General features: G+C 45.2%; 2 protein-coding genes and 1 pseudogene across 4 annotated transcripts; all 3 read right to left on the bottom strand.

Moving 5' to 3' along the window:
- Nucleotides 1-17298: 17298 nt before the first annotated feature.
- Nucleotides 17299-58405, bottom strand: SLC6A1 (solute carrier family 6 member 1). 2 transcript variants are annotated; one of them, XM_016121390.2, is made up of 16 exons: nt 58308-58405; nt 36595-36657; nt 35084-35413; nt 34545-34676; nt 33897-33997; nt 32973-33082; nt 31145-31277; nt 28046-28180; nt 27713-27816; nt 27283-27407; nt 25876-25988; nt 25335-25466; nt 23843-23945; nt 22734-22834; nt 21634-21801; nt 17299-19681 (listed from the first exon to the last, which is right to left on the bottom strand). In XM_016121390.2, the coding sequence occupies exons 3-16, from the start codon at nt 35319-35321 to the stop codon at nt 19577-19579; spliced, it is 1800 nt and encodes a 599-aa protein (XP_015976876.1). In that variant the 5' UTR covers nt 35322-35413; nt 36595-36657; nt 58308-58405; the 3' UTR covers nt 17299-19576. The 2 variants fall into 2 exon arrangements, with proteins under 2 accessions (XP_015976876.1, XP_015976877.1); XM_016121391.2 differs by lacking the exon at nt 58308-58405 and adding an exon at nt 52717-53001.
- A 43882-nt stretch (nt 58406-102287) lies between these two features.
- Nucleotides 102288-228556, bottom strand: SLC6A11 (solute carrier family 6 member 11). Of its 2 annotated transcripts, XM_016121381.2 has the most exons (15): nt 228251-228556; nt 225154-225288; nt 224888-225028; nt 221579-221669; nt 201563-201695; nt 171311-171445; nt 137913-138016; nt 131054-131178; nt 116546-116658; nt 113394-113531; nt 110451-110553; nt 109598-109698; nt 108630-108800; nt 104534-104732; nt 102288-102706 (listed from the first exon to the last, which is right to left on the bottom strand). In XM_016121381.2, exons 1-14 carry the CDS (start codon nt 228495-228497, stop codon nt 104580-104582), a joined length of 1890 nt encoding a protein of 629 aa, XP_015976867.1. In that variant the 5' UTR covers nt 228498-228556; the 3' UTR covers nt 102288-102706; nt 104534-104579. The 2 variants fall into 2 exon arrangements, with proteins under 2 accessions (XP_015976867.1, XP_015976866.1); XM_016121380.2 differs by having other exon boundaries at nt 102495-104732.
- A 7518-nt stretch (nt 228557-236074) lies between these two features.
- Nucleotides 236075-236238, bottom strand: LOC118602293 (annotated as a pseudogene).
- Nucleotides 236239-243803: the final 7565 nt, after the last annotated feature.

Raw genomic sequence — 243803 nt, 5'->3', positions numbered from 1 at the left:
AGCCTCATGCTATGGAGAGGGCTTTGGCTGCGGCCTGCCAAAGGCAAACCGATAGAGATGCTAGGGGAAGAGGGAGCCTGTTTAAGAGACTCCAGGGGCAGAAGGAAGTGATTAAGAAGAAAGTTCCTAGGAATGGGACTAGGGGCCTCTGTCCTTCAGGTTTGAATCCTGTGCAAACAGCAAGGCCCCAACAGGAAGGGGGGAGGGGAAGAGAAGAGGAAAGGGTAGCATGTTGCATGGGAAAGGCAAGGAGTTAGTGCTGGACCACACGTGGGTTCAAGCCTCGCTAAACCACTTTTTCGCTGTGTCATTGGGTGAGTCTCCTCACCTCTCTGAGCCTCTACTTCAACATCTATAAAATGGGTCTTCCGATAGATCCTTGGCAGGGTCGTGGGACAATAGTTTTTGTTGCCCACAAGAAATCTGTTTTAAGAAGCCAGACACAAAAGGTCACAAGTTATATGGTTCAATTTATATGAAATGTCCAGAAAAGGCATAACTATAGAGATGGAGAGTAGGTTAGTGGCTGCCAGTGGCTGGGGCAGGGGAGGATGAAGAGAATCCCCTGAGGATGGAGTTTTATTTTGTGGTAATGAAATTTTTGGAACTAGATAGAGGTGGTAGTTGCACAATGTTGTGAATGTACTGAACACCACCGAATTGTTAATTTTTATGGTTAATTTTATGTTATATGAATTTCATCTGAATTTTACAAAAAAATCTGATTTAAGAATATTTTACCATTGTTATGACCATTTAAAGGTAAGGGCTAGGTCAGGCACAGCGGCCTTGCAATCCAAGACTGGAGCTTTTCTCCCACTAATGCTAGAGGAAGGAACTTCCATCTGTCTGTCCATGTGTCTCCTAGCTTCCCAATTCTTCATCTATCCATCCATTCACCCACTCATCCACTATTTATCTATTAATCTATTTATCCTCCCATTTTTCATCCACTAATATATCATTCCCTCTCTCCACTTGCCTACTTGTCTAGTCATCCATCCATCCACTTACCCACCCACCTACCTACCCATCCACTTATTTACCCACTGATCTACCCATCTACCCACCTATCCATTTAACTGTCCATCCATCCATCCATCCATCCATCCATCCATCCATCCATCCATCCATCTATCCATCCATCCATCCACTCATTCATTCATCCATTTATCTATCCATCCATTTATCTATCCATCCATTCATCCATCTATTCTATTCATCTACCCACCCACCCATCCATTTATTCACCCACTCATCCACCCATCTATTCACTTATTTATTCATTCATTCAGCTAGCCAGCCAGCCAGAAGACCATTTAGCACCTTCTCTGTCCTAGGCACCATAATGTCAATAACAATCAACTCCAACTTAGTCCCTATCCTCAAAGAGTTACCTAAGTCCAATGGAAGAGACACACTTTCAAGTAATTACAACAAAGAATGGTAAATGAACCAAGAGGGAAGCTTAGGAGGCTGTGAAAATCCTCAGCAGGGGCGGTTAACTCAGCTTGGAGTTAGGGGAGTGTTGGCAAGGATTCTTCAAAAAAAAAAAGGCAATGTATAAAGTACAGCAGTTTTTGTGGGAGCACGGGATGGGCAGGAAGGGCACTTCTTGCAGGGAGAACTGCATGGTCCAATGCGGAGGTGAGAGAACATGGCGCCAAGAAATGTTTAGCACCGTCAGACCTTAAGTGGTTGAAGTGGAGGAGGGCAGTAGCTGGAAAGAAGAAAGAGGGATGATAGCCCCAAACCAGATGGATAGGGCCTTCAGGGTCATGACAGAAAAATTTGGATGTCATGTGGAAGGCGACAGGAGCCATGGAGGGCTTTAGTCAACAGTGACAAGATCAGATAAGGCCTGCATTTTAGACAGATCCTTCTGCTGCAGGGTGGAGGTTGGGTGTGAGGGATCAGGAACAGAGATGAGCAGAGGGAAGTCATCATGCTGGTCCAGGCTGCAGACAATGGGATCTTGGGCTGCTGGCATGTCTGTGGAAGTGACAGGACTGAGATGTCCCCACATGGTCAGTGTTCTCACTCGCCTCCTCCTGTCCCCAGCTGCCCTCAGCAAGGCCCCCATTCAGGCTCCTTTAAGCCTAGCTCATTGTGTTCCTGCTGGGGTCTGATGCCGTGAGGCCTCCAGTTCATCATTTCCCATTACATGGTGGTTGTGGGTTTCAGGTGTCTACTTCTGGCTGCTCTGTGGACTCTGGGCTGCCATGAGGTGCAGGAAGCAAAGGAGGGAGGAAGAGCCCTTTCTGGGGACAGGGGTCCAGGATCCACAGGGGATCCTTCTCCTGGCACCCCGCCTCTTCACCCCCATCTCACAAACCCTCACAGGGACTGGTCTTACTCTGTTGAAGCTCTAGGAAGGGACAGGGATCTCATTTCACAGGGAAGGCAACAGGCACAGAGGCCAAATGACTTGCCCCAAGGCATGCACTTAGAAAACAGCCACATTGAGGCTTGAATGCAAGTGTGCCTGACCCCTTGGTCCCCTGCCTCTTCAACTCTGATAACCACTCCCTTAATATTCATCATCATTAGAAAAATAGCTACGAAGTATTATCCATGCTTACATTTCCACATCTACATATCCACACTGAGAAACAATAAAACGATGGCCAAGTACGTAGGCTATGGAGCCATAGCACATGGGTCTGAATCCTGCTCCTCTCCTTACCAGGTGAATTGTGTCACCTGGGGCAAGTCGCTTTGCCTTTCTGTGCCTCTGTGCTTGCATCTATCAAGAGGAAAATGAAAGCAACTACCTCATGGATATTGGGATGGATCAGTAAGTTAACCTGTATAAATGTAAAGTGTTTTAGTAACAGCTAATATTGACTGAGTGTGGGCCAATGCGCCAGGCACTGTTCTTACGCTTGATACATATTTACTAATTTAATTCTCTCAACAGCCCTGTGAGACGGGCCTCACTATTATCCCTATCTTACAATTGAGGAAACTGAGGCCCAGAAAGGCAATTTAAGTTGCCCTATGTCACGCAGCTAGGGAGCAGCAGAGGTAGAATTCAAACCCGCACAGGCTGAGCTCCAGAGTCCATGCTTTTATTGATGTGCCCCAGGGACAGAGTTATTCTCAGAAAGTGATGGCTACAATGATTGCTAGCACCACCATGCCACCATCATCACCTGCCATCATCTGAACCCACTCTGGGGCCAGGCCTCTGGGAAGTCGATCAAGAGAAGTGACAGCAGTAAGCAGGGTACTTCCTCCCTTTCATTCTGTCTGAACAGAAGAACCTGAGAAGCCAGGCTGGCTTCTTGAGCGAATGAGAGAAGGAGTAAGGAAGCCTGGAGTCTCAGAGCTCTGCCTGGGACAGCCCAGATCCCCTGTTCCCAGCTAGGTTTACAAGCACACTCTCCCCACCGTTCCTACACTCCTAATAGAACTAGTAATAACACCATCTCTGTGGATGAGCCCTCTCAAGCAGCCCTGGGTTCTAATTATAGGGGCCATCGGAAATCAGCAGCCTTCCTCAAGCAATTAGAAAGCCTCAGGCCTACCTTGAAAACGCAGGGGCAGGCGAGTGGCTCCCTCCTCACTCCCATCCTGCTTCCTCTGACATCGCTTCCTCTGACATCGCCCCTGCCTGCCCTGACCTACCTGCCCTTCTATCTCAAGGACACCTCCCTGGCCAACTTTCCATTTCATCAGAGAGGGTTTTAAGGCTGCCCTGATCCTCACTTTAATTAAAAGGAAACGTCCTCCTGGAGTTGTTGGGCTGGTTTTTCTTTTCCTCCTTGGAACATTTGCTCAGCCTCTGAGCCGGAACCTGGTGCCTAGTTAATTGAAAGTTCTAAATAAGCAAGGACATGGCCCTCTTGGGAGAGAACAAGGAGAGACACAAGCCTGCTTTTCCTCCAGGAGCGAGCAGCCGTGCCCTCGGCTGGCGGGCAGAAGGCGGGCAGGGGTCTGGAGGAATAGCACCCCCACCCATCAGAGCAGGCCCCCTCCAGCCACTGTGAACCCCATGGAAGCCCCAGACACCAAACACATCTGAACTCGAAATAACTCATGTGCAAATCTTTCTACTATGGAAAAATGACAATATAGAGCAAAATGAAGGGCCTAGAATGCTCCTATCTTCCCTCCAGCTGGAGATAATCACTGCTAACACCTGGGTGTGTACAGCCTTCCAGAAGCTTCTGGACACTTTACATAAAAAAAAAAAATGATTTTATTGCCTTTCCCCCTTGATTATATAAGTGATAGATGTTCATTGTAAACAGCTTGGAAAATAGTTTCGAAAGGATAGAAAACATTTTTTCTGTCTACCCATAATGTTATACCGAGAGACTTTGTTTGGAGAAGTAGAGTGTAAAAGGTGTGGGCTCTGGAGCTGAATAGTCCCGGCCTTGGTGAGGAACTTAATTTCTGTGCCTCAGTTGTCCCATATGAATGGGAATCACACAGGAGTGGCCACCTCAGGGGTTATGTGAAAGAATGAGATCATTGGGTATCCTGTCTAGTCCTGTTCCATAAATTTAGCCAGTACTGCTGCACCCAGTGTTAAAATCTTGGGGAAATTTCCTCTCAGGTTATAATAACACAACACAACACAATACAATACTGCACAATACAATACGATACGACACAATACAATCTAATACTATACAATACAATATGAATATTGTGTATTTATAATTCGAATCCCATTTATTTTTACTCATCATTGAATTTTGGACATTTTAGAAAAATGGCATTTATAACATCACTTTTAATGGCAAGGGTCATGATTTATGGGCTGGGAGTGTCATTTATCCCTCAACCCTATTGTTAAACTTCTAGGAGACTTTCCTTTGTTGCTGTTGTTATGTATAATAGTGCAATGAAAATTTCCAAGTACAAAATTTGGCCAGCATTTCTTAGTATTTCCTAAGAAAGAGATTCCTAGAAGTGGCATTGCTGAGTCAAAAAATATTCTTACTATATTTTATTACCAGATTATGTTCAGAAAGCTTTTTAAAAAATCAGTTTGGGCATCTATCCTACCTTTGCGAATGTGTTTGATTCCCTGCATCCTTGCTGATGATACTGCCACATATGATTTTTAAAAGTCTTGCAGATTGAATGGACAAGGAAGATCTCTCTCGTTGCTTTAGTTTCTAGGGGAAGAGATTAGCATTTGGGTATTTGATAGTTGTTAAAAGAGCAGATTTCTCATCTCTTTGAGCTTCTGGTTCCTTACCTATAAATTGGGGCTAATAATACCTATTTCATGGAGTTGTTGTAAAGATTAAATGAGTTAATACATATAAAACTTTCAGAGCCCTTCTTTATGCCAAATAAACCTCAGCAAGTATTATGATCTTTGTTGCCAGATTACACAGGGCCTGTCTTCTGAAGAAAAAGGGCTGTATGATTTCACGTAGGTCTCACGTCTTCTCTAGAGCTCGGTTTCTTAATCTGTTAAGTGGGGTTGAGAAGGCCTGTCTTGCCTGCTTTCAAAGTTTGTTGGGAGAACTGAAAGAGAGCCAGGCAGGTGTGAGAGTCTACTTCCTCTCTTCCCGTTTGATGGGTCTCAGTTTCCAAAGAGTGGCACCGAAGTCTTCCTAGTGGGTAGCTCCCAAAGCCAAGACTTGAAAGAAAAGTTGGAATTAGCTAGCTGGATGTTGCCCAAGGCTACCTGATACCCAAGGAAGATCAAGGTTTAGTACTGAGGAGGAAGGAAAAAATGGCTTTTGGTTCACCAGCCAACTGTGTCTTTCGTACCATTTCCAGCGATTACCCCAACAGACAGGAAAGTGGGCTCTGTGGAACTCAAGTGTCCCCCACGGAAGGGAGGGCTGCCTCGCCTCGTTTGCTCCTAGTCATGTTCCCCTTGGGTCTCGGCAAGTTCTGGGGGCTCAGGAAGCAGGGAATACATCTGACTCTTCTATTAGGGGACAAGGAAAGCAGGAAGCCTGGCCCACCCCTTGCCTTCCCCATCCCCCATGAGCTGGAGCTGAGACCCCACCAGAGACCTCCCATCCTCAGGGTTCTGACCTCGGGGAGCTAGTGCCAACTCAGGAAGGGTAGGGCTAAGTTAAGAGGCCTGCTGCCCCCACCCCAGTTTAGAGCAGTGCTTGGCATAGCTCAATAAATTTATATTTACCCATTAAATCAATTTTTTTTTAAAGATTTGATCCCAAGCTTTGGGCAAGTTACTGATCCTCCCCAGGCCTCATATTGCTCATCTACATAAATAGGAAAGTAAAGAAGAAAAATTGATAGAACAATCTCTGTGCCATCCTTTCAGAGCTTCCTGCTCCTAGATCAGTAAGCTTTATCTGTCGCTTTCTCCCATCTTTCTCCTTTCTCTGAAAAGGACTAGAGAGAAAGAAAGCTCCTGGAGCCCTGGGCTTCCGAGTGCCACCCCCAACCAGCAGCACCAGCAGCTTCTGGGAACTTGTAGATAGGCATATGACCAGGACCCATTCCAGACCTCCTGAATCAGGCGATGACAATGCTCCAGTCTGAGAACCACTGATGTTCCCAAGGGCAGGTAATGCTGCTGGTCCAGGGACTTTGAGAACCACTCGACCCTGGCTCAATTTTAGAATCACCAGGGGCTTTAAAAACGATGAAGCTTCAGCCTCCCCACTAAAGATTCTGAGTTAATGGATCTGAGGTTAGGCATGACAGGCTGTTTTAAAAGCTCCCCAACTAGCCCCAACACGTAGCCAGGGTTGAGAACCATTGCTATAAACATTTGGGGGGAAGGTTCTGTTACTTATTTACTTATATTTATGTATTTATCCATTTATCCATTTAATTGTTTATTTATGTTTATACTTATTTGTTTATATTGCTGGTTTGTTTCTGCCAGGTACACTGTTTAATTCGTCTTCCGATATTCTCACTGGTTCACGCATCCACCCATTTCAATCGGCACATGGTTATTGATCCTTTATAGTGTGACGGACGCACGTTTGGTGCTGGGGAATCAACAGTGAGCAGAACAGTCCCTGTCCTCATGGGACTGACAGTCTAGCTGGGGACTGAAAGTGGGAAGAGACAATAATACAGTGTGCATTTGTGCGCAGCTAGGTAGGTCCGGAAAACTCCCGAGCATGGGAAGGGGCCTGGCTCAGGGAAGGTTTCTAGAGGCAGAGGATGCTCCAGAGGGCTCTTGAAGGATGAGCAGGAGTTTATAAAGCAGAGCAGAGGTGGGAACAGGGTGCACTTGACGGAGGGCAGGCATGAGCAAAGCCGGAGATAAGAATAGTCCCGTTCGTGTGCAGAGGACAAGGGGCAGTTGGTTGTGGCTGAAGGTGGGAAACCAGGTCAGACAGGGCCTTGCAGGGCACAATGAAGAATTTGAATCTGATTCTCAGTGCAGCAGAAGGCTTTTGAGAGTTTTCAGCAGGCCTGACTTAAGCTTTAAAAAGAGCTCTCTGCTTGTGCGTGAGTAATAGGTTAGAAGGTCAAGAGTTAAAGCCAATAACCAGAGAGAGGCCACTGCAGCCCCCAGCTGGGGAGGGGAAAGGAGAGGCCTGAGTTGAGCTATATCTGGAGGGGTAAAATCCTAGATGAGGGCCCCATATCAAGGGCCGGTGAGGGTCTGGGGTGAGAGAACTGACTGGAGTGGTCTGGAAGCCATGTTCTGGCTGAGGCTGAGAAGATGCAATTTTGAATGTCCCAGTTGGCTCTCAAGCCCCAGATGGGGCCAGCTGCAGGCCTCACGTGACCACTGTTAGTCTCATTGGATGTTGGCTCCTTTGCTTTAAATAAAGCCTAATGAGGCCATTGTTTTGTTGCAAAGCTTTTGCTTAAAAATACTTTAAGTGCAAGGGCCAATTTTTAAAATTAATGTTCAACGGGCCAGGACTCGGCAACATGCCCTTAGAGAAATGTGATTCTTGGGGTGGGGATTAGGCAGAGGTGAGGAAAAGGGAGCAAATACTTATCTTCAAATAGCCAAGGTCCCAAGTCCCTTTTCCCACTGAACCAGCTCAGGAAACACCTGCTACCGGGAGAATCATAGAATTGGCCCCTCCCAAGTTTGTAGCCACCTCTCATTTTCCTTTAATTTCTGTCAGGGTGGGGGCCCTCTGTTTTCACACCTCCAGTGATGGGGAGCTTACTCCCAACAAAGGCAGCTTGTTCTATTGTTGGATAGTCCTGACCATGAGACATGCTTTGTTGGGTTGAACTGGAATTTGCCTCCTGGAGCCCTCCTCCTGCCCCTACCTCATACACCTTTGGCCCCTCTAGGATCATAGCACAATCTGTACCTTCTGTCTTATTCATTCATTTATTCATGCATTCGTTCCAAAAACATCTTTTAAAGCATGTCACTTATTTCTCTCTAAGCATCATTTTTCTCTTGTACTATGAGAGTAATCAGACCTACCTTATAGGGTTTTGCGGGTACCAATGAGATAGAAGTTAGGTAGGGCTTATCTAGTGTTTTTGCAAAATGTTGGATATAGAAATAGGAAACCAAAAACATATCTCTTTTGAATAATTGCATATGGCAAACATCGTGCCAGGACTGGGGACACAAAGACAAATAAGAAACGGTCCACACCCCGCTTCAGCCCCAAGAGGATCATAGGCCAATGGGGGAGACAAGTGAGCACACAGAGGAATGCTGTGGAAGGGAGGTCTGAGAGCACAGGGGGCACCCAGCACAGCCTGGGTGTTGCTGATTCTGAAAGGCTTCAAGGAGGTGACTTCTCAGCTGAGACCTGAAGGCGGAGTTCTCCAAAAGAAGAGGGGCAGTTACAGTGAAGGGGGTGTGCAAGGGAAGAGTGGTCCTGCTCTAAACCAAAGCTTGCGTATCCCTCTCCCCTCCTCCCTTAATCCTGCAGGAACCCCCATACCCACCATCCTGTACGGCTCTCATCAAAGGAAGGGGACACCCAGGTTCTTCCTAGATTGTGTGTTTAAATCATTTCAGACTCGGAAGTTGCAGAATGAGTATAAAGAGTTTCTGTATACCCTTCACTTGGATTTCTCAATTTCTCAAGTGCTATTTCTCCACATTTACCTGTTTCATTCTTTCTCTCTCTTTCCACACACATGTACACACATACAATACATACAGATACTAGATATGTGTATATTATTACTTTCTCAATCACATAAGATTAAACTGTAGACATGAAGTCCCTTTACCCCTGAATACTTCAGAATGCATTTCCTAAAAGTAAGGACGTTCTCTTATATAACCACAGTGCATTCATCAAAAGCAGGAAGTGAATATAGATACAATATTATTATCTAATCTACATATCTTATTCAAATTTCACCTATTGTCCCACCAATGCCCTTTACGACAAACGAACAACAACAAAAAAGTTCTCATCCAGAATCTGATTCAGGACCACCCATTGCATCCAGTTGTCATGTCTCCTTAATCTGAAAAATTCTTCCATCTTTGTCTTTATGACCTTGAGATTTTTCAAGAGCATATGGCAGTTGTTTTGTAAAATGTTCCTCAATTTGGGATTCTGGATTGCTTTAAGCAGTGTTTCTTGATGTGATCTGGAGCCAACTTTCTCCATGAGAAAGGGCTGAGCTGCTTTGTAGAAGGCAATTCCCGGGCCCCAGCCGACTTTGTGCATTGCTCTTGATCCTGCATCTTCTTGGATTCTCATGTGCACTCTGGCTTAAAGCTTTCTTCTGAAGATGCAGTTGAGGTTCTTCTGTGCTCTGGGCTCCTGGGCAGGGGCCACCTGGCGTGGTCCTTGTAAACTTGTTTTGCATCTCTACCCTGGAGACACCCCCCTGTTTCACTGAGTCGGTGTAGGTCCTTACATCCAGAGGGGCTGGCAGAAGAGGTGGGGCCACACCCTGAGGTTCCAGCAGAAAAGGGGCAGAAGCCCCCACCAACCACACCATGGGATTTTCCTGATCTCCCTCTGACCTGAACTCTGCCTGGTGTTAGACCCTTGCCTGGTGCCCTGTGTGCGTCCCTGCCCGTGGAGGCCCAGCTGTATGGCTTTGAGGAGGGGGCGTTTCGCTTTCCCTCTCTGAGCCTCGGGATTCTTATCTATTAATGGAATTAACCCTTGGGCAGGTGGTGGTGGGGGAGTAAAGTGCTGAGCAGGTAGAAGGCATTCAGGAAATGTGGTCTCCTCCCTTTGTCCTTGCATTCCTATAATTCGGAGTGGGAGGGCAGCTGGCTGGCAGCCTCCAGCTGCAGGGCCTTTGGGACCCATCATAGTATTTGAACAAGTCGGTACTCTCCCTGGCAGCCCCAGTCAGGAACTGAGCATGGTACCGGGGCCTGGACATTTCTGTGGTGTGGGACTCTTCTGATGATAATCATTGCCCCGGGGCTGTCCACTGGTTTGGTTGACGCTGTCTCAGCACTGCCTGTGGCCTGAGGCTCTTCCTACCCAAATCTCCGTCCTTCCCCCTCTCCGCACAGGTGCAGCATGTCACAGTAGCCTGAGTGTCTCCTTGCCTGCTCTTGCCCTTTCTCCCCTGTGTCATTTAAAGGCATTTACCCCAGGAAATCTCTCACACTTTTAATTCTGTCTTGGCATCTGCTTCTTTTCAAACCTGAACTGCCCCAAACACCAACAAGTTTTCTTGAAAACATCAGGTGAAATCTCTAGTGAACACATTGCTGGAGCCCCTGGTTTCCCCTTGGATGCTATTATGATGTTATTAGAGTTTTCCATTGTGGTTGGGCTCTTTACCATGTCTTCATGTGCATTTTTTAGTACAAGAAGATTTTCCTCCCAAAGTAAGATATGCACAATCTTAATTGTATGTGCATTGTAATGAGACGATCTTGTCAGTAAATTGTCCTTCTCCATATTGGCAAAGCCCGTGTGGCTTTGTGCTTTTTAAAAAATACAGTTTATTATGTATTTTCTGCTATAAAAAGCAATACCCATGTCTGTGCACAGACAGGAGGCGCTGGATATCAGAGTGAAGGCACATGGGGAGCCAGGGTGCACAAAAATGGAAATGGGAAAGGGACCCGAGAGAGTGAGGCGGAGCACCAACCCGAGGATCATCTACACACCTCCCACTGCTTGGGAGGTGGTTGGTGCAGGGCTGCAATAAATGCTCATCATCATCACCTTCTTACCAGCACCAATGCCAGCGCCGCTGCTCAGCTTCTCTAAGCAGCCCTGCAGCAGCTTGGTGAGCCTGACGTGTGACCCAGGGAGTTTCCGAGAGGATCATAAAGGGGTGATTTGAGAGGACAGAGAGGGGAGTCATCTGCTGGTGCCACGGTGGCGTCTCAAAGCCAGGCATCAGAGCGACCCAAACTGAGGACCAGGCCTTGTTATAAGCACTTCCCACTCATTAATTCGATAAGTTGAGAAACTTTGTGAAGAAGGTGCAGCAACAAGCGGCGATTACTCCTACATTCCCACCCAGGTACGGGGCCGGACCAACACAGGGCTGGAAAAGGAGGTGACCTTTAATGCAATACTCATCTAAAATTATAAAAAGATGAAGCAGGAGAGCCAGGAACTAACAAACAGGAAGGACACTTCTTTAGGAGAAGATATCTACAGCCATGTCTGCACCAACACTGACACCTACACATCTACACCTATACCTGAACCTACACCTACACCAGCATGTACATCTATATCTACACCTCCAACCGACACGTCTACCTCTGCACCTATATCTACATCTTCTGATTTAACTGCCTATAATTAGTGTGTATTTTCAACATAAGATAATGTGCTAATAACCTCAATATATTAAAAAAAAAACAGGTATAAAAACAAAATATCCATGAGCTGTAAATACACAATATAAATATCAAAGGCCAGAAACTCATGGAAAAAAGACCAACGTCAGTAAAATTCAAAGAAATATAAGTTCAATATCAAGATGTCTTTGGCTGTGAAATTGGAAATTATTTTGAAAATAACAAGGCCTGGTTTTGGAAAGGGTGTTGAGGCATTATCAGCATCGATACTTCTGGGGAGGGGGAATGAAAATGGGCATAATTTTCCTGGAAGATAATTTAGCACTTGGTATGAGTGGCCCTGAAAATGCACAGCCTTAAAAAATCGATTTAGTAGTTGCACTGCTGTGAGTTTATCTGAAAAAAAGAGAGATACGCACACAATTTGAGCTTCAAGACTGTGAGCTACTTTCATGATCTTTTCTACTAACTTGATCTAAGGTTGTGGTCAGCCCACCTGAGAGTTTCCTTCTCAAAGCAATCTGTATGGCTTTCTTTTTAGTGAGGAGAAATGCAAAGTCTGCAGCCAAATATTTTGTGAGCTGTTGGAGATACAGACCCCACCTGAGGCCCTGGACCTGTGAGGGTCCCTGGAGAGACCAAGAGGGTGTCCAGAATCTCTTTTTTCCATATGACACAGAACCCAGAGGAAATCAGGTAATTACCGATCATCAGGGTGAGCTGGGTTCCCAAAATGCCATTTTGCTTTGTTTTTGTCTGGAAAATCTCAGGCACCATTGCTGTAATAACACTCGCTACTTTTTGTGTGCTCATCTTGGGCCTGGCACTGTGTTTTGTGCTTTTCTTGTTTTAACGCACTTCACTTTAAGCACAATTTTCAAGGAAACTGAGGCACAAAGTAGCTGTTCAGAGATGCATGGAGAGTGAGCTGCAAGAGCCAGAACTCATATCCAGGGCTGTCTGACCCAGAAACCAGAGACCTTAGTGGCTGTTACACTGTCATTTTCTGTCCATTCATATTCATTCATTCATTCATTCATTCATTCATTTATGTATTTATTGAGCTCTTACTGTGTGTCAAGCACTGTTGTGGGCATTTAAGCTACAGCAGTGAACTAAGAAAAGTTCCTATCCTCCTGGAGCTTCCTTTATAATGGAAGGAGGCAGATGATAAATTAATAAACATATAAGCACTGAAATAAGAAAAATAAAGTAGAGTTAGGGGACAGAGAGAGACAGAAGAGGGTGTTATTTTAGGTAGGGTGGTCAGGGAAGGCCTCTGGGAGAAGATGACACTTGAGCAGAGACCTGCATGAGGAGAAAGGACCAGGCTTGAGACTATCCAGAAGAGCTGACCAGAGGTAGGAAGTGTCCCTGGCACTCCTAATACAGAACTGCAAGTGCTTTTCTGTCTATGCCTCTGTGTTCCAAGGCCCTGGGTCTTATTCTGCCCCCTCTGTCCCTCTCACTGACTCTTCCTCATCCTTCATTTTTGGGCAGGCTGGGACTGTCCATAGTGAGACCCACGTTCCATGGCTGTCATTCTTCAGTTCTCAGTTTATGTGACTCTTCCCTAGCAAGTTAGCCCCATCCTCCCAGGCTGAAGCAAGTGCCTCCTTGGTGACCCTGCAGCCCCCTGGGCAATGTCCCAAGCTTAGGGGATAGTGAATCTAAAAGTCCTGTAGCAGGAACAAGGTTGGAGGGCTGAAGTGACAGAGAGATGGCCAAGTGCTGAGAATGAGGGAATGAATGGAATGCATTTAGGCCAGAAAGTTGGACAGTGGTCAGATCATGGAGAACACAACAGGTTAGAGTAGGGAGATGGAACTTTTTCTAAATTTGGTAGGAGAAGCTACTGGAGGATTTTAAGCAAAGAAATGACATGACTATATTTATATTTTGAGAGATCACTCTGCCTATTGTTGTAGAGTGGATTATAGGGGGCAAGATGAGGAGAGAGACCAGTCAAGGAGTCCGCACAGTGATCCAGTTGAGGGATGATGGTGGTCTAGACTGAGTGGCGACAGTGGTCCTGACTTCCACCTCTGCATCTACCCATTAATAGCTCCAACCTGGACTGTCTAAACCTACCTCAGACACACTCAATTCCTCTCCATTTGCCTTTCTAGTTGGTTCACGTTGCAAAGAACTTGCAGGAAAAACTAGAGTAAATGGTGTAAATATTGGGAGACCTATGTCAAAGGACTTTCGAAGGGTTATTTGAAGAGACAGTGGCTTCCAGGTGGCCTCTGTGTTTGCCTTCACAGCATCTATTTCTCATCTTTCCTTTGGGGACCCACATCTCCCCGAATATGCAAATTCATGTGATTGGGTATAAGTGACCCATCCCCCAGCTCAGCAGTAGCCAGGTGACCCATGCCTGCCTGACCAGTCATCATATTCCATCCCTTTGGCCACACTAATTGGTTAGGAGATGAGCATGTGATCTAGGCTGGTCCGATGAAATCCAGTCCCAGGACTGACATCAGCTTTGGGGACAAGAATCTCACTTTATGTCCATCGAAGGATGAATGGATAAAGAAATTGTAAGATTTTATATATATATGTACACACACACACACACACATATGTATATATTATTCAGCCATAAAAAGTGAAGAAATCTTGTTTGTGACAACATGATGGACCTTGAGGGCATTATGCTAAGGGAAATAAACCAAAGAAGGACAAATACTATATGATCTCACTTATATGTGGAATCTAAAAAAAAAAAAAAAGACAAAAAACAAAAACAGACTCATAGAGAAAGAAATCAGATTTGTGGTTGCCCAAGGTAGGGGATGGGAGGAGGGGGACTTCAAGGAAGGTGATCAGAAGGCACAAACTTCCACTTATAAGACAGTTAAGTACCAGGGATACAATGTATAACGTGATGACTACAGTTAACACTGCTGTATGATACATATAAAAGTTGTTTAAGAGGGTAGTTCTCATTAGAAGAATTTTTTTCTTGTTTTGCTTTTTTATTGTATCTATATAAGGTGATGAATGTTAACTAAACTTATTACAGTAATGTAAGTCAAACCATTATGCTGGACACCTTAAGCTTATACAGTGATGTAGATCAATTATATCTCAGTAAACTGAAAAAATATAAATCAAAATGAAACAAAGAAAAATAAATCTCACTTTCTTGCCAATCTGGCAGAATGCAAATCTGAAGCTGTTGAAAGCCTTTTTGTCCTCCTTTATTAAAGTAGAAACAATTTGAGGGTGAAGCCAAGGAAGAGAAAAAGCAGAGTTGAGAGGTGGAGAGGGAATGATTCCTGATGCTGTCTTTTGAGCATCTGGATCCGGCTATGCTTAAAGCCGTTACTCTGATTTTTTTATGAGTCAACAAACCCTCTTTTATGTTTAAGACAATTTGAGTTATAGTTTCTATGTTTCCTAAGGAGGTGGCAAGCCTCTGTATTTGAGAAAAAGCTGGGTGGCTTTTCCTTAGATTCTTGCTTTGCAAAGTATGAGTGAGGGCCCCGCGGCAATACCTGAGAGCTTATTAGAAATGCAGAATCTCAAGATCCCCCCACCCTAGACCTATTGAATCAGAATCTGCATTCTGACATGATCCTTCAGGTGACCTGTATGCACACTGCAGTTGGAGAAACAGTTCAAACTTCAAATACGACCTTTAAGATTCTTCCCAACTCCGAACCCTCTGACCTGTTTCCCTCTTTCCTCTGAACAGCTGAAGACAAAAGCTAGAGAGGAGCCTGGAAAGTCACCTTGGTGTAGGGGCAGAGAGAGTGTGCCAAGGAAATCATCCTGGCCATATGCGGCAGGTGACTTTCACATTTCATACTTCCTTTTCTTCTGTGTGTGCTTTAAGTGCTTATGGTTTAGGAAAGAAGGGCCAGGAAGGGCTGCAGCTAGCCAGCCGTGAATCAGAGGGAAGGAGAAGTAGGCAGAGAATGAAATGATGAGAAACTCTGGGGCCCCTCCCCTAGGAAATGGCTCCCTTAATTGAACCCTTTGTCTGCTCTCCTGAGGGAAAAAGTCTTTTTTTTTTTTTTTTAAATGACCATAACAAAATTCTGGCTGTTTCTCAAGAGAGCCCACAGTGGTAGACAGAGAGCGCTTCTTCTACTCTTAATTAAGAGATGAGAGAAGTATTAGTGGGTGGGGAGGAGAGGGTCAGATGCAGGGGCAGGGGTCTGGCTTATCCCTGCTCTCCCCTGCTCTGTGCCCTGCTGACCAGTGGCCTCAGGTCACAGCCACCAGACATCCAGAGGTAGAAGCTATGCAGAAGCAACAGCCTGCCCTAGACTTCCCTCAGGGCCAGCCACTTAATTTTCAGGTTCCAATTCAAAAGGCAAATGCAGGGCCCCTTGTGCAGAAAGCAGAAAAGAAGTGCTGTTAAAAATACTAAATGTAAGACCTTTCCTTCTTTTCCATGTTCTCGACTAGTCATGGCTTTTTTAATTTGCTATTTAATGTCATCCTAAGTAAAGAAAAACTTGAAATCTAAATCTTTAGCATAAATTTTACTGTTCATCTTTGTAGTATGCAAATGCAAGATCATTAAATTCATATGTGAATTACACAATATGTATTTCGAAGCTGTACATGCATATGCATTTCGTTCTTACAAGAACAGTAGAAACCTGCTCAAAACTGAGTTGTTTCTATTTCACTTCTTGATACGCACACATTCTGCCAACACTTAGTATATTCAGTTTACTGAAGAATACGGAAAAGAAAGTATGGGTTACCATATCTTTCCCTTTCCTTCTATGACCCATCATTTTCATTGTAAGTGGTTGGCTAATACAGGAAAGTAATTTGAGAAAGAAAGAATATGATGGGGTTCCTTGGGTGTGGGTGTTTCTTAGGACACCGCTGACTTCTTTCTGTTTTGGAAGCAAGTTCTAGTTTAAATAGAGAGTGTGGCTCTCAGGGTTACTCAGTTGTAGACATAACATACTTACCTTATGCTGGCTTTTAATCTCACTCAACTCTCACGCATTCTGGGTCCACTGGAACTCTTTGCTCATGGGGCATCAAGAATGTAATAAGCAAAAGAGGCAGCAAGGAACTGTGGGGGACACACATGTTAAAAATACCTCTTCTGCTCAGGCTGGTTAGTGATTCAGCTCTGATCCCCCAACTCTCATATCCTTACTTCCTAACTTCTACCACAGTTGTATAAGGTCTTATTTCTGTACTAAATCCCTTATTCCCTAATACTCATTGCGATTCTACTTTCCAGACTGAATTTTGACTGATAGAGTTAAAGTGTCACCATGTCAACAGCTGGTGAATCCAGGTGTCCATTGAGCCATTTTTACAACTTCTTTATAGAACTCAAATTTTTCTAAATTAGATTTTAAAAAATAAAATTTAAAAATTTAAAAAATATTCTGAGGAATGAATCAATGAGTGAATGTCCTTGTTAACTAAATGTGCTCCTATTATCCTAGTTTTAGACCTTTATTTAGTTGACCACATTAAAGTTTTTTAGAACAGTGAAAATACCTCCCTTATATAGCTCGCAGTAAGTTTCTATCCACACATTTCAAGGCTTTTGGAAGTCCAGCTCTGTCTCGCTAGATTTTGAGCCCATATCTCTTTCTCTGTTGGGGAAAAATAGTATTGTGTGTATGTGTTGTTGTTCTGATGAAAGAGGGCACCCACCCCAAAGAATTGAAAGTCTGCTGTGTATATCATAGATCCTTTATTATTTTTCTCTAAATTCTTAGAAATGTACATAACGTCCGTGCTCTAGTTATGACACCATTTATAGACATTTAAAATGCATCTTCATTTATAAATATTTTACATTTGGTCCATAGAACAGATAATTTTACTAAATAATACCGTATTTTTTTTTAAACAGGCTCTGTATATAGTTTGAATATGTTTATATTACATATATTTTTTATATAGAGAGATAGATTTACTTGGTATTCTGAGAATAAATCCTTATTGCAAAAAAAAAAAGCATATATGATAATACAATATCTTTTCCCCTCAGGGTAAATACTAAAAAAAGTTACACATATTCACAGTTCTCACTGTAATTATACGACACATAATATTGTGCTATATAAGTAGGTTTGGATGGAAATCAGTTAGGGGATTTCTTGCCAAACACCTCACTTAGATTTGCTTACAAACATTAAATACACTGCATTTGTCTTAGAAAGACTTGGTCTTCATTTCACATTGAAGAACAAAGAGGAAGTGAGAAGTCTTCCTGACCTTCCCATGGATGGGGAGTGGGACTATGAGACCCACTGAGGGGTTCCTTTCAGTCTAACCCTACACTTTAACAATACAAATTCATTTTGATCGAGGATTCACCAGTTGGCATTTGGGATGCCTTAGCGATGAGACTATTTTACAGATGACCTCAGGAAAAGGTTTTAGATTTCCTACACAATATCAAACGAGACCCTATATACCACGTGTGAGGATAAGTGTACCTGTGTGTGTATTTATATGTGTTTTCTCTACAATAATGTGCTTAATATTCTGAGGGTAATATCTTATTGCAAGAACTGGTATGCTGGTCACTGGTCACTTTCAGATGAGAATGACAAGAGATTAAAAAACCCACAGTCACAGTTATTTACCATAGTCATTAAGGATTAGTTAGTTGTAAAACACAGTTTGTGAGCTAACTAGCTAAGGAGCTACAGGGCACAACATACAATTTGCTACATGGGAACCCATCTTCCTGGTAAATGAGAAATGCTGAGTTACAGGGGCTTGCAAGGAACGGTCTTCATCTGATTTGTCACCACCACCACGGAGCCCATGCTGGACAGGAACAAAAACTACTTTCCAGGGAAGCAGTTTTAATCTATGAAGCATTTTTTGGGGGGCTGGGGGGTGGGGGGGATACTAGACTAACACTAGCTCCTCAGTTAGTGGGTTGGGTTGATTTTAGTGGCAGTGAGGGGATTCCCGCTGAGGAATTTCAGAGAAGGTGAGAAGGCAGTGACTTTGAACGGGGTGGCAGTGAGGGAGATAGTTTAAGAAATGTAACGAGATCCATTTTGACTCAGGGATAGGACTTCACCTTGATTTCCTCTGCAACTGTTCTGTGCTCTGCAAAACTGGGCAGCCTAAGAGGAACTGGGGCTCTGATTAGGAAACTGCCCCCAGCTGGACCTCAGGCACCCTGGAATGGCGATAGAAACATCCGTTGTGCTTGTGGCAGTTTTCCGAGGAGCAGAGCAGGGACAAACTGGAAGATTACTTTTGGACCAGGTGTAATCAGAACGGCCTGATGAGGAAGGGGCGGGAAGGCTTAGCCACAGAGATGCTAACTCAGCCTGTGGCAGGGAAAAAGGACACTAGGCAGATTGCTTGAGAAGCAGTTCTGGGAATGCTGACTGAGGTCCTTGGGGCTTGTTTTAAAGTCAAAGCTGCCTCCGGAAGGAGAACAACAAAAAATGAAAGAGCTCTGCTGGCTTCCTGCTGCTTAAGAGTGAGCTCTCCCTGGAAATCCCTGTTATACAAAATGCCCTTTTCATGTGTACAGAGCATCGTTCCAACAGAAACGAACTCCTGCAAAGTCCAAGATAACAGTCATGGGTTTTGGCAGTAAGAGAACAGTCAGGAAAGACGACTAAAAGCCAGGAGGGTGCAGCCTCATTGCGTCACACTTTCTGGCTGGATAAAAATGATCTACCGTGGCAGTAACAAATGCTGAATGCTTTATGCTTATGGGGCCCGAATTAAAAAGGTCACCAGCCTGTGGGTGCCGAAGCCATCAGGTACCTTTGCCCACAGTAGGGCTCACTAGGGGTGAGATGGTCCCCCATCTCCCCTTTCTGCATGGTGATGATGTCTGGACTCGCCACTCGAGGTAGGTTGAGATAGACGATATCTTCAGACATCAAGTGGTGTTCATGTTCAGCCAGGTTAGGATGGGGTGAGAATGTGGGGTCGGTGAGCCGTCCCGCACTCCTAGATGTAGGCCTCTTTGCTAGCTGAGCCACTGGCCTGGGGCTGCTCTGGACCGTTCTCTGGGCGAACGATGTCTTCGCTGGGCTGGATCATGACCTGGATGCGCTGTGGGCACCAGGGAGAATTCGGGCTGGGATGGAAGGAGACTGGCCACTCTCTTCCACCACCCTCTTTTCAAGTCTATCCTGTGTGCTCTGCCTTCAAACAGTGCCCAGACTCTGGCCACGCCCCTACATCCTCCACACCTTCCAATGCTCCCACCTCATCTCCCTTGGGTTATAACAATATCTATCTACTGGCCCTCCACTTCCATTAACCATCTTCCCCTTTGTTCTATTCTCAACACAGGAGCTGGAGTGGTTTTGCTAGAAATCACGTCCCTCTACTCTTCAGGACCCAACAAAGGCTCCCATTTCACCAAATCCTATAAGGCCCTATACGATCTGGCCCCTGTCACCTCAAACCTCAATGTCCTCCCCTCATCTGTACGCCAGCCACACTGGCCTCCTCCTCACTTCTCACATACCCCAAACATACACCTGCCTGAGGGCCTTTGCACTTGCTGTGCCCTCTGTCCGGTGCATCCTTCCTTTCAGATAGCTGTGCAGCTTGATCTCTACCTCCTTAGGTCTTGGCTCACCTAGCATTCCCTAAACCCCTTCCTACTTTATGTTTCTCCATAGTAGTCCTCCCCATCTACTGTGTTTTTATTATTTGTTGATCTTCCTCTACTGGGGGAAGATCCCTCCAAGAGGGTGGGATTTTTGTCTGCTTTGTGCCATGCCGTGTCCCCAGCAGTGACAATGGTGTCTGGTATATGGTAGGTGTTCAACCTATATTTTCTGAATGGACGAATCTCCCACTACCTTCTCCATGTGTATCTCCTGCAATTCTGCCTCATCATGTAATACACTGTCTTCAGACATGCTTGCCCTTTCCCGCCACTGATCCTTTGCACAGGCTGTGCTCTCTTCCACAAATGCAGACGTGCCTGCCTTTTGGGACTTGGCAGAGGAACTTGGTAAATGAAAACATAGAACCTGGAGTTGGAAGAAAGGGCTGCAAGTTCCAGCTCTGCTAATAACTTACTGCACAGGAAGGGTAAGAGGTTTCCCCGCTCGGCCTCAGTTACTCCATCTGTGATAGGAGGAGGCTGCCCAGCAACTTCAGGGCTGCACACAACCCACCGCCCATCTTCCCTATGCTGCAGACCTGAGAGCCCCTCCTTCTGGCTCACAGGCACATCTTGGTGGAAAATAAGGTTGAGAGCCACTGATCCAGGTCCTCCCAGCTCATTCTCCACTCCTCAGTGAAATCTTCTTAGTCGACACCTACTCCATCAAAGTCTCTAGCACCTAGGTGCCTCCAGCACTGCTTTGTTTCACTCAAGAATTTGATATAATTTAACGAAGAGCTGGCATGGATCTAGTATGTGTTAGTGGGCTCCTGCCGGGGCAGTGTGCCTTACGTATTTTATCTTTCCTTGAGGGTAAGACTGTGTTTTCTCTTGATCAATCTCACAAATGAGGTCTAGAGTAAGCCCTCAATACATGTGATTCCACCATTATCAGCTCCAAATCCTTGATGGCTCCCCATTGCCTTCAAATAAAGTCCAAAAATCTTGTTCTGATTTTCAAAGCCCTTCATGATCTGGCCTGACCTTCTTCTATTCCCAACCTCATCTCATGTCACCCCTCTGCACCTCTCCCCACTCTACCTTCCAGCACATGGATCAGGCTATACCTGTGAGTCTTTGCACATGCTTCCCATCCTCTTCTAGAAACATTCTTTCTGCTTCTACTTTTAACTCTGGTTCATCCTTAGGCCTCTCCTTAGCTATCCCTTCTTTCAGCGAGCCTTCCCTAATCCTCCTCAACCCAAGTAGGACTAACCGATATCCATGGTTTGCCCTGATTGTGGCACCTCTAATGCTCTATTTCTTTGGCTATGGACTTTCTGTCTCCCCAGCTAGACTGTGAGCTCCACAAGGGTAGAGGCTGTTCCCCGCACAGTGGGGGAAGAGAACCAGTGATGCAAAGTGTGGAGAAAGGAATTACCTGTTTCAGGGAGCCCTTTAAGGTGAGGAACATGTAGGCCATGTATCCGGGAATGAGAACCATGGAAGACAGAGCCATGAGCCAGCCCACGCCCTGGCCCCACTTGGGGAAAACATAGCTTCCCATGGTGAGAGGAGTCATCTGCACAGCACTGAAAATGAACACGCCCTGGGGAGAATGGGAAGGGGGCAGTGAGTCACCCAGATTGGACGAACAAGCCCCCTCCCTATACCTGCAGCCACTAAGTCCACTGCCCTCCACCCCTACCCTGAGGCTGACCTTCACAAGGGCCCAGCATCTTGGGAATTCTATACCCAAGGCCGCTATTAGTACATAAGGTGCCTTTTCATAATAGAAGGCACCTCCTCTGGAAGGACCAATAGCAAAAGGAGCCTTCTCTGTGCAAACCATTAGAAAAGGGTAGCCCTTTTCAATATGAAGAAGCTACCCTCTCTGGAAGGACCAATAGAAAAAGGCACCCTTTCTGGGAAGAACAAAAGAAGAAAGCATCCTTTCTGGGAAGACCCATAGAAAAAGACATCTCTTCCTCCAAGTTAACCAGCTTAGCAATCAGAAAAACGGCTGGATGTCAGCACCCAGTTTGCCATTGGCTGGGTGCCCTTGCGTGGGACACAAAATATGCAGTGGCCCACCCCAAGACCTGGGGCAGCCAAGGACCTGAGGCAGCCCCCTCACAGGTCTGCTCATGCCTCAGCTTCCCCTTGTGGGAGGGAATGGGAGATACTGAGAATGAGAAGCCTCCTGGTATAAATAGTTTAGGCTTCAGAATCAGGCCAACCTGGTTTAAATGCAGCACCAACATGCTGGGTGATGCTAGCTGGGTGAGCCCTGGGTCCCTCAGCAGTACAGTGGGGCAATAATGTCTAATTTGCTGAGGTTTATGAGGATGATGTAAAGTATCTGGTATCATGCAGGGCACAGAACTGATGCCCAGCAAATGGGAGGGAGAAGTATTAGGAAACGAGGGCCTGGGGCCTCTTCCATCTGCCTTTGCCTCCAGAAGTTTCTCTCTGAACCTGAGTTGCCCCAGGGCCTAGTCAGTCCTCATCCTAACAGGTCTGGTCAAGCCTTGTCCTTACCGCCACAATGATTGGAGTGAAGAAGGACCAGCAGAGCTTCCACCAGATGCAGGGCCTGGAGCCAACCATCTCTTGGATGTTGTCATAGAATCGGTTGACACCTATGACATTGGAGTGAAAGGAGGGACAGATGAGCTGTGGGCACTACAGGCTAAATGCGATCTGTCACTTTCTCACATAAGCAAGTCACCTAACCTCTCTGAGGTGCAGTTTCCTCATCTGTAACATGGGCTGAAGCCCTGAGGGTGTCATCTTTATCTAAGTATTCGATAACTAAATATCCACAGAAAGTGGGTTGTGTGGGAAAGCAAGTCACCTAAATGTGAAAATATCTACCAATAATCGGATAAACATAAAAAGGTGTCCCCACCACTCTTTTTGTCCCTCCTGGTCAAAATGTATCCCAGCCATTCCTTCAAAGTCTTGCTAAGGGGTGATTTTCCCTGTTGATCTGATGCTATCAGCAACTTGTGATAGATTGCAAAGAACTGCAAATCTTGCAAAAACCCACAGATATCATGAAGTTTAAGAGTGATGTTGGGCACTGCTCCAATTAGCACTAGACCAGTTAAGAGTTTAAAAAGGAAAATGATGAGGAGGGTGAGGTGGCAAAGGAGATACAACAATTATCAAGGACTAAGACAGACCCTGGAAAACATTTCTTTCAAACACATCATCTGGTTGTGATAATCAAAGTGCAGGGAAGGACGTCCTTTGACTATTAAGCAGTTGGGTCTAGAAACTTAGGCCACTAACTAAACAAATAAAATCATTATTTCCTTTATTTGTTTTAGGGGCAGACTTTTAATTAATTATAGCTTAGCTTTAAAAAATATTTAACTTTAGAACTTTTTTATACTTTTGGTTTCCCTTTTCGAGATAAAGTTTCAAACAAACCATTTTTCCCCCAAATTTATCTCATTTTAAATGAATTTATTTAACTGTTCTTATGGCACCTTCTAAACATGGGACTTCCTGTGCTCCATCATCAACTAAATAAATTAATGTATGGAAAGGGCCTGGTGTTCCAGTTGTATTGGTCGAATGATGACTGAAGAAAGACATGAGTGAATGAATGAGTTAATGAGGGAGGAGGGGCTGATGCTCACCGTAAAACCAGGAAATGGAGACACATTCGAAGAACACGAGGAACAGAAGGCTCATGCCACTGGCAGAATAGTAATCGAACAGCTTGAAGACATAAATGCCACCCTGCGAGAGGAAAAGCGGCAAGAGTGAGGCCACTTCTGCCAGAGACCAGGGCCCCGAATTCAGTCAGCCTGGGCTTTGCAGTCCAACGAGGATGGGGTTAGGCTACACTGCAGCAAGGGGACTTATGGGTAGATTCGAGGAAGCACTGAAGGCCTTGTGACCCTGAGAGGATATGGGTGCCAGCTCTCTGGTGACTGGGAAGAAAGTGCCAGAAGAAGGGGGTGGAGAGAAATGCCCCGTTCCTGCTAAGGCTGGATGGCAGAAAAAGGAGCTGGTCTCCAGAGCCATCTGTCCACAATGTTAAATCAGTCATGTCCCTCCACGGCTCAAAACCTTCCATGGCTCACATAAGACAATAACATAACACAAAACGAAGTAGAAAGATAGAAAATAAAATAGTAAAATAAAATCCTAATGCCTTGTCCTTCAAAGTCCTGTGTGATCTGGTTTTGCATCCCCCTTTTACTCCTCACTTCCTCTGCCCCGCCACACTGGCCTTCCTGCTGTTCCTCAAGCTCACCAAGACTATTCTCACCGCAGGGCCTTTGCACCTGCTGTGTGCTCTTCCCCTCGCTAGATCTACCCCTGGCTTGCTCTCCCCCGCCATTCGAGTCTCAGCTCAACTATCACTTCCGCAGAGGAACTGCCCCCGACTACTCTGTCTGAGGTAGCATCCTTCCTATCCCTGCTGGTCTGCCCCACTTTTCTTCATGGCACTTACTGATTTAATTTCTATGTCATGTTAACGTGTCATGTTAACTACTGAATCTCCAGTGTCATGCCAGACCCACAGCAGGTGTTCAGCAACTATGAATAAACAATAATTTTGAGTCTGAACTGTATTTGGATCTAGGGTGGTTTTGTGGATCATACATCAGATCCACAGGGCTAAGCTCATGGCTTTAGGGTCACTTATATTTATTGTACAATTCATCAGTTATGTGTCTATCTTCTGACTAGACTTGAATGCAAAAAGCATTGTTCATTAATATCGACAGAAAAAGTGGGAATGAGAGAAAGGGCCAGTGTCAACTTCAAAGGCTCAACTCTACCTTGACTCTCCAGTTAATTTTTGTAAGTCTTTCAAAACTTGGCCTCTGTATTCTCTCCTCTAGGAAGCAGTCCCTGGTGCCCCAGGCCTCGTTAGGGGCTGTGTTCTCTGGCTCTGTCTTATCATTTCTAGCCTAGCGTCTGTGTCTCCCACCAGCCCAGGGCCCCTTGCGGGGGGAGAATCTGTCTGACTCCTTGCCATGTGTGCCAGGGTTGGCACAAAGATGGTGCTCACTGAACAGATGGAACGTGGATAAGACAAAGCTGGGACAAAGAAGACCTGGGAGTAGCCCTGAGGCAGTCAGCACCAGAGGCGTGCCAGGTGCTGACTGTGCTCACCTGGGTGATGTTAGAGAGGCCAATAAGGTAGGAGACCACACAGACGGCAGCAATGAAGAGCTCCCTGCGATTGCGGAGAAGTCTGGGGTACTCATCCACCAGGGCCGTGATGAAGCCCTCCACGGTGCAGAACTTCAGAAAGGAATGGAGATCAGTTCTTGCAGCAGACCCCAGTCCCAACCCACCTGAAGCCAGACCCTCTGGGGGAAAGCCAGAAAGCCTGGCAGTATCAGGACAGCAGAGCCAGGAGAACCCCAGGATCCAGGCGAATCCCAGGATCCAGGTGAACCCCAGGATCCAGGCCTGATCTACCTTGGCCTCCTTTTGTGACCTCAGGAGATTCCCTTCCCTCTGGACATCAGTTTTCCCATCTGGAAAATGGGGAAGGTGGCTGAAGTTTTACCTAGTGGAACATTTTAGGGTTCTGAAACTCTTGGCCATCTTTTCAGGGCCTAAGGCAGTGACCTCCTCTCCCTGCTGGCTCCTGGATAGGTGAGGTTGGGTGGGGGGCACCTCAAGGTGCCAGGGAGGATGTCCTTACCTGGCTGTCAATGCCCAGCATCAGCAGCATCGAGAAGAAGAGGACGGCCCAGAGGGGCGAGATGGGCAGCTGGGTCACTGCCTCCGGGTATGCCAGGAATGCCAGCCCAGGGCCTGTGTGGGGAAGGGCAGAAAAGAGAAAGAAAGAAGAGGTACCGAGCAGCTATGGCATACCTAGCACATACTCACTTCTAAAGCTTTATTCCCTTTTATCTTTAGAGTAAGCTTTCGGGCAAGTGTTGTCAGTCCCTCTCTCTATAGGAGGAAACAGTATGCGTGTGGAGAGAGAGGTCATAAGGTTGGGTCCAAAAGCGAGGGACTAGTGAGATGACACGAGGGGCTGCAGTGGTGGGGACAGCGCAGGGACAGAGGTGGCCAGATGACGAGACACTTAGAAGGTAGAATGGGCAGATCCTAGTATTGGTTGGTTTGTAAGTGAAAGTGAGGGAAGAATCCAGGATGATGTTGGGGCTCTGGCCTGGGCACTCGACAGTGAAACTTTTGCTGCAATGGAGAGCACAAGGGAGGAGACGTCTTGAAGGACATGTTGTGTTTGAGTGTCTGGGTGGAGGGTCATTCAAGAGATCAGGGAAAATCCCACAAGGGGAAGGAAAGTCACTGTAACCTCTCTGGGGTCTGGCTCTGGAAAGGGGAGTGGTGGCTGGGAGTTCCAGAAAAATGATGAGGGGCTGCCCATGTAGGGGAGATTAGGCCCTCAGTGGTGAACACTCCTTTCTGCAAGACCAGCCCAGTTCTCCCGGACGGGGGAGGGACAAGTCGCATTGCCTCCCTGAGCCCAGGCCTCTGCCGTGCACAGAGCAGTCCTTCATGTATGCTGCTTTCTGGTTGAGCGGGGAAGGGCAGGGTTACCTGGGTTTTTCCTTGGATCCCATGGCATGGATGATTGTGTGGTGTGTAAAGTGGGCACAGCCCACTTGGTGAGAACATTTTTAGAGCTTGGACAAATGCATTGATTTGAGCGCATTGTGTTATGATGGTGAACATGTCTGAGTTGGACCAAAATTTATATCCTAGGGGGCAAGAGTGGGTCCTATTCCTCCAGATGTCCAGGGTTGTGCTGGAAGGGCCAGTATGGCCAGGCTGTGCAGTCAGCCACGTCTTGGCTCAACTCCAAAGTTCTACCACCTTTCTAGCTCCCTGAATTTGGGCAGGCGGTGACCTCAGTGGGTCTCAGTTTTCTCACCTGTGAAATGGGGATAAGAGCATTGACCCCATAGTGTTAGGAAGATTCAGGGATACGGTCCACATAAATGCTCGGTGGCATATAGTAACCTCAGTGCCAGTGAGCCAAGGTGGTGGTGATACGATGACCAATGACGACAGAAAGGCTAGTGCAATTAGCCCCGCCCTCTCCAGGAGACCCCGCCCTCCTCCATGTGGTGCTGACCTGAGGCTGCCACATCAGCAATGGACCTTTTGGTGACATGGGCCATGAAGCCCACGATGGAGAAGATGACAAATCCTGCGAACATGCTGGTGCACGAATTGATGCAGCAGACAATGATGGAGTCCCTACAAGAGGGAAGGGCGCAGTCAGAGAGGGTGGGGCTGGCAGGAAGGTGAGCTAGTGGGCAGAATTTAGCAAATGGTGAGGTGGAGAAGGGTGCTTGGGAGTGGAGCTGCAGGACAGGTGGGTTCACCCCCAGCCCCACGGAAGGGGCAGAATAGGCAGTGATGGATAGAAGACCCTGGCTGAGAGGGGATGTAATTGACAGTGGCAAAGGCCAAGGGGCGTGGCCATGGAGAGGCGTGACTGCGGAGGGGAGTAAGCGCTGTGGGGCGTGGCCAGAAAACCAGAGGCTCCTGTGCTCTCGCACCTATAGACGTTGTTGTGGAAAGAGTTGTAGCTCCCAAGAGCAATCAGGGATCCCAGACCCAGTCCATAGGAGAAGAAGATCTGGGTAGCAGCATCCAGCCACACCTATAGGAAGAATGATCAAAAAATACTCAAAATTATGATCATAGCCACAGCGCTCTAGGGCCTTTTACATGTGCTAAAAAGCTCTACTTGGCAACAATCTCAGTTTACACAGGAGGGTCAGAGAGGTGCAGTGACTCATCCTAAAGCTGGTAAACGGTGGCTCAGGACTCAAGTCTGCTCTTAACCCAGCCAGTGCCCTCCAGGACTGGAGGCCAGGAGGGCCGCTCACCTCGGAGTCTGACAGCTTGCGGAAGTTGGGTGTGATGTAGAAGAGGATGCCTTCCTTGGCACCAGGCAGCGTCACTCCTCGGAAGAACAGGATAATCAGCATGATGTAGGGATAGGTGGCAGAGAAGTAGACCACCTGGGAGGAAAGTGAGGACGTGGTCACGCCACCTTCATCACACTCAGGCTTCCCCTTTCCTCATTTCACCTACATCTGCACCTGTTGTGGCTCTGGGCTTGGTTCCAGGTCATCTTCCTCCAGGAAGCCTTTCTGGATTCCTAACCTGCTCTGCTTGGCCACTTCTCTGCAGCTCCTCCTTGAAATCTAAACCAACTAGCTCAGCCTTTGGTTTCTCTCTTCCCCTACCCCTCCTACTTTTTTGATTTCTGTTTAAATTATTCAAGTACAACATGTGATAAAGGAAAAAATTTAAGATCACATGAACACACACACACACACACAAAGTTCCTTTCAAAGGCCTATAGAATGTATTACATAAGGGACAAGTCTTCTCTTGTTTACTTCTGTTTTCTCAGTGCCCAGAACAGGCCAGGGTATATAGTGGACACTCAATAAATGCCTGACAAATACATAAATGCATGGATGTTAACAATTTTCTTTTGCAAAATGAAGCTCGAATTATGAACTTGCCTTTTCATTTAACATGTTTAAACTTAAGAAACAGTACATACAACTTTGTTTCTTGTTTTGTTTATTAAAGATTTTTTTATTGTCTCATAACAATGTGATTTTTAATTATACAAAATAGTCCCTCAGGAGGTTTCACCATCTTTTTCAAGTTTTCCTACCATTATCCATTGAGGTTTCTTCTAATTTTAGGTGAATCTCAATAACACCACATTGACCACCCCTGTATATAAAACTTTGTCTACAAAAGTAGACAAATTATACTATAAAATTACTATAATTTATACAAAAAAAAATGTACTAATCTTGGGGAAATTTTCTAGTAGAATTACTGAGGAAAAACGAATAAGGTTCTCAAAGGCTTTTAACCCGTATTGCCTAATTATCTTCCAGAAATTGAACTTTGTCCAGCATTATGGAGAGCACCTTTCCTGCAAAGATGCCAACACTGAGTATAATCATTTTTAAAATTTTTTTTTTTTGCCAAATTGATAATCAAAAGACTGAGATCATTGTCTCAGATTGCATTTCTTTGCTCACTGGTGTGAAAGAGCAATTTTCAAGTTCAATGACCTTTGCATCTCAGAGTCATGCTCAGCATAAATTGTTCTCTAGCTTAGTTTCATCCCCCTGATTTTTGACTCTCAGATTCTGCAGAGTTAGAAAAGGCAATCATGATTCCATAGGAAAATCACTGTACTTAGAATTAGGAAAAGGAGATTCAAAACCCTCTGTGTCACCTACAAGCAGTGTGGCATTGGATCAATTTCTTATTCTCCTTGAGCTCACATTTTTTTGTATGGAAAATTGGTATAATCAACATTGCTACTCAGAAAGGTTGTTGCATGAGGACATACACCATACTTAATATATGTTGCCTAGGTCTTATACTTCAACGTGTCTTCCATGCTCAGCATGGAGCTAGGTATGCAGTAGGTGCTCGGTAAATGCTTACTGATGGATTAGCTTGACTTACTCAAAAGAGGCAATAAGAGGGGCCCTACTCTATGCCCCCAAGAAGTAGTTAGTTTCCTAATGTAGCAGGAACTCTAGATACCACCTGAAAATTCTAATTGATGTCATGCATCGAGTACCTACTATGTGCTAGGCATATGCTATACACTCTGCTCAGTCTTTGTGACAACTCTGTAAGGTACTATTATTGTGACCACTTAAGTGAAATAACTGGCTCAAGAGCACATAGCTAGCAATCGGGGGATAGTTTCAAACTCAGCTCTGTCTCTTCTGATGCCCTTAGGCCCTACATTCTTCTGCTTCCTAAAGTTGAGCAGGAGATACCTATGCTCTCCTCTTGCCTAGCCTAGGGATGAGGCAGAGCTGTTTCAACATCAGCCTTGCATCTGAGAACCCATTGAGTCCAAAGTTCCCACCAGACTGAAATAGGGCAGCTTTTCATCAGCTGTGCCCATGCCCAGGTGTGGAATCCATCAAGGTTCTGTTTTGCTAGTTCAGCTTCTCAGGTAGTCTGGACCTCCCTGTCTCCAGCCTCATTCATTTCAAATTCTTTCTCCTCCTTAATTGCTCTAAGACCACAGACAACAAACTTGCCCTGAATCCTTCTGGTCAATGCCAGTGAAAGACTTGGTTATCTTCTGTCCTGGGACTCATGGGGTGGGGCTTAAAGAGGGGTACTTCTTTGCCCAGGAGATGGGGATGAAGCAGTCTCTCTCCCCCTAGTTTGATCAGCAAGCTTCCTGAATATCCCCAGGCTGGATACCCCATCTTGGTCTGGCTCTGCTCTTGCCAATAATAAAAATAAAAATAATAACTCCCTTTGCTAGCTGCTGAGTGCTTTATAAAATCACCCTCTCATTTAATTTGAATGACAAACCAACAGATAAACATAGGCATATTAGTCCCATTTTAGAAGGAACTGAGTTTCAGAGAGGTGAAGTGACTTGATGGAGGTCACACAGTCAAGTCAATGGCTGGGTTGGGATCTGAACTCTGGCCTGTTTGAATACAAGGTCTGGGTATTCAACCACTAATCAATTTATCTCTTGCACCTCAAAGCCTGGGATATGTAGTATTCGCCTCTAGTGATTCTCCCTTCTCCCTTGCCTCCCACACCTAGAACAAGGTTTGGAATAGAGTCAATGCTCAGGGAGTTTGTTCAATGGTCCACAAACAACATTTGCCTTCTGGTTTTTGGTAGCTCTGCCAGGCCCTGGGGAATCTCAAGAGACTTACTGTGAACCAGGCACTGTGTTAAGGGCCTGACTTGCATTGTTTCCTTTATTCCTCACACCTTCCCAGAAGGTAAGTAATGTTATTCCCATTTTACAGGAAAGAACACTGAGGCACAGAGAGATGAAGGGATCTGTTTAAATTAAGGTTAGATAGGGTTCATCTGAGGTACAGATTCCTTTGCCCAGGGCAGAAACCCCTTGGTAGACCCATCCCTCTCCAGTTCTTATTGTTCACATGTCTTACCTTTCCAGTCCAGCCAACACCCTTCCAGATACAGAAATACACAAGGATCCAAGCGATGGCCAGGGTGATGGCCAGAGGCCAGCGGATCTGACCCGGCTTATCCAGCCCGTCTGTCATCTGATGCATGTTGTGCCTGGTGGAAGAGTGGGGTGAGGAGGGCATGGACATGGGCAATGTCATTCACTGTGTTCGTGCTGACATATGTGATCACTGATACCTAAGAGCTGGGTGGGGACTGTGGGACCCATCATACAAACTGGTAGAAAGTGCTGACTTGCCAGTGTCTTAGTTTCAGTTACCACTGTTGCTCACCAGATGGCTACAGCAGCCTCTTAGCAGGACTCCGGCCTTCACTTTTGCTCTGTCCCCACTCCAGCCACAGGGATCCTTAAATTGCAAATCTGGTCTTGTCACTTCTCTGCTTAAAATTCTGCATTGAATAACTCCCTATTGTTCTAGAATGAAGCCCAAACTCTCCAGGTGGACCTTGCAAAGCCTTCATGAGCTGGCCCTTGCTTTTTTCTCCCATCTTGGTTCACACCATGGCCTCCTCATACTCTCATAAGACTGAATTACTGGTCATCCCTTCACTCTAGTCTTACTTGCTCTTGCCTCCCTCCCAAGTTTTTATACATGTTCTTCCTTCTGCCAACACCTGTCTTCCCAACATTGTTTTCATCCTTAGATGCCACTCCTAACCTAGGCTGGCCCAGGCACATTCTGTGAGTCCCTCCTTTTAGCCCTGGTCACCTGGTATTGCCACTGCCTGTTTGCTTATTCTTGTCTCTAATTAGACTGGCATATAGTAGGTGCTCAAGAAATGTTTATTGAACAAACAGTTGAATGAAAAACCTGGACACATGCACGACAATTGTATGTGGGAGATGCCCAAAAGCAGAACCAGCTGGAGCAGAAACTGATTGTTATTTGTAAGGAGACAGTCTAGCCAAGGATGGTTCAACACAAAGAGATTGAGATCACGTGCTCTGACACTTCCCGAGAATGGCTCCTCCTGGCAGCCTATCCAAGGTGCAGTGAAACTGTCCAGGTTGCTCCAGACCCTTTCAAGATGTCTGGCACAGATGCTTCCTTCATGTCAAAGAGATTAGGGTCCCAGGACCTCATTTTGGAAAATTAATGCTCCCAGTGCACATTTTCTATGATGTGCTTCCTGGAAAATATAATCAGCATGGCCTTCACTGTGGACAGTGTGTGTGTGTGTGTGTGTGTGTGTGTGTGTGTGTGTGTGTGTGTGTGTCTGTGTGTGTGTGTGTCTGTGTGTGTGTGTGCGCGCGCGCGCGCTTGCGTATTATTCCAAGTGACTCTGGGTTACTAAGGAAACCGGACTGGTTTTCAGGATGACTCTTGACTTCATTGGCCTCTCCTTGTGATTCTTCTCGGCCTGTGATGGTTATTCCCCTCCACTAGCTACTGGCCAACCTTCTCCACCCTGCTCCATGCTCTGGAGGTGATTGCTATGGCTGCATCACCGCTTCCTTGCCCTTGGGCTTCTGCTGCGTTTGACCAACAGCAGGTGCTTGGAGGGCAGGCCAAAAGGAGGAGTCCGGGAGGTATTCTCTCTGCTGGCTACGGCTTCATCTGTAGCTGTGTTTCTCTACCTAAGGTCATAACGCATGTCTAGTGGCCCCACCTGTGGTTCAGCTCTCTCTGGGGGAGGTAGGGGCTTCACCCTCTCTGTGGCTCCCTTAGCCCCACCCACATCTCCACAAACAGTCCTTCCCCTAACTCTCCATCAGCCTTTTGAAGGTGCCTCGGTGCCTGCTGGCCCTGGCTGATATGCCCCCGACCCTGGATGGCCCCCACTCACTCCCAGAACTCCACCACGGCACTGGTCATGTTGGTAGTGTTCACAATGCTGTAGTTGGAGAAGCAGCGGTCTGTGTTCCAGGGGTTGTCACACTGTTTCCATGGAAGTGTCTGTAAAGACAGCGGCACGGACAAACCCTGTTGAGCTCCTAGGGGCTGGAACAGTGGTCCCAGCACATCCCATTCACCCTCACAGTAACCTGAACCGTTATCTCAATTCCCCTTCCTGATAGCTCTGGGGTGCAGGTCATACTGTGAACCTCATTTTAGAGATCAGAGAGGGGCAGCAACTTGCTCGAGATCACACAGCTCCTCAGAGTCACTGCTGAGATCTGAACCTCTACTTTCTCACTCTGGAAACCAGCTTTCCAAGCTGCACCATTAAGTTTCATGTGTCCATCCCGGGGCCACTTTCCAGCCACTCGACCTTGGGCAAGAGACCTCATCCATTTTACCCTGTGCACACTGATGTTTACAGTGCTTGTTCTTTGCCAGGCACAGATCTAAGCACTTTACATACATTTACTCCTTAATCCTCACAACTCTAGGAGGCAGGTTTCCCTTTTACCCTTATTTTATAAATGAGGGCACGAAGGCTCAGAGAGGTTAAGTCTTGTTCTGAAAATTGCACCGCCGGTATATGGTAGGGTCAGGGTTTGAACCTAGGTCCATATGAAATGGGCTGACAATGCCCACCTTAGAACGGTGTCATGAGGATTAGATACTAGTATAGGTGAAGCGACTGGCTCAGTGCCTGGTCTGGAGCTGGGGCTCAGGTCATGGTGCTACAATTGTGAAGAGACAAGGGCTGCTGAAGACCATGCCCATAACCCGAGGAATGGCCCTGTCAGCAGAATGGTGGTCCCAGTGGATGGAGAGTGGGCTCTGGGTCTGGTTCTTTCTGAAGGGGCGAGGGTCCACTCACCGTGGTGAAGGAATTATACAGGTAGTAGATGGCCCAGGAGATGATGACAATGTAGTAGATGTTCAGCCAGAAGGACAACACAGCAGCAGCAAGGCCCACACCTGGGAATGGACATGCCATCATGACATGCATTTAATAACCAGTGCGTGTTGCACAACATCTACAATCTCACTCGACCTTAGAGAGAGGCAGGAACTTGGCTATGGTCACATGCATCTGGCAAGTGAGGGAGCCGGGCCTTGAGTCTGAGCATCACAACCCCCCTACCCTCCGTACAGGCTGGCCACAGGTGGGGCTGGGGCTGGGCTTGTTAGGCAAGCATGATTCTCCATGTGTCCACCTGAGTGTCTGTTGGCACAGAGCAAGGCGGCAAAGAAAGTCACACTGAAACCTTGCCAGGGAAATGAGCTCCCAGAACAGGGCAGCTGGTGTGTGTGTGTGAGAGCCTCTGGACTGGATTCTCCTCTCCACTTTCAGTATCCTAGGTTCTGGCCAGCATCACCATCTGTCACCTGGCCCCTTATAAGGGCTCCACACTGCTCAGATGTGGTGGAGCAGTTCCCTCTTTCCAGAGGGTTGGGGGTGTTGGGAAAGCCCTGGCTTCACCATCATCCTGTGATGACCCATGGCCTCACTCTGAAGACTTACCCTTGAACATAGGGGCCAGCTTCCAGACCCCCAGACCCCCAATGGACGTGTACTGGCCTAGAGAGCACTCCAGCAGGAAGAGCGGGACCCCCGCAAAGATGAGCGTCAGGAAGTAGGGGATCAGGAAGGCCCCTGCAGGGTTGAGAAGAGAGATGCTCGTGGGTGGCCCCATAGCTTTGGAGAAACCCTGGTCAGAGAGAGCATCAGGAGGGGCGCTCTTGGGCCCCAGCCATGATTTCCTTACATTTTGCCTCAAAAGCAGCGCCCACATCCAAAGCCAGGTCCAAGAATATCTTCTGCTCAAAACATATCCCCTCCACTTTCCAAATAAAGAGGCAAACTTTTTGGTATCATTGACAAGATTACAATCTCCCTCTGGGAATCCTCTGCTAAAAGGACAAGAAACAGGAAGTGGGCCTAACACTTCTTTTGCAGTCTTTAGGGGACCCATTCCTCTAAGGTTGCCCCAGAAAATGTCTAAGCAGGACCCTTTTAGTGGGGTCCAGGCCCAGCTGGGAGGTGGTCAGGCCAGCACCTACCGCCGCCATTTTTTCCACAGAGATAGGGGAATCTCCAGACGTTGCCCAGGCCGATGGCGTAGCCCACGCAGGACATGAGGAAGTCAAAGCGGCCCTTCCATGTGTCCCTGTCTGGAAGGTCCGCTGCCTTCTTCTGCACCTTGACCACCAGGGTTTTGGGTTTGTCATTGGCCACAGGGACCTCGCTGACCTCCGTGGAGATCTGCCCATCGGCCACCTTGCTGCCATTGGTCGCCATGTCTCGGAGTTTGGACACAGAGGTCCTGGCAGATGGACGTGCGATGTCAGCCCCAGTCCACGTGGATAGCAGTTTTGCGGCTCAAGGTCACCCTAGAACAGAGGTTTGGGGCAACAGGCAATAAGGGGGGGGGGCAATATTCTGGAGTTTCCCAAAATAATAAAAAGAAATAACCCATAAAAAAACTAGGGGCCCTAGAAAGCCCTCCCATAAGCCCTCTTCCTCCCACCAGCTCTTCTACGAAGAGAGGTGCCTTCTGTTTCCAAAGACATGTGAGGATGTGGTCTGTGTTTCCTGGACTAGCGTCAGTTCTGGCCATCTCTGTCATGTGCCCTCTGTTGTGTATCTTCCTCAGAGGAGAAACACGAGGTGACTAAATTTTCAGACAGAAATATGAAGTGCTCCTCGTTTTTGCCTCCCTGGATGTGACAGGAGATTTTCATTCCCTGACGCCACAAAAGCTATGGCAGGGCAAGCTATGGTGGATCTGAACATGGGCTGAATATGGAGGTGTCCTGGCTGCAGGTGGTGGATGAAGGTGGTGTATGAGCACAGACTCTGACCACGATCAAAGTCCTCTTCACCACTTTCAAATTGTGTGACTTTGAGTAAACTTCTTAATCTCTCTGGGTCTCACTCTTCCTATTCTTTACATTGAAGACAACAGTATATCCCTCATCAGGTGGTTGTCCTTCACTTATTCAGTGTGGCACTCTCTGCCTGGCAAATGGGGAGGACTTGTTGCTATTTCATCAGCAGTTCCCAAGCCTGGCTACGTTTCCAAGTCATTTAGGAAGCTCGATAAAGACACATTCCCGGGCCCACCCCAGATGTGCCAAATTAGAATCTCTAGAGGAGCCTGAAATCTATACTTTTAACAAATTCTTGAAGGAGATTCTCATGCCAGAAGCTCAGCCCCAGTCCTCAGGTGAGGAAGGACCACTGGCTTAGATGACCTCTCTGACCTTCTGTCACCCCAGATGTTTTACCTACACTGCATCCTTCTCACCTCTAGTTCCAGAGGTAGCGAGATGTGATACTGGACTCAGTCCAGTTCTGGGTTCAAATCTCTAGTCCTCCTTTTACCAGCCGAAAGACCCAAAGTACTACTCTTCATTGCTCTAGCCTCAGTTTCCCCATCTATATAATGGGGGTAACGCTATCTGGCTTGTAGAATTGTGGCAAAAATGAACTTTAATGGTGAGTGCTTTTCACCTGACCAGTTTAGAAAGAGAACTGCATAAATGGTTATGATTTTGGTTGTTGATGTTACCTGATGATTTTCTGTGGTGGCTCAGCTGCAGAGCAATCCCCTCTGCAACCCGTGGGTGACAACCTGCAAAGCAGAGGAAAGAAGGGATGGTGAACTGGCAGACAGCATCAATGGGCAGCCCTGGGCAGAGAGCAGCAGGTGTGCAGGAAGCCTGCCAGTATCGAGGCTGTATATAAGTCCCTTAGAGCCACCCGGCCAGGGTGCAGGGTGGCCTCAGCAAGTCCATGCAGTGTGCCTGGCCTATGGGATGCTGGAGACATGCAGGAGTGGGGTCCACTGCCCTCAAGACAACTGTGGGGGTGGGCATGAGGGTACCGTGAGGAAGACGTTCCATAATTTTATCAGCAGGAAAAGATAAATCACAGAGGGGCTGCAGTTTCTCAGGGCCCCACTGGGAGCCAAGGATTGCAGCCGATATTTTTCTGTATCCTCCAGCCAACCTTGCAGAAATACGGTGAAAGACCATGTAAGAACATGGGAGAAATCTCCTTGTTTGGTAGAATGAGAAAAGCAGGTTCAATACAATTTATTTAGTATGATCCTACTTTTGCCTTCCCCTCTCGAAATCTGTTAATTGAAAAAAATAAAAATAAAAACTAAACTAAAACACCAAAGGATATACCTTAACCTGTTCCCAGTAATTAGTTTATAAGTGATTTTTGTTTTCCTTTTATTGTGCTTTTCTGTATTTCAAGAATTATTTTTAAGTTTCTATAAAAATTTATAAATAAAATATATTTCTAAATTTCTATATGATTTTTTAAATTAATAAAAGAACAGAATAAACTTATGGAACCCTCAGAGCTAACAGGAACGTGTGAAGCACTGGTCTGCGAACTCTCAGATGTAGGAGCTGAGCCAAAGCAACGTGTGGCCCCTGTCGCAAATGGCTCCCTCCCCTCAGCTCTGCCCCACTGCGGGGACCCAGGTCTGCTGCGCACTCACCTTCCAGCCCCTTGCATGCAGTCCCCGTTACCAAACACCATTGTTTCTTCCTAGAGTTCACGGAGAACCAGACCGCCTTCGGACAATCCAAACTTTACTGCCAACCCTGGTTCTTGTTCTCAAGGATGACCCACAGGCTTGTCTCGGACGCCTATCTAGATCCTGGCCTGGGCATGGCACCGTCAGAAGTGACTCTAGACTCAGGAAGAGTGATCGCCTCTAATCACCAGGAATGGCAGGAGGCAGCCAACTCTGTAGTCTATCATGGAGGCTTGGGATATGCAGGGGAGAGAGCCACCTCAGGAAAGTGGAAGAGGCTAAGGTAGACCCTCATGGGTGGGTGGCGGGGGGGGGGGGGGGTTGTTAGTCATTAACTGTGAAAACAATGATGCCTTTAACTGTTCCCAGGATCTACCTGTCTGAGCTCTGGCTGCCATGTTTACTTAAAGTGACCCAATCACCTGGGACCAGGGCTGGTCACCTGACCCTGGCTAGCCAAGCAAAGCTCCTTCCCTGGGAATCTGGCATTGCTACCACTGAGGCAGCTATCTTCTGACTGCTTTCTACTCAGAGTAGCAGAGAAAGCTGATCTGTTGAGGAGGAAGGAAAGAAGAGATCAAAAGATGGAGAGAGAGTTTTGAAAGCATTCTACTTTGTGGTTCCAGGCTTTCTTAAGACTGGCTACATTCCTGCTGTCAGAATTTACAGTGCAATCCCACAGTCACAAAATAAATTCCCCGTTTTTGCTTACACCGGCTAGGGGATTCCCACTGCAATCTTGAATCTCTGTGTACACGCTCCCACCACTTGACCAAGTTCTCAGGAATGCCTGTGAGAACAGCTTCTGGCCTCCACTCTGTGTGTACTTGTTGATTATCATGGAGACTCAAAGCAAACTCCAAAATCTACTAGGTTTTTTAAAGTGGTGCTGTGCACTGGGCCTCGGGATCACCCAACACCATTCGGGGAGAGAGAAAGAGCAAGAGCGAGAGCAGGAGCCAGGCGCAGCTCTGGTTCACGCCCTGAAAGCAGGCACAATGACAGCAGGGGTTTTACAGGGTGAAACTTAGTGCGTATGTCCTTTGAAGTAACCATTCAACGTCAACACAAAGGCAGGTAGGAAGGTCGGAAGTTTGGGGGAAGGGAAGAGGAGTTCTTGGTCACCAGGAGGTTTATTTGGGAGGTTTATTCCGTCGACTTTTCCATGAGTATGTTGAGCACCTCCTCGTGCCAAGCCTGGCTGGATCAGAGATGGTGGCTGCTCTGAAGAACTCACCATGAGGAAGACATACGTGTGAGCTCCAGAACATGGGAAAATGTATCCAGAAGAGCCACCTATGTGGAGTTTTCCTTTGAGAACACGTGCAATATATGAAGATAAATGACATAAAAACCATGAATTAATATAATTAACATGATTGATGCTTCTTCAAGGATTCAGATTGAGAAGACACTCTGACTTGCAGGGCAGCAAGACTACCCCAGTGCTAAATCAGATCTCAGCTCCCTCTGACACTAATGCTGAGCGAGTTATTTCCCCTCTTTGATCCTTACCTATAAAATGGGAGTATAATATTAACACTTCTCTCAAAAGGTTGTGGCAAAGATTAAATGAGATCGTGCATGTTCACTGTGTAAAAGAATGCCTGGCTCACTGAGGGCTTAGGGATCTCTGCCATTGTCATCATTGTGATTGTTACCATCTATGTATGCATCGTGGTTCTTAATCTGGTATTCACAACTTCCCAGAGGCTATAACAGTGATGATGACGATGACGATGATAACAGCTAACGTTTAGTGAAAGTTCACTATTCAGGCCCTTCAGCATCTTTCAGCATTTTCAAAACTCCATGGATATCGTCCTTTAAGTTGCCATGGGAAACACTAGCTGACAAAAATGTCAAGTCCTTTGCTTTGGCTCTTTTTATGCCAGTTCAGAGTGGGTTGGCTAATCAGACCACTTTGGGCTAGCCAAAAGTGGTACGTTTATGTGCTTGGTTAATAATAATAAAAAAGAATCATTCTCTAAAAAAGTCTGGTAAGAAAAAAATTCCCAAAAATCTAGATGATGGGAGGGAAAGGATAAAGGGACCCCTGTTAGTGACAAACCTTGGGGTCCAGGGCTTACATAGAGGGGTTCCAGAAGGTGCCTCGCTCATGCACTCTAGGGGCATAGCTGCGTAAGAATTTTAATTCCTGACACATGCTCCCCTCTCTCATGAAAAACAGCACATGGAAAGCACGGACATATGTAAGTTCATGGCAAGGGAACCTGGCTATCTTTCCAGAAAATTAATGATCTCTGAAGCAGAACTAACCTTTTACCACTGTTCCCTCCCCATTTCTGAAACAGGCTCCTGTGCTTCGCAGAGCAGGGGTGGCTCCATGTCGGGTTGTTCTGTGGGTCTGCTGCGGTAAGACCACAGTCTCCCTGCTCTGAGTGCCAGTCTGCAGCTCATCTTCACCTGCTGGCGGAGTGGGTGGAAGGAAAGCCTCTCACCATTCCATGATCTGGGGCATTTTTCCAAGGCTTTCTTCCAGAGTCTTCCAGTTTTTCCTCATCAGGTGACAACATTCTGCAGACTGAGCACCTGGCTCCACAGTCCTGCAGGTCCTTAATATGCCACAATTAACTGAATTCCGCCAAAGCAATGTTTAAAAGAGCAAGGTTAATGTGACACCACAAGCGACAAGTCTTCTGTATTCACTCGCCTACTCATTCACTCCTTTATTCATTCAATATGTATTTACTGAGAACATGCTCTGTGCTGAAATGGCAATGGAATAACTGTTTCAGGCACTTTGTATTCTGGACTATGCCAGAGTTTGAACCAGCGAACTAACATGGGCCAGCAGAAAAGATTCAATATTGTAAACACTTATTGAGATCCTAATGCGTACATTGGAGCTGGGCTGGACACTCAGGTTGCAAGGATTAATAAGACAAGGTCTCTGACCTTGACAAGGTCACAGCCTAGAAGGAGAAATAGCTCTGCTTTATAGCTAGTCATAATACCCTGTGATAAGAGCTGCAAGGGTGTATGAATAAGACACTGTAGGCCTAGAAGAAATGAGTTAATTCAAACAAAGAGGATATCCCAGATGAGGGGACATAGGAACTGAGTTTTGAAGGTTGACTAGGTGGTTGTCAGGCTCAAAAAGAGGGAAGGGCATCCCAATGGAGGGAAATGGGATGAACTAAAGTAGGGAGGTTTGAAGCTAGGAAGGTCAGTTTGTGAAGGGCCTTGAAAGCCAGGCCAACGAACTCAGGAAACAACTGTAAGTATGGAACAGGGGTGAGAATGTGGTCGGATTAGTACTGTAGAAGATGACTCATTCTGGGAGCTCTGGGAAGGAGTTAAAAAGGCGATAAAAATGTTTCCATAATATCCCATCCTTCCTCAATGTGCTCTCTGTGACCAGGTCCTAAGGCCATCGATAAAACAGGCCAAAGCAAGCAGAAAGAATACGTCTGCCAATCCTTGAATGAGGAGATGCATTATAAGAAAAAGAACACGTGGAGTTTGGAAGCTCTAGATCAGAGTGGCAAAATGGGTCAAAATTGGCCCTTGGGCTTATTCTATTTGGCCTGAACAAAAATTTTTTTTTCAGTTTGAATTAGGAGCTAAAAATCTGACTCGCTGGGATACAGTACTTCAAACAGAAGAAAGAGCAAGTGCAAAGGCCCAAAGGCAGGGATAAGCTTGGCTTGTTTGAGAGAGAGCATGGAGGCCCAGGCTACAGTCCAATGCAACAGGAAACAGAGCTAGCCAGAGTCAGGCAGGGGCCAGATCACACAAGATCTCAGAGACCATCGCAAGGAGTTTGGACTTTATTCTAAAAAGGATAGGAAAAACTGGAGGGTTTAAGCTGTGGGAGTAATCTGACTAATACTTGTGAGTCTCACTCTGGCTGCACAGAAGAGGCTGCCAAGGGGCAAGGGTGGAAACAAGGTGGTTCATTAAGAGACAGAGAGATAATGGTGACTTGAGAGGTGGCAGCCTAGGGCAGAGGTGGTGAAGAGCGGCACTGGGGAACTGTTTTGGAGGTGGGGCCTGTAGGCCTTGCTGGCACATTGTCTGTGAGTGGCCCAGCCCTGGGCCAGATGGCAGGCTGGGGGGAGGGGAGTATGTGGCAGCCACTTGGACAATCCCCCTCTGTCCCATTACATCAGAGGGACAGGCACTGTGTGGGGTGGAGACTTCGGCAGAGGCCAAAAGGCCAAGGCCAGAGTCTCAGGGCTGTCATTGTCCAGAGCCAGGACTGGGCCCAGAACTCCCTTGAAGTGACTGGGGTGCCATGAAGACATGAGGAGGCAGGAGGGGGGCAGTGGGCCTGAGAGTAGAGCCCCCGTTCCCTCCTATGACGCTGCGCTCACTCCTTGCTTTGTTTTGCTCCTGGTCTGTAATTACATAAATTACAGAGGTTTGCTTCAGACTGCAATCACTCTACTCGCTTTTATTGCTTTCTGAAACTGTGGTTCAGGAAAAAAATTAATATTGGGTTTGGCTTCATTCCAAGAGGAAACATAATGCAGTTTATTCTGTACTTAAGGGAAAAACGTTAGGCTCAATCAATTGAACGAGGTTTTACTGAGCATCTGTTGTGCCAGACCCATGCCAGCTCCTATCAGCCAGCATTTACTGAATACCAATTGTGTGCCAGGCATTTTACAGGTGCTATAACATCCAGTCCTCATTCCATTTCTGTACGCTGAAGGCCATGTCACCCATCTGACAGATAAGTAAACTGAGGCTTGCCAGCCTGGGGCTATTATAAAGGAGCCTCAAATGGCTTAGTGATTCAAGGCCTTGCTACTCAAAGTGTGGTTCTCTCAGGGGCAGAATTGGCATCACACGGGAGCCTGCTAGAAATGCAGAATTTTAGGCCCTCCTCCAGACCATGGAATCAGAAGCTGCATTTGAACAAGGTCCCAGTGATGCCGGGGCGCACGGCAGCTACAGAGCTGCAGAGTATGGATGACCCTGATTACTTCACAGAGCTTGATTCAAATCCCTGTGTGGCCGGGGGCCAGAGTTTTAGCTTGCTGGAGTCTATTTTATCATCTGTAAATACAGATCCCTCTACTTTACACGATTGTTGTGAAACTCTGAAGTGAGATAATGCACGGAAAGAGGCCAGTGAAAGCAGAGGGCCTGGCACACAGGAAGTGCTCAATAAATAGCAGCTTAGAGTGCCATTCAAAGAGATGAATGGCCGCAGAAGTGCTTTGTAATTGAAAAACGTTGTATAAATGCGAGGACCAATTAATGGCTGATGATCAGATGCAGAAGGTTAGAGGGAAGCTGGAACTGTGCAGGTGGATGACAGGTGCTGTGGGAAGCCCTTGTCATGCATTGCCTGATGGAGAAGGGGCAGCTGGACAGGGTCTTAAAGACCTCAGGAATTTAGCCTTAGAGGCCTAAGCCCAGTCAGGGACTGAGGAGTCAATCTTTGCCAGGGTGCAAGCTATAGGTAAAACAGACAGCTGCAGATCTAGATGGCAGGCCCTCATTCCTGGACTCTCAGCCAGTGGGGCTTGGGGCCAGGAGCTCTGCAGCCTCCTTCCTGGTACAGACTTGCTCTATGCCACATCATTACACTTGGTCTACACCAGCAGTCTATAGATGAAGAAAAAGGCCTGGAAAAGGCTGGTGGCTGGCCCAAGATCACACAGCATGCAAATGGTATCCTTACAAATCCCCCACCACCGCAACTCTTGGCCCATTGTACCCACTTACTCAAGAGATGAAGGAAAGCAGCTCCACATCTTGGTGTAAAGCCCTCAGCTGCCTCAACATACCTGAGACGTAATTTACAGACCCAAGTGCATTTCTCAGGAGCATTTATTGAATGCCGATTCTTCACAATATTCCAGTGTGACTTTCAAGTAAGTTACTTATTTTTTTCAGGTATTTGTTTCTTCATCAGGAAATGAGGCCAATAGTAATCACCTCATTGTTCGAGGGCTGGATTTGAATTTTGTAGCACTGTGCCGAGCCCAGCAAGTGCTAAATATATTGAAGCTAAAGTTATTATTAGTTCCATTTTGCACAGGATAGTACTGAGCTCAGAGAGGTCAAATGAGTTACCCAAGGTCACACAGGATTTAACACAGGTCCTCTGAATCAGGCTGGTGGTATCTGACTACCCAGCAGGTACCTCCCAGACACTGGCTCATGTGAAATTCTCTAAAGCCTTTAGATGTGGCCTTATGACCTATCTGAGCCTGACTGCTGGGTTACAAAGGGGGAGAGATGTGACTGCATAGACATGAGTTCTCCTGGCCTCACAGCCCCATGACACATGAAGAAATGGAGGCTCCTGCTCTTCCCCTCTGCTTGTAGCCTCTGAGAGCCTGGAAATCAGTTTTTTGAGATGCCTCCGAAAACAGAACATAGGAGAAAGCTAAAGGACACCCCACCTCAACCACCAGAGTGAGAAAAAAAATCAACTTTATAAATCCTGGAGCTTACTACAGTCATCCGGAAGTAAAATGAACTCCAGGAGTCATAATTCTCTTTTTTCTGTGGTTGCATACAGAAAAACACAAAATAATCCCAAACTTTTCATTAAAAAAAGAAGGAAAGAAAAAGGAGAGCTCAGAATGAGTGAAGAAAGTGAGCCAGGCACTTACTAACATGCCAAGGCCTGTTATAAATGCTTTATGTATATTAACCTTCTATTATTGACCCCCCCATTTTACTTATGGTAAACTGAGGCACATAAAGGTTAAAATGACTTGTCAAAGGTCTTTCAGCTAGGAACTAGGAGGGCGAAGACATGAACCCAGGCAGCTGGGCTCCGGTGCCCACACTCTTAACCATTCTGCTCTAAGATCTCTAGTGGAGCGCCTCTGGAAATCCCAAGCTTCACCTTTGGGGTAAGAGTAGCTCATTTCCAGCAGGCAATTACCTCTAGGACAAATCCCCACGAGGATAAGGCCTGCTGCTCTTTTTGAGAAGCGCAAGAGAGGCTGCTGGCACTAGACCCTCTGAGCGCTGGCTCAAGGAAAGGCCCATGGTTGTACCGGGCAAACCCTGCAGGTGTTCCGGGAACCAATGAGAGGTCACATGGGATCCAGGCTGGGCAGTTCTCACCAGGCTGCTGGGGCTGTGGGCCCTAATTAGAGTCTCCCAGGAGGTAGCCAGGCCCGAGGGGTGGCAAGCCCTCAGGGAGTCCCCAGCTCTGTTCCAACTGCAAACATTGCCTATGGTTGCAGCAGCCAGGAGGTACAGCCATGAGGGCCCCATCTGCAAGGAGAAGGCCTTTCTAGGCGCTTATAGGAGAAGAAGAGGCACAGTTAGCTTGAGATTTTGGAGTCCACAGACTCTGGTTTAATACTTGATCCACACTGTACTAGCTGTGTGATCTTGAGCCAGTCATTTCCCATCTCCGTATGTTGGTTTCCGTCCGCGTGCAAAGAGAGTAGTCAGACTCTGACTTGTAGTGTGTCTTTTGACTTCCATGCTCCTTCTCATCTCATCTGACTTGTCTTGCTCACACAGTGGTTCGCAAACATCTGTTCTGGCCCTTAATTGCCTGCAACGCCCAACTGAGCACCTCGTTTTGTCACAGCAGTTTTCAATCCAATCCAACCCCCATCAACCATGAACCTCCAGGGAGCCAGGTCCCATGCTGGGTGCAGGGGGATAAGATGCAGTTGGAATCTGAGTTCTGCTGCCATTGAGCTCTCAGGACATCTGGGAGATGGGCCACGGAACCAATATCCACATGGTAAGTTCTTCCATAGACCAGAGAAGGAGTGATGGCACCCTACCAAGGGGCCCTGGGTTCAGGCAAGCAACAGGGAGAGGATGGCATTTGGGCTGGAGGAAAGGGGATAGAAGTAGGGACATTCTTTTTGTAATCACAGCTAGTGAAGCAGGACTATAATCCTTGTTCTTAATCACAAGCCGACCTGCTTCTGGTTCTTTCCAGGCACAAAGAATAGGATGGAAATGCATAATGTACTTTGAGACAACAAGGTGCCCGGCTTGGTTGGCTAGAATCTGGGGTGACTTAGGGAGAGTGGCTGTGAGATGGCCAGTAGCAGTAAAGGGCTTTGGATGCAGGAAAAGGGGGTGCATTGCATCCTATAATAGAACAATGATGACACAGAACGATTATTAAGTGATAATTACGTTTAGTGAATTCATGTCTGATCGTATTTAACTGCCACGACACCCTGCTGCACAGATGTAGAAACTGAGGCTCAAGAAGAAAAGCAATTTGCCCAGGATCCCAGGTCCAGGAGACTGCAGCTTGATTCCAAAGCCCATTTTTCTAACCACCCCTCCCCACTATGGGCGCTGGGGGAGGCTGGGGACATTGGAACCTTTTAGGTGGGGAGATCTCATGGGATGATGATTTTGCAAGAGCCTGGCAGCTGCGTGGGGGTGTAGGAGGGGGACAGGAAGACAGTACCTGAACTGGGACTGTGGTGGGGGCAATGGAGAAGACCCAGTCACTACACAGCTTGGCTTCTTTCCTGATTAATAACTAATTTTTCTATCCTATCTCCCTAGCTACTTTGTCACCTCTGTACTAATAGGACCTGGGCCTTAAACTGCTTCTACTTCTCCTTCAGCATCTCAAACAGTGCTACACGAACACGTGGTCTTTTCAATTCTACCCTCTGTGACAGGTGATGTTGTTATTACCAGTCTTCAAGAAATGTCTGTTTCGGAGAAAGTGCCACTCACTGGTCTCCAAAGCAGGGATGTGCCAGTGTTTAAGGAGGAGCTCTCAGGAAAGAGAGAGAAGAGAAGAGAAGAGAAGAGAAGAGAAGAGAAGAGAAGAGAAGAGAAGAGAAGAGAAGAGAAGAGAAGAGAAGAGAAGAGAAGAGAAGAGAAGAGAAGAGAAAAAAGGCCAGAGTTGGGGCATCTGGTGATTTCTGTGGTGTGAATGCTCCCACCACAGCTAGTTCTGGGCACTACCACAAGGTCACAGGATTGGGAAGAGAGGCACGCACTCTGAGAGTGGGGTCTTGATTGCCTCCTATAAGGAAAGCTCCAGAGATCACCTCCTTGGCTGGTACCAGGGCAGATTCTGCACTCCAGTGGGTGTAGCTGGAGGGAGGGGTTTAAAGCACAGCCCATACATGGATGCTTAGGAGTGGGAAGGGATGGGGAGAGAGGAGCACTGGAAGGGTGGGAGAGAGGATGGCAGGAAGAAGAAAGAGAAAAGAAGAGTGAAGGAAAATGGAGGGAGAAGAGAGAAGACAGGAAGAGAGGAGTAGCAGAGTAACAGGGAAAGGAAGCCCAGGAGGAACACAGAGACTCTGTGATCTCACGGAAACTTTGCATAACCCCAAGGAGGAAAGGCGTGAGCCTATAGTTTAACAATAAGAAACCTGTGGTTGGAGGAGGGCAAGGTTGCTAGTGATTGAGGAGCCGAGCTTGGAACCCAGGTCGCAAGGCCTCCCCACTGACTTCCTTCAGTTGATTCTAAAGGGATTTGCTGTGGGTCAGCCTATCAGTTTGGGCCTTCCACGGAGAGCTCAGAGAGCTCGAGACACCTTTTGAGAATGTTCCATGAACTGGGCACAGCAGGAACCCACAGTGGAGTAGGTCAAGGTTCTCAGCCTCTGCACACTCACAGTCCTGTTCCAGGTTGCTTCTTTCTTCCTGCCTTCCTTTGGCTAGTATGGGGAATTCTCAAGGATTTCTGCTCCATGGGACACCTCTGAAAAGATCCCTGACTCAAATGACTGGAAAGGATTCAGTCAGATCAGGAAATAAAAGTGACGTGATGGCCACCTGGCATTCTTTGGCATTGCTCTCTGCCTTTTAAGACATACTTGTAAGAAAACAGGGGAGTTAAATGTTCTCTCCTGTTCAAGATGTAATTGAAAGGCTCAGAGAAACATTAGGATAAAGGCCTTTTAAGCTCTCAGATTTGAGAAAAAGAAAAAAAATAATACTGCAGGGACTGGCTGAACTAAATGACAGTCTGTACTAAATCACATGCAGACGCACAGCCCAAATGGAGCTGGCTCTGTGCCAAAGAATGGCCCTTCAGTGATGGTGGCCCTGGGCACCTCCATGGTCTTCTATCAAGTGGTCATACTTGGGACTCCATTTCCTCCTCTTGACAACTCTGCAGGCTTTATCAGCCCCATTCTAGAGGTGAATATGCTAAGCCCCAATGATATACTATCTTGACCAAGATCACACAAAGTCATAAGAAGAACCACCACAGATCTCAAACGAGTGGCTCAAAGGCCAAATGGGTCTCACATATGTGCTTGGCTGAATGGCATCAGCTTAGAATTTTACCATTTAAATTTGCATGCTTTGGGGAGAGGGTATGAGTATGCATTTTCCAGTTTACTGCAAGTCCCACCATGACTAGCATCTTGTCCCTGAACCTCTGTACTCATTTATGTGACCTGCATGGCCCTCGATGGCCTTTGAATTTGAGATCCTAATACACATGGTACAATCTAGTCACTCCAGAGAGCTCGTTCCCTAAGTGGTAGAAGAAGGACCAGGTTAGTGTTGCCCCTTCCCTAGGGGATATGCAAAATTCTTGGGGATGGTGACATTTATAAAAGCACATTCGGTATTATAATTTTATATTTGGGAAACAAATTCTATTGTTCTCTTAATACAAGCTCAATTAGATTAAGAAAATGTTGAGAGAACTGCTTCAAGATAGTTTGCAAGAATGAGAAGGGCATGTATTTTCAGAATCGATTAAGAGTCAGATTCCAGGGTTTCAAATATTTCCCACAAGAGTAGGCTGATTTTCTTTTTAAAAGACCCGAATGAATGCTCACTTTAGTCAAGGCATCTATTCTTGATTCATTTACTTAGCTTTCAAAAGGAATCTTTATAGTGTGAATCTCCCCTTATTTGTAAAGTAAATATCCCACATAGTGAGAATAATCTACCAATTTGGGGAAATGGAATTTTTGTGAACAAATTTTCTTAAGTTCCATGAACAATAAACAAACTCAAGGGGTATTCGGAGATTTATTTGTCAGGAGCCATGATAGGGGCAAGCAGAATAAGGCAGTGTAAAGCCCTTTACACTGCCCAGCTCGAGGGCAAGAAAACCTGGTTCTGAGTCTCAGATCAGGTGCTGTGTTACCGAAGGTAAGTCACCTAACCTCTCTGTCTAAGACAAAGGTGATAATATCTACTTTTAGAGCTACTGTGAAGATTAAATGGGAGAATATGTAAAGTGATGAATACAGCACCTGGCAGATATTATGTCACCTGATTAGATCAAGTATTATTCTTTTTTTCCTTTTTCTTCTCTTTTAATAGCTGTTCGGGGAAAAGCCCTTGGCAGAATGCTATAGTTATCTTAACCTATGAGCAATCAATACAAGGGAACGGTGGGAGCCACTAGGAGATGTTGACCAAATAAAATTCTCAGAGCAAATTGTTCATTAAACATGATTCCCAAAGTGGACATGTGTACCTATCCTGTAATTAGCATGTTCATTCAAATCCTGGTTAAATGTCAACTGTCTTCATTTGTCCCTGATGCCTCTCTTGCCTGCACAGAATGGAGGTGTCAGAAACTAAGGTCTTGGGTTCATTGCTTCAGGCCCTGTCATCCAGCCCCAGGATCAGCAGTGAAGAAGCGACCCTCCCTCTCTGAGAATCCAGAAGCAGGTTGCTATCTCTGGGAGTTGACTGGCTTAGACAGGTTTGCGGGAAACGAACAAAATGGTTGCTTGCCTTTAAGGAATCAGAACCCCAGCTCTCACCATTGTTTTTGAAACAGCTAAATGCCTGAGTCCAGCACCCTCTTTCTGCTTTCAAAATGGAATGGGGTTGTCTGCCAGCTCCCATCACATCTCTGCCAGCATGCAAATGATGGACTTTGGGGTTTCTCAGGGTGTTAACCCCATGCTCTCCAATCACTGATTAGGAAGTAAATACATTGCACCAGCTGTGCAAGAGACAGAAATGAGGAGTATGAGTGAGAACATTTATTTTTCAAAAGGGTTTGTAGGCTTGAGGTCATTTGGATAGCTGGCATGAAGAAAACACAACTTCCCCTAGTGTGGGCTGAACATAGGTTTTTAGGGACAGTACATTTGCAGGAAAATCAATCATGCTTTCCAAATGGAAAATATTTGTGCATATTTTTGTTGATGGCGACTGTTCATTTGTTCAACTGATATTCACCAGCCTGGAATGAAGAGCCTGTTATTGTTCTTGTACTTGCTTTAGTCATTCCATTCTTCCGATCCCATAAATTAGAAGCAATACATGGTTGGGAGCAATCTGACCCCTCTCCCTGGTTAACAATAATAGTGATTTTTGACTGAGCTATGCCCAGGAGGGGGCTTGATGCTCAACTACCTTACTTGGTCTTACAACAATCTCATGAGGTAAGTCTGTTATTATCTCCATTTTGCAGATGGGGACACTAAGGCTCAGAGAGGTGAAGTAATCAGCCCAGGGTCACACGGCTAGGAAGCGAGAGGGCGGGCCTTGATTTTGGCACCAAAGCTGATGTTTGGAGCTAACTGACCATACTGTTCCCCTACTCCTCCTGTGCTGGAATTGTCGCTCCTGGCCCATTAGATCTCCATAAACACACCACTCAACAGCCTGTGGAGAGGTCCAGGGGCTCTGAGCGCAGGGCTCAAAGCTGGCTCCCTTCTGCATCCGTATCCCACCGACCACCCTCCCTTCACAGTGCCCATTTCCAGGCCCTCTCCACAACAGTTTGGAGTTTAAATCCCACCCCACCTCTGGCCCAGTTGTGAACATGAGGGGAAGAGTCACTTTACCTCTTTTCACCTCACTACGTGCCTCCATGAAGTGAAGGTGAGTCTCTCTTTCTGCTGAGGTCATGGGAAGAACAGAACAAAGCACATTTGCTCGCACCTGCCCCAGCCCCACCAGCCCAGAGCCTCCTTTTTGGGGAAGCTCAAACCCTAGATACAGTCCCCTCTGCTCTCTCGCTTGTTCGCTCCAGCAGCTCCCGAATCAGCATTCAACACACATCACTCTGCCTTGTACAACGCCATTATCTCCTGAGGACACAGGCTCTGTTGCCACGGCAACCAGAGCCCTTCCACCAACTCTACTTAATAATTTCTCAACAGCAGGCGGAGCAGAGCTGGGCTGGCTTGGGGTTAGAAGCTCCAGGTCCTAGCACCTACGGGCCTGGGACTCTTCTGCAGGCCTTGGTTTATCCATCTATAACACAGAGGTGTCTGAAATGGTGGGTTTTGTGGCTCTCCCTGGGTAGAAAAATCTGAGAAAAAGCTTTGGAGGTCCAGAAAGTAGAAAGCAGGAAACCAGAGCTACTGGGGAGGAGCTAGAGGTTTGCATGACATTTTAAAATCCACAAGAAGAACCAGAAGCTACCTTTGGTGAACGTGCACTCTCCTTCTGCTGAAATGCCTCCAAATTATCACTTTTCAAACACTCATGCAATCTCTGTGACATGCCAGATTCAGGGCTGGGGTTGGTTAGGAGACATAGTTTTTTTGCCTGCAGCCATCAGAACCCTCACTCTGCCCAGTTTGCAGATGTGCAAACTGAGGATCAGAGAGGGCAAAGGGGTTGTCCGTGGTCACTCAGCAATTTCAGAAAGGAAGTCCAGCCATGCAGAAAGGCCATTCTGGTGGTGCCTAGAGAAAAGGGACAGTCCCCTGTCCTGTCCCTCTGCCCCACTCAGCACACGGCTGATCAATTCTGGCCCCTACCTGTGTGGCCTCCAGCTCTCACTTAAGGAGCCACACAATCAAAAGCAAGAGGTAAGTACCTACTAGAGGTTCCTCACTACATGGGCGCCAGAGATTCCAGAAGACACAGCATTCCTGCTCTTAAGAAATGTATGGCTTTGACTTTGAGCAGCTCTTCAAAGCAGGAACAACACCTCGTTTATCTCCATGATCCATGGTAGGGCCTGGTACACAGTAGGTGCTCAAAGTTTTATTAGGTCCAGTTCTTTACCCACATCTGTCCCTGAAGGTAACTTGTCTAGATCTCCCCAGAGGCTTCTAAGAAAATCTCCAGAGTAGCCACTGGTGTCCCCAGATCCAAGGAACCGCTGCAGACTCTGTGCTGGGGACGGGACAGATGCGAACAAGGCTTTGTGACTCTTGTCTGGCTCCAAGGTTGGGAAGGGGGCGCTTCTTCCTTGGCCCAGGCTGATGGCAATACCATTGTAGCCCAGCAGGGCTATTTAACTCCTCTGGGCTTGGCGTTCTCATTTAATACCCGTGGCATAATTAACAGTGCTGCATCTGCTCTGTCATTAGTAGCATTCACTGCCATTTGAGAAAGGGCTCTTATCTTCCCCAGTCATTAGTTTTGGGGAGGCTATTACGGGGGAAATAGAGGAGGAAGTGTGGCATGCAGCCTCCCTTCCCCCCTGCCTGGGCATGGGGAGCAGCCATCCAGTCCAGCCCCCTTAACTTTACCGACTGAGTATGCAAAGCTCAGAGAGGGGAGGGACCCTGCCCAAGGCCCCGGAAGGCTCAAGTCCAGCAGGACTGGAGGCTGCTCTCCCGCTTCTTTCTCAGGTCTCCAGGCCCTGTACTTTGGGTCCCGCAGACCCAAGTCGGAGTTCCAGCTCTGCCGCATGCCAGCAAGGTAATCTTGGACAACCACATGAACTCCCTGGGCTGCAGTTTCCTCGGACACTGGAACACTGCTCGTAAAGTGCTCAGCTCAGTGCCTGCGTCACCGTCCGAGCTCAGGACTGGGGCTTATACATATTGAGTATTTGGGATCACCACACCGAACCAACTAAACGTGCACGTGTAATACATGTATGCATTTACATTCCGTATTCACAGAATTCTCTCCAGTAAGACTACCTTTTTCCCATCTCCAAAACCACTTTTGTTTTTTAATCATAGGTGAATCCTTGACCTCGAGCTCTGGAAACATCTCACATGGAAGCAGAGGGGCTCAGGTGGCAGCAAGGCTGGACTGCAGGTTGGAGCACAGACAGCACATGGGGAGCCAGTGGCCTTTGTTCAAAATCTACGTAACTCAGATCAAGCGGCTTCACCTCCCTCAGCCTCGGGGTCCTCCTGCCAATGGGGACAGTGGCACCAATCCTCCAGCATTGTTCTCACTGGCCTGGGGCAGCCCAGGACTGGCACCCCGAAGACTCTCCATATGTGGTGGTCAGGGCCAGGCTGGCCATGCAACCAGGGGACATATCAAGTCCTTAGGTGTCCTTACCTCCCCTAGCACTCCAGAAGTAAGCTCCCAGAACTCTTGATATTCCACATTCTTCAGCAGGAACAGCAGTTCAAGGCCTGAGGGAAAGTAGGGTAATGGCCAGGGCAAGTGGTTTCCATTTCATATCCTCTCTCTTCTTGACCTCCAGTCAAACCCCCGTGACTTTATGGACTGAGCATGCAAAGCCCAGAGAGAGGAAGGACCCTGCCCCAGCAGGCTTGAGGCCGGCAGAACTGGGCATGGCTTAGGACCACACAGCCGGCTCAGTGGGTACCAAACGTCCCGAGGCTCATGTCCGAACACTTTCCCACCTTTGTGCTGGTTACCAAAGCCCTTAGATGCTTCTAGACAATCTCACAGGGCCCCTGGTGTTCACTTTTACCCAAATCCATCTAGATAAGCATACTGTGTGCCTTGCATGAGTGTCTGAGAACAATTGTCCCTTCCTTTCCCATGTCCCGCCACCCCTGGGAGCTCCCAGGCTAAGTGAGCACACTTCGAACCCCAAATGAAGGACACATTAGCCTTGGGCCAGAACTCAGGTAAGGCTAGAACAAGATGTCACAGCCCTTTTCTCCCAAACATCATGGCTGTACCTCCCCACGCGATCCTGCAATATTCACCCCTGCGTGCTCTGTGTTCTGCCTCCTACAGTCCCGGGCTCATCTGGGCTCCTTCTCAAGAAGCTACCTGGTAAATTAGGACTGGTAAATTCAGCTGGGAAACTAGAGGTCAGGGACGAGAGTGCTCAGGGCTTCCCCTATCCAAAAGATGGAAATAATGGTAATAAAAATATTATTTTCACCTGGAGCTCCCAGCGCTATTGCACACTTCAAAGGAGAAAGCACTTTGTGAAATTCTACATAAGTGTTAGGTATATGTGTACTCTGTGTGTGCAAAGAAGCCCCATTTGAATCAAGGTCACTCTGATTTGGGCTTTATGAGAAAATTAAGAGAAAAAAGTCTCTTTTGTTTGAGAGATTTTTCTCCAGGGTCTCAAGGATTATGTTTTCTTCACCTGGAATACTTTATTCAAGATCAAAAAAAAGAACAGCTACAAGAGCATTTTTCTTTTGCAAACTGTAAAGTGCTGTTCTGATGCCTGGGAGTACTGTTATTAGTACTAATTCCAGCAAATAATAATACTAATACTAAATGTCATTGCTCACCTCCTTGTGGCTGCTGCCCTCACCCTGCACAGAACCTCCTTACCAAGCAATAAAGCCACGAGAGCAACCTGCCGTGAATGCCTTTCAGGGCATCTTTGACCTTCAGTGTCCCTCTGGCCAGGGCTCAGTGATCTCAAGAGCTGGCATGTAACACTGATCTTGCAGACACTATGCAGCTGACAGGTGGGCAAGGCTGCAGGTCACTGACTGAGGCAGCATCCTGCAGCCTGGCCTGTGTGCCAGAATCCCATCCGGCCGTGGAAGCTGGGGGCCCCTCTCGCCAAGAGCCAAGCCAAGAGGGCCCCTGGTCGCCTAACGTGGCCCGTTCCACCTAGCCGCACACCCTTTGCTTTCAGAGTGCCGCAGCCAATCACTCTGCAAGACCTGGCCTCCTTGTAATTTCCAATTTGCGAGAAATGTAAAAATAGAAGGCCATTCGCTGCAGGCAGCTCGCATCAAATTGGATGCCACTTTTGTGTCTTGTCAGATCATGATAAACGGAGGTGATGGCTACGTCGAATACTCTCAGTGGCTTCCAGAGCAGCGAGAAGGTGGTGACAAATTGGGGCACACCTAAGAAAGAGGGAAAGGTGGCTGGGTACCCAATGTCAACACTGACTTTAAGTGATTTTAAAGTCTAAGTCACAACTATGTTGTAACAGGCTGGGCACCTAAGGGTGAATTCCAGTTTTGCAACTTAGCAGCTGAGGGACATTGGACACAAATTCATCTCTCTGGGCCTCGGCTTCCCCAGTTACCAAACAGAAGCTGTCAAACTACTGGCCTCTCAGAGCTGTGGCAAAGCTCAACTGATGAAAAACAAATGAGAAGTGCTTTCTAACTATGTAGATCCTTAAACAGGAGTCTGGTCCTTGCTAAGTGACAATGCCAGGGGCTATTTCATGGCAGGGATATCAACATGTTGTTGATATGGGGGCTCCAGGGCCATTTACCAGCTCAGCAATCCTGCAGCAAGTGCCTTAACCTCTCTCGTCTGTTTCCTCATCTGTTCAGGGACAATTCTACTACTCCTCACGGGGTTTTGTTAAAATTAAATGCAATAATATAAGTAGAGCACACAGCACATTCCCTGGAAGATCATCAACTTGCAATTACTGTTAGTTATTATTGTTATAGATGATATGATCATTGGAACAATATTTTTTTTTCTGTTTATGACTGAATCCGAGCCTGTGCTGAAACATCACAGCTTGCATTCACACCTACCATCTATGCCAGGCAACCCTTATCTCCACTGTTAGCTGCTTCCCACTCACTCTTAATCCCCTTCCCCTTTTTACTGAGGGCTTCAGCTGAGCTCCGAGGGAACATGCTGGTTCACAAAGCTGAGGCTCATTTCCTGGAAAGACCAGTTTTGGGGTCCACATCTGGCTTCCTAGCCTTTTCCCCTCTCAAGTACCACTCTCGTTCCCTCTACCTCCCAGGGACCTTCAGAGCGTCAGGCGAAGGTGACAAAAATGACCGCGCTGGACTCGTTTAAGGAGCTGGAGCTGAGAAATGCCATGGGGCAGTGGACAAACATCTGATGATATCACTGAGAGGGGGCCCTGCTGCTCTTTGCAATTGGAGTCAATTCAAGGTTGTTTACACTGTACCAGGGGCTGTGTTCTGCCCACCATTCCCCAGGCACAGAGAAGCTCAGGCTTGCACAGTTGAACTGAGGGGCAGTTCTGATGTGGGCAAAGACAGGCCTGAAGCTGGGCACACCTTGGGCCACGTGACAGTGAGGGGCTCAGGCATCCCACCTGCTCCCAAGGACAAAGGGATATACTTTAGGATACAGGAGGTGGTGGGTAAGGCTTAATCAATAGAGGCTGACACTCTACCTGTGATGCTTACGTAAGCAAGGGGGTGGTAAGGGGGAAGAAGTGTCCGAATTCCAAGTGGCTTGGGACGTCCTACCTCAGCTGATGAGCTCACAGCCAAGACTAGCAACTATGTCTTTGCAATGGCGAGAAGCTGCCTGGCATTTGCACTTTAGATAATGTTGCTCTTGGCATATGCTGAGAAGGTAGAGAAGCAGCCTGGCAGCAGGCTCAGGGGCCTCACTGTCCATCAAGTCCAACTATCACCTTACTACCTCACTTTATGGAGGTGAAAACCAAGGCCTAGAGACTAAGCAAGTGTTTGCGGGGAAATCAGAAGAGCAGGGTTCAAATCCTTGCCCCACCTCCGCCTAGCTGTGTGACCTTGGGCAAGTCACCTCTTCTCCATAAGTTGCAGTTTCTTCACCTCTGCAATGGGAGATTAGAATTGTACCCACTGCACAAAGTTACTGTAGGAATTATAAACTGGGCACATTGGAACCTTTTAGTACTTCATTCCTTCCTTCCAATGGGAATGAGAACTGACCCAAGGTCACCTGGCCAGAACATGGCAGCAACCCAGCTCAAAGCCAACTAACTCATCCAGGACTCATTCCTGGCTGCGGTCTCAGAGGTCACCTTTTATAAACTTACTGGCTCAATGACACAAGTACATATTGTACGTAGGTCCGTGCTAGTGCTGCCATCACCTTTCATCCAGGCAGTCTTTATTCTAAGACACTTATTGAGTGCCTGCTGTGTGCTGGGCCATGCGTCAACAACTTCGCAGTGTTTGGAGCTCCTGCTTGCCAGGCACGGGAAACCAGGGGAGCGACAGAACTGCTGTGCTTCTTTCAGCTTTGATGAACTTGCTTTTTCCTTGTCGTTACTCTCTAAGTTACCTACTCCTTGGCCTCTAGACACCATTCCCAGTCCCATCCGCGTTCCTGGGGAACCCACTTCTCACCAAGCCTCCAGCCCTGGCAAAAGGGTCGCACATCAGGAGAGATGGTACCCATTTTCTCTCCCAAGCGGCTGCCTCTCTCCTGTGTGCTTCTCAGGGATCGCCCCACTCTCCAGATGCTCTGCCTGACAAGCCCAACTGTATGTCCCACTGAACACACTGTTTGTCCTTCAAGGACTGGCCACTGAGCCAGTGCTTGGCTGGAGAGAGAGTGCTTTCTTTGTTTGCTGCCTGCCTCACAATTTATTTCTGAGGCTCAGGGGAGGCTCAGCCATTTTGCCCTGGCTGCTTTGGGAAAAGGTCCCTCCCACTCCTTGCTCCAAAGAGAAAGAGGGTGCAAGAAGCCTGTAGTTCCCACTGACCTCCTTTGTTCTGGAATTTGAGAGCTGGTATAGCCTTTCCAGATTCCCTTATGAATACATTTTTCTCAAAGTTCTCAAAGAGAGATGCTAGGCAATACATAGCACCCAACATCCCCTCTCTCACCAAGCACCCACCTTGTGTGTCACAGAAAAATGAAGGTCGACCCCAAAGTCCACTTGCATAGACTGAAAGGCGGAACATGTGACTTTTGGAAGTGTCACCAAAGCTCAGGAGCCATTTTATTCAGCACCCTCCACCCCCTGCTAGTTCTTAATGGGAATGAGGCTGAGCTTCCCCACATCAGGAAGAAACCGGGTGTTATCATTTGGCTTTATAAAATCCAATTTTCTCCTTGGGATTCAAGTCTGTTCTGGGAGATTAGCTCAGAACTTCAGTGGGGGCTGCCTGGTCTGAGTTCCTTGTCCAAAGACCAAGCCAAACTAGAACAGGGCATCTGTGGGTGCCACCCATGGGGGTACAAAGGGACCACACATGGAGACACGATGGTCATTGCTCCAGGTAACCAAGGCAGGCAGGCTGCGTAGCCTCTTTCCCCCATACCCAGGGAATAAATGCCAGGACATAGGCAAGAAGGTGAGACAGTCCGCGGCAGCAAGGGGACACAGTCCTCTCATAACCTCTGGAGGAGCCTCCTCACCCCACATCCCTCTGAAAAAGAGGTGGGGAGAGCGGCGCGAGCTCGTGTGCGTTCAGTCCGAACTGTGGTGTTTTTTTAGCCAACATTTCTTGAGAGCTGGAGCTAGTCCGAGAAAGGAAGGACGTGTCCCATCCCCAAGTCGCCCGCCCCTCCTTACTTCTTGAAGAAGAAATAGGGACATGGTATACCTCCGTGCAACTGGCCCCGGGACGGGAAAGTGGCGCACGGCCCCCAAACATTCACTCCTGGTCCCCCCACTATCCCCTGGGTGATGTACCCGGTGCTTCGACGACTCCAGCAGAGTCCAGCGCCAGCTGGGGATTCTAAGGGGCTCCAAGACAAGGGAAGGGCATCTCATTCGCGCGACCCTCGCGCGAGCACCCCTGGCCCCGCGCGACCCACGGGAATGGCTAGGGCGCGCGTCGACGGTAGGAGCGGCGCCCTGGTTCCTTCATGTGACCCGCTGCCAGGCGAGGCGCGGAGGTTAGAATCTCGGGGTGTCCGCCCCCCATCGCGCCCGGCCGGAGGCGTCAGCTCGGCGTGGCGTCCGTCCTGCCCGGGCCGTCCCGGGCTCTGCGCCCCGCGCCCCGACGCCCGCTGTCCGTTCCTACCTGCGGCCCGGGCTGCGCTGCCCTCGGCGAACGCTGCGCGGGCAGCTCGGCCACTCCGGTGCGCTCCCGGCGCGGGGCCGCTCCCGGCTCGCGCCGCGCTGCGCTCCCGGCTCCTCCGCTCCTCGGCTTCGCGCAGCTCGTCCGCAACCTCGCCACTCGCTGGGTCTTTCGAGGGCGGGCGGAGGGACGCGGGGAAGCGAGGGGCGGGGGAGCTTGGGCAGGAGGGGCGGGGAGCGCGGGCGGCGGGTGCGGGCGGGGCGGCTGCGCAGGAGCCCGCCCACCCGGGGAGGGGCCTGCCGGAGCCGCCGGGCCCCTACCCAGGTCCCCCGCCCCTGCGCCCCGCTTCCTTCAGTCTGGCTGCCTGCCTCCTTCCCAGGTGCCTTCTCACAGCGTCCGCGCCAGCAGGCTCCCCACTTTCCCTCAATCCCTCTCCTCTCCTTTTCTTCCCCTTCTTCCCCCTTTCTTCCCACGTACCCCTTCCAATTCTCCCCTCTCCATTTCCCTTTTTATTCCTCTGTCTGTCTTCTCCCCACTCCCTCTCTAAACCGCCCTCTTCTGCCTGGCCTGCTCCCTTCTCCCCCTCCTCTTCTCACTTTCTCCTTCTCCTCCAGAGTGTTGACCTCTACCCTGTCTTGGCTTGGGGATAGTCAGCCTGTCTTGGTCTGAGTCTCCCAATCCTTTTCGACATGGATTTCCCTCTTGGTTTTTCTCTTTCCACCTTGCAGGTCTGCTTCTGTTGTTTTATCCTTTTTGTTTCTCTTTCTCTGTCTACCTCTTCTCTCTCTGCAGGTCACAGGCCCCTTCAGTGTGGTCGCAGGGTGTGGGCTCCTGTCCCCTCTCCGCTCTCCTCCCCAGGGCAGCCTCTCCTGCCAGTTATAGGGGGAACACATCGTCTGGCTTGAAGTTAACAGGCTCTTGGTACTAGGCTGAGTGTGTGCATGGGGCAGGTTGGGGGGCACTCCCTGTCCGCTGCCAGGGGTTGGTCACAGAGACACAAGTGACTGTGTGTGGATGGACAGATGGTTGGATGGATGACTGAAAAGGGAAACACAGCTGGGAAAAACACCCGAGATTTTGTCTGTAGAACCCCAACACACCCTCCTCCTTCAGGTTCTCTAGGTTTGAGAGATTGTCCCAGAGAAGCCTCTCTCCCAACCAATCCCAACCCCATGCTTGAAGACTCCCTCCCTTCCCCTTGCCAAGTCCTGACCACGTCTTCCTCTCACACATACTCCTGGTATTGGGGACATGACTGCCCTTCCCTCTAGGTTCTCCAAGGACTCACAGAAAGAATTCCTCTCTCTAGGCCAGACCTACTCTTTGCCTCCTTTCTCTGTCCCCAGGGCTTGCATTTGTTAATTGACTTCCTGTTCCCTACCTTGCTCCCTACTTTGGTCATCTATCCTGGGGTCCCAAAACACACTGTGCTCCCCAAGGTCACCCTGTCTTCTCTTGTCTCTTCCCCCACACTCTCACCCACAAGCATGAAATCTTAATATCTTTCTTGATCCATCGATTCTTCACCCATCACTGGCCACCGGGTCCCATGTGCTTATGACATCCAGCATTATTTCACATAAATATTTATTGAGCTTTTCTACTTGCCAGGCATTGTCCTAGGCTCCAGGGACACAATGGTGGACAAGACAGGCCACAGACCTCAAGGCGGTCCTGATCCAACAGGGAGACAGTCTTTTGTTAAATAATCGCTGTGAGAAGCCCAGAGTGACACACATTTCAGGGGATGCCAGTCCAACTCGGGCTGTTTGGGGAAGGTTTCCTCAAGGAAGTACCATTTGGGTCAAGGGCCAAAGGATGGATAGAAGCCATCTGAATGAAAATGTGGGTACAGCTTTGAGCTAGGATATGAGGGTAGCAAACGTGGAATCTATTTTTGCTTGCCTGACATTGATTTCAAATTCATGTAATTGCACCTCAGTTTTGATTTGGGGAACTTCTCCTCCTTCACTTACATTTATATGGTTGGGTGGGGTTCCTGCCTTCCAGAGGTGGACATGTGACCCATGCACAGCCAGAACATATCACCCCGACTGCAAAGGCGGAACATGTGACATATGCTGGGTAAATGAGAACTCGACCTGGAATTGTTGCTCAAACTACTGTCAAAAAGAAGCTTGACAGTAGCTCTGCCATGGTTCCTAAGCCTAGAGCTGCTGGCACGTTTTTCACACCTTAAGCAGACCCTACCTGAGAATGAAGCCAACACAGAGGAATGCAGAAGTGAGAGATGGAGAGTAGACTGAGGACTGATAAATATTGTTTGAGTTCCTGGATCCACCATACCCGAAGGCAGTTTAGTTATTTAAATCTCATTAAGTTTCTTTTTGTCACTTAATGCAAGTCTAGGTTCAGTTTATGTTACTTAAAACCAAGATAGTCCTGACGAATCTGGTACTGGATTAACAAATATGAATCATTATTTATATAAAGGAATAATAAGAACCATTTCCATTCTCCTTTCTTCCTTCGGGTCTCCTGAATAGCCTCACTCACATTTTGTCTCCCTCTTTCTATTTTTTTTCCCCTATATTCCTGATCAGAAGTTAATTCCCTTCTATTTTAATTGCTCTAAATGTGTTTTGCCTACATATAAAAGCAAACTCTGGCTGTCAGGTCAATTTCATAGGCTGACCATCTGATGCTGTAATTATCTTTACAACATTCTCTGCTCTCTGCCCACCCCTGCCTCCCTCCCCGCCCTCACTCCCCAATATCTTTCCAGAATTTGGCTGCACATCTCCAGTGATGGGGACCTCATTATTCCACTAGGCAGATAGTTTCAAACGACAAACTCTTATTTCAGTGAAGTTCTGAAAACCATCTCCCCTGAAGTGGGGCTTTATATAAAGGATACTATACTATGAAGTTGAGGTGGCTGCATGCAGGGCCTCAGTGTCCTTCACAAATGCCTAGGTGAAAGTCTTCCAGAGAACTCACATGTATCCCACATGGGCTAGAGTGATGGATTCTGTTAAGTAGGGTTCCCAAAATGTGGGCTGACAACCACTGTTGGTAGCTAGGATAATTTTCAGTGGAGTGTAACAACTTGGCATGAAAAAGCTCTTTTATACTCATCTTGCCTGTAACATTCTTGTGATTTCTGTCCATGGACAAGCCTCAGGTTAGTGCTAACTTGTCTTTAACACCTCTTCAAAGCACTGACTAATCTCATTTTAACTAGAGAGGTAAGCCCAGGACTCCAACCTTGGTAGACAACAATATCTAGTTAGAATCGAATGCATTGCTCATTTGTCCTTGTGTTTATTTTAATGGAGACCTATTTCTGGCAAGTAATACTAATCTTCTAGTTATAGCATGATGTACAGTTTCCTTTTGAGATACATTATTTAATCTAAAAAAGGAAAATATTTAAGTAAATAAAAATAGGCACAGTGCACAATTTTTGCAAAACTCCTGTGGCTGGTTTGCAAATGACTAAAGTTCGAGTAGCCTAATTTAGAGAAGCATTTCACCCATGTATTCATTCATGTAACAAATGTTTGTTGAGCACCTCTGAGTACAAGGCACAGAGAGGTGTAGACAAAGTGACAACACAGTTAATAAAAGATTCCATTAGAGAGGGCCAGGCCTGAGCATGAAAGGCTTAACCTCCAAATTAAAGAATTAGACTTGATCTTGGGGGGCACTGGAGAGCCATTGAATGTGCTGGACACAAGAGGGTAAACGGTTTAAGAGAGCTGAGACTGGCCAGGTATGCAAGGTGGATTGAGGGGGAGAAATCGGAAGCCAGGAAACTAGCAGGGCTGTTGAGGGAGACCAGCAGGTGCAACATGAAGAGGGCTGGCACCAAACAGAGTTCCAGCACACAGCATGCGCTTAATAAATGGTTGTGATAATTGCTGTTAATATTATTGTATAGTCCTCTCCCGTCCTCGGCTTGAGATAATTCATTGAGTCATAGATTTACAAGGTGTCAGACTGGAAATGGTCCTTAGATATTACCTAGTAGAATCCTTTTATTTTAGAAATGGGTATACAGAGGCCCAGAGAGAAGCAGTATCTTGCCCGAGGGCAGAGCCAGGAAGATGATGACTACTAGCTGTATTTTGGAGTACTTGCTGCATGCTAATCACTGACACATAGAGAAACAGAGACCTAGAGAGCCACTGGCCTAAAATGACATAGAAAGGAAGCAGACCTAGGGTTCAATTCAGGTCTAGCCAACGTTAAAGCCAATGTTCTAGCCATTAAACTAATCTTGCCCCTGGGGCTTTCCTGTCACCCCAGACAGCTGCCCATCAGGTCACAGGTGATGCTGAGGGATCAGGATGCCTAACCTTCTTCTGTGACTTCAAACAAGTTCCTTTCCCTCTCTGAGTCCTAGTTCTCTCCCTGTAAGTTAAAGAGACTGCACTTCCCTGCTGCCATCCCAAGTCATCAGGCTGCTGGGTGAGGGCTCAGGGGAGGCCATGCCCAAGTCTTCTCTCTACCCCCTTACCTAGTCCTCCTACCTGCACCCCCATCAGTTCCTTGGAGCTGACTCGGCCTCCATGGATGACAGAATTCTATCTTCCAACTTCTCCAAAATTGTGGCAAGACTGAGAAGTCTCCTTTCGACCTAAGAAAACATCCTCCATAGGGAAACATGGCTTCATGTTTGCTTTTTGAAGGAAGGTTATTGCCTTAACTACCCTGCCTCCATACCAGAAATTCCCCCATTAGCAAAAGAGCCACTGAATTAATGTGTATAATCACCTGAAAAAACACAGTAAACCTTGCAAGAAATAATAGGACGTGAGATTGTTTTGTTAATCTTGTCCACGAGTCATGCCGGGGTAGGTCCCCAGCAGCGGCCTTGTTGCTGAATGTTCAAATATTTGTGCATATCATACTATGCTGAGTTCAATACTTAATCACTTCACCAGACTGTCGCTTCCAAAGAGGCAACCCCTCGAAAAGATGGGCAGGAAGCAGCTGTGGAGACTGAGCCTGTCCCCAAGGAGACAGCCCAATAAACATTTCTCCAAGGCATGCAGCATTGTGGGTAACATGTTGGCTTTGAAGCTAGACAGACTTTAGGCAAATGACTTCACTTTCCTGGGCCTCAGTTTTCTCATCTATAAGATAGAAATAATAATACCTACCTACCAAGGCTACTAGGAGAAAGCCAGATAATGCTCTGGCGTGTGGTAAATGCTCGATATACTTTTCTTATTCTGCTTCCCTCTTCGGTTGACGAGATTTTAATTGAAGGTTGAAGGCAGTCTCAGATATTACTGCCTCCAAGAATCTTGCCTGATTTTTACTCAATTGCATATTCCTTCTTCCCTTAAATTCCCACACAGATCTTGTTTCTGCCTCCCTTTAGGTACTTACTGCTTTCTCCCTTAAGTCAGGGCAGGGACTAGTGTCTCTTGAAGCCCTGCGCACAGTAGGCACTTGATACTTTTTGATCTTTACACCCCTTCTTAGTGTGGAGAGCCTGAGACTCTTGGATTCCTTTCACACATATTGTCTGCATCCAGCCACATGAGGCTACTTACAGTGCCCCTCAAAAGCTTCCCACCTCTGGGATTTTACGTATCCTGTTTTCTCTGCCAGGAACACCGCTTCCCTTATCCTCTTCTCTTGGTGGATTCGTCTTTATTCTGCAGGTTTCAGCTTGGATGCTGGCTTGGCCAAGTGTCCTGGCTGTATTCATTCTGCATATTTCCCTTATCATAGAAATGCACACACTGGGGTGTTTAACTCTTGGTTTCATCCTCCGTCTCTCCCACTTGATTCTTAGCTGTGTGAGGTCAGGAATGGGTAAGTAGCCCAGTGCCTGGCACACAGGAAACATTCACTAAATGTCTGTTTAATAGAGCAATGCACAAGGGAAAACAATGTGCTCATGCTTCACTTAAGTGTCAGGTTCTGAGGACCTACACATCTGCTGTCAGACACAGAGAAGGGCTCAGAGTTCTGAAAACCCTTATTTTTTTCTCCTGGGCACTGCTAGGCTCCTGGGAGTGAAAGCCCTGCCCAGCTAGTGAGCATCACAGTGGCTTCCCAGGTTGGATCTGTATGTTGCCTGTCACCTGTGGACAACCAATCCAGGTTGGTTCTTGTGGAGGCGGGGCACTGAATACCAAAGCTTCTCTGGAAGCCCAGGAAATATGAGGGGAGTGAGGTGACTTGGCTGGAGAGAAACTAGAGGCCTGAAGAAAGGCACAAAGAAGCAGTTGGTTCTGTGGAAGAAATATAAGTGTCAGGGTGGGAAGACTGATTCACAATCCAGCAAATCATCAGATGCTACATGACCTTGGCAAATCATGCCTTAAAATTTGAAGTAACTACTTAAGTATTTATTAAGTTTCTGCTTATTGCCTGAACCCTTCAATGAAACATTGCAATACCTTTCCAATGCCCCCAAAGATGGGTGGTATTATAACCATTTTTGCATTTTAAGCTAAGACTCATATCATACAACTTGTTCAAGGTCACACAGCTAGTGAGACCGGGTTCAGATCCTGGCTGTGCCACTTAATCTCTGGCAGGCATGGGGGAAGGAATCTGTTTGAAAAAGTCAGTCAGTTATCTCTCTAAACCTCTGTTTCATGGTCTGTGAAAGGATAATGAGATAAAAGCCTCCAGTGGTGTCCTGAATCAGAATGAGATAGGCTAGAAGGGTGTGCACCCTTGGATATGGCTCAGTAAAAGCCAGCTTCTATTGAATAACATACAAATAGCTAACGTGATCAAGAGCATACTGTGCCACAGACTGTTCTAATTGTTTTACTGACTAATCCTTTGACAAGCCTGGGAGGGAGATATTGTTAATATCCCTACAGGTTAGGAAAAGAGGCACAAAGAGGTTAAGTAACTTGCCTAAGAGCACACCTAGAAGTGCTAGAGCTGGGATTTGAAGCCAGGAAGTTTAATTGGGCTTCTAACCATTTTATTAATATATATAAACTGTCATACCTCTGTAAGGATTTTTTTTTTGCCTCAATAGAGCATTGATATGTGGTACAAATGTGAGTGTGAGCTCTAGTTAATTAAGAAAGGGCTGAAAAGTACATCATCCCTTACCAACTGCTTGACTTCAGGCAAGTTGCTCAAGCTCTCTGCTGTGTCTCTGCTTCTTAGGCTGGTTGTTTGGGTTCAGTAAGGTGGATACCAGATGCTTTGTGCTCAGCCAAGGTGGTGGCATATGCAATGTAGCCCTAGCAAAGAGTTTTTGATGGCTTTAAAAATGATGGCACATTGTGTGCAACTTTTGAGATAAGCATCTATGAGGAATGGGTTGTTTCTAAGGAGGACGTAGAGGAACAGTTCTCCAGCTGCCAGGCCCTTGGGTGCCTCTCTAACCCCACCCTTCCCCACAACTGGGTAATAAAAGCCACCATCAAATCTCACTAACCTCACTTCCCTGCCTGTCCATGAGGTTGTAGTGATTCATGGCAGCCAACACACTTTATCTTTTCGCCCAGCCAGTGGCCTGCACACGATTTTTCAAATTGTGGTATAACATGTATACATTAAAGTGCTTAGAGAGCACTGATCCTGTGTGTGCAACTCAATGAATTTTACATGTGCACACATCTGTGTAACTGCCACCCAGAGCAAGGTACAGAGTATTTTTAGCTCCCTACAGATTCCCAGTCAATACATCACCTCAATAGATGACCACTATTCTAACTTCTAGCATCATACATTAGTTTTGCCTATTCTTGAACTTTATGTAAATAGAGTCATTCTGTTGTATGTCTGGCTTCTTTCCCTTGGCATCGTGTCTTGAGATTCATCTATACTGATCTTGGAGTTGTGTCCCAGTTCATTATAGGACTTTGTAGCTGGGTGACATTAGTGGGCCACAGTTGCTTCCTCTGTTGTATAGACACAGGCATGAATACGTAGGAAAGGTGTTGAAAGGCTGAAGTAGTTCATGGACTCAAAGCCTGGCTCAAAGTAGATGCTCCATCAGGGCTTGTGGCATCCATATATCTCTATCTTAAGAAATTCAGAAACAGCAAATGTGCGCTCCACTTTCATTATCTGCCATCGGATGGCAGCTGATCACAATATCATTATTTACAAAAAAAAAAAAAATGGATTCAGCATTTTTATTCCAAACGGAAGCTATTGACATTCCTAGAATAGTCTCTAGAGAGGGAAAACCCACTGCAAAACGCTTCTTCAGAAACAATTTGCAATCAGTGGGCCAGGCTTGGGGCCAGGGATGTGGTCCTTGCTGATTCTCACTGATAAGGGGAGTAAAGAGCTCTGTGAGAGACCAGGTCTAGGGGCCGGCAGGAGCCAGGAGAGGACCTGACATTTTAATGGGGGAGAACACTGCAGAGCCTTGGGATTTCAGCTTGTCTGCCCCAGGCTGATGTGGGCTGGAGATATCTTGGCAGGTGGAGAAAGAAGAGGCCACAAGAGTTTTCTGTGAAGTCTACTTCCCTCTGCCCTTCTCCCCTTCTCCCCTTCTTAACTTTCTCTCCAACCCTCTCTCTTACTTTCCCTTTCTCCCTTCCTCTCTCTCCTTTCTTCTCTTATTTTGTTCCTCTTCATTTTCTTTCTCAAAAATATTATTAATTATACATTGATCACTCTACTTAATCCTTGTTTACTCCTCCTCCTTTTCCAGATATAATATGAACAGTTCATTGCATGTCTTTCCAAACTTTTATTTCCATCTGCATACATCTATATATACCTAGAAAACATATTGCAGTGTTTTTGTTTGTATGTGTTTATATTATTTAAAAAGCATTGTACTTTTTTAATAATACTTTTTATAAAGTGAAGTTTTAGGTTTACAGCAAAATTAAGAGGAAGGTACAGAGATTTTCTCTGATCTCCTGTCCCCACACATGCGTAACCTCCCCATATATCAATGCCCCCAGCAGAGTGGTGCATTCATTACAATTAATGAATCTACATTGGCATTATTACCCAAAGTCATTTACATTATAGTTCACTCTTGGGGTTGTACATTCTGTGGGTTTAGACAAATGACATGTAGCTATCAATATAGTATTACACAGAATAGTTGTACTGCCCTAGAAATCCTCTGTGCTTCACCTATTGATCCCTCCTTCTCACTGAGTCCCGGACAACCACTGATCCTTTTACTGTCTCCACAGTTTGCCTTTTCCAGAATGTCATATAATCAGTATTGTACAGTATGTAGCCTTTTCAAATTGGCTTCTTTCACTAAGTAATAGTCATTTACGATTTCTCTATGTCTTTTCATGGCTTGATGGTTCATTTCTTTCCAGTGTTGAATAATATTCTGTTGTCCGAAAGTACCACAGTTTATTTATCTATTTGCTTACTAAGGATATCTGGGATCATGCCTTGGGATTCTATCTAAGAAGTGATCACCATACCCAAAGTAATATATATTTTCTGCTGTATTATCTTCCAGGAGTTTTATCATTTTGAGTTTCACATTTAAGCCTATGATCCATTTTGTGTTAATTTTTGTGAAGGGTGTACGGTCTTTGTCTAGTTCTCTCTCTCTCTCTTTTTTTTTTTTTTTTTGGGCACATGGATATCCAGTTGTTCCAGCACCAGTTGTTGAAAAACAGTCTTGGCTCCATTGCATTGCTTTTCCTTATTTGTCAAAGATTAGTTAACGGTATTTGTGTGGGACTATTTCTGAGCTCTCTGTTCTGTTCCATCAATCTATTTGTCTATTCTCCTTCAATACCACACTGTCTTAATTACTGTAGCTTTATAATATGTCTCAAAGGAAGATAGTGTTAGTCCTCTGACTTTGTCCTTCTCTTTTAATATCATGTTGGCTATTCTGGATCTTTTATCTCTCCATATAAACCTCAGAATTAGTTTGTCAATATTCACACAAAAAAAAAATTGTTGGAAATTTTATTAGGATTGCATTGAATTGATAGACCAAGTAAAGAGGAATTGACTTCTGGACAAGATTGAGTCTTCCTATCCATGAACATAGAAGTCTCACCATTTATTTAGTTTTCCTTTGATTTTATTCATCAGAACTTTGTAGTTTTCTTCATATAGATCTTGTACATATTTTGTTAATTTTTTACATAAGTATTTCCTTTTTTGAGGGGTGCTAAAATAAATGATATTGTATTTTTAATTTCAAATTCCACTTGTTCATTGTTGATATATAGAAAAGCAATTGACTTTTGTATATATTGTATATGTATAATCACTTATATGTAAATGGTTATGCCATCTGTGAACAAACATAGTTTTATTTCTTTCTTCCCAATCTGTACGCCTTTTATCTCCTTTTCTTACTGCATTAGCTAGTACTTGCAGCATGATGTTGAAAAGGAGCAGTGAGAGGAGACATCCTTATCTTTTTCCTGATGCCACTGCTTTTTTCATTCAGCAATGTCTTGGCAATATTTGCACTTTGGCATTTAATAGTTCTACTTCGCTCCTTTGAACTGCTACAAAATATTCCAAAGCGAGGCTTTGTGGTGCTATCTGCACCCCCCCCCTATTTTGCTTATTCAGGTATTTCTGATTCGTCACCAATACAAATGTGCAGTCTACACTCTTGCATACATTTTTTCTCTCTCTTTCTCCCTAGTCTCTGCCAGTTTTTATTGTGCCATTTATAAAGCAAGATCCTTTAAAGCTATCTCTCTTTTGATGCAATCCTAACTGTTCACGGAGACTCAGAAGGGCCATGTGTTTGTCTCCCAGGGTTTTGCACGACTGTCCCTCAGAAAGGCAGTTGTGTTTGCAGCCCGGTTAGCCTAGACATAGGCTGCCTCCTTATCTGGACAGATTTGGAGCCTACTTTCCTCGTGGCAGATTCCTTCGGCCTCAAATTCAATGGGAAAAGGCCAACCTTTCGAAAAAACATCCTAGTTTCTCCTCTTAAAGAAAAGAATAAATGCCTCTTATTCTTTTGTGATGAGCCAACTGGTCAGCACAGTTTTAGGGCAGGTGATCCAAATCCAGTTCCCAGGGGGCTATGATGCAAAAGTTCCTTTCTTCAGCTGTGAAGAGATCAGGGCTTTGGGGTAAGGGTGGGGATACAGCCCTGTTTGCATAACATGCTCTCTCATCCATGAAGGTGACGTGTGAGCCCTTGCGAACAGAGAGAGAGAAAGGATGCAGGTTGAGAGGAAGGTGGAAGAGGCTTTTTACAGCAGACTCTATGGTATCTGCTTTTCAATTTAAAAAACACTAGGAGTGAGGGGTTGGCACAGGAGACAGGGGAGGGCCAGCATGAGCTTGGCTTTTACCCACAGTTGTAATTCTGACAGATTTAGGCCTGTCTGAGGAGCTGTGCACCCCTTATTTGAATGTGTTTGGAAAGGATAAGGCAAGAAAAGAGAGGAGAAGGATTAGGAGAGACTGGGATGCTAAGAATCCTGACTTCTAACAAGAATGTTTGTGCCAGGGACCCTTTCTGCATGATGGTATAATGTATGAGCCCTTCTCAGAACAATGTTTTAAAAAGCATAGACTAAAATACACAACTAATACAATTATCAACATATTGAGCAAAACAAAATTGTGACAAATATTAACAAATGTGTATTTCTCTATTAATGCATTAAGCAATAAGATCTAACATTGGATCTAGTCACTATTGTAATTTCAAAGTCATGATGAATGTGAACACATTTAAAAGATTTCTGCAACTGTAAAGTGATATGAAAACTCATGATCTATGTTGGCTGCACATAGGCATATGTACGACCAACACGACTGTGGTTTGTTATTTTTATTCATAATGGAAAAGAATGAATGAAAATAAAAATGTGATTTTCCCCCCCGTGCGAGTTAACAGACCCTTTGAGTATTTTTTGCACCGTGGTCAACAGGCCAAATGGAAGGGGCTACTGTGGAAGGTGGAGAGGTCTCTTCCATGGGGGTCCCCATGAGGCTCTGGGCCCATGCAGCTCTGCCCAAGTCTAGGAGGCAGGTGTAGTAAAGAGAGAGAGGGTACTTTCTTGACTCCATTTGTGCCTGGCTGGCAGCACCTGTCCAGCAGTTTGAGAAACACTTGGGGATAGCACCCTGAGCCCAGGGACAGCCAGGGACAGACAACAGCCAATGCGACTGCTGGAGTAGATGCCACGAGCGACCGCTGCTGACAAACTGGTTGGTGAGCACTGGGGAGATGTTGGTTTATGGCCTATGTGAGGGGGGAGGTAGAGCCAACGAAATGTGAATTATGGCTGTTACCAAAGCCCCAGCTGAATTCGCAAGCTGGGGAGGCCTGGGACAACTCAAGATGTAATAATTGTATCTGTATAATATTTTACAGTTAAAAAATGACTCATGTTTCCCAAGACATATCTTTATTATCTTTAATTTCCAGATGAGGAGGCTAAGAACCCAGAAGGATAAGAATTCGTTCAAGGACTTACTGCTGAACAGGTGAACAGTGATGCCAACTCAAGTCTTGGACTTTTAGTCCAGCATAAAGGAGTAGAAAAAATGAGGCTGAAAAGGAGAACTAAGTCGATACCTTGGGGGGCCTTGTGCATCAGACTGGGACTTGAAGATCTTCTCCTGATGGCAACTGGGAGCGAAGGAAGGTTCTTGAGCAAGGGAGTAACTTGGAAGCTATGGGAAGATAAATCTAGTAATGGTGTTGTGGATTCCATGGGGGTTCAGAGGCACTCAGAAGGTGGCTGCAATTATCCAGAGAGGAACACCGACACCATAATTAGAAACCCTGAGTATATGCCTCATGCAAAGAACCCCTGATTGTCTACTGAGAGGGCCACATGGACATCTCACAATGTCCACCCGCTGTTCTAATTCATATAAAGGCTCACTCTAGGCAAGTGCAGCCCTGTCCATTGTTCCAAATTGCCTCTGGAAACCACCCTTCCACCTCTCTCAGGTCATGTGGTTTAGGTGGGGCTGGACTCAACCTCTAGCTCTAGAAAAGGGCACATGATCCAAGCCAGGGAAATTGGGGTAATTTCATTGCCCCATCACAGTGTTTGATTTAAAGATGTGCACAAGATTAAAGCTGGTCCAATCAGAATGAATCCTGAGGCTTTTGCTGCTGAGTGTCTATTTAAAATCAAAGCTAAAATAGAGGCAAATGCAGTCAAGGCATGGTAGAGTGAAACTCAGTCACAATGAATCCCAGTGATATTCTCCAAATCCCTGGATCCAGCCATACCTGAAGTCTCCCTGGGACTTTTCTCTTATGTGACTCAATAAACTCTTCTCTGTTTAGCTTGAGCCAATTTGCATTTGGATCCTGTTGCTTGCAATCTAAAGTATTCTGACTGATACATCAGAAAGGTAACCTAGACTAGGGGTAAAAAATCTATAGCCCATGGCCAAGTTCACCTTACCACTTTTTTTTTTAAATAAATAAAACTTAATTGGAACACAGCCACCCCCACTTGCTTCCATATTGTCTAGGGCTGTTTTTGCATTATAAGGTGGAGTCGAAGAGTTGCGACAGAGAATCTATGGCTCACAAAGCCTAAAACATTTACTATATGGACTTTTATAAAAAAAATGTTCATCAATCTCTGACCTAAATCAATTTCTCTCTTATAAAGGTGAAAACTGGGGCCCAAAGAAAGGCCTGCCTAAAAGTGGGGCAGAGCCAGGACTCAGACCTAGGTCTCTTGACTCCCAACTTAGAGTCTTTTGTTCTGTCTTTCCTGGTCCCTCAGCCACTGCTCTGAAATGTCCATGGGTCCTTCTGGGGGATGTTTGATTTATTTGACCATTGAATCCCTCTCCTAGGCCCAGACAAAATTCTTTCTGCAGCCTCTCTGTGAGGCTCCTGGGAGTCACAGGGAGTTGGAGAAATTGAATTCCATAAATAGCGGAGCCTCACATGCCAGTCAGTTCAGCCTGCCTCATCTAGGGACCTGCTAACTGGAGCTGGAGTTGGAGCAGGAGAGTGTCCACATATGCTCTCCTGGCCATGGGACTGGAGACCAGAAGGCCCAGTTGTAAAATGCTTTTTATATACTCCGAGTAAGACAAGGCAGGAGTTTGGAAACTCCTCCATTTTAAGGGGGCTAAGAGGTGATTTGAGTCATCAGGGCTGGGAGAGCTCAGAGGCACAAGAAATACGCAGTCGGAGAAGGCTCCCTGGAGAAGGTAGTCTGGAGCATTCAAAGACATAATGAAAAAATGTTCAGGAAACCCTTTGCTACCTCTCTGAACTCTCCCCTACCCCAGCTCCCTAGGCTCCACCCACACAGACACGATCAAAACATACCAAACCCACACCCACCTAAGGACCTATGAGCTAGCTGTTTCCTCAGCCAGGAATCCTCTAGTCTCCCAACTTTGTGTGGCTGGTTTATTCTCATCCTCGGCACACTTGTCACCACCTCTGAGAAGCTTTCCCTGAGCAACTTTCTTAAAGCTGAAGCCCAACCCTAGTCACTCTCCAACTCATCCTCCTTTTTTGTTTTCTTAGATCCCTGGCCTCTAGAATAATCCCTGGTCTAAGATGGAGGGAAATCAATAATATGTGTAAATGAGTGACTGGAGATGCAGCAGCTAACAGAATACAGCACTTGTCCCTGGGGAACTTAGAGGTCAGAGAGGGAGACACAAATCCCATGTGTAATAAGTGGCACCATGTAAAGCAGGGGAAAGGGCTATGGCAGCACAGAGGTGGGACCCCTGACAAGGACTTGAAAGGTAGAGAAGACTTTCCTGAGGAGGTCAGGGCGGTCAGGAGTTAGCCCGGAAAGTGTGAAGGAGAAGAGAAGGGTTGCTGGTATAGGGAGCAGTGTATGCAACGGTCAGAGGTGAGGGAGCGTGAGTGAGGAACCCAAAGCAGGAGAGGAGGGGGAGTGTGGGACGAGGAGGCTGGGTGGGTGGCAAGGGCCTGCCGCTGTGTGTTAGGGAGGCTGAACTTCATCCCGAGGGTGGTGGGGTACCAGGAGGTGGAGCAGGGGCATGGCAAAGTCAACCATGGGCTTGACAGGCTCATCTCAAGGGTGTGTTAGATTCAGAAGACAGGGCTAAGAGGAGGGGTCTGTCCAAGGAGAAGCTCTTTCTCTGGTAAGGGGTGAGGCAATTGTCAGAGAAGAAGATGGGGTGATCTGTATTCTGCTCCACCTCAGCATCCACATTCAGGCTGCTGTCCCGCTACAGCCCTAGTCCTGAGCTCTCTAAGCTGTTAGTGCAGATGGCGTCCTGTGAGAGGTGACCTGGAATAGCCCTGCACTTATTTTGAAAGGCTGAACAGGGAGAGCTTAGCATAAGATCTGGTTTTTCTACAGGTGGGCTGTGTAAGCTTGGACAATTCTTTGTGCCTCAGTTTCCTTATCTGTCAAATGGAGAGAACAGTAACACAAGTCTCTCAGATATTATGAGGATTAAATGAGACAGCATATGTTAAGAACTTCACACAGAGCCTGCTTTAGGACCAAGACCTATAGGAGTGATGACTCAGCAGTTATTAGGGGCTGATTCGTTCTGGCTTCTGAAGGTCCTTATAGGAGAGGAGGGGGCAAGATGGGAACGAGGAAAGGTTGCTGGAGGTTTAGGGCAGTCCAAAATATTTTGGAGGCTCCCAAATCTCTTTTGTCCTTGGGAACAGTCCAGGGTTGGGTCTGTCCCCAACTGGGCTCCCATCCTCCAGGGAAGTTCCAAGAGGCACTGGGAGGGGGACTCCTGACTCTGGAGTTGATAGCTGAGGACAGAATTCCTGCCTTCTAGTCCTGCCACCATGCCTTTGCAGCCACTGTGCACAAGCCAGGTGAAGAGAGCCACTGTGTATAAGGTGACAGATGGCCAGAAATGAGGGGTGAATAAAACTGCTAAATCATCAGCTGGGAAATTGAGCATCTTATCTCCCATCTGCGAGAGCCTCTTCCCTCTGGAAAGGAATGTATGTTTGGGTGTGAGTGTGGGAGGCATTTTGTGCAGGTACAGATGGACTCAGATAGTGTTGTGCTAGAGTGTGCACACACACATGCACATACATGCACACCCACTTGCTAACATTCCTCTGACTCATGTTCTTTCCATCACATGCACACTCGCATTTGTCCTTTCACCCACAGGCTCTTGTACACACTTCTTACATACTTTTTAACATCCAGAAACACCGACCTACACCTGTCCACGTCCAGAGCACAAGGTAGCCCAAGGTAGATTTGTGCACCTTTGCTTTCTCACACAAGACCCACCGAGATGCAAAAACTCATTGAATAGGCTTCTCACACACCTGAATCACAGTTGGAGTAGCCGTCTCCTTGTTCACAGGTATTTCCTGGCCTTCGGGGGTGGATCTGGGTGGGTCCACTTCCCATCCTGTTGAAGACAGGCCCGCTCATGTGACCAGCTCAGGCCCATGAAATAGGAGTGGAATCGCTGTGTGTCACTTCCGGGTGGAAGCTTTAAGAACCAACTCAAGGTTCCTCTTTCAGGGCAACCAGCAGAGTTCCAGGTAGGGGCTGCCCATTTACTCTGGGTCCTGAGGCGCAGCTGACAGGGAGTGGAACCATAGATGGCCTGTGAACTAACTGGCAGACGCTGAGAAATAAATCTGCTGCTCTGAACTACTGAGACCTGGGGACCATTTGTTACTGCAGCATAGTGCAGCTTTAGCTGATTGAAACAACACCTACATGCACACAATGGGTTCACACACTTCACATATACACATACACAGATTCCCACTGGTCTCACACTCTTACTGTGAAATAATAAAAAATGTGTGTGTGTGTGTGTGTGTGTGTGTGTGTGTGTGTGTTTGTCTCTGTCCCTGGTTCCTGTCACAGAGTTCTTAAGTCCCTCAGAATTTCTTGGTTGATAGAGCTGTCTTTTGTTCTAATGAGGTGACCAGGTGGGCTCCTGGATAGCTCCAGGATGGGGGTTGGTCACCAGAAAGACCAAGACTTGATTAGAAACTTGAAATTTTCAGCCTCACCTCCCATCTTCTGGGAGGGAGAAGAAGGATTGGAAATTGAGTTAATGATCAATCATGTCTACATGACGAAGCCTACGTAATAACCAAAAGTATAGGGTTCAGAGAGCTTCTGGGTTGGTGAACACATCTGCAGGTTGGGAAGGTGGCATACTCCAACCCCATGAGGATGGAAGCTCCTGTGCTGGGGACCCTTCTGGGCCTCGATGTATGTACCTCTTCATCTGGCTGTTCATTTGTATCTTTTATTACATTCTTGATCATGTAATAAACTGGTAAACCTAAGTACATATTTCCCTGAGTTCTGTTTCATTCTAACAAATCATTAAACCCAAGGAGGGGGAGTGTGGGAACCCGGATTTATAGCTAGCTGGTCAGAATACAGGTGACGACCTGAGACCTTAACCTCTGGGATCTGATGCCTACTCCAGGTAGACAGTATCAGAAATGAGTTGAATCGTTGGACACCCAACTAGTGTCATAGAATTGCCTGATATTTTCCACATATCTGGTGTCATAAGTGTGAGTGTGGTAGCAATGTGAGCAAAGGAGAAACACACAAGAAGGAGTGTTTTTCCTTATACACACACTCTCACTACCACTTAGCTTATGAACACACATACACACTCACACTTGACATGAACACATACACACTCTCCCAGGTATACACACACACACTCCTCTGGACTCATACACTTTCCAAGCACATTCCAGGCTAGTCTGATATGCAGTGCATCTAACCTCTGATTAGACACAGGGAGGGGGCAGGGACAGGATGAGGTGGGAATAGATGTACGGTTCTATGGAGTTGTATTTGAGTTATCTCATTAAAAGGGGCTTTTATGTTGTCAAAGGATGCAGGACTCAACTGAAGTTGAGTGGTCAAAGAGTATTTCCTGAGGAGTCAAGTGTTGGGAAATTTGGCTTTGAGCCTCATATGGCTATGTGACCATCTCTGCTCCATCCTTCTCTGGGGACAGGAATTATTTTGAATCAAGAAGTTATGCTTGTAGAGTCCAAGTAACAATGCACAAACCAACAGCAACCTTCCCGTTGTAAATGCCTGCTGTGTGCCCAACACTGAGCCAGTTTCTTCAAGAGTGTCCACTCATGGAATCCCCACAGCAGCCATAAGAGCTCCAAGCTGGGTGTAGGTGTGGATAATGCAGGATAACCTTCCCCTCATCGACATATCTAACTGGAGTCCATGGCAGGAGGGGCATGGTCTTGGGATGGAGACCTGGATTCAAATCCTAACTCCTTTGCTTCGTGGCTGTGGAAAAAATAAATATAACCATTGCTCAAATTATCACTGGGTTGTTGTGAAGATGCACTGTGAAGATGCTCAGGGCTTCTTTACTTGAAGACCCACTTCTGATGCTCCTTTCTCCAGGAAGCCTTCCTTGATCTCTTCCTCTTCTATATTCACAGAGAAGTTTGTATCTAATTAAAATGCCTGTTCACATTCTGGTATGAATTTGTTCTACATTTTATTAAGCACCTTCTTTGTACCAGGCCCTTAACTGACATGTGGAGTTGGATAAGACAAGATAGCAGCCCTCTCAGAAATGGCTCCTCTGTTTACCTATAGTCAGACTGAAGGCCATGGCCTTGCTCTATTCTTTCCAACTGCCTGGTTTGGTGACTGCATGTAGGTGTGAATTAGGGGCTGGAAGACAGAAGAGCTGCATAGAAAGGGTTCAGGCCTTAGTCACGTCCAAAGTTTTTCTTGCTAAGTGACCTTGGGAAAGCCCCTGTACCTCCCCGATCCTTAGTTTCCCCACCTGCAAAATGACAGGTATTGGGCTCGATCATCTTAAGTGCCACTGGGCTATGGCACTTGAGAGTTGCTGAACATGAGTCTGTCTTAACACCGGGGGACTTCTTGTGGCCCAGAGCCTAGCTTCCATGCTCATCTCCAGGCCCTGAGTGTGCTCTGCCAAAGGAAAGGTTAATACTGGAGATCTCAGGATACTGCCCTTTATTCAGAGTGGCTTGAATTAGTATCTGTGAGCTGATGAATCTGGGTATTAATGAGCTATGGAGTCAGAGCCAGTTTTCCAGTGTACTGTGTTGTTGACGAATTAATCATTTTTGACAGCTTTGAATGCCAACATTATGCTCACCTCAAGCAAGTCTGAGGTGGCCAGTCAAAACCCAGGTGGACTGAGCTTCTCTCAGCATCATGTCGGCAGTTCAGCCAAGATTCCTGGCCTCCGAAACCTGAGTCCAGCTTCTCTCTCTCCTTTCCATGCATCACTTCACCCTGTTTCCTAATCCACTCCCATAACATGCCAAATCATTCATCCTGCCCAACTAGAATGGTGGCCTCTTCCCCTACTTCTGTTCTCCAGCTGAATGAAAACAACACTTTCTCATCTCTTGGGTAACAATGTGCAGAAAATCATACACTCTAAGGATCCCATTTCCTTCCTAGGAAGAGAGATGTTTTATTTGAATGAATACTTGTATACTTTTGGGGGGGATCAGGGTGAGATCCCCAGTGATAATGTTGGATTAATTACTGCTCGAGAAATGCAAATCAAGGACAGAGCAGAATTGCTCCAGCAGTCAAGGGAATTTGTAGATTGTGGGAAGAAGAGAAAGGAAAAGGGGTAGGGCACAGTCTGGCTACTCATGGCCTCCTGGCAATTCCCAAGTCACACCATGACTTTTCACACCCCTGAGCATTTGCTCAAGCTGTTCCCTCCACCTGGAATGCCCAGGCCTCTTCTGTATTTCTACTCAACTCTAAAAAGATCGCCTCAGAGGCATTTATAATCTTGCTCTGGATCTATCTGTGTATAGTCTGCCTCCCTGGCCATCTGGCTGAGAGATCCTTGATGGCAGAGACCTTATTAGACATCGTAGCCCCAGGGTCAGGCACAGAGCCTGTCATAGAGAAGTGCTCAGGGAATTGTGGAGAATGAGCAGAATTAGTTAAATCCTATTGAAGATTGAAGGAGCTTCTTTGGAAGTAGTTGAGAACTTCTATATTGGGTTTTGTTGTGTGTGCCCTCTAGATTCATAGCCCCATGAGGGCAGAGCTGATGTGCTTTCAACATCCACAGCATGGTCCAGAGGATGAATGGTGGCTGAGTGGAGAAACTAGGGCACTTGGAGCTGCATACGACCTGGTGGTTAGACTGGAGGTGTGCTCTGGGGGCTAAGGACAGGAACAGTCCTAGCTCCTTCTCCTGGCACCCCTCCCCCTCTCAATCTCCATTACTCACCCAAGCCTGGAGCCCAGGCTCCAGGGATTTCAGGAACCTGACCCTGCCGAAGAACCAGACACAGAATGTGCCCCACACCAGACTGCTGTATGCAGGCAGGGTCAGCATTAGAACACAGAACCCCAGCTCTAGCACTTCCCCGCTCTGTATCTTTGGGCAGGTGACTGAACTTCTCTGAGTCTCATTTTCCACATCTGCAAAATGGGGATACTGACAAGGTCTACTTCATAGGGCTATCTTTTCTGTTTCTCTTTTCTCTCCCTTCCTTCATTTTCCTCCCCTTTGAGCTTTACCTCTTCTTCCCTTCTCTTCCTAAACTTCCTCAGTTTACAATTAGAGAGGGAGAGAGAGAGAGAGAGAGAGAGAGAGAGAGAGAGAGAGAGAAGTGAAAGAGCGCACAATGCTTGATTCACAGGAGTTAATGTTCTATTAGGAAATTAGGCATCTTTTGGCCACATGTTTATGCCCCTGAGGTATGCTTGTGGGCCTTTTCCCTTCACAGCAGGGGTGCCTGCATTGGAGTGTTATTATTTCAGCAACTGTGCTATTTCTCCTGTTGAGAAGGAGTGTTGCAGCCTCAGCCTGCTGCCTGGGGCTGGCAGCCCAGGGGCTGAAGGAGGATGAAAAGGGCTGGCCCGGGGCCTCATGAAAGCACACTTTGAGGGAAAACAGTTGTCACAAAGCCCCTGATGATCTTCTCTGCATGGGGCTCACTTTCATGTATGTGATCACACAAGCTCCCTGAGGTTATGCTGGCAAAGGGAACACAAGGCCAGTGGGGACAGCTGGAAACACAGCAAAGACCATCAGCTTCCCGCCAGGCCCAGCTGCTTGTCTGCTGGTCCTGAATTCCAGACTCTGTGTGCAGTATGGGTTTCCACCGCTTCTTATCCTCTCTTGCCTCCTGTCTCTCCATGAAGTAAGTGGTTAAGACTAATCTGTGAAAAGGTACAAGGACACTCACTCACTCACTCACTCACTCACTCACTCACTCACTCATTCACGCATTCACTCACACATTACTTTGTTCTCTTCTCAACTTGGTAGCCAGAAGGATTCTATCAATTGTAAACCAGAAACTATCTCTCTCAGAGTAGAACTCGAAGTCCCTGCGAAGACCTGTAAGGCTCTGCAGGATCAGGCCCTGTATCCCCATCCCCTGGAAAGCCCACCCCCTCATCTCAGCCACACTGGCCTCCTGGTTGTTCGTGGTCTGCACTCTATAGCAGACTTTGCCTCAGGGGTTTGTATTTACTGTTTGCTCTTCTTGGAACTTGGTTTTCTCACGCAGATCCCTCCTGCTCACACTTCCTGCAAATATTGGCTCAAATGTTGTCATCTCAGGGAACTTTTCTTTGATCATCCTATTTCATTTTGTATTCCTAACCCCCTGCCCTCCTTCACTTTTCTCCATAGCATTCATTGCCGTTTAAAACCCTGTTTTTTACTTATCTGTTTATTGTCTGTCTTCTCCAACAATTTAAGCTACATTGGGGCAGGAATTTTCATTTATTTTGTTTACCTACTAGCTGTGAGACCTTGGGAAAGTTATGTAATTTCTATGCTTTTGTTTCCTCATCTGTAAAATGCAGATGACCATTTCTACAACCTCACAGGGGCATGCAAAGCATGCGATAAAGGATATGTAAGGGTCGAAACTCTGCACAGATGGTGGTGGTACAAAACCATGAATATAGTCGTAAACAAGACACACATCATAGGAGGCTCTGTCCTGTTGTTGATGACTGGTTGTGTATTTCAGGTGAAGGCAGTATAGGTAGTTCCCACCGCAAGGCCTTGCACCTCTCTGTCCAAGTGCTTTTTCTTGTCCATGTGGAGTAGGCTGGATGTGCTCCTGGAAGCAACCCTTGGCCAGTGAGAGGACGAAGTTGGAGGATGGATACCCAGCTCTCTGCTCCCTGAGGGATGGCTAAAGTGTGCTCTATGCTCCATTGCCCATAGCAGCAACCTACTCAATAATGAGCCCTTTATCTCCTTCCTTCCCCTCTCTGTCTTCCCCACGCCCTACCAGTGTCTCCTAGGGTCACCTACTGAATAAACTGCTTGCATCCAAAACCTTGTCCCAAGGTCTGTTTCTGGTGGATGCCAACCTGATACAGGGGGATTCTTGGGGAGGGGTCTCTGTAGGAAACATCTGCCATCTTCTGTTTACCAACCCAGCTAAGCCTCTTCATCCCAGGAGTTGTCTCTGTGATTTTCTTAAAAGTGCTCATGGAGTTTTCCTTTAAAATTCCACCCATCCCCACTATGGGTCCCCTGGTGCTGTATGGGAGAGAAACTAATCAAAGAATGGAGGATTTCTTTATTCCATTTAGAATAGTCACTAATCAAAGAATGGAGGATTTCTTTATTCCATTTAGAATAGTCACTAATCAAAGAATGGAGGATTTCTTTATTCCATTTAGAATAGTCACAGGGTGTGTATTTAGCTGAATAAAAAAAGTCACTGAGAAGAAAATGTCTTGTGGGGGGATTCTTCCAAAGCAGCCTCAGGTCACACATAGAGGGGAGACTTTGTCTAAAATTGATTGGGTCTAAAATAGAGGAAGAGCTTAGCTGGCTCTCACACTAGCTTGTGGACTCAAGCGTTTATTCATTCATTCATTCACTCAACACACATTTGTCAGGATCTGAGGCTGCAGTGGAGAACAAGACAGATAAGGCTCTGAAACAACAAGTACACCGCAGGGCTGCAGTAGCTAGCTCCAAGGTTTAGGGGTCTATGTAGTTGGGAGTCTAGTGGATTTCGGCCCCAGAGAAGGGAGCAGAACTCACTTTTTGGGGGTCCCTAGGATTGCTCTGGGCACTGGTGGCAATCAGTTTGTGCCCTTGGCTGGTGGCACTGGTGCTATCTTGGCCACACCATGGTCTTTTTACACTTCCTGGGAAGGGGTGATAGAGTTGTGAGGTGATTTGCTGATGCAAATAGAGGGAGAAACTGAATTCTGGCTTCTGTCTTTTCGTTTAGAGTCCTCACGTGCCAGAGGAGGGTTAAGGCTGCAGAGACCCAAGTCTTGGATAGTAGTGAGGTCTCCACAGACCAGCTGGCTGGCTGGGTCTCCTTAGAGGGAGCAGGCAGAGAGCAAGAGAGAGCAAGAAAGAGCGAGAGAAATCCCTAAAATGAGAAACAGAGAGCAGCCTAGAGCTCATGGGCTGGAAACAAGCCCTTGGGAGCAATTTACACTCAAGCTTCACTCCCAAAGCCAAAAACTTCTAGAGACAGCTCTTTCTGGTTGTCCACACTCCACCAGACAAACTATTTTCAGCAGAGTAGTGTGTGCGTGTGTGTATGTGTGTGTGTATGTGCACATGTGTGCATGAGTGTTAGGTTGTGGCTAGGTAGGATAATGGCTAAGAGCTTTTGGCCTTTGGAGCTGGATGACAAATAGTAGTAACAATGAACTTTTACTCAGTACTTACTATGCACCATGTTGTGCTGTTTAGTGTGGGATTTTTCTTAGCCTCCCCAACAATTCCATGTGAGAGTGTATCAGGCAGGGTCCCGATGGGAAAGAGAAGGTGCATACATATGGGGAAATTCAGGAGTTTCACAAAAGGTTCAAGAAAACTAACAAAGGATGATGAAGCACCATTGATGATGTCAGGAACTAGGAACCTAAGTGAACCAGGGGAAGGAGGCGTTACTGGAATGGGTGAGGGTGGCCACAGCTCCAGAGGAGGGGTGCCTGACAGGAGCAGTGGCTTTGGGAGATGAGCAGGGCTAATAACCTGTAGTGACTTAGCAGGGAGGGAATCAAGGGAAAAAATCCCATTGGGAGGAGAAGATCATGCCCTTGGGCCTGAGAATCTGCCTCCTGCCCTTTCATCTCCTGCGGGCCCTTCTATTGGCTGAACCCAACTGTTCATTAGAGGACAAGGAAGCCTAAGGGTGTAGCTTTATAGGTCAGACTTCTGGGCTACAGGGCAAGTTGAAGGCTGGAGAGTAGATCTGGATCCAGAACAGAACATGTCCAGTGGAGGGAGTTGCTATGATTATCACTCCCACACAGGAGTGATTTTCAGGGTTCAGTGCAAAATGCAAATGCTGATTCCCCTTATTTAAAAATTAAGAATTTCTAGAAAGTGACAAAAGAAAATTAAACCACATCGCATGCCCATGAAGCTGACCTTGTTCCTTTATTAGAGGCGAGGAAACTGAGACACGGAGAACTAAGGCACTTTACCTAAGATGGTTATACCTGGGCTTCGAGTCCTGAATCTGCTCCTTTCTAGTTGTGGAGCCTCAAACAAACCACGTTACTGACATACAGATGGGTCTTAAGACATCTAACTACTAAAGAGGCATTGCTAACAAAGAGGGAATGCAACCAGGTGAGCAGGCTTGTGCAAGGAACATGGCTTTGGGGCTGCCCGAGGTTCCGATGCTGCCGAGGTTCTGATTCTGCACTAGGCTCTCTGGGTCTCATACATATCTTGAATGCTGAGATTGGAAACGACTTCTGAAATATCCCATTCCCGCCCCCGGTCTGTCTCTGGGATCCTCTAAGTTTTAGAGCACTGAGACCTGTAGTATTATTGTCTAGAGTTTTGGAAATGATGTGCTGAGCTGGAAAGAGCACAGGTATGGAAGTCAGGAAGTGGAGATTTAACTAAGGTATTGTTGGTATTATCTCATTTCATCCTTGCAACCATCCATCAGAATGACTACCTTAGCCACATCACATGCTTCACCAAATACTTACTATATGCCAAGCACTATCACTGCACAGTTACTCTATTGTGTAAGTGTTGTTGTTATCCTAATTACAACCAGGAATCTTAAGGCAAGAGAGAGGAAGTCACCACTGAAGTAGGTTCTGTTAGGGTATCACCCATCATACTTGCCTAGTGCCCAGGGAAAACAGAAAACTCTGGAGTTAAAACCAATGGTGGGTGAGGATTGGATGGTAAAATACCCTAGCATCCTCATCTGTAGGTTGGGATGACTCTGAGGTATGTTCTACACTGTCTCTCAGAGTCCCCCTGAGGGATTAAGTCTAGTTGCCCATAATGGACCTGGCTTGATAACACATCCTTATTGGCTTCCTTTGCTTCCCCCCATCTCATTTTCTGTCACAGCCAGACTTTAAGATGGCCTCATGATCCCCACCTCTGGAATTCACACCCTGTATCCCCTCTCGCACTGTATCAGGATTGGTCATTGTGACCAATAAAATATGACAAAGTGAGGGTATGTCACTTCTGAGATTAGGTTATAAAAGACACTGTGGCTTCTGTGATCTCTCCCCCCCCCACACACACACACTCCCACTCACTCTGAAGCAAGGCTGCTTTCATGTCATGGGAAGCACTATGGAGGGACCCATATTGTTAGGAAATGAAGTCCCCAGCCAACAGCTGGTGGGGGATCAAGGGCTGCCAACAACTATGGGAGTGAGTTCTGGAGTGAATCCTTCAGCCTCAGTCAATTCTTCAAATGACTGGCTGACGAGTTCACTGAAACCTCGTGGAAGACCTTGAGCCAGAACCACCAGCTAAACCACTTTCAGATTCTGACCCTCAGAAACTATTAGATAATAGATGTTTGTTGTTTTGTGCTGCTAAATTTTGGGGAATTCGTTATGGCAATGGATAATTTTGGATGATACACTTTCTCACTACACTATTGATGTTTCCTGGGTTTATCTTCTAAATGAATGATTTAAACTTATATCTTTATTTTGGGTACAGCTTCTTGGAGGACTCAAACTCAGAACCTCATGCAAGGGTACCTACCTGGTAAGAGGAGGAGCCAGGATTCCAGCCCAGAGCACATGAAGTGATACTCTAGAGCCTGGGGCTGTATGTGTCAGTATTTCTTGGCTTCATCCTGAAAGTGCCTTGGTTATGGGTCTTGGTTCCCTTGGTGGCCTCAGACCCAGTTCAATGCCTTCCACATACTAGGTGCCCAATGTGTGTTGCTTCCCTTCTGCTCCCCTCCTGCTCCATATTATGGATGTTTGACTTTATCAAGCATAACTCTCCTATTCTAGATTCAGATTTAAGAACAGGAACTCTGGATTTAGGCTGTCTGCATTCAAATCCTGGCTCTGGAACTCACTAGCAGGGTAACTGGGCAAGTTATTCAACCATTGTGTGTCTCAGTTCCTTCTTCTATAAAATGGGGGTGATAATGGAGTTATCATAGAGTTTTGGGGAGGGTTAAATGAATGTATATATAACCCTGGTCAATGCCCAGCATCTCGGAAGTGCTATATAAGGCGTTATATCACTAGGATCATTTCACGCCTATTCCCATTCTTTCTGTACAAACTCATCTGAAGAGCACACACCTTGGGCAGCCATTGCCCGCCATGTATAACTTAGAACATGTCCTCATCTTACCCTGAAACACACAGAGATTAAACTTCTTTGGGCATGGGAAGAGGTTGAGGGCTTGGGGGATGGGGACCACACTCTGTGAACAGCTGCTGCTGCTGCTTCTGCTGCTTCTTCTTCTTCTTCTTCTTCTTCTTCTTCTTCTTCTTCTTCTTCTTCTTCTTCTTCCTCCTCCTCCTCCTCCTCCTCCTCCTCTTCCTCCTCCTCCTCCTCCTCCTCCTCCTTCTCCTTTTTATTGCCAAAAATGAATTCTGGCTGCCTTCACAGCAGGTGCTCAGTAATACACATCAAAGGATGAATTGAAAAAATGCCAGGATGAGCACTCCTGCCTTAAAAACAGGGGTGCATTTTACATAAAATAATGTCTCCTGGGGATACTCACATAACAAAGTCCCTGAATACACACACGTTTCATGCTTATTTATTTTCTTCCTTCAGAGCTGGTGACTCCAAATCCTGACTTCTGTTGATATCTCTACCAGAGACCCTGAAGGCATCACAATTCATATTCATTTCCCATGTTGGGTTAGGAATATTGGCCCATTTATGCCCTGATTATGCTAATTAACTAGTTTTTTAAAGGAGACAATTATTACCTTCAGCTTGACAGTTTCTAACTCCATTAGCAGTCACAGCTGCCAGAATCATGGTTCTGATTAGTTACCTTAAATTGCTCAGAAGAAGACAGTTTTCATCAGGATGCACCCCCAGCCTCTTCTGCAGTGTTGGGGTCATTGGGCTTAGTGACTTCCACAGTGAACTGGAGTCTAGGGAGACAAGGCTGCAGCCAGCAAGGTCGTCAGCTCTGAGAGTGGTTTAGGTAAAGGCAATTGCAGTTGGAACAGGAAGCCGCTGGAGTGGGAGATCCAGACAGCTGTGGCTGCTGCTCTCGGTATCAGAGGAGCCTGTTGAAGAGAAAGCCCCCTTTCTCACATTCATGTCGCTTTCCATGGTCCTGAAACCACTATACACCTTTGGCTCCTGGTTCTGAAAACCCATGGACAACTATTCCCACAGCTCATACCTTAAAAAAAAAAAAAAAAAAATCTTTATATCCCAATAAACGTTTTTTGTCATTTTATACTGTCACTGAACAGTTAGACCCATGACTTATTAATAATTCAATAATTCACGGGAGTGATTTCATATACCTTTTACAGTTCCATAACGCTTCTGACAATTAACACACTTTTTGTCTCTGAGAGGCTGAGAAAGGGGCTCACATGACTTCGCCTTCCCCAAGGTTCTGTCCTGAGCCAGTGAGTGCACTTAGGGGAGGGCGAGGGTGACTCCAGGAATGCTGCTTTACACCTTAGGTTGCCAAGGGCGAGAGACAGGAATGAGGGAGAAGGGAATAGAGTCTAGGTCCATGGCGTCTGCCACCATCTGTATCATCCTAGATGTAATCATAACCCTCATTTACAACCACTTCTGCTATGCCGGGTACCAGGTTAAGAGCACTTTGCATACATTCCCCACCTCACCCCTGACATCCACTAGAATCCTGAGAAGTAAGAATCATTAACCGCATTTTACAGTTCAGGATACTGACACTCAGAGACATCAGGGCTCTTTGCTAAAGTTTGTGAGTAGTGGATGCAGGATTTGAACTTCAGAATTTATATACATCACCCCTCCTCAGCCACACTCCAGTATCCCATCTGTAAAGTGGGCTTATAATTACTGCCTCCATGGTTGTTGTGGGCATAAGAGAGGAACAGTGGGGGGTGAGGTCACCCAGAGAACAAACAGACTTTCCTCTGATACCTTTGCCATTCACTGCCACAGGTCACCATCACAAAGTTACAACCCATTCATGGAGAAGATGAAGAAACTAAGACCCGGAGGGGGCATTGCCGTCCCTGCACAAGGTCACACCATGTGTAGGTGGCAGGATCAGGGTAGGACCCAGGCTTCTAAGCCAGGTTCAGGTTTCCCTGAACTCCAATGATTTTCTCAGCATAGTTATGTGAAAGCAGATGCAGAGTGTAGGATTTGGTGAGCAGGGATAGTTCTTCCTCAGCAGCATGTGGCCAACAGCTGGCTCAGATCACATGACCTTAGCTGGGGAGGGCTTTTGGGTAAAGCTTGTCCCTAGCACTGGGTTGCAAGAAAAAATAGGGCTGCCCTGGCCCTCACAGCCTGTGGAGACTCTTTTAAACCCTGCAGGCCTCTCCTGGGACTGCTCTCTGCAATCTCCATGCCTGCTCTAGGCTCTTTGCTCTGCCTCTGGCTGCCCTCCCAGGCTTGGGTCTCAGCAGAGCTTCATCTCACATCCTGGAAGTGTGGGCCCAAGAGCTGCCAAGAAATAGCAACCTAAATCAAGTGGCTTCCATGGCTTGATTTCCAGCAGCTGTGACAGGAGAGTTGCTAGGTCAATGATAGCTGGGAAAATGGCCAAGCACAAGTGTCTACTGATTGCTTCTGAATGCACTGTTTCCTTGAAGGCCAAGGTCTGCTCCTCTCTGCCCACCTGGGCAGGGTTCAATGCTCATTGGGGGTGGCAGATACCATTAAGGAAGCCGCATTGCATAGTAGGGAATCAGGCTTCCCTCCGTGGATGGTGACTTGAGGCTAGTCGCCCTCCCTCAGACCCCTCTGGAGAGCAAAGGACTAAGCCAGGTTTCCCCACATGGCATCACAGAAGATGGACAGGAGATAACCTGCCCTTGTCCATGTACTCGTCAGCAAGCTCTGCTTCTGGAGCCCAGGGCCCAGTGGTTTTCTTCCCTGCTAGACCCCAGTGCTGCACGTGGGAAGTGCTCAGAAAGCACGTAGTGAATAGCTTCACCCACAATTCCTAATTGTCATTCATAATAGCTATCACTGGCCGAGAGTTCACTCTGCATGAGGCTCCGTTACAAACATTGCTGCATGTAATCCTCACAGGCTTGGGAGGTGAGCATCTCCATTTTACAGCTGAAGAAACAGAGGCTGAGCAAAGTTAAGCCACTTGTCCCAAATCACATGACTCCTAGAAATAGAGCCAGGTTTTCAGTCCAGGTCTGGCCCATCCCCAAGCCTGGCCTCTTAGACTCTGTTACATTAAAATTGTAGCTACTGTTTATGGATCATTCCTCTCAGCAAGCCCCAAGTAAGGATTTTTATAGATACCATCTCATTTAACCATTGCAACAGTCCATTTTATAGATAAGAGAACAGAGGCTCAGAAGAAAGGAAGCCAATTTCACAAGAACTCAGGGCCCAGAAGTAGGGAGTTGGGTTTAGAACTCACATCGGGATGCCCTAAAGCCTGTTTTATTTTGACCACGATACTACCCACCAAGACTCCTGCAATCCCCTCTCTAAATAAAGTTGAGACATGTGGGTGAAAAACCTTCTCAGAACACCTAGTGTGAACCATAAGGCCCTCTCTGCAGCCCCCATGGTCTGTGCTTGCATTGTTCAAACCTCCCTCTCCCTACGCTGGCAAGAGGTAAAAAATGGGGTCAAAGTTGCCAGCAGGAGAGGAGCGAATGCAAGATGACAGTCCTGTGGCCGGCGGGCCTGTGGGCAGGAGGGACTGGAAATGGGTTAGTGTCCAGGGCAGTGCTGACCTACTTTGGGGCTGTTTCTTCTCTCTAAGCCTTCCTCAGTTCCCTTCTCCCCTGCCCAGTGGGACTGGATGAGTAGGTTTTCCTCCCTCAACAGGGGAGCCAGGGACCCTGGGATGATCCTTCCAGCTTTGCTTCTGCTGGGAAAAGCACGTGCCTGGTGCCTTCAGTGCCGAGGAGACCTGCCTGAGAGATTTCAGCATGCCTGTCTGAGCAGGAACAAGGGGGATGGCTCAGCGGGCCTGGAAATCATTAGGGGGAGCTCTTATAGCTGGCAGTTTCTATCTAAACATTCACAAAAGGACATACCTCAAAGACAGCTGTGAAAACTCTGCCATTGGTTAAGCACCTACTCCATGCCAGGAACTTGACATTTCTCATAAAAAATTCTTGCAATGGATGGAGGAACCAGAGTTATATTTACTTTCCCCCTTTTAGGTGGGACAAGGGAGATCCAGAGAAATTCAGCAACCTGCTAAGGGTCATACTGTAAGTCTACTAGGATTTAAGGCCGGAGCTTTTTGCTTCCAGAGCCCACAGCTTTCTCCTCTGTGCTGTGCTGAGGCTTGTCAGGTCCCTAATCCAGAGCCATGGTTCCCAGTCATGAAGAAACTCATTAAAAATCCAGAATTTCCTGGGAGATTCTGAATTGGCAAGCCAGGAATGGGTCCTGGGAACCTGGATTTTTAAGAAATTTCTGGTGGGATGGGGAGCCCCATTTTAAGGAGGGACCTGATCTGAATGTGGAAGGTAAGTTTTAGTTGGAGGTCTTAGTAACCAGGGACAGGTGTCCATCTGTCCTCATCTGAGTCAAATCCCCCAGATTGGGAGATCAGAGAGCAAAACAGAGAAATTCCCTGGACTGTGAAGGACTTTGCGCCCTGAGAGCCAGGGCTCTGGAAAGCTCTCCAGGTTCCATCCCAGCAGGCAGGCCTTAGATCAGAGTATCTGCCTGGGGCCCACATACCAGGAGTCGGGCTGCAGGTCAGATGAAAGCAGAAAGGAGGGAATGTGGGATGTTTCTGCAGCTGCTGCCCTGAACCTCTGTATGAGGCCCCATCTAGCCACTGGACTCAGTCCCAGGGCTGCCATGTAGTCATGGGCTCCCCATGCCAGCATGATTAGGTACCTGAGTCTGGCACATGGTAGGCCTGCAACAAGCATAGCAGTAGCCTCCTTTTTGTCCAAGGCAGAAATTGTCTCATTCTTGATTCCTTTCTCCTCCACAGCTGCCCCCAGACCCATCAGCAATTCCTGCATATCTGCCTAACCTCTATCCTGCCGTCTCTAACCTCTGTCCTCACTCACCGCTCTCTAGAAGCTTGGCCTTCTCTCTGTCCTTCAGCCACAGCTGGGTTTGCATTGGCTGTTTCCTTCCACCTGGGATGCTGTTCCCTCCACTCTGCCTGGCTGGTAACTTCTCCCCCTGAGCGTCCCCTTCAGAGCAGCCTTTCTTGACCACCCCGTCAGGAGGAACCCATTCCAGCCTTAAGATTCACTGTCTCAGGTCCTTGACCCATTCTGAGCACACACCAGTATCATCAGTTTATTTATTTAATGATGAATTTATTAGTTTATACGCTCCATGCGGCAAGAAACATGCAGCCTGGATGGTAGTTAGTTGGCTCATAGTAGATGCTCAATACAATTTTATTAGTAAGGTAACGAATGATTAATGAATGATCTAAAATCCATGCTTCAACAGGATGTCTTCACTGCTCCTGGCTCACTGCCATTCTGCACTTTTGAAAGTGAAAGACAAAAGAGACTGACATAATCACAGTGAAAAGGTGACTTTAACAAAATGTAAATGAAATCTATGAAAGGTGGTTCTGGTAAGAGCACCCAAGCCCATCAAAACAGACACTGAAAGGCTGAGACAAAGTCCTTCGTCCAAATTAGGAGCAATGAGAACCAGTGCAGCCAGAGAGGCTGGGCGGAGAGGACCCCTTGGTCAAGGTCAGGGAGCCCCTCCCTCCCCAGGGAGGCCATAAACCCCTTTCTGCAGGTGGGACAAATCCTCCAAGCCCTTGGCTGGAGCAAAGTTTACCTCCGGGGGCCCGATACCTGGTTTTTGTGACTGTTCACCTCCTCTCAGCCACCTGGCATCCACAGGGCCCTGCACTGCTGGCCTCAGCCTACTCCCCAAGGCCCTGACGGTTGCTGCCAACATTGGAACCTGCTGTGTTCCTTGGCTCAGTCAGGAATGGTCATATTTGAAATCAGAAGACTTGAGAAGACAACAGAAACATTTTAGGGGAAGAAAAAAACAAACAGCTCTGCAGGAAAATCAGCGTGTATGCACACGCGTGGGATGTGTGTGTGTGTGTGTGTGTGTGTGGTATTTGCTTAGTGTATGTGTGATATGTGTGTGGTACATGGAGGAGCAGCCCTTGCTAGGTCCTCCCCCAGTATCCATGATAAGGCAGAGCTGGGGGTGTGTGGTCTGAGTCTGGAGAATGAGAGAGAGAGGAGAAATTAGGGGCAGAGAGGAGGTTGGTGACGCCAAACCTTACTCAGCCAGCCAGACACTCAGGTGGACCCTAGAAGTTGTCAGGCAACCATTCCCTCTCCTCAGCCTGATACCTGTCCATACCTCTTCATTCCTTCTCCAGCCACCCCAAGGACATGATGAGTTGGTTTTCTGACACCTCTCTCCTCCCTTGACACTGAAACCCATTTGTTGGGCAAACTTCTGCCCCCAGGAATGGAACAGCTGGCAAAGTCAAAATGAGGAAGGTGTGTCCTGAGGGTGGGGGATGCCTGGGTTTCAGCCTGGCTACTGCCAAGCCCTGGAAGAGACAAACAAGAAGGGAAGAGAGTAATCAAAAATTCCTTGAGTGTCACCTCTGTTTATGGCATCCCAGGGAGTGCTTGCACCCACCCACTCTTGCATTTAATTTTCACAGGAAAAGCTTGCTATTATCAAACTCATTCTACACATGTAGAGACTGAGGTTCAGAGAGTTCAAGGGGCTTACACACAGTCACACAGCACACAGCACAGAGCTAAGACATGAGGTTATTTGACTCCCAGGTCCCATGTGCATTTTGTTCTGACACATTTCTCTGGGCCTCAGTTTCCCCATCTATAAAATGAGAAGGTTGGAGCAGATAAGAGATAATAAATAGGTGTATCTTGCATGCTAGCTTTGATCCATTGTTAGAACTGCCTGACCACTTTGTTGAGAATTCTGAGGCTAAGGCTGGTAGGCTCAGTGGGAAGAAATATGGTCATGGATTAGAAATGTCTGCTCTGGCTCAAGAGTTGAGGGTTATAGTGTGTGTGCTCTTTATAAGCCAACTTTCTAAAGGCTTTGCCAGCTCCAACATTTTGGTTCTAGGATATGTTAACTCTCATCTCTAGCAGCCTAGGGCAAGTTCATGCACATCTCTGAGGCTCAGATTCTCATTCGGCTTGGCCTGGAAACAGCTTCCAGCAGCTTTTTTGTGAAGGACAAAGCCAGCTGCTCAGCCTCCCTTTTACTCAACCTTTCCCTGCACCCTCAGCCATCAGCAGCTGTTGTCTAGCAACAAGGGATGGGAAGATGGAAGTGTCTGCAGAATCCAGGAATCAGAACAAACATCCTACTTAAGCCCCACCTCTGAAGCATGGACCCTGGAGACCCTGAGCCAGCCCCATCAAGGTCCCCAGAGTTGAAACCCAGTACCAGGTAATAGAGAGAGATAGGTCTTGAGGGGTCATGTGGCTGAATTCAAGCCCTGGCCTTGCTAGATGTTCTATAGACTTGAGGCGCATGGCTTCAGCTTCCTGAGATCCATTTCTTTGTGTATAACTCTGGGCTAAGTCATCTCAAGCTGATGGAGGCATTGGGAAAGTTATGAAGACAATGGGTCTGACAGAGCCTTGGGAATCTTGACTGTGGAGATCCTCCTCCCTCTGAGGCCTTATCTAGACACTTGAAGACTGGCTCAGATGTTCATGCTCGGATGTTCATGCCCAAACCCAGATGTCAAGCCTGGGATCAAGGTTAGTCCCTAGCCACCTGTTAAAGTTACTGAGCACCCACTGTATATAGGGCCTGGTACTAAGTGCTTTGCATACATGAGCTCATGAAATCCTCACAACAACCTTGGGAGGCAGGAACTACCTTTGTCCCCATTTCACAGATGGGAAACTATGGTCCAGAGAGATCGGGTGACTAACCTAGGGTTGCAAATCCAGGAAGTAGCAGAGTCAGGATTTGAACCCAGGCCTCGTGACTCCAGAGCCCGTGCTCTTGAATCTAAACCTGACAAGGCCTCTTTAGGTTCCCCTTTGTTTTATGTCCTCCTCCCGCCACAGCTTGGCCCTTTCCCCGAGTTCACTCTACTCTATACAAGGACATCAGGAAAGGACTTATGGAGGCTGTGTCTCCCTCCTCTCCTTCTTCCTTAGGATGGTGACATTGGAACACGGCCCCTACCAGTGGCACAGGGGGGTTTGAAATCTGTGGATAACAGCACAGGGTTGCACATCAAGTTTCCTGCCTTGTCTACAGGGGGGTCATTTCCACAGACCATTCGTAGAAATGTCCTGGCCTGGCCTGGCCCTTGCAGCCCTCCCTGAGACCTTGGGCTGGGTGAACAGAGGTCAGATGGGAGCGGGAAAGGGGTCGGTGCTGCAGAGAGGGAGATAAACAGGACCAGAGTCAGATAGAGAGGGGGCTGAAAAAATATGGGAAGGGGGTGAGGAGACAGTGGGAGTGTACAGAGGAGGGACAGAGCCCATGGGAGTGAGGGTGGGAAAGAAGAAAGAAGAGAGAAAGATGGTGAGAGGAAAGGGGCAGGGAATGAAGATGTTGAAGGGAAAAAAAGAGGAAAGGGTAGAGGAAAAGATGGAGAATGCTGGAGAGAAAGGGGTGTCCGTAGAGGAGATGAGAGAGCTGATCTGCATACTCCTTAGAAATCTCTCAGGGTTGCAACTGCTCGCCAACCAGGAGTTTGGGCAAATTTTTCCACTTCCCAGTGCTGCCCAGGACCCATAGGCCAAATGGAAAATCTAATGAGAATTCCAGTCTCTTTGCCAGAGCTCTGGAGCCCCTGCTGCTGCCAGCAAGCCTTCGCTTAGGCTGCCTGGGATTCTGGGGACCAGGGCCAAGTCTCTCTCCTGCTCCTTCACTCCCCAACCCCCAGAAGGGGAGGGATCCCTTGTCCTGGAGGCCTCAGGCTCTCCTAGATACAGAGAAAGATTTAGGGCTCAGACCCCAGCAGACATCACTTCCTTGACCTCCTTCCCAGTGAATATGCAGAATCTTCTTGCATTCCTCCCTGCATGGAGAGCTTGCTACTCTTAGGGAAACCAAATCTCTCCCATGATAGTTCCAAGAAGTGAGGGTTGAGCTCAGTGTAACGAGCAGGAGGTAACTGGAAGAAGGGAGAGAAGGTGTCCAAGAATGCAGGACGGCAACGCAAACATCCTCTGGTGGACAGGCACATAGTGAGTTGAAATCTGACATCTGAAAGATGATCAGAGGACTACAAAGAGGGGAACTGGTGATATATAATGAGGCTGGAGAGTAGGCAGGGGCCAGTCCCTGCCAGGTCATGCTGGCCACAGTGCAAAGTTTAGTTTTTTTCCCTGGAGCAATAGGGAGTTACTGATGATTTAAGCTGGGGACGGGGCAGGGGGTGGGGGGGAGGTACCAGTGTTCACATTTGCATTTCAAGACCCCTCAATCTGCTGTGTAAAAAATGAATCAGCGAAGGAAACTATCAACAAAACTAAAAGATAAACTACTGAATGGGAGAGGATATTCACAAATGATACATCTGATGAGTTTAATATCCAAAAAATATAAAGAATTCACACAACTTAACACACACACACACACACACACACACACACACACACACAATCCAATTAAAAGTAGGCAGAGGATTTGAATAGACATTTCTTCCAAGAGGACACACAGATGGCCAAGAGACATGAAAAGATGCGTAACGTCACTAATCAACAGGAAAATGAAAATTAAAACCACAATAAAATATCATCTCACACCTGCCAGAATGACTATCATCAATAAGTCAGTAAGTAACAAACGCTGACGAGGACGTGGAGGAAAGGGTACCTCGTGCACTGTTGGGAGGAGTGAAAACTGGTGCAGCCACTGTGGAAACCAGTGTGGAGGTGCCTCGAAACATTAAAAATGGAGCTGCCATACGATCCAGCAATTCCATTTCTGGGTACTTATCTGAAGAAAACACAAACACTAATTTGAAAAGATATATGCACCCTTATGCTCATAGCAGCTTTACTAGTAATAGCCAAGATATGGAAGCAACCTAGATGTCCATGGATAGATGAATGGATAAAGAAGATGTGGTAAATATATACGATGGAATATTACTCAGCTATGAAAAAAGAATGAAATTCTGCCATTTGAGACAACATGGATGGATCTAGAGGATATTATGCTAAGTGAAATAAGTCAGAGAGAGAAAGACAAATACTGTACAATCTTACTTATATGTGGAATCAAAGAAATCAAAATAAACAAAAAAGAACAGAAACAGACCCACAGATATAGAAAACAAACTGATGGTTTCGAAGGGGATGGTTGGGGTGCAGGACTAAAATAAAATAAAATTAAATTAAATTAAAAAGTAAAATAAAAATAAAATAAAATGCATATGTTGAAACCCTAAAGCCCTACCTCCCCTGATATTAGGAGGAGGCAGGAAAAAAAAAAAGAGAGATAAGTTCAAACTCACACAAATAAAAAATTAGTTCCTGACACAAGTTGATTCAACACACTCATCTCCAGAAACAAGAAAGAAAGAAAATGAACCAAAGGGGCCGGAATGGCAGCAGGGAATGCAGCGGGGAGACTGCCGCCGCGTCCAGGCGTCAGATTATAGGGGCTTGGACTGGGGGTGGGAATAGTGGGGGTGCAGAGAACTGGACAGATTGAAGGGCCACGTGGGAGTAGAAGAGACATGCCTTGAGGATGGATGGGGCTGGGGGGCGGCAGGGAGTCCGTGTGAGACACTCTGGGGGCAGAATGAACTGAAGTCAGATAAAAACACTGACCCTCACCTAAAGAGTATCTTAAAATAGTGATTCCTGGGCCCATCCCAGGCCTATTGATTTCAGTTCTGTAAGGATGGGCTACAGATCTTTATTTTTAAAAAGTACTTCCAGGTTATTCTAAGCATCAGCCCATCTGCTATGGGCACCTTGAGCCAAACCCCTATTTTCCAAGGACCAGCCCTGGGAGGGGAAAAACCTTTCCCAGGATTACACAGCATAGTACAAAAAACGAGCTTTAGACCGCTGATATACTATTCCCATTCATGACTTCCCTTCAACCTGGTAAAGGAGCCCGAGTGGGCTATGGAATGGTGAGAAGCACAGGCTTTGCCCTTGAAGTGACCTTGGCTCAAATCCTGACTTTGCCATTCCCTAATTTGGGTGATGCTGGGCAAGTCACATCACCTCCATTAACCTCAGCATCCTTACCTACCACAGGCACAAAATATGTGCTTCGGAAGATGGCTGTAATGTTTGCACGTGATAATGTACCCCAAATAACTGGAAAACTCTGATTATATAAAGTTCAATCCCATTCCATCAAGGTCAGCCTCAAGCACAGGCAGAGGCAGGAGCTATCTCTATGAGTCTGTCTCTCTGTGTGCACATGTTTATGTGTGTGCATATGTGTGCACATGCACACATGTGGTGGGCTGTTTTGAAGAGTCGCTTCCCCTGGCCAAAACCATGCCCTTCACCCTCACGACCTTCCACAATGTCTAATGCCCACCAATAAAGCCACATTTCCTTAGGCACTATTTGGTTGGGTGCCTTCTTGAGCACAGCATAGTTTCTCAGTGGAGGAAATAAAAGCTCGAGAGAGAGGAAGGGACCTGCCCAGATCCCACCAGTGGTAGAGGCAGAGTGAGGACCCCAGCCCCAGTGTGCTGTACACTCACATGTCTGGTGGCCCCTGGGTGGCAGTGGGGGCTGTGGTTGGAGTGGGAGCCTGAGGAGGGGGCTGGGTGGATGCGCTCGCCATAATCAAGGCGCAATCAGCACTAATCAGCGTGTTCTTGAAATAGACCCAACTGGATGGGGGAAGCGAGCAGCCGCCTGGGTTTGTATAGCGGCAATCAGAGGGAGGCAATTTTAGATCCGTGGGAACAACAGCTCTTTGTCCTCATCCAGGGACTCTGCGAGTTCTGCGGAGCCCACTGCGGAGATAAAAACACGCCATCGAGACTGCAGCTGCCCCAGCCCCGGGAGGGGGGCGCGTTCAGGCAGGGTCCAGCTGCCTCCAGGATCAAGTCTAAATTCTTTAGCACCTTGGATGGGCACCTAATATGTGCTGGGTGCATGACAGCTGCTTCTTTTGTGACGGGTGGGCTCCATTTTGCAGGAGTGGGTGTAGAGGTTTGGAGAGATGGGGGGCTTTGTCACTGGGCTGGTAAGTGGCTGAGCTAAGATGGGGAGCTAGTCTGTCTGACTTCAAAGCTTGTGCCTATTCCTTTTAGCAGGGGGGGGGGGGAGGGGGCACTCAGGCCCCAGGAGACATTATTTTAGATTAAGCGAACACCTTAATGGAACTCCCAGGTCTTGAGAAAAACTCAAGGCCTAAGGACTGTTGGTCCCAATTTGCAGATAAGGCAAATTAAGTCTCAGAGAGGTAAAGGGACTTGCTCAAGGTCACCCAGATGGTATAAATGGTAGAGCCAGCCTTTGAACCCACATCTGTGAAATGCCAGAGCCCCCACTTGAAATTACTAAACTCTGAGCTTCTTCAAAGTTCCAGCCCCTGCCACCACTTCAGGGGAGACTTCCCCGCCAACTCTGGGGCTGCTCTCCTCTTACACTCTGAATGATGCTCACTTATCAAGGAACTGGCCCTGGCAAGTGGGTATAGCGGGGTGGCAGACTTTGTGGGGGGTTTTGGTGACTTAGCATCATTCCCTTTTCCATTGGCATCAGTGCCCCCAATTTCCTTTTGGAGTGGAAGCTCTCGGGCAGAAGGAAAGCCCCTGAGGGTGGTCAGGGAGTGAGGTGGGAAGTTCTCTGGCTCAGGTCCACCCAGCCAGGAGCACTAACAGGTGCGAAATGCCTTATCACAAGAGGAGAATGCATTGGAGGAGGGGGTAGGGGATGGCAGTAATTAGCACAAACTCAGTCCTCAACAAAAGGTGCCTTGCCTGTTTGCTTCCCTTCTCAACTTCTCAAGAAGCTGCTGACAAGCTCCCTGCAACAAGGTTGAAAATGCCAGAACGCCCATAAATGTAGTGGAGAATTATATGGCCTAGATGATGGGTCCTGCTCCATTTGCTTCTCCTTCACCCTGAGCTCGGCTTGTGGGGCAGCCAGATCCCCCAGTGGAGGCTGGATCCAGGGAACCGAAAGAACATTTTCAGCAGCAGCATCTCCCCCCTCTCTTGCCTGTCATTCTCTCCAACTATATGAGAGTCATTTTTCATTCCCTGCGGGCCTTCATTTGTAACCAATATCTTAGCGGTGAGAGGTTTTTAAAAATAGCTTTATTGATTTTAGTTTTTGGAATATAAAAGCAATAGATGTTCTTTGTTAAAGAAAAATTAGATGGTATAGAAAAAGGGAAAAAATAGAAATCAGTCCAAATCTTACCACTCAGAGATAATCATCATCTATGTTTCAGCGTTTGGTCTTCTCATCTTTGTTCTAGATTTTTGAGTCCACGTGGGTTTGGGGCAGGATTCCAGGGCAGATGGAGGAAGGGAGGGACTGGGAAGAGGCAGGGCAGGTACCAAGGAAGGGTCTGGCTGACAGGGCCTGTGTGCATGGTCAAAACAAAACCCACAGCCTGTCCCATATGCCTGGTCAGTCCCTGAGGGGCTGCCCTGTGCTTCTCATAACTTATCACGATTTGCATATTTAATTAAGCACACCACCTGGAAATTTAATAAGAGTATTTTCGATAATCATTTTTCCTATTTGGTCCTCTATAAAACAAATGCCATATAGACACTATCTCATTTAATCCTCAAAATAACCAAAAGAGAGAGTTCCTGTGATTAGCCCTATTTTACAGATGAGGAAACTGAGGCCCAGCGAGCGAAAGTGACTTTGTCCAAAGCATACAGAGAGTTCATAACTGGGATTCAGATCTCCTGACACTGGGGCCCTTCTGCCTCTCGTACTGAGAAGAGTGACATGTAACGAGAACCAATTTCTATGTGCCATCCAATTTTGGCACACGGCAGTCTCATTTACTCCTCTCAGCGTTCCTACCATTTTCTTGTTCTATTGCACAGATGAAGAAACTGAAATCAGAGAGCTTAAGTCACTTGCTTAAGGCCACACAGCCAGTCAGTGGGGGAGTTGAGAACTGAACGTAGGTGTGTCTAGCTTTTAGGGTAGTGCTGCAAACAGGAGCAAGAGATGGGGCTGGGTGAGAAAATTGAATTGTGTGTTTTTGTCAAGGACAGCCTCTTTGCCCCTTATCTAGGTCCCCAGAGCAGGGCCCCTGGATCCTCTAGTCTCAACTTCCCACCCCAGCTCCAGTTCTGATCTCACTGGCCAGAGCGTGGACCTCAGGGAGGGGGCTTGGGTTTTGCAACAGCGCCACCTGGTGGCTAATTTGCTGCCAGCAGAGCCTGTCTGACTCTGGGTAGGAGGACAGCGATGAGGGGAGGGAGGCGCTAGGCTCATTCTTCCCTGCTAGACAACAGAACCAACTTGCCCGTTTAGAAAAAAAAAAAAAACAATGCCTCTGGGTTTGATAGACTTGGCTTTGAGTTCCAGCTCAGTCTGTGTGATGTTGGGTAAGTTCCTGCATCTATCTCTCCACGTCCGTTTCCACATCTGTAAATTGAGAGTAAATCAGTTACAGGTTTGGAAGCTGATAGAAAATACTTGACCCTATCTTAGGTACATGATAAGTTCTCAATAAATGATACTTTAGATGATCAATAAATGATACTTGCCTCTGCTCTGTTTCCTCTGACCTGCTCACCATCTGACCAGGGGCTCCAAAAGATCAGGCCTAGACCCTCAGTTGGGCTTCTCCTAAGTCACCCTTCTCTGGTAGGGCCCAAGCTCCTGCTCAGACCAGGCTACAAGAACCTCCTCACTCCAGAAATTGTTGGCTTTGAAAAGATGCTCAAAAGGTAGGCAGAGAAAATTCCTGGGAGATTAAGAAAACCGAGGTGTTGGCTAGAATTGGTTTGACACACGTACATGGGAGATCTCTGGAGGAGCCAAGCCTGATGTGTTCTCAATAGGTCAAGGTCATGAAGTCTTTTGCCCAGAGCCCAACTTAACTACCATCTGATGATTTGCAGTTCTGGCTGGGCACTCCCCCTCTTTACTCACATTCACTTCAGCTCTCTTATTGATACCCCTGCCTCTGAAGCATTTCTGAGCTCCTCTCCTCCCTTCCTTCACTTTCCTCAAGGCTGTGTCTGTACTTCAGAGCTATACTTCCCATAAAGTAATGACAAGCACCCCCTAGAACTCTGGATGGCTCAAATGCCCCTGATAGTGACCAAGGACCCTGATGCTTTTTATGCCTCTTGATGGCCCTCAGTAACTCTGAAGTATTCCCAATGATTCTCCATTTTTACTGACGGTCCCTGGAACTCCTGTATCCTCCCTCGAATGAGCTCAACTCCTCATACCTCCTAAGGGTTCCATCACACCCTGAGGCTCCACATAATTCTACTGGATCTCTAGGACTTCCCCACCTCTCAGGTATCCAGGGGTCCCAATGGTCCCTTCCACCCTCAATGGCTCTCACTGGCCCCAAACATCCCCTTGTCTATCTCAGTGAACCGAGTGGCATTATATGATTTCTAGGGAACTATGGAGGCTTCCAGAGGTCTCTAGTGTCATCAAAGATTTCTCAGATCTTCCCTACATGGCCTCTACCACCATCTGTTTCTCCATGGCCTTGAGTGATCCATCGATGCTAATGGCCATGGTGGCACTTGGTGGTTCCTAAGAATGGTCTATGAAAAGTGCATGGGCCTCGGAGCCGGACTACCTCTAGGGCGGATACCGCAGCTCAACCGCTATCCAGCTTCAGGACTCAGGGAGGCTGACTAAACTTTAGTTCCTTCATAGGAAAAATGAGAATAACATCTTTTAGATTTGTTGTAAGGCTCTTATGAGGTAATGTAGGCATGACACCCGGAGCACAGTAGGTACTCAATAAAGTTATTACTGCTACCCTTGGCACTCCCTGAGCACTTAGGCCCTGGCACATTCTGCCTTGTACTTTCTTGTGGGGGTGATTCTGATACTTCAACTAGCCTGGAAACTCTGAGAGCAGTGTATGTATATCCCTCACAAAGTAGACCTTATTCCAAAGTGAGGGGTTAACAAAATGATCAGGCCAAGGGCTCTTCTGATTTTTAACAACCTAAGATGGTGTAAGGGGCTAAGTATGGGACAGGGGTGTAGAAGACTTCTAGCGGAATCCTGAGCCAGCTGTGTTCCCTCTCTGGGGCTCATTTTCTTCACCATTCTACCAATGGCTAAGTTGGGGCCCAAAGAAGTGGGCAGACTTGCCCAGTGCCACACTGCAGAGCTCACACTGAAAAAGACTGAGGAGAGGAAGACAGAACAGCGTCTCCCAATATACCTACCCCTGTCTAGCGGAGTGCAGACACCTATTCTCTTTACTGACGGGAATATAAGGAAAGGAGCTCTTCCACTTGTCAAAATATCCCCAGCAGGGGGTTGCTAGCATACGATGTGGCTTTCAGGGTCTGCTGGATAAATTAAGGCCTCATGTTATCAACTCTGTACGCTCAAGAGTTTGCAAATTAGATTTACTGGGAATGAGGAAGACCCATATATCCATGGTCCACCCTCTTCATGTCTTGCTGCGGACTGCTGCTTAATATAATAAACTTTCAGACACAAGGAGGGAATGGTGGCAGGGGACAGGAGACTGTACCAGGATGTACCCAGGGAACCTCTGGGGATCACATAGATTTTCTGAATTCTGTAACTCTGTGGTATGCTATCCCTGTGAGCAGATGTTACCATCTCAGAGAAGGTGAGAGGCCAAGGTAGGTTCAGGTGGACCTTGAGATCAGGGTTTTTAAGTAAAAGAGTTGACCAGACACTGTGTGTAGATGATCTTACTGTACCAAGGGCTGGCAGGACAAGACACACTCTGTGATCTCAACTCACTGTTGGAAATATCAGACACAAATGTAAAGATTTTGTTTAAGTCTGAGAATATCAAACTTTTAGAGCTTAGGAACTATCCATTTGGGATGACAACAACCAGTGCAAACAGTGTTTTACCACTCACCATCAGAGCTTACGGGATCTTTAATCACCCTGAGTTTGTAACAGGAGGTACTATCCTTATTTTACAGAAAACGGGCTGACAAGGGCAGATCCTGGAGCCAAACCAGGGCTGCATGCTCCAAATCCTCATCTCTTTCCACCCCACCTTGCCTGCTTCACACATGCAGCTCTGCCTACTAGGACAGGTGCATGAGCTTTGTGGCAGCTACTGTCGCCATTGTGAGGTGACTACTGCCTTCTTTGGGGCCTTGTAGCAGGAGACACATAGGCATAGTGATTAAGGGACTGGGCTTTGAGGTCAGACAGACCTGACTTCTCTTTCCAGTCCTGCTGTTTACTAGCTGTGTGATACTGGGCACATGGCTTGACTTCTCTGTGCCTCAATTTCCCCTATATGTAAAGTGGGGGTAAGTAGTAAATAAAGGGGAGGGGAAGTGCCTACTTCATGAGGTTGTCATGAGAATTAAAGAGATAACTTGTACAGTGCCTAGCACACAGCAGACATGCAATGCATGGCAAATACATGAAAGAGTGTGGGCTTCTGAAACACCCCTGAGTTTCTTCTGATTTGTAATCCTGAGTTGAGACTGCAATCTCCAAATATGGAACAAAGATGCTTTTGCTGGAATAATACGGAGGTAATAAAAAAAAAACAGGAAGAAAACCCCAATGAAGACCACTCTGTTGGGAACAGCCACATATAGTTCATTCATTCCTTTAATTTTTAAAAATGAGTAAGCAGACAATCATGTGCCCTTTGAATACCCAATAAAAACATTCATTATGCAAAACAGTACAACCTTTTTCATTTTAATAATACTGTAAATATCTCAGAAAGGATGTATTGTTTCTAATGAATATCAAAAAAAGTCACCACAATGATGTTTCCCCATCCCCACATTTCCCTTCCCACCCCCCAAAGTTACCCAAATACTAGTAGGAAATTACAAAAAACAAAGGCCCTCCCTCCGCCCGGCCCCATTAGTAGTGTTAAGTGAGTGAAATGTTAAGTGCCACATGTATGTACAACGCAGTGTGTCCCAGAAGACTGCGGGGCTGTGCGTCTGTGAGAGCTGGTGGGGAGAACCAGCAGCAGCAGCAGCAGTGGGGAGACGCCTTCCCCGGGACCTGTTGGAAGAAGAGCAGATGAGGATGGGAACGAGCTGGGGCTCAAACGAGCCTCAGTGTTCCTGGGTCTACTTCCTGGGTCCACCAGATCAAACAGCTGAGGGAGAGGCCGGGGAGGCCCGGGCTGTGGGTGCCGAAGGGCTCAGAACCAGGCATCCCGACCCGCCTGGGGGCACTGGACATCCCTCTCAGCAAACTCGCGTTCCAGACGGGGACTGCCTAGAGCAGAGAAGCTGGGAGTTTGGGAACTTTTGAGTGAATCAAACACACAGATTCATTATAGGACACTAAAGCCTAATTTGGAGAAAGCTTGTATTTCCACTAAATAAAATTGGGAACATGAAGGAAAAGGATAAAGAATGAACCTTTCCTGTCCCCCAATAACTCAGAATCTGAGGCAGAGGTTTGATGTCAAATCTAATTGAAGAAGAAAGAGATCAGCCAGAGAGGTGAGGTCTGGAGTGCCAGCCCACCCTAGCTAGACCCCAGGCCTGCACCACGGAGGACCAGGGAGCCCAGGTTTCCCTTTCAGTAAGTGCTGAGGGTTCTCAGCCCTCTGGTGGGAGACACGGATAGGATGGTACCCCAAAAAGGGTAGGGAAGACGTCTCCGCAAAGGTTCGAAGGTTCTGCTGGTGTCAGGAAGAATAGGAGAGGATTGAGAGGTATCAGGATGGTGGGGGAGAGGGAGGAGGGCCTGGAGCAACCATAGGGAGAAGATGTGGCAGGAAGATAAAGAAGGGATTGGGGTACAAAACTAGGCTCCGGGTCCACCTGTAGCTCCTTCCCCTGGGAGGCTGATCCCAGCTGGGACAGTGGCAGGACAAACAGCAACAAGCAGAATAGAGGCTGCTTCCTAAGTCCACAAACCAGAGCTCAGGCAACTCCAGCCAGCCCCGCCGAGGATGGAGAGGCAGAGCCGAGGGCGGGAGCCGACAGAGCAGGAGTCTGTCGTGGGGACCTGGCTGGTCTCCAGAGAACGCACTGCTCAGGGAAGAAATCAAACTAGAGTTTTGAGGAAAACACACATTACCACCGCATTGTTTCCATGATAAACTTGACTGAAAAGAAGCAGGCAGAGGGTGGAGACAGGGATAACTGACTAAGAATCTTCAGAAGAACCCAAGATGACTAGCAGGTCTGCAAGCCGGCGAGGCACACAACAAGAGCCCTCAAAAGATGTGGCCAGGCCAGGAAGAACCTCGAAGTTACTTGGTCCAGTTGTTCCCATTTGGGAGATGGGGAAACTGACAGCCAGGGAATGGGAGTGTCCGAGGTCACTTAGTGGGATCCGGGCGGACAGGTGCCTGCAACTCAGCAGTCCTGAGTCTGGTGGGACTTTTTCTGTTCTGACATAGTCTACAAACCCACAGCTAAGAGGTTGAGAATGGGAAAGGGAGCATTTGGGGGGGGGGGAGCCCGACCCCCACTCCAAGTACGTGGAAGAGGGGCGGCTGCAATGCTCAGGGACAAACACAGGACATGGACTAGTTGATTAAAAAGGCTGAGAGAGGAGGGCAGGCATCGCTCCTGCTCTACCTGCCCACAGCCCGAGTATAAAAGTTTGACCATATGATACATTTCTTCCTAATCCCTGGAAAAGAGTGGTTAAAACAGTCTAGCATAAAAAGACTCTGCTAGTGCACATACAGTATTATCTCTTCACAATGTTACTTACATGATAATTGGGGGTGAGGAGGGGAATGTGACTTTAAACCAGAGTGTACACGACCACCTTAGAATTAACTTGTTAATAAGTCCTGTGCAAAACGAGCAAGCCTCTATCATTAGGTGAAGTACTGTGTTTCAGGTATTCATTTATACACACGGGGGAGGAGAAGGGAGCTGACGCATCCAACGTGGCAGGTGGACACTCAGAAGTGCGTCTCCTTCTCTGTGATGGCTGCAATGGTCCCATCGCCCTTGAGTTTGGCGTCACAGTCATTAACCATCACCGTCCGTGGGCCTGCCCCAAGCTTGCCCCGCATTTTCAGGTCAGCGCTGGGGATCGTCAACTTCCGGAATTTCTAGGCGGATGGAAAGGAGAAGAGCTGTCTGAGAGCGGCTGCTGGGGTCCCGGGGCCTGCCTCGGCCTCTCCCAGCCTCACAGTGGGCACAGCGGGGCCATGGCGTCATCAGACCAAGGTCTGGGCCTCAGCTCTGCCATTCAGAACTCTGTCCCGGGTGACGACTTGAGCTCTGGGTCTCAGTTTCTGCCTCTGGAAAGCGGGGAAAACAGATGCCCATTCCTGGTATTTGGTGAGGAGTTAGGACGTTTGGAAGTGCTCGCCTGTACCTGGCCTGCTGCAGGTGACCAGGATAAGAGAGCTATAGTCAGGGCTGACTGCCCTACTCCTTCCCTCTGGTAGAGACAGAGCAGCTGGGTCTGAATCGCTTTGTGGCCACTCACTAGCTGTGTTGGGCAACTCACCTAACCTCTGTGAGCTCTATTCTCATCTGTGAAATGGGATAATAGTACCCGCAGAAAGAGCTATTGTGAGGGTGAGCTAAGGCACCTCTAGGGCTGTTCACATGATTGCTGGATAAATGGAAGATTTCCCACAAAAGGGATTTCACTATGCTGCCACCACCCAGGGGGACATGTGTGTGCCTCGTGCTCCTTGGGCTACAACTCAAAGGTGCAAGCACTATCACTCATGCCAACGCTCACAGCCACAGCTTCATGCCACCTTGCAAAGGAGCAGGCACTGGGCTGGGCATAACGGGATGGCTGCTGTCCCCACTGTACTGCTGAGGGAGCAGAGGCCATGAGTACACTCCTGACGCCCCTGCTGCCCTAGCCCTGCCTTGGGGTTTCGCATCTCAGCTTCCTGTGTGTGCCACAGGTTCCCTCGGGAGAAGACACTGGGCCAAGATTGGGAAGGTCCTTTTGGGCAAAAACCTTTTCCCTAGGAAGGCTGGGAAGACTTTTGTGTGGATGATTTTTCATGATCAAGGTTCTGTCTTCTCTTTCAGATCTTGCCAGGCTTACGAGGCCAAACCTACAGTGCCCAGGTGGGATTAACAGGCAGTCTCGCCCATGCCGAACACTTGACACATGACAGGGGTTAAGAGCATGAGCTCGGGAGCCAGGTGCCTCAGTTTGAACCCAGGGCTACCATTTAACTGGAGCAGGAAACTTAACCTCTTTGTGCCTCAGTTTCCTCATGTGTCAAAGAGGGATAACAATGGTACCTGCCTTCCAGGATTATCATGAAGCTCAGATTAGTTGGCCTAGCCCCAGATTAGCAAAGGATATCTATCCTCGCAGCAATTCTCTAAGGTAAGTACCATTAACCCCATTTCTCCATCCAGATCTTCCTGTCAGTTGGGAGAACCTTCTGGGAATGGAAGGAGGTGGACTAATAGACACAAGTTCTCTCAGTAAGGAAGGCCTGAAAGCCAGGTCTGACTACCTCCAAAGATTTTGCTGTCTTTAACAAGCCCTGATCTCTGTGCAGGCGGGTGTGTGAGTTTAGGAAGATGGAGAGAGCTCAGCAAAGTAGCCTCCCCTTTCCCTCTCCCTCTCCCCGCACGGCAGGCCTGAGAGATGCTCTGGAGGACTTGCCAGGAGGGTATCTCTGAATACCGAAAGGCTACTGGAAGTTTGGGCAGGGGTCTGCAGTGGCCAAAGCCTTAGGGTTACAGGACTACTCTCCTCTGAACCTGTTTGGTTCCAAATCAGAATTAACCAACTGCCTTTGACCTACATTCCCTGCAGAAGGCAAGGAGCCTGACTTACTGGGGGCATAAACAGGCTTGCTCCTTCTACCTGAACACACACTTTTTCTGGAGCCCAGGCCTCTTAGTAGGCAGGCAGGCTAAGTGAAGCCGACTTTGAGTGGGCAATTACATTTGGATGTCTGCACACATACACCCACCCGTCTCCCTCTGACCTTGTTCTGGGAGACCAAGGTCGTCAACCCCTGAGATCCTTTGGGTGTGGCACTGGGGCAAAGACAGGGCCCCACAATGGAGTATGGCAGCGACATGAGGCAGTAAAGCTCAGGGGATGAGAGCGCAGACTCCAGTGTCTCTGCTCCACCGCTTAGAGGCTGTGTGCCCTTGGGCAAGCTGTTTCACTTCTCTGTGCTTCGGCTTCCTCATCTGTGGAATGAGGACAATAAGGGCCTCTGCCTCACAGGATTGCTATGAAGATTAAATGGCTCAGTGTTTGTAAATGGCTTAGAATAGTGTCTGGCACACTGCAGTTTGCTAAATGAGTGAGAAACGGACTCAAACCATCTAATCCTGGACAGGTGGGAAAGGAGACTAAATAGAGAATGCTCTGGAATAAGACGGCTTGAATTATAATTCAGTCTGCCACCAAGAGACCACATACGGTACCATTCCACTGAGGGAAAGTGTCCAGAAAAGGCAAATCCGTGAAACAGAAAGGAGATTCATGTTGTCTTGGGGTGGAAACAGAGTTTACTGTGAATGGGCACGAGGGATCTTACTAGGGTGATGAAAATGTTCTAAAACTGATTTATGGTGATAATTGCACTACGCTGAACTGTATACCCAAATGAGAGAATTTATCACATATAAAACATACTTCAACAAAATTGTTTTTAAAAATTTGGTTTCTACTATGGAAAACAGTATAGAGTTTCCTCAAAAAATTAAAAATAGAACAACCATATGATCCAGCACTTCTACTTCTCAGTATTTATCTGAATAAGAGAAAAACACTAACTGTAAAATATCTGTACCCCCATGTTCATCACAGCATTATTTATAATAGCTAAGATATGGAAGTAATCTAAGTAACTTAAGTGTCCATCGATGGATAAAGAAAATGTCACACACACACACACACACACACACACACACACACGGGAATATTACACAGCCACTAAACAGGAAATCTTGCCATTTGTGACAACATGGATGAACCTTGAGGACATTATACTAAATGAGGTAAATCAGACAGAGAAAGACAAATACCATAGGATTTCACTTACATGTGGAATCTAAACAAAACGATACAAGCTCATACATATAGAGGATAGACTGGGGGAGGGGTTGGCAAAATGGTGAAGGGGTTCAAAAGACATTAAGTCACGGGGATGTAATGTACAGCATGGAGACTATGGTTAAATAATACTGCATAGCATATTTAAAAGTTGTCAAGAGAATACATCTTAAAAGTTATCATCGCGAGAAAGAAGATTTGTAACTATGTATGATGACAGATGTTAACCAGACTTATTGCAGTGATTGTTTCACAATAGATACGAACATTGAATCATTATGTTGTGTACCTGAAACTAATATAACGTATCTCAACAAAAAATCTGGTTTGCTAATTTTTGGCTGTGTGATGATAATTTTTGGTTGTATGACAATTTCTCTGAGCATTGATTTCTCTACCTGTTAAATGTAGAAAATGATGCCAGCACCCTGAGAACTAAAGGAGATACAGCATATACAGAGCCCAGCAGGATGATGACAAAGGATAGGTCAGATTCTCTCCCTGTGCCCTGGGAATGGGGTCCTTAATGCATTAACAGAACAGTAAGGGCTAACACTCGGTCATTTTCTCTTCCAGGTCTTGGTCTAAGTGCTTTCCCTATAGGAACTAAGTGAGTCCTCACAAAAACATCTGTAAGTTAGACACTGCTGTTTGTCCCCATTTTACCAATGAGGAAACTGTGGCTGAGCCCAGGGAAACGGGGTCAACCCTGAGCCCTCACAGAGATGCCTCTATATAGTGCTCACAATGAACATCTGCCAGGGAAGAGAGATGTGGGGGCCAGTTCTCACCACACCACTGCCTAGATGAGAAGCTGAGACCCAGAGAGGAAGGCGCTCATGAACTCAAGCCTGATGGTAGGCCCACCTGAGGCAGAGCCAAGCCCCACCCTGCCCTTGGGCCCTTTGAGGCCATCCTTGCTGGCCCCTCCTCCCCGCTGTCTCACCTCCAGCAGCTTCCCCTCTGTCTTCCACACCTTGATGAAGATCCAGAGGGGGATGCAGAGCATAGAGGACAGGGCCATGAGCCAGCCAATGCCATAGCCCCAGGCTGGGTAAGTGTAGATGTTGTTGTACTTGAGAGGCTTGTACTTGACCAGGAAGAAGATGAAAATGCCCTGTAGAGAGATGGGGAGAGGTCCCTGGGGCCTGCATGCAGGAGGCCAGCAGGGAAAAGGGTTGACCCCATGTGACAGCCTCAGAGAAGACTCTGCCTGGATCTGCAGTGAGTCTGAGGTGCATCCCACTGGAGTCAGACACACAGGGAATGGACCCCGCCCCCAGTTCCCAGGACCTCTCTACACCCCAGGAGCCTTGGCCTCTGCTTCTGCCCAGTCAGAAAGTTTTATTTTTCCCTGGCTATTTCTTGGGGCTGGTTTCAAAGTTACCTTTCAGAACTATGATGGTTAATGAAGATACTCTGAGATACTTGCCTTGCCAAGAACTGGGTGAATAGCGGTGGGCTGTTTTTTTTTTATTAAACACCTACTCACGAATGCCTCTCTGCAGTCTGGTCACAGAGAGGGCACAGCATGAGCCCTAACTTTACCCTCAGTTCTGCTGCTTTTGCAGTTAACAACAAAGCCAAATGTTGTCTCTCATGTGGTCCTCGCCCCCACGGGGGTGGGTCCCAGCTACCCAGTTTGCAGGTATAGAATCTGAGGCTCCAAGAAGGGTAGTGACTTGCTTATGGTCATACAGCGAGCTGGTAGCAGAGCCGGGATCTCAGGGGGGCCCCTCCCTGGCCAAGCCTAGAGACTGTCCCCACAACTCCAACTTAGGAAGGAATCAGGTGCTTTGGACTTTCTGAGCGCACAGAAGGTCAGGTCACTCAGGCAGAAGCCAGCTCCTCATTTCCAGCTCTGCCAGGCCTCGGGCTCTGCAGTAGAAAAGTGGGTGGGGGGTGGGCCCTTACCGCACAGATCCCGGGGGTCACAACCTTCCAGCACCATTTAATGAGCGACAATGGTCGGTAGCCAATCATGTCTTCGATGTTATCATAGAAGCGGTTGCTTCCTGTCCAGAATAAAACAGACAGGCACACATACCCCAGAGAATTTTGTACAAGACTCAGAGGGAAGGCTATGAGCACTTGCTTTCCCTGGCTGGACGCAGACAAATTGTGGCAAGGACCTTATTCACTACTGCTTAAAACTACCATGAGTTATACCTGCGTAAGGTTTGAGGGTAAACTGTAGGAAGAGGGATTCTTGTTGATCTTGGGAAGACCCTTCCAGACCTTGGACAGTGAGGCCCAGGGAGTAGTGGAGTTTGTGGGAGGAAGGTGGAAAGTGGTCCGTTGAAATGCAGGGCAAGGGGCTGGCTGACTTGCATGGAGGCGAGGGCTCTAAAGGCCAGAGCCTGGCTGGGTTGCTAATGAACAGAGTAGCCTGCAGGGGTGTCTATTTCTGAGCCAAGTTCACAGTGGGAATATCCAACATCATCGAACTCAGCAACCCTCATGGAACTTGAGTCATTGGAGAAAGAGGAGGACCAGAAGGCAGGTGTTGTCTGAGGGCCAGGTACTCTGCTGGCTGCTTTCCCTACATCCTTGGAGACATGGTGACGATGACCGCATTTTACAGATGGAAAAACTGAGTTTCAGGGGCAGAAGGACTGGCCCAAGGAGTCTCTGAGAGGAAGGAGGACGAGGTTGACACCGATGGAGAAAGGCCACAGAGAACCTGAGCCCATCCTTGCCTGGGGCACCCACATTCTGGGCACTGATACCGGCCACTGCAGTGTGGACGGGTGTGGCTTCTACTCACCGTACACCCAGCCGATGCAGATGCACTCAAAGATGGCCACGAAGAGAAGGCACATCCCACTGGCGGCATAGGAGTCGAAGAGCTGGAAGATGTACATGCCGCCCTGTGGGGCGGGAGGAGGACAGACACATGGACAGAGGGATGGACAGAGACATGAGGAAGCAGGGTTAGCCAGCTGGCTTTGGAAAGGGCCCTCTGCGCTGCCCCGTGCCTACCATCAGCCAGGAGTCACTTCCACCAGGGCAGACTGCTTGTCCCTAATGTCCTCTGTACCTGGGCATTCCTAAGAAACTATCCCCTGGGGGGTGCTGGGATTGTAAAGGTCAGTCTTGTTTTTGCTTCCACATGCCAGAAATGACACAGAAAACCAGAGACAGAGGTTGGGCAGCCTCAGCACCTGGATGACTCCAACAGCCTCCCCACTGGCCTCCTTCCCTCCACCTCACCCTGACCCTCTGCACACTGGCTTTCACAGGGACCTTTCTAATGTGCAAATTCAACCACATAACTCTGCAGTTCAATGTTACCCACTGTCTTCCGTCGGCCTGCCTGTCAGGGCCACCCTCTCCACTTGGCCTCATCTCCCCTTCCCACCAGCCACACTCAACATGCTCCCTCCTGGATGGACGTAGGACGGTCTCACCCCTTTGTGTCTATACATGCTCTTCTTGTTCACTTGTAAGTTCCTCCAAAGTGCAGTTCAAATGCCACCTCCTCCAGCCCTCCCCGACAGCCTCATTCGTTCTTTGGGCCTCCACGGCATATTTTATGAACGCACAGTTTTAATAAAGTGTTTCCTTCTTAGTTGCTCAGTTAGTGCTGAATTACTGCTGGGAAGGCCCATACGCCAGCCCTCTTTGTGTCCCCAGCCCTTGCTGCAGGGCCTGGCTTGCAGTAGGTCCCTGTTAAGTGCAAACTGAATGTTGTGGCGTGAAAGACCATGGGGGAGGGACTCTAACTGGCTTGTGCACAGCTGTGTCCTCATTTTGGCCCAGGGCTTGGCATATAGTAGGTGCGTAGTCAATCTTTATGGGATGCAGGAATGACAGCTCTATAATATACAGATCTGTGAGATTTACTTCAGTGAGAGGCCCAGAAGGTTTGCACTTAGCTGTCCAATTACAAGGCAGGCACTATTGTTATCCCCAACATTCATATGCAGAAACCGAGGCATGGAGCAGTGAGAACATTGTCAAAAGTCATCTAACTAACCAGTGTCCGGGCTGAGAACTAAACCAGGTGGCCCTGGCTGCAGAGCCCATGCCCTTAACCACCCACTACACTGCCTTGGTGGAAAATGAGAAATTTGTGGCCTATTTTTTCCCTAGAGCTGAGCTTTAAATGTCTATAAATGAGGGAGAAAATCCTGCCAGCAATTACTGTGAAGGCCGAGGACGACATGGCCCATTTGGCAATTTGAATGTGTGATTGCTCACAGATATTCCTTCATGGAGCCAGAAGGTTGGCATGTAAAGCCCAAGCATTTGCTGGTTCACAGTCTCAGCAGCCAAGTGTTGGCTCCTTGCTGGGCCCAGAGGCTGAGAGGCACCCTTGGTCAGACCCGAGGCTTCAGGTGGAGGTTGGCATGAAGGCTCTCTGGCTGGTAGCACCCAGGGCTGGTAGTCCGCTAGGGGCTTCCACCTGCCTGCTCCAAGCCCGTGCTGCCCATGCCCATGCTTGTTCTTGTAGCTCTGTCCCTGTCAGCCTCTTTAACACTTCAGGTTAACCCCGCAATTTGTGTGTGACAAAAGACTCTACTTTGCATAATTAATCAGCACTTAATGAGGCCCTGCTCACTACGGCCCTGGTTTCCCTGCCTGGGGAGAGGCGGGGTGGAAACAGGAAGTGCCGCACCATTCATTTGCTCAAACACTGATTATCGCTCTCATTAATGTGACAATGACTAGGAGCAGTAATAACACCAGCCACCATATACCAAATGCCCACTGTGCGCCAGGGCTCAAGGGCACAGAGCCAAGCAAGTTCTTTCCGTGGACCTCAGGGTCCGGTGAAGGAGAAAGGTGAATAGATGGGTCATTGTAACAGTGGAAAGGAGGTTGGGCTGAGCTTGATTGGAACAAAGTGCTGTGGGGAAGAAAAGCAGAGGAGGCTTCTGGGAGGCGGCGGCATTTGGCTGAGAAGTAGAGAATGAGGAGGTTCAATGGGCCAACCACAGCAGCTGCTTTGACTGATTCTGAGTTCTCATTTCTTTCCATGTTTCCTATAAACCTCTTCTTGTCTCTAGGCAACAGCTATTTTTTTTTCTGCTTTTCAAATTAATTTTTTGAGTGTAGGGAGAAAGATACCTAATGTTGCCTTCCCAAAGTACTTGAGAAAGTATTAGAACGGCTGCAAGAGGGAAGAGAAACATGATTTTATGCAGATCATGATGAACCCTTCCTCACCCACAGGTCCAACGGGGATATGAAGATGGGTACACAGGGGGGCTGAAGCTAGAACACAGTGCCTGAAAGTGCCAAATATCATCACATGTGTCTATTCATAGTAGATGCTCCGGAAAAGCCCGTCCTGAACTTGAAGCCAATAAAAGTGCCTAGCTGATGTACCCACAGGTGGCACTGTCCCCTTCAGCCAAAAGTTACTGTTAGGGGTGGTCCAGGCCTCCAGAATACCAGATAAACCCAGCATTTCCTCTGTGAGCCTCATTGCCCTCTGATAATGCCAGCAGTGACCTTTAGCTGAGCATTTATACTTGCAAGACATTGTGCTAGGTGCTTAATGAGAATTTTCACGAGATTCTCATTCTTTCCCATTAGGAAGATGAAAAAACTGAGTCACAGAGAAGGTACTAGACCTGGCCAAGCTCTCATAGCTAGTCTACTTCAGAGGTGGGATATGGCATCAGACCTTCCTAACCCAATGCCCAGGCACTTCGCCCTGTGCTGTGCAGTCCATGTTGCTTTCTCTGTCCACACCACTCACCTCTGTTAACATCACGAGGCCCAGAAAATAGGAGACGATCGACAGGGCCAGGATGAGCAGCTCCCGCCGATAGCCCCTCCGAAAGACCTTGGGGTACATGTCCACCACAGCAGTCACGAGGCTTTCCACGCACACAAACTGGACATGGTAGATATGATGATGTGAAGCCCAAGAAAAAGGCAACCTTAGTGGCTCTGGCTCTGGCAAGCACAGCAGGCCTAAACCCTCACTCAGCTCCCTTCCCACTGGGCTTATCTTCATTCTCTCAGTCACTCACACTGACAGAGGGCCCAAGAATAACAATCCCAGCACTTACAGAGCTCCAGCGTGCCCACGTAACAGATGAGAACACTGAGGCTCAGAGAGGCAAAGTGACCTGCCCAAGTTCACTCAGCAAAGAAGTGGCAGAGTCTGGACCTGAACCGGGATCTCTTGACTCTAAAACTGATTCTTCTTCTCTACCATGCTGCCTGTCACAAGCTGGGCTCTGTTCTGGGGTTCATGACTTAAATGAGATGTAGCCCCTGCCTCGGAGGCAAGACAGCAGTCCTGAGCACTGAGGGGAACAAGATCTGGTCAGCCTCTATGGGCAGGACTTGATTTGTTCCTTCCCCAGGACTATGATGGCCCCGTGCCCTTAGCTCCTGGTGCCTTTTGCTCTGCCAGGTGGAGGCAAGCAGAAGTGCGCAGCTCCCACCCCTGTGTTGCCACTGTGTGAGTCTCTGGGCCTGGGCACACTGTGCAGGCTCCGATGGCAGAGTTTGAGCCACTAACCATCTGGATCCTGCTATGCTGAGACAGGGCCAGGTACGCAGGATGTTCCATTCCTACTCACCTGGCCCAGCTATTCCAGCATACGAATCACCCCTCCCTGGGCTCTCCCGGCACTGTGGCCAGATTTCCTGCATGTACCTTTTCCTGACCTTCCTCCTTGCGCTCAGTTTGGGCAGAAAAGTCCTTCCCTCTCCTTTAGGCCTAGGCCACAACCCTTACCTAACTGTGGGGCCCATGCTTGCTTATATCTATCTCTCTACACTCATTTCCAGTGGCACAGAGGAGATCCGGAGAAAATGCGTGATTAATAACAATAATAATGGCAAACATATGGTGCTCGTTGTGTGCCAGGCTCTGTTTAAAGCAGTGAACAGATATTAATTTATTTAATTTCTATGTGGTGAATACTATTATTATCCTTGTTTTGTACCTGAAGACATAGAAGCATAGGGGTATAAGCAATTTGCCAAGATCACAGAGGTGTTAGGCGATAGAGCCTGGATTTGATCCAGGCAATCTTGTTCCAAAGGCTGGGCTTTACCCAATGAGCTGCACTGCCAGGAGGGAAGAGTAAAGGATTCTTTTCAGGGTTACCATGTGAGGCACTCTCTATCCCTGGAGCTATTTCTTGGCCCCAAATCCTTTCTGATTCATTCTACCACATCAGGAAAGGTGTTTCCACTCTTATTGTGTAAAGGCACTATAGCACAGAGAAGGAAAGTGACTAGCCCAGAGTCACACAGCTGGCAAGAGTCGTGGGCCTGGGACTCCAACCCAGCCCTGTCTGGCTCCGAAGCCCAGGCTTCTCACCTCCAGGCTGCCTTGCCTCTACAGCGAGGCTGGCTGTGCTCATCCAGGACAGAACCTAACGAAACATCAGAGCATGTGGACTAAGACGCACACAGACCTGGGTGTAGTTCCCTGCAAGTTACTCGGCATCTCTGAGCCTCAGTTTCTTCATCTGCAAAAAGAGGATAACAAAAGGAGCCCCCAGCCTGCATGGTTATTGTGACAAAAAGCTGAGGACAGAGCCCAGGCCCAAAGCTAACAAAGCATGCGTGGGAGTGAACAGAGTAGCCATCCGCCCTCCATGCCAGACCTTTAACCCCCTTTGCAAACAAAGTATTTCCACCCAAGTGCTGGATGGCTCAGCCAAGAGCTGAGACCCCGCCCCCCCACCTTCTTCTGCCCAGGCAGGCATGTCACTGTCACAAACTGAGACCTCTCCTGAGGCCTCCACTGCAACAACGAAAGGGAAGATTATCAGCCACAATAGAAGAGAAGATGAGTGACAATGGAAAGGAAGATTATGAATGACAATGGAAGGGAAGATTATCAGCAGCAACACCCGGTGCTTCAGCAGCTCAGCTTAGCAGTTTCTGAGAAACCATCCAGGGGAAGAGATTGGACCTGGCTGGATTGACACACACGCTGGCCACTGGCCTTGGGTGCTAAGTGACTTGCACAACATCATGGGTGTGGGGCAGCACTCTGCCAATAGACCCCAGTCTGATAGCAGGGCCATGGGCTTTGGCTGGAGGACATTCTCTGGGGCAAACAGGGGAACCAGCTGCAATGGAGTAGCAGGGCAAAGGGCAGGTTTCTGGGAGTGAAGAGCGACTAGAGGCCAATGGATTCTGGCTGAAAAACCAGGGAGAGGATTGGGAGGGCAGGCTGGGGTGTTTTACAGTGTGAGAGGATGTAAGTGCATGCATTCATGTGGAGATAAAGGGTAAATTGCTAGTTCTAACTATACACCCTTCACTGAGGAAGGCAGGCTGCCAAGTACAAGAGAGCCCTATAGGCAACTGAGAACAGAGGCAGGCAGGCGGGATGTTGGGGGAACAGGAGCAGGTGGTGGTTCTTGGGACCCATGTGGCTGCCTGGGGCATGTCATGGTTGTCTCAAAAGGAAAACAGAAGAAGAAAGAAAAAGTTGCTTTCTTATGTCTTTGTGTCCTCAATGATTTGGCTGGGACAAGGACACATGCTGGTGGGGCCCTCAGATACCACTAACCATGGCCCACTGCCTGAGAATTTCTCCTGTTTTGTCAGGTGGGATGGTTAGGTAGAAGTGGTTCGGCAGAATGAAAGTATGGAGCAATGTTTTAAAAACTTGAACTGGGAGTTGAGAATTCAAGGTAAGGAAAACTGTTTGGGAAGACTTGGAGAGACCAGAGCAGCTACGTTTGGGGGTGATTGAGGAGATTACCAAGGGGACAGGCAGGTGTGCTGGCAGGAGAGCAGGGTGGGGACAGTGGGCAGGGCCCTGATGACCAGGGCTAGGAGGTGGCAGTTAGGCCCTAGAACCACTCCAAAGAGCAGTATCTGGCCTCACTGCCCTCCCAGCCTGGGCTTCCCCTTCCTTTAGCCCCTTACCTGGCTGTCCAGGCCCAGGAAGATGAGCATCATGAAGAACAAGGTGGCCCACAGTGGGGACAGAGGCATCATGGTGACAGCCTTGGGGTAGGCAATAAAGGCCAGGCCTGGGCCTGGAGAGGAAGGAGAGAGAAAGGTGTTGGGTGGAGTTCAGACCTTCATTCAATTGTTATTTTAATACATTGTATATTGAGTGCTTACTCTGTGCCAGGAGCTTTAATTCTCATTCAAATCACTTAAATCTCCCAGCAACCCTATGTATGCTGTTGGTACTATTATGATGGCCATTTTGCAGATGAGAAAGCAGAGGCATAGACTGGTAAGCTGGGGTCTGGAAGGGTCAGGATTCAAACCCAGGTTGGTGCAACAAACAGACCTTCCACTGTACAGACCTGTCTCTAGAGTTCTCACTGGGTGGGGATGAGGGTGGGGTGGGGAGGGTCTTATTAAAATGCATGTTCTCAGGCCCAAATGAGAGATTCTGCTTCAGCCAGTCTGTGGTAAGGCAGGGATCAGGCACCCCATGATTCCAGTGCAGGTAGTCAGAAGTCTGGGCTTGGACAAATGCTGTTCCACCCAGGCTGCCTCTTCTTTGGGGTTCCTCCCCTCATTTCCCAGGTCCACACTCACTTCTTTTGGCTGCTCCAAATAGAAGGCTTGGTGAGCATGTCCTCAGCTTGAGCTTTATTAATGTCAGGGGAGAGATACCTAATGTTCCAGCCCTGTAGCACAGTAGTCAAGGGCACAGGCTCTGCAGCCAGATGGCCTGGGTTCAAATCCTTGTTCTTTACAGTGAGCTATATCTCAGCTGAAAAAATGGGGATAACAAAGTCTTACCTAATAAGGTGAACTTGAGAGGTCAGTGAGGTAAAGCAAAATATGGAAAGTACTTAAAAATGTATATGTTAAAAAACATTAGCTATGATTATTTTCTTACCTTAAAAGCAGTTTTTTTATAAAAGTATAATTTACCTACATACGATAAGCACTCATTTAAAGGGTAAAGTTCGATGAGTTTTAAAAGAGTATGCACCCAGATAACACACTACAATCACAATATAGCACACTCCCATTGCCCCGGGCCCCTCTGCCATCTTTCCACCCTCATTCTCTATCTTTGCCCTGGGCAAACATTAATCTGTTTTCTTTTTTCTTTCTTTCTTTTTTTTTTTTTTTCATTTTAGAGTAACTTTGCCCATCTTGATTAGGAGTAGAATTGCTGAGTTATATGGCAATCATATGTTTAACTTCCTAAAACATGCCAAACCCATTTTCAAATTGCTATGCCGTTTTACATTTTACCAGCAATGTTTGAGCTCCAGAGGCTCCACAACCTTGCTAACAATTGATATTGTCATTCTTTTAAATTTAGTCTTTATAGTGGGTATGAGGTGTTATATATCATTATAGTTTTAATCTTCATTTCCCTGATAATTAATGATGTAAAGTATTTTCACATGTCTTTATTGCCCATTCATATACCATCTTTTGTGAAGGGCTTGTGGAAACTGCCCATTTTTTTATTGAAATATCTCCTTTTTATTTAGTCGTGAGAATTTTTTATATTTGAGATATAAATCCTCTATCAGAGAAGGGTTAACAACTATTTTCTCCTGCTCTGTGGCTTGTGTTTTCATTTTCTTAATTGTATCTTGTGAAGAGTAGAAAATGAAAATTTTCCAATTGTTTGTTGCCGGCATATAAAATAAACAATAGCTTTTTGTTTATTGTCTTTATCCTGTGACCTAAGTTCACTAATTAATTTTTTCTGTAGGTTCCTTGTGATGCTCTGTTTGGTCAATCATGTTTATGAATAAACACAGTTTTTATTCTTCCTTTCTAATTGTAATGCTTTTTATTTATTTTTCTTGCCTTACTGCACTCTGGAGATCCTAGAGAGGAAAGACTACATGGAATAGAAGAGGAACAGCATACATGCTTGTTTTGTTTCTGATTTTAGGGGAAAACACTCAATATTTAATAGCCAGGAAATTAACATTAGTACAATACTATTAAGATATAGACCTTAATTATATTCTTCTAATTTTTCTCCTTAGTCATTTTTTTTCTGTTCTGGTACCCAAGGTAGAATTCCACATTGCATGTCTTGGTTGTATCTCTTTAGTATCCTCCAATCTGTGACAGTTCCTCAATCTTATTTTTCATAACCTTGACGTTTTTGATGAGCACTGGTCATTATTTTACAGAATGTTTCTCGATGTGGAATCATTGATGTTTCCTCATGATTAAACAGAGGTTATGCAATTTGGGGGGACAAGAAAACCATAGACGTGTATCCCTCTCCATGTATCCTCATATTGGGAGGTATATGATGTCAGTAAACCTTAGTGCTGGTGATGTTTACCTTGATCGCCTGGTTAAGTTGGTGCCTATCAGTTTTCTCCACTATATATTTACTGTTTTTTCCCTTTGTAATTGATAAATATCTTGAGGAGGGTATTTTGAAATTATGAAAATATCCTGTTTCAAGTCAAACTTTTACCCATTGATTTTTAGCATCCATGGGTAAATCTTGCCTGCAACAATTCTGTGGTGTTTCCCTAATAGGTCTATATTTTCTTCATTTCTTCTAGATTTATTAATTAGAATTCTTCTGTAAGAAAGAGCTATCCCTTCACACCCATTTATTTATTTACTTACTAAGTTTGTATTTATTTCAGTATGGACTCATGGTTTTATTCTGTGCACCATAATCCAATATTACCATTTATTTTGCTATTCTAATTGTTCCAGGTTTGGCCATTGGGAACTTCTTCAGGTTGATTCTTGTGTTCTTTTGACATGCCTCCATCTTTTTTTTTGAATATGTCATTTTTTGGTACCCCAAATATTCTAGCTTCATCTTGTCCTGCCCCAGCATTCGACTGCTTATCCAAGGAGCTCTGGTTCTTTTTATTGGAGAATGGTACTCGGAAACCAAGATCTGGCCACTAAATGTGTTCATTGCTACTGGAGTATCATTGCTCATAGACCCTCTCAGCACACAAAGTAGGAAATATGTGTATGCATATTTACCCACACATACATTTCTATATCTATCTGTGTATATATATTAAAACTGCGAGCCTATACTGATACCTCCAATTTTAATATAGTTCATTTTAGCTTCTCTACTTTCCTTATTTGTAACTTCTTTCTCAGTGAAAAATCTGTCTCTATCTATATTGACTGGTTTGTTCAATCCTAACATACACAAACAATACTTACAGAATCGCTAACCCATACCTCTGTACTAATAACAAGAATACAGTAGTTATTGCTGTTCTTAGCCTTATAATATCCAGCCAAAATACTGTTTCCCTGAAATTTACTTTAGTTCTCTTCTCCCCCATTCCCTTAGGTGTGGTTACATTATTCATTTATAATATAGTCAAATTCATCTGTTACTGTTGTACTCCCTTTGGGTTACACCCACAAAAAATAACTACTTATTTTGGGTGGTATGTGAAACATTACCCTGGTTCTAAGAGTCAGACCTAAATACAAATAAAATAAAATAATAAAATACAGGTACATTCAGTGCTGTTGCTTCCTTCTCATACTTACTACCTCATTCCTAATTCCTCCCTTCTTTCTACCCCTTTTCCACTCACTCCCTGTAAATAGCCATTCTTTTTAGTGTCTAGTTTATCCTTTCTATATTTCTTTTGTACAAATGAACAGATATATTTTCTTATATCTTCCTTTTTTTTTTACATGATGGGTAGGATACTATAGATACTTGCTTTTTAAATGTTTATACATATATACAGTTGTAATTTAAATAAATAATATCCACAAAAATTAGTAAAAAATTATTTATAATAGCCAAGATATGAAAATAATGTCAGTGTTCATCGACATGAATGAACAAAGAGGATGTGCTATATATGTGCAATGCAATATTATTTAGCCATAAGAAAGAAAGAAATCCTGTCATATGTAACAATATGGATGGAGGAAAATTATGCTAGGTGCAATAAGCCAGACAGAGAAAGACACACCACATAGTACTGTCACTTATAGGTGGAATCTAAAGAAAAAATCAAACTCATAAAAACAGATAGTAGAAAAGTGTTTGCCAGGGGCTGGGGTGGGGGGTGGGGAGGATAGAGAATGGTTGGTAAAAGGGTATAAACTTTCAGCTATAAGATGAGCAAGGTCTGAAGATCTAATGTATAACATGGTAACTATAGTTGATAAAACTCTATCATATAATTAAAATGTGTTAAGAGAGTAACTTAAATGTTCTCACTCTTCCCCATCCCAATATGTGAAGTTTTGTACACTTTAAATATCTTACAATTTTATTTGTCAGTTATACCTCAATAAAGCTGAAAAATAATATAATACTCCTAAATTTCTAATTTGTTGATTTTAAAAAAATCATGAATGGGTGTTAAATTTTGTCAAAGGCTTTTTCAACATCTATAGAGATAATTTTCTGACTTTTTCTGTTAGATCTATTAATATGCTATACGATATTAGTGGATTTCCTAGCATTAACCAACCTTGCATTATTCCTAGAAAAAATTTTACTTGGTCATGCTACCTTACTCAATGTGATTTTGGATTCTGTTTGCTAATATTTTATTTAGTATTTTTATATCAATATGCATGAGTGATACTGGTCTGTAGTTTTCTTTCTTCAAATTGTCTTTATTTGGTTTAGATATTAATATTATACATGTTTCATGTGAAGAGTTAGGGAGTTTTTCTTCTTCAATGCTCTGAAATAATTTATAGAGCACTGGTACTATCTGGACCTTGAAAGTTTGGTAGAATTCATTCCTTTGTGAAACCATCTGGGCCTGGTGTTTTTTGTGGAGTAGTTCTCAATACATTTGTCTCTTTCTTTTATGGAAATTGGCCTGTTTAAACTTTCCAAATCAAATGGGGTCAATTTTAACAGCCTGTATTTCTCTAGGAAAATGCTAATTTCACCTAGGCTTTAAATTTCTATGCATAGAGACTTGCAAAGTAGCCTCGTGATTTGTGAAAACTTCTGCTTCAGTGATGATTGCACATTTGGCAGTTCCTGTTCTGGTATTTGCATGTTCTTCCATTTTTTTCTTGATTATCTGGTGATTTGTCTATTTTAATTCTTAAAAACTCAGGATTTTATTAATTAGATCTATTGTTTCTCTATTTTCTGTCATTAATTTCTGCTTTTATCTTTATTACTTCTTTCCTTGTGCTTTTTTTGGGGGTCACTCTGTTATCCTTGTGTATTTTTGAATGGTGGATTTAATCTCATTTTTAAATTTTTAAAATTGATAATAAAAATGTTTTTAGTATGATTTTTCTCTGATTGTTAGTTTATTTCTATCTGTGAGTCTTTGCATCTCCTACAGTTTTTGCTTTATACAGATTATTGCTGTGTTATATGTACATATATTTTCATGTGTGCTATATCGTCATTATGAATTGTGGCTTTTAACATTAAAAAATACCCTTTGTCATGCTTAATACTTTTGGGCTTGAAGTCTGATATCAGCATTGCTATTGTTGTGTATCCACTGGTTTTTAGTCTTTGTGAATCACTATTTCAGGTGTCTCTTGTATATAGCATATATGCAGGTTTTATAAGCCAAACTGAAAACCTATTTAATAGATGAGTTATACCCACTTACACTTATTAATATGATTGGTCTTAACTCTGACAAACTATTTTATAGTTATGTGTATTTTTTATATTTGTTATGTTTCTCTGCATATTCTTTATTTTATTTGTAAATGATTTTTGGTGCTTAGGTAGGTTTATGTTTTTGTTCTGGGGGTTAGCTTTATTCTTACACCTTTTGAAAATGCCCTAAGCCCTTATTTTCTTATTTAAGCCTCTACTGTCAGGCTTTCCAGTCCCATCCCCCGACCCCCGCTCCCACAGTATCCTTTACCACCACCTACTGCTCCTATAATGAGCTTTTTCTATTTTCCTCTTGCCTTCTCTTTCCACTTCTCAGTTGAATGATTTCTACTTTATAACAGTATTTATACATCATTTATACAGTATTATAACAGCATTTCTCCATTAGTCTTTATTCCTCTTCCCAACCTTTGTTTTAGTCTTAATGTACACATATTTTTTAGGTGCTCTCAGTTCTTTATCTGAAGTCATTCCCAGTTATAGTGGGTTGGATGAAGCTCACCCCCAAGTAGAGTCCATCCAAGAACTAATGAGTACAGAAGTCTCTAAGTTCTTTTTTTTTTATGGTTAGACACTTATATAATTTATGAAATGATCCTCCCCATTACTTAGCACCCATATGGCACTACACACAACCATTATAATAATATTAACTATATTCCCTATGCTATACTTTAAATCCTTATATTTTGTAACTACTAATTTGTCCTTCCTCATCCAAGATGTCTCTAAGCTCTAGTATGCTGAAAATGGTTTCTCTAAAGCCTTCGTTTGAAGAAAGGGCTGGATATTAAATCTTTGATTCACACTTCTTTTTGTGAATATTTTTTTTAAAAAATGCTGCTCTATCGTTACCTTGCTTTGTATGTTGGTTTTGAAAATTATGGTGGCGAATTAATTTTTTTGCCTCTATAAGATATTTAATCTTTTTTGCCTGGAAGCCTTCAAGATTTTATCTTTATTTTTGAAAACTCATGTCTTTACTAGGATGTAAATGGAAGGAGCTGATCATTTCGGGTTAATTTTCCCTAGTACTCAAGGAATTCTTTTAATGTATACATTCAGCTCCATTTCTATTTCTGAAAAGTTTTCTTGGATTATAAATATTTCTCTCCCATTGTTTTTTATTCTGCAGGGATTCTGATAACATGAATATTATTTCTCCTTTGCAGTCTTCCATTTCTTTGGGGGGGGGGGCTTAATTTTTACTTCTTTATGTCGCTTTCATTCTCTTGGTTGTTTTCCTGCCTTTCATCAATGCACCTTCTTGACACTTGTCTCCTTTGGATACCTTGTCATTTATTCTTAATTTCTAAGATAATTTTTTTTTCATTTTTTTTTCTCATTTCTTTCCTGAGTTCGATCAACTCTCTTTTCATTTCTTTCTCTTCTCCTCTCCTCTTTTGTTAGTTTCTGAATATCTGGTTAAGGCATTTTTTCACATCCTCAGGTGCTTGTTCTGGTATGTTTAATTCTCTTTGGAGTGCTGATTTAGAGTTTTCTTCTACTTCATGGCTTTTTTCAGAGGGGGAGCATGGTTATTCACTGACATATGGGAAATTTTTATTCCTGATTTTCTGCAGTAGCTCTGTATGGAATTGACTCTTCTCTTGTTTTTCATGGGTATTTTATAACATCCCCAGCTTAATAGTGCTCTCTTCTGTCAGCATAGCAAAGTCCATGTACTTTAACAGCATTTTGTTTTGATGGTTGGGAGAAGATGTGCTCCCTTTCTCACACCTAGATTTTATGGTTCTCCTTTATTTTGCAGGAATTTACATTTTATCTTCTTTTCTTGGTTTTACCTTCACTGTCTAATTGTCAAAGGGCGTTTCTCTATCCTTTTTGACTTTTTTTTCTCTCCTAGAGGCTTTGTTCCTTAAAATTATGCCTATCCTTTTAAATGATCCCTTCTCCTTTAAATCATATATACTTTGAATCCCTTCTCTGTAGTTCTTGCTAAGGGATTTGTCTGGATCCTTTCTAGTATTTTCAGATAGAGTGAATTTAATCCTCCTAGAAATTGTTCCAAATCACTTTTAGGTCCCTTCATCAGCCCTCTGTCTTCTGTTCTCCTACCCTCCCACAGTTTTTCTCAGTTAGTCTTTGTTCACCACCAAGCCTTGCAGAGTGAGTGGTAGAGGGAGAGACTGTGCACTAGGATTGGTGATTTTTCTTTTTGTTATAGTTACCTGCAGCTTTAACATTTTCTGTCTTCAAGTTATCAGGGGGCATAATTTTGTATAGAGTATGTTTTTCTCTTCTTGTTTTTTTCTTGTTGTTTGGGGAAAATAATTTGGGCTATAAATAGCTATATAGCTGTCATTCATTGTCCTCAGATACTCAGAATTCTTGCCTCCTCTAAGATTGATTCATTCTTGAATGTTTGATAGACTCTCCAGTGAAACCATCAGAGCCTGAGTTTTCTTGATAAGAAGGTTTTTGATAACGAATTCAATTTCTTTAAAGTATATAGAGCTATTTAGTTTTTCTATTTCATCTTGAGTCAGTTTAAACAAATTATATTTTTAAAAGAATTTGTCCATTTAATCTACATTTTCAAATATATTAGCTTGAAGTTGTTTATAATATTCTCATTCTCATTTTTAATATTTGTAAGATCAGTAGCCATCTCTTCTCTTTCATTCCTAATATTATTAATTTGTGTTTTCTCTTTTTTCTTGATTAGTCTTCCTAGGTGGTTACAATTTTGTTATATTTTCTAGTGTTAAATTTTGGCTTTAAAAGTTTTCTCTATTATTTGTATGCCCTACTTTTATTATTTCTTTGCTTCTATTACTTTGGATTTAGCCTGTATTTTTTTTTCAGCTTCTTCAAAGATAAACTTAAATCTTTTACTTTAAATCTCTTTATAAAGGTATTTAAAGTTCTAAGTTTCCCTGTAAGCATTTTAATTGCATCCCACAAATTTTGACATGTTGTGTTTTTCATTACTGTTCAGTTTGAAACATTTTCTTCTTTGACACGTGGGATATTTAGAAGTGTGTTGCTTAATTTACATATACTTGGGATTTTTTTTAGATATCTTTCTGTTATGGATTTCCAGTTTTATTCATTGGTTGTCAGAGAATATACCTTGTAAGAATTAAATCTTTTGAAATTTATTGAGATTTATTTAATGGTTCGGTTGAAGTTCTATCTTGTGAATGTTTCATATGCATTTAAAAAGGATTGTATTCTGCAGTTGTTTTAAAATGTCAATTAAATCAGTTCAACTTGGTTGATAGTGTCCTGATCTATCTTTATTGACATTTTGTATACAGGCATACCTTGTTTTACTGTGCTTTGATTTATTACACTTCACAGGTGTTGCCTTTTTTTAACCAACTGAAAGCACGACCCTCCACCAGCAAAAAGATTATGACTTGCTTTATCGTGATACTCACTTGATTGCAATACTTGCTTTGTTACAGTGGTCTGCAACTGAACCTGCAGTATTTCTGAGATATGCCTGTCCTTGCTTTATTGCGGTCGTCTGGAACTGACCCTGCCATATTGCTAAGGTATGCCTGTAGATGTCCTATCACGAGTGAAAGAGGGGTGTTAAAACTCCAACAAAGATTGTGGGTTTGTCTGTTTTCTCTTTTAGTCTGTTAGCTTTTGCTTCATATATTTTAAATCTCTGTCATTAGATACAAATGCTTTAAGGATTGTATCTCTTACAAATGAATTGCCCTTTTTGTAAACATTATGAAGTGTCCCTTTTTATCTCTGGTAACACTCTTTGACTTTAAATCTATTCTATTTAATACTAATATAGCCATGTCAATTTCCTTATACTTGTTGTCTGCATGGTATATCTATATTTTTAAATGTGAAATGTGTCTCTTTTAGACACCTTAGAGTTGAGTCTTGCTTTTTTACTCAGTCTGGTTATCTCTGCTTTTTAATTGAGGTATTTGATCCATTTGCATTTACTGTAATTATTGATATGGTTGGGTATAAGTCTACCATTTCCTATTTGTTTTCTTTTTGTCCCTTCTGGGTTTTTTGGGCTTTGTCTGTTTCTTTACTCTCTTGTGCTTATTTATTTATATATTTTTTTGCCTTCTTTTGGGCTAACTAGTATTTTTAAATATTCATTTGTATTTCATCTATAAGCTTTGTAGCTCTACAAGACTGAACTATAAGTTGTCTAAAATCTCAGCTCCAAGAGATGACACCGTGACTGGGAAGGGTATCAGAGAAACAGACCAAGAGACATGAGAGGAAGGGTAGCAAATCTTGGGTGCTGGACTCCTAGCAGGAGAAAATCTGAACCCTGCAAGAAGCATATACTGCCTTCCTGGCTGCCTCCAGGTGTGCTGTAACATGCCACTGAGTGTTCTGCCATCTAGTTAGGTATGTTCCAAAAATCATTCCTCAGAAAGTGAGCTCTGGTCCTTCTGAGCAAGGTGAGGTGGCTACATATCACTTGCAACTTGCAATTTCTCCAAATGGCAAGGGCTCCTAAGGAGGATCTTGGTCTGATCCACACCCCCCAAAGGGCAGGTTTACTTGCTGGGTGCCAAGAGCAACACAAGAAGTCGAGGCAGAAGAGGCTAGAGCCAGGTCGTACTACCCATGGGCTAGGTGACCTTGGGTGAACCAGTTTGCATTCTGAGCTACAGAACTGTCATGTGTAGTGGGCATGATAAGGCCCAGAACTGTTGTCTATGTGAAAGGTGCCCAGATAAAGCATCTTGCAGAGATGCTACGAGGATTTTGTGAGGTAGCATATGAAAAATGACCACCTTAGGGGCTAATAAGTGGGACAGAGTAAATCAATTATGGTATATCCATCCAGTGAAATACCACACAGCCATTGAAACTCATGATGACATCTCTGTTTCTAAGGCAGAAAGCTCCTCATGCATTATTGTGAATGGAAAAATGTAGCCTACAGAATATCAAGAATAATTTGTTCCCATTTCCATCTATACACATGTGGCTATATATGCATGGAAAATTCTGTCAGAGAACCCCAAAGTGTTGTCAGATTTGAACTGGAGACTTTTTCTTTTGTCAATATTTCCACATTTTTTCTATAATAAAAATGCTTTCAATTTGAAATTTTAAAAAGTCAAGAAAATGTATTTTCACTTGGCTCTTTTCATTTCTATCTATGGCTCCTCTGTCAGCTTCATCCATAAAATGGAAATAGAGTTGACTCTTGAACAAAGCAAGGGTTAGGGGCACAGACACCCCCATGTGGTCAAAAATCTGTGTAACTCTTGAATCCCTCGAAACTTAGCTACGATCATCCCTATGTATCTGGAGTGGGGACTGGTCTCAGGACCCCTTGCAGATACCAAAATCTGTGGATGCTAAAGTTCCTTATATAAAATGGCATAGAAAAACAGACACGATTGGCATTCCACATCTGTGGATTCCCAATCGTGAATCAAAAATACTGTTTTCACTAACATTGTTAAAATGTTCATGCTACCCAAAGCAATCTACAGACTCAATGCAATCTCTATCAAAATATCAATGGTATTTTTCACAAAACTCGTAACAAGTAATCCTAAAATTTATATGGAACCACAAAAGACCCAAATAGCCAAAGCAATCTTGAGAGAAAACAAAGTTGGAAGTATCAAGCTACCTGATATACTACAAGGCTATAGCAATCAAAATAGCATGGTACTGGCATAAAAGCAGACTTGTAAATCAATAGAACAAAATAGAGAACCCATAAATAAACCCATGCCTATACAGTCAATTAATATAAGACAAAGGAGGTAAGAATACACAATGGGGTAAAGACAGTCTCTTCAATAAAATGGTGTTGGGAAAACTGGACAAACACATGCAAAAGAATGACAGTGGATCCCTCTCTTACATCATATACTAGAATAAACTCGAAATGGATTAAAGGCTTAAATGTAAGATCGAGAACCATAAAACTCCTAGGAGAAAACACGGACAGTAAACTCTCTGACATCAGTCTTAGTAATATTTTTTGGGGATCTGTCTCCTCATGCAAGGAAAACCAAAGAAAATATAAATGAATGGGACTACATCAAACTAAAGAGTTTTTGCACAGAGAAGGAAACCGTCAACAAAATGAAAGGACAACCTACTGAATGGGAGAAGATATTCACCAGTGATATATCTGATAAGGGGTTAATATCCAAAATATTAAGGAATTCATACAACTTAACACCAAAAAACAAAAAATCCAATTAAAAAATGGGCAGAGGACCTGAATATACATTTCTCCAAAGAGGATACACAGATGGCCAATGGACATAGGAATATATGCTCAATATCACTAGTCATCAGGAAAATGCAAATTAAAACCACAATGAGATATCACCTCACACCTGTCAGACGGCTATCAATAACTCAACAAACAGTGAGTGTTGGTGGGACTGTGGAGAAAAGGGCACCCTCGTGCACTGTTGGCAAGACTGTAAATTGGTGCAGCCACTATGAGAAACAATAAGGAGGTTCCTCGAAAATTAAAAATAGAACTACCATATAACCCAGCAATTCTACTTCTGGGTATTTAACCTTAGAAATCCAAATCACTAATTTGAAAAGATATATGCATCCCTATGTTCATTCCAGCATTATTTACAATAGCCAAGATATGGAAACAATCTAAGTGTCCATTGATAGATGACTAGATAAAGAAGATGTGGTACATATATACAATAAAAAGTTACTCAGCCATAAAAAAGAATGAAATCTTACCATTTATGACAACGTGGATAGACCTAGAGGGTATTATGCTAAGTGAAATAAGCAGAAACAAACTCATAGATACAGAGGACAAATTGATAGTTACCAGACAGAAGAAAGGTTGTGCGATAGGTGAAAAGAGTGAAGGGATTAAGATGTACAAATTGCCAGTTATAAAAATCACAGGTATGTAAAGTACAGCATAGGGAATACAGTCTATAATATTGTAATAACTATGTATGGTGTCAGGTGGATAGACTTATTGGGGTGGTCACTTTGTAAATTATATAAATGTCTAATCACTATGTTGTACACTTTAAACTAATATAATATTGCGTGTCAACTGTAATTAAAAAATACTGTTTTTGATCTGTGGTTGGCTGAATCTGTGGATGCAAAACCTGGAGATACAGAGAGCTGACTGTATGTTTATTGAAAAAAATCAGTTTATAAGTGAACCTGCACAGTTCAAATCCGTGATGTTCAACTGTATTGATACAGGGTCAACTGTAAGGATAAAAAGAATAATGATAGTGCTGTAGCTATCCTATCTAACTCAACACCTGAGGTGGGAATTAGGATGTTCATTTTATAGAGGAGGAAGTGGATTATCAGAGATGGCAAAGCTCATGTAGAGAAGGTAATGTTCCCTCCCCATGGGGCTATCCCATGGTTCAATGTGAGGACAGAGCATGGATGTTTTATGAAGTGCCAGGTGCCCTGCCCATAGAAGGCAGAGGATGTCACAGTCAGAGCATGGGCTCTGGAGCCAGATGGTCATGTTTAAATCTCAACTCTATCCCTTTGAGCCTGGGTAACCTTGGATAAGCGACCTCACCTCTCTGAGCCTCAGCTTCTTCATCTGTAAAATGGGGATAGCAGAATAGCCACCTCAGAGGGCTGAGCCAAGGGCTATGTGAGACAACTCTTGCCCGGAGTAAGACTGACAACTTTGATTATATTAATATCCTCTGGCCTAGCTCAGACCCCTGATTTCAGCAGAGATTGTTTCTATCTCTGACATACAATGTCCAGAGGAAGGTGGACCCTAGTGGTAATGGAGCAAAGCTCAGCAATCAGCTTCCTGCTCTGATATACAAACCTACCACCCTGCCCAGCTTGGTGGGCACGCAAGACAAAAACAGCCACACCCCAGACCAGGGTTCTCAAAGAGGCAGTGCAGCCTGAAGGGGGATTGGGGTTGTCACAAAAAAATGAGGGCATGACTGGCATTGAGTAGATAGAGACCAGAGAGGTTAAGCCCCCATGCTGCTCTGGACAAATGTCCTACCAGATATTCTTGTAGGTGAAACACCTATTTAGATTGATCTGAGATTAGAATCCAACTCTGTCATGAAAACACAAACTAATTTTGTACTTTTTAATGTACATTTAATTTTCCATAACTCAAACACCACGTAGATCAAAGGAAGAGTTATTCACCATTCTGCATAATCACTTCATCAAGAATTACCCTGCCTACAGTGTGTTTGACACAAACACTTGTCAAAATGTACTTAAGAATGTCACACTCATGGTGATTCTGCATCTAGAAAAGGGATAGAGAGACAAAGAGGCTCTTTGAGCAGTGGGAAGAGCATGTGCAAAGGCTCTGGGCTGGGAGGGAGTGAGCTATGCCTCAGAAGTGAAAGCAGACTGGGCATGGGGGAATGGGGCAGGCGGTGAGGCTGCAGGAGCTGGGCAATACAGGGTCTTGAGGCCATGCTGAGAGTTCAGCAGTATGAGAAGCCAAGGAAGGTTTTCCATCAGAGGACATGTTCAGATTTGCATTTTTGAAAAAATCACTCTGCAGGGTAGCACATGGAATGGAGGAGTAAATAGCGGAGGCAGGGAGGTTAGTGAAAGTTCCTGCAGGCATCCGGGTGAGTGGTTATGGTGGCCTGGGCTGTTGGGAAGACAGTGCAGCTGGGGAAAAACTGATGAAGTGGAGTGGCACTGAGGAGGCAGAATCTAGACAACTTGGGGATGCCTTGGATTCAGCAGTGAGGAGATGTCAAGGTTTCCTGCCCAGGTAATTCCCAGGATGCCAATTTGAGGATGGATGGTGGGGCCCCCTCCTGTGACCTGACCCAGGGGAAGAATGGACTGAAGAGGAAGCTAATATTTTCATTGTAACCATCACCCAAAGTGTCCCCACCTTTGGCACTTACCTGACTCTGCTACCTCAGCAATGGGTACCCCCTGTTCGTATGCCATGAAGCCCAGGACAGAGAAGATGGCAAAGCCGGCCACAAAGCTGGTGCCACTGTTCAGACAGCAGAGCATAATACAGTCCCTGTAGGGAAGCAGCGAGAGGGGCTCAGGTCTGAGTGGGCAGAACAGGCACATTGCTGGAACATTCTGTCTGAGCACATGGCAGTCCTGTGGGGGCAGGTGGGGCAGTAAGGGCAAGGATAGCACCATTTTCCTGATGAAGTCTTGTGGTTCAGAAAGGTTAGGTGGCTGGCACATGGTCATACAGCTTCTGCTGAACTTCTAGAAAATAGGGTAGGTCACAGAGCAGAGGCACGGAGAGGGAGTGGGAAGGGAGAGAGGCTTGCGAGTGGGAAACTGCATGAGTGAGAAAACACCTGGAGACAAACCAGTGCTCCTCCAAATCCCTGGCAGGAGAAAAATCCCAGGGAAAGTGAGAGAAGATTGATTTCCCAGGAGCTCAAACAAGAAAAGCAAGAGACCCCTGAGAAATGGCTGCTTCTCAGCCAGAGAAGCACTGATGGGCTTCACAATGGAAGCTCTCCTCAGCCTTGGGAGGAGACCCCCATCCTGGCCAAGCTCTTTACGGGAGCAGCACCCCACTGACCTCACTGCTCAGTCCCTGCTCTGCTGCTGCAAGCGAGCAGCCTTTCCACGTCAGGCCCCTCATGAAGAGGTTTATCAGAGCAGTGACTGCCTCCTGCCCCTGGGAGGGGCTCACCAGTGAAGAAACGCAGGCAAAACGTCATGACCAAGGAGAAATCAGATTACAAATGGCTTTGGCAAGATAAAGAAGATGGACCCCTCAAATCCCGACCCCTCCAACTTCAGGCTCTGCATCCTCTTGAGACCAAGTCAGGGAATGAGCCTCTCAGGACCTCAGCCACTGCAGATTGTGCACTTGGGAGTTAGTCTTAGAACACATGTGATGCTCCACTTTAAAGGGAGCAGCTCCCAAGTGGCCTGTACAACCCCCTGCCCAGGGAGGCATGACTAGCCTGGAGAGTCCCTGCGGCAGTGGTCACCTGCCTCTGCTCACCCCCAGTGATCAGGAGCTTATCACCATGGTGCTTTGCCCTTGCCCAACAGCTCCTGCTTCTTATAGAGTAAGAACTTCCTCATGTTGTGCTTGACCAAAATCTGCTTTCTCTGATAAGTTTTAGTTCTAACCTCCCAAATAACCTGGAGCTCCTTTAGGCTTGGGAGAGCTGAAGATAGTGGACCAATATCTCCGTGAGTTTTTGTTCTCTCAGTTAAATATGCCAATTCCCTCACCAGTTCCTCTTCCTGATTGTGATCTGTAATATACTCCAGCTTGTCCAGCACCTTTTCAAATGTCACCTCCAGGAATGAGCACTAGACTCAAGAACAGAGTAGGACACTCTGAGGTCCTCTTCTCCTGACACCATACTTTTTGTAATGCAACAAAAAGGTACACTAATGTTGGGGACTAAACACCATGTTGTCCCACAATGACTCTAGGAATCAAGGGCAGAATGGAGAGAGCATTGGACTGCGGCTCAGGAGCCTTGGGTTCCAATTCGCCCTGCAATATCTTTTCTCTGGGCCTGATCTCACCAGCTGTAAACCAAGATGCTTGAGTGGATTAAATCTATTTAATCTTGGGCCCTGTGATAGATAAAGTCATTTTCCAGCAAGTAGTCATTCTCTCTACTTTCTTCCGTGGAGTGTAATATAACTCCTGGCTCCACTGACTTCAGGCTTAGTCATGTGACTTGCTTTGGCCAACGAATATTAGCAGATGTGTTACAAACAGATACTTAAGATGCTTGTGGGATAAGATTTGTTCATTATCCCTTCTGTGTTTTCCCATGAGAATGTCCCTGAGGAAATGCTGTCCTTACAGCTTAGACTCCAAAATGTACACACACAGACCAGACTTGAGCCTGGTCTGGACCCTGGGGCCAAACAAACCCAATCCACAGACTGAAGGAGAACTTCCCCAGGTGACCTGCTTGTTGTGGTAAGCCACTGTGTTCTGGGCTTCTTTGTTACACAACATTATTGTGGCAGTAAGTGACAGCTACAGTTACCTTTAAAGAACTCTTCTGGCACAATAGATGAAGGATGGGCTGGTAGCCCTAAGGACATTATCTGCAAGCCTGATGTACCATCTCTCAAAAGGAAATTCAGCTCACCCCAGGAAAAGGCAGAGTCATTCCTAAGGTTGAGATAAATCTACTCCTCATACCTGTTTCTTGACTGACTTATCCAACAGTGGAAAACAAGGTAGTACTGAAGAGGAAAGTACTTTCTCCATATCTTCTATATTCTGGAATTCTCCTGTATAATTTGGATCTGCAATTTGTCTAGTCCTGTGCTAGGATTTCTCAAACACTGTCACAGAATCTCAAGGCTCAGAGAGGAATGTCACACATTCAAGGTTTCAGTCATTTGTTGGTGACGGTGAAATGTGCATCTATTTATCTCAGACATGAAATCCCTTGCTTTTTCTCTGAGTTACACAAAAAAAGATGCTCCCAAGAATCAAGATATCCAAATCCTGATTAGTGGACAATTATCTCTGGGCATCCATATGGTTGCTGGAAAACAAATGCCCCTTATCTCAAAGTCCCCATCTTCCCCTAGAGGCCTCTGGAGAGGTTTCCTCACCCTACAGAGAGGCTCTGAGCACACCTGAGTTCCCTTCCAGCCCTGTGTCCTGCACTCCAGCCCTGAGACCACCTGTACGTTCAGGGGATGGAGTTTAGCCATCTGAGTTCTGAAGTGAGCATTTTCTCTGCCTAGTTTGCTCTGTCCTCATACCTCTAACTCCTTCCCCACAGGGTACCTTTTAGGTGAAAAGATTATGTAACAACCACTTTGAAGTTGGCAGTAGCGAAGCCAGCTTTGAAGACCTCTAGAAGCTATTATGCTGTCAGAAGAGAGGGTACTAATTTACTCCCTCTGAGTTGGGAAGACTTGCTCTGGGAACAATTTAGAAAAGGAAATAAAATGAGCCTTTGGATTTGGCAATGTCACCTAGGGGATCAGGTTACCTCTGCTGATGGGAGGAGGAGAAACCTGCCTGTTGAATGGGAAAGCAGAAGGGATCTTCAGCAGCCAGCATATTCAACCCACTGCTTGGAGGGGAAAAAAGTTGCCACCGTGCCGAGACACGGCTGGATGACAGAGCAGTCTTGGCCAAAACCTTGCTAACTGCTATAGTTGGGAAAAAACAAGTCATCCCTGTTAGTGAGGACTAGGGGTGTAGGAACCAGCAAGGCCTATGTTCAAAGCCTTGTTCCATCAGTGACAACGTGAACACGAGCAAGTGACTTACCTTTGGGCCTCAGTTTCCTCATCTGTATAAATGCTATGGGCCTTCCATATTTCCTTACATGTCAGGTAGCACTATACTAGGCTCGAGAGATGGTGGTAAATAAGAAGACCCAGACCCCATCCTCATGAGGTGACAGCCTAGCTGGAGGTGACAGACAGTGACCAAGCGATTTCTGCAGTGCCCAGCACAGAGGGCCTGTGGGGAACGCTGGTTTCTGATACGCGGACAGCAACCCTCTCCAGGATCCCAAGGGGGTCATGTTCAACCTAGACTTGCGTTCTGCTGTGCTGCTCTCCCTGTCCCAGCGCCTTTCTCTTCCTGTCATGGTTAGCATTTTGTGTTATGGCTGACAAAGTGCTTTACCTCTCATCCCCAGACCCACCTCCCTGTGAATGGCATGAATGTAGAACAGAACTTATGGACAACCTGGTCTGACCCCTACCTCTCTAGTATGCCTCTGTCCAGCCATACCTAATTATCTCTGCCCAAACGTCCCCTGGAACAACAGAACTTGCTGCCTAATGGTATATTGGATTCCACATTAGTTTTCATTATGTTGGACCTTTAATTTTCATTTCCTCAGTGCCTCAGTTTCCCCAAATTACAAACTATAGACTGGGGTTATGTCATTGTGTCTGTACCTCCAAAGTTACTGATTCCAGTGTCTTGCACTTAGTAGATGCACAACGCACATGGCTTACAAACAGGCCAACAAGGTGACCGCCAAACCAGCTTTCAGAGAGGATGTGGCCGAGCACCGGGATAGGGATTTGAAGACCTTGGCCTGAGTCCAGACTCTACCACATCTAGCTGGAGGGCCACGAGCCTCAATTTCCCTATCTTGATGACAAAGATAATGTGGGAGGGACTTTATCAAAGACAAAATTTCTTTGGATTGATGATCTCATTTGAGCCACATGACAACCAAGTTCTTATCCTACAGTGGAGTGTGACCTGGCCTTCTCACTATACCCTCACCTACAACAGATAGGGTTCATTTTTTAGACCATGGCTAATTTGCTAGTTGAGGAAAAGAATCTCATTATTTTAAGAGTGTGTTGCTGATTTTTCTGTTGGTGTTTCGGTGTTTTTCATGTTGATCTAGTTATATTCTTTACATATTATGGACATAAACTCTTTAAGTATCAAATTACATGTTGTTAGCATGCCCTTTAATTTTATAGATGATTTTTTTTTTTGTAATTTTTTAAATTTGGGAGGCGATATAATACAGAAAAGTATGTAAATCGTATTAGTATTAACTTGACATTTTAAATTATAAAAGCAGTATGTACGCAGAGTAAGAGCAAAACACTGAAATTGTATAGGAAGGTATGGGTGAGAAGCCCGTCTCCGGATCTTTGACTTCCCAGTCCCACTCTCCACTGCCGACCACTTTTAGTTTTCCGTGTTTCTTTCCAGGAATTTTAGAAGTTCTAAATATTTATATGGTCCAATCTCTTTCTTCCTTTGTGATTTCTATAATTATTTGGATGTTTTCTACCTACTTTCCCATTCTGAAATCTATTTTTATGATATTGCAATTTATAATAAGGAATACACAGTCAAGCACCAATTAACAATGGACTTCCATTCCGGAAATACACCCTCAGGCAATTTCATCATTGTGTGAACACCATAGAGTTCACTTTCACAAACTTAGATGGAATGGCCTACTGCACACTAGGCTTTATGGTCTACCACTGTCATATATTTGGTCTGTTGGTAACCAAAACATCATTATGTGGTGCATGACTATACATTTGGTCTTTGTCCACTGTTCCTGGCAAAGAGCTCCTAGCACATTTAGAATTTCCTGTGGTGAGAGCAATAAAGGTATCACTTGTTATGTTAACAAGGTTACTTTTGGAAAGCACCTAAGGATGGGGGGCTGGTTTCCAGTGGAGCCAACCATGATTAGAAGGCTGGAACTTTCAGTCCTACCCTGGACTTCTAGAGAAGGGATAGGGGTTAGACACTGAGTTCTCCCACCAATGGCCGATGATTTAGTCAATCATGCCTATGTAATGAAGCCTCCAAAACTAAAAAGGAAGGGAGTCTGAGAGCTTCTGGGTTGGTGAATACCTGGAGATTCGGGGGGGTGGGGGTGGTATACTCAGAGAGGGCATGGAAGCTCCATGCCCTCTTCCCATACTTTGTCCTATGTATCTCTTCTATCTGGCTGTTCCTGAGTTATATCCTTTTACGATAAAACACTAACCTAGTAAGTACAATGTTTCTCTGAGTTCTGTTAGCCATTCTAGCAAATTAATTGAAACCTTGGGAGGGGTCACTGGAACCTCCAATCTATAACCAGTTGGTCAGTCAGAAGTACAGGTGACACTCTAGACTTGCAATTGGTGTTTGAAGTGGGGAAGGGCAGTCTTGTAGGACTCAGCCCTTACCCTGTGGAATCTGATGTTATCTTTAAGTAGAAAGTGTCAGAATTAAGTTGAATTGATGGACACTCAACTGTTGTTTAAGAATTACTTGGTGTGGGGGTAAATCTCACACACTGGAATTTCATTCTTAGTTTTAGAATGATTTCCTTTCTAAAAATATTTAATTATTTAATCAATTTGACACTTATGGTGCATGTCTGAGACAAGGTATGGGTATCTATCATGATTATTTCTCTCAGATAATTATCCTGTCTCAGAATCATTTGCTGAAAAGCTCTTCTTTTCTCAACTAATCTGTGATCAGAGATGGCTTCATTGTCATTGTTCTATGAGTTCATACATGAATAAGGAGCTCTTGGATGCTAGGAAGAGATGCGCTGTGCAGCCATCCCCAAATATTCACTTACTGTGACCAGGCACTGAGTTCAGGGGTGCAGAGACCTCAGTAAACAGACCATTGGACTAAGTTAGAGACTAGGATGCAAATATCTATTCCACCATGCACTGCCGCAAGACCTTGGGCAAGTCCCTAGTCCTCTGTGGATCTCAACTTTGTGGCAGAACTCAGGCTGCAGTCCTGGAAGTCAGGTGGCCAGGGTTAGACAGCCTTGGGATCACCTTCCCACATGGGCCCCCTCCCAGTGCTGGGTGTAGCCAGCTGTAGGAGGCCTGAGAGAGTGGCCTGGCAGGCTGAGGGGCAAGTAGGGCACCAGTCACTCCAAGGGGGACAGGAGAGAACCCTACGGTCAAATGAGAAGGGGCAGGAAGACTCTGGGTATTGGAAGACATGTGTTCAACTCCCAGCTTTGTCACATACTAGCTGTGTGACTTTGGACAAGTCATTTATCTACTCTGGAATTAAGGTTTGGACCTGAGTCTGTTTCCAGAGTGGATTTGCTTGCAGCCTGGAATGCAACCTGATCATATTTGTTATGTTTCTTGCTCCTCCAGTGGCCCATTCTTTGACCTTGGGGCAGTGAGAGGCCAAGAAACAGCCCGTCTGTCTCTTCCTGGCCCTGCAAAGTGGGAAGAAAACTGTGAACTAGCCTGGCAGCATGGAAGGCTCTCGGGGTTTGGTAGAGAGTTAGCAGGGCCTAGGGAAATGCTCACCTGTAGCAGTTGTTGTTATAATTGTTATAACTTCCCAGAGCAGTCAGGCAACCCAGGCAGATGGCATAGGAGAAAAAGATCTGTGTTCCAGCATCTACCCAGACCTGCAGGAAGGCACGAAGAAGTTGGCACAGAAAAAAGAGGTCAGATGTGCGTTGGCCCCGTTCTCTGACATCCCTCACCCACATCCTCCCTCCAAAAAGACTCAACAAAGGGATAATCAAACTTCCTGAACATTCTCAGGAACATGTTTTTAGGCGTTCTATTCTTGAGGACCACTTGATTAAATATAAATACCCTTAATTAATTCCAGATTTTTTTCGGTGGTTATGGATAACACAGTTCACTGAATAGGAAGAATTTGGATGTTTAGGACCATGCTCCAGCTCTGTTAAAGTTACTTAACTTCTCTGAGGCTTCGGCTCCTCAAATGCGAAGTGGGGAAAGAACCCTCTCAGGAGTGCTGAGAGGATTCATGTAATAAGAAATGTAGCATGCTTATTGGCATGTTTAAACTGAAATGGGTGATACTCTTTGCGATTAAGACTACGATAAGAAAACTCGTAGGGTTCCACCCAGGGGGAAGCATCGCATAGCTGACCTGAGGTGGCATGGAAGGGACAGAAGGAGAGGGGGAGGCCCACCAAATCTTTACCATCAAAATAGGTGCACTTGAGGCTTCTTAGGCGGTACATACAGAAACTACTTTCTTAATTTCTAAGTTGCCTTTGACAAAAACTACTGCAGACAGCATGACATGCACAACAGGAATTACAGTGGCTTCACTAACATTTCCTATGGGCTATCTTTGAGCTCTTACAAGTTACCAAGGAAAATCTACAACTAAAATCTAAATGTAGCTGATGACTGATGCTTGAGAATCCAGTTTTATCTAGAGCAGGGGTCCCCAAACCCTGGGCCATGAACCAGTACCAGTCCGTGGCCTGTTAGGAACAGGGCCACACAGCGGGAGGTTAGTGGTGAGTAGTTGAGTGAGCAAAACTTCATCTGTATTTGCAGCTGCTCCCCAGCACTAACATCACTGCCTCAGCTCCCTCTCAGATCGTCAGGAGTTAGATTCTCATAGGAGCACCAGTCCCTGGTGCCAAAAAGGTTGGGGACCACTGATCTAGAGAACAGGGTTTTGCACTAAATACAATTACTAGCAACCATTTATTAAACACTTACAGTGTGCCAGGCACTCATGCTGAGCCCTGTATGCACTACTGCTCTCGAATGCTCATAGAGACCCTATGTGTGTCAGGTGCTTTTACTAGTCCCTTTTTACAGCTGAGGAAACTGAGGAAAAGAGAGGTTGAGTAATTTGCTCAAGACCACACAGCGGGAAGTGGCATATACAAGTTCATGGAGACCTACTTCTAGAGAAGCATGCTTAACCAATCCCAGAGTTTCAGAAGTCTTCAGGTGTAACCTCCCATCCAACATGGGACACTCTTCTGAGTACTTCTGACAGATAGTTACTACTTGATCAGGGCAATGACAAGGAGCTCACTATCTCCTGATGCATTCCCTTTCTTCTTTAGAGAATTATGACCATTAGACCATTTCTTAAAATGACAGGAAATCTCCCTTCCTGGGTTCCTAGTTCTGGGGTCACCCAATCCACATTTCTCTTTTCCACGTGGTAGCACTTTAGAGATTTGAAGAAAGCACCAGTGCCTCCTGGACCCTAGAACTCTCTCTTTTCCAGACAAAACATCTCTAGTCCCTCTTTCTTGAGGAATTGATTACATGATAAAGGTCACTCTTCCCTAGATTTTCTTGAGTTTGTTAAATAATTCGACATATACCTTAAAATAGATTATAATGTTGTCTCTCCACCTAAGAAATAAATTTTCTCCCCTCTAGTATAGGGTCACTGGGTTTAGTGTCTTAAAGCTAAATGAGGAACTTAGAGCTCTTTCATAAAGTGTGTATATTGGGGTGTGTGTGTGTGGGGGGGGGGAGTGCCCACAGATCAGAGTAGGTTGAAACACGAGGAAGAAAGGAAAATGGAAATATAAAACCACTTTTTCAAAAAATTTTGCCATAAAGGGGAGTTGGGTGATAAGGTGGTAATGAAAGGGTAAGTAAAATTTAGGAAGGATTTTTTTAAAATGGTAGAAACTTGAGGATGCTTAAATGTTGATAGGAAGGGTCCAGTGCAGAAAAAAAAGTGAAGATTTAGGAGAGAAATGAATATGTTTTTAAGTCCTCCTGCTCTGTTTCCCCATTTGCTACCCCAGTGGGATTCCTTTTACCCAAATCCAGATTAGAGTGACCTGTTGGGCAATCAAATACCCGAGAGAGAAGAAACAGATGTATTTTGCCTGGAAAAAGGAGAATTCTAGGGTGCAGGGGGAACTGGAGCTTTCTTCAAATCTCAAAGGCCAGTAAAACATTTAGAGAAGCAAAAACAATACAGCTGCTGACCAAAGAAACAAAACCAGATCAGAGGAGATGCCCACAGAGATGCTCGGCACTCCCAGAGTCCCATGTTTGTTTTTAATGCAGTTGCAAACTGAGTGTCCGCTTCCCAGAGGCTTCGTTGTCCCTGGCTGAGTGTGCAGGCCAGTAAGAGAAGCTGTTCAGATGTTTGGGAAAGCTGATTTCTCCATCGCACCTGGGACCCATGGCAGGTGGTCCCCTACTACGACATGGTAAATAAACTCTCTGAGTTCAAAAACGCTAAAGAGAGCTTTCCATTCACACATCTCAAAGATAGGCCCCCAAACCAAGATTTTCACTTGCAGGAAATTTTTCTTGCAATTTGCTTACTGAGCACATTGACACTACATCTGCTCTTTTCACCCAACCAGTATCCATCTCCCCTTTTTAGGTAATAGCATCCCAATTTTCCTGTGGAAAACCACCTCATCCACACTGAGAGACAGCTTCAGGGGTGATCACATGACCCATGCCTGGCCTATCAAAGCATTTCTCTTGGCCACAACTATTGGGTTGGGGATGAGCATATGATGCAAACCAAGGGAATGAAACTTAATTTGGGGACTTTTGGTGGAGCCATTGCAAACAGGACACGTTCTTTTCTCCTGGAGCTGTTAAGTTTGTAACTGCTAGGGGTAATCACTGACCACAAGGGAAAAGAACAACCTGCCTGAGAATAAAGCCGATGCAAAGGAAAGCAGAATCTAGAACAAAGAAAGACTGATATTGGTGGTAAGACTTGAGTCCCTGGGTCCAACCATACCTGAAATCAGACATACCTGAGAACGTTTCAATTTCAGAGGCTTCTTTTTTCTTAAGTCAATTTGAATGGGATTACTGTCACTTCAAATTGAAAGAATTCTGACAAATAGCAACATTAAGCTGTTAGAAAAATCTAGAGGTGGTAAGCCCAGATCCCTCAATCAATCCTAAATTACTGATGAACCACCATGTATTGAGTGCCTTCTGTGTGCAGAATCCTGTGCCCGATTGTGAAAGAGGTACTGTACAATGATACATATACACTCCATCTCGTCTGCAGGTAAGATAAGACAAAGTGTTTAGAGAACAAGGTACCCAGTACCTAGGAGTGGTAGATGGAGGGCAGGGGCTGAAATTAACATGTGCTAGGGCAATCAGAGAAGGCTGTCTGGAGGAAGCACACATTTAAACACTGGAGAAGTGATGAGATGGGACATATTGGGCCTAGAGGTTCAATGTGAGAGGAGAATGTGTTTTCAAATGACTTTTCCTTCTCACTCTCCTACCTCTGTAGGAAAAAAAGCCTGTCATTGTTATTCTGATAGTTACCATTAAATCAACACCTTTATACAATACCTTTTGTTCTTCTCCCTTTTGGCAATGTCTGTTGGTTTCCTACCATAAAGAATATTGATATTACCCAGGAGCCTCTATTTCTCTTCCTTCTCTTTCCTCTAGGATCTAATGTGAAAAAATATTCATTTGTTTCCTGTAAATACTTAAAGGCAATCTGTGAATTTATTCTACCTTTCCTATACATTCTCTTCCAATTTTTGAAAACTTGTACTTGCATTATTAGAACACACAACCATTATGTATTATTTCCCTTTGAGCTACTATTTAGTTCTATAGGTTTAATGCTCACTCCCAGACTTTATGTTAATACCTCTCCAGTCAATTTGCTTGTCTGTAGCTTGCTTTCTAGCAAATTCCTCTGTAAATTAGCTATATATAAAATTCTTGGTTCTCTCTTCCTTTTCCTTAGAATCTTGAGTATGTTGCTTAGTTATCTCCTGGCACAGAGAGCTGCTGGAGAAAAGTTTGATGCCACTCTAATTTGTTTTCTTTTATAAAACACGTTTTTTTTTTTGTCTGAATGATCAACAGGATTTTTCCTTTCTCTTTAAAGTTCAATAATTTTATTAGAATATGTTTTAATGTTGACTATTCTATGTTGATTTTCCCAGGCTTGTGGTGTTCTTCTTGAAGCGTGAATTCAAATTTTCTCTTAAATATCCATTTCCAGTATTTGGTCTCTTCCATTGCTTTGGATTTCTTCTTTGGGAATTTGTTTGTATGTTGGATCTTCTTTGTCTTCTGTACTTATCATTTTTTTTTTTAAATCTCTTTCTTTATTTCTGACTTTATTTTCCTCCTTTCCATTCTCTTTTTACTTTATGATATTATCTATGGTGTCTATTCACTTCTTTATGCCTCTATTTAGTTATTTCTCCTGAAATATTTTTCCTTCTGTAAGCTGTTTTTTCAAACTTTCTAACGATTTCACTTATACTATTGTTCCAAAGCATCTGTTGGCTTCTTAATTTCTTTTAACTTTTTAAAAAAAATATTAAGTTACAGTATTTAGACATTTTATGGTTTTTTGTGGAATGCATTCATTTTCAGTTGGAACACTATTCTGTTCATAAGTTTTCTTATAATGGCTTTGCGTAGGATTTGACCATAATTCTTTTCTGTTGCTCATGTGTAGGTGAGATGTATTTTCTTGTACTCTTAGAAGGGGGTTTTGTATAGAGGAATAGGAGTAATCCAGGGTAGAATTTTTAGCCTCACAGTTCTATGGTTACTTCTTCTGTTATTACCAAAAAGTCTTCAAAACTATAACTGCATTCAGTACTTTCTGAAATTATTGTTCTCTATTCCCTTCCCCCACTCCTAGCCAAAATGTCTCCTTTTGTTTCCTTTAGTGTCTCTGTCCTGCTTAATTTGGGCTCTGTTTTCAGTGTTTTCTCCTCAATGTGAGGTTCTCTGGCCACGGAACTTCAGCTGGTCAGTCCCTAGAGCTCCCAGGTCCCAGATCGCTGCTCTAACTTCCCGCAGTCCTCTGGCACTCACCTATGTCTTGGAGCCTGCATATTTCCCCCCTAGTTTTGGCTGGCATCCTCAGATAATTCCACAAAGCTTCTATTCCCAGAGTCCTCTCCTCCTAGGGGTGAGTACATGTTAGAGATTTCGGGGTTTCCTGAATCTCAACCTTCTGAATTCCCTTTGCCTTCATCTTCATCTTCATCTCACCCCACAGAGTTGATATCATGAAGATGTTACTGCTGTTAGTGTTTGGCTCCATCTGTTCACATTGGTGGGTCATGGAGTCATGCAGTTAGGCTGAAGGTACTGTCCACAGAGTTTGTTTGTTTGTTTATTTTACTATCTTAGTTTTTCCGATATGTGGAGAGATTCTGGGCAATTAAAAAAATCCTCCCCCCTTTTTTTTCTGATGCCATCTTGTTTCCTTGGTTCTCAAGAAATCTTTAGAGGGGAGATAAATAAAATTGGTCAAAATGGAGGTAGCAGAATACCCAGAGTTGAGAAATTGGTGGGTGAGTGTGACAATAGAAGATGAGTCAGTTTTTTTAAGGGAGGTTGGAAATGTAAATCAGGAAAATGGGTAAGTATAGTTCTGGGCAAGCAAGTTCGAGACATCTAAGTGAGATATGCAGGAGACAGGTGGAAAGCCTAGGACTAAATGTGGGGATCTGCGCTAGAGAGACATCAGAAAAGTCATCAGAATTTTAGCCATAACTTAACACCTCCCTATCTCCAGATTCAAAACTTTCTTCATTGGCATTTTATATTTTCTACATTTGGAAAACCCATGTTGATTGATATCAACTTTTCTGCTGAGACATAGGCTCATTGGGCATGCAGAGCTTCCGAACTTTCAGAATTAGATTTCTGTGAAAAAGTCTCACAAAGCAGCATAATATATCTTCACATAGAGTCTGCATCATTAAACTCCTTAAAAGACTGGCATAGCTGATGTGTATCTTTGGTCTTAAACATAAGCCTGTGGTTGTGAAAATGCAACAGGGTCTCGATTGTCTGCTTTCTCCCTAAGTCTGGGAAAGAATGAATTAACTCATTAGGAAACTACTATATTTGTTAAGATAATTACTGATAGGCTATGCTGGATTAAACAATAAACTACAAAATCTCAGTGGCTTAGCATAATAGAAGTTTATTTCTTGCCTGCACAAATCCAGATGCAGACTGTGAAAAGGCTCTCTTCTACCCAATGACTTAGCAATGCAAGCCTTCCTACCTTATGATACTTCCATGTCAACACAATCTCTGAGGCAGAGAAATAGAGAGCTGGAGATTTGCTAGGGAAACTTTTAAGAGCCAGGCCTGAGAGATGCTTATATCACTTCTGCCCATATACCATTGACCAGAAACAAATCACATGGACCCAATCTAAAGGCAAGGGAGTCTGGGAAATGTAGTCCTCCCATTTACCCAGAAAGAGAAACAAGAAATGGTTGGTGAACACGTAGCATTATTTCTACTACAGGCATTGTCCCATGTCTACTCCACCTAAGGCTACTTTTTTCTTTAGGAATTCCACAGAGATGCAGAGATCAAACAAGATCATGGTAGCCTTTGAATGACTTAACAAAAGTAGAAAAGAGAGGCTAATGAAATGGGCTAAAAGAACATTCAAGAATCCTGTCAGTTTATTGATGCTTTAAGATGTGGGAAACTTGAGATAATATTTGTTGAAAACCTACTATCTGTTCATGCTTTCATGTATACAATCTTGTAATTTATATAGCCATGCCACTAGGGTAAGTATTGTCATCTCCATTTTTATACAAGAGGAAACGGACCCACAAAAGGTCAAGCAACTAATGAGAGAGTCAGGTTTGAACCCAAGGCATTCTGGCTCTAGGTTTTACAGAGAAAAGCCGAGGCCTCCTGGTGTGCTGGGTAGGTTTGGAGTCTCAGCTGGGATTTAAAAGCTCTGTAGCTGTCAAGTCAGATAGGACAAAGGCAACCCCACCCCAATGAAAGGAAGACCAGGCAACTGAGCCCCATTGACCAGCATGTCCCAGGACGCTACAAAGGGGGCAGCTCAGCAGAGAAAGGGCTTCCTATTTCTCAACACAATTTGAAGGGAAAATAGTCTCCACAAAACAAACCTCAAGGAAGCTGGGTCAGTAGCTGAGAAACGGATCACTCCCCATGTTCTGCAGCAATGAATGGGGGGCGTTCTGGCAGGGCGGCTGTGGGCGGTCCACATTCAGAGGTTTGGAGGACAGATTTGCATGGGAACAGGGGAGCGGAGCCCCTTAGAAGAGAGGTGGTCCTTTCCTCCAGCTCTGGGGCAACCTCAACTCTTTCAGGGCAACTGGTTCCAATGAGCCCTGGTACATAGTAGAAGCAGAAAGCAGTGGATTGGGATGTAACCTGCCTTCACGACTAGACCCTCAGGGCCCAGCACTGGATGGCACAGAATACATCCTCAACATCATTAACTGGGAGAGGTAAGGAAGGCTGGATGGACAAGGACAGATACTTCTCTACTCATACTCAGAAACTACAGTTATCATGATGGATGCTCAGTATAGACTGCCCCAGGCCACACAGACAGCACATTCTAGTTTACAAAGCACCTTCATATGTCCTGTGACCCATAAACTGCCCTGAGGTGGCCACCATTTCTTCAGGTTAGAGACACATGTGTGTATGGGTAGAACTACTCTTACCTTCTTCCTGCATTCCCGCCTTGACCATGTAAGTAGAATATCTGATCTCTTAGAATTTGGGGGAGAAAGTTTCATGTCTTTTTTTCACCTCTTGGAGAGAGGTCACTTATCCAACTGAGGAGGTCAGGGTAAGGTCATTGTGCATATGTAGTTAGCACTTCCCTCTCTTTCCCACCCGTAAAAGATTAAAGAAGGTAATGTGCATGAAATGAAGATTCAGACAGTGCCTAGCTCTTGGAGAGTGTGGAGGAAGTGCTCAGAAACCCAGCCATAAGCTCTAGTAAACAGTAGGTGCTCAGTCAACACTGATTCCTTCCCAGGATATGCTGGTCTTCGAACAACTGAAAGAAAAAAAACTACTTCCACTTTTCTCCCTATACCAATGTGCACTAAGTGTCCTTGATGTGCCAGACACAATTCCAGGAGCTCCCTCAGGAAGCTTCCATTCTAGCAGGAGGAAAGACCACACACAAAGGAAGACAAGCTATAACAAAACATCTGGTGGAGAGGAGCGAGTGGGGGACTATGGGAGATGAGGGTGCAGGGCTGTGGGGGCCAGGGCCTGCTCCATGAAGGTATGGTTGCTGCCCGGGGAGCTGAAAGGGAATTGAACGTGGAGTGTGATTTTCTGCAGTGTCTAAGGCAGCACAGGCTACAGAAAGAAACTCCCGGACACGTGCTTTCGGGTCTACAAACAGAGCCACTCATCAGAGGAGAAGGGCAGTGTCTCCACCAGTCGTCAAGGCAGCACCAATGGGAGGGCCTTCCATCTCTGTGCCCTAGCATTGGTGGTGTTGCTGTACTGGCTCTTTGAGGTCTCTGACATGAGCAGTATTAACTCATCCTGCCATGAAAGCACCAGCGAAGGAGGTATGTCATGATGGCGACGCCGTTAATCACGACACCAGCTCACCCCTGTCAGTGCCTACTGACATACCGGGCCTGTTTAAGTGCTTTATAGGGTGCTTCAAAGGGCGCTATTATTACCCCCTTCTTATAGATGACAAAATTAATACCCAGAAAGGTAAAGTCACTTGTCCATACACACTAGCTACTGTGTGAGAAGTCCCTTTGGACTTAAGGACAAATGAACCTCTGGAGCAGCTTTCCAGAACCTGCCCTGCCCTCAGGAGAGGCACTGAAGTACCACACACAAAGGACTAAATGAAACGACATGACTTTTGTTAGGTGCCTGGTTCCAAGCCTTGCTGGGGCTTAATGGAAAGATCCAGGCCAACCTGGATTGGAGCCCTGCTTTTCCACTTAACTTGCTGTGCAATCCCAGGAAAGTTACTTCACCTCTTTGAGACTCAATTCCTTGTCCCTGGAAGTAAGACATGGTGAATGTAAGGTACATAGTGGGGTATCTAGTAGAATTTCCTTCATCTGATTTCTTCAGGTGGCTAACGCTTTTCAACTCCACTATTAAAATAAGCTCCTATAACTTTCCCACCATCTAAGTCCCCTTCCCACCAAGTGAACTAATCATATTCTGAGCAGCACCAAACATGGTAGCAGATTCACCTGCCCTGAGGGCAGTGAGCATGGGTATAGCAGTGAGGGGCAGAAGAAGCCAACATCTTACTGCCCCCAGGCTCCTTGCTGTCCCAGTGCCTGGTCAAGATGTGTGAAAACTGCCAGACCCAACAGTGCACGTGGTGTTTGGATCCAAATAGCCAGGGCAGGGCTTGGTGGCCTTTTACTTCTTTAACATTTTCTTTTCAAACAGATAGCCACACACAGACACACAAACACACAACTTTTGTAAATGGAGACTTCGACTGAGGCAAAAACGTAACTTATGTGGCCTGGCAGAAAATGGCTGAACTAAGCTCTTTCTTTTTGCCTTTTATATTGGTAAAGATTCTCAAAAGATTAAAAGTAGGTTAGGAGAATAATACAACAGCTGTGTTTCCAGTGTGTACCTGACAACGGCTTTTGTAGAAGTGAATAATTACATGAAAATCACTTCCTTCCCACCTCTTTCTCAGCCCCCTCCGGGTTGCTAGGCACCCTCTCTCCTTCTTTCGGCTAATGCCACATACAGAAGCTGATGAATACAGTATGGCCATTATGAGGAAAGGAGTCCGAGGGAGGAAGATTCAAATGCTCCCTCCCTAGTGGACTCAATGGGGGGAGCAAACTTGAGGGGAGAGGACTCTGGATATATTTAAATGCTAATGCACTGGGCAGGCGGCAAGGCCAGGGGGAACAGTGGTGGGAAGGGGCAGAGGCTCTTGGCCTGGAAGCCCTGCTGGAAATATGTTCTGCAGCCTCTGGCTCCAGTGCCAAGCACTTCCCTGGGCAGCCAGCCCTGGGGGCTGACTGGGGCCCCGCCAGAGGCCCTGCCAGTAAAGTGTCACTGGGCTGAAGGGCTGAAGGGCTACACTGTGGGCGGCGAGGAGCTGTTCAGTTCGTGGAGGGGAGCCTGGGTGTGTAGGCTGACCTTCGTGGCCCGTTTTTGTGTGGAGCAGGGAGTGGGGTCACTGTGGCTGGGCCTTTGCCCGGAGGCTAGACAGCCATGTCCCAGTCACAGAGCACAGAGGGAGTGGACGGGTGGTTGCTGGCACTGGGCCGATGGCAATGACCTCCATGCCTTAAATGGTAGAACCCTGGGGGCTGTGCATGACTGTCCCTTAATCCATTGCATGAGATAATCAAGCATAATTTTACCAAAGGAGATTCAGAGTGAGGATAAGTGTGGGCAAGGCCCAAAGACGGCACACTCTCAGGCCTGAGCTTTTCCTAGAACTGTCTGTGTAGCCTCGGGGCCCTATATTTTAGGCCAAAGTCTTCTCCCGACAGTGTTCCTCCAGGGGGATGCTATCGGCATTTTGGATAAGACAATTCTTTGTGCAAGACTATCTTATTCATTGTAGGAGGTTTAGCATCACTGGTTCCCACTTTCTAAATGCTAGAGGTGGCCTAAGTCATCATGGAAACCAGAATGACACCCTCACATGTTTATCAGTGACCCCTGGGCAGTGATCCTACCTAGCTCTGGCTGAGAACCACTGAGCTGGCATCAGTGGTGGGTCTAAAGAACCCAAATAACCCTCACAGGGGAGCACCAGACCAAGGCCTTCTGAGCCAAACTAGATGTCAACTCCCAACCACACCCCAAGCTGAGCAGGCAACCGATATGAAGCTTCATCATCTCCCACTATAACATCTTCTCTCCTCGAATAACCAGAGAGCCAGGGAAAGAAACAGCACGCCAGGATGCTCCACAAGCTGCCGTGCACACGCCAGCCTATAGGAAGAACTCCCTTGGGAAGAAAACGAAAAAGAAAACAGCCACAGTTGGTGAAGGTAGCTGCCTCTGCTTCTACCCAGACACAGTGGAGTTGATACATTTAATCACATCATTATAGCCAGTGTTTATTGCCTAGCTCCTCCAAGAAGAATAGAAGCTCCATGAGAGCAGGAAATTTCATGTCTTGTTTTTTGTTTTTGTTTGCACTGATGCCTCCCTGGCACTTTACACACTGCCCGGCACATGGTAATCACTCGAAAATATTTGTTGAAGACTAGCGGCTGCTTAGCATCCTGAGGACAAAGGACGGGAGCATTCAGGGCTCATGCAGAGTCCTAGCTACCAGGTCAAGCGGAGAGCACGCGAGGCTGAAAGGGTCTGGACATTAGGTTCCAATTCCAGGTTGCCTGAAAGTTCCTGTGTATTCTTCCTGAAGTTCTTTTCCCTTGGCCTCTAGTTTCTAAACTGTAAACTAAGGAAACTGGATTGCAACAGAGATGACTAATATGTGGCGCACACATCCCGCCCCCGTTCCGGCACATAGTGGACATGGCTAATCAATCCCACTCCCGTTCCGCCTCTCATAGCAGACAGTGCTAATCAATCGCCATACTCTTTTCCCCTCAGTCCAGCTATGGTGGACAAAGTCCATCACCAGTCAGAGTTAAGTGAGCTGAAACGTGAGAGAGGCAGTCTTCTAGCCTTGGCATCACAGGCTTATACAGCAGGGATATGTTTTAGATACCAATTGAGGATCATTTTCCTTGGCGTATTTCAACCTTATGGTCTTGAAAGCCCACCAGACACAATGACATCAAGGAGTTTTAGCTCCCACCCCATGCTGACAAACTTCAAGTCAAACACAAGAGGCAGTGAGTCTTTATAAAAGGAAGAAAACAATAACACCACACTTATGTTTTCCATGGATTTTTGGCACTTGTCCTGGCCTGGAAGGCTGGAAGGAAGTAGAAGACTATTCTAGTGGTGCAAATGGTATCAGCAAAGGCCTAGAGGTAGGGAAAAGAAAGGTCTGTGGGAAGTTGCCCAGGAGGAATGCTTCTAAGCACAGGACTGAGAGAGGGATGGAATGCATCTTCCTGGACCCATGGATTCACAGAGCTGTTATTTCATTAATCACTTTATCTTTGGCTGGAAGCTGCTAAGAGTTTCGAGTGGGAAAATGCCTGTGGTAGCTGTAGGAAGAATGAGGGGAAATACTACTCAATTCCATCTGAAATAGAATTCTGACAGAGGGAGAACACTCAGATTCCTGCCTCACGAGCCCCCCAGAGGTGATACATGGTGGCCAGTGGGTGGGAACAGTCAGTCAGTAGTGGAAGAGCTTCCTTCCTAGTTCTAGCCCTTAGATGAGCTTCCTGTTGTTAGAGGTAACCAAATAGTTAGGATTGGAGTGAGGAAACTCCTGCATTGCATTGAAAGTTAGGGTAGAAGGTTTTCTGCTAGGAACTTAATGGTCAGTGGGTCAGTTTCCCTCAGCAACATTTTCTGAGCATCTAATGCCTATCAGGCATGGAGAATATAGAGATGATTAAGACACCATACCCTGCTCAGGAGCTTGCAATTTAGCAAGCATAAGGAAAAGAAAGTCAGACAAGTACCTTCCCACAAAATCGGACAGATCTGGCTAAGTGCCAGCTCTGCTGGGCAACCTGGGGGAGGAGGTTACTTCTTTGAACGTCAGTTTCTTCATGGATACAGTGGGGATAACAACAGCTCCAAGCTGTCAGCATTGTTCTGGAGACAAGACAATGTGTGTAGACTGCACACTGGTACCTGGCTCAGTAAATGTTGTATACAGTAGGAGGGGCTGAGTGGCCAGAGAGGGTTCATTATTCTGGGCTTGAGAAAGCATGTTTGGGGAGGGGCGGGTCTGGGAGCTGAGTAGATGTGTCCCAGGAGGGGAAGCAGAATAAAAGTCAGCTACTGGAGACTGATCCCAGAGCCCTAGCTTCCTCTCCATCCCGGTGTGAGTGTTCCCATAAGGTGGAGGATGCTTGGACTACACATGAGCTCACACCTCATCTCCCAGGCCCAGCAGACAAACCCCAGGGACACAGGCTCTGCAGGCCTGTCTCCCTGGGGCTACGGCCTCTTGGCAGCAGTAGGGGTGAGAACGGAGGGGAAACCTACTACCTCCTCATGGACCTTTGAGGAGCTGTGCAAACTGTCCATATAAACATTGCCTGGGGATGCAAAAGTGTGCTTTGCTCCTAAACAAAGAAAGCAGTGAATTCTCTTATATCATCTCAGCAGCAGAAATCCAGGCCCGCAAATTCTCATGGACCCCACCTGCTTTGCTGGGGGCTTATGAAGCTGACTGCTTATTTCATTTCGTCCGCACAACAATACCCTAAGTTAGGTACTATTATTTCCACTTTACAGATGAGGACACTAAGGCCCAGTGAAGCTATAGAAGTGGCCTTTGATCAGCCAGCCAGTAAGTGGAAGACCCAAACCCAGATCTGTCTGACCCCACAGCCCTCCCTTTAATCTTACCAGGAGACAGCCACCATCTCAACCAAGAGAAGAATGCCCAAGGTAACCAGAGTGGCTCACGAATCTCTGCTCCTCACATGCCCAATGTCCAAAGGGATTTGGTGCTTGACATTTAGTGGCCTGCTCATGTACTATTCTCCTTTAACCTCTCCACATCCTTGCCAAACTTCCCTGCCACATAGCCACCTTCTCCACATTGCCTCTCCTCTGCTCATCTGAATGCAAAACTGACAGCTTTAAAGGACCCCGGACCCTTGGGAGTCTGTCTGATGAAGGAGAAAGCACAAAGTACCCAGGGCAGAGGGCAGAAAGTGTTGGGGAGACTGGGTGAGTCGCTTAGCACAGCAGGCTTCCAACTTGCAAGTTTTGAAGCTATCTTCTTGATCACAACGAGGTCTTAGAAGGGGAGAAACAGGAGAGATGGCTAAGCTCATAGGTGGACTAACAGGAGATGTGACGGGCTGTCACAACACTCCCTCCCAAATGATGCCCCAGGACTCGCCTTGGCTTTGGGCAAAACCACTAGGAAAGAAGGCCTGTCCTCATTCCTCATGCCTCCCTCACTGACTTCCTTGGGCATTGGCTTGAACAACAAAACCAAGAATGATAATTTTAAAAATAAATCAAGGCATAAATTGTTGAAATGTTTAGGGAGTGCAGTGTGCTGATGTCTGCAACTTACTTTGAAATACACCAAAAAATAAAACGAATAGATGGATAGAAGGCTTGGGAAGGTCTGTGATGAAGCAGACTCAGCAAAATGTCAATGGTGGAATCTATGTGGCGGGTATGTGGGTGTTCCCTGTACAGACAGAACCAACAAGATGATGAGAAGAGTTTCCCATCCAAGCAGTAGGAACTGGTGGGCTCACTGAGGAGATGAGTCACATCTGCAAAAAGAGAGTGCAATGTTTCCCGGGGTGCATCAATGAGAAGATATATGCTTTGTGACCAGTGACTCGTGATCGCATCCCTGGGGGTAACCTGAGGAAATCCCTGCCCTGCCCAGGTGACAGTCAGCAGCCAAACCCAGTGTTCAGTCCCCAACCAGAAAACCTAAGAGTTTTCTGAACTCAATTGTCTCCTCCTTGACTTCACCTCAAAGGTTGAAACCCCTTCTGAATTCCTTAAACCATCCATCTGCAATTCATGGATTTGTCTGAGCAGTTTTAAGCCCCATTATAGCCACAATTCCCTTCTGGATGAGGTGGAACAACTTTCTAGAGTTAAAGTGGGGAGCAATGTACAAGAATGCACAAGTACATGTCCCCCCATCATGCTTTGCACAGTTTTGTGGATTCATTTTATACTCTGTCTCTGAGGCATTCATTAAGGAGCCTGTGTCTGTTATTTATTTTCCTCATTTGTCTTTCTTAGAGAATCAATCCTTCCTTCCTTCCTTCCTTCCTTCCTTCCTTCCTTCCTTCCTTCCTTCCTTCCTTCCTTTTCACTTTCTGTGTCTTCTCCACTGTCACTTATTTTGAGGTATAAACAATATCATGGCACCCACTGTCCAAGCAGGAGAATAGAGCTGAGTTCTATTCTCACCTACTATATGCTGGTCAATATGCAAGCCACCATGTGAGATGTATGGTTGAATAGGATGCTATCTATATTCTGGTAGGTAGTCTTGGGTGGTGATCAAGTACAATTTGGATTATCTCCTCAAGGATGTTAACTACATACTTGCTTAGAACGACATGCACTTGGCCCTTTCTCCTACTCATGGCCTTAAAAAATCCTAATGCACCATCATATATTACTCTGGAGACACGTGGCTTCTCCCTTTCAGATGACTTACAGTATAAAAACATTCATATGACCATAGATAAATCATCTCATCTCTCTCTGGGCTTCATTTTCACAAAGGACATTTTAGAGAATTAATTCCTAGGCTTTGCCACCTTTTATTGATCAGACACATATAACTGCTAATAAGAACTTCCTGTTAGCATGAAATAGCCCATGGGAATGAGTCAAAGGGTGGAAAAGAAAAGAGTTATTGATAGTGAAAAGATTGAAAATCATTGATTGTACCTGATGCCCTAATTTTATGGCTGTGAGAACTCTGGCAAAAGGAGGAACAATGTCTGTTCAGGTCAGTGATGGAGCTGGGTCCCCTGATTGAATCTGGGAGTTTCCCACTATGTAACACTGCTTCCTGCGGCTAGAGAAGGGTGGAAAGTGCAAGGATGGAGGTGAAGCTGAGCTGTGCCCAATCGTCTCTAACATTTGGAACCTCTCCAAGGCTCTAATCAAGGAGACAGAGCTATGTTTGACTCTTTGTGAACATTATGCAGGACTCGGTACTTGCCCTGCAGGGCTTTCCAGTGCATGGCCTGCATATGAGAAGCGAGGGAAGTAAAACACGAGGTTCACACACCAGTGAGTTTTCACAGGGAAGAACATCAAATGTCACAATCCCTGCAAACTAAGTGTCTCAAAGCCCCATCATCTTGCTGTTTAACAGACAGAAGAAATCCTTGCTCTCCCTGCTCCAATCTGAGCTGGGTCAAAAATCGTCAGAACATATTGCATTTACAAAGCACACTTCTTCCTAACCAAGGAGGAATTGGGGGCAGGCACAGCATTTTAATTACCAGAACTGCATGGCACCTTTCTTCAACTCTCGTGTTCCTTAGAGTTCTGTTGTATATGTCAGCCTGTTTGATACTCTTGACAGTCATTTGAGGTAGAGATGACAGGGCATATTATGATGGAAGCCCAGAGAGGTTAAGTGATCTGCCCAAGGTCACAAAGCTAGTAAGTTAGAACCTGATTCCATGTTTAGTTTAACCTCTTGGTTTCACAGATGGGAAAACAGTATCAAAGGGGTGGAAAGATAACATGTTTCACCTGGAGGTTCTGCATTCTAGTCCAGCTCTCCATCTGCTTTTGCTGTGCGTAAGTTATGCCCTCGCCCTGGGACTCAGCTACTTACCCACAAAAGAAGAAAGTGCGCCTAGACACTGACTCTCAAACTTGTTAAAATAGCAAATATAAATGGGCTCTGTGGATCTTTTTTGTCAAATACTTTGATGAATATGATTTTATACTATGTGCAAGAAGCAAATTTTCTGTCAGAAAATATATTCATGGATAGTAAGAAACATGCAATCATCACCACAAACATATGACTTTATGAATAAAATTCTATTGTTGAATTAAGCATGAATAACTAAGGGCTATTTTCCCTTAATATTAATGTGCTGCTAGAACATTCAATATGTAATATGCAGGACTAGCAGATGAAGAGAAGCAAATACTGAGGGTTAAATCATATTCATGGAAGACACAGAAAACAAGTAATTATGAAATATATAACAGCCATTTAAAATTCCCCTGATGCCAGAAATGAGAGAAGTCAAAGTTGACAGATAATGAGGAGGAACAGACCTAGAAAGAAACTTACAGAGATATCCAAGCAGACAGAAGCCCGAGAGGCTGAAGTTTAAATTCTTTTCTGAGGATACAGCTAAGATCACAGCCTCTGGGCATGACTAAAAGCTGAGTGGGCTTACTGTAAAAAGTTAGGAATGGAAAAGGATTGTCCTGTAGTGAATGAAATGTTAGAAAACTCTGCCCCTCAGCCCAGGACTCAACATGGCAGTGCCAGGTATGGGTGTGACCACATACTACTCCTGCGATGTGGATACCAGAGTTTGAACTGTAACTTTAAAATTACCATCCTAGAATTCCATACTCAGCTAAACTAACATTCAAAAGTGAAAGTGGAATAAATGTCTCTCAGCTATATCCTGGCAAAGAGAGTTTAGTTCTCAAAGGCCTTGCTGAAAGAACTACTAAAGGCTGTATTTCGACAAAAAACGAAGTTGACTCCAGTAAAAAGGAGTGAAAATAATAGGGAGAAAAGAAATTGGTAAACGCGTTGTAAAATCCAAGTGAGTATCAATTCTAAAAAGTAATAATGCAATATAGAAAAGTGGTACAACACAATAACAAAAATGATGGGGGAGCATGAATTTGGAGGAAAATTTGTGTTCTACGGTATTTTCTTCTTTGAAAAAGGACAAAATTAGTTAACAGCTACTCTGACTAACTCGGCACCCACATTTTCTATCTTTCCACTGTCCTTGGGGGAAGACCCTTTCTTCCCAGCCTGAGGCCACTGGATGTGCAAGTATTACAGCATTCTCAGGACTTCACAGGGTGGCCTTCCAATTGCAGTCCTTTCTGCCAAGACAATTGTGGCAGTCTTTCAACTCTTCTAGAAAAAAAAAAAAAAACAGGCCGCTAAGAGGTAAAGAAAGGAAACCCACAAAAGCATGACTTCAGAGAGCCAAGGATCACTGCTCCATTTCCAAGTACCAGGTACGATTTGAGTTTTGGTTTCCATGGGCTCTCCTGCTTCTTGGGCCTTCTCCCCTCTACAGCACTCCTGTCCAATAGAATTTTTGGCAGTGGTGGAAATGTTCTGTATCAGCTCTGTCCAGTATGGTAGCCCCTTGCCGCATGTGGCTATTGAGCTCCTGGAATCTGACTTGTGAAACTGAAGAAAAGGAGGGAAAATAATAGGAAGAAATCAAACTTTAACTTTCATTTAATTTCAATTACTTTAAATAGATGTGGCTTGTGGCCTCCACTTTGGACAGTATAGTTCCAGAGGGTGGCGATCCCTGAAGGGATCCATTCCATTCCTAAATGATCCAATGAGAAGTCCCCCTTTGCAGAAATCCCTGGGAGTGATCATTCTCTCCCTCTGCCCTGGAACATGAGCGAGGGCAGGTGGGTGGCCCAACGCCCAGGAAACACTTCTTGTTCATCTTATTCAGCCCAGTGCCTCTGCCTCCCCTGACCCCCACACCCACTGGTATGTCTGAAAGATCTCATCCTTCCATGAATGTGCTAAGATCAGCACACCTCAAACTTTGATCTCATACAAAATAGTGGGGGACATTGTTGAAATGCAGACTCTGATGGAGCAGGTTTGGGATGGGGCCTGAGAGTCTGCATTTCTAACAAGCTCCTTAATAAAGCTGAGTTTGCTGCTGGTCTAGGGACCACACTCAGAGTCGTATGGTTTTACATAGTTGTCTTGAAATGCCAGTTAGTTCTGCCTATATGCACAATGACAGCTAGAAGAATAACAACTTACATTCATATCTGTATCTTCCCTTTTTTCCCAATCTGTTCTCTATAGGATTATAAAAGTATTCTCTGTGAGAACAGGATGGGTTAAATCAATCCATGCCACCCAGAGCCTCAAAAATGTGTGAGGTTTTGGTCAAGATAATAAAATAAAAGGCATAGTTATCCCTTAAAGAGAATAATAGCTAAAATTTATAGAGCATTTCCTATGTGTAGGACACAATGCTATGCTCATCATGAATGAGAATTATCTCATTTAATCCTCACAACAATCCTGTTTACAGATGAGGCCATCAAGACATAGAGAGGCTAAGTAGTTTGCTTGAGGTTACACAATTAGTAAGCAAATAAGCCACAACTCAAATCCAAGCAGTTCTGATGGTACCCCCTACATAATACCTACAGCTCCAGTTGAAAACTCAAGAACAGAGATCTCAATTGTGGGGAGGGATGAACTCTTTTAAAACCATTTCCCATTTAGAAAAAGAAGTGCTGATTGCTGCCGGCGTTAATTTTACATAAACACCCTGTTTGAGGCTGAAGCAAATTTGACTGGTTTTCAATGTGAAAATAAAATGTAAAAACTGTTTTTGAAGTTATTTCTAAACAGAACTTGTCTCTAATCCTAATGTAACAGAAATGTATACATAAATTGGATTCATCAAACGAACCTTTGGCTAACTGTTCGAAAACAATGTTAATATCATGCATAGGAATGCTGCATTTTCTAGGATTTTACATTTTCAGCAATTGAGAATTACTGTATTTTGCAAATGGAAATAATAGTGGCGCCCAACCTTTTTGGCACCAGGGGCCAGGGCTCCTATGAGAATCTAATGTCTGATGATCTGAGGTGGAGCTGAAGCAGTGATGCTAGTGCTGGGGAGCGGCTGCAAATACAGATAAAGCTTTGCTCGCTTGCCCACCACTCACCTTCTGCTATGTGGCCCGGTTCCCAACAGGTCATAGACTAGTAGTGGTCCTTGGCCCAGGGGTTGAGGACCCCTGGGAATACCACTACTAAAAACAGAATGCTATAAATAGAATGATGTCATTTGTTTCCAAAGACTATTGATATATTAGAGTGATGCAAAAATAATAATAAAAGCAAGATATTTTGTGGCAAACTTTGGGGGTAAGGTTAGGACTATAACCCATGAGTTACCTCAGGGTAAAAACTGCAGCAGCAAGTGATGCTGGTAAATGAATATTCTTGGGCTAAACGGGAAATGGGTTAAGAAAAATATGTGAATGAAATACTCGTACACAGATGTTTATGGCAGTTTTATTTACAATTGCCAAACGTGGAAGTACCCAAGATATCCATCAATAGGTGAATGGATAAACAAACTGTGATGCATCCAGATAATGGAATATCATTCAGTGATAAAAAGAAAAAATGCTTTCAAGCCATGAAAAGACACATAGGAACCTCAAATGCATATTACTAAGTGGAAAAAGCCAATCTGAAAAGGCTACATAGTGTATGACATTCTGGAAAAGGCAAAACTCTGGAGACATCAAAAAAATCAGTGGTTGCCAGGAATCTGGTGAGGAGCAGGGAGGAGGGATCGATAGGTGGAGAACTGAGGATTTTTAAAGCAGTGAAACTATTATGTACAACACTATAATGGTGGATACACAACATTATACGTTTGTGAAAATCCACAGAATATACAACACGAAGAGCAAACCCTAATGTAAACTATGGACTTATTTAGTTAATAATAATAAATCAATATTGCCTCATCAATTGTAATAAATATACCACATTAATCTAAGATATTAATAAAGAGAAAACTGGGGGCAGGGGTCAGGAGGTATATGGAAACTCTGTATTTTCTGCTTAATTTTTCTGTAAAGCTAAAACTGCGTTCTAGAAAGTTTATTAATTGTAAAAGGGCATGCTTAATGTGTATAATTTTATGTCCAAATTTGAGGAGGGGGGCCATAGGCCCTCTCCTAATGAAAAACTTCTGTTTTTCTTAGAATACATCCATCCACTCTTTCTGCCTTACTCCCACAGAGCCCAGCAAATGTCTGGCAAGAGTGGATACTTTGCACATTTCTGATGATTCAGTTAAAAAGCAAAGATTTAGCACAATGTCTGGCATATACTAGGTACTCAATAATGCCTCCTGGATGAATGAACACAAGGTTAGAATTCTTGAAAAACAAAACAAAACAAAACAAAAAACAGCCTAAGAATCCCTGGAGACAGGCTTGCAGTTGTTTCTTTCCTGTGATGGTACAGCTGGAGTCATGTCTCCACGGCTTTTACCAGCCCCTACTGTGGCCACCCCTGGTGTCATCTCTCTCCCTCATGTGACTGCAAAAATCCTCAAGAGCAAAAAAAAAAAAAAAAAAATACTGCCTGATTCATCTATTCCTCATACTCCCACCCCAAGGTCAGGCCTGGCATGCAGAAGATGCATCTTGAACGTTTGCTGACATCTGTCTCTTTTCTCTATAGTGCCTCTTGAGCTTCTGAGAGTAATTAGACAAACTTGCCCAATAGCACTAACTCAGTCATACTTGCCCATAAACCTGTAATGTCACAGCGGGAGGCTGCTTCTTATGTATCCTATGATATTGCAAAGCCTCCACTATCCTTGGCAGACAGACAGACTCCATTCTTGCTTTACATCCCAAAACCAAGGTCATTTGATATGTATCTCTATTTCTTTTCATTTCCAAACTATTTTCTCGCTTTTTCTAAGCACCTGGAAAAGTTTATATGTGCTGTTTCATCTAACCTTACCACATCTATGAACAGGCAGGAGATAAGTAAAAGATTGGACCCTGCCCTCTAAAAGCTTACAAGAGAGGAAACTGAGGCTCAGAGAGGGTGAGTCGGCTGCTCAAGGTCATACGGTGGATGATGGAGAGGAAGACATTAAATGCAGCTCTGTTTGACTCTAAAACTCTCTGTTGCTAAGCTCTGCTGGGCCTCTCTCATCTGAGTAATCTCTGAAGTCACAGCTGTGTTCATGCCATTTAATCTCTTGCCCAGAAAGATTCAACAATTCCCTACTGACCACTGAATGAAATCTTAAACTCTTTGAGTTTGGCACCAAAGGTTTCCAACGAACAAGGTTCAGCCTACTGTCTCCACCGTTTTTCTTCTGATTCTCTGTCACGAAACCTGTCCTGTAGCCACACTGAACCACTTACAATTTCATTCATATATTTACTCTCTGGTGTTTGCTTATCTCCAAATAGCCTTCCTTTCCACATTCTTCAAGGAGCAAATCAAAGGCTCCCTGATTCATAACATGTTCTCTGGAATGGGCAATTGGAAATAATTTTGTTCTCCTCTGACTGTTTGCTCTCCTTTATCTAAACCACTATATGGCATCCACCCACTCGCCCACATATCCACCTGTCCAAACACCTACCCACTGACCCATCTACCCATCCACCCACACATCCATCCAGTATCGACTGGGAGCCTAATATGTGCCAGCCTCTATACCAGGTACAAGGGAGTCCACAGTGGACAAGACAAATATGTTCTTTGCTTATATGGAGCTGACATTCGAACTAGGGGAGAAGAACAGTAAGCATATCAACAAATGAACACAAGATTGCTTCAGACAGCCACCGGCCCCATGAATAAAATAAAACAGGTGCCTGGTTAAAGTCTTGGAGTTTAGTAGGGATATTTGAGCTCAGCTTGTGAGAGACGACCTGACTTTGGAGTTAAGACCTGCAGGGTGGGGGGAGCGAGCTAGCCATGGGGATATCTGAGGGAACATTGATCTAGATACATAGGGTCTATGTCAGGAAAGAGCCTGGGATACTGAGGGCCGCTTGGGAGATGAGATCAGGCTACAGAGGGCTCCTTGGCTGAACAGTCTGGATTTTAATCCTAGTGTAAGGAGAAGTTGCTTGGAGGGTAGGGAGGAGCAGGTGCAGTTGCAAGGAATCAGACTACTGCTTCTGGTTATGACTTAGTGACTGGTAAAAGAATGGCCCTTCTGCCATAAGCAACTATGAAAGCAGACAAAATACAGTAGGCAACTGTTTTCAGGTAGTGGATAACATGCAAGGGAAGACTGCTATCCCTGACAGGTAGGGACCTCCAAGGGGGATTTGCCCAGTCCTCCGCCTGGGGACAAGAGCTGGAGTCCAAACAGAACACACACAGAACACAGTCTCACTAAGCTGAGGGGGCAGAGACAGAGTGTAAGAGCTGAAATAGCTGGGATCTATAGTGCAGGACACCAGAAAGGGGGAGTTGTGCAGAGAGCGGGGCCCCCAGGTGTCCGTTGGAGATCCCCTGCAAGACTCTGGCTAATGGCTGGGCTGCAAACATCCAGGCGACACCACCCAAGGCTTTCCTATATATTTGGGGTTGAGAGTGCAACAGAGACACCGGAGGCAGGACCCTGCCAGGGAAAGAGCAGTGCAAGGGGACTGGGGCTCCCAACCTGCCAGTGTAGACAGACCTAGTCAACACCAGCTATTCACCCTTGGTACTTGGCTAAGACACGGAAAGACCTCCCCTTAGGGGAAGGGATCATGCCCTAGGTCAAGGTTTCTCCACTTGGCACTATGGATATCTTGGGCTGAATGAGTCTTTGTTGTGGGGCTGCCCTGTGCAATGCGGGATGTTTAGCAGCAACCCTGACCTCAACTCACTAGATGCCGGCAGTCCCCCACCCCAAGTTGTGACAATCAAAACTGTTCCCAGACATTACCAAATGTCTCCTGGGAGGCAAAATTTTCCTGATTGAGAATCATCGCTCTAGAGTAAGAACTACTCTGGACCCATCCTGATAAAGTTTTAAAAGTGTCTAATCAACATGTTATACACTTGAAACTGATATAATATTGTATGCCAAATAAAAAAATTTTAAAGCCTAAAGCCAAGCTGAGACAAGACTCATAGGGGTGACAGAGATTAGAATTCTATTAAGTCCTATTGATTCTTATTAAGTTAGAGGAGCTTAGAAAACACATTGGGATCTCCACAGACCTATCTGCACTAAAAAGACATACAGGGAACCTATATAATATGATCAGCCAGTAATTGAACCACTTATTAAAATGAAAACCAACACTCTTCAGAGGAAGATAACAGAACCGGACTGTCTGCAATACAGTGTCTCCAATGTTTAATCACAATCCACAGTATACAACCAAAAACTACCAGAGATAAAAACAAACAAAAACAAAACAAAACAAAACAAAACCACCAGAAAAACATGGTTCATACATTAAAGAAAATGTTAAATTTGTCAAAAACTTTAAAGTAGCTATTACACACGAGCGAGTGTGAGTGAGTGAGTGTGTGTGTGTGTATTCAAAGCATTAAAGGAAAATACATTCAAAGAACAGCAGCAGGAATATACACAAACAGGGATTCGTTTTCAAAGCCCCTCAGTCTTTTGTGTGAGGAAGGGATTAGTGGTGAGTAAGAACCCCACCTCGGAGGCTGAAGCCCACCTTGGAGGCTATTCTATTTACCCAGATGAAACTGCCTTGTACCTCAGTTGTTTAGGCTCCATTTAAATTAGTGTGTGGATACTACCTTGGTGGATATTCTCAAAGTGGGGGATTGACAAATTAGAGCAGATAAGTCAAGAAAGAATAAGCAAATGAAAGGATGAATAAATGTCTCAACATTGGAAACCAGTAGAGTAGAGAACTGTCCCAAAGTGGAGGTGAGGAGCTTGGTCACAGAAGGGGCCGATCAGCAGCTGGCCAGGTCCCTACAGAGGTGATTCCTACACTGAGTGGGGACTAAACCCATCCAGTGCTGAGATTCTAGAAATCTTCCAAAGCAGTTATGAAGTTCTGGGATGCTCCAAGACTCCACAGCCAGAATTGGCAGCCCAGGGCTGGGCAGAGCCAGAGCAAGCCCAGAAAAATCAGATATGGAGAGTTTCAGTGCTGTATCCTTTACACAGCTGAGTCGGATTCACCTGGTTCAAGGGCTACCCGTGCAAGCAAGAAGCAAGTGCTTTAACCTGTCAGAACCTCAGTCCCTTCATCCATAAAATCTTTAGTATATAGGTTTAAAAAATTCACAGCTCCTATTAGATAGGACTGCTCTCACAGTCATAGACCCTTATGAACTTATCTTATTGGCCATGAGAATTTAATAGATAGCACTTAGCCCTTGGGTCTAGAACACAATAATTTTCAATAACTGACTATTTGCTGATTGAATGAATCAGACAAATTACATGATGAGTTTTTAAAGCACAGTACCTGACATAGAGTCAACCGTCAGGAAATGATAACTAGTGTTACTACTCTTATCAAACACCTCTTCAACCACCATGACTGCAGGCTAAGATGGTGTTGCAGAAACTGTTGAGAATAAAAATCACAAAACTTCACCTTGAATAAACCTGTGGCTGAGCAAATTTAATGAGGTGCCCCAGCAATGCACGGAATCTCACTGGAGTGTATAGGAATTCTGATTCCACAGACAAGCAACTCTTAAGGAATTTTAAGCAGTCAAGAAAAGAAACGTTCACTACCTTTCTTTAAGTGCGCATGATGTTAGATCAGTAATGCATGTCTAACTCTTCAGTTTACCTGATGACCAGAAGGAGCACACCTGTGTCAAGTGACGTCTAACTCAGGAGCATCCTTCACCACTGTTATCACTAACTTAATTATGTGTCCCTCCCAAGAGGCTGTCCATATGTGCTCTGATTCTGCAACACCAGTGCCTGGTACTAACTGGACAATAAAGCAAGGCTGGTGGAACAGGGACCCTAACCCAGAATCAAATAAAAGACAACCTTGGGGGTAGGGGGTTAGTCCCAGGGGGCAGTCTCGACGTCATTGAGATTTCCAATATTTTCAAAAACATATCCAATGTCTCTAAGTCGATGTCAATTTTGTACATTTTAATTTGAAAGTCCAACAGCCAAGAAGCCCATTTTTTTCTTGGGCCCTTTGCCTGGAAGCAGAGTCCACTGCCACCAGGTGGCAGCAATTCCACAGGTTCATCAGGTAGGGTTTCAACCCAGGGTCTTGTTTTTCCTGATTTGTCTTCCTGAGGGGTGGGGAGATTAGGGAGATTTCATGTTCTGAGGTGCTCTCACTGTCTGGGCATCCTTCTACTCCATCCCTAGGATTTGGACAGCTTAGTTGCAGGGTCTAGTTCCCTCCATAAAGAAGGCTGACTTGGGGAACATGTGCACGCCCTGGGAAAGCAAGACCCTGCGATTTGGATCCGTGACAGGCCTTTCTGTTCTTGCCCTGAAAACACACACTTGAAACACAATGACAAGTGAGAGTGGCAGGAATCTGGGGCAGGGGAAAAAGTGCTTTTCTGCAGGAGCCCCTCCACTCCCCAAAGACTGAAAAGACAGAAAATAAAAAATTTGAGGGAAGAAAAATAAAATTGAGTGGAAGCACTTCACACTTCAGAGAGAACACAGGGCTGACAGTGAAGACAAACAGATGTTTAGAAAGTTATAACAGACCACAGAATGCAAACTGCCAGGAGACAAAGAAGGCGAGCTGCTGTGTCGCTTCAAGTTCTTGACGAGAAACTTAATTTACTGGATCCACAATAAAGGCACTCGGTTCCGAGTTCAAAGCCTCCCCCTTGGGTTGTGGGGTCCAGATTCCTCCTGCCCAGTGCCAGCGACATAGAGGCAAAATGAGGACCACCACCAGTGTTCCTGGAGTCCAACTGCATGCCAGGCCCTAGGGCTGGGCACCGAAAATGAGGACTAGAAGGGCTTTTGCATTCATATGCACACTTGCTACCTGTGAGGTAGATATTCCCAACTGTCAGGTGAGAGAGCCCTGAGCCCAGAGATAAAGGGACAGGCTGAAGGCCACCCAGCTGGTCAATGGCAGTAGAGTGACTCAAATTTCCTTTCCTCAACAACAGAAGCCACAGCATGGAACACCCCTTTCTCTACAGAGCAAACCCACAACTGCAGTATATGCTATGCCACCGAAATGTAAAGTCACATAGGTTTTGCCAGAAATTGTCCTTCATTCATTCATTCGAAAAATATGTACTGAGCTCTTACTGTTGGAAGGCACAGTTCTGGATGCTAGGGATCTAACAGTAAATGCGACAGACCAATTCTCTGCCCTTATTAAGCTTATTTCTAGTGAGTGGGAGGACTGATACCAAATGAACAGTGTCTGAGATACCGGCAAATGTCACAGAGAAAACCAAAGCTGGGAAGGTGGACAGGATGTGTGGGGGGATAGAGGAGGTATGATTTTTAAACAGTGTGGTCAAGAAGCGCCCCTAGAGACTACAATAGTAGGGCGTACAGCCCTTTAGACCTTAACACAACTTTTGCGGCTCTCTCTCTTGACCTCATAGTTGTACACACACACACACACACACACACACACACACACACACACACACACGTTTGTGTGTGTGTGATGAAGACGATATTCTCCTCAGCTCCCAGGCCCCCCTCACAGCTGTCGTTACCGCCTTCTGAAGTTCTTTGGCCTCACTGGTTGCGGAGATGGGAGGAGGGGGCCACTAGGTATGCAACCACCCTTCATCTCAACAACTTAGCTTTCGATGGAATCCCTGTGGCATAAGCCCAGCGGGCCAGGAGGACCCCTCAAAGGGAATGTTCCCTTGTCTAAGACCCCAGGAACTTTGCATCAGTCAGGCACCCTGTGTCCTTTTAGAAATGTAAAAGGCCAGCAAATATGCATGTCTGAGCCCCTTGTAAGCAGTAGGAAAAGGCAGCAGGGGCCAAGACTGGAATGGAGATCCTGGTTCCTAGAGAGGCTGCAGGGCTGCCTGGAGCTCCTTATCACTCTGTTTGGGAAGTGGGGAGAGAACGTCTCATGGGGCGTGGGGAGAGAACGTCTCATGGGGCAGGAAAGCACCCTGGAGGGCTGTCTTCCTCCTGTGGGCCATTGTCCCTCCTCCCCCTGATGGCTTGCACAGGCACCAGCCCTCCCATCCCAGGCCCCAGACATCACAGACATGTTTGTAGAGGAGTAAAATTTGATGGTAACATGCAACCCACACAGCTATTACTGGAGCCCCAGAACAGGGCTGGGCCTTCGGGCTACAGGAGAGATAAGGCAATTTAGGGGTTCTGTCTAAAGCCTGCAGCCCTCCTCTGAGGCCCCCAGCCAAGTAAGCCCCTGAGAAGGTGAGAGGGAAAATGGTGGCATGAATGTAGCTATTTTATATCTGCTCAAATGTGTAAAGGGTTTGAGTTCTTGGCAAGTTTTGGCACAAGGACCATGACCAATAACAAATTGCTACATTTTTCTCAAAAGGTCAAAAGGAAGAATGAGAAGTTCTGATCTTGTCCAACCCCACTTCCCTCTTCTTAAAGGGAGAGAAATCGAGGTGAGGAGAGGTGACACTCTGGCCTTTTCTACCAGATGTGGGCTCTTTGGGGAGAAGGAGAAGTCTTATTCATTCTACACCCTGTGTGCCCTGCACATGTGCCTTTGCAATGAATATTAGGAATAAAGGAATCGCTTAGCTAGGCTCTGGTGACAGATGAGTGGAACACAGGACTGTCAGGATCCCTGTCCTTATGGAGTCTGCAGCGGGAGGACTCCCAAAAAATGCTTGTTTCACCCCCTGTTGGTCCTCAGTCCACCAGAGACTACGCCCAACCCCCAGGGACGGGATGAAGCAGCCCAGGGGACCAATGGGGCGCAAAGGCAGGAAATGTGAATGTGTCCTGGAGTCAGCCTCTGACCAGCCCTCTGACCTCTGTAGGGCTCATTTTACCCTAATCATCTCGCCTTTCTATCTCTCCACCTGTGGTGGCTTCAGCATCAATACTTTATTTAGTCCCTCGTAGCAGAGGAAGACCTGAACACTGCAACTTCTAGATCATTCCTAAAAAAGTAAGGTGTTCACACTCCCAGACCAGCCAAACCACCAGGCCTATGATAACTTTCTGGGAACTTTCCTCCTTGGTGCAATTTGAAGTACGAATGGGAAACTAAGACAGGATGATTATTCAGAAAAAAAAAGGTCTGGACATGTTAAAGAAAAAACACTACCAAGAGACGTAAGACTATGTCTTTAAACGACCTCCTGATAAAATATTTCCAGCTGGCAGCTCTCCTGACCTGTTTTCTCTAACTTTGAGAGCCGTGCCTCAGTTGAATCCAGCGGGACCATGGCGCTACCTGAAATCCTAATACTATCCAGGGATGCTTTTCCAGTTCTTGCTGCATCCCAAACAATTATAACTAAGAAGTCATGGTTTTGATGTGGTTGGTGTCCTGCTTTTTCCCCTCATGCATATTAAAATAAATATGTAGCTATAAAAGGAAAAAGAAGTTGCTCTATCAACTGGGTCCTCATACTTGACATTCACAGCCATCTGATGGGGTGGGCAAGTACAACCTGTGATCCTCATTCTAAGGAAGCAGGGACTTGGCCCTAGAGAGGTAAGGGGCCTTGCTTGAGGCCACACCACTAGTAATGGGAGAGTAGGAATTGAAACCTGTGCCCTCTTGTTTCTCATGGTCTGGGGTATGCACAAATGGGAACTACTGGAACTGGGTGGTGTGAATCTGTTGTTTTCTTCTCAAGACCTCTAACCTCCCTTCATTTAGGAGTTCTCCCACCCAGAACCCAGGAACCCAAAGTTTTAATTGGGTTGCTAAGTTGCTGTGTGGCCTCAGGTAAGAAGGTCAGATGCTCTGACCTGGATCTCTCTGTCAAGTGGACATTCTAGCTGGGGTACTGTGATTCTACTGACTGTTCACAGGCTGCCTTCCCTTTGCACACTGAAACAGACTTTGTGTGATGCACTTGCCTCCAAAGTTTGAGGAGCTGTCAAGAGCCATCCTCAGATTCAGCATGACTATCCACCCTGCCACCAGCCTTTCAGGCCCCAGAACAGATTGAGAGCAGGCTTAAGACTGCTCACGCTTTCTTTTCCAGCCACGCTAGGCTCTTCTTGCAACACACTACAGCTTACGAAAAACACCAGCTACATAGCACCTTGTTTTCCACTCCCTTTGGGGTCACTATCCTTATCTCTGCCCCAGAAAATCAGATATCACTGTTGCTTCTGTAGACACACACACACAAACATATGTACACACACACACACACACACACACACACATTTCCTTGCTATTACTGAAAAAAGATCAAAAATTAGTACAGCTCACAGATCTGGTGAGTTGAAGGATTTTAGACATTTTGCTAAAGCAACATAACCTTTCTACAAAAATCAAAATAGCTCTGGTTCTTATATCCATTCATCAAACATTTTTTTTGAGCACCTACTACATACTAGGCTCTAAGTCAGCCAGGGACTGGGGACACAGTGGTGGGCTAAGCAAACATAGACCCTGCCTCTAAGCTGCCTTCTCAGTGAAGTCTCCTTGGCCACCTTGTTGGAAATTGCAGCTCTCTCCCCCAGCACTCTTTCTCTGCTACCATAATTTGTCTACATGGTCCCAGTCACCATGTAATGGATTGTGCGCTTTACTAATTAACTTTGTTTACTGCCTTTCCCCCCAACTAGAATATAAACCCCATGAGACAGGTATCACTGTTTTGTCACTGTCTACTGCTGTATGCCCGGCACCTATACTAATCTTTAGTAGGTACTCAGGAAATGGTAAGTACTTTGGAAAATAAGTACAGAATACTGGAGGGTGTATGGTTGGCAATCAGGAAATATTTGTCTGGCAGAGTGATGTTTAAACTGAATCCTAAAGGATAAGTGGATGTTAGTTAGAAAAGGTAGGGAGGGAAGGTCTGAGGAAGAAAGGAGTGTTTCCAGCAGAGAAACCGCATGTGCAAAGGCCCTGAGGAAGAAAGGAGGCCAATATCCATAATGAACTGAAATAGACAGATAGTGACTAGTGATGCAGCAAGAAGGCAGCTTCTGAGGGACCTCGGAACCCCCACCATTTGAATCTTATTCCAAAGACCACAGGAAACCACAGAAGGGATTTAAGCAAAGGGGTGCTCATCAGATTTATATTTCAAAAAAATCACTTTGTTGCTTGGTGGGGAGTGGCCTAGAGGGGTCAAGAGCCATTTCTGGAAGACCAACAAGGAGACCATTATAGTCTGTCAAATTGAGGATGGTGGTGACCTGGACCAGGCTGGTGGCAGCAGAGACAGAGAGTAACACAGATAGAGGAAGGGAGGTCAAGTAGGGGTTGGAGCCCATCAACTATCCCCTCACGGGCATCTGAGGGTTTTCCACCTCTTTCCAGAAAAGACCAAATAGTAAATACTTTGTATTTTGCAGGTATACAGGAAGGAGTCACCATAGTGGGCATGATGTTGCCCTCCAGCAGGGTGTGTTTGCAGGACTTTCTCTTGACTAGTGTCCGGGAACTTGGCTAAGATGTTCCCTATGGTACTAAGTAATGTGGTTGTATCATCTATCTGGGACACTGAATTCTGCTGTAGCAGCCTACCTGGACTGTTTGTACGGCAATGTGATTTATAGTGAATACCTGCTTTTCTTCTGAGAGTCTAGAATTCCGATTGATCATGCAGGCAAAAAGTACCTGTGTACTTAGTAAAACATCGCCATTAAAAACCTGGACTCTGAGTCTCAAGCAGGCTTCTGTGTGCAGAAATACTGCCCACATGCTGCTGCATTTTGATGCTGGGAAAAGTTCTGTGCAACCCCTCCCAGCAGAAGAACACAGGAAGCCTGCATGTGAATCCTTCCAGGCTCCACCTGATGTGTGTTTTTCTCACTGATGATAGAAATAAACCACATCCAAGAGTGTAACTGCTTCTGAGTCCTATGAGCCTTTCTTATGCATCACTGAATATCTGTGAGTGTGGAGGAGCGCTTTTCCTGGAACAGCCTTGGCAGGTAAGAACTGGCTTGGGAACTGAGGCCCCAAAAGGAAAGAGATGGTAGGATACTTATGGCAGACAATCTGAATGATGAACTCCTGGCCTCACCTTTGTTCTGCGTGTGGGTGGTATGTGTTTGTATGTGCTCATGGTATATGTGTAGGGCTTTAAGGTCAAAGGTATCAACTGGGTTTACTAAACTTTTCTGATCATTAGAATCCACTCTGAAGTTTCTTAATAATAATGATACCCAGGTGCCATCTCATATCCCAGAAACTGAATCTCCAAGGGTGGGACCTGGAATCTGCATTTTAACATGTTCCCAGTGTTCTGATGATCAGCGAGGTGTGGAAACTGGGAGATACTCGAGACTTTGACTGAACTCGAGGACTAGCATAAGGAAGCCTGTGAGCAAAGGAAAACAGGAAATCTGTCCTGGATTAAGGCAGAATTTGTGGATCTAACAAAAATACACAGACTGGTGAATTTGGAAATACATTTTCCAAAAGCGCTTCTCCAACTGAGCCTGTGCCATCAGAGATTGGAGTGGGTAAGACCAACAGTCAGGAACTAATTTTCTTCTTTGTAGGGATTCTACCTGCATTTCATGATGCTGCTGACAGATTCCTGGTGGTACCCTGAGCCTGGCACAGCAGACTGAGACAGAAATGAGCACACATCACCACGCCACCTGTACCTTAATGCACCGTAATGAGGTATATCTGAGTTGCACTAACCAGCACTCCATAAACATTTCCCTCCAAGTTCTCCTCACAGCAGGCTTGAAGGCACAGACTACAAACCTGATATTTCTTGCAAGTCTCATGTTCTACTGAATGCAGATTGCAAATTCCACTGCATTATCTATCTATGTTTGTTTTAATAGAAAAACAGATGCCTCTTCACCCAAATATCTTTGAGCACATTATTTCACACATTGAAATTATCTGGGGACCTCTAAAAGGTACTGATTCCTGAGACCTAGCCCCAGAGTGTTAAATTTAATTGGTCTGGGTTGTGCTTTGAAAATTGGTATTTTCAAAAGCTTCCCAAAAGCCATTAACAAGTAGTAGAGGTTAGAACCCCTGGGCCATAAGATGCTCTATTTTCACCTCTTATCTAAACACACCAGGCACAGCATCACGTACCCACTTAGAGAAACTCAGGCGTAAACATTTACTACCCACTATTCAGAGCAGCCAATGCCTTACCAAAGAGAACTAACAGGCCACAGTTATCACCAATTATTTCTTTCTATGAGTTACCCCCACAAAGAAAATCAATCGCCAGCAAAGATCCAGTTTTTCTCAGCTGTTGAGATCTGTGATCTTGGGTGGGGGAAAAGGTATGATTTTATTTTCAGTAACCTCTAGTCGAAATTTAGCATTTCCTTCAATTATGACTGCAGGCAACAGATCACAGTAATGTCAGCAGTAGAAATCCCAGGTATTTTCCTTTCGTAGTAGAGGTACCTCCTAATATCATTTATTGTCATCACTGCTTTGAAATCGTGATAATTACTAGACCTGTTGCTGGATCTTGCTATTTAATGTACGGGTAAAGTAGCACATTTTTATTACATCACATATTTGTCTTTTTTAATGTTTTGGTGGTTGTAGCTCAATATATTTGATTTACTATGTATTTAATGTGCACATTAAAAATTATACTTCTGAGAAGGGTGCTATAAGCTTCCAATCATTCAACTGGCCATCGAGCCTCTCTGGCTGGCATTAGGGGCCTGCAGAAGGCTTCTCAACAGTGGCAGGCAACTGTGCACTGAACAAATGACTCTTACCTGTGGGTCGGAGAGCCGAGAAAGGTCAGGATACAGGTAGAACTTGATGCCTTCAGAGGCCCCAGGTAACGTGACCCCTCGGATCAGGAGGATCAGAAGCATGACATAGGGGAATGTCGCAGTGACGTATACAACCTGCCCAGGAAAAGAGAGACAAGAATCAAGCAGGGTGACAGTGGTGGGGAGCGTGGCAGGCCCCTATTGTCTAGTTGGGAGCAAAGGGCTTCCCAGTGCAGCCATAAGAAGTGAACCCTTAACAGACTAGTTTCCTGCCTCCTCCCTTGCCACCCTCCCCTTAAGGGCTGGGTCTTTCAATAAGTATCTATTGAGTGCCTACAATGACATTTGACGTCACTAATTTTCAAATATTTTTTACCACAACCTACATAAAGAAATATACATATCACAACCCCGTATACATTGAGCTGAAATAGGAAATTTCACGAATCCATAGTCACTTTTACATTTGTGACACACACAATATTTCTTATCATACTCTATTCCATTTGTATGTCATACTTTATTTTTTTAAGCTGATCGTGACTTTCTAAGTTAACAGCATAATTCACCAATGGGCCAAGATCTACAGTTTTGAAAAACACTGCTCTCAATGAAAAGTTTTCATAACCAAGGAAAAGACAGGACAGGAAAAGATAGAAAAGGAAAGGATGAGCTGTGCAGGGCAGGAAAGACCCAGTGCTTGCCTGAAATCATTTCAGTGTGGTCTGCTTGGAGGTATGTAACTAGAACCAGCGAACCTGAGAGCCCCCTTCAGCCTAGAGATTCAGCGTAAGAATTAAGACAATGGAAGAAAAAAATCTTTTGTGAGTTTCCTCACAAAGAGGTGCTTAGAAGGACAGGGCAATACCTTCACAGACTATTGGGAGCTCCTGTCCTAGGGGCCATGCCCACTACCTGAGGTCCCTGCAGGACACAATGTCCCCTCTAATTCTAATTTTTTTCTCCTTTGTCATGAACTCTCCTCTCAGTGGGGCCTGCTCATTGTATCTGTTTAGATCAGCAACTTTTCAACATATGGGGACCACAGACACATCTTAGACTCTGATGACAGCTATGGACCCTTTTCTCCTTCCCCCAGGAGTGCACAGACACAGATATGTATGCAAGCTTTTGGATTGTTCAGAGACTCTGATTCCCCAGATAAAGAACCTGTGCTCTAAGACTTACTATCCTAATTCCTTCAATGCTAGTGTAGTCTCTCACTCCTTTCCAACCTAGGCTTTCTTTTACCAGTGGTACAGAACCTTCACTCCATTCATTCATCTATTCATTTACTCACTTACCCGCCTACCTACTCACATACCAAAAATACTCCTATGTACCAAGGACTGAGCCAGACTCTAGAATGTACAAATAAGAATGAGTCACAGGATGGAATTTTCTTTTTGGAGAGGCTTCTCCACTGGTAGAAAGATGAACATGCAGGTCGGCAGATAATGCATTATGTAATCAGGGGAGTGCAAAGGATGTTGGCACACAGGGAATAGAGAAGCTCACTAGAGAGGGTGGTCAGGGAGTGCTTCTCCAAGGAGGTGACCCAGGTGTTGGCCTGTAAATGTTAAGAATCAGTTCGGAATATGGGAAATGGGAATAGAAGGAAGAAGAGAACAAATAAAATTCCTATTACATGCTAGGCACTTTACATATAACAAAAGAAATGGTTACACTTATATAGCATTTCTCCTAGAATTTTTTCTATTATTATTCATTTTATTTTCATATAAATTAACACTGTAAGAAAACTGAAATAGAAATGCTAAATATAGTATTGTATACAACATTCTTTGTCTTAAATTCCCTATTATTTTATTGAAGAATGGTAAAATATACATCAGAGGTGTCAAAGGAAAAGAAAGACTACATAACAAACAATCCACTACTACTTCTTTACACTTAAACTACAAACTAAAAAGTAAGAGACTATACAAATAGAAACACTAGTTATTTGGTTGCTAAGTGACAAGATGGCAATTCAAACCCAGTTCTCAAAAATAGGAAATAAGAACCCGCATAGGGTGCTGTTGATGGGTGCTGCCAATACAGGCTGGAAGGCTGAATTATTTCATCCACTGTCCCTAACTTACAACAATAGCATCATCTGCAGCCCATTCACAGCCAATTCAGCATCTTTGTTTCGAAATCAACCATCTGTTCAATTTACATGTCATGTAATCAGTAAAACAATCTCTCACTGTCATATAAAATACAATCTAGAAAAGATGAATGAATGCAAGTCAAATATATACTAATAAGAGACCAACAGTTGATATTAAGAATAATAAATTAGAAGCCAGCAGTCAATAGGGTTGATGGTTCCTGACCAGAGAGCTAATAGTGCTATAAAATCTGTTTCCCTTAGCTTTGTAGGCACAGTCTCTCATAGATCTTCAGCATTTCATGTAAATCCTTAATTGTCTTTCTTCAAAATGAATCCCCCCAGTCAATCAGCTTAAGTCTATGAAAAGTCAGGCTTAAAATCTATTGCCTTTTTTTTATTTTTATGGTGACATTGGTTATTGAAATCCAGTAAATTTCAGGTGTACAATTCAGCAGTATGGCACATATATATATACTGCATTGTGTATTCACCATGCATAGTGAAATTTCTTTAAGAGATGAAATACTGCCATTTGCAACAACATGGATACACCTTGAGATAATCATGCTAAGCGAAATAAGCCGGACAGAAAAAGTTGAAAATCACATGATATCACTTATATGTGGGATGTAAACCTAAAAGCAACAAATGAACAGGACAAACGGAGAGTCATGGACAGGGACAATGGACTATTAGTTACCATAGGGTAGGGGGAGAGGGTAAATGAGGTAAAAGGGGTCAAATATGTGGCGATAAAATCTATGGCTTTTATTGAATAATTTCTACTTTCATCTCTTCTATGGCAGAAAAATAATGATCCAGAATGCCCCGGATCTGATTAATGTTATCTATGGAGTTTAACTATCTTAACCCCAAATGATGGCAAAACTTATGGAAAAGAACTATACCATGTACAACATAAAGACAACTGAAAATCATAGAAATTTGTCTGTCATCTGTGGAACCACTTTGATGTGACTAAACTTTTTGGTCATTCCCCCCCACCCCAGTCTCTTTTGAGTAGACCAAGCCACTAGGGTATGTCATTAAGAGGTTATTGATACCCTAGCCAAATATATCCTCATCAGGACCCTGGAAATATATATAGCAGACTGTTCCTCAGTGACCACAGTGGCATAATTTTAAATGATGGCTGATTATTTTGAAGCAGTTCTATTGTTTAGAGTTTTAAATGGATGCTCTGCTTCTACATTACATTTAGGACTACTCTCCCTCCAGACAGCCACACCTACATTTGTATACTACTTTTATAAAACCATAAGGGAAACAAAATATGCAGATGAATTGCCCAAAGACCACCATGCAGACAAGTTAGGCAGCTAAAATGGAACCACTGGCTAGAAAAATTGTTTTCTAAGTTGGGGTTTGAGAGTCTTGAGTCAAGAAACAAAAGGGTGTTTAGGGGCATCAAGATGTAATATACACAAATGGAAAGGGGTATAAAAGTTGAAAACACAACGATGGAGACAGCCTATATCTGTCACTGGTTTAAGCTCTCCTAAACTAAAAGCCCTTTCTAACTTGTTTCTATCTACCCTCAGCCATACCAGACACTTGGACATCATCTTTGATTCTTCCTGAGAATAGCTGTAGTCTGTCCAAACAATACAAATCTTGTCATTAAGAGACTGCACATAAACTGCATGCACGCTGCCACATCCTTCCTGTGTTCACTGCAGACATCACTAACTGATCATAACACTCTTTGCAGCTAAGCCTGGATGCAGCCTCAGAACCCTCCATACAGGACTCCAAGCAGCCCCCATTATTAGCTGGAAAGAAACCCACTCTTGGCTACCCTTGATCTCATCCATTTTTCATTTATGCACTCACAGTCCTTTGTCCTTGTCTTCAGAATTGTAAGACACAGGTGATGTACTCAAGGAAAAACCTGTTGAATGTGTAATGCAAGATACTCACAAGAAACCAAAGGGGATGCTGGAGAGACAGGCTGAAGGGTCCCTGGGAAGGGATTCAGCGTTCTGGCTGACATCAGGGTCGGAGCTGGGTCCCAAGGATAAGTAGGAACAGGAAAGGCTGAGTCAGGCAGGGAAGATGTGGAATTAGCCAGAGATGTAGAGAAGGGCATAGAAGGGCACTGTTCCTTGAGATGTTTGGGAGTCTCCATGTTGTCCAGGTGCTCAAGCTGGAGTCAGTCTTATCTCTTTCCTCAGCTTCTTCCATATTCAATCAATGTGTCAAGTCCTACCTACTTGACCTCTGAATATATTCTGAAGTCATACTCATTCTTCATCCCCACCATCGGGGCCCTTCACCACCTTTATTCTCTATCATGTGACAGCCCAATGCTGTGCACATTGTGGCCCAGGTTTCAAATACACGTATCTGGGATGTGTCTTCCTGCTTCTCTGAGTCTTCCCCCACCAGCCCCACATCCAAGGTTGTGGGATATAGTGTAAAGGGTTGGACTGGGCATCAGATGACCCTTGGGTTCCAATCCTGGATCTGCTCAGACTTGTGTGGCTTGACCAGTCTTCCCCTTCCCCACCCACTCTGCTCTCCATTGTGCCAGGTTCCTTGAGCTGGGAAGCATACCAGGCTCCTTCAGGCCTCCCTTTGTACATAATGTCCACCCCCAGATTTTGAACCACACACAGTGTTAGCCCTGGGTACATCTGAATCCTCACAAGGCTGAGGATTTCTCAAAGTCAGGGACTCTGCTTTCCAGTTGTCACATCATTGTCTTATCTACTTTACACATCAGGCAGCAGAGGCCCAGAGTAGTCAATTAGCGGTATCTCGGTCTCACTCTTTTTACCTATAACCCATGCCATCTGCCCAAATGTTGTTAAGAGACTGAAGCGTCACATCCTCCTTGACCCTTATCGCACATTCAATCCCCAGCCATTTCAGCATCCTCACGGCACGATAGCTATTTTCCACTAGCTGTTTTATTGCCTTGTAAGTTCAAGATTTCTAATGTGTAAGTTCAACAAGGAAAGAGTGTTTTGTCTTTCACTTTGTCTGCTGCGTCCAGGACAGTAAGTGGCACATAAAATGTGCTCAGTAAGTATTTGTTGGAAGGGTAAACAAGTAGGCAGGCTGAGACCTGGAACCCTGAGGTTAGAATGCAGGTCTTCAGAACACCACTTCATGCTTTGTCCATAAGAAACGCTGGATTCACATAAAACAGGATTCAGAAAATTGAATCAGATTTTAAGAGGAATGTTTAAAAGGAAATCAGAAGAGATATGGTTTTAAATGAAAGGGCAGTTCAGATACTGAGGGCAAGAAACTTCAACTGCAAGGTGTTTCCCAGCAAAGTTCAGTGTCCCTTTCAAAACATCTGAGGTCCTACCCCAGGATTTATCTGGAAGAGCCAAGCAGGGCCCAGGCATTATGCTAAATTACAGTGTTTGGTGATGGGCACAATAAGGTCAATGACAAGGTACCATCAAGCCTGGCTGTTCCTGGTCATTGCCAGCGGTGGCTCAGACCCAGGTGGGTGTGAGGAAGGAGGGTCTAATCTGTCAGACCTCTCAGACTCCTGAAATGAGTCTCCTGCCCAAAGTACACCCCTTTGTTAGGAAAGAGTTTTTTACTATTGTTAAATTTCCTTTTAGTGGGTCAAGACCTTCTGAATATAAAGGTTAGCACGATTGGTGGTAATTATACTGTATCCTGTTTTAATTGACTCTAATTGCTCATTTGCATTCCAATGCTGGAATTGTAGCGTGTTTTCCCCCTACTTCCAGGAGACAGCTATTTATTTCATAGCTGGAGACTGTCTGATCCTTGGGATTTGCAGAAGGTCTGCCCCTCCCTGGGGTTTCCATGATGACGGGGTCAACTGGAAAACTGAGTGTTATTCAAAAAGTATCAGGAAAGCAGGGTGGTGTGGAGGCAAGAACTCAGGACAACAGGGTCAGGAGATCCAGTGTGGTAGACAGCTTGGGCAAGTTACATACCCTCTCTGGGTATTTTACCATTTACAAAGAGGCAGGAGAAAACTAATCCGGACTTTAATCCCTCTTGTCCCATTTTCCCAACTCTTTTATTTATTTTTTTTTTTGAGGGGGATATACGTTAATCATGTTTGTATTATTTACTTCATATTTTCTATGAATCAATATGCTCTCTTACATTAAATAAATATGTGTAATAAGAAAAATGTTAATTAACACAATGAAGAGAAAACCATTATTTTTAAACCATAAATAGAAGGTAAACGCAATAATAAAATGCAACAAAAAGAAAATGTGATTAAATTCTAGCCAAAGGTGCTTTATTCAACAGCAAAAGTAGCAAGTGTCAGAGAGGCATTAAATGATAAGCCAGCACCTTACACTATTTTTCACCTTAAGAAACATGAAAAGGGAATATTGTTTCATTATGTGATTGGATGTTTTTAAATTGGAGTTCACTAAATCATCCTGTGGACCTCCATTAGAAAGAACATTCCCCATATTTGTTGGCAAGACTAGATGGATATCTGAGGTCCTTCCCAGAAACCACGGTGTTTACTAGAGTAGCCCACTGTTACCCACAACTCTTTTCAAAAGTTCAGGACTTCTTAATCCCTTTCACTTTCTTTGCCCATCCCCCATCCCCCATCCAATCACATCTGGAAACTCTCAATTTGTTCTTGTATCTATTAGCTTGTTTCTGTTTTATTTGCTTGTTTGGTTTTAGAGTCCATATATGAGCAAAATCTTATGGTTCTTGCCCTTTTCCATCTGACTTATTTCACTTAGCATAATACCCTGTAGGTCCGTCCATGTTATGGAAAATTTTCATTCTTTTCATGGCTGAGTAATATTCCATTGTGTGTGTGCACCACATCTTGTTTATCCATTTATTTATCAACGGATACCCAGGTTGCTTCCATATATAACTTCCAGTTACAAAATAAGTCATGGGAATATAATGTACAGCATTGGGAATACAGTCAATAATATTGTAATAACTATGTATGGGGGACAGATGGTTACTAGACTTATAGTGGTGATCACTTTGTAAAGTATATAAATGACTAATCGCCATATTATACATCTGAAATTAATACTGTATGTTAACTACAATTTAAAAATAAATTTTAAAAACTTTTCTAAGAGGGCAGATAACATGTTCAGCATTCTTACTATAAAAAAATAGTTGAGTAGGAAGACACAAGGGAATTTTGGAAGTAACGGATGTTTTTTACTTTGATTGTGGTGATGGTTTTAGTGGTGATGGTTTTAGAGGTGTGTGCATATGTTCAAATTCATCAAATTATATACAATAAAAACGTACAAGGGTGTGTGTGTGTGTATCAATTATGTATGCCTCGATAAATCTGGTTTAAAAAACGACTGGACTCCATGGAACTATCCAGGGTCCTGACACTGATTTGGGCTGAGTCTTCTGTGAGTCAGCTATCCAGAGCCTTGGAGGACACTGCTGTTACTTGAATACCTAATGGGTACCAGAAATGTGTCATATAGTAACTCTATCTGATCTTCATACCACTTGAATAGGTTCTAGCCCAATTTTCAGACAAAGAAACAAAATGAGGATTAGGGATTGAAATGGCTTGCTCCAGGTCAAAGAGCTCTAAGTGATAGGAAGTCTGCTTTCTCCACCACACATGCTGCGCTTTCTGTTGCAGACTTGGCCAGACATTGCCTTCCTGTTTTCAACTCCTGTTTTCCCCTCTTACTGTCCTTAACCTCAAGGGTTCAGCTTGCCTGACTTCTGGCAGCAACTCATCATTGCCCACTAATCCCAACCTCAGAAACACTGTTAGCACAGCCATTCCCCACTTCCCTTCTATCCAGGCTTGCCTCTGTGTCTGGAGTACACCTACCCACCCCATAAGGCTGGAAAGCATGGAACTGATAAGCCGATCCTTAAAGAGTCATTGTTTTGAATATCATTTGATTTTCCTGTTTTGGTTTTGAGAGAGAATTACCTGAATTCCCTGGTAAGAACACTACAGAGAAACCAAACAGTCTGGTATATCCTTCACTAAAATGTTATTGACCTCTGGGAACAAGATGTTATAGGAATGTGAATCTGAAGAGGGAAGAACTCCATAAGAACTTCTGTCCTACTCATCATTTCTATCATTTTTAAAAGTGTTATTCAAAAACCATTCTAACAGAAATTATAAATAAAAATTTCTGTCTGTCTTAAGAAACCAAATTCTAAGAGATGAGAGGAGTCATATTTTTACAAGAAAATAGTGAAGCTATTCACTATTCAAAGAGATAATGGTATTTTAGCAATGCAGCAACATTTCCACAGGAGTAAAAGTTATAATTTTTGTGCAATGACAAGTGGTTTGTCATTAGCTATGAAAGTTAGCCCATATGTAGAGCCTAAAAGAATATACCAAAACACTGGCCCACCTTGGGATCCATGTCTCATGGCATCGTCCCTGAGATGGTTTGAGAAGGAAAAGAGAGAAAGCAATAAGGGACAGGATTAGAATTGTGAGGCACCAAACTATGTGGGATGACCAGTTTCTAATCCTCATTCTATCACAGCAACAGAGACCATGAGCCCTCCCCTAGGATCTGATCTCCCCCTTTCTGTAGTAACAAAACCCCTAATCTTCAACTGGACCTATGACCTTCTAGAGTAAAGACAGTATTTCCTAGCCTCCCTTGCAGCTAGGTATGACTATGTGAATATGTTCTGGCCAATCGGATACAAACAAAGGTGCCATATACAACTTCTAGGTCATATCCTGCAAGGGAAGGGCTGTATCCTATCCTTCCCTTCTTGTCCTTCCCACAGGCTGTAATAAAGACCAAGTAGTGAGCTATCTTACACCCAAAAGAAGGCAGAGCAATGGATCATAAGGAGTCTGAGTCCCTAAAAGCAGGCAGCTTATGCATGAACTGTTATAAGAGAGAGAAATAAACAATCTTGTTTCCAGAATTGTTCTTTTAGGTCTCCATTCTAAAGAATTAAACATGTAGCCTAAGTATCTAACTACCAATTGCCTCTGTGATCTTGGGTAGGTCCTGTTCCCACCCTAACTCTGTAGCATTTTTCATTAAATGAAGGCTCTAGCCCAGAAGACCCACACCATCCCTTTGCACTCAGACATGAAGAGAAGATTCTGAGGATGACCAGAGGATCCTGAAGATGGACTCTTGAGAGTGGCAATCCTTCTACACCTGGAGTTAATCAGGAATGGCAACAGATAGTCAAGAAGTCTCTAAAAAGTTCTAGTTAGTAAAATTAAACGAGTATTTAGAACAGATGAGCCAAAGAGATCGTCACTTCTTGGTAAGCCACAGTGTTAATGTTCTCTGTCAGTTTAGAATGAGTTTGACAGGGTGGCTAGACAAATTTGGTGTGGACCCCATCATCAAGTAGAAGGACACATTCACGGGTTAGGTCTCTGTAGCCTCCCTAGCCTCCATCTGCCTCCCATGTGAAATGAGGATAATGCCTATTTCAAAGGCTGATAGAGGACTAGAGATCACCATGCAAAGCACCTGACACACAGCCATTGCTCAATAACTGGAAAAACTGTGATTGCCTTTGTTGCCCATCACTCGGTCAGTAGGCAAGAGAGTGGCTTCGGTGTTGCAGAACAGCGTATCTAGGGGTTCGAGAATGCAGAGAGGCTGGGGTAAGCCCTTTCTTGGCTGTAAGGTGGGAGGCAGGGGAGTGGCTACCAAAACTGCTTATGGGATCCTCTCACTGACAGTGTGAGTCACTGGCAATGTGATGGCAGTGGAAGGGTGGTATGAAGGACTGGTAATTCATTGGCTGAAAAAATCTGAGATAAGAAAAACATCTGGGCAGAATGGAAGTGTACACAGTCATCCTGAGGAGCTGCAGCAGCCGACTCTGGAATGAAGGCTAGAGAACAACAGGAGTAAGTCCAAGTGGCTCTTATGGATGATGATCCTCTGGAGTCCCAACTCCAGCCAACAGTTGTGGCAGCTGAGGGGCCAAGGTGCAAATATACTTAGATGGAATGGAAGAAATTATATGAGCATAAAACCAGTTAAGAACCAATTCCAATTTAAAAAGAAGGGACTCAAAAGCTGAGTTGGAGGAAAGGATGGGCCCTGGCTGTGTCATTACAGGGATGAAGTTCACCCAACAAGTGGGGAGGCCAGACTTTCGGGAAAAGCCAAGGACAGCAGGCATGGCCAATATTCATGAGGCTCTAGGAACCCAGCAAAGGAGCTTGGGGGCTCCCCATTAAGGGGTATGCAGTTGCTGAGGGCTCAGGAAAAGCTTATGGAGGAAAACTTGCTGATATTTCTCAGATGATGATCCTAGAATGCCACTCCCAGCCCTGACAGATAATGAGGGAAGGATTAGATACACAGGGCATCTTCAGCAGCAAGGGCATTGTGGGCAAGAAACCAAACACCTTCAGAGATCAGGGAATGGTGTTACTCTTATTGCTGATGAGTGGGCCATAAAGCTCATCTATACCCATAGCCTGTTTCAACCTTGAGATTCCATAACTTTGGTTTTTGATAATCAAGGACATCCCGGTGGGAAGCAGAGGGCAAAGAGGGAAGGGTGCTCCATTTAGAAGTACTGGAAGATCTGAACATACATGATAAGAATGGAACTAACATTTATTGTTGGGCACACATGCTTTATTCTTATGTTATCCAGTTCTACAAGATAAAATTACTATCGTTTCCATTTCACAGAAGGGGAAATTGAGGCATCCAGAAGGCGCATGGTTGCACAGCTCAAGAAAGGCAGGGTTCAAGCTTAGATCCATCTGACTCCAAAGCCTGTACTCAACTACTACAGAGTTCCACTGAGAATTCAAGTGTCCCCATAATCCAACCAGTTTCATCTCATACCACATCTTCCTGTACTGCCTGGACAAACCCTGTACTTTCCTGCATGAACACCTTTGCTTTGTCATTTCCTTCACCTAGGAATTCTTTTCCTTCTTCTCTAAATACCAGAATATTGCCAACCTTTAAGACCAGTTCAATTACCATGTCTTCCAGGACTCAGCATAAGCCATTCAGGCACAATGAAACATTCCAGTGAACAATATGGCATATAGATACAAAGATCGACCTTGACTTCAGGAAAGCCAAGTTCAAATCCAGCCTCTGGCACCTTCTATGTATGTGACTGACTTTCAGCAAGTTATCATCTTTCTAGGTCTTGATATTTTCTTCTGTACAATGGGGATAATAACAGATTAACTCAATATATTTATGCCTCGGGTTCTTAAATATATAGACTATGGATAACAGTTCCCACCCCTCATGGTAAGTGCAAGAGTTAAATGTGTACACAGCATCAAGCCCAATGACTTGATACATCAGCTCTTAGTAAACAGCTCCCCTTCCTCCTTTTAATTTGCCCTTATTTCATTCTACCTTGTCATACGCCTGCTTCCCCCTCCAGGTTGGGATCTCATGAAGGGGAAGGGCTGTATTCATTTTTACAGGCTCCGAATGCTTCTCACAAAGGCCTACATAGACTTTAAGTAGTTGATGAATAAACACATTCAGACCTCAGTAACCCAGGGAGAACAAATAGATCAAAATAGGACATAATCCCATTTGTCTGCAATGAGCCTTCAGTGTAAACTGCTCCTGTTCTCACTTGAGTCTCTCCATCTAAGAGTAAAGAACTTTCTGTTTAACCCAACTCATTTTTTGAGCCCACCATGGGCCAGAGCCTGCACTGGTTTCAGAGAGCATGCGGACAACTGAGCCAGCCCTAGACACAGACAGTGATGGACCACGCAGTGGACAGAGGCAGTGGGACATGAAGAGTGATAAGGTATGATCACAGAGGTCCTCCAGCAGCTAGGCTTTGAAGGGGGACAGGCTGTCCATACTGCTTCAAAGAGTCTTGATCTAGAATATACTTTGCAAATAAATTCCTAAGAGCAAGAAAGGTGAAGACATGGAGCATACAGGGTACTTCGGCCTGGGAACATCACCTCCAGGAAAAGAAACAAGCTCTGCATGGTGGCAGAGAAGCTGGATTCGAGGTGACAAAATACTTAAATAGCAACCACGGTCATTAAGATGGTTGAGCCCAATTCAAATCCTTGACCGTAGGACATAATAAAAATCACTGGATTGGGGGGGGGTCTACTGTTTAAGCCTATTTCATGGTGAATTAAGATTAGCTGAGGAGTAAATGCTATGGATTTTTACATAGATCTACTATAAAGACAACAAAAATGAAAACAAATCTTCAAACAAGCCTAAGCAACATAAATATTCAATGTAGTGCTCAGCCAAGCATACACTGGGATTAGGAACTATTATTTACTGCCTGGAAAATACACCTGATACCTTGGCTAATAATGATTTAAATCCCATCCATCTCTCTTGGACTAGAAGGTTGGTGTTGCTATGGTGACCAAGGGCACCATTAAACTACACCGCTAAATCCAGGGCAGGGATTTACCCGTGAGGGGAAGCTGTCGAGTGAGAAATACCTCCCCCACGTTATCTCACTCTAGTCTTCAACACACTTCTGATGGAGGTGTGGAGAAGAGAGAGCTGATGCCCAGGGACTATGTCTGCAGCCAGAAAGAGTAAGGATCCTGCAAGCATCACCTGGTATCTAAGACAGACTGCCTCTCGCCCATTCAAGTCAATGACTTAGAGCTCTCATAAGCCCTTCCTCAGGTGTTCTGAGCGACATGGATCCTTCCCAGGCCACCCATGCAATACATTCCTTCTAAGACAGCTTCATTTCTTGAAAGAAAAATCTATGCTTGCCTCCTATTCTTGCTTCAGTTGATGGTGACCTATCTCCTTCTCCACTTGGCAGCCATCCTGTTAAACCCAACAGCTTCTTAGCACTTGTCTTTCTCCAGTTTCCAGCTTTAAAGCTTTCCTTCATTAGACGCTTCTGGTTTTCTGCCTCCTTTCCCCATGATCATATTAGTCCCTTTCGCAGGTTCATTTTTTTTTTCGCTCTTTCCATCTATTAATCAACAAACCAATCAGCCAACTTTGATTAGCATCTGTTCTGTGCCAGACACTGTGTTAGGCACAGAGGACACAAAGACAGATCAGGTGCACGCCTTGCCCTCTGGCTCTGGGAGCGGTGGCCTACTCTCCGCAGATTTCTAATCTGCTTCTCAGAAGTCTGGCTTCACCCAACATCCATTTTCTCTCTCCCCACTCTCCTAGCTTCCCTTACGTATTTCTGTGGTTTTAGGAGCTGCTGATGTGCTGATGATCTTCATTGTCTTCCATAAGCCCAGTGCTATCTTTTAAGTTTAAGACCCATATTTTCAACTCCTTTATGTGTATGTCCACCTGGATTTTCTATCAAGACCTATAATTCAACATGCTCAAAACCATTACTTTTCCCCCCAAATCTACAGTCTTTCCAGATGATGGTGTCACCCAAACTACAACTCTGCTGTGCCATCTTTGATCTCAGATTCTCCTTCTCACCCCCTCTTTATGAATAAATCCCTTGAACAGGGGAAATGCACAATTGGGCTCCACCGCCCAGTAGCCCCTTGGCTGCAGCAAAGCTGCTCTCACCAGGCATGGCCAGTTTCAGTGAGCTGTCCTTTTCCTCTCCTCCAGGCCTCGCTGTCGTGGCTTTTCTCTACTTCTCAGAGAACCCAGTTTCCTTTTCAGGTTTCTCCTCTTCTTGGCTCCCCAAGTTCCATCTTTACCCCTCTGCCCTTCTCTTGAATTCTTTTCCTGGGTCCCACCTGTTCCCAGAGCTTTAATCCCATCAGCTCTATGATATATGCTTTTAGAACTGTTCACCTTATTACCTCTGAAATCAGGATGTCCCCCGCCCCCACTCAGTGGTAGTTACAATGTAGTTACTGTTCCTTGCGTGTAAGGGACCTGGGCCATAGCGGTTCCTATTGTCATCACTTCAGCTGAGTTATGAGCTTTGTTGATTAAAATATTTTAAGTTAATTTAAATCAATTGCTATTGGATGTTCAGATTGTTGTTTTAAAAGATTACACTACGTTACTGCACAAAGGCACTGAAACAGACAGAGGGGGCAAAAATTGACAACGTAAAGCAAACACACATCATTGGAGAAGTAATCCCGATTCCATATTTTCTTGCAAAGAAACAGCAAAGTACTTCATGGATTTGAGAAAGAAAGATACCAAGATGTAGACGAAGCTGCTTTGCACTGTTACTGCAGTGTATGTGAATTGATTGCTATTATAAATGAGCAGAAGAATTTGCGAGTGCCTGTGAAAGAGATAAACTTACAAGTGAAGAGTCTGGTGTGGTTCTTTCATGTGTCACACAGGAATAATGTTGAGGCAATGCAGAGCAGATTAACCAGAAGTATTTTTGCTTCTAGTAAATGTTCTTATTTGGAAGCATTATGTACTTTCCTAGGTGTAACTTAGATCAGATGAAATATGGCATTTCAGAAGTTTCTCATCTTTTGGGGGACAAAGACCCCTTTGAAAATCAGACACACAAGAACCCTCATCATAGAAAAGAGTACATGTCCACATGATTCTGCAATTTTTATACAATTCTTAGGGGCCTAGGGGCCCCTTGAAACATCTGTGAGCCTCAGGTAAAGAAATCCTAACATACATGCTCAAGACTCCACTCCAGATCCATCTCTCCTGAGCTCTAGACATCCCCATCTGTCAACCAAACATCTCCATCTGCAGTCTCACAGGCATCACTAACGTAATGTATCCCCAAGAGAGATGTATCTCTCCATTACCTCCAGGCAAATCTCTTCCTTCTACCTCGTCCTGTCTCACCCAGCAGCACCACCAATCACTTGTGCCAAGAACCTTGGTTTCATCTTCAACTTCTCTCCTTCACCTTCTACATTTAGTCATGAGGCTGATTCATATTTGTTTATTTCTCAAACCCATCCTCTTCTCCCATATGTATTGCCACCATCTCCTACTCAACTGCCGCCACATGGAATCCGGCCTTGGCCCCTGGCTACTCGTTCCCCACTCCACAATCGCAGTGCCCTTTCTGTAAAGAAAGCCTGGTTATATCACCCTGCTGCTTTAAGGCATTTGGTGACTCTCCATTGCTCTCAACTTATTACTGGACTTGCCTATAAGCCCTTCATAAGTTGGCTCCTGACCACCAATCCGAGCTGTCTCTCTTGATTTCTTCTCAAGGATGGCCTGCTCTCACCACACTGAACTTCTGTCTATGCCTTTCCTGAGCTGCGTGATCTCTCTCAACCTCTCTTTCTGAACCACTCCACGTGTTGCACAGGAACTTCATCTTAGATATTTGCCTCTGTGTCTCCAGGACTCATCAGGGTACCTGGAACCCATGAGGTGTTTAATATGAATGATGAATTAATATTAAGGCACATGGTGCAGCATTAATAACTAAGGGCTAGAAAGCTGGTAATCCTGTAATGCATGGGATGATCCCCGCAAAAGAGAAACTGCCCTGTTTCTCATGATTTCCAAATGTCCCACCAGACATCAGTGCATGTCTGTGTGTATGTGTCAAGGACCTGATTATAATTATGAAGCCCAGAATATAACTCTGTTTTACATATAACCTCAAAATATATTTTACCTCATCTTAATGGAAACTGAATTTTCCAGAAATGCAATTACCATGTAAGTTGAGAGGAGGCTGTACTCTCTTATTCAGTAGTTTACCAAACATGGTTTATTGTTTCAGAAAATTATGTCACTAACAGCAATGCCACCAGTGTGGAATCTGGGTGGCCAATGCAAAACCCTTCTATCGGTCCACATTGGCAGCCACTGCATTCATGGTGATTCTATAACAATATGTGTGGTTAGCTCTACTTCAAGATGTAAACCATAGACAAAAAGTACTGACAGTGTTGAACGGAACCTTGGCTCTCACGTCTTACCTCTAAATGATTCATTCCAGGTTGGAGCCAGCACCTGACTACCCCATGACATTTACAAATTGAAACGAATGTTGTTTTATTGTAAGTTGCTTCCTTTTGCTTTCCTTTAAAATATTGCTGGAGTACTATATTAATTTTCTCAAGCATATCTATGTAGGTAGATTATTTATGAATCATTTCAGGGTGGTAACTGCAATGCTCAAATCCTCATCATAAACGAAGGGTGTTTGGTCTGTGAGTTACTTGAGCAGCCCTGGGGCTCATGGAGGTCCTGGTGCCAGGGTTGGCATGGAGTGAGCACCTGTGTTCTGGTGTTGATACTTTTATGGTCAGCATATTGGGTCCACCCTAATTGTGACACAATACACTTGTGATTCAGGATAAAGACTGTGTCTGGCTTCTGCAATGAATGATCGTCTGCTCCATGTTCTCACTGGGGGTTCTACTTCACTACACACAAGTAGTTGTCACACAGGAAGGAAGACGGCTGTGCTTTAGTAAAGAGCAGTGTGAGGCCTATCAATGCTCCCTTCACTTCCCCAGAATACATCCCTGATCAAGAACCCTCGCTGTCCATGGGACCTCACCCTGGCACTTGGCTCCCTCTACCCTGAAATCTGGCCTAGCCTATTGCTTCTCAACCTCCACAGCCACCCTTACCTCTCTTTCCTTACCCCTCCCCCACTGGAAGGCCCAGCTCAGCCCCTCGGCTTGGCTGAACTTCAAAGCGAAGTTCACATCCCACCTCTTCCAGCAGGCCTTTCCAGAGCACTCTGGGCCACAGTAACTTCCTTATCCAAACTCCATAACAGCACTGACTATGCCATTATTTGACAGTTAATCTGTACTACAAAATCGCGTTAATTATCTTCAGGTGGGTGAATCTAATCTTACTGCCCCAATAGACTGAGAACTTTTTCAGGTGGAAGAATGGGTTTATAAAAATGACAAGCATACAGGTCTTTAAATGGATCACCTCACCTAAGTCTATGAGTGACCAGTGAGATGGGTGCTCGTATTGTCCCTGATAAAGGTTGAGGGAATAGCTTCGTCCATGCCCAAGGTCATGCTGGAGGCAGGGCTGAGATTCAAACCCATGTCCATATCAAACCCAGCTTGCTCTCTTCTGCCCATCCACTTCCCTGTTGCCTACCAATGGTGCCAGGCACACAGTAAGCAGACTGGTGGGTGAGTGAAAGTTCACCCAGGTGAGGAAGGGAGCCAACATTTATTGAGGGCTCTGCATGCAATGGTGGGAAAAACATTGGTTTGGGCTCCATCTTGACAGACCCAGATTCAAATCCTGACGACTCCACTAGCTGTGTGACCCTATACACATCATTTACCTCTTTGGGCTTCAGTATCTTCATTTATAAAGTGGGTTTGCTAACACTCACCTGATAGTCTGTTGTGAAGATTAAATTAAATAATGAATATAGAGTACTGAGCTCTACATTAGGCACACAATAGGTGCTCTATAAATGATGTTTCCTTAGCTCACAGGGGAAGACCTAAGCTTTGAACCTGGGTCAGTCTGACTCCATAGCTTCAGTGACCTTCTCCTATCACCCTGCACCCTCTGGACCTGCAATTACCCTCCATTTGCTGCTTGTCCTCAGAGAAGGGTCTCATACCTACTGTTTCATGTGGGATCACAGACAATTTCTATTGACCCTGCCTAATTTTTCACTCTTTTCTCCTAAAACAGGTTTTCCTTCTTCTGTTTATTTAGCCATTGGGGGAGAGGGGAAGAGTGTGGTGGTGGTGGTGGGGAGGACTTGGTTGTATGACTGCCAGGAACTACTTTGGAACTTTCACCCCAATCGATCAAATAGGTCCTAGTATGTGATAGGCATCACACACTTGTTCACTGACTGAATTAACCAATAGGGAATCCATTCTCGGCATCTACCATGTGACTCACCCTAAGGACAAAGAAATGTGTAATAGTCCCTGATGTGCAATGATGCTCACTCAGCATATATAAGGAGGAAGAAAGAAGGAAGAAAAAAGGAAGAGAGGAGGGAGAAGAAAAGGATGCAGCTAGCTTTTGGCCATTGTTCATGTCTCCTTTCCCCTGGAATCCTCTTTTCCCTCTGCCTTTGGGTAATTAATAACCACGGAGACCTCATGGCCAGCTTGGACGTCAAGCTGGGGCCAAGTTTATCCCAGGCACAGGGATGTTTTGTAACTGCCTGTTTACTTATCTATCTACACTCTAGCCTCTAAACTTGTTTAGAGTGGATATCTACAGTCCTAGACATGGTACACAGGACACGCTTAATAAATATTAGCCTCTCGGGGTAAGAAATCTTGCCAGGCCCACAAGCATGGCAGTCATGAGACAATGAGAGGCAAACGCAGGGCAATTTGATGCTGCTGCCTGAGGAGCCATGGGGAGTTAAGAGAAGGCTGAGAAGTATGAGAGTGGGAGGGGACAGTGAAGGCTTCCTGGAAGAGAGAGACAGCAGGGTGGGGGTAGGGGAAGGAACAGGGGACGAGGAAGCGAGAACTGGAAGAATGCCAACTGTTGCCAGTCACCCGCCGGTGAACACAGTAGAGGACCGGTGAGAAGGGGAGAGGCAGAGAGGCAGGTCTGAGGGAACCATTCTTTGGGGTGAGTGAGCGAGACTTAAGTCTCCTCCAGCCAATTCTAACATTTTCCAAATACCAATATAGGATTTGAGCTGGGCCTTCAACCATGAGCAAAATTTCTGGGGGAAAGGCATCCAGGCAGAAGGAGGGAGGTAGAGGTGGGGTGGGGGGCCCATTCGCACTGGGGGAGGGAGGTAGTAGATAAAGATTTTTCTGGGCAGATTCTGGCAGGTTTCACACCTTTTAACCTTCCTAACAAAATGATGTCCCATAGAGAAAAAAAAAATATGAATAAAATGTTTTCTTTAGCCTTTTCAATGACATTGAACAACCAAATATCTTAGGCATCCAACAGTCGTAGAACAGTTTATGATGTCATGGGATATTTACTTAATGGGATCTAAAAATCATCTTTTGGTAAAATGGGTGGAAAAACTATATGATGAGTTGTTAAGTGAAAAAGGCAAAATACTGAATTCTACCACATTGTGGCCAAACAAGGCACAAACTATGGTTTCCTGTGTACAGGGTCAGAGGGCAACACGTAGACAGTTTAGGAAGGCTCTTCTTTTGCTTTGAAATAGCTGTTGTTATAACATTGTCTGGGCAATTTTCAGAAACTGGTGTAGGTGCTATGGGTGATAGAGAGTTACTGGAGAGTTCTGAGGGGGAGAGTCACACAATGACGGCCGCAGTTAAGGAAGCTGAGTGTGGCAGTGGTAGACAAGCAGCCTGGGCAGGGAGCATGGCAGGATGAACGGCTGTGCCATCATCTGAGTGTGAGGCGGGGCACACGTGGATGAAGGTGCTGGAAAGGCTCTGTAATGCTACAATCCTCATTCACTTGAACACAAATCTAGGTGTTGTTATGAGGGTGTTCTATAGACGTGATTAAAGTCCCTAATCAGTTGACTTTCAGCAAGGGAGATTATCCTGGATGATCTGGGTGGGCCTGATTCAATCGGTTGAAATGCCTTGCGAGCAGAACCGAGGTTTCCCTAATGGAGAACTTCTGCGTCTGGGCAGCTCTGTCAGCTCTTGCTGGAGAGTTCCAGCCTGCCCTACAGATTTCAAACTTGTCCTGCTTGCCCCCACAATCATCACTTCCACACACTGAATCTCCTTCTTAATGTATATCTCCTGCTGGTTGTGCTGCTGCAGGTGAATGCTGACTGACACAGGTGGCAACAGGGGTGGGGTGGAAGTGGGGATCCAGCATGTACTCTAGAGGAAGACAGCGCCCCTTCCCCTCCCGCCCCCAGTCAATTCTGACTGCCCTGGAATGACTTAACCAACAGCCTCCATGCTGACAGCAAGCAGGTGCCTCTGTACCATGGCAGCCCCCTCCTTGGCCATCTGGGCCGCATTCTGCCCTTTCTGCCCAGCTCATGTCATCTCTCCCTGCTCTCCCAAATACCTATTTGGGCCTTTGCTCCTCACTGCTCCTACCACATCTGTCAGACCTGGCCCACACATCACATCGCCCCTGCCCAGGGCATCCTGGACATGCTGACTCCTTGCCCTTCTCTCCCTCCAGCATGCTCTGGCTGCCAGTCCCCTCAACCCCCATCTCAATCATACTCTCACTAGTGACACCAGCACAGTCCCCACTTGTCACTGCACTTCTCATGATAACCTTGACAGAAGGGGCAACTGAGGCCCAGAGAGAGGAAGTGACGTAAACAACCTGAGAGGTCATGATGTCCTGCCCTAAATCACACAGCTAGCAACGCTGGCTCATGCCGTTCTTCCTCACTGCTTTCTCCGTCATCTTCTTCGCACAATCCTTAAGGGCAGGATCCACAGCTAACAAGGCTTTTAACCTTTCCCGCTAGTGCCTAGCGCAGTGCTAATATTCAGTAGATGCAAATTAAATACCTCGCTCATCTCTGGCTTAGTTTTCCAACAGCACTGCACTAGGTCTCATGTTAACACAAAGCCACTTGGACTCTTCGGTGCCTGCCACAGGGGAGGGTAGGTTCCCGTGTCCCAGGGAGACCGAGGCACGTGGGAGGGGGGGACTCCACACAGTGCCAGGTGCCTGAGGTGTTCAGTAAGAGTTAACAGCGCCTCCCTTCACTAGGGCCCCGCTCAGTGCCACTCCAGGCTTTCTCAGGAGGTGGCCAGCTCTGCAGAACCCGCCCTACCCAGCAACCACTTAGACTTTGGGGGGCCTTTGTGCTTTAATAAAGACGGTATTACTGAGTCGCAAAGCTTCCCTCCTTTCCAACCTTCGTCGCTGCCAAGGTTCCCGCTAAAGGTGAAGCACTGCCATTCAAGGCCAAAGAAAGAGCTGAATCAAGATGCTAAACTCTTTTGACTTAATGTGACAATCTACAGCTCTCCCTGAACCACAGTTGTGTGAGAAGTGCACCCAACTCAGCACAAAGGCCCCTGAGCGGCTGCAGTTTGGGGTGTCTTCGGGTTCTGGGGATCTCTCCCCAGCAGCCTGAGCTCTCTGCATGCGTCTCATGAACGCTCTAGTTTCCTCTCTGAATGCAGACATCAGCCGGCTGGGAGAGCCCCGCCACCAACGCCGCTGCCTGCCTGCTTCAGGCTGTAACAAAGGCCACTTGAGGGCCGAGAGACAGCACTGCCCAGTTCCTTTCCTGGGCCTGTTCTCTTCCCTTTCACACATCTTTCCCTTTTATTCCCCCTGCCCCCTTTACTCCTGCTTTATGCCTCATTGAATCCATTAGCCACTTTATAGGGTGCTCCTGAAGAATAAATTTTCTGTGTGGGGCTCCTGATGGTTTCCTGCTGGCAGCTCCAACACGCCTTGGTGGCAGTGGGAGAAGTGAGGAAAAGGCACACTCGTGAGGGTGGAGCCTCCAATGGCCCCTCCAGGCTGCATCTCCATCTGGCAGCTCTAGGGCAGGCTGGCTGGGACAGGCTCCCTCACCTGCCAGGGGGCCCCACCCCCACCCTGCCCCTCCCTGACCCCCATGATCTTACAGAAAGCAGCTTAAGCCCTGTAAACCTTTGTCTCCTCGTCAATGAAATGGGGATAATATCCGTACCCTTCTCATAGGGTTCTTATGAAGACCCAAGGGCTTTAGAAAAGGGCCTGGGTCAAACTAAGCGCCACTCAAGCATCTGCTTTACTATTATCGTCATGCAGATGACATGGCTATTTAAGAGCCTTTGTGCCACCTCCAATTCCTCTACTTCTGATAAAGGAAGGAAGGGAGAGAAAAAAATGAATTCAAGGCCATTTGCAGCTGTTTGTGTATGAGTGCATCTGTGAGTGTGAGTGTGAGTGTGAGTGAGTGTGTGTGTGTGTGTGTGTTTTCTTTTTTTCCTGCCTTGGTGCCCTAGTGCTCTGAAAGGAATAAAAACAGAGCTCTGACACGGTGAAAAGGCAGGGTTCTTCTTAAAACACAGCTAATCCTGCAGCTTCCTTTAAAGTGGCAACAGGAGGAGGCGGGGAAGGGACCAGAATTGTTTTCATAGCACCTTCCCCTTCCAATCACTGCTCCTGGAGACCAGGAAACTAGGAGGAAAAAATTCATAAATCAGCCACCGAGAGGACAGAAGAAGGAACCAAGCAGGGAGAGAGCAAAGCAGAGGAGCCCGCTGGGGAGGGACTGCGGGCAGTGTGAGGGGACATCTTGACTATCAGGTAGGCAGAGGTGGCTGCCTGCAGAAGGCAGAGTATTCAGGCCACAGGCTGACAGAGCCGCCCACTTCAAAAGTCAAAGGACGGCGAGGCCTCCCGGGCAGCAGCAGGCCCTGCAGAACAAGGATGCCACACCGAAAGTTATCTTTCATCTGACTACGTCTCTCTGTTCCGCTTCCACCTCCGCTCTGCTCACCCGCTAATAGAGCTCCTACGGCCTCCCTGTCTCCCACCCATCCATTCACAACGAGCAACCAGAGCCAACTTTTAAGGATGAAAATCAGATCGTGCTACTCCTGCTTTTCACTGGTTCTCCACTGCATTTAGAATAAAGTCCCTGACCTTTCACTGTAGCCTGCATGGTCTGGCCCCTGCTGATTTCTCCTGCCTCATCACATGCCACCGGCAAGTCCATCCGAGCCCCAGTGTGCTTTCCCTCTAAGATTCACTAGGTCCTTCCCGCTTGAGAATTTCATATGTGCTGCTCACTCAGGCAATCCCTTCCCATTGCAGATGAAGACCCCTCCTCAGGAAACCCTACTCTGATCCCTCTAAGGAATTCCCCTACCTTCATTCTTCTTTCTCGCAGCTTTCCTTCTCCCGTCCACAGCATTTCTATGCCTTGTGCATTTCCCCACTTAGGCCGTAGCTCCATGATCTGGTTTACTCATCACTGAAAAGAGCCCCCTGGCCCAGTGTCTGACACACAGTAGGTACACAATTAACACTGGATGAAATAATTAATGAATGAATGAGCAACATCCATAGCAAGAGAGCTTTTGGATATAGGCAATAGCATATTTGGGGGCTGAAAAGGCTTAGGTGAGATTTTAAGAATCCTTCAGAAAAGCTCTCCCTGGCAAACCATCACTGCAGCTTTTCAGTGTTTGAGATGGTGCATGCTTTTCTGTGAAGGATCAAACATGGGATATTTTAGGATCTGTAGGTCACACGGTCTTTGTTCCAACTGCTCAACTCTGCTGCTGTAGTAGCACAAAAAGCAGCCACAGACTGTGCATAAAGGAATGGCTGTGGCTGTATTCTAATAAAACTTTATTTACAAAAACAGGCTGTGGGCCAGATTTGGCCCTCAGATCACAGTTGGCCAATTCCTGGATTAGACTAAGGCCTAGCAAAGCCGCATGAAGACACGGTAATAACCAGTTTTTTCAGTCTTCAACAAATATGCATGGCAGGTACTAGGAATTTCACAAAATCATAACATTGCTTCATATACTGTCATATGATAAAGATAGGGACACCTTGAATTCATTTGAAATTGCTGTTTCATAGATACAAAGCATTCCGTTTGTATCATTCAGCATGTCACAAATATGTTTGTATTAATGGGAAATTCTAAGGGTAATTTTCACTCTGGAGGTACTGAGGAGCTACTGAGGGCTCAATATTTGTTGAGTGTGTGGTTGTGTGAGTGGGTGGATGGACAACAAAAATGGAGCAGACAGGATGTTTACCAGGGTGATTACAAAAGTAGATATGGTCAATAATTGGATGAGATATAAAGGGATAAGTTGTCAAAAATGACTTGGTTTCAGGCTCAGGAGATCAGGGGGAGGAGCTGGTGGCAGGAAAGGGCAAAATGAATTTGGTTTATAAATACGAAAACAAGGACAGAGCAAAGACAGTCTTTTCAATAAATGGGCATCCACAATCAAGAAAATTAATCTAGACACAGACCACACACCCTTCACAAAAGTAACTCAAAATGAATCATAGATTTAAACGTAAAACACAAAACTATAAAATTCCTAGAAGATAACGTGGGAGAAAGCCTAGGTGACTTTATGGCAATGACTTTTTAGATGTAACACCAAAAGCACAATCTAAGAAAGATACAGTTAATAGAATGCACTTCATTAAAATTAACAACTTCTTCTCTGTGAAAGACAATATCAAGAGAGTGAGAAGACAAGCCATAGACTGGGAGAAAATATTTGCAAAAGACCCATCTGATAAAGGACTATTATCCAAAATACACAAAGAACTTTTAAAACTCAACAATAAAAAGTTAAACAATCTGACTACAAAATGGGCCAAAGACCTTAACAGATAGATACCTCACCGAAGATAAAGAGATGGTAAATAAGTACATGAAAAGATGCTCCACGTTATATGTCATCAAGGAAACAAAAATTAAAACAACAATGAGATACCATAAAGCACCTATTAAAAAGACCAAAATCCGAAACACTGACAACATCAACTGCTGGTGAGGATGTGGTTCATCAAGAACTCCCAATCATTGCTGATGAGAATGCAAAATGGTACAGCCACTTTGGAGGACTGTTGGTGGTTTCTTACAAAAGAAAAAAACAAAAAACAAAAAACATACTCTTACCATACAATCCAGCAATCATGCTCCTTGGCATTTTTTTTTTTTCAAAAGAATTGAAAACATATCCACACAAAAGCCTGTGCACAAATGTTTATAGTTGCTTTATTCACAATTGCTAAAACTTGGAAGTACCCGAGATATCCCATCAATAAGGTGAATGGATAAACTGTGGTACAAACATACAATGAAATAGTACTCAATGATAAAAAGAAATGAGCTATAAAACAATGAAAAGACATGGAAGAACCTTAACTGTGTATTACTAATTAAGATAAGCTAATCTGAAAAGGCTACATACTGTATGATCCCAACTATATGACATTATGGAAAAGGCAAAACTATATAAACAGTAAAAATATGAGTGTGGTTGTCAAGGGTTGAGGAAGAGGGCAGGACGATTAGGCAGAGCACGGATGATTTTTAGGGCAGTGAAACCATTCTGTATGGTACTATAATGGTGGATACATGTCATTACACATTTGTCCAAACCTACAGGATGTACAACACCGAGAGTGAACCATAAATAAACTATGGACTCTGGGTGACTATGATGTGTCAGCGCAGGTCCACCAGTTATAACGAATGCACCACTCTGGTGTGGGAAGTTGACAGTAGGGGAGGCTAAGCCTGTGTGAGGGCAGGAGGTACAGGGGAAGTGTGTGTTTTCTGCTCAAATTTGCTGTAAATCTAAAAATGGTCTAAAAAATAAGGTCTTTAAAAACAAACAAACAAAAAATAAGGACACAGGGAAATCACAAAGATGTCTTTGTGTTCTGGTCACCTGATTTCAATTATTTGTTTTCCTATTATCCAGGGTGAGACTTGTCAAAAGATGACAAGTTATAAACAGTCTGAATGCTTCCTCCTGAAGAAAGCAAGTATTTCAGAATTCTCCATTTTATCAGGACTTAATATATAATTGAGAAAAGATTTTATTTATTTTTTGAATCTGGGAGTCTGGAATTTCCAGTAGGGTCTAAGGAGAGGAAGAATAACTGTGTTGAACTATAACTGAAGCCACTGCACTAGGGCAGGGAAATAAATGGCTTTCTGAGCATTTATTTTAATGCTAAGAACTACAATCAATGTGTTCACATTGAACCCGCACATGAATTTCCAGCTAGAGGTATTCAAACAGATGAAGGCCAGGCTTAGGGAAAGCAGAGAGGCCCAGATTTGAATCTCAGCTCTGCCCCTTCTAAGCAGGCTGGCTTTTGGCCTTGGACCAACTTTATAACCTCTCTGGGTCTCCACTTCCTTATTTGTAAAAGAGGATTTGGGCTTAAAAACCAAGAAGACTCCCAGCTCTGCCATGCTACATTCTAATATTCCAGAGTCAGTTCTTGGCCATTAGAATGCCCATGTTCCTAGGATCTGATTCTCTAACTGTTCTAGTGGTTCATGCTGGTACCCATACACTGAATTGCAATTGTTTATCTATCTGTGCCTGCCCTACTAAGCGGCATGCTGAGTGGGGACCAGACTACCAACTTCCTTTCCAGTGTATCCCAGCACCTTGCAGGGAGTCCCAGGCACAGGTGGAATTCATTCATTTCATATAAGTTTATTAAGCAACAGCAATGGGGCACCCTGCTACTTACCAAAGCTGGCACCTAGTCAGTATCTCTCCAGCTCAGAGCAGCTTCAGAGAGTAGCAGTTGCTAACGCTGACCCTGGGGATCCTGACTGCCAGTTTCCATGATATCAGAAGCTTGTAAAGCCCTGGAGGAGGGCACAGGAGAGGATGGAGCTGAAGGATCCCTGCAGTGGTTGTTCCTGGGGGGACGCTAATGCCAGTGCATCGCCCCTGGGGCCACTGGAGAGCATTGCCAGGCCTGCACCTGTGGCCATGTCACAGCCTCATTAGTGATCTACTTATCTGTGACCCAATCCCAAATTCCCACTTAGACAATCACTTGCCAAAAGGCTGAGCCTGCAACATTTGCCCCCAAGAGCAGGGATCATGCTCATTGAATTGGGTTAAAGTTGGGGTTATAATTTTTACTTTGAAGATAGGAAGGGGTTGGGAACTTTTTCTCAAATTAATAAAAGCTCAGAAATTTCTGCTGAGGTCTGAGTATGGGAAGTGGGCTGGAACTCAGTCATGACCTGGACAATAGTGGGAAGATAGGGTTCTCCTTCCTTGAATAGCTTCATGAAAGTAGCTCTGGCAAGGGTCCAGCAGGCAAGAGCCAGGGTGACCTCTGCCCACTTGGGAACACTCAGATGACCCCGTCTTTACTTTTCGCTGTTTTTGTACAGAACCCAAAAACCCTTTGGATGCCAGGCCCATGTCCAAGGTGAGGTGAGAAATAATCAGTGACAAAAGCATCAGACCCTCTCCTGATGAGACCACATGCCAATCCCAGGACCCCTGGTCTCCCAAAACTGTCAGATTTTTCCAATAGAACATCATCAGTTATAAATAGCTATGGTACTGGGCCACCAGGCCCTAGTTCCTGACCTGACACTTGACATTTACTTGCTTTGTAACCTCAGACAAGTCCCTTCCCCTCTCTGAGCCTCGGTTTCCTCATTCATATGGATAGAGGGTGGTCTAAATGATCTCTATGAAATCTCTCAGTGCCAGCAAACCACATCTCACTCTGGATGCTAACCCTGATTTGGGGCATGGAACATGGAAAGAGCCCTTGAACCAGCCTTCAGGAAAATGCTGACTTGGCTCATCTGATTTCAGCGTTTCCCTTAAAAGCGCATTTAGATCCAGCTGCGACCAACAACCATTGAGCACCTACTATATGCTAAGCTATCTCATTAACTGCCTCTTCAGAACCAGCCCATAAGAAAACTGTCATTGTCTTCATGTCATAGATGACAGTCACAAGAGTATATTCATCCAGAGCATGGGCTATGTGGTCACCAAGATCTGGGGTTAATCCTGGCCCTCTATTTCCTACCTGTGGGTCCTTGAGCAAGTTGCATGATCCCTCTAAGCCTCAGTTTCTCATCTGTTAAATGGAGATAATGCTAGACCCCTCTCATGGGGCTGTTTCAAGTTCTGACTAGAATGGGTATGTGAAGTACTCAGTCACTATTACCCATTACTTCTTATAAAGTACTATTACTACCACTATCATTACCATTTCTACTAGAGATGAGAAAAAGTAGGCTCAGAGAGGGTGCACGCAAGGACATCACTCAAAACACCACAATGTTCTATTTTAATCAAGTCCACGGACAGGCAAGGTGGGTCAGTATTGAAATACAAAGTTACCATGTAACTATGGCCAAGCTACTCAACCTTTCACTCTCAGGGTCTTCACCTATGAAACAGCAGCAATATCTCTCCATTTTGTGAGATTCTATGTGCTAATGTAAATGAAAAGCCACTGGCAGAGTGTGGAGAAAGCAGAAGGCTGTGGAAGAATGGTCCCTCCCTTCCCATATGCCTTTTCTGAAATCTCCAAGAACGTAGCCTGCTGGTCCTTCCTTGAAACCCTTTTCCTGCATTAGAATTCTCTGAAAAAAAAATTCTCTAACATACAGGTTCAGTGGCCCAGCCAATGGCAAATGGTCCCAATGTGGGACTGAGCATTCTCTTGAGGGCTGAGTGGAACCGAATTTTACAATGGCCCATGTCTTGAACCTGAGAGCTCAAGCTCACAAATGCACATGGACAACCCACACATGTGCATGCACCGAAACCTCGTCCGAGCAGCCCTGACTACAACCGCACACACCAACACCCAGCCAAGCCCCACTGGCCTCCACAGCAACTCCCAAGGATGCGGTAATCATTGCAGAATCGATATTAATACCAACCTTGACACCTCTTCCCTTCTCTTTATGGTTCATAGTGTACTTTCACTGTTAGCTGGGCAAGGTAAAGGTTGTGTTTTATTCATCTTTAGATACGTGCTGAATACTGCGAGGTACAGAGTAGATATTCAGAAACTATTTCTTAAATGAATACATTTTATCTTTATAACAAGATTTTCAAAAGTCACCATTACTCAGCACCTACTACTAGTTACACCCCGATAGGCACGGAACATGCATCCTTGCATTTATTTCCTCCTCACTACCACTCCACGAGGCAAGCTCGGTGACCAATCCCTGTTTTGCAGTAGGGGAAATAAGGTCAGAGAAGTTAAGTGATGTGCCCGAGAAGTCACAGCTAGCAAGTGACAGACCTTAGATGTGAAGATTCCAGACTCTGGTCCTTAACCCCTCCAGTCATTTTCCTCTTATGTAGCCAGAAGAGGCAGCGAGGAGGGGAGAGGAGCAATACGTATGCAGTCTGAAGAAGCAGATGAAGAATGAAATGATTTTTATATTTGGAAAACCAGAAAAATCCTATTGTCTTTATGACACAAACTAGAGAAAACAAAGATCAGCATGATCATCTTGGCTGAAGAGACATTTATGATCTCTCAGGCACGTTTATGATCACTTTCTAGTATATCCTCCGCTTTCTTATAAACCACAGCACATCTCCTCTGTGCTCTCCTATTTTCCCTCCTTTAGGTATCCCTCCTCCAACATTCTAGTAGTTTCTTCTTGATCCCACCTACCACTGTGGGACCTGAGGGGACCATTTTTTTTTTGTAAAAGGGCCTAGAGTTGTTAAGTTACTGTTTTCTTGGAGGTTTTGTTTCCAGCCCCTGTCCCAGACAGTAGCTTACAAGAAAGTTTATGACAACTGCCCCCCAGAAGCAGGTAGGCAAGGAGTGATATAGTCAGGGTGACCCAGATATAAGAAAAATTTCATCTTCCTCTTTTCCACAAGAAAAACTGAGTGGTATAAATGAGAAAATTAATAGCATTGACATTCAGCCACAGGATCAGGGACCACAGAGAATAGTGGGGACTGTGACCAACCAAGCACCCTTAGAGAGGGTGCTGCCGAGCTCGGCCATATTCTGCCATGTAGGTATGCGAGTCCAGTGTTGACAAATCTTTCACCTTTCTACCGGATGCCAGAATCCTGTTTCTTTTTTCCATGTGAAATTTCTTACTTTCTAAATGTTGGCAACTAATTCTTTCCCTTTTCTTTAAAAATAAAACACGAGTGGATTAGATGTGACCATGAGCTGCACATTTATAATCTCTGTTGAATCTGTGGCACAAATAGCTGTGCCTGCCAGATGTCGCTGTGCTTTCCTACATTTCCCAGCCTCCTTTGCAGTTAGGTGAGGCCATGCCATGCAGCCATGAGTGGAGGAGCCACGGTAACTCCCATTTCTCTTCCCCGACATGACGCCAACCCTGGAGGTCATGTAGTGCAGATGGCACAGCAAGGCAACAAGATGGATGTGTTGTGCCTTCCCTCCACAGACTCCAGGCAAGTGAAATCTTAGGGTCTGTCAGTAGAAGCAGCCAGCGTTACCTGCCCTAGCACTCACCTAGAATGCATGTCTAAATTACAAAAACCTACATGGTAGTAGTTTAACACTTCCTGGTCTCTAAAGCACTTTATTCCACCTTTCTTTGTGTGACTCTCAACTCAGTAAGAAGACAAGATAAAGCTTTGTTATTTCACAGATGAGCAAACTAAGGCTCAGAAGGTGGAAGTCACCCTGACCTGTGTAGCAAATAAGTGGTGGACTGGAATTCTAGCTCTGGGCCCCTGAGTGGACTCCCTGTCCAGTGTTCCTCCTAACTCCCAACTTAAGAGTTAGCCTTTATAACACAAACACCCTGGCACTCTGAGTCACCTGTGAGCTTGTCCAAGGACAACTCGTGCTCTGCCCTGTGCATGGCTGGTTGCTTGAAGATGTTCCCCTTACCTTTCCTGTGGACTTGGTCCCCTTCCAGATACAGAAGTAGCAGATGGTCCAGGCTGCCAGGAGACACAAAGCCAGCTCCCACCGGAGGTTCCCGATGTGCTCAATCCCATCTGAGATGGCCAGGACCCGGCGCCTACAGAAGGGAGAGCCGAGAGTCACAGGGGCTGGAGATGGCCCACCTCAACTGAACCTTGAACAAAGCTAGTGCTGCAATGGAGTAGGGACCCCCCCGCTCACTCATTCACCCACCCTTCTCCCCATTCATTCAGCATCTTCTCTGAGCCAAAACCAGGGCTGGGCATAGGAGCCTCAGAAAGGAATAAGAACCAGCCCCCTGCCTTCATGGAGTCATTCCATGGGGAAAAATAGGGCCCTGTCAGCATATGGTTTATGGCGTGGTATGGTAAGGGCTATGATGGAAAAAGCACAAGGCCTTTGGGAAGACCAAGAAACCCCTAGCTTTGGGAGAGGTCCTGGGATACTGAAGGATTATCCATAAACACTCCTGGTACCTCCCTTAGGCCTGCCGAACTCAAGAGTAGCCACTGGACTTGCTTTAGCCAATGGTACCTTTGTCACTTCAGACAGAAGCGTTCAGAGCCAGGTGGCGTGGTACACCATGTCCCCTTTTTTCTACTATTGATTGCTGTCATGACAGAGGCATGTGTCGAGATGGCACCTCTAGAATCTTGAGATCCTAGGTGACTACATAAGCCCTCCTGCCACCCTGTGTCAGAGATGGAGAGCAGGAAATAAACTTTGTTGCTTCAAGCTACTGAGATCTTTGGGGGTGTTTGTTACTGCAGCATAAACCAACCTATCCTAACTACTACAGTGGGCCAGGAAAATCTTCCTGGAAGAAGTGATAGTTAAATCAAACTGTGAAAGATGATGGAATTCAGCCAGGAGAGGGAGGGATTAAGATTGTTTTAGATCTAGGGAATAGCATGAGCAAAGGCCAGGATACTTGTGGAAAGCTGGAGCATAGGTATCAGAAGGGAAAGGCAGGAAAGGTAAACAGAGGCATCATTGAGAGTCTAGAGTAGCATGCTAAGGGGTAGAGGTGTCACAGAGGGCCCTGGCCGCAGGAGAGAGAAGACCCCTGGGTGCACCAAGCCAATGCCTCCAGCCACAGCCTTCCCTCAGAACCCATTAATTCTTCAGAGTTGACACAGGCCTGGCTCCCAGAGCCCATGCCTGGGGTTTGTGTTTCTTTAAAGTCAAACTTGCCACGCTCCATATTGTGCAGAACCATGGCACCAACACAAACCTACTCCAAACTTGCTCCACAGACCCCATCCACGCTGCCAAACCACCCCCACCAGACCACGCCAGTCTCCTCAGCACTCTGGGAACATCCTTTGAGAAAGCAGCTCCCATCCCACCAAGCATGAAAGCCTCCCTCAGTGTCTGTCTCCCTGGGAATCTGCTTGGGGCCTGATTCTGCATTAATTACTCAATGACACCAATTAGCACTGGCCTGCAGGCTCCCTCTAGCCCCAAGTCCCACGGGAGAAATCAGGCAGGCCCCCAAACAAAATCAGCCTCTGTGCAGCCATGGATTTACTCAAAAGGAAACCAGCTCTCTGACCTATCAGAGGGGGAATATGCACTTAAATATGCATTTATTGAGCACCTACTTGTGTCGGGCACTATATTAAAAATACTGCGGTACTTAGGATAAGAAAGTATGCATGGTATGGCTCTTGTATATGACTAAAATAAGTTGGACAAAAAAAGAAGTCCAAGTTATTTGAGACAGTCACATAGTTATAACAATCACTTTGCTTCTTATAATCTTAGCAGTCTCTGGCTTTAATTCATTTTAAAACTACAGGCCTTATTAAATTAAACTCTAAAGAGTACCTGTTATTATAATAGAGCATGGTCCTTGTGGGGGAGTTGCCAAGAAAAAAAAAGAAAAAAAACCCACAAAAATTTCTGTGCCCCATCCCAGACCCACTAAGGTCCAAATCTTTGCAGAATGGCCCCTGGAAAGCCGTATGTTGCCAAGTTTCTCCAAGGACTGCTCAAGCATGGTAAGGGTTGAGCACCACAGAAGTAGTTTCCCAGCAATGAATGACCTACCAAGTCCACCTGAATAGTTTTCAACCTTTATTTGTGGGGGTTTGGGGAGAGGACTTGTGGAAGGAGTCAGGGATCCTTTAAGTAGCTACCAAAGGGATGGGCTTTCTCCCCAGAGAGACAAACGTACTGATGCACTCACTCACTCACAGCATTGAGGAGGAACTTTAGGGTGTTCATCGACCCCCTTGTCTCCAGATTAAGAGCCTTGAAGATGGCACATAGCCGCCATCTTACAAACTGCCCCCAAAGAGCCCCGAAAGCCCATCAGCTGGTGAATGAGAAGGGACGACCCGGAGCAGAAAAGAAAGTGGGCCGCTGCAGGTGGGAATGCCCTGGGTGTGCTGTGTCCCAGTCCATTCCGGTCTCTGAATTTTTCACTAAAAAAACACTTACACAAGGCCTTCACACGCATGCCTTCTTGCTGATGTAGTTGTTTTCTGAACTGAGACTCTGAAAGTTGGAAATGACACAGGGGCAGAGGGAGAAAGAAGGGGACAGACCAGCCAGGAGTGAGTTGGCTCAGGTTCCCTCTCTTCCATATTTTGGATGCTGCAAACTTTTGAGTCATGCAGCCTGCCTCAGCACCCTCTCGCTTAATTGAACAATCTAATAACCAGAATGAGAAGCGGATTACTAAAAGCTACAGCAGGATGAATTGCTCTTTTGTTCTACCAGACACTATTTGAAAACATCTTCAAACTATTTTCTTTAGGTTTTGCTAGTGCTGACTCTAACTAGCCATGGACCTTGGACTTTTAAAGAAAGGGGGCCCAAGGGCCAGGTTCTCGCCTGCAGGGCTGTGAGGTTGTTTTGAAATCCACAAGGGCAGCCTTTGAGAGCATGGGGGCTGGGCACTCAGCTTGGACTTGGAGAAGGCACAACTCTTCCTGGGAAAGAGCTTTCTTAATGACCAGCCCCCATAAAGCGCTGGGACAGAGGAAAGGTCTGAATAAGGAAGAGTTTGCTGCCAACACCCTGGCAAAAATAGGACCCAGGACCAGACCTCCCAACACCGTTCAGGAGTGGGAAATGTTGAAGACCAGATAGGGCCCTTTGGAGGGATTCATTTACTCCAGTAATATTATGCACCTACTGTGAGCCAGGCACAAAAGCAGATTCTTCAAGAAACATCTTTTTCAGGCCATAAGAGTAGAATATATCTGGAGAATTCCACCCAGAGTCTGAAATTTCAGAGCTTGAAGGTATAATTCCTATGCTTCTCCCGCCCTTGGCACATACAGAGATGGGATGGGCTCAAATTCCAGCTCTGCTCCTTCCCAGCTACGTGACCTTGAGTAGGGAACATCACCTCTTTGAGTCTCAGCTTCCTCATTTGTAAAATGGGAGTGATGATACACCCCTTCTAGAGGTTTTCGATAATAAACTCATCTAACCCTCTCGACAATCCTTCAGGTAGGTACGATTATCATCATCATTTCAAGGATGGCAAAGTCGAGGTGCAGAGAGGTTAATAACTTGCCCAAAGTCAGACCACAAGAAAGTGACAGAGCTGGGAACTGAGCCCAGCGATCCTGGTTCTAGAGTCTACACTTTCAGCAGTAATGCTAGCTCCTAGAGTCCCTCATAACACTAAAACCACTGCCTTCCTCTCTTCTTCATAAACTAGAGATGTGGTACGTGCACACCTCGAAGCTACCTTACACGTCTTTGTGTGCTAAATAAAAGTAGTGTACAGTATGTGCTCTTTGTGCATTTATTAATTTACACAAGTAGTACTTATTAAAGTGTCTTCATGTGCCAGGTACTATATTACACCCAGGAGTCCCTAAAGAGCATGTGGTCTAATGAGCCAGGCAAATGAGTAAAAAGAGAAGGGTATGGAGAAGGTCATGACAGAGAAAAGCAGGGGATCTTCCCTGAGAATCTGGTTAGCATCAGGATGTAGCAGTGGAGGTGGGTCCTGAAGGGTAGGAGGAGTTAGCAAAGAAGAAAGAGGGAATTTAGGGGCAGACGGCCACAGAGAGCAGGGGCTGGAATGAAGGCTCAGTGAGGAGAGGGCCCAGCACAGCGTGTCAGGTCAGTGCAGCAGAAACCAGGGTGAGAGGTGGGGTTGAGGACACAGCTGGAGTAGTAAGCAAGGACCCGATTGTGAACCTTGCCGAGGAGCTGGGGCTTCAACCTGAGGGTGACGAAAGCCTACGAGAACCTTGAACAAGTGCAAGACCCCATCAGATGCATGCTTTAGAACAATCTGGCTGCAGTAGGAAGAACAGATGGTAAGTGTGGAATGGAGTAGGGTGCCCAGTGAAGAGAACTATCTTAAATTGGACAATAAATGGGGATGGTTTGGACTAAGGTAGGGGAATGGCCCTGGATGGGGGCAGGGGCGGGGCTGTTGAGAGCAGCAGAGGCATAAGGTGACCGCCTAGGGGTGGCAGGTAATAGTGAAGAGGGAGGTGTAGGCTGACACCCATGTTAGTACCTGGATGGATGGCAGGTCAACAGCTAAGAAGGAGTGAACTGTTCAGTGGGTTAGAGGAGGAGGTGAATAATCAATCTTTTAGACAAGATGATTTTGAGGTGCTTGTGGAACACTCAGGAAGCCACAATGCCCCCAAAGCAACTGTGTCTCTGGATGCAAAGCTCCAAAAGGAGATGCAGGGTGGAGATTCAGACTGGAACCCCTGGCCATCAGGATGTCCTGAGAGAACATGCGGCTGCCTGGCGAGAGCTGCAGAAGGGGAGGGAGCGGGCCTGCAGCACAGCACCCAGAACCCCAACATCTACAGAGCAGAGAGAGGAAGGGAGGAGCCCTTAAAGGAGGAGAGGAAGGGTGAGCAGAAAGGCAGGGGAGTGACGGAAGAACGTGGTGTCCCCTAATGCAGGGTGGCGTGGAGGGCGCTCCAGGAAGGGAAGCAGCGCATCTGCCAAGTGCTGCAGAGCAGCCTGGGGAGAGTGGCTGTGGGATTTTGTACCAGGAGGGGTGGGTGAGGCAAGGAGAGCTGCTGCCCTAGTGGAGCAGACTTCAAATGATGTAGGTGGGGGATGGTAAGTGAGCCCCTCGTGAAGTGGCTCTTTTGGGAAGTTTGGTTCTGACGGAGGCAGTGAGAGCTAAAGGAGCCACAGGGCACAAGAGCTATTTTACCTACATTTGTTTTGTTTCCAGGGTGGCAGGACTAGGATAGTTAATGGGAAAGACCCAAGAGGGAGGGAAAAGTTTCAATTACTGGAGGGAATGGGGGACAAGAGAAGAGAGAAGGGGGTAGAAGTTGCTGAGATGGTGGCAGGGGAAGAATCCATAGGTGGAGGCATCATTCTTATAGCCACAGGAAGGAAAGAGTTGGGACAACCACGGGGTGATATTAAAGGCAAACTGTCCTTATTAAGAGACTCTTAGAGGAAGGAACAAGGAGCTGGCATTGGAGGGGACTATGGCAGGTGCCATTTGGGAGCCCTCTCATCTCACTGCATTCATTTCTTATAGAGAAGGCATTATTGCACTGAGGCCCAGATAGGTAAAGCAACCTGTCCGGAATAGGGCCTTGGAACCAGGTTTTTCTGATGCTCACAGCACCCACTGACTCACCAAAAACTGACCCCGGAGACAGGATGCATGCTGCTCAAGCCTTCTCCTATGTCCCTCTTGGTCTGAGGGAAGTGGCTGGAACCCAAATCCATTCCTCATGTATCACCCTCACTTCCCTGTCTCTGTCTCTCACACATAGAGGGTCTGAGTCTAGAGGGGAGGAAACAGCCTTACACCTGGACCTTCCAGAGCCAGGGGTGGTCTGACCAGAAGAAGCCGAGATAGAGCACCCCTTTCTCTGCAGCTACCGCAGAGAGCCTGGAAGAGGCCACATAGGAAAAGCTCCCAGTCTGGCCCGGGGAGCCTTCATCTTAATGTCCAGCACGGAGCCGGCAAACATATCACCTTTCTTTAACCTGCCACAGAGTAAAGTGTTGCCAGGAACGCAGAGACCACCCTACAAGTTGGCACTGAGGAGCTGGGCTATAAATAGCCTTGCTTGGTCCTCCTTTCTAGTCTCCCAAAGCAACAAACAAACAAAAAGGAGACCATCACCAAAACAAATGTGCCTTCCTGCCCCTTCCAGAATCTTTCTGCCTTCAGGGTTCTGCTCACTTCTCTGAGAAGAAAGAAGAGTAGGCCCCCAACTCACCCTGCATATGGGGTCTGCTCCTGCAGTGCCCACAGCAGAAGCCCTAAACCTGGCTGAGACTCAAGGCAAGAAATTGAGACCTCTGCATCATTCATTCAGCAGATAGTTACAAGGTGCTAACTCCATGCTGAGTACCCTAAAGACTAGAGCTACAGTGATGGATAAAGCAGGTATGCTCTGCCCTCAGGGAGCTTACTATCTAAGAGTATAAAGATGATAACAAGGACAGTCATAACTTGCATTTCCTTCAGTTCCTTCATGCTTATTCGTGATGTGAGTGCAACAATTATTTTCACTTTGCAGATCAGAAAACTGTGACTCAGGGAAGTAACATGACCAGGAGGGCAGAGGCAGAACCTGAGCCACACCTGTTGTACTTCAGAGGCAGAGCTTGGGCCCACTGCCCTGTCTTGGGGAAGGAGAACCAGGTACATGTTATTCAGGGACTATCACTAGGGACCTTAGTTGACTTGAGGGGTCTGGAGCTACAGCTCCAATTACTTCTGTTACTGCAGATATCCTCTCCCTAGGCCACACAGAAGTCCCTACCAGTCCTCAAACACACCCTGTACTTCTCTACTTTCCAGGATTCATTCCTGTTGTTCTCTCCTTCTTAACTCTCCCAAGCTATCAAAATCCTACCTGTCCTTCGAGCACCAGCTCAAATAATGCAAAGCCTCACAAAGGTTTCCTGGATCCCTACCCATATCCTTAAGGCCAGTCCCTACTTCCATCTGAAGGTTAACTGAGGATCCACTGGGCACCAGGCACTAGGTCGGGGGTCAGCAAACTTCTTCTGTAAAGGGCCAGAGAGTAAATATTTTAGGCTTTGCAAAGCCTATGGTCTCTGTCCTAACTATTCAACTTTATTCTTCCAGTGTGAAAGCCTCCATAGACAATTTGTAAATGAATGAATGTGGCTGTCTTCCAATAAATCTTTATTTACAAAAACAGGCAGCAGATGGGATTTGGCCAGTTGTCTCCTGATCCATGTCCTAGGCTAAAGCTTCTCAAAAAAGACTAAGCCTTTAAGACACCCTGAGTTCCCAGGTCACACTGTGACCTCATTTGAGAAAATGCTGCACATGGTAACCTTCCTTAGAGAGTCTCAATGCTTGTTAGAATAGTAAAGTCTCTGAGAAGTCCTGCAATAAAGACATCTCTAAAACTTTGTATAACCTTATGTTTCACCATTAAATTTACTTAAAAGTATTCCCCATTAAAGCACAAATTAAAATCACAATGATATTGCTTTACAGCAAATAGGATGGCTATAATAAAAAAGAGACAATAATAAATGTCTTCAAGGATATGGAGAAATGGAATGCTCATATGCTGCTGGAAGGAATGTAAAACAGTTTAGCCACTTTGAAAAAAGAGTTTGGCAGTTTCTTAAAAAGTCAATCATAAGACACAGCAATTTCACTCCTAGGTTATTCAGAAAAGCTAAAAACTAAAAACCACCCTAATGTCCACCAAAGATAGACCAAAAATAGACAAACAAAATGTGGTCTATCTATACAATGGAATATTATTTACCCATGAAAAGGAATGAAGTAGTGATACATGCTATAACATTGGTGAATCTTGAAAATATTATGCTAAGTAAAAGAAGATGGTGACAAAGGACCACCTATTGCATGATTCCACTTACATGCAATGTCCAGAAAAGACAAATCCACAGAGACAGGAAGTAGATGACTGGTTGCCTAGAAGTAGGAGTGGAGATTAACTGCAAATATGCATAAGAGATCTGATTATGATGATGGAAATATTCTAAGCCTATACTGTAGTGATAGTTTCACACCTGCCAGATTTACTCACAATCATTGACTTGTGCAACTATAAGGGGAACAGTTTATGGTATGTAAATTATACCTCAAAGTTACTAAAAAGTTGTTAAGCAAAAAGTGCCCTTTCCTAAAATGATGCAGAACACACACTTGGAAGAGAGCACCAGGCACTCCTGTGCATGTTATGTGATTCCACTGCCATTGTTCTGAGGAAATTGAGGCTCCAAGTAATATGTACCCTGCCTTATCACAAACTGGTAAGTCACAGAATCTGGCCTTGCATCCCAGTCTCCTGACCCCAAGTTCAATGCCTGTTCCAGCCCTCCATGGCCAGAGGGTGAGACTGGGAAGAAGGAGTCAGTGAGAGAAGGAGGGAGGGTATGTCTAGAAGTGGGGACTGTTAGAGCTTCGGAACACAGAGAAAGGTCCTTAAACTTGTGCCTTGTGGAAAGATGTGAACAGAGTCCTGCACATCAGGAGACAATGTGCAGAAGGGGCAGGGTAAGGAACAGGCTGCCATTGCTTTGAAGACTCCAGCACAGGTTCATAATGCAACCCATTCTCATGTATGGAACGCTGATTCCCCACAACAGAAAGGGCCTCACTGCCCCATGGCTGGGGTCCCAGGGGATTCCTGACCCTTTCTCCCCCATAACAGGATTCAGCACAGCCCAAAAGTGCTGCCCAAGCCTGCCTAGTTCCATGGGCTCTCAAGGTGCAGAAGCTCTGCATTATGTGCCACCATAAGCTCCAATAAGGTCTGACCACCTTTGCTCCCCTTGGCCTTCCTGAGATGTCCTGGTTAAGGCTGGCAAAGAGGCACTGTCTCCCACAGAGGGACAGCGAGAGGGGAAGGCATGCATGCCATCAGGAAAAACCCTAGGTGAGGAGGTCCCGAGCGAGGAGTGGGGGGTCTACTGTCAGCTCTGATGTATCCCAGCAGGAGACCTCCATTCTTTGACTGTCTCCTCATCTATCAGCTATGGGGTGGGAGAGGGTAGGACGATCTGAGAATGAGAGCGATGCAGGAGTGAGAGGAGCTAACACTGACCTATTATTTCCCAACTATTACCATCACTGATTATACCTTGAAGGGTGGGAGAGGTACACCCACTTCACCCATAAGGAAACAGAGGCTGAGAATCACATGCAGGATCCCCACTAGTAAATGGGACAATCAGGCCCCACTAGCTCTGGGTGTCTTCCCCATCCTTGATGTCTTCAGGGAGAACGTGGAACAGAGGTAGGTGAGACTGTGAAAGTGTAAAAGTGTAAGACTGTGAGAGTGTATGAGTGTGTGTGTGTGCGTGTGTGTGTGTGTAAATCTGGAGTCTTATATACATTCTCATGATTATATTTTAAAAAATCTAGAATCGAGATAATGCACCAAAATTTGGAAACAGCCCTTTCTGAGTTATTCTGTGCATGAGCCTGAATTCGAGTCACTCATTAAACTCCTCCTGCCACCAGCCGCAGGACCATCTGCTACACACCGAGAGGCCAGCATCATTTTACGCATGTCAACCCAGCAGATCAGAGTCTGCAGGTCTCAACTCAAAACCTGGCTCAGCTGGAAAACACAGTATTCTTTTAAAAGCAAGGTTCAAGTCGTTTCCTAAAGGAACCTCTTGAAATCCAGAGAAAACATACCCAACAGCTGTTTTGTTTTGTTTTTGCAGGGCACTGGAGTCTTGCCGTCATTCATTCCTCATTAGTTTCTCCCTACCTCCCTCCTACCGGTTGTACTTCCCCATCTACTGAAACACTTCTTTCCAGAGCATAGGTCCCGGGGCTGCAGAGAGGAGGGACGAACCAGTTGGATTCTGCCTGCGATAAAACAGATAGCTGATGGCATTTCAGAGACAGGCAGGAGGAGCGTGGAAGAGCAAAGGGACGCAGGTTGGGATCAGAGAGGACTGCCCTCAGCCCAGGTCTGGCTCCTGTTCACTTAGAACAAATCCCCCAGACCTCTCCATGCCCCAGAATCACATTGCTGCCACTTATTAGCTTTGGGTTTGTTACTTAAATCTCTCTGCAACCCACTTTCTTTGTCTGCGAAATGGGAGTAGGAGTAGTAATAGCAGCAGCAGCAGCAGCAGCAGCAGCAGCAGCAGCAGCAGCAAGTAGTAGTAGTAGTAATTGGGTTTAGTAAGTGCTGAAGAGCTGTGATCTATTATTATTCATTCTTGATCATTAAAGACATTTATATGTAAAATTAGCACCCCCCCCCACCAAACAAATAGTAAATATCTTATACTAAACAATGGTAAGCAACAATTTACTGAATGAGAAAAGTTTCATCTGAGGTTCCTTTCATGTCCTGATGGATATAATAAGAGAAGGAATGTCATGCTTGTTACTAAGTACCCACTGTGTACTCTGGCCCCAAGCATGACCCTCTAGGCTCTATACTTCATTTATCCACTCACCTAGGGGATAAATGATGTGAAATCACTGTCGGGATGTAGGAAGAATAGTATTAAATGTACAGAAAAATGCTGGCAGAAAGAGACTCTCAATTGCTAATAGTTACCTCTTGGGGATGGACCTACGGGGTGGGGAATAGATTGTAACGGACTGAATGTATCCCCCCAAAATTCATATGTTTAAATCCTACCAACATAACAGTATGAGGAGATGGGGACTTTGGGAAGTGCTTCGGTCATGAGGGTAGAGCCCTCATTAATGGGATTAGTGCCTTTGTAAAAGGGACCCCCGGAGCTCCTTTGCCCCTTCTACCACATGAGGATACTGTGAGAAGACAGCCAACTATGAACCAAGAAATAAACCCTTACCAGACCTGAATCTGTCAGCACCTTGATCTTGGATTTCTAACCTCCAGGACTGTGAGAAAAAAATGTTTGTTGTTTAAGCCATACAGTCTATGGTATTTTGTTAGATCAGCCCAAACAAACTAAAACACATATTTATAAATGATATATAATCGTCTCTCCTTATTCACAGAGGATATGTTCCAAGACTCTCAGTGGCTGCCTAACAACCATCGAACAGTACCAAACTCTACGTATGCTATGTTTTTTCTATACATACATACCTTACAAATTATGATAAAGTTTAACTTACAAATTAGGCACAGTAAGGGACTAACACCAATAATTAATAAAGTAGAGCAATTATAACAATACACTAATAAAAGTTACATAAATGTTTTCCCTTCTCTCTCAATACCTTACTGTACTGAACTCATCCTTCTTCCTGTGATGATGTGAGATGCTACAATGCCTAAGTGATGAGATGAGGTCAGTGATGTAGGCATTGTGAGAGTTACTTGAACACAAGCACTGCAATACCGAGACAATCTGATAATCGAGACAGCTACTAAGTGACTAATGAAGGGGAGCATATGCAATGTGGATATGTTAGGCAAAGGGATAATTCATATCCCAGGCAGGACAGAGCAGGACAGCACAAAATTTTATCATGCTATGCAGAACAGCATGCAATTAAAAAAAAAACTTATAAATTATTTCTGAAAATTTTTAGTTAATATTTTAAGACGGAGGTTGACCGTGGGTAGCTGAAACCTCAGAAAGCAAAATAGCAAATAAGGGGTAAATACTGAATAACCTGACGTGTAAACATAGCGAATAAGGGGGAAATACTGAATAACTTGACGTGTAAACATATCATATGTAAATAGCTGTTGCGTTGTGTCAACATTCACAATTTTTGCAATCAGTTAAATATTAAACAATTAAAATAAAAAGGATACAACACCCTGCTCAGGCAATAAAGTGCTGATTCGGATTTGCTTTGTAGCATCTCCTGAGAGCTGGGAAGGGGTGCCCAGGCCTGCGCCCCTCTCAGTGAGTCTCTAGTGTGGCAGAACCATGTATATCCTCCACTAGACCTCCACTCTGTTCTCAGTAAACAAGGCCCCAGTGCTTCTCTGGTAGGGAGGACTGAGCAGGAAGAAACCTCTCTCTGATAGGTGAGCTCTTCTGTCCATCAAGGCAGAACACATGCAGGAAGAGGCAGCCCCAAAGAGCAGGGCCTTCTGGAGAAACCAGGGGCTGCCTGGGAGCACTGGGAACCAAGAGGTTGGCTTTGAGCTCTGAGTATATGAGGGGGGCAATTACTCAGCTTCTCCAAGATTATGTTTGGATAATGGGAAAATGGAGATCTTCTGTCCATCTTGAAAGGCTAATTTAAAAATTAAATAATGTCAATAAAAATGATTTATAAAATAAATGATTAGTAATGTAAAACCCGTAAGGGCTGTAAATGGGATTTGTTGCTCAGATTATAATCAATGGCAGCTTTTTATTAATATCAAATCATCATGTTCCTGGTTTTAATACTTTTTAAATTCAAATAGTATAAAAAAGTATAAAGCAAAAAGTAAAACTCTCTCTACCTCCTTGCTTGTCTCCCAACCCCCCTCAGGTGATCACCCTGGTTAACAGTTTATGTACCCTTCCAGAAACATTCTATGGGAATAAGGCATATGCATGTATTTTCACATTCATGGTATTATATACGACATTCTACATCTTGCCTTTTCTACTTAATTTTATCTTAGAGATCTTTTCCATATCAACACATTTTCTGCCTCATTCCTTTTTAGCAGTTATTGCAGGAATAGACCACAATTCATCTAATGGATATCATGTTTAAGAACACATTACACACATCCTTTCTTTTCTAAACGATCACAAACAGTGCTGCTGTTCACATGCTGTACGTAACTAGTGTGGTCGTGCCTGCAGCACAGTTTCAGAAGTGGAATTTTGGGGGCAAACCATATGTGCAGCCCAAGTGCTGTGGGTTACTGATAAGTTGGCTTTTGCTAACTGTCTAAAAGCTGTGACAGTTCAGGCACATCTGGACGGAGCCTCCCACCTGCCCCCTCAGGAAAAGCCCACGAGGGTGTGTGCAGGTAGAAGACATCTTAGTGCAAGTAGACAGCTGTGGAGGCATTAAGAGGACAGAAAGGCAGTTCTTTTCTCAGCCTGGTGCATGGCATGGCCAGGGAGAAATACCATCATCCTCTCAAGACTGATTCTGCCCATCTTCCCCAGCAGGTGAGGGCAGCACTCCCAACCCAGCCTCCCCTCTCTCCGAGCAGGGATCTCAGCTTCAGGTACCTGGACCAAGCGAGTACCCCACTGTCCCTGCCTCTTATTGGCAGCATGGAGGATCTAGAAAAGCACTGAGGTCCTTCACACCCAGCTCCAGCCTCACTGGCTGCATGCTAGTCCCCAAATATCCTCCCACTTCGGGGTCACTGGCCCTCCTGCTCCCTCAGCCTCAGAGCTTGTCTCCAACATCTGAATGGCTGGATCCCTTACTTTTCTCAGGTCCCTGCTTAAATGTTACCTCCCTGGAGAGGCACCCTACCCCCTGACCCTGTGACACTTTCTATTCCCTGCTTGCTTTTACTTCAGGAGACCAGTCTTGACTTAACCTAATTCTTTCTGCTCTTTTGGCTTGTCTGTGCTGTAAGCTCTACCTAAGTCATTCTTTTATTCATGTTGTATCCCAGAACCTATGACAATACCTGATATATAGTAGATATTCAATAAAGACTTGTGACTGACCAGATACTCTGGCTCCTGCCTACCTCCTCAGCAAAGTCCCCCACCATTCCCCAGGCTCCAGATGCAATGCATTGTAGGTAAAGTCTGTAAGCCTCAACATACAACTTCAGATCTCTGGGCTCTTGCTTATGCTATTTTCTCTACCTGGTATGCCATTCACTCATTCCACCATCAATCACATGAACTTATATTCATCCTGCAAAACCCAGCTAACCATTGCCCATTCCATGAAGACTTCCAAACCCCAGACATTTGGGTTTCCTCATCTTGGCTCCTTGCAAGTATCCTACAGATATCTGTTGTCTTGTATTTCAAAAACTCTCTTTTTATTTATTTTTTTACTTTCCACCTTTCCTCACCATTCTGTGTGCTTCTTCAGGGACAGACAGCATCCCCTTCATCTTTCTGGCAACTGATAAGGTGTCCAGAACCCAGCAAGTACTCAAAAAAATGCTGAAAGAACAATCAGGGGAAGAAAATATGCCAAGAGAGTTCTACAGGTCCACCGAGAGGGGCAAACAGATCTGGCTGAGGAGCCCCCTCTACGGAATGTTGTAAAGTACCCATGTAGACTTTCAAATACCTGAATAAAGTCTTCTTTGTAAAATTAGCTACCAAATATTAAGCACATGCCATGTGCAAAGCATATGGGCCTCCTTTGATGTTCTCGGCAACCCTGAGAGATAGGTCCTATGATCATCCCATTTTCAAAGGAGCAGACAGGGGCTCAGGGAGGCTGCCTAAGTTGCCCAGGGTTGTACACTGGACAGGTAGAGGCAGCATGACTTAAACGGGCCTCCAGAATTTGCTGGCTGAAGTTCACACTGTGGCTATGAATGGGGTGATATACTGGGAGCAGGGCAATCCAAATAGCAGAAGTAGTCAGTGCCACACAATGCTGGGTTTTACCTTTGGGAAAGGGACTCGGGGGCTCTTCGAATCCTGCAGTCGGCACAATGGCTGATTCTGCAGAAGACTCGGCTGTGAATCTGTACCAGCAGAGGCAGGGGCCAGGCAGGGCACCAAGCCTCAGTACCAGGAGCTAACTCAGGCACCCCACTTACAACCCATAAAAGCTCTTAGTACATGTTATCTCCTTTCATCCTCATAGCCATCAGGAGAGGTTGGCAAGGCAAGGAATGAGCTAATCCCCATCCCACAAATGGGAGAGTCAATCACAAACATTCTCCTTCTGCATTCAAACTTTCCCAAAGGGCCTAAGCTGTGCTGGGCTTGGTACTGGTAAGAACTTCTTTAATCCTCATCTCAGCCATGAAGGTGGGTGATATCATGTCCAATTTGTAGACAAGAATACTAAACTCCTAGCACTTAAGAAACATTCATTCATTTATTTATTCACTTTTCCACTCATCTATTTCAACTAATATTTATTGAGCACCTAGAATATATCGGCAAGACAACAGGGAAAAGTTCTTCCTGGCATGGGACTCATACTTTAATGGAGGGAGAGAGAAAGCAGACACATAAACAAAGACATAAGGATTCTGGCTAAATATTATGTAGACAATAAAAGAGTGATGGGGTCGAGAAGGACTGGGTGCTGATTTAGTTGCATGGTCAGGGAGGGATTCCCAAATGACATTTGATATAACTCAATGATAAGAAGGAGCCATACACATAAGAATCTGATAAGAAATCTTTTAAACAAAGGGAACAGTGGGAGCCTGAGACTGAGGCTGGGACAAGCCCAGTACAGACAAAGGACCGAAAGAAGGCCAGTGCAGAGAAGGGAGATGGGCAAGAAGGAAGAAAAGTCTGAGAGGAAGGCGAAGACAGGCCCTGGGCTCACAGAGAGAATTTGGGTTTCACTCCAGCTCCTTTGCCTCCCCAATTTGTGTGCAAAGAAAATCAATTCAAGTGGCCACGTGATTTAGAAATAAACAAATTTGATAAAACTTCTCCAGTGAAGATAAACCAGAAAAACAAGATTTTACCCTTTTGAATAAAGATATAGAACCAAATACCCCTTAAAGCTTAATTTGGGCCAAGCATATAATATGTGCTCAACAAAATTTGTTGAACAGACACCATACAAAAGCAATTTCAAGTGTTGTGTACATAACAAACATGAACTTGATTATAGAACACTGGACGAAAGGGACTCAAGGGTCTGAGACAGGGAAGTGACAACAGACCAAAGCCCATCTGATGCCACAATGCTGGTTATACATATAATAGCACTCAACCCCGCCATAGGACATAGGCTCAAAATTTAGAACTGCAAACATATTTATATAAATGCACAGATGCCAGATGCATAATGAGTTACTAAGAGAAATCTAGATGGCCTAATTTTTAAATTTGACACTAGGAAGAAAAAGCTATCCCTGCCCCATAGGCCCTCTTACCCAAATCAGAATCCAGGACTGACCCAGGGCCTTACTGGCCAAGCCAGTAATTTAAATCATACCCTGAGAAGAGAAATGAAACTTTAAGATGGGAGGTGGGTGGGACCAGGTGCCCAAGGTCAAGGTGAAGCCCTGGCCAGCTGTGGGCAGGGAAGCAGCACCTTGTAACTGATATTGTGGTAATCTGAGGGCTTGTCTCATCTCTGCTGCTAGAGGGTTAGACTTGTATCTTACATTCTTGCCTCCTCCAAAAATGCAGTGTTCTTCCTACATGTCCAGGAGCTTAGGCATTTGTCAAATGAGTGAACATTCAGCCAGCTGAGGCAGTCTACTCTGACCATGCAACATGGCCCTGAATGAGGTCCCTGGAGTCAGACGCAGTGAGGAAGGACAGCAAGAACACACTGGAGATGTCAACCAAGGTGAGGCACACAAGGAAACAGTGAAGAAAACTGGAGAAGAAACGTTTTTTTGAGGAAACCTGATCCAATACTTGAAGGACTGTCACATAGGAAAGGAATTAGGTCTGTTCTTGCCAAAGCTCCAGGAGTCAACTGTTCGCTGAATTTAAGAAGCAACTTCCTTAAATTTTCAGACTGTGTTTAGTGGAATGCTAACATTCAGAAAGTGAGGGTAGGGTGGCGGCAAGAGGGGAAAGATTTCAAACGAATTCATAGGAAAATGCATTTGGGAATTTGGGTTAATCAAAGATAACAGATGTTCTTACTGAAGGGCACAGCTTTCAGCCGTTCTCAAATTTATGTGGCTTCAAATAGTTTTTCATGGGATGCTATGTACATCTTACAGAGTTTCTACACTCCAAGCTCTCCTCTGGGGAAAAGATGAATTAGAGCTGTCTGAAAAAAAGCATCTTTTGAAGGGGTGAATGTCACGCCAGCATTTGAGTACTTTTAGGATGCAGAATTCAACACCGTATAGATGATACAGATGCAATCTTAATAGAAAACTAAAACTGTGGGTTCATTCTCCCATTAACTTTCATCTTGAATAACTAAGCAAGCAAAAAGGTCCAGTTACACCTGAGGACACAGACTAGCTGTCACCCCCTGAATCTTGGTGCCCAAATGAGTGGGAGGTATGGCTATTGCAAAGGGATCCTAAAATAAATCAATGCTGTTGCTGGGGAGCTGAGTGACAAGATGAGTTCTTGCCAGAGCTTACTTTGACTCTCCTTATATAGTATTTTCTAGAAAAACTGCTTGCCTGCCTTTCTCTCATGTATCTATCCATTTTGTAAACATTTACTGAGAGCTCTGTATAGACAAGCAGTGGTGAGTAAAGCCAGAAAAGATGCTGCTTTATAACTCCCTAAGGAGAATTCAAATAATAAACAAACGCATTGCATAAATGATTTAACTGAGGTTTTCCATATATGTTACAAAGTAAATGAATGGTACAAAACAACAGTAAGTTACACAAAGACCTTGTACAGTGTGGGATTTTAGGATGAGTTCTCTAAGGGAGCACAGGGACCATGTTTTGCAGACCCTCAAATGCGTATGTCTAAAAGAAGTCTCTGTGACATTCAACTGAAAAACCATGGCCCAATGGGGTGGGAAAAGGCCACACAGGCCCTCAGGATCCTCCTCTCTAGCACAATGTCATATCTTCTATTTCAGACTAAGACTCCTTAGGTCTGGAGAGGGGCGGAGAATTTGCATTGTTAAGCAGGTGATTGTAATGCTGCTACTCCAAAGGCCACATTTAATAGCACTACTCCATCAGGTATTTCAAAAGACCTAAATAAATGGAGAGCTAGCCTATGTTCATGGACAGAGGGGTTCAAGCATAAAGATGTCAGTTTTCCTCAGATTAACCTGTAAGTTCAAGTATGCTCCCAACAAAAATTCCCACAGTGTGGTTTTGTTCTTTATTGTTGTTTTTTTACTTGACAAGCTGATACTAAAATTCATTTGGAAGAGTAAAACAATTTTGGAGAAGAATAAAGTGAGGGACTTGCTTTATCAGCTCAAGGCTTGAGGCTAACAATAAAACTATAGGTGTAGTAGTGACACACAGTTAGCATAAGAACCAACAGAACAGAAGAGCAAGCCCTAAAACAGACCTGTGTTTTTAGAAAAACAATATACGTAAAATGGCATTAGAAATCAGTAGGAAAAAAAATGAATGATTCAGTAAATATTGCTGGAGAAACTGGTTATTTATATTTTAAAAAACTAGATTCCTACCTCATATCGCATGCAAAAATAAAATTCCAGGTAGATTATATTCATAAATGTGAGAAAACAAAACTTTAAAACTCCTAGAAGAAAATACAGAAAATGTTTACAACTGTAGAGTAAGGAAATATAACTTGACATCAACTGTGCAAACCAAAAATATTGACAAATTTGACTTCCATAAAACCCTACATGCAGTAAATAAGAAGGAAAAGCCTTATACTAGGAAAAGCTATTTGCAGCATAGATATTAATACCTGGAATGTATCAAGATTTCCTACGTATGAGAAAAGACAAACTATTCAAACAGAAAAGGATATGAGGAGGAAGTTCACAAATGAGGAAACTCAAATAAAGAGAAAAAAACATGAAAAGACGTTCAACCTCACAAGTAAATAGAAGAATGCAAATTTAAAAGAGTGGGATACCATTTCGTACTCATTGCACTAGTAAAACTTAAAAACTCTGACCCAACCAAGCATTGTCTAGTATGTGGAGCAGTAGAAATTCTCACACTCTTATTGGGAGAAAAAATTGGAATAGTCATTTTAGAAAGTATTTTGACACTATCTGATAAAACTGATAATGCATGTGCCCTACTACTGAACAATTCCACTCTTAGGTGTATGGCCTGGAAACCTTCACTCATGCACACGGGAAAGCCAGGGAAGCATGGACAAGACATTCACTCAGTGTGCTTAATAACAGTGGGAAATGGGAGACAGTCCAAATGCTCATCCAGAAGGGCTGGCTAAATACAATGCAGTCTATTTATACACTGAAATGCGATATAGCAGGAAAATAATGAATGAACCAAAGCTACATGTATCAATAGAGATACATCTCAAAATCAATATTGAGCAAAGAAACAAAGTTGTAAAAAATGTAAGTAATGGATACTATTAGTACAAAATTTTAAAACATACAAGAAAGACCTTGGTACTATTTGGAAGATTTACATATAGTATAAACATGAGAATGACCATCTAAATTCAGCATCATGACCCGTAGAGAGGGAAGGAGAAGGATGATACCTGGGAAAAGAATAAAAATCACTCATACAACTACTGCCCCTTCACACTACTATTAATCAGCATTAGGGTAGGGAAGGTTCCTCAACAAAAGCAGACTTTTTCATATTAAAAAGCCCCCAAAAGCATTTAGGCAGCCTTCAACCCACAGAGGAAACTACCTTATCAAGGGATCCTCCTACTTTTACTATAGATGCTCCTAAGTTAAGGCCCCTGAGTACAGTTATGCAGGTGGACACTGTACAATTCTGCAGCACACATTGCACAGTATTAACGATGCCCCCTGGGCTGTACAGGGAACAACTAATGACCGTATGTGGCAGCCCTGTAACTCCCAGGTCATAGTACCCCTTTGGATCACTGATGAAAAATGCCCATCCCTGGGAACATGCCCACCAACACAATTAAAGCCTGTAATGTCAGTGGGTTCAGACACCTTCCCAACAGCGATCAACAGCAGCTTTGTTCTGGTTAAACACTTCAGGGGAACAAGTGCTCACAAACTTCAGAAGTACTTGCAGACAATGCTGTGAGACTCTTTCGTTAAAAAATGAATTTTTAAACTGTTCATCATTTAACCAAGCACTTTTTGACCTAATAAGCAGCTAGGCATGCTGACATGCCATCAAAGAACAAGAAAGCATTTCTCTCATTTGCCCCTTTGGGAAACCTCTAAAGATCTCTACTCTGGCTCCCAATGCAGGCAAACACCCACAGAAGCCAGGAAGTGTGAGGGTGGAGGAAGGGTCAGGCTTTTTCCAGGGGCAATGTTAACTGAGCAGAACCACGATGGAGCCCCCAAAGGCCCAGGGAGACAAGTTGTGTTCCACTTACTCCCAAAACTCCATGACGGGAGAGGTGGCGTTCTGCAGGGACACATGGCTGTGGTTGCTCACATTCAGTTTCTGGAACTCCACACAGTTCTCTACAGTGGAAACAAGACAAGAAGCGTAAGATTAACTTTTGCGAAGGCTGGATCTTGGAAAACATTCAGAGCCGATGGTGCAACCCGGTGGTTTTATCTCGCCACTCCGTGTAAACATGCCTCAAAGAACACTGAGGGTGAAATCAATAACTTACAAACAGTTTAAGAGAGAGGCTTGGTCTGATTCAAACAAAAGGAAAAATTTGGGGGGCAGGGCATCTTCTCTCTCTCTCTCTCATTCTTACTCAATGTGCCCTATCACACTCTTTCTTCCTGCCTTGCTCCCAAATCTCCTTTCCTTTTTTCTACTTTCCTGTTGAAGGCCTGTCCATAGCATTTCCCTGTTTTGCTTGGTGGTCCCAGCAGGAATGGTCAGTCATGGTGTCCCTAGGGCAACAAAGCAGTTGAGACTCAGTTTTCCTTCATGTAAAAAGAGGCCCATCTCATGGCTGCCTGATAAATGTGATGATTGGGTAAGTGACATAAGCTTACATGTGCAAAAAATCCCTAGTTTCTTTATCATTCTCTCCCTCAATCACTCAAGAAAATATTTCTTGAATGTCTCTCCTCATTCCATGAAACTTGATGATCAAGGGAGATTTGAATCTCAAGTAAAAACATACAAGTGTTCATTCTTTAAAGCCCAGAACAACTCACATATCCCTCCTTACATATCCTTCTTTTATCTTCTGCTCCTGAATCCCAGAAAAGTGAGAATTGAAAGGACTTCCAAGAAATTAGCCTTTCTAACTCCCTTTATTTTAAAGAAGAAGAATCTAAGGTTCAGAAGTAATCAAGGGACCCATACCCATAACCCTCTCCCAGCTCTACAAATCACCAGCCAGTTAGAGGCAGAACTAGGAAACAGCTCCAACCAAGACTTTAACCTCTTTTCCATGGTCATTGCCTGGTTCTGTCTGCCACCATGGGACCATGCCCCTTTAGAGCAACACTGTTTAAGAACCATCTCAGCCACCAGATAGTGAGCTCCTCAAGGGAGGGCCTCCGGCACCCACTCACTTTGAAGCCCCTGTGCCCAGCACAGTGGCCAGCATGGAGCCAGCGTTAAGCCTCACTCTGGCATTTCTCACTTCTTATGTGTGTATGAACCCTCCAAATTACATCTGCAATCTCCAGGGGCAGGAAGCACTTCTGATGTGTTGTTTCACACATCCCCAGTGTTTACAAGCCTTTAAAGATAGGGGAGTGAGGAACAGAAATTTGAAGTTTGCTGGGGGAAATTCCCCCAATCACCTGCCTGCTTCTCACTCCACTTGGCAAGTGCCAACCATATTCTGAACAGAGGTGGTCAGTGGGGTCCACAGATGGTTGAGAGGAGTCTGGAAACCTATTATTGGCAAAACACCTAAATATGCCCTTGTGCCTTTTTCTGAAGAGAGAAGTCCTTGGCTTTGATCAGATTCTCTAAAACTTTCTCAAAATTTTTTTCTAGAGTAAAAAAATTTCTCAGACACCAAAGGTTGACAAGGTGTTTTTATTATATTTGATTATGTACAAATAAACAGTGAGTTATAAAGTCTTTGTGATGATAGTATTCATACAACAATAAGACCAGAATTAAATTTACAAAATACCAACTAAACTGCAGACCCAATACATTTCAAACTGATAGCATAAAATGGATGTCAGATAATGCTATGTTGTGAAATTAAACTTCCCAACAGAAAAATGGAACTGACAGCTAGGAGCCTGCCATTCCTCCACGGGTTATTTGAGACTCAACCCTACCACCATTTTTCTCTGTTCACACTTTGCAAAACCTTTACTCCTAAGGTTTGTTGTGTTCTCAACTGGATTTCACTTAATGCTAACACATTATTTATAAATTAAATCTCTCTGCTCTTCCCTTGGCTGCCATCATTTTATTTACCAAGATTATAGTTTAAATTGTGAACATGCACAAAGTCAGGCACTGAAATCTCCTGACTGTCCTCAGTTATACAATGACCATGCAGATGATCCAGAACATGCACATATTATTAGAGTATCAAAATAAATGCAATTAGATTATCATGGAGGACTCACAGGTCATCAAAAAGATGTCCTTCAATTTTAGTTTGATAAACATCTGTATGAGGTCCCTGGCCAAAGAAAAGTTAGGACCAGGGCCCCAAAGAGAGACAGTGATGGGCGGGAGAACAAGGCAAAGTTATGCAGGGCTAGAAGCTACTCCACAGTACTTCCTAGGCCTAATGTCTGCTGTTCCTTCTGCTGGTGACCGACATCCTACCCAGTCTTACTGAGCTCAGCCTTCAGGATGATAGGCCGCTTCCAGGGATAACCTACTCACACGGATAGTGAATAGCTTAAAGCATGTATGCCAATTTCAGTCAAAAGGCAGTGGTCGCCTGGAAAACTGCTGAGAAGGGTCCTGAGGCCATGACTAAAATCAAAAAGAAAGATTCTAGAATTGATTAGTGATACCTGCTCTAAGCACTACCACTGTAGATATGAGTTGGCATGTATCTACCTTCTCTGGATTATAAAATTCAATCATGATCGGAATACAAATTGAAAAACAAATAGTATATTAGAACCAAAAATAATCTAAAAAGTTACCTATTCGAAGGGGCGAGGTGGGGTTGGTGAATTCAAGTATCTGCTTGGTTGAACGGATCAAATGAGTGAGTAAAGTGGACTGGGTGGGGATTGTGGTCTCATCCAAAGGCAACAGCCACTTTTTAGCTGCAGCCATTGCTGCCAAGCAAGAATGTGGGGATTTGGGTCTGGTGTTGCCAGTTATTTTCAATTTTTCAAGACAAGCTGGAAATCTGGACTTTCATGCTAAGTCTTCAGATTTTCAATTTGGGCAACCAAATACATTTCTGCAATTTGCTGGTCACTGATTTAAATCTCAATTGCAACACTTGATCTAGTCAGGGCTGGAATTGAAGCCAGTATCCCTCACATCCCCCCACTCTGCCCCACAGGGCTCAGTTTCTATATTTGGCAAAGTGAGAAAAAAGCATCACCATCTTCTACCCAAGCCAATTCCTGGGCCAGGGCTCAGCTCGGGCTTCATGGCTACAACTCTCAGAATGGACTCAGACCTGGTACAGAATCAATCTCTTGGTTCAGTAGAATCTGGACTCATAGCAAAGAGTCAAAGGCCAGGATTGGTCTCCAGGACAAGGATACACCCCTAAAACCAGTTCCCTTAGCAGGACTAGCAGAGAGACCCTCCCTGGAGGCCATACCTGTGTTCCACTCATGCCCACAGGTGGCCCAGGGGAGCTCCGTGGTAAAGCAGTTGCTCAGGTAGAAAATGGCCCACGCCAAGATGATAATGTAGTACACATTTAGATGGGCCTCGATCACCTGTGTTGCATAGCCAATGCCTAAAAGAAGAAAGAAAAAGGAATGGTTTGAGTCTCTTTTTATCTTATTAAAACAGTCTCAGATACTTTTCACAGCCCAACATCACCCAGACAACATTTCATTTTCTGATTAACTCAATCCTTACCTTCAAATAAAGGGCAAACTTTTCTCCAACATGTAATTCCACCTTCACTTGTGAATTGTCCCAGAGCTGTTTCCAGGAAAAAAACAGGAATTCCACAGCAAATAAAAAATACCACATAGGGAATCAGGAACGCCCCTGCAAGAATGCAAAATAAGAGAGTGAGGTTAAAATCGCTCCCACTACTTCATGTTCAGCACAAATCTTTAATAAGCACCTACTACAGGCAAAACGTAATGTTCTCTACGCTTGAGTTCAGGTTGTCACTATGAGGACCAGCGTCAGAAAATGTAGGCCTGGGTTTGTGCCCTCTGCCACCTACTACTATAAGCAACCTATCTCACATTCACTCTGTCTCAACTTCTTCATCTGTAAAATGGGGCTTTACTATCTAATATCTGCACCACTTATCTCAGAGAATTATTGTAGAGCTAAGGTGATAACGTGAAAAGTTTTATTTGCTTGATTCTTTTATTTATACATTTCACCCTCCAGCACATGTCCAATTCATTCCCTCCCTGATGTTGCATCCTTCTTTTTTATTCTAAAGTAATCTCAAAAGGCTAGGTTAGGGACCCCTTCTTATTTACTTTGGAATTCACCTGAAAAACATCTTTTTCATATAGAAAAGTATTCTTAAGGAGATCTGCAATGAGCAATATCAGGCCCCTATACCCAAGACCCAGGTATAAAGCTGAGTTATAAAGAATTTGCATCAAGAATCAGTCCAGAAAGGCTGACTTTGGATCAATCCGAGAAAAGACCAGTGTAAGCCTTAGTGCTCTTATCTTGAAACACAATACCCACTGCTTCGGCCTTTCTGTGAAACAAATTAAATAACTGAGGTGAACATGAGCTATTATAACCAGAAAGGGATTTTTCCCCAAATCCCTCATCTCTCTCCTCTCTATTAACAAGGTATGAAAACACATGCCATTCTCCACCATCTGATCTCACAAATGAAGGCTGTAATTGAAATTGCTTTTTGCTAAATGAAGTCTCTTTAACCACAGGAGCAATAGCAACAATCTGGATCAGTCTTGATAGTAGGACCATATCTAACAAGTTTTGAAAGGCTCTTAGCTTTTCTGGGCAAGACACTATTTTTAAATTTCACAATGGGAAAGAAATAATTTAAACTGCTGTTGGAATCTATGAGTATAACTGTGTGGATTCTTTTTAAAAGGTAAACAGTTGGTAAGTGGACAATCCCAACTGTATTAGAAGGCAAAAGGCATGTGAAAGGGAATAAGAGGGTCTGTTTGCTGCATCTAAACCTAAGTGACTAAAAGAAGCTATACATTTCCTAATATGCTATAATTTACCTGTGAATCCTCTAGAACCTAACAGATGACACTTTTTGAAAGCCTTTTGGCTGATGTGTTCACAAATCTAGTAATCCTTATAATAACAAGTTCAATTAAACCAGGATATCTGTATACCCAATGGAAACTCTTGGTAAGTTAGTCAAAAAACAAACAAACAAACAAACAAAAAACTCATTTTTAAACTTTTCTCATTACAACCCTTTTTTTCAATTTGTAGCAGAATTTGTAATTAACCCAACTTACCCAGTTTTCTGCTCTTAGAAATGCTTTTAGTTTGGGCATAACAATTTCTTGTACAAAAAAAAAAACCAAAAAAACAAAAAAACAGCTAAAACAATTTTTGTCTGGGACTGTCCTAAAGGGTTTCCATAGGTTTCTAAGCAGATATGGCAGCTTATGAATCTGCAGAGAGAGGCGGGATTCACAGCTGAGGGCACAGGGCACATTCGGGGTCTCCAAGTCCACTCCCTCTGTGCTCCTTGCCAAGCCACCAACACCAGCGGCCACTTCATTACCAGTGCAGAGCAGGCCTAGAGCAGCCTGTGCCTTCATGATGAATGTCTCCAAAGAAAGGGCTCAGGGCAAGCAGTACCCTTCTCTCTCTCCCTGCAGCTGCTCCAACAGGAAGTCCTGCTCCACGCAGCCTAACAGTGTGGTCCCTGCCAGCCAACTCGGAGCTACCTTCATTGGTGTCTGGGGCAAAGCAAAGACAGGGAGGAATATATAGACACAGGCTTTTTCTTGCAGAAACTATATCATCCAACAAAGTTTTACAAAATCTCCTGCCTTAGCCTTGCTGGCTGTCCTGCTAATAATGACAGGTTGGGGCTCCTGAAGTCTGGAGCCCCTTCCTTGAGCTGAGAGATTTGAGGATTCATTCCTGTATCTCCACCAAACTTACTTGGATACATTGTCACTACATACCATTCTCTCATCATCTCCCCACTCTCAATCTCTAAGCATTTCTTAAACGTTAAAACAATGTTGTCGCTGTGTGTAGTGGATGACCGTGAGACCAGTTAAAGAAACTGCCTGGTGCCAATTCTTCCGCCAGAGGCCTGAAAAGAGGCCCTAGAAAGGCCTTAAGAGCAAATGAAAGACGGGACAGGAAATCATACAGCGGTGCTTAACCTAAAAGTTCTCCCTGTTGTCAGTCCCCTCCCAGTTTTAAAAACGGCCTGTGGTGTCAGAACGCCATCTTTATCACTCGTTGTTAGTGATTTCTCCGATCCCTAGTTTCCTCATCTGCAAAATAGGTATAGCACTGCCTACAGAGATGACTGTAAGGATGAAATTTGATAATGTAGGTAAAGCTTAGGATAGAGCGTAGCATTTGAGTATGCGCTCAAAACCCAAGCCTACTCAGATCATTATCAGCCTTCATGGCTGTCTCCAGTTGAGAAAGCTGAGGTTCAAAGGAACTGTCTCACACAGCAATGTCGGTCCCAAACGCAAGAGGTCCTGGTCTCGGTCTGCACCTCCAGGTGGGACGGAACGCACCTGGCAGACAAGTAACCGCGTGCTAGCAAGCTGCACATTTAGGTGCGAAGCGCACGTGCGCATGCGCCATTGGGACTATGCGCCTTGCCCGGGTAAGCTCTAGCGCCAGGTGGCCCAGGGCGCGCATTCTTCTGAGGGTCCCGCTACACGCAGGCGCGGGAGGGGTCTCGCGCTCACCCCTCGCTCCCCGCCCCCACGAGGTGGTTCCTCGCCCCCGCTCCCATCCACCCCCCAACCCCCCGCATTCTCCTCAGTGCCGCTGGCCACCTCACCTCCTCCGTTCTTGTAGCACAGGTAAGGGAAGCGCCACACGTTACCAAGCCCGATAATCTCCCCGGCCACGCTCAGCACGAACTCCACCTTGTTGTTCCAGTGGCCGCGCTCGTGGACCGCCTTGTCGCGCTTGTCGCGCGGGTCGCGCGCGGGCGCCGCGCCCCCGCCGCCGCCCGGCGCTTCGGACTCCTGCGCCTCCTCGGCAGCCTTCCCGTTACCCAGAGGCAGCGCCTTCTCCGCCGTCATGGCCGCGCTGGCTGCCTCGTGCGCCGGCCGGCTCTGCACCGCCGCCCGGGGCGGGCTGGCTTTTCAGGAGGCGCGAGCGGGCGGGAGGGGGAGGCAGGGGGTGGAGCTGAGGGGCCGGGCCGGCACCGACACGGAGACCGGGACGCGGCGCGGCGCGGCGGCCCGGCCCTCAGGGCGCCCACGCCGCCTCAGCCGGGCTCGGCCCGGGAGCCTGCGGGGACCTCGCGCGCGCCGAGTGCGTTGCGCGCGCCGAGCACCTTCGAGCGCCTGGTGCGCGCCAAGCACCTTGCGCGACCTTCCCGTTGGTTGTCCTACCCACTGGCCTCTTAGGACAAGGGTGGAAGCGCCCATTCAGGCCCAGGCTGGGTGCTGACACCGAGCCTCGAAAGTCCACCATCTCTGTAACCTCTAAACGGTTTCTCACCTCTAATAGAAGTGAGCTTTACACCAGGGTTCTCCAACTTTAGTGTGCACACCAAGCGCCTGCGGGTCTTGTTAAACTACAGATTCTGACCTAGTAGGTCTGGCTGGGCACGAGCTTTTGCGATTCTTACAAGCGCCCAGGTGCTGTGGCTGCTGCCGGTCTAGGGACCACACTTGGAGGAAGAGGGTAGTAAATAAACTCTTGGGTTTTTTCCCAGTGCCTAGGGACTGTGAGCTCCCCGAGGGTGGGGACATCTCCATATTTTACTCCACCTGGTGCCTGATGCTCTAAACACAGTGAGTCAGGACAGTGTGGCAGTTAAACAAGTGCTCCTGTCAGGAGACAGGTAAAAATCTAAGTTGAATCTCTTGCTCCACCTCTCTTAGTTGTGTGAAGTCATCTGACCATTCTGAGCCTCCGTTTCCTGATCTGCAAAAGGGACTACTAATACTGGCTTTCTTATGGGGTGTGTGTAGTTAATGAGAAATGCTAATAAAGTACTTAGTACATTGGAAATGCTCAATGAACATTAGCAATTATTAGTGTTATCATGCAATGTGTATGATACGTGTATGTGTATCACACATATGATACACATATACACATACTTTTGCATATTCTTGTTTAATGTCCATCTCTCCACTCAATTGTAAGGATGATATAAAGTCTTGTATGTTAGCCACAGAGCCTAGTACGAGACCTAGCACATAGGTGCTCAGTGAATATTTGTGAAAGAGAAAGAGGAAGGAAGGAAAGGAAGAGGAGCAGAAGGGAGGAAGAAGAAAAAGGAAAGAATGTCAGGTCTACAAGGAGCCACAAAGATAATCGGATCCACCTCCATCATTTCACAGCCCTGGAGAAGTCCAGCCACATGAGCTCTTGCTAAGCCACCCACTGTGCTCTCCACTCATCTCTTGGATTTCCTTCTGGGGAGAGCCTCCTCATCTTTAGCCTTCAGCCTCTCCCTTCATTCTGGCTTACAACTGCTCAAGTCTCTCTCCATCTCTATCCCCCCAGAAAACCCTTCCTGCCACCATCTTCCTTTCTCAGGCCTCCTTCATCCCCTCCCTCTCACTATCATATTTCTTGAAAGAGTAAGTTTACATGCTGCAGGCCCTGTCTTCACCTCCCACTCATTCTTCTGCCCACGGCAATCTGGCACCCACCCCCAACACTCCTCTGAAAATGCTGTTTGTGAAATCCCAGAAAATCTCTTGATTTGGCAAATCCTGCAGTTTCTTGTCCATCCCCACTCTGCTTGACCCCCTAGGTAACTTTCTGCAGTTATTCCCTTCTTAAAATTCACACTTGCGTGATTTTCTTGATACCGTCTGCCTCAGCTGCAATTTCTCTTCCTGCTTCTCAGGTCTTACTTTCTCTCCTCCTAAATTTGGTTTTTCTCATTTAGCCACATAACTAAATGTTGATGGCTCCCAAAACTCTGTCTCCATATGCTGTCCAGGGTATGTTCAAAAGCAAAGATCCTGTACAGTGTTAGGGTGAGAGTAAACTGAATTCAGGTAGATTTGGAATCAGATCCAGGCTCTACCCGTCATGAGTTGTTATCTCTTGCCTCAGGCCTCTCCTCTGCCAAGTGGGTTAATAGTCTGACCTCATGTGGTGGGTGTGAGGGCTAAAAGCCTTGAGCACAGTAGGTGCTCTGTGAACAGTAACTCTTATTTTTACTCCAATGATGATGACATCATTCCCTTGCTTAAAAGTTTTCATTGGCCCTTCTTTTCCTACAGGATAAAATCAAATTGCTGACCCTGGCTTTCATAATTACCCCAAGGCTGATTGTCCTGGCTTTCCTTCTATATTAATGCCATTTTTCTCCCATACTAAAACTCCACATTGGTACTTTCATTTCCTTTGGGCTGATCCTCTGTGCTGCAAATAGAATGAGCAACTAAGGAAGGAATTCAACTTTGACTTTAACAGCCCTTGCTGCACACAGTAGGCACATAGTACCTAGGAGTCTGTCTGTTAAATGAACAACTACATCAAAAGTTAGAGACACATTCCCAACTCTTATTATTACAATATTAGACTATCACTCCAGAATCTGTGTAAACCTCCTTTGAATCTAATTACATTTCACTTTGTACTGCTGCTCAGCATAATTAGCTCCAGGAATTGACTTCCTCTGAGCAGCTATGATTCTATGAAGCCTGCTTGGGAAGTAACATTAAACTAGCATGAGAGAGTGGAGGCTAGCCATCCTCTGGTGGGGACCTGGGCTCAGTTATGCCAATGGGTAATTCTGTGGCCTTGAATACATCCTGTAACTTCTGAGCTTAGGTGTGCTCAGTTCATTAAAGTTGTCCTGATGATTCTCATCTTCCGGGGTGGTCTTAGAGGTGAAGAGAAACCACATGCAGAGAACACTGTACATATACTAATATTCCAAACTCTTCTCTCAAGTTACAATGTTTCCTTTTATGAAAGTTGACCTGGCCAATTTCCAATTATTAGAATTTAGTAAATAAGTATTTAAAGTCCATCTCTCGAAAAGTTTAATATGTTTACTCTGCCCTTATCCAAAAGAGCCAACATCTCCATCATGTTGGAGCCTCTTCTCTAAACCCTTTCCATTTCATTATTTCTTCATTGAGGTGCAGTGACCTGCAGAGCACACACCCATGTCCACAGGGTGGAGCAAGGGGAATATTGGTCATTTCTCATTCTAGAGTTAATCCTGATATAGCACAGCTTACTGGTTAGGAATGTAGGCTCTGCTGTCATACTTCCTGGGTTCAGAACTCAGCTCCACCACCATGGCAAATTACTCCGAGCCTCGGTTTCCTTATTTGTAAAATTATAGTATTAATAGTATCTACCTTTTAATTGTTATGAGGGTTAAATGGAATATTTGTAAAGCACTTGGATTTATGCCCAGTATAGACATGTTTCTTAAGAAAATGTCTAAATAGTCCTCGGAGAACAGAAATGTCATGACTCCCTTATTCCTCTCTTGGGTAAGTATTCCAAGTCTTTCATCTTCTAGCAATTGCTGTCCTGAAGGCTCATTTAAACTTCAGCATTGCTCCTGGTGGGAGCAATTCATTCACCAAAACTTTATGGCCTTTTGGTTAGCCTCAAGATACTTTATTGATCATGAAGATGGAAAACCAGATATAAGGACTGCTCCAGTTGTGTGTTGGAGCCAGCTCATATTCTCATGAGAGCCAATTAAGTTGTCAGGGTTTTTGAAAACCACAGTTATTGGTAGCTTGAAATCTGCCATGGTTGTATTTACACCACAGGAATCTGCCAGTGCTACAAGTCACCCCCACCCCTAACCCCCCGGCACCCAGCCAGTATATTGGCTCACCATTACAGAATAGTGGAGGAGCCAGATGCTAGTCAAATAATCACAAAAATGAATGGAAGGTCGGAGATTCTGGTATATATCACAAAGGAAAGGTCTGTGGTGCTAGGAGAGCTTATAACTGAGAGATCTGACCTTGTCAAGGGGACCAGGGAGGGTTCCCTGAGCAAGTACAAATGAACTGAAGCCTGAAGGGACAGGTGCAATGACTGAATGAGGAGGGGTTTGGGGGTCCTGAAAGGTGATCACTGTGGCCGAGGCTGGAGTGTGGAACAAAATGTGCCTGAAGGAGAAACATTTTTAGCAATGGGTGACATGAGCGTATTTTCATTGTTGCATTACTGTGGCCACAGTGTGAAAAGTAGATTATGAGGCAGGGTTAGGGTAGTGGAGAAGCTAACTGCAGTGTCGCAGGCAAGAGATAATGGCAGTGGAGAGGGACAGAGAAAGGTAGAGTAGAATAACATGAGAACAGGGGGCCAGAGTCAAAACCTACGGAACTTGACCAGAGGCTGGATACAGAGGGCGAGGGAGGGAAGGTGTCTTCCTAGTTAGAGAAACTCTAGTGTCCCACTGCAGAGGCAGTGGTCCTGTTCCACTTTGTGCTGATGTGCCCATGCTGGCTCAGTCAGGGTGTGAGAAACCAGAACCACTGGTTCAGTGCACTCTCCTTAATTGTGTCAATGACCGCTGGACCAAAAACCTGTGTGCCAGAACCAAGGTCAAAGAGAGGAAGCAAAACGGTGTTAGGTACCAGAAAGAACTTTCTACAGGTCACCCATTCTGAATAATCTGCCCCAGGAAGTGGTGAACTCCTCAGTGCTGGAGCTGCAGAAGTGGAAGCTGGCCTGGATGGGGCAGGAAGACCACAAGGGGATTTATGGATGGGATTTTCCAATCACGAGAGTCTCTCAGAATACCTTTTTCTGCAAAAACTTTGCCTCATTACTACCACTCCACTTTTTTCTCATAGGTTTCCATTAATGATCCCAATTCTGCACCCTTTCCCGTACCCATGCCATCTGCCATGCAACTCTGCGGGACCTTCCCAACACCAGAGTTCAGGCGTATGACTTGCTTTGGCCACTAGACTGAGGAAAAAGTGATTATGTGCCAGTTCCAAGCCTCAGTTCTTGCCTTCTGCTTCTGCCATCACCGTCTAAATGTTTCAGGTTAGTCTGGTGGTCTAGGAAGAAAACAAGACACAGAGCAGAACTGCCCAAGCTGAAGTGCCCAGACAAACCCAGACTAAGGTAGAAGCCTACAGAGGTAGGCACAAACCCAGCCCACCCAGCTAATATCAGACTAGTCCACCTTCCACCTCCTGACTTAGGAGCTATAATAGTCAATGTCTGGTGGTTTGAGCCACTGAGAATCAGTGTTCAGGTCCTTCCCCTTCTGGAAAGATCCCCATTGTTCATCAGACACAGTTAATTCTCTTAAGCCCAGTTTAATGCTCACCTTCATCATAAATTCTAAAATTATTTCTCTACTCTCTAAATTTTTAGGACTCCTTGATGGCCATAGCTTCCAGATTGAAGCATCGTTTCACAACCTTTACACACCAGACTTAGGACCCGCTCTGGCTAGGTTACTATAGAAACCTTATTGCTTTAATGCCCTCAGTACTGGTTCAGGGAAAGATCTTTATTGATAGGGCCATAATTAAGATAGAAGGATAGGCAGCCATTTCTCGTAACACTTCTCTTTCCTTGTCCCTTAGCAGTCTCCCCAAATCTTTACTTCATCTGTTTCTTTATGCCACAATGCCTAGGATATCTTCTTTTGAAAGGAAATACTATAAGAACTACCTTGTTTTCCGCTGAAATGTTTGGGTGAATGACCACAAATGATAATTCTGTCTGTATACTGTAATATATTGAATGATTAGTCCCAACTTCATTCTCCCATAATTGTGTTCTCCATCCTCACTCATGCTGTGACCCAATGGTGGGAAGATTGTACTCTCCAGGCCTTGATTTTTGGCTTTGCTATGCAATTAGCCAAGTGGTGGTCTGAAATCTGCTTGCATAGTTGGCCTTGCTCTGTTACCTGCTGACATTACTATGAGAAAAAAATACCCTATGTAGCTGCTTCCTCTCAAACCTGGGCCCCATAAGGAGATAAGCAGCCAAACCTCAGACCCACAGCCTGGGGCAGAGCTGCCCAGCCAACCCATAGTCACAGGAATGAGAAATAGATGCTCACTGTAGAACAGTGACATTTCAAGGTTGTTATATAACAAAAGCTGTCTGATATACTTATCAGAAGCTGTTCTTAGGCCTTCCTGTACCCATCTCTGCTATGCTATACACCACTACTATGCACTAGGGATGGTACTATCTTTATTCTACAGATAATGAAACTGAAACTCAGAGAGGTTGAGCAACTTGTTCAGAATCACACAGTGGAGCCAGAATTCAAACCCAGTTTTCTGACTTATACTCTATAACCAGCCAGATGGAACTGCAGTTCTCTTTTAGCCAGTGGTTTCACCCATACAAACGTTGTCTCACCCTGTCTGATCTAGATGGAAAAAAGAAAGGACAAAAGAAGTTCACATCCTCTTCCTCATTAAGTGTAGGAACATTAGCTCAAAATTTAATCAAAACTTAATCGTTCTATTCTGGGTGCCACCCTGGGAAGAGCAGCCCCCATATGGGCCTTGTTCTGTGGGAGGATGCTGTCCAAGTTCCAAACACTGATTTCACACTTGGACTCTGAGCTGCAGTTCTAGAGTGGGCAGCATCTCCCTGTGTGAACACATGTGGTTACTCATGTTCTGGGTTTCCCCGTGTTAATATCTAGTCTCCCCAGATGTCTAAAGCCAGTGGCACATCACAGACATTCACATTTACCCATAGGTAGGGCTTCCAAGACCACTGCACCTCGCCACACAGCCTATGTGTTCAACTTCAGCAGCACCATTCACATGGTTACTCTAAACTTGTGCAGGTTGATGGCCCTGATTCTCTTATTACAGATGTCAGCACTGAGCCCAAGTTACCCAGCTGATAGAATGCCACACACACACTCACTAGACCCATATATACAGTACCTCATAGTTATATATCCAGGTTGCTCAAGTATTTCCTAGAGAGAATCATATGCTAAGACCTGAATGACTATTGTAGATACATATAGCCCATATCAGAGCTCTCTGGTTCAAAATTTCTTTGCTAACAGTGCTACACCAAGCAATGTTTTCTACCACTTTCTTTTTTGTGACCCACAACAACAGCAACAATTAATGGGAACTTTCGAAAAGATTTTCCTGATGCCCTAACATCCTCATCCCAGATAGAGACCCACAATCAACCCTAAAACCAACAACTGTGATAGAGGGTCTGCTCCGTGTGTGCCATGCAATGTGCTGAGTGCTGGTGATGGCTCAGAAGTGGTCTTGGTCTTTCAGTGAGATAACAGTAATTCAACAAGCTAAGCATTTGAACAGAGGAGAATAGAAGATCGTACAGAAACACAGAACCCTTGAAGTATGAGCTGAAATTAAAGTTGGGAAAGGAGAGGAGGCTGTGCCAGGCAGAGGGCACAGTATATAGGCAAAGGCGGGGCGTTGAAGTACCTCATGGTCTTGGGGGGTGCCAACTACCTAGAACTATAGAGCAGCCACCAGCCACGTGGTTTTACCAAGTGCTTTAAATGTGGCTGGGCTTAACCGAGTTGTGTAAAAAACATTTTGGATCTTGAAGACTTAGTATAAAAAAGAGTGTAAAATAGCTCATCATATTTTTTATATTGATTATATGTTGAGATGATAATATTTTGCATATATCGGGTGCAATATTGTGATTTATAAGAAATATATATTGGGTCATTCAGATGACCAAAATATATTTCATAAATATTTGTTCTATGTCCATGGTTCCTGGCTCACAATTACCAAAACGCTTGGGAAAAGGTTTCAATTAGCAATATCATGCCTCAGATAAACCTCATTAGCTATGATACTGCCAATGCGCAAAGCTACCAAAAACCTTGGAATTTCCAGAGTGAAAGAGTAATGGAAGCATCTTTTGCTATAATATTTGGTCTCTTGTCCTCAGTTCCTGAAATCTTTTGAGAGCCATAAAGGCGGAATAGGTAGGTTTCTTGTTATTCATAGCAAGCTCTTTTCCACCACAAACTGGGTTTATGTTAATGAGGTGACTTTTGGGGGGAAGGAGGGGGACTAAGGATGAGGGCTGGTTGCTAGGGAAACCAACCATTAGTAGAGAGTTGGAACTTTTAATTCCACCTCCTGGTTTCTGAGAGGGGAGGAGGACTGATGGTTGAATCGGTCACCAGTGGCCAATGATTTGATCAATCATACCTATGTAATGAAGCTTTCATAGAAAACTGAAAGGACAGGGTTCATAGAGCTTCTGAATTAGTGAACACGTGGGGATTTGGGGAGAGTGGTGTGCCTGGAGAGGGCAAGGTAACTCCACACCCTTCCCCATACCTGGCCCTATGCATCACTTCCATCTGTCTGTTCCTGAGTTATATGCTTTTATAATAAACTGGTAATCTAGTAAGCTCTTTCTCTGAGTTCTGTGAGCCACTCTAGCAAAGTAATTAAACCCAAGGAAGGGGTTATGGAAACCTCTGATTTAGAGCCTGTCGGTCAGAAGCGCAGATTACAACCTGGACCTGCGATTGGCATCTGAAGTGTAGGGGAAGGAGGGATCTTGAAGGGCTGAACCCTTAACCTGTGGAATCTGATGCTATCTCTGCGTAAATAGTATCAGAATTGACTTGAATGGTAGGACACCCGGATGATATCTGAGAATTGCTCGATGGTGGAGGAACCCACCCTGCATACACGCGTTTGAATTGGTGACCAGAATCATTTATTGGGTTAACTAAAACCTATTAAATATAATTTCAACTTTCTCTTTGTACTTTTTAAATATGGCTACTAGAAAAATTTAAATTTCTTATTTGATTTACATTGTATTTCTATTAGACAGTACTGATCTAGAAAATCTGGGAGCAATACAGGGCGATAAATTCAGATTTGAGCCTTGAGTTCACTTGTGGGCTGACAGGAGCCTGTAGACACACCCGAGTTACCACACTACTCACAGTACCAGCCACTTGCTGTTTTATCACACTCAGCCTTTTTATGCTCTTATGTTCTCTGCTTGGCCCCTGAAGCATCTGTGGTTTTGATCCTGCTAGGAGCACCTGTGTGGTTGCCACTTTGCCCAGAGTGGCATCTAGAGTGTTGAGTGTCCCAGCTTCTCTAGACCGGCACTGTCCAGTTCAGCTACAATGGAAAAAAGTCCAGACTCTCATTCCTGGGCTACCTGGGGAAAAATTGGTCCATACACTAAACTCAGTCTGAGTCCTAACCAAGTAAGTCCTCAGGGGGCTATTTGAGGTCTCAAATCAAAGCTATTGCTGCATCTAACTCAAATAGCATCCTGCCTGAGGCTGAGTATTCAGTCATGACTTAGAGATCAGGCACCCCCAGTGGGCCATTTGCTTTTCATCAAACCTGAGTTAAGATGTGCTGTGCCCTTTTCTGACTGCCCATCTGTTCTCCACTTTGGAGAGTAGAAAGGGGGCAGGTGTCTGCTGTTGCCCCAAGCAGACCTTTTACAACTGCCTTTTTGCAGATTCCTTCACTCAGTCCGCACCACAAATAGTGTGTGGTCTGTATCATCATTTCCAATTTACATTTGAGCAAACCAGGCTTAAAGAGTTTGAATGGCTCACATAGCTGGTAAGTGAGATTTCAAAGCCATCCTGGCTCCAAAGCCATCTTTCCATTACTCAATCAGGCTCAGCCTTACTGTGTTATCTGACTTCCCAAGCTCTAAACATGAAGCTCTGTGTTAGTTAAGAGATTGCCGATGGCTGGTACAGATAAACTGAAATCTCAGGGCTTTCACGTGTTTGAGATTTATTTTCACTTATGGAAAACCTTATGCAAATGTTTGACAGGTATCCTTCCATGCAGTGATGCAGGGACCCAGGTACCAACCATGTTGTGACTCTGTCATATTCAACATGGGGCTCCCCATGGCTGCCATGGCAAGACAGGATGCAGCTGACATGCTGTTGGAGGATGCAGGGGACAGACAATACATCAGCAGCAATAACATTCTATTTCTAGTACGGAGACCCCAGATGACAGTGTCTTAAAGAGAGGAGGCATGCCCCATCATCCATTCCTTTTTAACCCTGCTACCTAGGACACAGATGTGATGGTAAGCCATCTTGAGCTACATGGATGGGAGAAATGCTCTAAGGATGGCAGAGTACATCCTTAGAGTACTCCGAATGATGGTATAGAGCAGTCAGCATGCTAGCCCTGCACTGCCCACCTCCAGACTGTATGCGGGAAAAATTAATTTTTATCTAGTTTAAGCTACTGTTGTTTTAGGTCCCTGTTACATGCGACTGAACATCTATCCTAGGTACAGGGATCCCACATTTTCAGTCTACAACAGGATGCTATCCTACAAAATAGTGGCTAGAAAATAGCGCAAAGCAATGAAGCTTCACTTTAGGGGGTGGGACACAGCAGAGAGAGTAACTCCTTTTGGGAACATGATAACATTTTTAAATTGTGGTAAAATATAAATAATAAAATTTACCATTTTAACTATTGTTAACCGTACAGTTTAGTGTCATTAAGTATAATGTTGTGCAACCATCCATCTCCACCATCCATCTCCAGAAAATCTCCATCTTCTCAGACTGAAACCCTGTTCCCATTAAACACTAACTCCTTATTCCTCCTCTCTCCCAGCCCCTGGCAACCACCATTCTCCTTTCTGTTTCTATAACTTTGACGACTCTAAATACCTCATATAAGTGGAATCATCTAGTACTTGTCTTTGGGGTTCAGCTTATATCATGTAGCATAATGTCTGTATGTGTTGTAACATGTATCGGAAGTCCCCTCCTTTTGAGGCAGAGTAATATTCCATTGTATGTATATATTATGTTTTGTTTATTCATATTCATTTCGTGATTGACACTTGGGTTCTTTTCACTTTTTGGCTCTTGTGAATAATGCTGCTGTGAACATAGGTGTCCAAATATCTGTTTGGGGAAAAAAAAAAAAGATCTCTGTGGGGAGGGAAATAAAATGTAGCAAAAGCACTCCCATATCTGAACCACATGGGCCTGGAGTGGCACATAACTTTTCAGCTTACATTCTATTGGCAGGAACTAGTCACAGGGTATACTAATTATCTATTGCTGCATAAGAAATTACACTACAACTTAGTGGCTTAAGACAATAAACATTTACTACCTATGGTTTTTGTTGGTCAGAAAATAAGGAACACCTTTGCTAAGTAGCTCTGGCTGAGGGCCTCTCAAGAGGCTGCAGTCCAGATATGGACTGAGGCTAGAGGACCTACTTCCAAGATGGCATGCTCACACAGCTGTTGGCAAGAGGTCTCAGTTCCTTGCTGTGTAGGTCTCTCCACAGAGTTGCTTGAGTGTCGTCAGAACATGGCAGCTAGTTTTTCCCAAAGTAAGTGCTGTAAGAGAACAGGGTAGAAGCCACAATATCTTTTATGACCTAGTCTCATAAATTATATACCATTATTTCTGTGATATCCTATTGGTCACAATAAGATATTGGTCACATTATGATATCCTACAGGCCAATCCTACTGATGTGGGAAGAGACTACACAAGGGTATGGATAGCAGAAGGAGGGGTCATTGGGAGCCATCATGAAGTCTGGCTACCACTGTGCCACACCCAGATGCGAGGGCATCTGGGAAATGTAGTCCCTGGCTGGCAGTTATTTTTCTAGCAATAATTACATTTGGTGAACATCTTGTTTTTAAGTTTTATTAGTTTCAAGTATACAGCACATTGGTTAGACATTTATATAGTTTATAAAATGATCCCCCTAATTGCTCTTTCCATCCTCTGGTTTTCCACTTAGCCATTACATTAATGCTAACTGCATTCCATATGCCATGCTTCCCATCCCTGTGACCATTTATCAACTATTAATTTGTACTTCTTTAACCCTTCACCCCTTTCTTCCAGCCCCTCAACCTCCCTCTCCTCTGGCCATCACAAGATTGTTCTCTATATTCATGAGTCTTTTTGATTAGTTTGTTGTTTTCATTTCTTAGATTCTACATATAAGTGAAATTATATGGTATTTGTCTTTGGCATATTTTACTTAGCATAATAACATCTAGGTCCATCCATGTCATTGCAAATGGTAGGATTTCATTTTTTTAATGGCTGAATAATGTTCCATTATATATATGAACCATAAATTCTTTATCCAGTTGTCTGTTGATTCGGCATTTAGGTTGCTTCCATGTCTTGGCTGTTGTAAATTATGCTGCTGCGAACACAGGGGTGCATAGATCTTTCTGAATTATTGTCTTGATTTCTTTGGATAACTACCCAGAAGTGCAATTGCTGAGTCAAAAGGTATATCCATTTTTTAATTTTTTGGGAAACCTCCAGACTGTTTTCCACAATGGCTATACCAATTTGCAATCCCCATTTGGTGGGCATCTTGATCATCTTGGCCATAAACCTCTCTCTAGGGGTCTCAGTGACATCTCTGATTGCCTGTGTGACCTGTTCTTCAGTTTTCTCCTTTGTACAATGAACTTATTCTTTCCCGCTGCCTGGTAACTAGCATTGATATCTTCTGTCTTGGCAGCTAACCCAGGTGAAAGCTGTGATACTCATTGGTATAGGTTATACCCAAGTCTCAAAGAGGCAGACTTAGGGGATGGGTATCATCAGAAAAGTATGGATGGGATCTGAATTCAAGGGCTAAGGGCCCAGGAAGCATGTCAGATAAGAGCACTGGTTTTTGAGTCAGCAGCATGAGTTTAAAATTCACTTTAAACTTTTTGTCCTTGGATGAGCAATTTTTAACTCTTGGGGTCCTGTTTCCCATACAACAGGAAAAAAAACATTGACCACATATGGTTATTAGAAGGACTGCTTATCTAATCTCATGTTTCCTAAATTTGTGTTTGTCACATCTGTCTCCTTAATGCTTTTCCCATATTTGTATACCATCTGTATTATCTGATATTTTCTTTATATGTATATATTTATAACATCTTTATATGTGATTCACATAACTTACTCATTTAAAGTATACAGTTCAGTGGCTTTAATATATTCACAGAGTTGTACATCACCAAACATCACCAAAATCAATTTTTGAACACCCTAATTTTCATAACCCCCAAAAGAAACCCTGTATCATTTACCAGTCACTCCCCATTTTCCCCCAACCCATTCCTTCCTCAGCCCTAGGAAACTACTAATATACTTTCTGCCTTTGTGGATTTGGCCATTATGGACATTTCATATAAATGGAATAAAAATATGTGGCCTTTTGTGTCTGAATTTTTTCACTTAGCATAATGTTTTCATGATACATCTATGTGGTAGCATTTATCAGTACTTCCTTCCTTTTTATGACTGTATAATATTCTATTGTATGGATATATTACATTTTATTAATCTGTTTATCAGTTGATGGACATTAGGGCTTTTTTCAGTTTGGGGCTATTATGACTAATGTTATAAACATTCATGTACAAGTTTTTGCATGGACATGTGTTTTTGATTCTTGGATATATACTTAGCAGTAGAATTTCTGGGTTATATGGTAATTCTATATTTAACCTTTTGAGGAACTGTCAGACTTGTACAGTGCAGCTGTACTGTTTTACATTCTCATTAGCAGTGTTTGAAGGTTCCAGTGTCTCTATATCCTCATCAACACTTACCTGATTTATTATTATTATTATTATTATAGCCATTCTGGTTGATGTGAAGTATCTCTTTGTGGTTTTAATTTGCTTTTCCTGTATATTGACCTATTTTAGTTATATTCATATTTAAAAAAGACTTAACATTGCTACCCTAAGTGGAAAGATAGCATTATTTACTATGAATGAAGGTAACCTAATCCAGTATAACTGTTAGAATGAATGACACTTCTCTGGGTATCATGTGCCGTCACTGATGATTACTACATTTTGAGAAACACCAATATAATTGAGGTAGAAATGTTATTAATACCTCTGGCACAGAGCTGGTGCTTAATAAATGTTAGGGTGTCATTTTATTATTGTTTGTGAGGCATAGACAAAGGCATAAGTGAGTATTGTGTGTGTGTGTGTGTGTGTGTGTGTGTGTGTGTTTCAGGAAGAAGGTGGGGTTAGAGTCGGAAATCATAAGATTCTTATAAAAGATGGGAATCCAGCTAGTGGGAAAGAGCAGCCTAAGAAAACTGAAAGCAACCAGAATGTGGATGGCAAGAATGTATGAAGGAGGGTTAAGTATAACTTTTGCGATCAGTGTGCTGGCTGGCAGCTGTGAGAGTTCAGGGATTCTTTTCTGCCATGTATGTTGATCTTCACCATCCCTCACATCCTTTCAAGGCATGCTGATGTGTAAGTTCCTAGAACTTATCCAGGGCAGCAGTGGGGCCGATTCAGCCTTAGACATTCCCCACCATCCCCTGGCCCTCACTGTGGCAGCTCACATACCACGTGTCAAGGGCAGGGCAGTCTGTGGAATCCAGACCTGGCAATGAGGACTGAGGTTCAGAGGGGTGTAGAAACTTGACCAAGTTCACAAACTCGTAGGTAGGAGACCTGAGGCTAAAATCTAGGTCACCTGATCCTCCTTACATTTTTCTTACTTGGGAAGCCCTTCTTGGCTCTTTATTCCACCTCTTTGTATAACAAGATGCCCACAGATTTCTTGCCAATAATAGACAAAGATTGCTACTCAAAATGTGGGTCACCCCAGCATCAGCAGCATCAGCACCTGGGAGCCTGTTGGAAATGCAGATTCCCTGGTCCCACCTAGACCTTCTGAATCAGAATCTGCATTTTAACAAGATCCTGTAGATAATTCAGATGCACATTATTGCACTTTTACATTAGAAAATAGAATATCTAATTCTAAATTAACATTTCAGAAACCTGTACTAAGATATTACAATTGAGTTTACTCATCCAAAATTCTTATTTAAGCACCTGCTATTTGCCAGGCTCTGGTGAGTGCCAAGCAAGCAGAGATGATTAAGTCCTTATTCTGCTATCAAGGTCTCAGGCCAGTCAGAAAGATAAGTGAGAAACCAAAGATCACAGACCTCTCTCTCACTGACTCTTTTTTTTTGTGAAAAATCAGAAAAATTTTTTTCTGATTGAAAAATTATCTGTTTTATTGGTTTTTCTAAAAATGGAATGCTAAGAATTCCATAGTGGGTGCTGAGGGTGTTGTATGTATATGCGGCATGCTTTCCTTTTTGTCTTCTTCCAGATCCTTTGGGAAACTCCTCCCCTGCTCTTTTTCTTTTTTTTTCATTCAAAATATTTATTGAGCACTTTTATATGCCAAGTCCTGTTCTAGATACTGGGGATACAATGGTCAAGAAATCAGATGAGGCTTCTCTTTTCAAGGAGCTTCTTTATACCTAGTGAGGAAAGAGAAATATTATCTGAGTAATAAGTATTATGCAGAAAAATTAAAAGGGAGGCAGAGTCGGAGGGGCGGGGAATCTCTTTTTGGTAGT

Source organism: Rousettus aegyptiacus, unplaced genomic scaffold, assembly GCF_014176215.1.
Source record: "Rousettus aegyptiacus isolate mRouAeg1 unplaced genomic scaffold, mRouAeg1.p scaffold_m13_p_4, whole genome shotgun sequence".
Lineage (NCBI taxonomy): Eukaryota > Metazoa > Chordata > Mammalia > Chiroptera > Pteropodidae > Rousettus > Rousettus aegyptiacus.
The sequence above is the reverse complement of the archived record's forward strand: the minus strand, read 5'-3'. Positions and strand labels throughout refer to the sequence as shown.

Bases quoted from the DNA above. Each gene is read 5' to 3' on its own strand.
- SLC6A1 (XM_016121390.2), bottom strand. From the start codon at position 35,321: ATGGCGACCAATGGCAGCAAGGTGGCCGATGGGCAGATCTCCACGGAG. The intron at 34,677-35,083 runs GTAGGTGCTGGC...TCAACCCTGCAG, and splicing joins CTGTGGAAAAAATGGCGGCG to GGGCCTTCCTGATCCCCTAC. The intron at 25,989-27,282 runs GTCAGCACCACA...TTCCCCACACAG, and splicing joins TGCTGATGTGGCAGCCTCAG to GCCCTGGGCTGGCATTCCTG.
- SLC6A11 (XM_016121381.2), bottom strand. From the start codon at position 228,497: ATGACGGCGGAGAAGGCGCTGCCTCTGGGTAACGGGAAGGCTGCCGAG. The intron at 225,029-225,153 runs GTAAGGATTGAG...TTCTTCTTTTAG, and splicing joins AGTTTGCCCTTTATTTGAAG to GCATTGGCTATGCAACACAG. The intron at 104,733-108,629 runs GTGAGACAGCGG...CCATCCGCCTAG, and splicing joins CAGAGGGGAAGCTGCTGGAG to AAATTCCGGAAGTTGACGAT.